We start from the raw sequence: 282,132 nt of genomic DNA on the forward strand, positions 1-282,132 counted from the left end.
GCTTCCACACCATGTCCGTTTTTATGGTTGTTGATGCTGTGATTATCTTGTCTACTTTTTCAGATGCCTATGTCCCCACTGAGCATCTCTCACAAATCCCCAGGGCCAGTTAAGCCCAACTGTCTGTGTTTTGCATTCCTACAGCCCGGCTGAGGAAAACGTGGGGGAAGCACCAGGCACATGTGTAGATTAATATTTCATGGCTCTAATGAAGTCCATTCCTCAGACCCTTCTTAGTCAGAATCCAGACAGAAAGGCAAACCACCGTGATTATCTTAGCAGAGGGAAAGCAGGAATTGGACAGTTTGAAAGGAATACAAAAACAGTGCCATTGAAATAGTAAGTTTGAATGTGGTCAGCTTTGAAGGAACAGGGTTGGATCTTCTAGGTTATCAGAACCAAGAAGTCTGGAGGAGGGACCACAGGGAGCTGAAACCAAGATCCATGAAGGAGAGCCACCTGCTAAGTCCTGTTAAAATCTCAGGGTGAGGGAACAAGGGAAGAGTTCTGATCATGTTAAAAAAAAATAAGAACCTGGATGGGAGTAAGCAAATTCTCACTTGGGATGGAGGTAGGAGTCAATCTCACACTTAACAGGAAGGAGTACTCTGCTATTCTCCATCCCATAGCTAGACTAATGGTTCTTAAAGCTAAAGCCCACGCTGCTCAAATCCCTCCTGCAGTGCTCTCCGCATAGTAGACTCTAAATATGAACTCTTGGTATGCTTCCCCTCCCCTGTGGACTTTCCCTGAAATGTCGCTGATTGGATACTTCATTCAAAACTCCCTACCACCACTCCTATGTGCAAATCACGTGGAACTCATTACAATTACCTAACACTGTTCATACCTGGGAAGCTTGGGTATAGGAAGTCTTTGTGGTTAACTTATCTGAACAGGGGACCTTACTTTCAATCTAGAATACTTCTATCAGCAGATGCTTCTGAGGTCCCGCCCACACTTCGAAGTCATTCCTTTCTACTTAGGAGGCTGCTTGCTTGAAACACCTACGGCTTTATGTCTGTGAATGTTAGGTGGGGACAAAGCTGTGTATACCAGGCAACTAATGGCCCTTGAGGCAGTCATCACAAATGGCTGACTAAATTTGAGTAACTGTTGTGGCTCCATGGTCACAGAGCTTCATGATCTGAGGCACATTTTACAGGGTTTTCCAGAGTTCCTTTGGAAGATGGAAACCAAGTAATAAATGGCTGAAAACAAACCTTGGATTCCCTTCCTATTGATCTTGACCTTAATCTCCTGGCCTTTCACCCACTGTGAAGGGACTCTAGGCAGCTTGAGTGTGGAGGACATGGCTCTGTCAGGCCTTGCCCTTCTCTCCTATTCCCTCTGCCTTGCTAAAAACCCTTAGACTACATTCCTAAAAAAAAGCTAAAAGTTCAGCTAAGTATTGAAGTCCACCAATCAAAAGTCCCCTTTGGCTCACCTAATTAACATGCCCAATTAAAATTAAACGCTTCATCCTAACCCAAGATTTCCTCTTTGCCTTTATAAAACTGCCATTTGTCTATCTCCTCTCTATCCAGAGGCAGTCCTTTGGGGGACAAATACCCCTACTCCTTCTTCCCTGCTCCCTTCCCTTTCTCCTACATCCTTATCTGATGTTTGTCTCTATTTTAATTAATGTATTTGTTTACAGCCCAAATATTGTTCCCACTCCTGGTCCCTCACTCACTGACTCCCTTCCCCCATCCCACTCCCTTTCTCTTCTGAGAGGGTGGGAACCCCCCACCCCTACCCTGGCACATGAAGCCTCTGACAGATTAAGCACATCCTCTCACTGAGTCCATGGAGACTGAGCTGCCTGTAAGCTACATATGAGCCAGGGGGCTTTGTTCCAGCCCATGTATGTTCTTTCGTTGCTGGATCAGATCCTGAGCTCCCAGGGGTCCAGGTTCATTGAGTCTGTTGGTCTTCCTGTGGAATTCCCATCTACTTCTGGACCTTCGATCCTTCCCCCAACCCTTCCATAGGTGTCCCCTACTTCCATCTAATGTGTGGCTGTGAGTCTCTGCTTCTGCTTCTGTCTGCTGTTGGGTATAGACACTCAGAGGACAGTTATGCTAGGCTCCTGTCTGCAAGAATAACAGAGTATCATTAATAATGTCAGACATTAGTGATGTATTTATAAAAAGATAAAGAGAGTGGGGCATATGTTCTATGGAGGTGTAGTCAGGTAAGGGGGAATGGGGTGCCTTCGAAGGCCCATGCTGAGGCATCCCTTCCGCCTGAGGCGTGGGACCTTGAAAAGCAGCCTGGTTCCTGGTTGAGCTAAGGCTAGAAGCCTTGGAGACCCTGAAGAAATGGTAGGCATTTCACCTGTTCCCAGGCACCAGACCCCTGTCACTAGCCACAGCCCTCCATAGATTTGTGGCTATCAGACACGTACAGACAACGCCTCAAGCCCCCCCCACCAACCACATTTAGAGGACAGTGAGCATAGGTCACATAGGTTCAAGACAGATCTCCATTTTAATGAGGTACCTAAAGGCCTGGAGGTTTAGCCAGTGAACTTTCCTTCCCAAACACTTCTCCCTACAAAAGGTATTTAATCTCAGGCCCACCCTGAGAAATGAGGTGTGATTTTACTCATCCACTTTCCGCCATTATAATAAATGTCTTAAAATCATGGACTGTCCCTTTAATCAGGATCCACTGTGGGGAACCACTTTATCTCCCATAAAAGCCTCTCTGCATTCCCAGCAACCTCCACCACCAAGCCTTCAATCTATACTCGTCAAGCCAAGGACTCCCCACCCCCACCCCACCCCACCGGACCCCCATGGGACCAGCTAGAGCTTTCCCCTTCCCCCCTTGGCCCTGGATTAGATCCTGTCCCATGGGCCCCCCCACTTCGTTCTCAGCTCTTCCATGGCTTCCAGCTGCACCTGGATGCCCAAGAGCCTGAGAACCCAACAGCACTGGTCTCTGGAGTCTCCTCCTGCCCCCCAGAGCTGGCTCCAGCTGTGTCGCTTGCCTCAGGCTGTGCTTCCCCACCCCATCCCTGGAGGAGATTAGTGTCCTGCTACCGCCCTACACTCCACACCCACCTGGCAGGGGCAAGCACAGTCAACTTCCCATGTCCCTCCTACAGCAGCTGTGCCCTGTGCAAAGCAGACATGGGAGCCTACCACAATCCTACACTGAGGGACCAGACACATGACTGTATAGTATAGAATAGAGTTTATTCAGGGCATGGGGAGGGAATTTGAGAGGGATGTAGAAACAAAGAAAGACAGAGGCAGAGGGGGCGGGGAGAAGGAGAGAAGTAGAGGCTGGCCATGAGCACATGGAGAGGGGGAAGGGAATAGGGAAAGAGCAGGAGCAGCAAAGGGAGCAAGAACAAAAGAGGAACAAGAGGAGAGGAGGGGGTCAAGCAGCCCTTTTATAGTGAGTCATGCTTACGTGACTGTTGCTGGATAATGATGGGGCGGAGCTTAGACAAAATGCTAAGAATTAGTGTTTGCCCATGGGATGCGGTTCAGTTTGGGCTGATTATTGGTTAGCCTTTTGTCTCTGCTCCACCCCCTGCATTTCTTTTAAATGGGATAAATTTTGAGTCAAAAGCTTAGTAGCGTGCCCTAAGTTGGTGTCCCTATTCTTTTCAGATTCCATGTCCTCACTGTTAGGTACCTCACCTAAGGCAACCCACATTGACTCCAGGAAGCCTCTCCTATCCCAGGTCTCTGGGACACCCTGGAGATTCTCATCTCCCCTGCCCTCAACCCCAGGCAGCTGAAGATTTCTATTCATTCTCGTAGCCCAATGGGCCTCTCTCCTGTTTCTCCTCACACCTGATCCTGCAGCCCCATTCTTCTCCCATCCCTTCTTTCCATAACCCTCCCCCAGTTTCCTTCCTCCCTCCCTCTCCTATGACTATTTTGTTTCCCCTTTTAAGTGTGATTCAAGTGTCCTTGCTTGGGCCGTCTTTGTTATTTAACTTCTTTGGGTCTGTGGGGTATATCATGCGTATCCTGTACTTTACAGCTGATAACAACTTATCCGTGAGTACATACCATGCCATGTCATTTTAGTTCTGGGTTACCTGATTCAGGATGATATTTTCCAGTTCCATTCATTTGCCTGCAAAATTCATGATGTCCTTCTTTTTAATGGCTGAATAGTATTCCATTGTGCAGACATACCACATTTTCTGTATCCATTCTTCAGTTGAGGAACAATTGGGTCCCTTCAGTTTCTAGCTAACACATAAGGCTGCTATGAACATAGTGGACCACATGTCATTGTAGTGTAGTAAGTGTCCTTGTGGTCTAGTATATCATCTTTTGGGTATATGCCCAGGGGTGATATAGCTGGGTCTTCAGGTAAAAGTATTCCCAATTTACTGAGAACCCACTAAATTGATTTCCAGAGTGGTTGTACGAGTTTTTGTTCTCACTAGCAATGGAGGAGTGTTCTTTCTTTACATCCTCGCCAGTATCTGCTGTCACGTGAGTTTTTGATCTTAGCCATTCTGACTGGTGTGAGGTGGAATCTCAGGGTTGTTTTAATTTGCATTTCCCTGATGAGTAAGGACATTGAATTCTTCTTTAGGTGCTTCTCAACATTAGAGATTCCTATTTTGAGAATTCACTGTTTCATTCTATAGACCATTTTTAATTGGGCCGTTGGGGTTGTTTGTGTCTAACTTCTTGAGTTCTTTATATATTTTGGATATTAGCCCTTTGTCAGATATAAGGGTAGTGAAGAAGATCTTTTCCCAGTCTGTGGGCTGCTGTTTTGTCCTCTTAATAGCGTCCTTTGCCTTACAGAAGCTTTTCAATTTCATGAGGTCCAATTTATCAATTATTGATCTTAGAGCATAAGCCATTGGTGTTTTGTTCAGGAAATTTTCTCCAGTGCCCATGTGTTCGAGATTCTTCCCCACTTTTTCTTCTATTAGTTTGAGCGTATCTGGTTTGATGTGGAGGTCCTTGATCCACTTGGACATAAGCTTTGTACAGGGTGCTAAGAACGGATCGATCTGCATTCTTCTACATGCTGACCTCCCGTTGAACCAGCACCATTTGCTGAAAATGCTATCTTTTTTCCATTGGATGGTTTTGGCTCCTTTGTCAAAAATCAAGTGACCGTAGGTGTGTGGGTTCATGTCTGGGTCTTCAGTTCTTTTCCACTGGTCTATCTGCCTGTCTCTGTACCATACAGTTTTTAATCACTATTGCTCTGTAATACTGCTTGAGGTCAGGGATGGTGATTCACTCAGAATTTCTTTTCTTGTTGAGGACAGTTTTAGCCATCCTGGGTTTTTTACTATTCCAAATGAATTTGCAAATTGCTCTTTCTAACTCTATGAAGAATTGAGTTGGAATTTTGATAGGGATTGCATTGAATCTGTATATTGCTTTAGGCAAGATGACCATTTTTACAATATTAAGCCTGCCAATCCATGAGCATGGGAGGTCTTTCCATCTTCTGAGATCTTCTTCAATTTCTTACTTCAGAGACTTGAAGTTCTTGTCATACAGATCAATCACTTGCTTAGTTAGAGTCACACCAAGGTATTTTACATTATTTGTGACTATTGTGAAGGGAGTCGTTTCCCTAATTTCTTTCTCAGCCTGTTTATCCTTTAAATAAATGAAGGCTACTGATTTGTTTAAGTCAATTTTTATGCCCCAACACTTTGCTGAAGTTGTTTATCAGCTGTAGTTCTCTGGTAGAATTTAGGAGATCACTTACATATACTATCATATCATCTGCAAATAGTGATATCTTGTTTCTTCCTTTCATATTTGTATAACCTTGATCTCCCTTTGTTGTATTGCTCTAGCTAGGACTTCCAGAACTATACTGAATAAATAGGGGGATAGTGACCAATCTTACCTTGTCCCTGATTTTAATGGAATTACTTCAAGTATATTCCATTTGGTTTGATGTCTATAAATTTGCTATACATTGCCTTTATTATGTTTAGATATGTCCCTAAAATCCCTGGTCTCTCCAAGACTTTTAACATCAAGTGGTGTGTTAGATTTTGTCAAAGGCTTTTTCAGCATCTAATGAGAAGACTGTGTGGGTTTTTTTTTTATTTCAGTTGTTTTTGCAGTGGATTATGTTGGTAAATTTTTTGAATATTGAACCATCCCTGCATCCCTGGGATAGAGCATACAAGATCTTGGTTAATTACCTGTTTTTTTGCTGTTGTTGGATTCGGTTGGCCAGACTTTATTGAGTATCTTTATTGAGTCAGTGTTCATGTGTGAAATTCTCTATGTTGAGTATTTGTGTGGTTCAGGTATTAAAGTGACTGTGACTTCATAGAATGAGTTTTGCAGTGTTCCTTCTGTCTCTACTTTCTGGAGTAGTTTGAGGCGTATGAGTATTAGCTAGTCTTTAAAAGTCTTGCAGAATTCTGCACTAAAATCATCTGTCCCTGGGCTATTTTTGGTTGGGAGAATTTTTGACTACTTCTATTTCTTTAGTAGTTTTATGGCTGTTTAAATAGTTTACATAATACTGCTTTAACTTTGGTATGTGCTATCTGTCTAGAAATTCCTTCATTTTGTTTATATTTCCCAATATTGTGACATAGAGACTTTTGTGGTAGGATCTGATGATATTTTGAATTTCCTCTGATTCTGTTGTTATGTCTCCCTTTTCATTTCTGATTTTGTTATTTTGGATACTGTCTCTGTGCCCTCTGGTTAGTCTAGTTAAGGGTTTATCTATCTTGTTGATTTTCTCAAAGAACCAACTTTTGGTTCTGTTGATTCTTTCTATGGTCCTTTTTGTCTCTACTTGGTTGATTTGAGCTCTGAGTTTGATTATTTCCTGCCTTCTACTCCTCCTGGGTGTATTTGCTTCTTTTTGTTCTAGAGCTTTTAGGTGTGCTGTCAAGCTGCTGACATATGCTCTTTCCTGTTTCTTTCTGCAGGCACTCAGCGCTATGAGTTTTCCTCTTAGCACAGCTTTCACTGTGTCCCATAAGTTGTACCTTCATTTTCATTAAATTCTAAGAAGTCTTTAATTTCTTTATTTCTTCCTTGACCAAGTTGTCATTGAGTAGAGCATTGTTTAACTTCCATGTGTATGTGGGGTTTCTGTCCTTATTGTTGTTATTGAAGACCAGTCTTATTCTGCAGTGACTTGATAGGATGCATGATATTATTTCTATCTTCTTGTATCTTTTGGGGCCTGTTTTGTGACCGATTATATGGTCAGTTTTGGAGTAGGTACTATGAGGTGGTGAGAAGAAGGTATATCCTTCTGTTTTAGGATGGAATATTCTATAGGTATCTGTTAAATCCATTTAGTTCATAACTTCTGTTAGTTTCTCTGTGTCTGTGTTTAGTTTTTGTTTCCATGATCTGTCCATTCGTGAGTATGCGGTATTGAAGTCTCCAACTACTACTGTGTGAGGTGCAATGTGTGCTTTGAGCTTTGGTAAAGTTTCTTTTATGAATATGTGCCCTTGCATTTGTGGCACAGATGCTCAAGTCTGGGATGTTGTCTTGGTGGACTTTTGATGTGTATAAAATGTCCCTCCTCATCTCTTTTCGATAACTTTTAAATGAAAGTCTATTTCCTTACATATTAGAATGGTTACTCTAGCTTGCTTCTTGGGTCGGTTTGTTTGAAAAGCCTTTTTGAGCCCTTTATTTCTGAGGTAACTTTGTTGCCTAGATGTGTTTCTTGTATCCTGCAAAATGATGGATACTGTTTATGTATCTAGTCTGTTAGCCTGTGTCTGTTTATTGGTGAATTGAGCCCAGTGATGTTGAGAGATATTGACTCATGTTCCTTAGTTCCTGTTATTTTGTTGTTGGAGGTGGTATTATTTGTGCGTGATTTTCTTCTTTTGGGTTTGTTGTCAGATGCTTAATTTCTTGGTTTTACTTGGATGTAGTTACTCTCCTTGTATTGGAGTTTTGCTTCTAGTATCCTCTATAGGAATTGATTTTAGAAAGATATTGTTTAAACTTGATTTTTCATAGAATATCTTGATTTTTTCCATTTATGGTGATTGAGAGTTTTGCTGGATATTTTAATCTGGGCTGACATCTTTGTTCTCTTGGGGTCTGTAAGACCTTTGTCCAGATCTTCTGGCTTTTAGCTTGTCTGTTGAGAAGTCTGGTGCAATTCTGATAGGTCTGCCTTTATATTACTTGGTCTTTTCCCCTGCATCTTTTAATGTTCTTTCTTTGTTTTGTGTATTTAGTGTTTTAATTATGTGTCCAGAGGATATTCTTTTCTTGTCCAATCTATTTGGGTGTTCTATCTTTCTTTATGTTAGGGAAGTTTTCTTCTATGGTTTTGTTGAAGATGTTTTCTGGCCCTTTGAATCTTCACGTTCTTCTATTCCTATTGTTCTTAAGTTTGGTCTTTTCCTTGTGTCCCAGTTTTCCTTGATGTTTTGGGTTAGGAACATTTTACACTTTGTATTTTCTTTGACCAATGTGTGGATATATTTTATGGAATCTTCTACATCTGAGATTCTGTCTTCCATCTCTTGTATACTGCTGGTGATGCTTGCATCTATACTTTCTGTTCTCTTCCCTAGGTTTTTCATCTGGAGTGTTGCCTCCATTTTTATGGTCTTTTTATTGTTTCTACGTTCATTTTTAAAGTCTTGAACTGTTTTATTCATTTCCTTTGCCTGTTTAATTGAATTTTCCTGTATTTTTTGGAGGGACTTATTTGTTCCCTTGTTAAGGGCTTCTACCTCTTTGATTGTGATTTTTGTATTTCTATAAAGGAATTTTTATATCCTCTTTAAAGGCCTGTATGATCTTTATGAGATGGGATTTATTTCTATAAAGGAATTTTTATATCCTCTTTAAAGGCCTGTATGATCTTTATGAGATGGGATTTAAGGTCACACACGGTCTTGCTCTTCAGCTGTGTTATGATATACAAGGCTTGCTGTAGTAGGAGAGCTGGGTTCTAATCCTGCCATACTGAATTGGCCTCTGTTAATTATGTTCTTGGCTTGCCTTTTACCATCTGTTTGTCTAGTGTTTGTTGACGTGAGTGTCTCACATTGGAGTAGGCCTCTTGGGAGGCAGGCAGAGGAGCTGTGGGGTGGGGGGAGGTGCACTGCTCAACAACCACCTGTGGTGAGGTATGGACTGAAAGGAAGATGGAGCTCCAACTGGGAGAAGCAGAACCCAAGACTGCTGGGCTTGCTTACAGCAGCAGCTGGTGCAGGCGTGGACTTGATGACAGATGGAGCTCCTGTGTTTGTCTTTTATTGTCTGTTCTCTCTCCCTCATGGGCAAATTAATCTCCTTTGTGTGATAACTTGATCTAGAGATATCTCTTGCCCAACTTTAAGGTTTCCTCGCACTGTTTCATGAGCTCACATTCCAGGCACGGAAAATCTCCCTACATGGAACCTAAACAATATGGTTCTTTCTTTGACCATTGTCTAATGTGTTTTTTATATTTGTTAGAAGGTTTCTCTTACTCTAAGCACTCTAACATTTCTGAGAGTCAGGAGTCTATTTCATGACGTAATGATAGGCATGCAAGACAAAATAGACCACGAACTATTCTAGTTGGAGATTTCAACACCTGTCAGAAATGGACCTTTCCAGTAGGCACTCACTTGCCCCCATCCAAAAAACAACAGCAGCAGCAGCAGCGCTTCCCTTTTAAGTATTCTTCCAGTGTCATCCTTAGTCCCCCACCACCACTACCAAAAATAAACAACAACAAAAAATGCCAACTGCAGATTGACTTCATACTTTGGGTGTATGTCGCCTTCTTGTGGTAACATAGTGATAACACACAAACCATGGACTTGACGCAAAACTGCAATTATAGCGCCATCTGGTGGTAAATTCGTGGTAGTAACTAAAAGATTCGCGCATATGATAAACTACTACCTCCATTGAATTTTTGACAACAGAAGCACAAGGTAACACACCCAGTCTGTCAGAGTGGAAAGAGAAAGGAGACATTTCCACAAACAAATATTTATTGAGTGCTTACCATTTGCCAGACACTGTTTCCTCCCCAGTGAGAAAACAAAATGAAACAAAAATAAGACAGAGGCAGCAGAAAGAAAGGGGAGACAAAGGGCAGTTGGAGAAAGCTGAGGAAACTAAGCAGCCTGAGGTGATTCAGGGCTCTCTGCCTTAGGCCTCTTCTTCTGCCTCCTCTCTGAAATCCTCTTCCTCTTCGGCGGCGGCGGCACCCTGGTACTGCTGATACTCAGATATGAGGTCATTCACGTTGCTCTCAGCCTTGATGAACTCCATCTCGTCCATGCCCACTCCTGCGTACCAGTGGAGGAAAAGCATTGTGGCAGAACTTTGCTCTACACTGCTTACACTGCTCAGAAATGTGACTGTTAAGAGATGTGCTCAAGAGCTCCTGGATAGTAGTGCTGTTTCCAGTGAAGGTGACCGCCATCTTGAGACCACATGGTGGGATGGTGCATGGGGATTAGGGGGAGCGGGACGGCAAGGCCTTGGTCTCTGAATGTCTACAAACACTCCAATTCCCACTTAACCTCCAAACTTGGGAAAGTATGCTTTCATCTGGAGTTTCAGACACTCTCCTGAGGGGAGGTAACATCTTTGTCCCGTTTCCCTCCAGCCCTTGGTTTGATCATTCCCTACTTTTCTATTTTGTGTTGAACTTAATTCTTCTTCTTCTTTTTTTACTTATTGAAAAGATGACATTACCCCACGATCCAGAAATAAATGGGAACGGAAAAAGAAAAAAGAAAACAGAAGCAGTAAGGCAGATAATGAAGACTGAAATCAATATCTAATTCTTCAATGAGAGATTGTAGGCATAAGGCAAAAATATTAAGAATTCGAAGATGCTGAAATAGGCAAGGATAATTGGGGTAGCCAGGGCAGATAAGGATCTCAAAAAATATTCAATAACAAAATAGACATAGTCCCATTTTAAAGTCTGACAGGTCGATATAGTGATGCACATCTGTAATACCAGCACTTGGGAAACTAAAGTAAGGGATTTGCATGAGTTCCAGGTCAATCTGATCTAAACACTGAGAGGCCAAGCTAGGGTACACTGTGAGTTCAAGTATACCCTGAGTTCAAGACTAGTCTGGGCTAGTCTGGGAGACCATGTATCTAACACAAAATACCAATAATAAATAAGTAGACAGACAAAGATAGTCTGACAGACAAATAGATAAGCAAATAGTCTAAATATTTCTCAGAGGAAGACATGGAAATTACCAGCCGATATATATATATATATATATATATTAAAGTTCTACATCAGTAATGATAAGGGAAATGCCAATAAAAACACAATAAGATATCATTTTGGTGTAGTAAGAATAACTATTATTGTTGCAAAGACTGATGGTGAACAGTGCTGGTGAGTAGGTGGAGAAAAGAAGCCTTTTGTACATTGCTGGGGGAAGGTAAATTAATTCAGCCATTATGAAAAAAAGGGTATTTGCATGTACCTTAAAAACAAAATGAGAAACAAAACTAAATATGACTGAGCCATCCCACTCCTGGTTCTATAACCGAAGGAAATGAAAGACGGATACTGAAAAGACACCAGCAGTCAGTATAAAATCAGAAGAAAGACACACACACACACACACACACACATACACACACACACACACACACACACACACACACACACACACACACGCACACAGTTGCTATTACTAGTAGAAGAATTACAAGTAGGCTTGAACTCTGACGGTCCATCTCTAGTGTGCTCGCATTCACCCAGCACACACCCCCCACCTCCCCGAGGCTTATCATTAGTGCTGTTACTTTGCAAATGGCCAGCATTCCCTGAACGCAGTCATTTATGAAGTTTGCAGATTCAGTGAGAGATTAAATAAACCGCAGGTTTCCTGGACTTCAGAATCCTAGTTCTTCTGCGTATCCATCACAACTCATCTGCGTTCTGCCATGTGTCTTTGCCCACACCATACGGGGAGATCGAAGTGTTTTATCTTGTGAAGGGGAAGATTCATCCCAAGTACACTATTGTAATATTCAACTCCTTCTTAGAGCAGTGGTTCTCAACCTTCCTAATGCTGTGACCTTTTAATACAGCTCCTCATGCCGTGGTGACCACAGCCATAAAAGTATGTTCATTGCTACTTCATAACTGCAATGTTGCTACTGCTATAAATACTAATGTGAATATCTGATATGCCATCCCTGTGGGGGGTGTCAACCCACAAGTTGAGAAATGCTGTTCTAGAAGCTAACCCGATTCTTCACGTTTAACTTGACTTGATCTTCCAAATGAAAGGATACCCACTAATTCCTGGAACTCCAGTTATGGTGTTGGTGCCAATTTGCATGGATTCAGGAGATACATAGGCCAGAAAGAAATCCATATAGAAATGTAGCCAGCCAATAGCCAGAATAAAAGGTAACCATTGAGGCATTAGAGAAAGCAGGAGGGGGTTGTTCTGAATTCTTTCAAATCTTGTCAGGTTGAAAGAGATCTACTTTGATATAATTCCATGGCCTACTTCTGTCCTGATAAGCAATAGACAGCCAGATGTGAGGGATAGTCTCTCCATAGAGATGTGAGGGATAGTCTCTCCATAGAGATGTGAGGGATAGTCTCTCCATAGAGATGTGAGGGATAGTCTCTCCATAGAGATGTGAGGGATAGTCTCTCCATAGAGAGAGCTTCTATTTGATTCGGCTCTGCTTTCATTTTATAGCAATTCATGTTTCCTCCCCTGCTTCATTTGGCTTCCCAACTCCTATTCCCTTCCACAAAACCCAAGGCTGTGAACCTTCACTTAATGCCACAGCACACCAGAAAATGTGATTATGTGTAGTTTAATTTCCTCTCGGTCGTGTTCGCATTCAGTTAGTTCATACATATTGAAAATAACTCAATATGTATAATCTTTCCTTTGAATTTTTAAGCCGTGATTTCAGTCTGCTCGAAGATAAATTGGACATTATTCCTAAGGCTTGGAGTGCTCTGCTGAGCTGCCCTGAGGTCCTGGGTTTTAAAGAAACATTTTCCTTTTTCTCCTTTCAGAAAAACTAAGCCAAGTCTTAAAGTCTGTCCCTTGCTATTGTGATTTCTTACTCTTTCCTTTCATCCCTGGAAGAAATCACACAGTTCAGTGTGATCCAATCCCTCAGTCACTGGGTGAGTGATGTTTGCTTAAACAACAGCCCTTCCCAGATGGCTGGTGCTAGCTTCAGGTCAAAACATAATCAACCCAAAGAGTGATCAGTGTTCAGAAGCCACGGGAGTGTTGCTGGGTGTGCTGGCCTAATGCAATTCCATCAGCTCCTTTGATTCATGGCAAACCTGAGAAGGAAAATGTGGAGGAGTGGGCTTTTTTTTTTTAATTTTCTTGTTTCGAGAATTATTGGGATGGCAGTTTCTGGTTGCTGAGGGTAAAAGCTTAGAAAAATGAAAAAGGAGCAGTGTATGGGTGTGCATTTTTGCATGTAAATAATTTGATGTTTGGTTCAAAAATCATGACAAATATCCTGCTTCCGGTAAGCATTATAGGGAAGAATGTCAAAGATAATAGAATGCACCACTTATCTTCCCATGTATGGTACATTCCATTGCCTAGGAGGACTCTTAAAGATCCTGGCGAAAATGTAAAGGTTAAAAAATGTATTTCCGGGGTTGGGGATTTAGCTCAGTGGTAGAGCGCTTGCCTAGCAAGTGCAAGGCCCTGGGTTCAGTCCCCAGCTCCAAAAAAAAAAGAAAAGAAAAAAATGTATTTCCTTTCCTTTTATCCTAGTGTACTCCCATTAAAGTATTCAAATTATGAAATGCCAAAGATCAATTAAAATTGCTACTTTGTTTTTATTACATTTATTTGTTTGGTGTGTGTGTGTGTGTGTGTGTGTGTGTGTGTGTGTGTGTGTGTGTGTGTTTACTCATGCCACAGAGCCTGGAAATTAAACTCAGATCTGGCTTGGATGAAAGTGAGTCATTTCACACACTTTAATATTTCTATTTTCTTCTTCTATGAAAAATTGTTTTGAATGACCACATGAAATATGCTTGGTCTAATAGGAAGGAATGGAACGAGCATCAAAGACAGACCAGCACCCAACAACAGCAAGGCAAGCACAAGCGACTCCTTTCGTGTACCCGTTGCTGTACAGTTTCAAGGCACAGTCCCACAAACACCCTGCTGTCACCTTCACAGAACCTCTGTGGGCAGGAAGTGCAGGTGGTATCTGTATTGGATCGTTGTGTTGCTTTAAGTGGAGAGAATTCAAATGATTTAGCCAGTGTTATACAGCTACTTTTTTGAAGAGTCAGGGCTAGAACTCTGGCAATTTAAAGCAAGTACATCAAACCTGTAGCCTACAGATCACATATTCCAGAATAGCTGTGACTGCAGCTCAGCATGTGTGCAGACGAAAACATCAGATCCCAAATTCAATAGATTGACCCCCTGCTGATGTCTAGTTTAAAATTCAGTTACTTAACAGCATCAACTCCATGTGAGATGCTGGTATGCATGAGATTCTAGTGCAGTAATTGATGTGTTTAAAATTATGACAAGGTCACACATAGACTCTACAACTCCCTATTCTTCCTTCACCTTTTGCTTGTGTTTCTGATCAAGTATCCCTTCAACACCGAACTACATTGAGAGATTTCAAGCTTTAATAGTCTAGGAGGACCCATATCTGAAAACTATCAACCCTGAGCTCTCTTCCTTCCTGATAGTACAACCAGGGGCTATTAAAGGGTCTGGAAAGGTGGCTCAGTGAATGAAGTATTTGCTGGGTAAGGATGAGGAGCCAAGTTTAGATACTCAGAACCCATGTAAAAAGCCAGGGCTGGAGAAGCAGAAAAAGAGGTGTCCTTGGGGCTTGTGGCTATATGTCTAGCCTAAATAATAACCTCCACATTCTGTGACAAATCCTGTATCAAAAGCTAAGGTGATCCTCACACACAGAGTTATTAAAAATATTTATTTTCTCCTGTTGACAGTCTCAAATGCACTTCCTCTGCAAAGAACCTACTAAATAAAGCACATACCCAGAAGACACAGCAGTTGATGTCGCATTGGGTTTGAGTTGCCCCAAGGCAAGTGGGTAAGTGCCAAGGTAGGCAGAAGGGTGCACACATAAGATGAGGTGTAGTGGTAAGAAGAAGCTTGAGACCAGATGGCTTTGGTGTTTCAGAACCCTGGAGAGCTCCTAGTGCCCCAATCTCGTCAGATTGTTTATTCTGAGACCCCAATTAAGTATGCCATGCCTGAAGTCTTTAGTAGATATGGAAGTCTTGAACACTCATGAGTCTTGGTCCCTTTGGAACAGGAGATACATTCCCGTCCTTTCTGAAGAGTTCAAAACCTGCTCCCAGTAAACAGGTTGAGGCTAACTGGCATGGGCCACATCCACCCGCCCGGCCTCCCTAGCACTAGGATTACAGGTGCATGAAGCACTCTTGGTCTTTTGAGTAGATGCTGGGAGTAAACATCAGGGCCTTGTACGTATACAGCAAGAACTTTACCAATTAAGTCATTTCTCTAGGCCTAAAGTTTACAAAATGAGACCCTGTCTCAAAAAAAAAAAAGTCAGATGACATCCAAACCCGAAGACCTAAGTTCAGTCTCCAAGACTATAGGGTGGAAAGAGAGAACCTACTCCTGAAAGTTGTCCTCTGACCTGTACAGGTGCACTGTATGGTATGTGTGTGCACACAAACCATGTGTCATACATGGACATACACTCCCCATAAATACAATAAAAATGTAAATATCAATGTCAATTTGGCCAAGATGTGCCATATTCCAGAACACTCCTGCTACAATGAGTAAACATACCTTTCGACTATTATATCTCAGAGGAGACTTGACAAAGTCATGAGTCACGGAACTTAATTTGAGAGAAAGGAGTACAAATCTGGCTTCAGCTATGATGAGCTAAGGCTTCATGGGGGCTTCGAGGGAGGACACTCAGCAGGTAATTGAAAAGATGGGCTACCCTGTACAATGACTCCAGGAACACAGGTGTGAGTGTCATCAGCAAAACGTATGTTTGAAGCTATTCGAATGGAATGTTATTAGTGTGGGAGGATTGGAGGAAAAACAGGACTCTAGATCAACAGTTAGAAAACACATGTAAAGAGGCCCACTCAGGTCAGAAGACACCAAGAGCCCAGCCCCTACCACCGCCTTCGTGGATCGTGAGAGAGGGGCTGTAGAGGTAGAGGGCAGATATGAACAGACTGGGAGATGGTTGGAGGTTAAGGTTCCTGACATAAAATTCAGAGAGAATCAACAAAAAAATAAGAAACTACATATAAGCTAGGAGAGATAAGGAGAATTCATGTATTGAGTTTCAAGCATTAGGTATAAAGGAAGGCTCTAGATGTGGTACCCGGGAGAGCATCAAACTATTTCCTCCCTTGCTATGGTTCTATTATAGCTACTGATAGTCGTTCCCCCTTTCATCTTTATAAAGTTCTTTCTTTGCTTTTGGATTCATCCAAATTAGCAGGACTACTACCACCCTGGCAACTGCTAAGAATATAGTCGAGCACCCCACGGAAAAATGCAGGACAGAGATCTTAATGAGCATTTCCTAATTAGAGACCCAGCAGTCAAAATCCTGGCCTCCTAAATAGTGAGCTTCCACAAGTTAGCTGAAGGCACATGTGTCACAGGACAAATCCCTCACAGAAAGGAGGAGAACAGAAGGAGGTTCACTTTAAAACATGAGAAAATATAGGTGAGTGCCTTCATGCCAGAATTCCAGGATTCTTTTTGAAAAGAGTCTTGGGTCAGGAAAATCACAAGAAATCACAGGAGGGATGGTCAGCTGAGTTCTTTAAAAAGAATAAGTAAAGTTTGAGAAGAATTTTCTGACTAGCCTGGAACTAAAGCGAGAAAGAAACTATGATGTCATCAGAGGGTTAGCAACAACCCTCGAACATGCAGTGAACGTCATTACACATGATAAATATTTATTGTGTGTTTATTGCAAGCAAAGGAACAAGCAAGCAAAAAATGTTAAACCCAAATAAATCCATAAATATATTTTTATTAAGTACTAGCTTTTTTGAGGGAAGGCATTGTTTTCTGTTTTCTTACTGCTGTTGTTGGGATGAATTTGGTTTTCTTCAGCCAGGGTCTGCTGTGTAGCTCAGGCTAGTCCCGAATTTACAGTCCTCCTGCCTCTCCCCTCTGGATGTTGGTAATACGTGTGCCTCTGTGCTGAGTTCTAATCACTGTTAACCTTTGATTGGTAAATAAATGTTTTGATTGAGTGGATGGAAAACAGCAGACAAATGTTTGGCTGTTTATTAAAAGGCACACATAAAATATAAAAATATATTTCAGCTAAAATGAAGAACATAGTAGACAAATAACCAGAAACTAAATCTTAAGGAAAACAGAATTCAAAAGAGAAAGGGGAACTGAAGCAGGACCTCAAATGTCAATAAAATAACTAATCCACCATAAAGCTACAATTTTAATTCCTATGTACTTAAAAAGTAGTTTCAAAATATACAAAAACAGATATTCATAATATAGATCTCTCATTAAAGAAGATCTTGCCTCTAAGTTTTCTCAAAATGTTATTATTAAGTCAAAATATATAAAGAAATTGTAAAGATTCAATATATAATAAAACACAGCTTGACAATATTTATATACAGGATATTGCATTCAGCAGACACAGAGTGCACATTCATTTTCATGGAGCGCATACTAAGGAAGTATAAAGAGAATCCCATCAAGTGCATAGGGTAGTTGCTGACTTACCATTCTCGCTGGAGGAAAATCTTTAGCTATGAGACTGCAAGGTCATGGGCCTAATGTGCCTAAGGTAAGAGTAGATGGCTGAGATCCAGATGTGAGATTATATAAAGTTCCAAGAAGATTTCAAATTGTCTTAGACACTGTCCCATTGCTGTGAAGAGACATTATAACCAAGGCAACTTATAAAAATACCATTTAATGGGGGCTTTTTCAGCATTAGAGGGCAAATCCCTGGGCATCAGGGCAGGAAACATTGCAGCAGGCACACAAACATGGTGCTAAGAGCAGTAGCTAAGGCTTTACATCTTGATCTGCAGGCAGGAGTCACAGGGGAAGGGGAGAGAGAGGGGAAGAGAGAGCGAGCGAGCGAGCAAGAGAGAGAGAGAGAGAGACAGAGACAGAGACAGAGAGACAGAGACAGAGAGACAGACAGAGACAGAGACAGAGACAGACAGAGAAATAGACAGACAGAGACAGACAGAGAGACAAAGAAAGGAGAAGCAGACAGAGACAGACAAAGAGACAGAAACAGATTGGACCTAGCATGGGCTGTTTTGAAACTCCAAAGCCCAATTCCAATGACATACCTCTTCCATGAAGGTTATGCCTCCTAATCTATCCTAAATATTCCCCTAATTAGGGACCAAGCATTCAAACAGATGAGTCTACTGGGGCATTTTAGTTTAAACCACCACACAAATGAATTAGAAAAGAAGATACAATATAACTTGGGTTTGTATTTCTTTCGTGGTTGTCAATGTTGGAAATGTTTCTATGTGTTTCTTAGCTACTCATATTTCCTCATTTGAAAAATGGTATGCTAAATTCACTCCCCTGTTGGTTTGTGGGATTATTTGCTTTTGTATTTTAATTTTAGGGTTCTTGATATACTCTGGGTATTAATCCCATATCAGATAAATAGCTAGTCAGCTTTCAAATATAGAATCTAAGGGACAAGAACATGATAGCAAAAGAGGAACTTACTAGGTAGCTCAAATCAGTCCCAAACTTTTGCCAATCCTCCTGCCTTAGCCTCACAAACGCTAGGACAAAAGACTACAAAATCAGTTTGTAAAATTCATTCCTTGAGTATTTCATATATGTATATAGCATGATTATTCTACCTCTCATGTCCCTCCTCCAACTCCCTCTGGGATCCCTAAAACCTCCCTCTCTTAGCTTTATGTCCTTTTCTTAAAAAGAAAAAAACCGAATTCTATTAGTGCTGCTCACATGTGCACGAATATGGGTATCTCCAGTGGAGCATGAACGACATACCAAGGGCCACCCCTCCAAAGAAAAATGACTCTGTCCTAGCATCTCCCAACTGCCAATAGGTGCTCCTCCAGCAGGGGTACCCCATGAGCTCTCCCTTAATCCATGTTGGAATTTTTGCTGGCTTCATCTTGTCAAGCTCCTATGCCTATAACTACAGTAGGTTTTTGGGTGCAGTCGTCATTTCACCCCAGAAGACAGCACTTCACAACATTCCACCCCACACTCTGGCCTTTACATTCTTAGCAGGGGGTTGATGTCCCATTTAGCAATTGTCACTGACAGTTACTTTTTCTCAGCACTTAACCAGTTATGACTCAGGCAAAATCATGTTTCTAACACTGAGATAAGAAAGGAGTGTGGTGGGTTTATTTTCTAGTTTATTGTCCTTTCTGCGTTCTCCTTGGTATCTAGTTGAAGTGATCAAATCATTTCAGTGGCCACCTTCTGCTGTACTTTTATAGATGATATTGATTGATTTTAGTCTTAAAATAAGACCATAAAATATGTTGCTTCGTTGGCTTTTTTATTCAATTTTGAGTAAGTAAGCCTGCTGGTTGCCCATTTTTGGAAAGAAAAGTTACTTAGTGGTATCAGTGTCACATTGTACTAACAAACTATGTGAATACTTTTCAATGTCTATGCATATCTTTAACCTACCACCAAAATCCATTTTGCTACCGGAGAAGTAGGCTCAAACCACTGAGGAATGAATGCCCTGTGTTACCTAAACTCCCATTACTTTGGCAAAGTGCCTGAGAAAATTAACCTAAGAGTGAAAAATGCTAATTTATGACACAGATTGTTTTACAATCTGTAGACTATAACCAATGGGTGCTAATGCTCTGGGGCCATGCCAGGCCTGGCATGGCCATGGAAGGAACAGCAAAGCATGGGTCTTCTAGGGTAGTAATGGTTGCTGTAGGTGTAAAGCTTGTTTGTATAATAATGTACATATCTTACATGGTGTTCTTCCTTCAGGGACTGTTCTACCTGTCAAGGGTATTGACTCCATGATAATCAGACCCAGCACGATTCCATGCCTCAGGAATGTGTCTAATGATCCTCAGCAAAATGGTGATGCTGTGAACTCAAGGCAGCCCTTAAGTCTGTGGGAAAGAGCTCAGAAAACATGAGATCAAGAATACATAAATCAGTATGAGGATTGTTCTTTACAGGATTTCTCAACTATCCAAAATATAAGGATGCAATATGAATGGTACGAGGGGCTGCGTGGATTGGAAAGAACAGAGGCAGTGGCACTAATGAGTCATCTTAGTCAGAAAGATATTAAAGAAGGCAGGATTTGGTCACTAGAAGAAAAAACCTGGATCATGAAAGAGAAATGAATAGTTAAAAGAACAAAGCTAGCTGGAAAGAACCCAGATGCCCTTCAACAGAGGAATGGATACAGAAAATGTGGTACATCTACACAATGGAATATTACTCAGCTATCAGAAACAACGGCTTTATGAAATTCGTAGGCAAATGGTTGGAACTGGAAAATATCATCCTGAGTGAGCTAACCCAATCACAGAAAGACATACATGGTATGCACTCACTGATAAGTGGCTATTAGCCCAAATGCTTGAATTACCCTAGATGCCTAGAACAAATGAAACTCAAGACGGATGATCAAAATGTGAATGCTTCACTCCTTCTCTAAAAGGGGAACAAGAATACCCTTGGCAGGGAAGAGAGAGGCAAAGATTAAAACAGAGACTGAAGGAACTCCCATTCAGAGCCTGCCCCACATGTGGCCCATACATATACAGCCACCCAATTAGACAAGATGGATGAAGCAAAGAAGTGCAGACCGACAGGAGCCGGATGTAGATCTCTCCTGAGAGACACAGCCAGAATACAGCAAATACAGAGGCGAATGCCAGCAGCAAACCACTGAACTGAGAATAGGACCCCCGTTGAAGGAATCAGAGAAAGAACTGGAAGAGCTTGAAGGGGCTCGAGACCCCATATGTACAACAATGCCAAGCAACCAGAGCTTCCAGGGACTAAGCCACTACCTAAAGACTATACATGGACTGACCCTGGGCTCTGACCTCATAGGTAGCAATGAATATCCTAGTAAGAGCACCAGTGGAAGGGGAAGCCCTGGGTCCTGCTAAGACTGAACCCCCAGTGAACTAGACTGTTGGGGGGAGGGCGGCAATGGGGGGACGGTTGGGAGGGGAACACCCATAAGGAAGGGGAGGGGGGAGGGGGATGTTTGCCTGGATACTGAGAAAGGGAATAACACTCGAAATGTATATAAGAAATACTCAAGTTAATAAAAAAAAAAAAAAGAACAAAGCTCAGATAGATGGTTATATAACATTAAGGGTAAAATGGTGGTCTCCTCCATGGAAGCTATTAACAACTAAGATTGATCCAGATATGTACTCTGTAAAGGGGGCAGTTATATGTGTGATCCAAATAGAGGCTGGGGACAGCAAACGTCTGGTATCAAGAAAAAGATGACAGCTTAATGATATTCCTACTCTCTGGGTTTGCTTAATACTTTCCAATAATAAGCCTTGGAGTTGCTAAAATAAAACAAGAAAACATCCAAAGATTAAAAGAATATATTGAAGTACCTAAGAATTATAAAAAAATGAGCTTTGGGGCTGGGGATTTAGCTCAGTGGTAGAGCGCTTACCTAGGAAGCGCAAGGCCCTGGGTTCGGTTCCCAGCTCCGAAAAAAAGAACCAAAAAAAAAAAAATGAGCTTCAATGCTGCTTGCATCAGCATAAACAAGAGCTCGCTAAATTGCAATATATATTTATATGTGTGTGTGTGTGCGTGCGTGCGTGTGTGTGTGTGTGTGTGTGTGTGTGTGTGTGTTGTACTATACTTAAAGCTAGCTTTCTCACATAAAAATAGCCTCTATGTCTAGTCCTGCAATGACTTGAGGTGCCAGGGTGGGTTGGTGCAGGGGTGGGGGTGGGGGTGGGGGACTCAACCATCTCAGAGGAGAAGGGGAGGGGGCTGGGGAGAAGAGTTATGTGAGGAAGTACCAGGGGGAGATGGGTGCTGCAATTGAGATGTAAATAAATAAATAGGGATTAAAAAAAACCTTCATTCAAAGGGACTTTCATTCAAAACAATGCACTCTCTAACAGTATCAGCCCATAATCTGACAGCCTTTGGTGTATAAATGCCTCTGCTTCCTTGGTCGTCAGTGGGTTTTCTACGCTGTCTCCTAGAGGTCTTCTCTGATTTATGTTTGAATATCACTTTTACAGACTTCTCTGTTGGCCTCTTTCACTGCTTCACTGCTCCCAACAAGTGTTTCCTTCGTTTCTGAACTAAACAACCTGAACTTGAACCCTTGATTTTTAATTGGTTTCTATGGGAGGCCAAACTGATACAAGCTCATTCAGGAACAAAAATTGCAGCAGGCTTTACCTGTTCTCTACTAACTGATGAATGCTGAACATTTGACATTTGTTTTGATTTTGTAAAATGCAGAAATGGTCAAATGCAAGCAAGAAATCAACTTCAGAGCATCTCAGCATAGCATGGTAGTGGTGGTCTCAATTTTCACACAAGAACATGAGTTTGATGCTGTGCGGTTGCTACAGAGGAAGAAAGTAGGGGAGGCTACCTAAGGTCAATAGACACATTGAAATGTAGTGGGGATGTAAGGGCAAGGTGGGATTAATGACTCTTACAACATGGATGTCACAAATACGGGTACTGTGAACTGTGACACAACTCTAAGGGTATCTTTCATGACTCTGAATTAAAATGAAAACAGAAACATTAAGTTCTGCTGTCTCTTTCATGGAGGACGTGTCTTCTTCCAGAGTTCTATTTAAAAAATACTGCCCTTACCTGTGTAACTCTGTCCCCTCTTTGTAAAACTCAGAGATGTGACCAGAGATGGCCCACACCATAGCCCCCGCCATTCTCAGGGGCAGTTAAAGAGTGGCTCTTTCACTCTTTATTCTTCTCGAGGTGATTCTGTCATTCATTGATCCTTTCCTACAAGGACCTGATGAGGAAGTTTGAGAGAGGTGGGAAATTGGCGGATGGGTTAATCAACTCCAATCATCCCTTGCTATGTTCTCGTGCTCTCCTTTGGAGAGAAGAAAGTCATGAAAGTTTGTACTTTGAAGTGACTAGTAAGACAATAGAATAGAGTTCAAAAGGATCTTCTCTTTTCTAAAAGATCTTGATTCACCACTCAGTAGTTTAAATAGCCTTTGGGGTTATATTTATGATACTTGTCCTACTTTATAGCCATATCTTAAAAGGCCAAAATCACTAAGTAAATAAGGTTCTATGTGTAATAAACTGAACCTGAGGTTCTTCCCAGTGTCTGAGGCTTCCTCCTGGTACTAAGGCATTTAGCTTCTTTTGGATAGTAGTCTTTCACCTAAATAAATGAAGCGTACATTAGAAAACACTAAGATGATGGAAAATTCATATAAATACTTACATATGAAATGTAGATATGCACATATATTGCAACATCTTTTGTTTCTTATTTTTTATTTTTTATTTTTATTTTTTTTCATTTTTTTTATTAACTTGAGTATTTCTTATATACATTTCGAGTGTTATTCCCTTTCCCGGTTTCCGGGCAGACATCCCCTCCCCCCTCCCCTTCCTTATGGGTGTTCCCCTCCCCACCCTCCCCCCATTACCGCCCTCCCCCCAACAGTCTAGTTCACTGGGGGTTCAGTCTTAGCAGGACCAAGGGCTTCCCCTTCCACTGGTGCTCTTACTAGGATATTCATTGCTACCTATGAGGTCAGAGTCCAGGGTCAGTCCATGTATAGTCTTTAGGTAGTGGCTTAGTCCCTGGAAGATCTGGTTGCTTGGCATTGTTGTACCTATGTTTTGTTTCATAAATATACAAAGTACAATTTATTTTTTTAAGGTGTAGCAAGAAGAGGGGCTGGCAAGACATCTCAGTCAGTAAGGTAAAGGCACTTGCTACCCAGTCTGATAACTTGAGGTTCATCCACTGAACCCACATGTTGAAAAGAGAGAGAACCTAGTAAATCCTGCAGGTTGTTTCTGCCCTCCACATGCACATATAACACACACACACACACACACACACACTCACACACTCACACACACTCACACACACACACACTCACACACACACACTCACACACAGACTCACACACACACACTCACACACTCACACACACTCACACACTCACACATACTCACACACTCACACACACTCACACACTCACACACACACTCACACACTCACACACACACACTCACACACACTCACACATTCACACACACACACTCACACACACACTCACACACTCACACAGACTCACACACACACTCACACACACTCACACACTCACACATACTCACACACTCACACACACTCACACACTCACACACACACACACTCACACACACACTCACACATTCACACACACACACTCACACACACACTCACACACTCACACACAGACTCACACACACACATTCACACACTCACACACACTCACACACACATGCATGTGCAAATAAATAAATACATGTAGAAATTTTTAATTCTTTAAATGAACATCAGTATAAATATCACAGTCAGCCTTTCCTTTGTGTTCACACTGATACCTAGAAGCACTTTCTGTTCTCCATTATGGTCTCTTCAGTCTCACTGGCAGCCCAGTAGCTCCATGCTTTCAGGTATTCCTCCTCCAAACTCCACCCCATTGACTAGGGACTCCAACTCTCAGTATAGACCCAGGACTCCTCTAATGCTCTCATCTCTCTCTCCAGACACATTCTTTGTCCTACTGCAGCCTACTTGCAGAAAGTCCTCCTCCCATCACAGGAACCCTGCCTCTTTGGGGTTAACAGGACTCCCCCTCTAATTCTCTCCAACACCCCATCTTGGCCTTTTTCCCTAGACTCATTGCTCTCTGTCCACCATCAACCTGCAAATCACAGCCACCACACATTCCCAAGATCCCAAGAGGACAATAGAATCCAAGGAATTGAACATCTCCTCAGCAAAGACAAGACCAAATAGCAAAACCCAGAATTACCTTAAACACTTTAGCTCTATCTAAGTGCTTAGACACCAGCAAAAAGAAAACCCACAAATATGTGCAGGCAAAACAATATGCCTCTACTAGAACACAGTAGCCCCACTACAGTAGGCCCTGAGAAATGCAATGTAGCTGGTGTGTAAGACAAAGTTATTAAATTAACAATTATGAATATTCTCAAGGACCTTAAAGAGAATATGAATAAATCCCTGTAGGGAAGTCTGTGAAAACACAAACAGTGGAATGAAATAATAAAACAGTTCAAGACATGAAAGTAGAAATAGAATCGCTAAAGGAAATCCAAACTGAGATAGAACTGGAAATGAAAAATTTTGAAAGTCAAATAAAAACCTCAGAAGTAAGCCAACATACTATGAAACATGCAAGAGAGAAACTAAGTCAAAGAAAGTGAAAAAAAATCCAGGCACAAAATATCCAGGAAATATGGGACATTATGAAATGATGAAATCTATGAATAATTGGGATACAATAAGAAGAGAAACCCAGGTCAAAGGTATTGAGAATATTTTCAGCAAAATCATAGAAGAAAACTTTCCCAACCTAAAGGAGTCACCTATCAAGTTATATACAAAGCGTCAGACGGAAAAACCCCTCCCATCAGGGCTCCGGAAGCTATACAAAGAGGAGGCAATGCTGTAAAAGCCAGGATTGATGGATAACTCTAAGAAACGTGTCTTCCAGACACAGGCTGACTAAAGCATATATGAACTCACAGAGACTGTGGCAGCACACACAGGTTCAAGCCAAAGTAGGGTTCCAGCACTATGAGGGGAGAAAGGGACACAGACTTTCACCCCAACCAAGAAGCTGTCCATAACTGACAGCCATCCACCTGCAAAGGAAAAAAGTTAGTTTTATACAGGAGAGACTCATTAGTATATTAACCATACTTAAGGGTAGGCCCCATGCCCAGCAGTAGATAGCCAACACGAAACAACAAAACAGTATTTTTTTTTGCAGACTTTTTTCTCCTATTGCTTTGTTTGGGCATTTTTGTCTTACTGGTCTTTTGCTTGTATGTTATAGTTTCTGCTATTCTGTTTTTATGAGATTCATGTGTCTGTGTGTATGTGTGTGTGTGTGTTGTGGTGTTTTAAAAATCTGTTTTGTTTCTTTGCCTGTTTGTTTTCTAAAGAAAGAAGGGGTCTGGAGTTGGGTGGGCGTAGAGGCATGGAGGATCTGGGACGAGTTGGAGGAGGGTAAATGTGATCAGAATATATTGTATGAAAATTTTTCAACCGAAAACATATAATAAGGAAAGAAAGGGGGGACGTACTTGAAATAACAAGTAGCATGGGCCCTCTCTTCTTTTTTTTTTTTTTTTTTTCCCGGAGCTGGGGACCGAACCCAGGGCCTTGCGCTTCCTAGGTAAGCGCTCTACCACTGAGCTAAATCCCCAGCCCCTCTCTCTTCTTCTAGTGCATATTTATTGTAGAAACCATCTTTTCTGGGCGGAAAGGGTCCAGTGTTAGTTACAGTAAGGAGGCAGGGACCAGGTCTGAAGCCAGGTCTGCTCATCATGACAAACTTTTCATTTTTATCTTTCACTTCTTCCAACTTTCACATTCCATATTTAGGAGTCATTTTGTCTAGAGGTAATACAAAGTTTTTCAAAGACCAAACATTTTCGAATGATTTATCTTTATATTCTGTATATGAATCTTTTCTCTCTGTAGATAGCACATGCCTGCAGTACCTTCAGAGGCCACAAGAGGGCGTTAATACCATGAAACTGGAGTTTCAGAGGATTTTTTTTTTTTTTTTGCTGCCTCATAACTGCTAAACCACAAAGCCAGGTAGGTCCTCTGCAAGAGCAACAAGTCTAACTGCTGTGCCATCTTTCTAGCCCCAAGAACAAATCCTTTTTATGTAAAATAAATGTTATTTGAATTTTTTCTACATGAAGCAGTTTTAAATGTATTGTTTAATTCGTTTAAATTTGTTTATGTATGTTTTAAGTTTGGTATGGTAAAAAGCAAAAAAAAGAAAAGAAAAGAAAAATAGAAAAAAGAAAAGAGACAAGGGAAATAATCCTTGAGAAGCTGGCAGAGTAAAGGTCTCTTCTAGTCACAGAAATCATTTGAACATAGATATATTAAAGTACTTCCTAAGCCAGAAGAAACCAGGTAAAGAGCTGGGTAAACATGAGGAGGACCTGCGTTTTGGTTTTCAGAACCTGCAAGGTGAAGGGTCCAACAGGCTTTCTAGTCAAGCTAGTCAGTTAGGTTCCGTAGACTTGTCTCAATGCAAAGGGTGAGGGATAAAGGCACACGCTCGACCCTGATCTCTGGGTCCCACTTATGTACACATGGACTTGCCTACCTCCCAACACATATGTTCTTCATACATGCATATACATACAAACAAATGAAGCAAAAATGTTTAAAGAAAATTAAGTAAGACATAGTACACAGTTTTAGGAAAACCATAAGAGAAGATATTCTGAAGGTTAGGAAAGACAAAACCCCATTGCCTGCATTGTCCTCCTGGAAGTCAAATCAGCCCAGCACCAAGAAACACACATCTTGATTGCAGAAGGGAGAGCGATAAAAAAAAAAATGTACTCACTGGCTTATAATACAATATTGGACCCATCCCAGAGCAAGCTAATTCTCCATCCCATACCACCACCGGATGTGTCACCAACCTGAAACAAATCCTGGGATTGATGTGATATGAGCTTCCAGTATGAGCCAGGTTAGCATTGGTGTTGGCAGTCTAAGGGCTGCCTCACTAACTTTCCCTCAACCCTGGGAAGCACTGGACAGAGAATGACTCTTCCTCGGTACTCAGCAGCAAGCCCACAACAGTAACATTAGACACCAGCCAAAACAAACTATGCCCAAACCCAAGGCCTGTGCCTATGGGTAAAGCCTCTAGACCTGTCCTTACACCAGAGAGACTCCAACCTTATCCAGCCAGAGTTATATCATGAATCCCTTCCTTGCTGGCAAACCACCGCAGGCTCATGCCTTAAGCAAACGTCTGTGGCAGGCAAAAGGAAGGTAAGAGTGTGGGCCTTAGACTGTCTCTTTCTGAGTTAGGTATGTAGTAGATTTAAGTTGTGATAGTGTCACTGTGATTATGGTAGCCACGAGGCTACCCAGTTCATCCTTTGCCCAAATCAAGGCAGCACATCCCAGAGTGTCTACTTGGGGGAAGGGAAAAGAAAAGACACAAGGTGTACCTTGGAATCCATCACCAGCCTCATCACAGCAAGGCCTAGCATCAGGCATAGGCAAAGAAAAGAAAACAAGAACAAATAAAGAACACTTATGGAACTGCATCATATGAGCAAACATTCATGTATGGAGGCTTCAGGAGGGGCTTCCAGAAGGACAAAGTTGTACAACGCTTATTTGAAGAGATAATACCACAAAGTGTCCTAGAAAAAGATGCTAATATCCAGGTACAAGAAGATCAAAGGGTATCAAAGAGATTTAACTTAAAGAATCAAGTCTAATGCATAATAGAGTCAAGTAACCATAAGCTGAGGTGTGGATAGAGTAACTGTTGTTCACAGGCGCAATACAAGGATATCCAGCCATAAAGGGGTGTAAGCCTGTCATTTGAGACAACATATACAAACCTGGTGCAGATTAGGATCACTAAAATAATCTAGGCAGAAAGACAAATGTTGCATGATTTTAGTCATAATGGAATCCAAAAAAATTAGAACTCATAAAAGCAGAAAATAATGCTTACCAGAAGCTAAGAGGCTGAAGGAGGGGAGAGGGGCCCAACACACTTGCAACTGGAAAAGGAGAATAAATTCCCACTGCACCGTAGGGTGACAAATTCTCAATGACGGAGTGCACATTTCCAAATTTCTAGGAGGTTTTAAATGTTTCATCACAAAAGTGACCTTTCTGAGATAATAAATATGTTGATTACCCATTCTGGACCTATATATCAAAACATCACGTTACACCACCATCAATTTGCTTGAAAAATGGTTCAACAGTTAAGGGCACCTACTGCTCTGGAAGAGGTTTGGAGCTCATTTCCCAGTACAGACATGAGCTATCTCAGAACATCCTGGAGCTCTACCTCCAGGAAGTCTGATCCTCTCTTCCCATCTGTGGGGTTCCTGTACTCAGGTACAAAAAGCCACATAGGAACACACACATGCAATTTAAAATATATTTAAAAAGAACAAGAAATAGATGATTTCTAAGAAATGATATGTCTGGCTTCCACACGCACACACACACACACACACACACACACACACACACACACATATAGCCAAACACATGAACACACTCCCCTTCTCTATGAACCCTGCATACATACACACACACACACACACACACACACAAAGGATAAAATGGAAAGAAAGCATACACACATACAAATGTCACATGGAATTGACACAGTTTTGCTATGTAACATACTGACATGGATTTTATTGTGAGTTTCTTTATTTGGAGATCATGACAAGAAAGTGTAGTATATATAAGTTAGAATAATGTTTTACATCAGTATAAATATACATGGGTACTTGAAATTTAAAGAAACGGCCAAACTGGCCCTGAAGGTACAGGCCTATAATCTTGGATACTCGGAAGACAGAAAGAAGAATCTCTGTCCATCTGAAATAAAGTTCAAGGCCATCCTGGCTAAGTTAATAAGACACTGTTTCAAAATTAAAAAGATAAAGTAAAACAAAGGCTGCAGATATAGCTTAACTCTGCGGAGAATGCTCAAGACTGCTTCAACTGCACAAAAGATGATGATGGAGTCTTTCAAATTAATGATCAATTCTAGGAGTGTGAGGGCAACAGACCAATTAGGATCTGAGCTAAGGCCTTTCTTGCAATGACACCCTAGTTAAGAATTTTCCAGTTATGAACCCTGCTCCTTTGCTATGAGGTCGTCATCCCACTGGAAGTCCTGCAGGACGAGCTGGTAAGTGTGCACATATGGACCCTTGGATTCTCAGGCCTGCAGCTTGGTGATTAGTAACAGATTTTTAATTTTTTATTATTCCTTGAGAATTACATACATGTATAGAATATATTACGATCATCTCTGCCTCCCATATATTTAGTTTTGTAAGCTTGGTTAGGAAATGTTTTTCTTGAAATCACAGTGTGGTAAATATTGAAGATCTGTTTATTGAACATCATAACAAAATTTATGAAGGCAAGAAGGTTCTGTTTATGTGTTCTTTCTGTCTTGATTCTTTAGAAGTTTTTCATTTTTAAATAAATTACATTTGTTCTAACATCTTCCACACTCAGGCACTGAAAAAAATAATATCATAAAAATGTCCACCCTACTAAGAACAATATACACATTCAATACAATCCCAATAAAATGCCAGGCCCATTCTTCACAGACATAGAAAAATTATATTAAAGTTTATAAAGAAGCAAAGAAGACCTAAGTTAACTCAAGCAATCCCCAATAGAAAGAATTCTGTACGATGTACCACTATGTCTGGTTTCAAATTATTCAACAAAGCAATAATAATAAAAATACCATGATACTAGCACACAAATAGAACATAGATCAATGGAATAGAAGGAAGAACCCAAATATAAGTCCACTAAAACAACCACCCGATTGTTTTTATATAGATGCCAAAATGCATTGGACAAATGATACCAGCTTCACCCAATGATGCTTGGAAACCTGGATATCAACACACAGAAGAATAAAGTTAGATTCGGGTCTCTCATAAGAAATTCAATACCAGTTGATCAAGAACCTCAATAGAAGACCAAATACCATGAAATCCATCAAAGAAAAAAATAGGAAGTACAGTTCCAGACATAGGACTAGGCAATGACTTTCTGAAAAGACTCCAGTAGCACTGAAAATAAGACTGATGCTTGACGAAATGAGTCACAAGGAACTAACACTCCTCCCATTCTAATAAAGAGGCAGCCTACAGAGTGAGAAAAAAAAAAAACTTTGCTGGCTCTACATATGACAGAGGATTACAATGCAGAATACACACACACACACACACACACACACACACACACACAATTAAACATCAGTTGTCTTACACCTCCATTGCCGAGATAAAACACCACCACTAAAAGGAAGTTGAGGAAGAAATGGTTTCTTTCTCCTTACAGTTTATAGTCTATTATGAAGGGACATCAGGGCAGGAAGCCAAGGCAGGACCGTGGAGACAGGAGCCAAAATGGAGGCCACAGAGGGCTGCTGCTTACCAGCTTTCTCGCCATGGTTTGATCAGCCTGCTTTCTTACACAACTCAGGACTGCATGCCTGGCCCACCCTGCAGAGGGCTAGGCCCTCCCTCCACTCTCAATATCTAATCATAGAAGTACCCCCAAAGACTTGCCTAAAAGCTAATCTAATGGAGGCATTTTCTTTTTGTCAACTGAGGATCCCTTTTCCCAGATGAAACTAGTTTCTGTCCACTTGAACAAAACAAAAACAAACAAACAAACAAAACCAGAAAAAAACTAATTAATACACTGACAAAACAACCCAAGTTTTAAAAACAAGCTACTGCTTTTTAGAAGGCTAAATAAAGATTTCACAAACAAAAACGAAAACAGAAAGAAAAAGGAAAAAAGAAAAGAAATACAAATGCCTAGTGAATGCTTTGAAGTGTTTACTAGTGTTTGAAATGTTTCCTTGGACACTAGAGAAAATGCAAATTAAAATAAATTTAAGATTCCATCTCGCCCCAGTCAGAGGGGCCGTCATCAAGAACATCAGTAACAACAAATGCTGTGGTGGGTGTGATGAAATCAGAACCTTTATATCCTGTTGGTGGCAACTAGTACAACCACACTGGAAATCTGTGTGGATGTTTCTCGAAAACACTCAAAACTATGAAATTGATTCAAATCAGAAGGAATGAGGTTTGCAAACAGCAATGGGTATCAAGGGGGGGAAAACAGGGGCTAAAAATGAAGAGAGAAAGAGAGCTGGGACTGGGAGCTTTTTCATAACTGGATGGATGGCTTACGCCAAGGGAATTTATTATGTCCAGCATCTTGTATACAGTTTGTGGCTGTAAAATGAAACCGAGTCGGAAGAAAGCTGTCACGCAATGGGACAAGGTCCGTATGACGATAATGAAGCAATGATGCACAAAGGGAACAAAGAATAGCTCAAGTGCTTCACAGACTGAGCACATAGCACCCTCCGGACTGATCCCTTTCCCTAGCCGGACTGCCTGCTTGGACCTCAATCGTAGAGTATGCACTTGGTCCTACTGAGGCTGGATGTCCCAGAGTGAGGCGGTACCAGTGGCTAGGCTTCCGCTGAGGAGAAGGGGAAGCGGCAATAGGCAGAGGGATTTGTAAGGGTGGGACTGGCAGAATAGGAGGGATGGGCCTTGATCTGGATGTAACGTGAATAAATAAATTAATGGAGAAAAAGAGTCTCTTCAGAGAGGAAAAGTCAGAGTCCGGGAAAGTAAACCTTAACTTCTTCAAGGCCCCAGCCCCAGCCCCAGACTGGACCCTGCCAAATCTGCCCCTGGGCAAGGACTCAGAACCCGCATTCCATTCCCTTATCCTTTCATCGGGGCACAGTCTCAAAGGACAATATGATATTACAGTAACACTCACACGTCCAAGTTCATTCTTTTCACAATGAAGCTAGGAAAAGGAAACCAATCTAGATGTCTATCAGCTGGTGGATGAATAATGAAAATAATGTGATTCGTATATGCAATGGAATTTTATTCTAGTATAAAAGAAACTGAAATGTGCAGAGAAATGGGTGAAAATGAAAAAATTATACTCAAAGAATTAACGCAGGCTTAGAAGGACAAACACCGCATATTCCCTCTCAGATGCAGATCCTAGCTTTGAGGCTTTACTTCTGTTTAACACAGGGGAGTACCGGGGGAACCCAGAAAATTAGGAAGGGGACATGGAGGTGGGTTACTTAAAGGAGAGAAGTAGTCAAATAGATAAAAAGGAAAGTAACCAGGAGAAAGGCTGGGCATGGAAAGGTTTAAGTAGGGAGGGGAACAGAAAAAAAAAAAAAAGACTGGGAAACAGACGATGCAAGAACGGAAGAGATTGGGCCCAGAGAAGACTAACCAGTTCATAAAGAAGCCATATGGAAGTCTGCTAACCTGGAACTCAAATAAAATATACAAAAGAAGGATTGAAGCACATTACCCTGAATTTGCTACTTTTATTAGCAGTAAGTCTACAGTGGCCCATATGAGACACTTTCACAAGAGTTGGTCAGGAGGTCTCAGAGGTGCCCCTAATCATACAAGCTTCTGTGACTCTCCTAGATTCCCCGCCTGAATTAGAGAGTAAGACCACATTTTCAGAAGACACTGTACACCTCGGATGCAAGGTAGAAGAAAAGCAAGCTGGAACCAAACTGGAAGCATCCTCTCTAATGGCTAGCATTCAGGGCTCCAGATCCTCCATGTTAGCTAGTGTTCAAAGCTCGAGAGGGTACTTTGGGGGCTTGAAAAACATCATTAGCTTTCCCAAGTTGAGAAGCATCTGAATCAGAAGGTCAGCCTTCCATGCAAGAAGTCCTCTCCTGTTACAAAACTGTTTGACTATCATAGACATAAGCAACTGCCTCTGATTGAATGTGGCAATCAACTTGGCCTGGGGAGACGCTAGGCCTAAGTGGAGAATCTATTACTGTTGTTTAACTAAATCACCCAGCTTTTCTTTGTAAGCCCCTTTTCAGTCAGATCAAAGGAAAGCTCAGAGGCTAGTAAATATCAGTCCTGCCCTGCAAAAATGTCTTCCTTCCACAGACATCATCTGTCTCATAAAATAAACCAACAATTAGGTTAAATACACAAGTGCAAATGAAGCAAGCTGATATCCTCTAAGATGTACAATTTATTTTCAGGTTATTTACTCTCAAGGAGGCTATACTGGGGTGGTGCGTAAGTAGCAACATTTCCAAAGTGCCAACATTCTTCAGAAACTGGGTATGGTGCGGATGTAAATTCTCAGTTGTTTCCTGGGGTTGGGTTTGAATGGTTCCGTTGAAAGGAGAGTAAGAGGCTGCAATTATGTGGAATGGATATCTCTCAGTTAAGCAAGGTCCTTAATAGGTTGCTTGGACATCAGTAAAATATATTGGAATATAAGTCTTTCTCTTTGTCTCTGTCTCTGTCTCTCTGTCTCTCTCTCTCTTTGTCTCTGTCTCTTTGTCTCTCTGTAGAGAGCTGTGCACATATGTGTATATTCACGTTTTCACACACATAGGGAAAAGGAAACCTGCCCTTGCCTTTATCTTGAAAGCTGGGATTTCCTTTAAGCAGACATCTGAGATAGCTTTGGTTTAAAAAATAAATCACAGGCTCTCAGTCATTTAAAAAGCAGGGACTCCAAAGGTCAGGGAAGTTCCTGCCCCAAAATAGAAACTTAGAGGTTCAGACCTCACTTTCCAAGCCTGGTCAGGATGTGCAAGTTCACTGTGAATGAATCACTGTGTCTGATGGAAGGAAGGCTCTTGTGTGTTCTTTTTAGCTAGAGGAAAAACACTTTCCGTTGCGGTGGTCAGCCCCTGTTCTCCCTGAATCACAAAACCTCTGTCAGACTGCACAGCATGAAAGTGCTTGAGTTACAAAGGCATCCTGTGGAGGCTGCAGAGATTATTCACTGAGTAAAGGTGTTTCTTGCAAGGTAAGAGGACCTGAGTTCAAAGCCCCAGAGGCCACATAAAAGCTTGGTACACCGTCAAATACCTGCAACACAACCATTTGGTGGCCAAGGCCAGATACTCTAGCCAAACGGTGATCTTTAGGTTCAGTAAGACATACTGCCTCAAAAGGATTTTTCTTTGTTTGAGAGAGAGAGAGAGAGAGAGAGAGAGAGAGAGAGAGAGAGAGAGAGAAAGAGAGAGAGAGAGAGAGAGAGAGAGAGAAAGAGAGAGAGAGAGAGAGGCTGGATTAGGACTGGTAGGGAGGTAGAAAGGATCTGAGTGGAATTAGGGAAGAGGAAACTGGGAAACCATGATCAGAATACCTTGTGTGTTAAACAGTATTTTTCAGTACAAAAAACAAGTAAAGATTTTTGAACTCAGCTTCTGGCCTTCATACCTGCATACACATGCACACATGCACACACCACGCACACAAAGAAAAGTACATTTAACATGGAATTCAGTATCTACCTACAGGATGGATATAAAATAGAAATTTCCCAAGCCAACTTTCCCACTGCTATTTTTTATTCTTAGTATTCTATATGGCTGTATTCTGGTGCTCCTCTTTTTCTTCTTGTCTTTATCAATGCTCGTCCCACTCCATCGAACTCCTTGAGATCAAATCTGTGTTTTTGTCCCAGATTGCTGATGCATCCCCCACTCAATTCATGCTTTCAAGGTGATGGGTATTGGGAGATGGGACTCTCGGGGAATGACTGGGTCATGAAGATAGAGCACTCCTGAATGGGATTAGTGTCCTAGTCAAAGAGACACCAGCACACGGGATGCAGATACCTGCAATTCCAGCACAGGAAAGGCTAAAGGTGAAGGAAGGAAAGGGCAGGGCCAGTCTGTGCTACGTAAGGAAAACTGGTAGAACTTGTCCCAAAAAGCTGAGAAAAGCAGGCGCAGCAGTGCATAGACCTTAATCCCAGCACTCAGGAGTGAAGCGGAAACTTACAGATTCTCTGGGAAGTCAATTGTGTCAGACGGTGTTTTGCTAAAGCAGACACAGGTGAAAGGTGATGTTTTGCTAAAGCAAAAGTGAAAGGGCACGTGATGTAAGAGGGACCCAACAGATGGTAGACGAAGCTGGATGGCATTGGTACACCTTGCCATTCTTTAATGATTATCATTTGTTGTGAAGTCATAGAAATAAATGGAAAAGCAAACAACAACAACAACAAAAACCGAAAAACAGCAACAACAAAAATTTCTGGTGGTGTTCTAGTAGATTCTCACAGCTTCCAAAGTCTAGGGACTATGGGCAGAGTGTTGTCAGCTAATACAGACTCGCATCGAGTTTGGGAAGACAGACGCACACAGTGTTTAGCTGAGGAAAGACCTGTGGGCAGATATGGAATGTTTGGAGGGAGTATAAACAGGATTCAAGGGACAGTGACAAGGGTGGGGGAGGGGTTGCATAGTTAGCTTTGCCACGTCTGTGTCTTCCTCCTCCTCCTCCTCCTCCTCTTTCTCCTCCTCCTCCTCCTCTTCTTCTCCTTTTCTGATGTGCAGTTTGTTGAGAGGCATTGCAGGGAACTTCTCCTGGTGTTCCTGCTGGTCCCTCCTACTGACTCATGTCCATTCAGCTGAGGCCTGGCTATTTCTGCTGGGTCATGTCACCATTGCTGACTCCTGTTTGCTATCCTGACTCTACTGAACTGAATTGCTAGTATATTTCCTGATAACAAAAATTAGATTTGCTTCAAAGAACTATTTCTAAACAGATCCAGTTCTCCTGTACCCTGATAACCCTTCCCCCCCCCACCACCTCTGCTTCTAGGTCGGTGGCCTAGAATGGAGGTCAAAGCATTTAAGAACCCCCTTATTAAAAGTAGGCATTGGTTTTTCAAAGCCTACACAGGAGGCAGAGTCAGGCAGATCTCTGCGAACCCGAGGCTGTGCTGTTCTACAGAGTGAGTTCTAGGATAGAGCTACATAGTGAGACCGTCAAATGGAAAATCATAAAAGAAGGGAAGGATGGAGGGAAGGAGGGAGGAAGGAAGGGCCTGGAGAGAAACCTCAATAGTTAAGAGAATTTGGAGCTCTTGCAGAGGCTCTGAGGCTCTGAGTTTCATTCCCACCACATGGTGGATCACAACCACCTGTCACTCCACAGGCACTAAGCATGCTCAGAGTGCACAAACATACATACAGGCAAAACAGTCATGTACATAAAAGAAACTAGGCAGGAAGATGGAGAAAAAGAGAAAGAATGCAGGAGAATAGAAACCACTGATCCATTCGATCTTGTGTGAAGAAGGTGGCTGTCTATGGACCAGAAAGCAGCCTTCAACATATATTGAATTTTCAGACCATGATCTTCAACTTCTCGCTCACAGAATTGTAAGCAGTGTGCATTTTTTGCTTATAGGTTATCCAGACTGTTATTTTGTAATAGTATCTTCTGCTCACCTGTTGTAACAGTCATCTTGGAGACTTACTGCCTCCATCTGCTAACCAAAGCCTAGTCCTGGAAGCTTCTAGCCTCCAGACAATTGTATCTTGGCAAGAATGTTTTCAGTCTCTGAAACTTGCTGCCAATTTTTTCTGCCTTCTACAATTTTGTTGATTTTTAAATTAATTATTGTTTTTATTTATATTCCAGACATTGCCCCCTCCCAGTTTCCCCTCCCACAGTTCTCCATCTTATTCTCCCTCCCCTTTGCCTCTGCCTCAAATCTCTAGAGGGTTGGGCGTATGTTCTCCTACTGAGGCCAGACAAGGCAGCCCTCTGTTACATGTGTGCCAGGGGCCTCAGACCAGTCCATGTATGCTCTTTGGTTGGTGGCTCAGTCTCTGGGAGCTCCCAGGGGTCCTGGTTAGTTGAGATGGCTGATCTTCCTATGGGGTTGCCGTCAAGTTCAGCTCCTTCAGTCCTTCCCCTAATTCTTCCACAGGAGTCCCCGTCTTCTGTCCATTGGTTGGGTGTAAGTATCTGCTTCTGAACCTTTCAGCTGCATGTTGGGCCTCTCAGAGGACAGTCATGCCAGGCTCCTGTCTGTAAGTACACCAGACCATCAGTAAGAGTGTCAGGCCTTGGTGCCCACCCACGTGATAGGATCCCAAGTTGGACAGCCTTCCCTGCTCCATTTTTGTCCCTGGAGTTCTTTTAGACAGGAATAATTCTGGATCAGAAATTTTGATGATAGTTTGGTAATCCTGTCCCTGCACTTGGGACCCTATCTATGTACCGGAAGTGGTCTCTTCAGGTTACCTCCTCCCACTGTTAGGCATTCTAACATTTGATTATTTGTATTTTGCTATTGAAGTTTTTTTTCTGGCTATCAATTTCTTGTCATATGTATAGTTTGCAAATATTTCCATCATTAATGTTGTTTCTTCACTTTGCCCATTATTTTCTGGGTAGATTTTTAAATTGTTGTAATAGCTTTTGTTTTTTACTTTATTTTCCATGTTTTTAACATCTGACCAATTTATCCTTGCATATTTCAACATCTCAAATTCCTAATATTTTTGGCTTATGCCTAAAATCTCTCATCGAAGGATTAGGTATTGATTTCAGTCTTTATTATCTGCCTTATTGCTTCTGTTTTCAAAAATTCAGAGTAGGCAATAGTTTATTACACCCTAGAATGTTCTAGTCACTACCACGAATGTACCACGAGATGGCGCGCTAACTGCAGTTTTGCATTAAGTCCATAGTCGGTGTGTTACTACGATGTTACCACTAGAGGACAACGTACATCCAAAGTTTGGTGTAAATCAGCAGTTGGCATGCTTTTCTTTTTGCTGTTTGTTTTTGATGGGGTCTAAGGATGGCATTGGAGAAACACCTAAAAGGACAGTCCACTGTCCCCCCAACATGTTCTACTAGTCTTGCCTAAAATACTCTGTAGATTTAAATTATACCTATTTGACTGGAGCTGCTGTTTGTTTCAACCTAGTCTTTTGACGGTGGGGTGGGGTGGATGGGGTAGGTGAGCGGGTGAGCGCCTACTGGAAAGGTCCATTTCTGACAGGTGTTGAAATCTCCAACTAGAATAGCTCGTGGTCTATTTTGTCTTGCATGCCTATCATTACGTCATGAAATAGACTCCTGACTCTCAGAAATGTTAGAGTGCTTAGAGTAAGAGAAACCTTCCAACAAATATAAAAAAAAACACATTAGACAATGGTCAAAGAAAGAACCATATTGTTTAGGTTCCATGTAGGGAGATTTTCCGTGCCTGGAATGTGAGCTCATGAAACAGTGCGAGGAAACCTTAAAGTTGGGCACAAGATATCAAGTTACAAGCACAAAGGAGATTGATTTGCCCTTGAGGGCTAGAGAGCCAGCAACAAGAGACAAACACAGGAGCTCCATCTGCCACCCAGTCCATACCTTCATCAGAGGTAGTTGTGGAGCAGTGCACCTCCCCCCACCCCAAAGCTCCTCTGCCTACCTCTCAAGAGACCTACTCCAACATGAGACGCGACCAAAGAGCATGCAGCGGTTGGACCTAGGCTCCCCTACACATTTGTAGCAAATGTGCACCTTGGCCTTCATGTAGGTCCCGGAAGAAGCAGAGTGGAGGCTGTCTGGGTCTGGGCTCCCTGTCCTTGGATCCCCTTACCCCTACCTGGATTGCCTAGTTGGGCCTCAGTGGGAGAGGGTGTGTGTAGTCCTATTAGGACTAAATGTCCCAAGGTAGGGTAGTACCAAAGGGGGGGGCTTCCCTTCTCTGAGAAAAAGAGGAGGGCTGGTGGGGGGAGTTGTTAGGTAACCCTTGGAAGAAAGGATGGAGGGGGGCTGTGATCAGCATGTTAAGCGAATAAAAATAAATTATTAAAAAACGTCAAAATTCAATAAGATATATGCATGCTTGCACATGCCTGCACATGTACACACACACATGCACACACACACACACACACACACACACACACACACACACACACACACACACACACACACAACAAGGCCCACAGATCTATATGGAACCTGTTTTGTGTTAGCCAGCTACTCTTGAGCACAGAACCTGTCCTGGACTGTGGTTGCTAGACCTAGGGACACTCCATTGAGGGGATGATTTTCCTTTTGCCAGCAGGTCTCTATTGAAAATAGCTTCTTTGCAAGGGTGGCACTTTGTGTCCATTTCCCATTCTCAGAGTGAGACTTTTGTCTGGCTGGACCCTGTGCAGGTCCTGTGCACACTCTCAGAGTCTCTAAGTTCCTATGTATGTTAGTCCTGCACTGTCTGGAAGATCCTGCTTCCCTGGTGTCTACCATCACCTCTGGCTCTCACTCCCTCTCTTTCTGCACAGGTCCTTGAGTTCTCATGGAAGTGGTTTGATAAGGACACTCCATTTAAGAATGGGTACATAAGCCTTGAATTCTCTGTATAATTGTCCCATTGTGGGTCTCTGTGTTAATATTATTTTTAAGTTTATTCATGTGATTGCTTATCTATGAATTCAGTACACCCAGAGGACAGAAGAGCGGGTTGGATCTACTGAGACTGGAGTTACAGATGGTTGTGAGCCATCATACCAGTGCTGGGATTGAATCCTGGTCATCCGAAATGGCAGACAACGCTTAAATGCTGAGCCATCTCTCCAACTCCTTGAACACATTATTTTTAATGGATACATGTGTTCCCATTATAGTGTTGTTTTATGTTATCAGTTCATGTTCTTACATTCCTAAGAGGAAATTGTTTCCATGTAAAATAGCATTGTTTTGACCACATACTTCTACATTTGGGGTTATCTGATTCAAGGCCTGGCATCATCTTACAACCATGTTTTGATTTTATGCATACTATATAACTGATAGCTATATCTAGAGACATGCAAATAAATTCTGCCCGATGGACAGTCAATTAATTCCCTTCCCCCACTGTGGAAGAAATCTGCATTGTCTCCATTTGCACATAGATTTTAACAGTCGTGACTGATGGTGGTGCTTTGGATGGTCCTTTGGAGGGGCTATAACATCTTAGCACTTCCCTCATCAGTAGTGAATTACACACAATTTTTCACTTGTGTCCACTTTACATTTGTATAAAAGTCATTCTTTTACCTTTTAAGAATTATGAACATATTGTTCTCTTTTCCTCACACTTCCATAGGATGCTCTAGCCATTATTACACACTCATGTTTGTGTGCATTTTTAAAGTATATGCAGGTGTCATGCTTTCAACATGTTCCAATGCAACTCAATTCTAAAGGATGGATTTAGTAATTTGATGAAGACAGAAGGAATAAGTACAATTCAGAAACTACACTTTTATCAGGGGAAAAACTCAAATCAGGCTCAACCAATGAATTAAATCTAATGGTACCACTTCAGGATGAAGAATGCCTTTGTGTATTTGACACTTCCTTTTCCTAGACCTCTGTGTTAGACATCAGTGACACAGTCTTTGCCATAAAGAAATTCAGCTTCGTGGCAAAGACAAATAATGAAAAATGTGAGTTTAAGGCTCCTGGGTGTGCATGTACCACCCACTAGAACAAAGGAAAGGATGTTTCTGGTCCTGAAGTTACAGATTCTGCTGTTCTTTCAAAGTATTTGGGTATGCTTTCATATGGAAATGGCCTTTAATACTTGAAAGATAAAAAGAGGAAAGAAATTAAGTTTTGATCTTCACTCTTTTTACACAAGAACAGGAATTCTGGTAACAAAGCTGTTCAGCGTTATTGCTAATGCCTGAAGTATTCATTAAACTGCTCCTTGGTGGATATGGGCAGAGCAGACTTGTGAATCCTTTTCTTTCTAACAGCCAACTGCAGAGTGAAGGGAAAATCAAAAGCATTAATAGGCTACCTGCATCAGGGACCAACTGGGAAAACAGAAGTCAAGCTAGGTGGATCAGGTATAAAGGGTTTCAGCATATTAATTTATGGTTTGCTGCAGCAATAAGAAGTAGGAAACACAAGGTCAAAGATGATACCACCAAAGGTGAAGGCCGAAGATGCTGGAGTTAGTTCTCAGTATGCAGCACAAAGGTAGACAGTTTTCAAGATTCCTGGGAACCTGTCACGAATCTATGAAACCCCATTCAGTCTATCCTAACCCCTGAATGCACCTATCAAGGTCATGATTCTTCTGAATTCCCTGCAAGCTTCTGATAAATCTTATATTTACCATGGAGTCTACATATAGAGAAAAATCACTTCTTTTTGTTTCTTTTACTGTTATTAGGCTTTCTTAATTATGCATTAAATGTTTTATTATGTTTTAATACATGTACATAATTCTTTAAGCCAGCTTCCCCTCCACTACCTCATCTTCTCTCCCTCCTCCTCCTTTCCTCTTCCCAATGAAATGCCGTCTAATTTGATTTTTTTCAAACTAATGAGTTTCTCCACAGTCGTTTACAGGACAAGGGTGGGGAATGTTGACTAAAATATGTGCCTCTTAATAGTGGCTACATTCCTAAAGAATGCATCTTTCTCTTCCCCATTATCTGTTCTAAATCCTCAGGGAGATGTAGAGCCCTGTGGAACCCTGCTTGCCTATTTCAAGTACAACTTTTGCTTTTCTGCCTTCCAAATTCCTTGCAAGTTCCAGGGATTGGCAAACTCTAATTTTTCTTTTGTTTTGAGACCAAAACTCTTTTATATGTGGTGTGTGTGTGTGTCTCTGTGTGTGTGTGTGTGTGTGTGTGTGTGTGTGTGTGTGTGTGTGTGTGTGTGTATTCTTGTGGAGGCCAGAGGTCAACTGTTTTCCTCAATTGCATTTTGTTAAATATAGAATCTCACATAGGATCTCACATGGAACCTGGAGCTCACTGACTGGGCAGGCTAGTTAATCAGAGGACTCCAGAAAGGCACTTGCCTATGTTTTTCCAGCACTGGGATCATAGGTGCACACCAGACCTATCTTTTTACATGAATTCTGAGTCTAAACTCAGGTCCCCATGTGTACACAAAGCATTGTTTTTCAACTGAACCATCTCTCCAGCCCAAACACTGATTCTGCTGCTCCACCTCCCAAATGCTAGTACTACAGGCATGCACGACCCTTGCTTTTATGTAGCTGGAGGTCAAACCCAGGGTTTCATGCATGGTTGGTCAAACACTCTAGCAACTCAACTGCTTTCCCACTCCTGCCTTGACAAACTCTAAATTAGAAACACTGTGAAAACAAGATCCAGAGACATTCAATCCCAGCTTACCTTTTGCCAAGGGAAGATTCAAGAGAGGGAAGGGGTGAAGCTGAATGAAGCTAGATATTCTCTAGCCAACATTGGAAGCACAATCCCCTGCACATAGCCAGGGCTAAGAGGCAAGCTTCATTTTCATCACTATTTGTGCCACTGAAAGTCCAAACTTAAAAGTGAAGAAAATAAAAGTCCGTGCTTCCTAAGTAATGCCAAGAGTGATTTCATCATTTTGTACTGGGCCAGCAAACCATGTAGCCAGTCACACACAGAAATATACAATATTTTAGGGAATCCAGACAAAACCATTTTTCTGTGACAAAAAGTAAAGTAACAAATGGAATTCTGTGAGTTTGAGGGGTTCCTACGAGCAGAGGAAGAGGGATTGTTTTCAGCAGGGAAATGGAGGAAGAATGGATCTGGGGAAGATCAGACTTGGGGGAGGGATTGGGAAAAGGGAGGGGAACTGTAATAATATATGAGAGGAGAATAAATAAAAATAATGGAAAAAAGATAGCATTTTCAGCAAATGGTGCTAGTTCAACTGGAGGGCAACATGTAGAAGAATGCAGATCGATCCATTCTTATCACCCTGTACAAAGCTTAAGTCCAAGTGGATCAAGGACCTCCACATCAAACCAGACACACTCAAACTAATAGAAGAAAAACTAGGGAAGCATCTGGAACACATGGGCACCGGAAAAAATTTCCTGAACAAAACACCAATGGCTTATGCTCTAAGATCAAGAATCGACAAATGGGATCTCATAAAACTGCAAAGCTTCTGTAAGGCAAAGGACACTGTGGTTAGGACAAAACGGCAACCAACAGATTGGGAAAAGATCTTTACCAATCTTACAACAGATAGAGGCCTTATATCCAAAATATACAAAGAACTCAAGAAGTTAGACCACAGGGAAACAAATAACCCTATTAAAAAATGGGGCTCAGAGCTAAACAAAGAATTCACAGCTGAGGAATGCCGAATGGCTGAGAAACACCTAAAGAAATGTTCAACCTCTTTAGTCATAAGGGAAATGCAAATCAAAACAACCCTGAGATTTCACCTCACACCAGTGAGAATGGCTAAGATCAAAAACTCAGGGGACAACAGATGCTGGCGAGGATGTGGAGAAAGAGGAACACTCCTCCATTGTTGGTAGGATTGCAGACTGGTACAACCATTCTGGAAATCAGTCTGGAGGTTCCTCAGAAAATTGGACATTGAACTGCCTGAGGATCCAGCTATACCTCTCTTGGGCATATACCCAAAAGATGCCTCAACATATAAAAGAGACATGTGCTCCACTATGTTCATCGCAGCCTTATTTATAATAGCCAGAAGCTGGAAAGAACCCAGATGCCCTTCAACAGAGGAATGGATACAGAAAATGTGGTACATCTACACAATGGAATATTACTCAGCTATCAAAAACAACGACTTTATGAAATTCGTAGGCAAATGGCTGGAACTGGAAAATATCATCCTGAGTGAGCTAACCCAAACACAGAAAGACATACATGGTATGCACTCACTGATAAGTGGCTATTAGCCCAAATGCTTGAATTACCCTAAATGCCTAGAACAAATGAAACTCAAGACAGATGATCAAAATGTGAATGGTTCACTCCTTCTTTAAAAGGGGAACAAGAATACCCTTGGCAGGGAAGAGAGAGGCAAAGATTAAAATAGAGACTGAAGGAACACCCATTCAGAGTCTGCCCCACATGTGGCCCATGCATATACAGCCATCCAATTAGACAAGATGGATGAAGCAAAGAAGTGCAGACCGACAGGAGCCGGATGTAGATCGCTCCTGAGAGACACAGCCAGAATACAGCAAATACAGAGGCGAATACCAGCAGCAAACCACTGAACTGAGAATAGGACCCCCGTTGAAGGAATCAGAGAAAGAACTGGAAGAGCTTGAAGGGGCTCGAGACCCCATATGTACAACAATGCCAAGCAACCAGAGCTTCCAGGGACTAAGCCACTACCTAAAGACTATACATGGACTGACCCTGGACTCTGACCTCATAGGTAGCAATGAATATCCTAGTAAGAGCACCAGTGGAAGGGGAAGCCCTGGGTCCTGCTAAGACTGAACCCCCAGTGAACTAGACTGTTGGGAGGAGGGCGGCAATGGGGGGAGGGTGGGGAGGGGAACACCGATAAGAAAGGGGAGGGGGGAGGGGGATGTTTGCCCGGAAACTGGGAAAGGGAATAACACTCGAAATGTATATAAGAAATACTCAAGTTAATAATAATAAAAAAAAAACACCAATGGCTTCTGCTCTAAGATCAAGAATCGACAAATGGGATCTCATAAAACTGCAAAGCTTCTGTAAGGCAAAGGACACTGTGGTTAGGACAAAACGGCAACCAACAGATTGGGAAAAGATCTTTACCAATCCTACAACAGATAGAGGCCTTATATCCAAAATATACAAAGAACTCAAGAAGTTAGACCGCAGGGAAACAAATAACCCTATTAAAAAATGGGGTTCAGAGCTAAACAAAGAATTCACAGCTGAGGAATGCCGAATGGCTGAGAAACACCTAAAGAAATGTTCAACATCTTTAGTCATAAGGGAAATGCAAATCAAAACAACCCTGAGATTTCACCTCACACCAGTGAGAATGGCTAAGATCAAAAACTCAGGTGACAGCAGATGCTGGCGAGGATGTGGAGAAAGAGGAACACTCCTCCATTGTTGGTGGGATTGCAGACTGGTAAAACCATTCTGGAAATCAGTCTGGAGGTTCCTCAGAAAATTGGACATTGAACTGCCTGAGGATCCAGCTATACCTCTCTTGGGCATATACCCAAAAGATGCCTAAACATATAAAAGAGACATGTGCTCCACTATGTTCATCGCAGCCTTATTTATAATAGCCAGAAGCTGGAAAGAACCCGGATGCCCTTCAACAGAGGAATGGATACAGAAAATGTGGTACATCTACACAATGGAATATTACTCAGCTATCAAAAACAATGACTTTATAAAATTCATAGGCAAATGGACAGAACTGGAAAATATCATCCTGAGTGAGGTAACCCAATCACAGAAACACACACATGGTATGCACTCATTTATAAGTGGCTATTAGCGCAAATGCTTGAATTACCCTAGATGCATAGAACAAATGAAACTCAAGACGGATGATCAAAATGTGAATGGTTCACTCCTTCTTTAAAAGGGGAACAAGAATACCCTTGGCAGGGAAGAGAGAGGCAAAGATTAAAACAGAGACTGAAGGAACACCCATTCAGAGCCTGCCCCACATGTGGCCCATACATATACAGCCACCCAATTAGACAAGATGGATGAAGCAAAGAAGTGCAGACCGACAGGAGCCGGATGTAGATCTCTCCTGAGAGACACAGCCAGAATACAGCAAATACAGAGGCGAATGCCAGCAGCAAACCACTGAACTGAGAATAGGACCCCCGTTGAAGGAATCAGAGAAAGAACTGGAAGAGCTTGAAGGGGCTCGAGACCCCATATGTACAACAATGCCAAGCAACCAGAGCTTCCAGGGACTAAGCCACTACCTAAAGACTATACATGGACTGACCCTGGACTCTGACCTCATAGGTAGCAATGAATATCCTAGTAAGAGCACCAGTGGAAGGGGAAGCCCTGGGTCCTGCTAAGACTGAACCCCCAGTGAACTAGACTGTTGGGGGGAGGGCAGCAATGGGGGGAGGGTTGGGAGGGGAACACCCATAAGGAAGGGGAGGGGGGAGGGGGATGTTTGCCCGGAAACCGGGAAAGGGAATAACACTCGAAATGTATATAAGAAATACTCAAGTTAATAAAGATGGGGGAAAATCGAAGACTGACATCTCAGCGCAATCTGCAGAATTCACAGTGGAAGAAGAGCGTGCACTTGTGCAAGTCACCTGTGGCCTGGAATGGAACATGTATGCTCAGCCCTTCCCTACATGCTCAATAAACGTAATTTTAAAATGAAAACACAGCTATTTGACCAGAATGTGGGTTTATTTTTAAGATTATAATTTAATTGTTTTTTTCCCTTTCCTTTCCTCTTTTTGAGCAGTACTCTCCTTCAAGTTCATGGCTTTTTTCATGAACTGTCTCTGCAGGCGTTAGTATATTTGTATAGGCGTGTATATTTCCTAAATATAACCGGTTGACTTTAATGTTACTTGTGTGTCTTTTCAAAGCTGATTTTTTGGCAAAGGAAAATAGGTTTTGAAGAGAGGAATACAAATAACTAAAGACCAGATAAGATTGAGATAACTCAGCAGATGGTGGTTAAGGAAAATGAGAAAAGCATGATTTTGATAATCTCTCCCTATCCTGGAAGAGCCCAATACTTAGAAAACAGTCATGAAGGCTCTCACTTGATGGTGTTCTCCTCAGCCTGCCTCTGCTTCTGCTCATGCCTTGGGCTATTAATGTGCCTTCCAAGGAAATTCAAAGGCCCCATGGAGCCTCAAAGTATAAATGAAGTTGTGAGAACATAGTTAAATTTCTTGCCTACTTACGTTTGTGGACTGGGATTTGTAAGCCATTGACCTTCCAAGCTTATTTTACTAATTAATTAAGATTCCTAATTAGTACATCTTAAAGGAGAACAAAGTGGTTTTTTAAGAATGGTGTCAAAGTTCACTGTAAACAGTGCATTGCCTATTTTTGCTTAAAAAAGAAGAAAGCACATGTTTTGTATGTGTCTCAATTATGAAATCACCAGAAAAACTCATCATTTCCATGAAACACTGTAAGATAGCATTAGTAAAAGTTCTATAAAAAGCGACCGAAAGCATTTGTTAAAAATATTTAAATGTTTACTCATTTTGTTTCTTTAGAGTTCAGACCCATTCCATGTGCAAGCACCAATCTGTAACACTATTAATGATACTCTGTTATGCTTACAAACAGGACTCTAGCATTAACTATCCTCTGAGAGGCTCTACCCAGCAGCTGACTGAGGCTGATACAGATACCCACTGCCAAACTGTGGGTGGAGCTTGGAGACTCTTATGGAAAAATAGGAGCAACTATTATGGGCCTTGACAGGAATAGGAACTCCACAGAAAGACCAAGAGAGTCTGGACCCGTGGGGCTTCCAGAGACTGGACTACCAACCAAAGAGCATACACAGGCTGGACCTAGAGCCCCTACCACATGCACATATGTAGCAGATGTGCAGATTGGTCTTCATGCAGGTCCTGACCAACTGGAGCAGAAGCTATTCCAGAAGACATGGCCTGTCTGTGGGATATGTCTAGTAGCTGGGCGCCTCGTCTGGCCTCGGTAGGTGAGGAAGCACCTAGCCTCACAGAGACTTGATGTGCCAGTGGAGAAGGAGAGAGGTGATGGGGGAAGGACTCTGGGGGGAAGGGGGTAGTGAGAAGGATGTAAAGTGAAAAAGTTAAAAAAAATTAAGTTTTTAAAAAGCAACCAAAGCATTTATGTTAAGAATATTTTAAATGTTTACTCATTTCGTTTATTTAGAGAACAAAGAAAAATGTACTTATCAAAAACAAGTCTTAAAATCAGACATTTACCAAGATAATACAACAGGTTGAAATCTGTAAAATTTTGAAGACAGCAAGTGTACAATAAAATATTCAGTATCATCATGCAAGTATTATCTTGCAACATAAGATTTTCACAGAAGATATACATGTTATATCTCAAACAATAGGAGCTATTCTGAATATTTTATACAAATGAAGGTTACTCTTTGATCTTTAAAGTTCTTGCCTAGTATGTATGGGCCTCGAAATTAAGTCCTTCCTATTATAAAATCAGAAATAAGATGGCAATATATCTCAAATGTGCCATCCAAACCCACCTTTCAATTTTAGCACCCAAAATTCGAATTTAACTCATGAAATTTTTCAAGTGTTGAATAGTTACATAGGCCTAGTGGCTAGCACACCGAACAAGTCATGAATGTTTCTATTCCAGTGGGACGTTCTATTGGAGCACTATTCCAAACGATTTATTTAATCAATGGCCATGTGTCTTAAAAACTGATCAAATACAGAGAATATTGATCTTGTGGTTTTGTTTTGAAATGGACAAGTTCAATTTGAAATCTGTATATGCAGTTTGAAGTAATTTCTTGCCTAGCATGTAATTTCACTTTCCTCTTTTTAAATTGCATTTTAAACTACCAAATAGATGCATGGATTCATGGAGGACAATGCTATGTTTTGATGTATATTTATAGCATGGGTTTTTATTTCTATGTTAGCTCAAACATCAATATTTATAAGACTGGTTAAACTGAATGATGAAGGCAGAGACTTGCTTAAATAAGTAAGTCTAAATAGTTCTTGTCAAAATTCTTTTGTCAATTATAAAATATTTTTTAACTATCTACTTTTTAAATCCTTTGTAAATACCCCTTAGAATTTTGTAAAGCTAAAGGAAAATATTCCTTTGTTTATATATTTATTTAGGGTACAGAGCCTTAAAATGTTAATTTCTTTTTTTTCTTTTGGTACCAAAATTTAACCCAGAGCCTTGTGCATATATTATGGTAATAAACATATTACCACAACTATCTACAACATCTAATATGTCACAGATAATCCTTATGAAGACATACCGTATTATATTAAGACTCTAAAAGTTGAATTTAGTTTTCAAATTGGTGGGTGTGTACATGTCTTCTAAAAATTGGTCACCTAAAAATATTAATATCTCTCACAAGTTGTGACAATAACAGGACTTCAAAATAGTTATACTACTTAATGGACGTACATTATCTCTTTCCATTGGATTTTTTCCCCTCTTTTTTATCAAAATACTGAAGTTAGTGGAGGTCAACCATGTAAGATATAATTTTGGGTTATACTGGTGTTTCATGTAAGAAACTTTGTAACTAATTTAAAATTTACTTCACGTATATAAAATTTCTATAGGTTTACAGCTAAAAGATGGCATTATAACTAATAAAATGTTTCCTAAACACAAATATTCAAATAATTGGGCTATTTCTGTGGCTAAATCATCCAATAACATTCTCTATAATAAGGGACTTACGTTAAGAACAAAACACTATTCATGAGGAAGATGGACCTTTTTCATTTCTCCAATATTCCTGATAATATTAATTATTTGAATATTTGTGTGAATATTAATTTATGACTGGCCCTAAACCTTCCTAATGCTGTAATCCTTTAATATAGTTTTTCATGTTTGGTGACCCCCAATTATAGCAAGATATCTGATATGTGACCCCTATGAAAGGGTCACTTGTCCCCAAAAGGACTGTGACCCACAGGTTGATAACCACTGTTTTAAGAGCACTTTTCTCTGAATTTCTGACCATTGTTTTCTTATGCACAAAGTAATGTCAGATTTAAATTTGTGTGCACTCAACTAGTAGAACGTATCTGAAAAAATGGTAGTATATTAAAACCTTTACCCAGACACTTCAAAAACCAAAAATATTTTGAGTGTCCGAATTTGGTCAGATCCTTATTACTCACAGACATTTTAAAAGTTTAATTGCTAAGAGGAATGTCAGCTCCCCTGGCATTTAACATGAGAAATTGTGTAATAAAAATGGTATCAAGAGGTAATTTTAAAAATACTACTCTATCTGGAGTATATCAAGGCAACTAAGTCTTATCTCTGGAAGGCTATGTCAAGTGAATGTGACAGCAATTTTGTTACTGTATACGATGTATAAGGAAGCCACCAAAGGCATTCTGGATGTAAGTAGATAACATGTCTTTTCTGAATCAACAGTTTTTGCCTAAGTTCTAAACTGTCAACTGACTTGACAAATACCAAGTTTCTACCATATGCAAGAAATGCTTAACACATCTTGTATTTTTCCAATTACAGTTCTCTACCTGCGTGTTGCAGGCACTCAGATTTCGTCTGCCATTAAGTGCTAAGTATACTGCTCTCACTCCTTATTCAAATAACCAGGTAAAATAATCATTTAAGAATTTCCTAGTATGGGTTGGGGATTTAGCTCAGTGGTAGAGCGCTTGCCTAGCAAGCGCAAGGCCCTGGGGTCGGGTCCCAGCTCCGAAAAAAGAAAAGGAAAAAAAAAAAGAATTCCATAGTATTCCTCTAACTGGAAGCTCAAGAAAGAAGTACACTGTTCCCCACTTTGTCCAGAGACAAACTAATTCTTGAAAACAGAAAAAGATCTTTGGTTAATTGGTAGTCAGTACAAAACGTCATCATTACGACATGCTAAATCTGGCATTACTACTTTGGAAACTTACAAAATGATCTACTATTTTAGAAAAAAATTGGGTAAGTGCAATCAGTTAGTTTCATGTCTGGTTGACTCCGTGGAAAGAGTTGTTGGGAGGAATTAGAATGATTAGACTGTGACATTCCTTGGGCCTTGTCTAAGGATTTGCAGACAGCTGTTGATGGCTGTCACACACAATTTCCAATGATATCCCGTTTCTTCTAGATCATGTTCAGGGTAGTTGTCCTGAAGAAATTCTGGTGATAAAGAGACAAAACAGCACAGTTATTTGGGCATCACCTGTCAGGGAAATGAACCCATGCACTCTTAGTTCTACAGCTTTCTCATTTGGCCTATTTTTCAGTGCTGGGGATCAAACACCATTGAACTGCACCCCAGCAAAGGATCTTTACCAGTTTAATTAATTGGAATGCATGGATTACAGGCATTATTAAATTAGCTGGATAAATCTGAAAAAATAATAACATGAAATAGCGCCATTCTCAAGTAACAATCTCCAATGAGCTTATTTCATATCAGGATAGAAATCCTCAGCTTTCGTAATTACCCAAGATCAAAATCTCCTTATCCTTAAGTGTCTCAAATATGCATTTGGCATATTCATTATCTCAAGAAAAAGCATCTTAAGTCCTTGTAATATACAAGAAACTGCAGTCTCTTCACACGTGTAGACTCAGGAAGCTATCACATCTGTTTTGCTACTGATGGTCATATCTCTAACAAATTATAAGGGGATTTAGACCTTTCATTCCTAGAAAGATGGTACATTAAAGAAGGTGACAAAGTAACATAATTCAAGAAGTGTTTTTAGAGGAAATGGAAAAACAAGATGGAAATAGAGAAGACAGATTTTTTTTTTTAGTATAGCAAGGCTGCTTTCAATGCTTTTGCTGGTTAGTGCTCCAATACCTTTGATCCCTTAACATCTGGTGGTCCCTTCACGTCAGCATTAATTTGTAAAATTGATCTGTTTGTGTTTCTGCAGATTTAATAAGCTAATAAATCAGGATAATGCTGATTAAAAAAAAGCACAGATTCAAAATGTTTAGCAATACATGTGTCAAACGCTTTCACACCCAAAAGGTTTACTGAGACTAGCAGTACCCTAGAATGAACAGTTTGTGATAAATCACTGGATCCAGAGGCAGACTTTTCTCTGATGAGCTTAGTTTTATTAGAGAGAGAGAGAGAGAGAGAGAGACAGAGAGACAGAGAGACAGAGAGAGACAGAGACAGAGACACAGAGAGAGACACAGAGAGAGAATGAACAGTGGGGAAAAGGACAGTCTTGGTTGTCGACCTCAGAAATGCCATGCAGTATATTTGAGACAAGGTCTCTTACTGATTTAGAACTCTCCAATTCAGCTAGACTGATTGGCTACCAAGCCTCAGAGAGCTTCCTGTCTCTGCCTCCCCAGCCCTGAGATTATGGACATGCACCACCATGCCCTATATTTGTTCATGCATTCTCAGAATCATAAGCAGATCCTCATGCTTGCAAAGCAAGCATATTGCTGAAGGAGTTATCTCCTTGGCCCCTGATGGACACTTTTATAAAATTAAAAACAAGTTAGGAAAAGGGTTGACACATGTGTCTGTGACTATAAAGCTGTGGCACATAATAAGCATATTAGAAGACAAACAACATTTGCAAATCTTACAAGAAGTAGACACAAGGGACTGAAGGGGATTTGTGCTTTCAAAAATGTGTTCTCCAATGTTTCAATTAGTCCTGAAAGAAATTTTAGGGGAAAGTCTGTGTATAGTTGAGAAATATGATAGATATTCTGAAGTTAGTCTCCATTTAGTATATAAGTTAATAGTAAATGCTGTGGTGGCTTGGCCAATAGGGAATGGCACTGTTGGGAGGTGTGTCCTGGTTGAGGGAAGTGTGGTACTGTCAGGGTAGACTTTGAGACCCTCTTCCTAGCCATGTGGGAGCCAGTCTTCTGTTTGCCTTTGGAACCAGATGTAGAACTCTCAGCTCCTCCAGCACCATATCTGCCTAGACACTGCCATGCTTCCTGCTCTGATGATAATGGACTAAACCTCTGAATGTGCAATCTAGCTCCAATTAGATGTTGTCCTTTATAAGACTCGCCTTGGTCATGGTGTCTGTTGACAGCAATGGAAACCCTATCTCTGAAAAATCCCACATCAAAGATGGTGGACATCCATTGGAAAACAAGAAAGAAAGAAAAGAAAAAGAAAAATGTTAAAGGTCCTGTGGACACATAAATGAGGTAGAGTTATTACAACATGTGTTTCTTTTACTTTAGGATCACACACAAGACTATACTGTGTTACAGCATACTATGTATTTTTTAGCATGAGTTGTAGGTGTTTGTTTTAAAGGTGAACAACAACTGGGTGAAATGACAGCAGAAGCTTACAAAGACAGTTGTCAGGCAAACATCAGTAGAGTAGGCTTGGGATTACAGGTATGCATATCTGTGTTGAGCACCAACAACACAAGACATACTCTGCTTCGTCCTTTGTCCAAATTTAAAAAAAAAATCACTGAATTTTGGAGGGAAGATTCTTACTTCATTTACATATGTTATAAGTAGAACCTAGTCTATATCAACATGCAGCAAGGAAATTTTGCAAATCAATAAAAAACCTCACTTTTAATCCTGAGCCTCAGTCAATGAAAATGTTGTTGAGTGACCATACCTATGGAATTCAACAGCAAAAATCTAGAGTCAGTAGAGCCTTTCCTTTCCACCCAGGACAGAGCAGTTAGTCTTCAGAAGCCAAGTGCAGAGAGAAGTACAAATCATGAATTTTACTAGTCCCTAGTGAAATACTGAGTACAATTTCCATCTCTCTGAGAAAATACATAAATGGATGAAGTCTTCTTTTGGCCCCTTTCTCTTAACACCACATGCTCGACATGTAACAAACCTCGGAGAGCATCAATCCTATTGGAATCAAGGGCGAACAGGCCACACTGCATATTGCCATAGACGTTACTTTCAATTAGGACTTCTTCTGGAAACAAGTGGAGTATGATGTATTTGGCTGCCAGGTCTGGACGCAAATGGGTTTTTGCTATTTTCAGTACGGAATATGGTATGTGTATATCTCTAGATGGATCTCCAATAAATACTAGAATCAAAACAGAAAAGTAGACATTAGGTTGTATTTTTAAAAGACTCTTTTAGAAAGAGTGATTTTTTTTCTGGATTTTTTGTGTTCAAGAATTTGAGATTTTAAAAGAATTAAATCTCAAATTTCTAGTGTTTTGTTTTATAGGTTTTTGGACTTTTTTTGAGAATAAGCAAAATAAGTAAGCTGGGTAGATAAGGAGGTGGGAGGATCTGGGAGGACTTGGAGGAGGGGAAAGAAATATGATAAGAATATGTTGTTTGAAATTTTTTGAAATTATTATAAGTTATATTTTAATTTTTTTTAATTTTAGTAGATTATGAGACATCATAAGAAATAAGACATAGAGAGGCAGACAAGCCTGGAAACCCAGAAGAAACTACACTCTGCCCACATTTCTGACACCAGAGGAAAACACCAAACGCCATCTGGGACCTCGGTCCACAGGGGCGCCCAGAAAGGACGGCACAGGCCCTCCTGGTTGCTGCCCTAGTGGAGAGCTCATAAGCAGCACCCCACAAGCAAACTTGAGCCTCGGGACCACAAGTAAGACCAAAATTTCTGCTCCAAACGACCTGACTGGTGGTCTCAGGACACACAAAGGCAAAATCCCTCTAGGACTGGACACTTCCGGTTTCTAGCTGGATTCCAAACTTCACTGAGCCCTGCCCGAAGCTCACTGTTCCCAAACCCCGTGGAAGAGAGAGCTCACTGCCCTGACAGGTGGGCACTCCTGAGACTGCAGAGCGGGAGAGACCACCAATACTGCCCACCCCTGCCCACATCCCTGGCCCAAGAGGAAACTGTATAAGGCCTCTGGGAACAGGAAGATAGGGGCACTGGAGCAGCAGACCCCCTGCACCCGAGACCTAAAGGGACTGGATTAACAGCTCTCTGCACCGAAATCCCGTGGGAGGGAGACCTAAACCTTCAGAGAGGCAGACAAACCTGGGAAACCAGAAGAGACTACACTCGGCCCACATTTCTGACTCACAGGAACACACAGGAACTCTTCAGGCCTACAGGAACAGCCAAAGACCTGTAGACAGGAAAAACTACACGCCTGAAAGCAGAACACTCTGTTCCCATAACTGGCTGAAAGAAAACAGGAAAAAAGGTCTACAATACTCCTGTTACACAGGCTTACAGGACACTCTATCCACTATCAGAAATAGCAGAACAAAGTAAAACCAGAGATAATCTGATGGGGAGGGGCAAGCGCAGGAACCCAAACAACAGAAAACAAGACTGCATGGCATCATCAGAGCCCAATTCTCCCACCAAAGCAAATAATGAATATCCAAACACACCAGAAAAGCAAGATCTAGATTTAAAATCATATTTGATCATGATGCTGGAGGACTTCAAGAAAGACATGAAGAATGTCTTAGAGAAATGCAGGAAAACATAAATAAACAAGTAGAAGCCTATAGAGAGGAATCACAAAAATCCCTGAAAGAATTCCAGGAAAACATAAATAAAGAAGTAGAAGCCTATAGAGAGGAATCACAAAAATCCCTGAAAGAATTCCAGGAAAACACAATCAAACAATTGAAGGATTTAAAAATAGAAATAGAAGCAATCAAGAAGGAACACAGGGAAACAACCCTGGATATAGAAAACCAAAGGAAGAGACAAGGAGCCGTAGATACAAGCATCACCAACAGAATACAAGAGATAGAAGAGAGAATCTCAGGAGCAAAAGATTTCATAGAAATCATCGACACAACTGCCAAAGATAATGTAAAACGGAAAAAGCTACTGGTCCAAAACATACAGGAAATCCAGGACTCAATGAGAAGATCAAACCTAAGGATAATAGGTATAGAAGAGAGTGAAGACTCCCAGCTCAAAGGACCAGTAAATATCTTCAACAAAATCATAGAAGAAAACTTCCCTAACCTAAAAAAAGAGATACCCATAGATATACAAGAAGCCTACAGAACTCCAAATAGATTGGACCAGAAAAGAAACACCTCCCGACACATAATAGTCAAAACACCAAATGCACAAAATAAAGAAAGAATATTAAAAGCAGTAAGAGAGAAAGGTCAAGTAACATATAAAGGCAGACCTATCAGGATCACACCAGACTTTTCGCCAGAGACTATGAAAGCCATAAGATCCTGGACATATGTCATACAGACCCTAAGAGAATACAAATGCCAGCCCAGGTTACTGTATCCTGCAAAACTCTCAATTAACATAGATGGAGAAACCAAGATATTCCATGACAAAACCAATTTTACACAATATCTTTCTACAAATCCAGCACTACAAAGGATAATAAATGGTAAAGCCCAACATAAGGAGGCAAGCTACACCCTAGAAAAAGCAAGAAACTAAACGTCTTGGCAACAAAACAAGGAGAAGAAAAGCACACAAACATAGCCTCACATCCAAATATGAATGTAACAGGAAGCAATAAACATTATTCCTTAATGTCTCTCAATATCAATGGTCTCAACTCCCCAATAAAAAGACATAGATTAACAAACTGGATACGCAATGAGGACCCTGCATTCTGCTGCCTACAGGAAACACACCTCAGAGACAAAGACAGACACTACTTCAGAGTAAAAGGCTGGAAAACAACTTTCCAAGGAAATGGTTGGAAGAAGCAAGCTGGAGTAGCCATTCTAATATCAAATAAAATCAATTTTCAACTAAAAGTCATCAAAAAAGATTAGGAAGGACACTTCATATTCATCAAAGGAAAAATCCACCAAGATGAACTCTCAATCCTAAATATCTATGCCCCAAATACAAGGGCACCTACATACGTAAAAGAAACCTTACTAAAGCTCAAAGCACACATTGCACCTCACACAATAATAGTAGGAGATTTCAATACCCCACTCTCATCAATGGTCAGATCATGGAAATAGAAATTAAACATAGATGTAGACAGACTAAGAGAAGTCATGAACCAAATGGACTTAACAGATATTTATAGAACATTCTAACCTAAAGCAAAAGGATATACATTCTTCTCAGCACCTCATTGTACATTCTCCAAAATTAACCATATAATTGGTCAAAAAACGGGCCTCAACAGGTACAGAAAGATAGAAATAATCCCATGCGTGCTATCAGACCACCACGGCCTAAAGCTGGTCTTCAATAACAATAAGGGAAGAACGCCCACATATACGTGGAAGCTGAACAATGCTCTACTCAATGATAACCTGGTCAAGGAAGAAATAAAGAAAGAAATTAAAGACTTCTTAGAATTTAATGAAAATGAAGGTACAACATACCCAAACTTATGGGACACAATGAAAGCTGTGCTAAGAGGAAAACTCATAGCTCTGAGTGCGTGCAGAATGAAACAGGAGAGAGCATATGTCAGCAGCCTGACAACACACCTAAAAGCTCTAGAACAGAAAGAAGCAAATACACCCAGGAGGAGTAGAAGGCAGGAAATAATCAAACTCAGAGCTTAAATCAACCTAGTAGAAACAAAAAGAACCATAGAAAGAATCAACAGAACCAAAAGTTGGTTCTTTGAGAAAATCAACAAGATAGATAAACACTTAGCCAGACTAAGGAGAGGACACAGAGAGTGTGTACAAATTAACAAAATCAGAAATGAAAAGGGAGACATAACTACAGATTCAGAGGAAATTCAAAAAATCATCAGATCTTACTATAAAAGCCTATATTCAACAAAACTTGAAAATCTGCAGGAAATGGACAATTTCCTAGACAGATACCAGGTACCGAAGTTAAATCAGGAACAGATAAACCAGTTAAACAACCCCATAACTCCTAAGGAAATAGAAGCAGTCATTAAAGGTCTCCCAACCAAAAAGAGCCCAGGTCCAGACGAGTTCAGTGCAGAATTCTATCAGACCTTCATAGAAGACCTCATACCAATATTATCCAAACTATTCCACAAAATTGAAACAGATGGATCACTACCGAATTCCTTCTATGAAGCCACAATTACTCTTATACCTAAACCACACAAAGACCCAACAAAGAAAGCGAACTTCAGACCAATTTCCCTTATGAATATCGACGCAAAAATACTCAACAAAATTCTGGCAAACCAAATCCAAGAGCACATCAAAACAATCATCCACCATGATCAAGTAGGCTTCAATCCAGGCATGCAGGGATGGTTTAATATATGGAAAACCATCAACGTGATCCATTATATAAACAAACTGAAAGAACAAAACCACATGACCATTTCATTGGATGCTGAGAAAGCATTTGACAAAATTCAACACCCCTTCATGATAAAAGTCCTGGAAAGAATAGGAATTCAAGGCCCATACCTAAACATAGTAAAAGCCATATATAGCAAACCAGTTGCTAACATTAAACTAAATGGAGAGAAACTTGAAGCAATCCCACTAAAATCAGGGACTAGACAAGGCTGCCCACTCTCCCCCTACTTATTCAATATAGTTCTTGAAGTTCTAGCCAGAGCAATCAGACAACAAAAGGAGATCAAGGGGATACAGATCGGAATAGAAGAAGTCAAAATATCACTATTTGCAGATGACATGATAGTATATTTAAGTGATCCCAAAAGTTCCACCAGAGAACTTCTAAAGCTGATAAACAACTTCAGCAAAGTGGCTGGGTATAAAATTAACTCAAAATAAATCAGTAGCCTTCCTCTACACAAAAGAGAAAGAAGCCAAGAAAGAAATTAGGGAAAAGACACCCTTCATAATAGACCCAAATAATATAAAGTACCTCGGAGTGACTTTAACCAAGCAAATAAAAGATCTCTACAATAAGAACTTCAAGCCTCTGAAGAAAGAAATTGAAGAAGACCTCAGAAGATGGAAAGATCTCCTATGCTCATGGATTGGCAGGATTAATATAGTGAAAATGGCCATTTTACCAAAAGCGATCTACAGATTCAATGCAATCCCCATCAAAATACCAATCCAATTCTTCAAAGAGTTAGACAGAACAGTTTACAAATTCATCTGGAATAACAAAAAACCCAGGATAGCTAAAACTATCCTCAACAATAAAAGGACTTCAGGGGGAATCACTATCCCTGAACTCAAGCAGTATTACAGAGCAATAGTGATAAAAACTGCATGGTATTGGTACAGAGACAGACAGATAGACCAATGGAATAGAATTGAAGACCCAGAAATGAACCCACACACCAATGGTCACTTGATTTTTGACAAAGGAGCCAACTCCATCCCATGAAAAAAGATAGCATTTTCAGCAAATGGTGCTGGTTCAACTGGAGGTCAGCATGTAGAAGAATGCAGATTGATCCATGCTTATCACCCTGTACAAAGCTTAAGTCCAAGTGGATCAAGGACCTCCACATCAAACCAGATACACTCAAATTAATAGAAGAAAAAGTGGGGAAGCAACTTGAACCATGGGCACTGGAGAAAATTTCCTGAACAAAACACCAATGGCATATGCTCTAAGATCAAGAATCGACAAATGGGATCTCATAAAACTGCAAAGTTTCTGTAAGGCAAAGGACACTGTGGTTAGGACAAAACGGCAACCAACAGGTTGGGAAAAGATCTTTACCAATCCTACAACAGATAGAGGGCTTATATGCAAAATATACAAAGAACTCAAGAAGTTAGACTGCAGGGAGTCAAATAATCCTATTAAAAAATGGGGTTCAGAGCTAAACAAAGAATTCACAGCTGAGGAATGTCGAATGGCTGAGAAACACCTAAAGAAATGTTCAACATCTTTAGTCATAAGGGAAATGCAAATCAAAACAACCCTGAGATTTCACCTCACACCAGTGAGAATGGCTAAGATCAAAAGCTCAGGTGACAGCAAATGCTGGCGAAGATGTGGAGAAACAGGAACACTCCTCCATTGTTGGTGGGATTGCAGACTGGTACAACCATTCTGGAAATCAGTCTGGAGGTTCCTCAGAAAATTGGACATTGAAGTGCCTGAGGACCCAGCTATACCTCTCCTGGGCATATACCCAAAAGATGCCCCAACATATAACAAAGACACATGCTCCACTATGTTCATCGCAGCCTTATTTATAATAGCCAGAAGCTGGAAAGAACCCAGATGCCCTTCAACAGAGGAATGGATACAGAAAACATGGTACATCTACACAATGGAATATTACTCAGCTATCAAAAACAACGAGTTTATGAAATTCGTAGGCAAATGTTTGGAACTGGAAAATATCATCCTGAGTGAGCTAACCCAATCACAGAAAGACATACATGGTATGCACTCATTTATAAGTGGCTATTAGCCCAAATGCTTGAATTACCCTAGATGCACAGAACACATGAAACTCAAGAAGGATGACCAAAATGTGAATGCTTCACTCCTTCTTTAGAAGCGGAACAAAAATACCCTTGGTAGGGAATAGTGAGGCAAAGTTTAGAACAGAGGCAGAAGGAACACCCATTCAGAGCCTGCCCCACATGTGGCCCATACATATACAGCCACCCAATTTGACAAGATGGATGAAGCAAAGAAGTGCAGACCAACAGGAGCCGGATGTAGATCTCTCCTGAGAGACACAGCAAGAATACAGCAAACACAGAGGCGAATGCCAGCAGCAAACCACTGAACTGAGAATAGGACCCCCGTTGAAGGAATCAGAGAAAGAACTGGAAGAGCTTGAAGGGGCTCGAGACCCCAAAAGTAAAACAATGTCAAGCAACCAGAGCTTCCAGGGACTAAGCCACTACCTAAAGACTATACATGGACTGACCCTGGACTCTGACCTCATAGGTAGCAATGAACAGCCTAATAAGAGCACCAGTGGAAGGGGAAGCCCTTGGTCCTGCCAAGACTGAACCCCGAGTGAACGTAATTGTTTGGGGGGGAGGGCGGTAATGGGGGGAGGATGGGGAGGGGAACACCCATATAGAGGGGGAGGGGGAGGGGTTAGGGGGACGTTTGCCCAGAAATCGGGAAAAGGAATAACATTCAAAATGTAAATAAGAAATACTCGTTAATAAAAAAAAGAAAGAAGACATAATTTACTGCTGGCATAATTATTTGTCCTACCATTTTTCACAAAGATAACTTTGTGTTCTCCTACCTTCTGGCATGCAATAAGTAGTAAAACTAAATTTAGTATATTCTAATTAACTTTTATGTATCATTTCCTCCCTCATAAAGAAGACTTAACTTACAAAAATAAGTAACATAATTCTTACTGATACATTTAAACTTTAAAAATTATGTTTTCTCTTTATTAATATGCCCACATCTTTGTAGTCAACAAATTTTGAATTGTCATAGATACTATATTTTAGATATCTTATTAGAACTGAAAAAATATTAAGCTTTTCCATTTCTCAATTCTATAAGTTATTAGATCTACATGAGATCCACAATACTTCAAACCAATCATATTAAAAAATTATTATATATTATATATGAAAACAGTTTTTTGTGGACAAAATGTGCCAGAGAAATAGGGTATGATTCTTACAAATTAAAAAATATTATCCTAGAGCAGTCATTACTTAATATGTGGAGTAAATATGTTGAATCACACACATTTAATATTCAAGAGCAAGTAAATTATTTAGAACCATCTCAACAGGCCTAAAGACTTCATTCTGGGAGATTAGCCTAATAAACTTAGCAAGGTTCAGAAAAAAGGTTGATACAATTTCATAATAATTCAATTTCACAGAACCCAAGAAAGTCACCCAAATGGTGGAATGTGCCATTTAAATGAAGGTAAAAAGCACCAAACAAAAAAATGCATTAAGTTAGGAAGAATGAAACTGGGGTTAGAAAACTGACCCATGTTCCCTCAAGAGAAACCGCATTTGACAGGATTGTGGCTGTTGTGCCTCCTGTTTATATGAAGCTCCAGGTGTTTGTTTGTTTGTTTGATTCTTTGGTGATTTTCATTGTGGTTTAATTCAGTCAGTTTCTCCAGGTTCAACTTTAACATATAAAACAGTTATATTACCTATATAACAGAAAGATTTACTCCCTCATAATTCCTTTTGAGCATGATCCCCAGGAACAGTGTACTAAATGTTGATATAAATACCAGGGTAAAGACAATCCCAAGAACCATTCATTTACATCTATGTAAAAGGCCAGCATCCTGGGGAGGATGTCATGTAAAGCCCAGTAGCCAGTGGCTCAATTACTAACACAACCACTTTTACTTGACACAGAACATACAATTGGCAGTGAAGGTACAATGCCCTAAGAAACAGCATTTGTTAATTTTTACTGAATCCCCTTACTGAGTACCACCAATGTGCTAGGCACAGAGACCAAAAACTGGAAGCCAATCCCAGCTGTAACTCCTACCACCTATACCACAAAACCAAATAGTGCCTCATCTAACAGCCCTCAGCAGTCAAATGTCATCTAAGGGTTACTGTCTACCAGAAGAGTAACAGATTCAACTTAACATTTAAAGTGGTCAGCGTCAAACCCAAGTTTCTTTATTTCATTAGTTCTTTACTATAAGGAGTTTAAGTTGTTTCATTTTCTTATGAAAGTTTTTCAACAAGCATAGAAGTAGAAAATAATACTATAAGACTTACTAATTTATTACCAGAACCCACTAGCCAGAGAGCTTGTTTTTCGAAAACTCACCCAATTGGTCAGGATGGATGGCTGCATTACCATTGCCCTCAGGAATATGTTCAAAATCCACTCTTTCTCTTCTTACGGACTCCCTGACATCCTGAAGCCACTGAGAAGGGCCCTCACCCGCATCATTATTGATTCCGGCACACCAGTTTGTGGACATGGGCACACTGACATTTCTATTCTGAAACACAAAATGCTATATATAATAAAGTTCCATATCGAGAAAGTATGTACATATGTCAGTGTCTACCTAAGCCCACCCCCATGATGGAAAAAAATAAACTCTTTAAAACAGAGGGAGAGCATTATAAATACAAGGCACCACAATACTACCTCAAACTGTCAAGATTTGATATTTCATGGGGGAACATAGCAACTCTGTCTAATGAACTGCTATAAATAGATGTTTGGTAAATATTCCAGAATAAATAAACACATGTGTGCCATGGGTGTTTACTATGAATGACAATTTTTTGCTTATTTTTAATATTTTATGCTATTGTTTTTTCTCTTCTTCTGATGACTGTCATACACACACACACACACACACACACACACACACACACACACACACACACACTACAAATGTCTTATGTGATCAGGTCTGATGGTATGCTCCTGTTGCCCAGTGACTTGGGAGGTCAGGGCAATAAGATCACTTGAGTCCCTGAGTTTGAACAGTTCTGGTGAGACCAGACCATAGTGAAGCAAGTCTCAGTGAACAAAAAATACCTTCTGTGATTTTGAGATGCACATGGGGTCACATCCACTGTTCTAAGTTAGGACCCCTCAAACTTTAGTGTACTCATAAATTATCTCGAGCTGGGGTCTTGAAAAGTGCATTCTACTTCTGTGAGTCTGAGGTGCAACCCAAGATTAGATTTCTCACAAGGTGTCTAGGTCACAGGGCCACTTTGAATGGCAAGGACCTGTATCTGGCTTCTTACAAAGCACACAACAAATATTTCTACTTTTCTGAAGGCTAAGCAAATATGCAAATTACCATTTTCCAGACAGCATATTGATTTTGCATGCAAATTGTGTAGGATGCAGTTTTTGAGGGCTCTAAAATGGAATGTTAAAAATAAGCTGATCTGGCATCCAACAGATGGTGCTTTAGCTATCACTGAAACCCAGTCACTCACCAGGAAAACAAACTCAGCTACAAATACTCCTGGCAAAGTTTCCACAAACTTACTCTACAGGGACAGATGTGACTCAACACTGTAGCTAACAATAAAGTGGGCTCTCTAGATATACTGGGAAAAATCAGGACTTGTTATTAACTTAAATATTTTACCAGGAAGAGAACATATATGGCATTCTCCTCTAATGGCCCATTAAAAGTTAAAACAAATCTCTAGTGGACGTTGGAAGATGGAACTCATTAGAAAGAAACCTGATTGCTGTTGTCATATACTAACTACAAGGGGTATAACATATGTGTGATGTGGGCTGGGGAGATAGCGCAAGAGGGAAGAGAACTTGGTGTATAACCAGGAGCATCTGAGTTCACATCTCCAGCACCCACACAAGGCAAGCATAGCTGTGAACACATATATGACACTAACTGTGTGGTTGAAGACAGGAAATTCATTGGAGTTTAGTGGCTACCAGCCTAGCTACAGATTCAGTAAGAGACTGTCTCGAAGGAGTAAGGTAGAGAGTGATGAAGCATGTTACTGATGTCCTCCTATAACCTCCAAGCACACACACATGCACACAGACAGACACACACAGACAGACACACACACACAGACACACACACACAGACACACACACACACACACACACACACGAACAAGGAAGCAAGGATAAATAAAGGGAAAGAAAAGGTAGATCTACAACAGTTTAATCTTAAAACATTCATTCTTTGTAACAGGTTCCACCATTACTAGATGTGAGCAAGTAGTGAAAGGCCTAGCCTGTGCTTTCTTCTGCATAGCCTCGGCCACAACTGCTGGCACAAATGGCTGGCTTTTTGTATGTACCTGTGACTCAGTAAGATATGGAAAAAGACTTACTAAATATTTTAATATGTTAACTATAATACAATACTTCATTTCTCTTTTTATAAAATATGAATATCAAGTAGCAAAACAAATAGACGATATAATTTGGAAATATCATCTCTACCTACCAAATCAATTAAAGAGCATATGGCCTGAAAATTCTGAGTGCCATGCTATGAATTCTGGAGTTGTATATAACACGGACACAGCATGTTCTCTATTAAGATAAAAGTAACTTACTGCGGGTATTTCTGCTTCTGTATACAAACTCTCTATCATAAAACTAACAGCAGAAATACAGTCTTTCCAGTCTTTTCCTCGTTCCCTTAAGTCATAGTTTGGGAAAACCGTCAAGAGATATTCTGCAACCAGAGAAAGTATTAACAAAAATTAGAAAAGAAACTAACAGATATAAATAAGAAATGTTTGATTTAAATAAACAACAAAAGACTTTTTCTCTTCTGGATTGACATTATTTTCTCCCTTGAGAGTTTAGAAGTTCTATCTGCTGAGGAAGCTTTGCTGAATTATTTCTTTGTTTCATATTTTCCTGAAAACACTCACCTCAGGGGGGGGCAATACTTAGAACTTGATATTTTAACTCTTTTAAGGTTCTAAGACCACTTATGGATATGTCAGAACTAAAAAGAAGCAGCACTTTGTAAAGGGAAAAGTGTCATGTTACACACTGTGACACTGTGCTGTACTTACTAATGCAGTTGTCAGGTCTCTTCCCCTAAATTATTCTGTCAACATAAGACAGTCCTTGTACGCCATTCACTCAGACAATGACAAAGACTCCTCCAGAACAGAGCTTAAATGGTCATCTATAGACATGCCTCAGTGTAGCTTTTCTATTCGGAGGCGCCCTCAACACCACTACACTGGGAAAGATTTCTAACTGTTGTAACCTATATGTCCTCTTCCAGACTCTGAGTAATATTCTATAAGCATAATACTTCTGCCTTATAGTGTTCTCAGTGTCTATAAATCCTGGGACCTTGATACACATTTCTAGAAGGCAGGAAGCTTAACATGATAATGGATTAACCATGAAACCCTATTTCAATATTGCCAGTTAATAGCACGAAAAGACTATTATTCTTTCTTTCTTTCATTTTTTATTTATTTATTCCATTTTGTCTTTATCTTTCTTCTCATATGCTTCAGTACTAAAAATGTGACTCATTACTCAATAGAAACAACCAGTCAATAAGGCTAGTCTCAGTCTACCAGCCTAGGAACAAGCTTTGTTTTTTAAATTAGATGTTAAAATCAAATGTGTCATTAGACAGTAAAAATCAGTATCACCTAGTACAAGGAATATTTCTAAAATTCATAGACATCATCATTCCTTTTTAACTGCCAACATTTATCATTATTATCAAATAATGATTAAAAATAAGATTCGTTAGTAACTTTACATACCTCTTATTGCTGACATCTTGTTTTGATCCATGAATATATAACGTGAAGTACGTTCAGTGACTGAGCTTAAAGTCAGAATTTCCTCAGAGAATATCACATTAGCCAAGTAGCAGGCTGCATAAGTGGGAGTTGGCTTATTTTTTGCAGTCAGCAAATGAAATTTTGGTAGCCTGATGTTTCTTCTTGGATTACCAAGATATTCTTCTAAAATACAGGAAAAAACAGAACTTGATAGTAACACTCTATTGGCAAAGTTGTTCCACATTTTCATCCCAGGCCATGGACAAACTACCTGACCAGGTTTCTTCCTCCCATGGCAGCTAACTTCCACAGTATATTAAGGTGCTATGAATGCCTCTTATGGAAAAAGCCATCAACAGTTTTACCCATCTGTGAGCCTTGTGACCTACACTAATGACCAGCCCAGAAAATATGCCCAGGACATGAAACAGTGGAACAAATGTTATGAGAGTAATCAATCACTTTCTTTTTGGATACAAGACACACTCCATAGGCAGAAATACATGTCTGATACTGCAAATATGGCCAAAAACTCATGCTTAGTAAGCTAATGAACCCCAGGAGAGAACATACTATGACTATTATAATAGCAAACTGTTCTTGAAATTTTATCAAAGTGTTCTTGAAATCTGTATCTGTATATCCATAGATTAGTGAAGATATTAGGCCTCATCAAAAGTTTCTTCGTGTAATAGATAGTGGCTAACATAGAAACTTTCAACTGATCAAAGTGCAGTGAGCAAGAGTCAGTGGAATGCTCAACCACAAATGCAACAGTTCAAAGACCATTGCAGAAGAGGAGGAAGACTGTAAAAGCCACAGGCTGGGGAAGACCAGAATAAGAAAAATGTATTTTGGATATGAGAAGACAGCTGTACTCAGGAATTCCCAAAAGCTGTGATTGCCTGCACAAGAACAAACAGTGAACATTCTGGCATAAAGGGGGATAGCCCCTCTCTGTAATAGAGGAGCTAATATCAATTGTTCACTTCTGTAGGAAAGAACATCAATTTTCTTTATCGTTGTGCTCACTAGTATGTGTTCTATACTCCAGAGGATAGCCTCACGTCCATGAGTAAAGAGGCACAAATTAGACTCAGTAGACTCTAAAGGAAATGGAAAGAGGACACAAGGTTGACAGGAGGGTGGACCTGGGAGGAGTTAAGAATAGAGATAAGGAATGACCAAAATGCACTGTATACACTCTCGATGAATTAATTAAAAGGCTACATTAAAATTCAGGGGGAAAAAAAGAAAATTTTAGGAAGCATGTCATAAAAACACACAAGATAATTAAATTGTCTGTTCACACAAATTTTACGAGGTTGAATTTTTCTATAATTATTCCCTTTTTTATTAAATGAGTCTCTCTGGCATTATCTGTCCATCTGGCAACATTGTTCATCTATTCCAGACTCGAATGTGCACATTTCAACTATCTGTTCATTGGCTTGAATAAATTTAGTTGTTAGGCTCTAGGTAAATATGTAAACATACTGATTTGTATTCTCATTGCTCCCTTTTACCCTCTTAAGTATTTTTCAGAGTTATACTAATTAGTGTTTATAAGTGTCTTAAAAATAATATATGGACTATGTATTCGATAGTTAAAAATTTCAAATAACTAGCATTTCTTGAACAATTTCTGTATACCATGTTAATATTTACCTCTAAGCTCAGTTTCATCACTCTAACAATTCTATTACCATTGTCACTAACCAGATAAGAAAACTGAGACTCAGAGGTAAACGATTTAAACAAGGTTAGATTCCCGCTTATAGAGCCAATGTTAAAACTTAAGTGTGAAGGCTGAGGAGGTAGCTCAGTTGGTAAAGCACTTGTCATGCAAGTTTCAGGACCTCGATTCATCCTGCAGCACCCATACAAAACCAAGACATTGCCTCTAATCCCAGTGTTGGGAGAGCGCAGACAGTATAACTGAATTGGAAGGCTCTGGGCTGAGAGACCTTGTCTCAAAATATAATCAGAAAAAAAAATTGAGGAAGACAAACAATTTCAACCTCTGGCCTACAAACACACACACACACACACACACACACACACACACACACACACACACACACACCAGTGTACAGGTGAACATTCTTCTGCTGATTCCTTCTTTTTATTGCATATTTTAATTAACACTTTAAATATTATTCCCTTTCCCAGTTTCCCCTCCCCCTCTCCTTCTTCTGTAAGGGTGTTCCCCTCCCAATTCCCCCGTTCTGCCCCCTCCCCTCACATTCCCCTAAACTGGGGGTCCAGCCTTGGCAGGACCAAGGACTTCCCCTCCCATTGGTGCCCTACAAGGCCATCCTCTGCTACATATGCAGTTGGAGCCCTGGGTCTGTCCATGTGTCGTCTTTGGGTAGTGCTGCTAAGTCCTGCTGTTATCTCCTCTACTTTAAAAATCACAATTGGAACGATACTTTATATGCAGTTGAATACTAATTTTGTCAGTTAATATATCCTGAACAGTTATGGAATTTTTAATATATTTTATTTTTGTGGTCTGCATCAACTTAATTGAAATAAAATACAAACTAGACAAATTTATCTTTACTGTCAGAACACCATGTAGCAGTTAGCACTGGAGAGCGTTTAATATTTGGTACTACTATTTTTGGCTCTTCATAGATAAAGGGACTATTATTTAGGTTTAGAAAGAAGTTGAAGGTCAGAAGATTAGTAAAACACACTGTTGTGTGTGGTATGCAAATATGGGCATTCAGATTTGAATCCCCACACATTTAACTGTCTCATAATTCCATCCAGAGATCAAAAGTTACCTAACATACTAGTATTGCTTATTTGGTTTCAATTTCTCATGATTCTATTAAAAGAAAATTATACTATGACCCTCCAATTTTTTGAGACAAGGTCTTGCTATATAGTTCACGCTAGGTTGGTGTGTGCCGTGTAGCCTCAGAGTGACTTAAACTCATAAACCTTCTTCCTTAGCGTCCAAAGTACTAAGTTATAATAGGCAAGCACTACCACATCTGGCTTGTGCAAAAATTTAAATGAAGTGTTTTATTGTAATTTCAGCTAGAAATGGGATTTAATGAGTCAAGTAGCATAAATACATGTACTTTTATGTAAACAAGCCTTGAAAAACTGCACTGACTTATAATTCTTACAAGGATGTACCAGAATGTTCATTTAACTAAAAAAAATTGTCATTTTTTTCTACTTCAAGAAAGAAAATAACCACTGTCCGTCAAGAATTAGAATTGCTGTCCATGAACCAATCCCAGGATCTAGCTGTGTGAAAGTACATTTGTTTACAGTCACACTCATCCACTGATACGTCATTTGTGGTTGATTTCTTGTTACCACAGTGGACATAAGTAGCTGGATCAAATGATCTTTTGACAAAAAAAGTGTGCTAGTCTGTGCCAAAAATATTAATAAGAAATAAACACTTAGAAGTCAAGACACAAAGAGACTATACAATATTTAGAAAGCGTGCCCTTAGAGGCCACACAACCTGGGTCTTTTCAATTCTGTTGAGGCATTAGAATAAAGAATATGAACTTTAAAATCAGAGAAAATAGAAATGGTTTCACCAGCATCGGTCATCTTGGAAAGGCAGTAATAAAAGTACTGTAGTGAGAATTTCTGTTTCTTTAAAAGCCCAGTTATGTTCTGTGAATGTTTTTGTTTTAATCCCAGGCATGGGCTAAGAGACTGCTTCATAACAGGTAAACTATGGTCTGTCTCGTGTACTAGGAGGGGTGTGATTGTTGCCCAGCTGCAGACAGTTTACATTTGGAATTCTGGAACCCTTTGAGAAGATATAAATGTGAGAGCCCTAAGAGGAGCCAGAGGCATGCTCCAAGGAGGTTGCTGCTGGTTCTTGTTGCTGCAATTTGTCACATGGTCGTGAGCAAAGAGATGAGACATTGGAGATATCTGGCAATGAAGATTGAACTTGCTTCAAGGAAACTGTTGGCCCTAAGTAATAAGAAGTAGTCTAAAGAGGTCTGTGCCCCCTTTCCCCTGTAACCTGCTTTCTCTTCTACCTACTGTTGGAGGGTTTTGAAGGGATTAGAAGGGTGGTAGATAATAGAATCCAATAAAGTAGAGCGAAAGCACACCAACAAAGTACAAATAATATGAGGTCACTGTAAAGGAGAAGTTGACCATCACAATAACTTTTATGAAATGCATTCCACGCATTTCCTTATTATCAATATCACCTAAAGCCAGCCCAGTAAATCAGAACAATGGAGGAAGATATTAAATCATTACCTTGTTCAATAGGGTGCACTAAGTCATTACCATGCTCATTACCACGTTCCACGGGAGCTGGGAAATTCACAACTTGGGGTGGGATTTGTGGTGTGGCTCCTGTTTGGAACATTTCAACAGGTAAACATTGTCAGATTCCGAACAACTAAAAATCTCATCCATTATTTTGAATTAATTGTACAATCCTTTAGGAATGAAGAAGAAAAAAGATCATTCTCAGAGAAAGAAAGAAAGAGAGAGAGAGAGAGAGAGAGAGAGAGAGAGAGAGAGAGAGAGAGAGAAAGAAAGAAAGAAAGAAAGCCTTTGAAATTTTGCACTAGATGAACCCTTAAAGAATGGCTACATTCAGTTCTTTCAACTGAAAGGATAGAATGAAGTACTCTTGAAGCATAAGGAGAGAAAAACAGCAGACAGAGCAGAAAGGTGCATGAGGACAAAGTAGATCCTAAGCCTGTATTACTGAAGGGATGAACAATGGTAGAGACACTGATTTCTCTATCTTTTAACTGGAATAAAATAAAAACAACACTATTTTATCTATGTTATAAGAACACGACAGCAGTTATCATTGAGACAACATAGCAAGATGGTTTGTTAGTATTTTATAAATTGAAACATACAATTATTATAGGAGCCAGCAATTGGATTCCTGTGTAGTATTTCAAATAAAAGACAACTTACATCTGCATAAAAACAGTATTAACATTCATAGCAACTTTATTTCCTTTTTGGAGTCTGAGTGCATATGTGTACGAGGGCAGTATATGTATCTGTACATGCATATGGAGGCCAGGGTTGGACACTGCCTGTTATCTTTGTTGCTCTCTACCTTAGAGAGAGAGGAGGGCAAAAATTTCTCACTTGAACCCATAGCTCAGTGATTTGGGTCCCACCATCTCCATCTCTTTAATGTTGGGAATATAGGCAGGCTACCATGCCCACCTGCTATTTATAGGAGTGGTAAGGATTTGACTTGAGCCCTAGCCCTCATGCTTTCTGCAGCAAGCCCGTTACTCATGGAATCATCTCACTCATGTTATTTATTTCTTTTTTTCCCTCTTTTTTCTTTCTTTTTTTTTCGGAGCTGGGGACTGAACCCAGGGCCTTGCGCTTGCTAGGCAAGTGCTCTACCACTGAGCTAAATCCCCAACCCCATGCTATTTCTTTCTAATATAATAGCCCCAAATAATCTTCAATAATGAGAGAGGGGAGGGTAGAGGTAGTGCAGAGAGAGACAGAGTCAGAGAACAGAGCCTGAACCATAATATGGAACGCTACTCAGTTTTTGTTTTTTTTTTAAATGGAGCAACTAATGAATGGAGTGACTTGGATGAATTCTCCAGAGAAGCACACTGGGTGAAATAAAAACCCACTTTCGAAAGAGACTTGAGTATATATTATTTGAGTATATTTACACTAAAATGTTAAAACAACAAAACTAGACAAAAAGAGCAGATTAGTGATTAAGACTGGGCAGAAGAGAAGTATGAGACAAAAGGTTTTAAAGAGCATCAGGTAGAATCCTTATATTTGTACCTTGATTGCAATAATTGGAAACTTACCCATGTCCTGAAATTACAAAAGTCAAACACACATATTCAAACAAAACTAAAGACATCTCAATAAAATCTATAAATTGTATCAACACCAATACATTGATTTTAGCATTGTACTATAGTGTGTAATGTTTTCTTCTAACTGGAGAAGCTAAAACATTCTCAAATAATATTTAATTTTCATTAGTTTTAATTAGGCAAAACTATCCCTAGTTCACATGAATTGAGTAACAAAGGTCTCTCTGTACTAAGCATAATTAATAACTTACCAACACCAGAATGAATACAGACACAGCATGGCATAGCTTGGCCACCATCATTTTCCAATAAAAGTAGGTTATTTATTCCCTGTGCATTGTTTGCTTCATTGTCCAATAATTCTGTAAGGAAAATATTTCTCAAATACCGTAAGAAAATATGTCTATACACTTATAGTTAGCAAAACTAGCCTTTAGGAAAGAAATAATAACAAAGGCATTCACAGACAAGATTTTCCCTTAAAAATATGAAAACCTTTGACCAGAAAAGAGATGCCAGAAGTAATGTACCACCAAGACAAAAGAACAAACAATGGAAAAGCAATAATATGGATGGCAGCAGAGAAAGTGCAGTGATTCATACACTGCTGATGGAAATGGAACAGCACATCTATGTGGGACTGTGAGTGGTAATCTGGTTCCCAGTTGAACTAAGGCTAGAAGCCAGGATACCATGAAGGAATGATAGGTGCTTCTTCATCTGTTCCTAGGTACCAGGCCCCTGTCACTAGTTGCATAGGGTTGTGGCTATCAGTCATGTAAGGGAAATGCCCCAAACCCCTCACATGTAGAGGACACAGGTCACACATGCTCAAGACAGATCATTTTAATGAGGTACCTAAAGGCCTGGAGGACTTGGCCAATAAGCATTCCTTCGGACATTCCTCCTTTCAAAAGATATTTAATCTCAGTCCCACCCCAAGAAAGAGAGGTATGGTTTTTTGCATCTACTTTCTGCCATGACAGTAAATGTCTTAGAACCATGGACTGCCTCTTTTCATTGGGATCCACCATGGGGAGCCATGGAGAAGGCCTTCATCTACAGAGCTGCTGTCTAATTTCCCACAGAAGGCCTCTCTGCTCCCAGCCACAGTCACCACCAAGCTCAAGCCGTATGCAGCCTTCAAGACAAAGACTCCCACTGCAGGACCAGCTACGGTACCCTTTTACCCTGGCCCAAGGCTAGATTCAGCCTGCTGGTCCCCACTCCATTCTCAGCTCTTCCACGGCTTCCAGGTGTGCCTGGGTGTCCAAGATCCTGAGTCCCAGACAGCCCTAGCCTGGGACCTGCCTTGACAGCATGAGGTAAGCTCAGTCACTCCCATAGTCTTGAGTCTCACCAACCCAGCAGCCATGCCCTGTGGGAGAGTGGACGTAGAACACCACAACCCTACACATCTGCAGTCGAAAAGTCTCTTAGTTTCATAAAGTTTAACATGCAATTACAGAAGAGAATAGTAATCACACTTAGATATTCATCCTAGAGAAATGAAACATATTGAAATGTAAAATGATGACTGAAATCTAAACAATTTAGAGTCACTATCCTGCCTGTCCAACTTGTATCCTACATTACACAAGTGACTGCATGCAACCAAGGATAGCTACTAAGACTATACTTTTAGGGATCATGTCTACAGTTTTTTACAGAGAAGTTTCTCTGACTGTGTAGAATACCCAAGGAAATGTGGTCTAATAGCATAACATAAATTACTTAAAATATTCTGGGACTTTTTGTAGGGTATTTTTGTAACCCACTTGTATAGTTATTGAGTGTAAACTCTGTACATGACATCATTTATCAACATCAAAAGACAGGACACATTCACATTTTTACATACGGATTACAAAACTGATCATTTACAGATTTGGAGAACCAATTTGTAGTTGCCAGCAGGTAAGAGACAAGAATAAGGGTAATGTTGATTGATAAGAGAACTGGCTGTAAAAGACCTATATCAGGGATGCTGGTAGCAATAGAAATTTTGGGGAAACATGTCCATTACAAAAGAAATGATCTTTCAAATATGATAAAACTGAAATAAAATACACATGTAGGAATACTCACAAATGAACACAAGTAACAAAGGTGGAGAGGGCATGGGGATATGAGGGTAACAGCATAGTATATCAATACATATGTGAAACTGTCATACTGAAGCCTATTACTTTATATGCTAAACAAAAATTAATAAGGCAATGTGAGAAAACTGAATACATATAAAACTGAAGACATTTCACTAGTGTCTATAGGTGACAAGTAAATATTCTGGGTATAATTTTTGGCAGTTTTGAAAGTTGTTTTTTCACTTAGGAGAAACTGCAGGAAGAAAACTGGTTCTTCCTTGAATTATAGTGATTAATTATAACTACACAAAAAACTAAATTTTCCTGAAAGGAAAGTTTAATCAGAAGGAGCTACCACTCTCTTACACCAATGATGTTAATTAATCTAGATTAAATACTGTGGGATCTAAGACATACTTTTTCAATTTCACAAAAATGACGGGATGAGACAATGAGGAAATATTTTGGCAACTGTCATCTTCCAAGAAAGGAAGATAATTTTTCAGAGAGCTTCTTCTAGACTAGTTTGTGCTTTTGCCAACATATCTATTTTAAGATTTTAATTCTTTTCTGGGGGAGGCAAAGGATGACATACATAGGTGTCACATATGTGGAGGTTCGAGGCATTGGTTCCCTTCTTCTACTCTGTGGGTGAAATTGAGTCCTAGTGATTGAATTCAGGTCTTCAGGGTTGACTGCAGTAACATTTAATTTGCCCACTGAGCCATGTCACTACTATTTCTAGAGACAAAATAGCTTCAAATACTGAAGGAAAGGAACCCAAACTATGCATTTTCTATCAGGAAAACTATCCTATAAGAATAAAGGAGAACTGATGAAGACATAATTCAGGAGTAGAACTCTCTTGTCTAGCCTCATGCTCAAAAAAGGGAGGAAAGAATGGAGGAAAAACTACCTTCATATGAGGGAAAAAGACCTATTTGTCATTGATTGAAGTAAAATTAAAGAATGCCTAATTGGCTGTGTGGTGGGGTGGTGCCCTCAGAAGGCAGAAGCAGGCAAATCTCTGTGAGTTCAAGGACAACTTCATCTATAGTGTGTTCGAGGAAAGCCAGGTCTGTTTCACAAAGAAACCCTGTCTTAAAAACCAAAAAAGAAAGAAAGAAGAAAAAAGAGAGGGAGGGAGGGAAGGAGAGAAGAAGGGAGGAAGGGATGTGGGGAGGGAGGAAGGGAGGGATGTGGGGAGGGAGGAAGGGAGGGAGGGAGGGAGGAAGGGAGAGAAGGAGGGAGGAAGGAAGGGAGGAAGGAAGGAGGGAGGAAGGGAGGGAGGGAGGGAGGGAGGGAGGGTGGCTAATGGTCATGGCAACCCAAGCTCATAACGGATTTTACTATCTGGAAGAATATGGTCATGTAAGCCTAAATGTTTGACAACTCTGGGCAAACATATTAAGACTCTACTGCAAACATGAATGTCTAAAAGAAAATAGTCAAATAAGGAAGTGATGAAATATTAAATTGTGTTCATTAAAAATGAGTAAGTCAGGAATTGTGACTCATAATTCCAACACTTGGGATGCTGAGGGAAGAGGATTGCCCTAAATTCAAGGCTAGCTTATGCTACATAGTGAGTTCCAGGACAGTCTAAGCTATACACTGTGACTCTATCTCTCTATCTGCCTCAAAAACATCTAATGAACAATAAATTTTGGAGAAAAATATAGATGTGAAAAAATTGAAAACTGGATTATATATAGCTAATGAGAATGAAAAATGATACAGCATTCATGGAAAACTGTTCAGCGGTGTCATATAAAAATCAAACATGGTTTTACTGGGAGTCCCAAACCCGCGGATCCCGGCCCCCAGCAGCTCTCTGCTCCCAAACCCTGTGGGAGAGAGACCTCACTGCCTGGACAGGTGGGCACTCCTGAGGCTGCAGAGTGGAAGAGACCACCAACACTACCCACCCCTGCCCACATCCCTGGCCCAAGAGGAAACTGTATAAGGCCTCTGGGCTCCCGTGGGGGAGGGCCCAGGAGGGGCAGGAACCCTGCCTGAGACACCGCCGGAACCTGAAGGAAACAGACCAGATAAACAGTTCTCTTCACCCAAATCCCGTGGAAGGGAGAGCTAAACCTACAGAGAGGCAGACACGCCTGGGAAACCAGAAGAGACTGCACTCTGCCCACATCTCTGACGCCAGAGGAAAACACCAAACGCCATCTGGAACCCTGCTGCACAGTAGCTCCCGGAAAGGGCGGCGCAGATCTTCCTGGTTGCTGCTGCCGTAGAGAGCTCATAAGCAACACCCCACAAGCAAACTTGAGCCTCGGAACCACAGGTAAGACCAACTTTTCTACTGCAAGAGACCTGCCTGGTGAACTCGGAACACATAGAGGCAGAATTCCTCTAGGACCGGGCACTTCCTGTGTTTACCAGGAGTCCCACACCCGCGGATCCTGGCCCGCATCAGCTCTCTGCTCCCAGACCCCTTGGGAGAGAGACCTCACCGCCTGGTCAGGTGGGCACTCCTGAGGCTGCAGAGCAGAAGAGACCACCAACACTGCCCACCCCTGCCCACATCTCTGGCCCAAGAGGAAACTGTATACGGCCTCTGGGTTCCCGTAGAGGAGGGCCCAGGAGCGGCAGGACCCCTGCGCCTGAGACACCGCCGGAACCTGAAGGGACCGACCGGATAAACAGTTCTCTGCACCCAAATCACATGGGAGGGAGAGCTAAACCTACAGAGAGGCAGACACGCCTGGGAAACCAGAAGAGACTGCACTCTGCACACATCTCTGACGCCAAAGGAAAACACCAAATGCCATCTGGAACCCTGGTGCACGGAGACTCCCAGAAACGGTGGCGGAGATCTTCCTGGTTGCTGCCGCCTCGGAGAGCTCGAAGGGAGCACCCCATGAGCAAATTTGAGCCTCGGAACCACAGGTAAGACCAACTTTTCTGCTGCAAGTGACCTGCCTGGTGAACTCCAGACACAGGCCCACAGGAACAGCCGAAGACCTGTAGACAGGAAAAACTACACGCCCGAAAGCAGAACACTCTGTCCCCATAACTGGCTGAAAGAAAACAGGAAAACAGGTCTACAGCACTCCTGACACACAGGCTTATAGGACAGTTGAGCCACTGTCAGAAATAGCAGAACAAAGTAACACTAGAGATAATCTGATGGCGAGAGGCAAGCACAGGAACCCAAGCAACAGAAACCAAGACTACATGGCATCATCAGAGCCCAATTCTCCCACCAAAGCAAACACGGAATATCCAAACACACCAGAAAAGCAAGATCTAGTTTCAAAATCATATTTGATCATGATGCTGGAGGACTTCAAGAAAGACGTGAAGAACTCCCTTAGAGAACAAGTAGAAGCCTACAGAGAGCAATCACAAAAATCCCTGAAAGAATTCCAGGAAAACACAATCAAACAGTTGAAGGAATTAAAAATGGAAATAGAAGCAATCAAGAAAGAACACATGGAAACAACCCTGGATATAGAAAACCAAAAGAAGAGATAAGGAGCTGTAGATACAAGCTTCACCAACAGAATACAAGAGATGGAAGAGAGAATCTCAGGAGCAGAAGATTCCATAAAATCATTGACGCAACTGTCAAAGATAATGTAAAGCGGAAAAAGCTACTGGTCCAAAACATACAGGAAATCCAGGACTCAATGAGAAGATCAAACCTAAGGATAATAGGTATAGAAGAGAGTGAAGACTCCCAGCTCAAAGGACCAGTAAATATCTTCAACAAAATCATAGAAGAAAACTTCCCTAACCTAAAAAAAAGAGATACCCATAGGCATACAAGAAGCCTACAGAACTCAAAATAGATTGGACCAGAAAAGAAACACCTCCCGTCACATAATAGTCAAAACACCAAATGCACAAAATAAAGAAAGAATATGAAAAGCAGTAAGGGAAAAAGGTCAAGTAACATATAAAGGCAGACCTATCAGAATTACACCAGACATTTGCCAGAAACTATGAAAGCCAGAAGATCCTGGACAGATGTCATACAGACCCTAAGAGAACACAAATGCCAGCCCACGTTACTGTATCCTGCAAAACTCTCAATTAACATTGATGGAGAAACCAAGATATTCCATGACAAAACCAAATTTACACAATATCTTTCTACAAGTCCAGCACTACAAAGGATAATAAATGGTAAAGCCCAATATAAGGAGGCAAGGTATACCCTAGAAGAAGCAAGAAACTAATAGTCTTCTCAACAAAACAAAGAGAAGAAAAGCACACAAACTTAACCTCATATCCAAATATGAATATAACAGGGAGCAATACTCACTATTCCTTAATATCTCTCAATATCAATGGCCTCAACTTCCCAATAAAAAGACATAGATTAACAAACTGGATACGCAATGAGGACCCTACATTCTGCTGCCTACAGGAAACACACCTCAGAGACAAAGACAGCACTACCTCAAAGTGAAGGGCTGGAAAACAACTTTCCAAGCAAATGGTCAGAAGAAGGAAGCTGGAGTAGACATTCTAATATCAAATAAAATAAATTTTCAACTAAAAGTCATCAAAAAAGATAAGGAAGGACACTTCATATTCATCAAAGGAAAAATCCACCAAGATGAACTCTCAATCCTAAATATCTATGCCCCAAATACGAGGGCACCTACATACGTAAAAGATACCTTACTAAAGCTCAAAACACACATTGCACCTCACACAATAATAGTAGGAGATTTCAACACCCCACTCTCATCAATAGACAGATCATGGAAACAGAAATTAAACAGAGACGTAGACAGACTAAGAGAAGTCATGAGCCAAATGGACTTAACAGATATTTATAGAATATTCTATCCTAAAGCAAAAGGATATACCTTCTCCTCAGCTCCTCATGATACTTTCTTCAAAATTGACCATATAATTGGTCAAAAAACAGGCCTCAACAGGTACAGAAAGATAGAAATAATCCCATGCGTGCTATCGGACCACCACGGCCTAAAGCTGGTCTTCAATAACAATAAGGGAAGAACGCCCACATATACGAGGAAGCTGAAAAATCCTCTACTCAATGATAACATGGTCAAGGAAGAAATAAAGAAATAAATTAAAGACTTTTTAGAATTTAATGAAAATGAAGGTACAACATACCCAAACTTATGGGACACAATGAAAGCTGTGCTAAGAGGAAAACTCATAGCTCTGAGTGCGTGCAGAATGAAACAGGAGAGAGCATATGTCAGCAGCCTGACAACACACCTAAAAGCTCTAGAACAGAAAGAAGCAAATACACCCAGGAGGAGTAGAAGGCAGGAAATAATCAAACTCAGAGCTTAAATCAACCTAGTAGAAACAAAAAGAACCATAGAAAGAATCAACAGAACCAAAAGTTGGTTCTTTGAGAAAATCAACAAGATAGATAAACACTTAGCCAGACTAAGGAGAGGACACAGAGAGTGTGTACAAATTAACAAAATCAGAAATGAAAAGGGAGACATAACTACAGATTCAGAGGAAATTCAAAAAATCATCAGATCTTACTATAAAAGCCTATATTCAACAAAACTTGAAAATCTGCAGGAAATGGACAATTTCCTAGACAGATACCAGGTACCGAAGTTAAATCAGGAACAGATAAACCAGTTAAACAACCCCATAACTCCTAAGGAAATAGAAGCAGTCATTAAAGGTCTCCCAACCAAAAAGAGCGCAGGTCCAGACGGGTTCAGTGCAGAATTCTATCAGACCTTCATAGAAGACCTCATACCAATATTATCCAAACTATTCCACAAAATTGAAACAGATGGATCACTACCGAATTCCTTCTATGAAGCCACAATTACTCTTATACCTAAACCACACAAAGACCCAACAAAGAAAGAGAACTTCAGACCAATTTCCCTTATGAATATCGACGCAAAAATACTCAACAAAATTCTGGCAAACCAAATCCAAGAGCACATCAAAACAATCATCCACCATGATCAAGTAGGCTTCAATCCAGGCATGCAGGGATGGTTTAATATATGGAAAACCATCAACGTGATCCATTATATAAACAAACTGAAAGAACAAAACCACATGACCATTTCATTGGATGCTGAGAAAGCATTTGACAAAATTCAACACCCCTTCATGATAAAAGTCCTGGAAAGAATAGGAATTCAAGGCCCATACCTAAACATAGTAAAAGCCATATATAGCAAACCAGTTGCTAACATTAAACTAAATGGAGAGAAACTTGAAGCAATCCCACTAAAATCAGGGACTAGACAAGGCTGCCCACTCTCCCCCTACTTATTCAATATAGTTCTTGAAGTTCTAGCCAGAGCAATCAGACAACAAAAGGAGATCAAGGGGATACAGATCGGAATAGAAGAAGTCAAAATATCACTATTTGCAGATGACATGATAGTATATTTAAGTGATCCCAAAAGTTCCACCAGAGAACTTCTAAAGCTGATAAACAACTTCAGCAAAGTGGCTGGGTATAAAATTAACTCAAAATAAATCAGTAGCCTTCCTCTACACAAAAGAGAAAGAAGCCAAGAAAGAAATTAGGGAAAAGACACCCTTCATAATAGACCCAAATAATATAAAGTACCTCGGAGTGACTTTAACCAAGCAAATAAAAGATCTCTACAATAAGAACTTCAAGCCTCTGAAGAAAGAAATTGAAGAAGACCTCAGAAGATGGAAAGATCTCCTATGCTCATGGATTGGCAGGATTAATATAGTGAAAATGGCCATTTTACCAAAAGCGATCTACAGATTCAATGCAATCCCCATCAAAATACCAATCCAATTCTTCAAAGAGTTAGACAGAACAGTTTACAAATTCATCTGGAATAACAAAAAACCCAGGATAGCTAAAACTATCCTCAACAATAAAAGGACTTCAGGGGGAATCACTATCCCTGAACTCAAGCAGTATTACAGAGCAATAGTGATAAAAACTGCATGGTATTGGTACAGAGACAGACAGATAGACCAATGGAATAGAATTGAAGACCCAGAAATGAACCCACACACCTATGGGCACTTGATCTTTGATAAAGAAACCAAAATGATCCAGTGAAAAAAAGAAAGTATCTTCAACAAATGGTGTTGGTCTAACTGGCAATCTGCACGTAGAAGAATGCAAATTGATCTATATTTATCACCTTGTACAAACTTCAAGTCCATGGATCAAGGACCTCAACATAAAACCAGATACACTGAATCTAACAGAAGGGAATGTGGGAAATAGCCTCAAACTCATTGGCATAGGCAGCGGGGTTGGGGTTGGGGTTTCCTAAACAGAATTCCAATGGCTCAAGCTCTATGATCAACAATTGATAAATGGAATCTCATAAAACTTAATAGCTTCTGTAAGCCAAGGGCACTGTCGAAAGAACAAAATGGCAACCTATAGGTTGGGAAAAGATCTTTACCAATCCTACATCTGATAGAGGGTTAATATCCAAAATATACAAAAAACTCAAGAACTTTGTCTCCAAAACCAAATAACCCAATTTAAAAGTGGGGTACAGAGCTAAATAGAGAATTCTCAACAGAAGAATTTCAAATGGCCAAGAAGCACTTAAAGAAATGTCCAACATCCTTAATCATCAAGGAAATGCAAATCAGAACCACCCTGAGATTTCACCTCACACCAGTGAGAATGGCTAAGATCAAAAACTCAGGTGACAGCAAATGCTGGCGAGGATGTGGAGAAAGAGGAACACTCCTCCATTGTTGGTGGGATTGCAGTCTGGTACAACCATTCTGGAAATCAGTCTGGAGGTTCCTCAGAAAATTGGACATTGAACTACCTGAGGACCCAGCTATACCATTCCTGGGCATATACCTTAAAGATGCTCCAACATACCACAAGGTATAGTGCTCCACTATGTTCATAGCAGCCTTATTTGTAATAGCCAGGAGCTGGAAAGAACTCAGTTTTCCAGCAACCAAATTATGGATACAGGAAACGTGGTTCATTTACACAATGGAATACTATTCAGCTATTAAAATAAAAAACATCATGGGGGGTTGGGGATTTAGCTCAGTGGTAGAGCGCTTGCCTAGGAAGCGCAAGGCCCTGGGTTCGGTCCCCAGCTCCGGGAAAAAACAAAACAAACAAACAAAAAAAACCATCATGGATTTTGCAGGCAAATGGATGGAACTAGAAAATAGCATCATGAGTGAGGTAACCCATACCCAAAAGAACATGAATGGTAAGTACTCAGTGATAAGCCAACATGTACAGAATATCCATGATACAACTCACATAACGTATGAAGCCTAAAAATAAGGAAGGCCCAAGTGTGGATATTTCAATCTCACTTAGAATGGAAAACAAAATAATCATGGAAGTCACAGGAGGAAGAGACCTGGGTGGGAGATGGGAAGGGGAGGGTCAAGGGGGACAAGACCACATATGGCGGGGAGACAGGAAAGAAGTCCACAGGGGCAGGAGAATGAATGGCAATATGCAGCAGCAGAGGTTGGGGGACATGGGGAACCACTGGAAAGCTGCAGGACTCAATGGGGCTGACCTTAGCAGAAATGTCTAATGGTGAGGAGTTGGAATCTGAAGAGACCACATCCAGTAGGTAGACATGGCCCCCAGTTGGGGCATGAGGCCACCCACCCATCTTCAAAATTTTTGACCTAGAATTATTCTTGCCTAAAGGAAATGCAGGGACAAAAATGGAACAGAGACTGAAGGAAAGACCATTCAGTGATGGGCCCAACTTGGAATCTATCCCATGCCTACGCACCAAACCCCAACCCTATTGCTGAAGCCATTTGTGCTTGCAGACAGGAGTCTAGCATGTCTGTCTTATGAGATAGTCTACCTATAGGTGACTGAGACAGATGCAGATACTCAAAGCTAACCATTGGACTGAAGTCAAAGAGCCCTATGGAAAGGTTAGGGGAATGATTGAAAGAGCTGAAGGGGATTGCAATCCCATAGGAAGAGCAACAGTATCAACTAACTCAGATACCTTAGAGAGCCCAGAGACTAAATCACCAACCAATGAACACACACAGGCTAGTCTGAGTGCTACCTCCCACTACCTAACCCCCACCCCAGGCACTTATGTAGCAGAGGGCTGCCTTGTCTGGCCTCAGTTGGAAAGGATGTGCTTAATCCTGTACAAACTTGATGCCCTAAAAGAGGGATGCTGGTGGGGGTGTGCTGGGAGTGGGTTGGTGGTTGGGTAAGGGAAGGCCGCTCTTAAAATCAAAGATGGAGAGGAGGTAAAGAACTCAGGGAGGAGGAACTGGGATGGGGGACAACATTTGGAATATAAATAAATTAATTAATTTAATAACAAATAAAATAAAACACAACATTTCACAGCATTTACACTCTTGAAATTTATCCAAGTTAAAAGTCATGCTTACACAAAAACTTCCTACACAAGAAGAAAGAATATCATCAAAATGTATTGTATTCAAAAACTAAAAATGCCTATGCACGAATGACTGTGGCAACTTACTTATAATTGAAAACTGGAAACAATCTGGATGTCCTTAATTGGTGAACAGATAAACATGCTGAAGCAAATACACCCATAGCCTCAAGTACAATATTGACAAGGGACTCCTGACACATTCACAAGCAAGAAAAAGTATGTCAGAGAAACCAGGGTAGAACATAAAAGGCATTTCTGTATTATTTATTGCAGCTATTATGTGTATCTGAAGTTATCACATAGATAGAAGCTTAGTCTAAGAACGGGCTAGCACTAGCTGCACTGAGGGTGTTGCTAAGCCTAGATGAAATAGCACGGGCAGGACTCTGTTATTTCAAACTCACCAACTGCCAAAGGCACAAGGGATGCTGCAGCAGGATCTTGGCCCTGAACATGCTGCACTACAATGGGGTTATTCAGTTTCTCAGGGCTGCCATCCACGATACATTCTGGATCAATTGGCATTTCCACCAGTACAAGTTTTTCAATGACTGAAACACAAAAAATTTCATTCATGCACCCTATACCTATACTGAGTGGAAATTACCCTTTACTGACAAGGAGAAAGGAAAACATACAAAACTAAAATAAAATTCAAAGAATTTGTCCCCAAAAGATTGACCCTTAAAAATGGCAAACAAAACTTTAAACAGAAAGGTTATTACAAAAGCAGGGATCCTGGTGCCTGGAGAAGGAAATAATAACAATGGTACAACCAGAAATGGTGACATGGAGAGACTGCATCACCAATGCTTTACTAATGAGAATGGAAATGGTTTAGCTCCCCTGAAAAACTGTTTGGCAGGTTCTTAAAACTAAACATGTTATTTCCAAAAGATTCAATATGTTACACTCATGGCATTCTTAACAGAAAAGGCAAATGCTTACATTTATATAAAAACTATAAATAAATGTTTGACAGCAATCTGGATGAATCACTAGAAAATTAAGATGAATGAAGAATGAAAGCCCAAATATAATTATATAACAGGCAAGACAAAATTCTCGGAAGTAGATGTCTGTGGTAGTCAGGTGTCTGGGATAAATAAGCCTCAGGTATAAGGAAGGGTGACTTAAAGGTTAAGAACAAATAGAAAGGCATTCAGGGTAGCTCGTGCCTGTGTTGCCAGCACTTGAGAAGCTGAGGCAGTAGCATTGCTGATATTTTCAACATTAGCTTGGGCTACAACTTGTCTCAAAATCTTTAAGAAGAGGGACTAGAGAAAAGGCTCAGGATCTAATAGTGCTTACTGCTCTTCTTAAGGGCTGGAATTTGATTTCCAGCACCCATGTATGAGTGGCAGATAACAGTCCACCATTCCAACTACAGAGAATTCAATACCCTCTTCTGACCTCCATGGGCACTTTCATGAGCTCTGTCTCTCTGTCTCTGCCTCTGTCTCTGTCTCTCTGTCTCTCTGTTTCTCTGTGTCTCTGTTTCTCTGTGTCTCTCTGTCTCTGTCTCTCTGTCTATCTCTGTCGCTCTGTCTGTCTGTCTATCTCTCTCTCTCATACACACACACACACACACATACACACACACTTACTTAAAAATAAGTCTTTAAGAAAAAAGGCCAATGAGGCACATTTACTAATGGAAATGATCTCTTCTTTGTCTATTGTGCTGGACATACACTCCTATACATGGAATGAATTTGCAGAGTGGTGGTCATATATTTGTGCATACAAACACATACAAACAAAACTGGGAAATTACAATAAACTTTGCAGACTTTAACAATGTAAAACTGGTTGTGAAAATTCACCGTATTTTTTGGATAGATGTTACCATTGGGGTGAAGATGAACAGTATACAAGAATTCCCTATATTACATCCTGCAACTAACTGCTTGTGATTCTGAAATACATTAACATGAAAAATTTAATTTGAAAAAACTTGTTGTTCCAGGAATATGGTTCAGTCACTGAAGTACTTGCCATGTAAAGTTGACAACCTGTGTTCAACCACCAGATCCAGCAGGGGAAGGAGAAAACTAATGCTCAAAAGTTGTCCTCTTACCTCCTCGTGTGTACCATGATGTAGATGCAACCCCACAAACTGTTCCTCTTACATACAGTAAAATAATGATCATACCAATAAAATATAATTTAACAAATATAATATGTACTGAGTCTGATAGGGAAAGACTTAAAAAGCTGTCTCTTGCCACAGCTATAGCAGCGCATGTCTATTCTAGAACTTGGAAAGCAGTCAAGAGGACCATAGGGCTAGTCTGGGCTACACAGCAAGCCTAGGTCAGCCTGGGCTAGATATGATCCTATTTAAAACAAAGTAAACAGAAACTATTACTGAAAATATTAAGAATTTTGGGACTAGAGAGATGGCTTAGCAGCTAAAAGAGTCTGTTCCTCTCACATAGGACCCAGGTTCAGATCAAGCACAGATGATAGTTTATAACCATCTGTAACTTTAATTCTAGAGGATTCAACATCTTCTTCTGACCTCCATGAGCATTGCCTACAGACATACACAGACATAGATCCATATTCGTACACAGGCAAAACATCCATACACAAAAAAACAAAATACTTTTTAAAAAAGTATTAAGAATGTTAATGCTGGGAGTTGGATTAATGACTCAGTTAAGAGCACTTACTGTTCTTTAAAGGTACCAGGTTTGATCCCCAGAAATCACATGGTAGCACATAACTATGCAAAACTCCAGGTACAGAGGATTCAATGTACTATTCTGACTGACTTAGGGCACCAGTCATGCACATGGTATACAGATATTTGTGTGTGTGTCTATGTGTGTGTGTGTGTGTGTGTGTGTGTGTGTGTGTGTGTGAAAACATCCATACACATTTAAACCAATAAACAAACATATAATGTTTTATAAAAAGAATGCTAATTTGTGGCTCACAACCAGTTCCTGGGGATTTTACCTTCTCTGGCCTCTACAAGCACCAGGCATAAAAGTGATAAAGAGATTTGCATGCAGGCAAACCACCAAATCACTAAAATAAATTTAAATTAGGAAGAATGTTCATGCATCTTCATTTAAAAAATATTATTTGGAACAAGAAAGGTACCTCAGTATATAAAGGGCTTGTTACAAAAGACTGAATACTGGAGGTCAGATTCAGTAATAAACACACAAACACACACATGTGCGTACACACACACACACACACACACACACACACACACACACCCCAAAGCCATAGAGGTGTAGAAGCCTACCTGTGATCCCAACACTGAGATGGGGGTTCCTACAGCAAGCTGACCAGCTAGAGGAAGAGCTCTACCCCAGTAAATAAAGTAGAGCACGATCATAGAAGATACCCAACAACTTCAGATATCCCCAGACACACATACAGATATGTGCCTTCACACACACACACATCCATGTATATCCACAAATACAAACTTAACATGCATATATACTACATATACACGTGTGCAAAAAAAAAGAACTACTTCTTGTATTGTGTATGTATTGTTCCAAACTCACCAGACTTAGAAGCAATAGAAGCAGCTATAGTTTCAGCATCTGGGGGAACAACATTTCCCAATAAAGCAGGGCAATATACTGTCTGCTTATTGCCGTCCACGACAACTTCAGTTTTTTCTGGCATTTCTACTAGTACAACTTCTTTGATCTCTGAAAGTAAAGGATTCCCAATCATGAATTCTATATAATGTATTACCGATTTTAGGGGGGAGGGGGTAAAAATTAAAATGTTCTCAAGACAAAGGAAAACTTAATGAATCTGCTAGCACGCTCACCCATATATAGAGTTAAGAGAAGGCTTGCAAAGCTAAAGGGTATGCTGTATGGAGATGTTAGAGAATCAGAAAGGGGTAGGAAGAGAACAATGTAAAAGTTAGAATCATAAATGTGGAGAAACTCTTTCACCCTTGATTGCAATTGGGGGATACAAAATGGTATTGCAGCTCTGGAAAACTGATTGGCACTTTCTTATGGTAATATCATTATCATGACACCCAGCAATTATACTCTTGACATTTATGAAAAAGAAATAAAAATTACATGTGCATGAAAGCCAGTGGACAAGTGTTCATAGTGGTTTACTCTTAATACTAAAATCTGGATGGAAAAGTATTTCTTTCAAGGGGTGAATGATTAAAAACAACAGAGGTGGAGATGATGGGAAAGAATATGAACTATATACAGATACTCACAAGTGGTTTGAGTCGATAGAAAATTATGTTAATGGGAACAAAATCTACATACTATAAGATTTTCTTCATATAATACTATTAAAGTGGCAAAATTATAGAAAGCACTATTAGTGAGATGGTAGGAACAGGCAGTTGGAAAGAAAAACATTGCTTGAGCAAGGTGGGTTGGGTAATAAAAACATATGAGGCACCCAATCCAATCAATGTAAGACCACGAACTACTATCAAAACCTTGGGATTCCTAAATAATATCTGGGTATCAGTTCGATGTGAATATCCTGGATGTATTATTTAAATCTTAGTTTTGTTTAGTATTATTGTTGGATAAAATGATAAAATATAAAGGGGATCATGTTACATTATTTCTTACAAATAATATGAATCTAGCATTATTTCAAAATAAAAGTTTAATTTAAAAATGAACTACAAGAAGTTTGCATTAAAAATGCTGAGATATTTATGGATTGCATTTAAGAATGCATTTTTGTAAAATGTATCATCTGCATCTTACCAGGAGCAGTAGTAGGTCCAGTCGATGAAAATAAATTTTGGTGGCCACTGGTATTTGCAGTTGAAGGTGGGTAATTCACTGTCTCAGGATTGTTTACCAAGACAGCTTCTGGTATTACTGGAATACCTACAAGACAAACATTTTCAATTCTTCCAATTATGAATTCTTACACAGGAAATGTATTCTTAAGTAATGTACAATAAATAAATATTCTCACATTGACTAAGATGAAAATTACTCATCCTAAAAGATATAGCCTTTAAAAATGGCTAAAGGTAAATCTAGAAAGTACATAATACAGGGAATAAAACTTTGAGAATAAAAAAAGGAAAAATAAAATGCAAAAAATGCATGCAGAGAAACTGTCATTCACTGAGGAGATAAAATGCTTCTTGCAGGAGAAACTGGAGATTTTGTATAAAATTAAGCATGTATCATCATGTGACTTAGAATTTCATGTAAACATACAGGAGCACTCATAGTGTTTACTTCTAATGGTGAAACCTGGAAATACTTTCAATTTTGTTCAGTGGGTGAATAGACAAAGAATGTTACACATCCATGTTGTGGAGTAGTTTACAACTCTAACAGAACTACTAAAATATGCAAGCTTTGATATTAACTGCAAGCAAATTATATTTGATGAAAAACTATACCCCAAAAGTTATATAGCATTAGAATAAATTTAAGTAAAATGAAAATGAGAGTTATACAGAAAGGAATTAAGGTCTCCGGTAGCAAGCTGGTACTCAGGGTGGAACAGAGTGGGAGATGAGAGAGAGAGATGGTTGTGGTTTGTAGATAAGACAACAGAAAATATTCTTATAATGATGCTAGAAATCTTCTATATCATAACTGTAGAGGTAAATAAGTAAGCAACTGACAAACTAAAACTATATATATATACATACATATATATATATATATATATATATGAACACTCATATAAATGTGGATTCAATCAATGTCAATTTCATAGTCATGGAAATTAAATGGGGTTTCTCTATAATTTCTTCCCACTAGCTTACAGATTTAAAATTATCTCTAAATATAAAGCTACAAGGATTTTGATGAAAAATAAACAGCAAACTGCAAATTCTATAAGAGTATGCTTAAATATTATAAGGGAAATACAGTTTTGATGAAGACAACTTTTTTCAGTGACTAAAAACACCCAAGGGTTTTTTTCTTTTTTTTTTCTTTTTTCTTTTTTTTCGGAGATGGGGACTGAACCCAGGGCCTTGCACTTGTTAGGCAAGCGCTCTACCACTGAGCTAAACCCCCAACCCCTCCCAAAGGGTTTTTTAATTGGATTTTTAATTTACATTTATGTTATTCCCTTTCCCAGACATAAGCCACCTATCCCATCCCATCGCATTCCATCCCCCTCCCCTTCTTCTATAAGGGTATTTCCTTCCCCATCCACTCCCCCTTCCTCCCCCTGACATTCCCCTACACCTTGGCAGGACCAAGGGCTTCTCCTCCCTTTGGTGCCCAACAAGGCCATCTGCTGCTACATATGCAATTGGAGCCATGGTTCTGTCCGTGTGAACTCTTTGGATGTGGTTTCGTCCCTGGGAGTTATGGTTGGTTGATATTGTTGTTCTTATGGGGTTGCAAGTCCCTTCAGCTCCTTCAATCCTTTCTCTAACTCCTTCAGTTGGACCCTGTTCTCAGTTCAGTGGTTTGCTGCCAGCATTCACCTATGTATTTGACATGATCTGGCCATGTCTCTCAGGAGACATCTATATCTGGTTCCTGTCAGCATGCCCTTCTTAGCTTCATCAATCTTATCTAGTCTTGGTGGCTGCATATATATGTGTGTGTGTGGGGTGTGTGTGTGTGTGTGTGTGTGTGTGTGTGTGTTTATAGGGCACATGTGGGGCAGATTCTGAATGGCCATTCTTGATGAAGACAACTTTTAAAAGCCATAAATAAAGGCAAAAAGAAATTATTCTAAAGACATAAGCAACTGTGGATCATTGAAAAAGATGAAACAACATAAAGATCAGACAGGCAAAGTTGGAGAAAATGGGGGCTGTAGAGATGGCTCAGTGGTTAAGAGCACTGACTGCTCTCCCAGAGGTCCTGAGTTCAATTCCCAGCAACCACATGGTGGCTCACAACCATCTGTAATGGGATCTGGGGTCATCTTCTGGTGTGTCTGAACACAGCTACAGTGTACTTATATAAAAATATCTTTATTAAAAAGTTGGAGAAAATGGTAATTCATATGTAAGTGTGAGGAATAAAAAGTATATAGAACAGAAGAAATGGAAAAGTGGCAGTTCCTTATAAAACTGGACACAAAGAGGGTTAGTATATAATATATAAAGAACTAAAAATACTGAGTATCAAGAAAATAAATAATCCAATTTTAAAAGAACTAAGCAGAAAGTTCTCAAAAGACAAAATACATACAGCTAAAAAATGCATTAAAAAGTGTTCAACATCATTAGCCACCAGGGAAATGCAAATTAAAACTACTTTGAGATTAACCTCACCTGTATTTTAATGGCTAAGATTAATAAAACAAATGACAGCACATATGGGTGAAGATGTGATAAAAGGGGGACACCTGTATACTGATGAACTAGAAACTTCTAGTTTTTTGTCAAATGGTGTTTTGCTGGGGCACACAGGTGAAAGGATGTCTTGCTAAATCAGACATGTGAAAGGACACGTGATGTTAAGAAGGAATATGAATATAACCCAACAGAGAGTGGACGATGCTGGACAGTACTAGTATATCTTGCCATTCATTTTTTGTCATGACTTTATAGAAAAGCAGCAAAAAGTGTTTAGTGGTACTCTGGAAGCTTCTCGCTTTGTCTGTGGACTCAGGCTGATTGGCAGAATAAAATGGAAGTTTCTAGATATGATAGCTGATACAGACTCAGGTAATGTTTTACTAAGACAGACTTATGTGGTGTTTTGCTGAGGCAAGACCTGTGGGAGGACATGTGACATTTGGAGGGAGTATAAATAGGACTCGAGGCATAGTGACAGGGGTGGGGCTTGCTATGCTTTGTTAGTCTTGCACCTTTGTCTTTGCTGACCTTCACTTTGTTGAGAGAGGCACAGCAGAGAAGTTCTCCGAGCATTCCTGTTGGACCTGGTTGATCCTCTTGACTTGTATCCATTTAGCTGGGACTTGGCTGTTTCTGCGCTGTCTTGCCACCACTGCTGATTTATATTTGGTATCCTGACACTACTGAACTACACTGCTGATAGCCTGCAAATTATAGATTGAAATTGCCCCAAAGTACTACTTCTAAACAGCATATAGCAGAGCCCCATGGAGAATGGACTTTGAAAGTGGATCCAGCTGCTGCTGCTGAGTTGTGTAATCTAAGCTGCTGATATCCCTGCACATGGGATTTGCTCCAAAGAACTATTTCTAATCAGGTCCACTTGTCTGTATCCCGATAACCTGTATTATCCACTATCTGTGGTGGGTGGTAGGATGGAAGGGAGGATAAAGTGTTTAAAAACACATATTAAAACTAGGCAGGCTGGGGATTTAGCTCAGTGGTAGAGCGCTTGTCTAGGAAGCGCAAGGCCCTGGGTTCGGTCCCCAGCTCCGGGGAAAAAAAAAAAGAACCCCCCCCCAAAAAAAAAAACTAGGCTTTGGCAGTTTCTGCCTCTGCCCAGAGCTGACTGGGACTCACATCTCTTTCTGCACAAATCCTGTGGGAAAGAGAGCTGAACTCTCAGAAGTGCAGACAATACTGAGAGCTTATGGAAGATCACCAATGCTTCGCTCATTCCTGGCCCAAGAGGAACCCACCTGGAGCTCTCTGGACACAAGAACTGAGGAGCATTCTGGGACATGACCCTCCTGGTTTCTGCCTGCACCTTGAGCTGACCCTGTGACACAGCTCTCTGTACCCAGATCCAGTGGAGGAGAGAGCTGAATTTTCAGAAGTGCGGACAATACAGAGAGTAGAGGGGAGACCACCAATTCTGTTCACATCCCTAGCCTCACATTCCAGGAACCCACCTGGAGCCCTCTGAATACAGGAACAAAGGAGCAGTCTGGGAGAGGATCCTTCTACTTTCCGCTTACACCAAGAGTTGACTCTATGCCACAGATCTCTGTACACAGATCATGCTGGGAGAAAGCCAGATTCCAGGAGTGGTAACAAACAGGCTTACAGGAGGGTAAAGCCACTATTAGAGACAGCAGGACTAGCTAACACCAGAGATAGGGAGATGGCGAGAGGCAAGCACAAGAACCTAAGTAACAGAAACCAAGGCCACTTGGCATCATCAGAACCTAATTCCCCCAAAACAGCAAGTCCTGAATAGCCCAACACAACAGAAAAGCAAGATTTGGATTTAAAATCACAACTCATGATAATGTTAGAGGACTTTAAGAAAGACATAAATAACTCCTTTAAAGAAATACAGGACAACAAGGTAAACAAGTAGAAGCCCTTAAAGAGGAAACAAAAAACCCATAAAAAATTACATGAGGGGTTGGGGATTTAGCTCAGTGGTAGAGCGCTTGCCTAGCAACCGCAAGGCCCTGGGTTCGGTCCCCAGCTCCGAAAAAAAAAATTACATGAAAACACAACCAAACAGGTGAAGGAATTGAACAAAACCATACAGGATCTAAAAATGCAAATAGAAACAATAAAGAAATCACACAGGGAGACAACCCTGGAAATAGAAAGCTTAGAACAGACGTGAGGAGTCGTAGACACAAGCATCACAAACACAATACAGGAGATAGAAGAATCTCAGGTGCAGAAGATACCATAGAAAACATTGACACAACAGTCAAAGAAAATGCAAAAAGAAAAAAATCTCCTAACAAAAAACATACAGGAAATCCAGGACTCAATGAGAAGATCAAACCTAAGGATAATAGGTATAGAAGAGAGTGAAGACTCCCACCTCAAAGGACCAGTAAATATCTTCAACAAAATCATAGAAGAAAACTTCCCTAACCTAAAAAAAGAGATACCCATAAACATACGAGAAGCCTACAGAACTCCAAATAGATTGGACCAGAAGAGAAACACCTCCTGTCACATAATAGTCAAACACCAATGTACAAAACAAAGAATATTAAAAGCAGTAAGGTCAAGTAACATATAAAGGCAGACCTATCAGAATTACACCAGACTTCTCACCAGAGACTATGAAAGCCAGAAGATCCTGGACAGATGTCATACAGACCCTAAGAGAACACAAATGCCAGCCCAGGTTACTGTATCCAGCAAAACTCTCAATTAACATAGATGGAGAAACCAAGATATTCCATGACAAAACCAAATTTACACAATATCTTTCCACAAATCCAGCCCTATAAAGGATAATAGATGGAAAACTCCAACACAAGGAGGGAAACTATACTCTAGAAAAGGCAAGAAAGTAATCTTGCAAAAAAAAAAAAAAACAAAAGAAGAAAGCCACACAAACATAATTCCACCTCTAACAACAAAAATCACAGGAAACAACAATCACTATTCCTTAATATCTCTTAATATCAATGGATTCACTTCCCCTCAAAAAAGTCAAAGACTAACAGACAGGATAAGTAAACAGGACTCAGCATTTTGCTGTATACAGGAAACATACCTCAGTGGTAAAGACAGACACTATCTCAGAGTAAAAGGCTGGAAAAAATCAAGTAAATGGTCAGAAGAAGCAAGCTGGAGTAGCCATTCTAATATCAAATAAAATCAATTTTCAACTAAAAGTCATCAAAAAAGATAAGGAAGGACACTTCATATTCATCAAAGGAAAAATCCACCAAGATGAACTCTCAATCCTAAATATCTATGCCCCAAATACAAGGGCACCTACATATGTAAAAGAAACCTTACTAAAGCTCAAAACACACACTGCACCTCACACAATAATAGTGGGAGACTTCAACACCCCACTCTCATCAATGGACAGATCATGGAAACAGAAATTAAACAGAGATGTAGACAGACTAAGAGAAGTCATGAGCCAAATGGACTTAACAGATATTTATAGAACATTCTATCCTAAAGCAAAAGGATATACCTTCTTCTCAGCTCCTCATGGTACTTTCTCCAAAATTGACCATATAATTGGTCAAAAAACGGGCCTCAACAGGTACAGAAAGATAGAAATAATCCCATGCGTGCTATCGGACCACCACAGCCTAAAGCTGGTCTTCAATAACAGTAAGGAAAGAATGCCCACATATACGTGGAAATTGAACAATGCTCTACTCAATGATAACCCGGTCAAGGAAGAAATAAAGAAAGAAATTAAAGACTTCTTAGAATTTAATGAAAATGAAGGCACAACATAGCCAAACGTATGGGACACAATGAAAGCTGTGCTAAGAGGAAAACTCATAGCTCTGAGTGCCTCCAAAAAGTAATTGGAGAGAGCATACACTAGCAGCTTGACAGCACACCTAAAAGCTCTAGAACAGAAAGAAACAAATACACTCAAGAGGAGTAGATGGAAGAAAATAATCAAACTCAGGGCTGAAATCTACCAAGTAGAGACAAAAAGAACTACAGAAAGAATCAACCAAACCAGGAGCTGATGAACAAAACCGGGAGCTGGTCCTTTAAGGAATTCAACAACATATGTAAACCTTTATCCAGACAAATCCGAGGACACAGAGAGTTTATCCAAATTAAAAAAAAAACAGAATTGAAAAGGGAGACATAACAACAGAATATGAGAAAATTAAAAAAACCCATCCAATCCTATTACAAAAGATTCAACAAACCTGGAAAATCTGGATGAAATGGACAATTTTCTAGATAGAAATCAGGTATCAAAGTTATATCATGATCTGATAAAACATCTAACAGTACCAAAACTCCTAAAGATATAGAAGCAGTTATTAAAAGTCTCCCAAATAAAAAGGCCCAGGAACAGATGGATTTCGTGCAGAATTCTATTGGACCTTCATAGAAGACCTCATACCAATACTATCCAAACTATTCCACGAAATAGGTACAGAAGGAACACTACCCAATTTCTTCTATGAAGCCACAATTACATTTATTCCTAAACCACACAAAAACCCAACAAAGAAAGAGAACTTCAAACCAATTTCCCTTATGAATATCAATGCAAAAATTCTCAATAAAATTCTCGCAAACAGAATATAAGAACACATCAAAACGACCATCCATCATGATCAAGTAGGCTTCATCCTAGGGATGCATGGATGATTCAATGTAAGGAAATCCATCAACATAATCTACTATATAAAAAAACTCAAAGAAAAAAAAACCAACAACATGATCACCTCATTAGATGCTGAGAAAGCATCTGAAAAAATTCAAGACCCCTTTATGTTAAAAGTCTTGGAAAGATCAGGAATTCAAGGCCAATACCTAAGCATAGCATAAGCAATATACAGCAAGCCAGTATCCAAACATCACCCTAAATGGAAAGAAATTTGAATCAATCCCACTAAAATCAAGAACTAGACAAGGCTGCCCGCTCTCTCCATACCTATTCAATATAGTACCTGAAGTGCTAGCCAGAGCAATCAGAAAACAAAAGGAGGTCAAAGGGATACAAATTGGAAAGGAAAAAGTCAAAATGTCACTATTTGCAGATGATATGATAGTATGCTTAAGTGACCCCAAAAGTTCCACCAGAGAACTACCTAGTTCTTGTTCCACCTGATAAACAATGTCAGCAAAGTGGCTGGGTATAAAATTAACTCAAACAAATCAGGCGCCTTCCTCTACTCAAAGGATAAACAGGCTGAGAAAGATATTAGAGAAATGACAGCCTTCACAATACTTCCCAATAATATAAAATATCTTGGAGTAACTCTAACCAAGCAAGTGAAAGATCTGTATGACAAGAACTTCATGTCTCTGAAGAAAGAAACTGAAGATCTCAGAAGATGGAAAGATCTCCCATGCTCATGGATTGGCAGGATTAATATAGTAAAAATGGCCATCTTGCCAAGAGCAATCTACATATTCAATGCAATCCCCATCAAAATTACAATTCAATTCTTCACAGAGTTAGACAGAACAATTTGCAAATTCATTTGGAATAACAAAAAATCCAGGATAGAAAAAACTTTCCTCAACATTAAAAGAATTTTGGGGGAATCACCATCCCTGACCTCAAGCAGTATTACAGGAGCTATAGTGATAAAAACTGTATGGTAGTGGTACAGAAACAGGCAGGTAGGATCAATGACTTCCACATAAAACCAGATATATTGAAACTAATAGAAGAAAAGGTGGGGAAGAGTCTCGATCACATGGGCTCCAGGGAAAATTTCCTGAACAGAATACCAATGGCTTATGCTCTACGATCAAAAATTGACAAATGGGACCTCATAAAACTGCAAAGCTTCTATAAGGCAAAGGACACTGTCATTAGGACAAAACAGCAACCAACAGGTTGGGAAAAGATATTTACCAATCCTACATCTGATAGAGGGCTCATTTCCAAAATATACAAAGAACTCAAGAAGTTAGACTGCAGGGAGACAAATAACCCTATTAAAAATGGGGTTCAGAGCTCAACAAAGAATTCACAGCTGAGGAATGCCGAATGACTGAGAAACACCAAAAGAAATGTTCAACATCCTTAGTCATCAGGGAAATGCAAATCAAATAAAAACAACCCTGAGATTTCACCTCACACCAGTGAGAATGGCTAAGATCAAAAACTCAGGTGACAGCAGACGCTGGCGAGGATGTGGAGAAAGAGGAACACTCCTCCATTGTTGGTGGGATTGCAGACTGGTACAACCACTCTGGAAATCAGTCTGGAGGTTCCTCAGAAAATTGGACATTGAACTGCCTGAGGATCCAGCTATACCTCTCTTGGGCATATACCCACAAGATCCCCCAACATATAAAAAAGACACGTGCTCCACTATGTTCATAGCAGCCTTATTTATAATAGCCAGAAGCTGGAAAGAACCCAGATGCCCTTCAACAGAGGAATGGATACAGAAAATGTAGTACATCTACACAATGGAATATTACTCAGCTATCAAAAACAATGACTTCATGAAATTCATAGGCAAATGGATAGAACTAGGAAATATCATCCTGAGTGAGGTAACCCAATCACAAAAAACCCCACACATGTTATTCACTCAATGATAAGTGGATATTAGCCCAAAAGTTTGAATTACCCAAGATACAATCCACAGAGCACATGAAGCTCAAGAAGAAGGACAACCAAAGAGCAGATGCTTCAGTCCTTCCTTAGAAGGGGGAACAAAAGTATTCATAGTAGGAGATATGGAGACAAAGTTTGGAGTGGAGACTGAAGGAATGGCCATTCAGAGCCTGCCCCACCACCGGGGTAGGGATCCAGCTCATATGTATACAGCCACCAGACCCAGACAATAGGGGGTTCATATATGGGAAACTGGGAAAGAGAATAACATTTGAAATGTGAATAAATATATCCAATAAAAATGTATCAACATGGTAGAACACTTGCCTAATAAGCACAAGGCCCTTGATCCATTCATTCCTAGCACTACAAAACAATCTTAGAATGTGATAAGCCTAAATAGAGTGGATAATGGCCATTAATATTAATAGTAGTAAACTTGAAGACATCTCAGATCTGTGGATTGAACTAATTTAAAAATCTTACTGTATAACGTTTGTTATAATTTTAAAGATGTTATAATTGGGGACAATAGCCGAACTATAACATTCTTTCTGAAATACTTCTTACAAAATGCATGTGAATATGAAATAATTTCAAATCCAAAGTTTCATTTTAAAAGAAAGATGGAAAAATAAAGCTCCTTGAGACATTTAGAAAAAAGAATTATACTATATTGGACAGGTATAGAGTGAGTAGATTGGGGGGGCAACAAGTTCTCCCCAAAGCATATTAAGTGCCATAGGATCAAGGGATTTGTTGTGAATCTTTCTCCTAGTGTTATCTGAAGCTACACACAGAAATTCTCACCAATGTGACTGCCTAAGTATGAGCTGAACAAGGAGGTCAGCAATGAACATACCAAGGTGGACAGAAAAAGCCCCATTACCCCTCAAGCCTACATCAAGAACTATTGGCTGGGAAAGCTGGAAATGGGACAGGTAGCCTTCCCCAGGAACAAGCACATGAAGTGGTTGTTCAATGCCAAATGATCAGCCCTGAAAGCACATATATAGATAACATTATACAAACTGAAAAGTGTGTGTGTATGTATGTTTATATATATATATGTATATATATATAATGTTTATACATCTATGCGTGCAGTAATCGGTTTTTTTTTTTAAGGACATGGATTTAAAACATACTGGGAAGTGGTTTGCTGGTAGGGTTTTTAGGAAGCAGAGGAAGTGTTATAGTTAAATTATAATCTCAAAAATAAAATAATAAGTCCCACACCTAGGTGAAATTGATGGCTACTTAGAAATGGAGAGTCAATTTTCTTTAGGAACAATACCGCTGATAGGCTGCCTTGGCTCCAGCAGATGGCCCTATGCCCACACACATACTGGCCACACAAAGTAGAGTCTGTTTTTTTTTTTTTGAAAAGGAGTACATGAAGTAGGAAATGAAAAGGGGGAGTAGTAGAGGAGGTGGGAGAAGAGGATGGAGAGATGTATTTATTCAAAACATTATACACACATACAAGATTCTCAAACAATAAAAAATAGTGATGCTAACTTAACCCTGGGCTGAGTTTGGATTCTAGAGTGGCATTTCGGGCTGGAGAGATGGCTCAGTGGTTAAGAGCACTGACTGCTCTTCCAGAGGTCCTGAGTTCAATTTCCAGCAACCACATGATGGCTCACAACCATCTGTAATGGGATCTGATGCCCTCTTCTGGTGTGTCTGAAGACAGCTGCAGTGTACTTATATATAATAAATGAATAAGTGTTAGAGTGCCATTTCTAATGAATATCATTTCAAACTCACCAAAGTTGTGATAGACAGGTGGATTGAAACTATCTTGTTGATTTTCCTCAGAAGTTGGGTTGCTCATCATCACAGTGTTGTTTCTAATAATGACTTCTGTAAAATCTGGTATTTCTATAAATAAAAAAATTAAGTGTTAGAAGATCTTTCATATGTGAATTATATTCTTCAGGAAAGAGGAGGAATAATTAAGACATTCACACCAAGAGGAAATTTAGAAGAATTTGTCCCCTACAGATTTACCCCTTTAAAAAAAATAAAAGGAAATCATCAATACAAAAGGATGTGATAAAGAAGGAGTCTTGAATCATTCAGAAGAAAGAAAACAATAGAAATGAAAAGTACAAAGTTCTAGCAAGAATGTAAAATAGTGTAAATACAATGGAAAGCAGTCATGCACTTTCTCATAATAGTGAACATGCATATGGCCAAATTTGTCAAATTGTATACTTTCAACATGTGTAGGATTTTACATATCAATTACTATGCTTTGAACAAGTGTGTTGTCTCATTTAGAATTCAGTACTGATATTGTGGTTGTATAAGCTGATGGAAAGCTACCATGCTGTGAGACCTACTCTTTCATGAATGGCATTAGGTTCCTTGTAAAAAGCTGCTTAGTGCAGCCCTTACCATAAAATGGCACCTTGTTCTTCAACTTCCCATCCTCCAGAACAGTAAAAAAAATGGATTCCTCTTTGTACAGTATGGTATCTTGTTTTACCAGCAGAAATAGACTAAGACATAAGTTATTTCTCAATGGAACTTTTTTTTTAACACAAACTAACCATGCAAGCTGGGTGTAGTGGTGCATGCTTTAATCCCAATACTCAGGAAGCAGAGGTACGCAGATCTCTGAGAAGCAGGCAACTCATATGAGTTGATGATATTGTTGAATCCAGATTCAACACCAACCTGGTCTACAAAGCATGTCCATGACAGCCAGGACTACACAGAGAAACCCTATCTCAAAAAAACTCACAAAAACCCAAACAAACAAAAAACTGTAAACGTGCAAATTCACACATTAGAAGGAACTAAACTCTTTTTGTGTCAAGGAAATAAAAACTTTAATTTATATAAAAAAGGTTTTGTCTATATAAATATTTATATAATGCTTATATAAATACTTACATAAATAAATATGAACATTTATACCTAAGTGTTCATATCAATCTTGACCCTAAATAGTAAACGTCACATATTTTCCTTTAAATGTGAATGGTTAAATCACAGCATACCTATAACATGGGCTAGATTGTTCAGCAATCAAAAGGATAAAACTGCTGATATACACAATTATTTGGATGCATCTCCAAGGTATTATATTGTAGGGGGAAACCTTCTATTAAAATGCTGCAAGTGGAAGGAAAGGCCAGCCAAAGAGGGGATGGATTTAGATGTATATTTGTGGCAATGCAGCAAGTATGATTAAAGAGGGTCTTGTACTAGAACCTTGACTGGTAAACTCATAAACTTTCTGAGATGGTAAATTAAACTAAACTAAATTCACAGGTGCAAATGGCAACCATAGCTTTCATGAGATGTTACCTTTGAGGGAGACTATATTTCTGCCATGTTTCTTACCACTATATATGAATCTGAAAAGGTCTCAACATAAATCTTTGAGATAAAAACATACCATACTACGAGTTTGTATGAAGGAGTTTTAAAATCAAAATAATGCTATTCATGTGTCTTTACATACTCACCCAAATTGGGAGGGATGTAGACAAATGGTGCGACCATATCTGGGATGATGTTCTTAATTCCCACAATATCTGGGTCAATCATGGCATTAGGGCCATTAGTTGGAATGGAGTCCAGTGGTTTCTGAAATACTAGAGGAGCTTCCACAGCAGGCTGGTTAGATGAGATGGTGACAGTGTTGATTTCTTGAGCACCTCCATCACGGGGATCTAAGTCAGTATCAGGAACTAGCTTTTCACGGTTGTCCTCTGCCACTGGCTGAAGAACTCTTCTGTCAGGATTGTCCTGGCCCTCAACTGCTTGCACTGCTGGGCTTAATGGCTCACCACATTTTCTCTGTCCAAGAAAAGAAAATAGAATGAGTTAAGCTTTCTTCAGTTCCTAGATTTCAGTTCCTCCATGTGATCAGCCAATCAAAATGTTTCTTTTTGTTGTTGTTTTGTTTCTTTTTTAATTATTATTTCTTTTTTTTTTTTTTTTGGAGCTGGGGACCGAACCCAGGGCCTTGCACTTGCTAGGCAAGCGCTCTACCACTGAGCTAAATCCCCAACCCCTTAATTATTATTTCTTATTGGATATTTTATTTATTTATTTCATTTTTATTTATTATTTTATTTATTTCAAATGTTATCCCCTTTCCCAGTTTCCCATCCACAAACCCCCTATCCCCCTCTCCTTCTTCTATGAGGGTGTTCCCCCACCCACCCATCCACCCACCTCTTCCCGCCTCTCTGCCCTGATATTCCCCTACACTGGGGAGTAGAGCAGGACCAAGGGCTTCTCCTTCCATTGGTGCCCAACAGGGCCATCCTCTGCTACATATGCAGCTGGAGCCATGGGTCTGTCCATGTGTACTCTTTGGATAGTGGTTTAGTCTCTGGGAGCTCTGGTTGGTTGGTATTGTTGTTCTTATGGGGTTGCAAACCCCTTCAGCTCCTTTCTCTAAGTCCTCCAATGGGGACCCCGGTCTCAGTTCAATGGTTGGCTGAGAGCATCCCCCTCTGTACTGGACATTCTCTGGCAGAGCCTCTCAATTGTTTTGTTTCTTGAGGTTTGTTGTTAGTCATATCATTTTAGGTTTCCTACAAATGATGATCCTCCTGCCCAGGCATCCTGGGTAGTAGGATAGGCATACTTCACCATATTTGGTTCTTTGTCATAAAGAATTTCTAAATTAAAAAAAAAAACACACACACCTAAATTAACCAGACCCAAAGTCAATATATTCTTGTGTGAACACATATCTCATCTAAAATGACACTCACCCAGTTTCAGTCAACTGTGAATACAAACAAAAATTAAAATGATAGTCAGAGATGGCTAAATATATTATTCTTCCAGAACACCCAACTTGGTTCTCATCACCCACACCAAGAAGTTACTTGTACCCCATGTGATCTAACACGCCCTTCTGGCCTCTGCAGCAACTAGGCATACACATAAACACATACACACAAATAATTTTAAAATATTTTTAAAAACTGGTCGAACATGTACATCTATTTGTATCATTACAGCACTTTCTACTGTTAAAAGTAAAGGCAGCTCATTCCCTGTGTCCCCAATACAAATTTTAGTCACCTATGTGAACTAAGTGTAGATGAACCTTGTTAATTTTATGGTTCCATATCTTTAGGTACTAGAAGTTTTGCAAGATTGAAGAATGCCTTTATAATACTTACACATCTCTCCATCTGTGACACCCCACAGAACTCGTGCATTCTTGAAACTGCTTCATAAATATTGGTAATCTGCCTGTTTGTCCTCTCAAGGAGTTCTTCTAATTGCTATTATAAATAAGAAAATTGTTAAGTTCTCATTTTAAAAGAAAAGTAATACATGTGAAAATGTAGGCCGGGAGACGTGGCTCAGCTGTTAAACAGCACTTGCTACTGATTTTGCTGAGGACCTGAGTTCAGTTCCCAGCACCCATCTGGTGGTTCACAACCATCCCATCACAATCAGTTCCTAGAGAGCTGTTCCCCCTTCTGACCTATGCAGGCAGCATGCATGCATGTTATGCACATACATACAAGTAGGTAAATCATGCCCATAAATACAATGAATACATTGAATAAAAATTAAAAACAAAATAATTTTCCAAAGAAAACATGTGAAGCTGACATTTGCGGTTTGGGCACTGGAAGTTCTGCAACAGTCATAAATGCACCATTTCCTTGGGGTAAGCCCTGGATGTGTCACCAACCACCTGGCAGTCTCAACCTGCTTCTATACTGTCTGACCTATGCACATTTGGAAGCGATATCAGTGATGGAAGGTGGGAACTCACAGCTGTTGACACCCTCCCATGCAACACAAACAGGCGGGTGCCATTTCTCATCAAGGAAGGTAGTAACTTAGAGAAATGCAGAAATCCAAGGCTCCATCCCATGCCTACAATGGAGAACCTGAGTGGAAGTAAGCAAGTCTGGTTTTAACAAGCCCTGGGATGGGTCTAGATACATGGTTAAGTATGAGAAGCCCAAGTCTGTGGCACTGAAGTGAACACCACAGCTTCAGGGGAAGACGATTGGTTCTGACAACAGAACATCGACACTTGTTAGGTATATGATGTTGGGCAAGTTACTCAATGTCTCTGCTTCAATTATCTCATGTTCAGAAGTGGGATGAAAATATCTCTTAAAGGTTCTTTTAAGGAGAAACATGGCTGTAGCTTTGTCCTGATAATGAAAAGAACAGTGCTATAAGATGTTTGGCTAAAGAGGGCTCAGCTCTCCATTAGCAGTATCATCTCTGCACACCATGGCACAGGTAAGGAGGTGAGGCAAAGCTTGCCCAGTAGAGCAGACAGAAGTTAGACTATCAGCTGCGGCTTTTCAGAAAACACGAACTCTGAGTAGAACATCTAAAAGTAAGGTAAGGAAAGTGTTAGATGGGTGATATGTGGAGATATGATACGTGGAGCATACAAGGCAGAACAATCAGCATGTGAAAAATACTCAGAGAGAAAAGGAAGCTCAGTGTTTCAATGGGCAGTATAAATGCTGTCCTAAGGAACTACGTTCTGAGGGGAGTACAAAGAGTGAGAGCCACTAAGAGGGTATAGTCAGGCAAGAAAAGTGGTGTTTTCAAGCTGCACAAGAGAAAAAGCAATAGAGAACCACATACATGATTGAGAGGTGGAGGGCTGTGACTGATGCATATAAGTCTATGAAGACAGAAAGGATGGAAGTTGCACAAACCAGCAAAGGCATCAGCCCCTGAGCAACAGAAGACTTAACTCTGTATGAATCAGAATGGCCAAAAAAAGCTAGGCTCTGCCAGGCTTACTGACTGTAGAACTGCACTGCTGCTGGGAAATACTCACCAGGCAAAATACAGTACTCTGCCTCCAGGCTATATCAGGCTCAGAGAAAAACAGGAGATGCCTAGTAAGGAAAAGGTGCTAGAGGGAAGGAAAGAGAGAGAACCAAGGATTGCAAGCAGCATAGCCTGGCGGAGGGAGGGGTAGGGGGAGATCAGTAGAATGCAGTGAAAGCCAGGAGAGAGAAATATCAGAAAGGGAAGTGGCTCAAGCGCCAGTTCCTCAGAACATGACTTGGGAACCTGAGCAATTTTTTGCCCTCACATCACATCGTCCCCCAGCTTCCTAGTTGCTAAGACCCTGGCTAAATACTATACCACAGGCAGCGAGCTATTAAGTAAGATCTAGGAATTTTAGGCCTTGCAGTTCCACTACATCTCTAAATTTTAAATTTATTTGATATTATTAATTTTATTTACACTTTCTTTTTAGAACAGTGTTTTTATAAGAGACAATTTAGGGATGGGGATGGCATTTAAGCTTAGCTCTATAAACAGAAGGTCCCTAGGGCATACCTCAGATTTACCAAATTGGAAACTCTCTGGCATTGGAGGTAATTCACTTAGAATTCAAATCTCAGGTTTAATTCTCACACCAAAATTTTAGTGAGAGGAAGACTATGGACTTAGGCATTTAGTAACCTCTCAAAAATCATACGGACTCTTGTGATTCACTTGATTACAATGATAGTTTTGGTTCTGTTAGCATTATTTATTATTTTTATCTTTATTAACTTGAGTATTTCTTTTTTTAATTTTTTTTATTAACTTGAGTATTTCTTATATACATTTCGAGTGTTATTCCCTTTCCCGGTTTCCGGCCAACCTCCCCCTAACCCCTCCCCCTTCCCCTTATTTATGGGTGTTCCCCTCCCCATCCTCCCCCCATTGCCGCCCTCCCCCCAATAATCACGTTCACTGGGGGTTCAGTCTTAGCAGGACCAAGGGCTTCCCCTTCCACTGGTGCTCTTACTAGGATATTCATTGCTACCTATGAGGTCAGAGTCCAGGGTCAGTCCATGTATAGTCTTTAGGTAGTGGCTTAGTCCCTGGAAGCTCTGGTTGCTTGGCATTGTTGTTCATATGGGGTCTCCAGCCCCTTCGATCTCATCCAGTTCTTTCTTTAATTCCTTCAACAGGGTTCCTGTTCTCAGTTCAGTGGTTTACTGCTGGCATTCGCCGCTGTATTTGCTGTATTCTGGCTGTGTCTCTCAGGAGAGATCTACATCCGGTTCCTGTTGGCCTACACTTCTTTGCTTCATCCATCTTGTCTAATAGGTTGGTTGTATATGTATGGGCCACATGTGGGGCAGGCTCTGAATGGGTGTTCCTTCAGTCTCTGTTTTAATCTTTGCCTCTCTATCCCCTGCCAAGGGTGCTCTTGTTCCCCTTTTAAAGAAGGAGTGAAGCATTCACATTTTGATCATCCATCTTGAGTTTCATGTGTTCTATGCATATAGGGTAATTCAAGCATTTGGGCTAATAGCCACTTATAAATGAGTACATACCATGTGTGTTTTTCTGTGATTGGGTTACCTCACTCAGGATGATATGAAACAGTTCCAACCATTTGCCTATGAATTTCATAAAGTCATTGTTTTTGATAGCTGAGTAATATTCCATTGTGTAGATGTACCACTTTTTTTGTATCCATTCCTCTGTTGAAGGGCATCTGGGTTCTTTCCAGCTTCTGGCTATTATAAATAAGGCTGCTATGAACATAGTGCAGCATCTGTCTTTTTTATATGTTGGGGCATCTTTTGGGTATATGCCCAAGAGAGGTATAGCTGGGTCCGCAGGTAGTTCATTGTCCAATTTTCTGAGGAACCTCCACACCGATTTCCAGAATGGTTGGACCAGTATGCAATCCCACCAACAATGGAGGGGCGTTCCTCTTTCTCCACATCCTCAGCAGATCGGTTCTCACCTGAGTTTTTGATCTTAGCCATTCTCACTGGTTTGAGGTGAAATCTCAGGGTTGTTTTGATTTGCATTTCCCTGATGACCAAAGATGTTGAACATTTCTTTAGGTATTTCTCAGCCATTCAGCATTCCTCAGCTGTGAATTCTTTGTTTAGCTCTGAACTCCATTTTTTAATGGGGTTATTTGTCTCCCTGCAGTCTAACTTCTTGAGTTCTTTGTATATTTTGGATATAAGCCCTCTATCTGTTGTAGGATTAGTAAAGGTCTTTTCCCAATCTGTTGGTTGCCGTTTTGTCCTAACCACAGTGTCCTTTGCCTTACAGAAGCTTTGCAGTTTTATGAGATCCCATTTGTCGATTCTTGATCTTAGAGCATAAGCCATTGGTGTTTTGTTCAGGAAATTTTTTCCACTCCCAATGTGTTCGAGATGCTTCCCCACTTTTTCTTCTATTAGTTTGAGTGTATCTGGTTTGATGTGGAGGTCCTGATCCACTTGGACTTAAGCTTTGTACAGGGTGATAAGCATGGATCGATCTGCATTCTTCTACATGTTGCCCTCCAGTTGAACCAGCACCATTTGCTGAAAATGCTATCTTTTTTCCATTGGATGGTTTTGGCTCCTTTGTCAAAAATCAAGTGACCATAGGTGTGTGGGTTCATTTCTGGGTCTTCAATTCTATTCCATTGGTCTATCTGTCTGTCTCTGTACCAATACCATGCAGTTTTTATCACTATTGCTCTGTAATACTGCTTGAGTTGAGGGATAGTGATTCCCCCTGAAGTCCTTTTATTGTTGAGGATAGTTTTAGCTATCCTGGGTTTTTTGTTATTCCAGATGAATTTGCAAATTGTTCTGTCTAACTCTTTGAAGAATTGGATTGGTATTTTGATGGGGATTGCATTGAATCTGTAGATTGCTTTTGGTAAAATGGCCATTTTCACTATATTAATCCTGCCAATCCATGTGCATGGGAGATCTTTCGATCTTCTGAGGTCTTCTTCAATTTCTTTCTTCAGAGTCTTGAAGTTCTTATTGTACAGATCTTTCACTTCCTTGGTTAAAGTAACACCAAGGTACTTTATATTATTTGGGACTATTATGAAGGGTGTCGTTTCCCTAATTTCATTCTCAGCTCATTTCTCTTTTGTGTAGAGGAAGGCTACTGATTTATTTTGAGTTAATTTTATACCCAACCACTTTGCTGAAGTTGTTTATCAGCTTTAGTACTTCTCTGGTGGAACTTTTGGGATCACTTAAATATACTATCATGTCATCTGCAAATAGTGATATTTTGACTTCTTCTTTTCCAATCTGTATCCTTTGATCTCCTTTTGGTGTCTGATTGCTCTGGCTAGAAGTTCAAGAACTATATTGAATAAGTAGGGGGAGAGTGGGCAGCCTTGTCTAGTCGCTGATTTTAGTGGGATTGCTTCAAGTTTCTCTCCATTTAGTTTAATGTTAGCAACTGGTTTGCTGTATATGGCTTTTACTATGTTTAGGTATGGGCCTTGAATTCCTATTCTTTCCAGGACTTTTATCATGAAGGGGTGTTGAATTTTGTCAAACGCTTTCTCAGCATCTAATGAAATGATCATGTGGTTCTGTTCTTTCAGTTTGTTTATATAATGGATCAGGTTGATGGTTTTCCGTATATTAAACCATCCCTGCATGCCTGGGATGAAGCCTACTTGATCATGGTGGATGATTGTTTTGATGTGCTCTTGAATTCGGTTTGCCAGAATTTTATTGAGTATTTTTGCGTCGATAATCATAAGGGAAATTGGTCTGAAGTTCTCTTTCTTTGTTGGGTCTTTGTGTGGTTTAGGTATAAGAGTAATTGTGGCTTCGTAGAAGGAATTCGGTAGTGCTCCATCTGTTTCAATTTTGTGGAATAGTTTGGATAATATTGGTATGAGGTCTTCTATGAAGGTCTGATAGAATTCTGCACTAAACCCGTATGGACCTGGGCTCTTTTCGGTTGGGAGAATTTTAATGACTGCTTCTATTTCCTTAGGAGTTATGGGGTTGTTTAAATGGTTTATAACTTCGGTACCTGGTATCTGTCTAGGAAATTGTCCATTTCCTGCAGATTTTCAAGTTTTGTTGAATATAGGCTTTTGTAGTAAGATATGATGATCTTTTTAATTTCCTCTCATTCTGCAGTTATGTCTTCATCTTCATTTCTGATTTTGTTAATTTGGACACACTCTCTGTGTCCTCTCCTTAGTTTGGCTAAGTGTTTATCTATCTTGTTGATTATCTCAAAGAACCAACTTTTGGTTCTGTTGATTCTTTCTATGGTCCTTTTTGTTTCTACTTGGTTGATTTCAGCTCTGAGTTTGATTATTTCCTGCCTTCTACTCCTCCTGGGTGTATTTGCTTCTTTTTGTTCTAGAGCTTTTAGGTGTGCTGTCAAGCTGGCGACATATGCTCTCTCCTGTTTCTTTCTGCAGGCACTCAGAGCTATGAGTTTTCCTCTTAGCACAGCTTTCATTGTGTCCCATAAGTTTGGGTATGTTGGACCTTCATTTTCATTAAATTCTAAGAAGTCTTTGATTTCTTTCTTTATTTCTTCCTTAACCAGGTTATCGTTGAGTAGAGGATTGTTCAGCTTCCTCGTATATGTGGGTGTTCTTCCCTTATTGTTATTGAAGACCAGCTTCAGGCCATGGTGGTCTGATAGCACACATGGGATTATTTCTATCTTTCTGTACCTGTTGAGGCCCGTTTTTTGACCAATTATATGGTCAATTTTGGAGAATGTACCATGAGGTGCTGAGAAGAATGTATATCCTTTTGCTTTAGGATAGAATGTTCTATAAATATCTGTTAAGTTCATTTGGTTCATAACTTCTCTTAGTCTGTCTACGTCTCTGTTTAATTTCTGTTTCCATGATCTGTCCATTGATGAGAGTGGGGTGTTGAAATCTCCTACTATTATTGTGTGAGGTGCAATGAGTGTTTTGAGCTTTAGTAAGGTTTCTTTTATGTATGTAGGTACCCTTGTATTTGGGGCATAGATATTTAGGATTGAGAGTTCATCTTGGTGGATTTTTCCTTTGATGAATATGAAGTGTCCTTATTTTTTTCATGACTTTTAGTTGAAATTTGATTTTATTTGATATTAGATTGGCTACTCCAGCTTGCTTCTTCCGACCATTTGCTTGGAAAGTTGTTTTCCAGCCTTTCACTCTGAGGTAGTGTCTGTCTTTGTCTCTGAGGTGTGTTTCCTGTAGGCAGCAGAATGCAGGATCCTCGTTGAGTATCCAGTTTGTTAATCTATGTTTTTTATTGGGGAGTTGAGACCATTGATGTTGAGAGATATTAAGGAATAGTGATTATTGCTTCCTGTTATATTCATATTTGGATGTGAGGTTATGTTTGTGTGCTTTTCTTCTCTTTGTTTTGTTGCCAAGATATTTAGTTTCTTGCTTTTTCTAGGGTGTAGCTTGCCTCCTTATGTTGGGCTTTACCATTTATTATCCTTTGTAGTGCTGGATTTGTAGAAAGATATTGTGTAAATTTGGTTTTGTCATGGAATATCTTGGTTTCTCCATCTATGTTAATTGAGAGTTTTGCAGGATACAGTAACCTGGGCTGGCATTTGTGTTCTCTTAGGGTCTGTATGACATCTGTCCAGGATCTTCTGGCTTTCACAGTCTCTGGCGAAAATCTGGTGTGATTCTGGTAGGTCTGCCTTTATATGTTACTTGAACTTTTCCCCTTACTGCTTTTAATATTCTTTCTTTATTTTGTGCATTTGGTGTTTTGACTATTATGTGACGGGAGGTGTTTCTTTTCTGGGCCAATCTATTTGGAGTTCTGTAGGCTTCTTGTATGCTTATGGGTATCTCTTTCTTTAGGTTAGAGAAGTTTTCTTCTATGATTTTGTTGAAGATATTTACTGGTCCTTTGAGCTGGGAGTCTTCACTCTCTTCTATACCTATTATCCTTAGGTTTGATCTTCTCATTGAGTCATGGACTTCCTATATGTTTTGGACCAGTAGCTTTTTCCATTTTATATTATCTTTGATAGTTGAGTCGATGATTTCTATGGAATCTTCTGCTCCTGAGATTCTCTCTTCTATCTCTTGTATTCTGTTGGTGATGCTTTTATCTACGGCTCCTTGTCTCTTCTTTTGGTTTTCTATATCCAGGGTTGTTTCCATGTGTTCTTTCTTGATTGCTTCTATTTCCATTTTTAATTCCTTCAACTGTTTGATTGTGTTTTCCTGGAATTCTTTCAGGGATTTTTGTGATTCCTCTCTGTAGGCTTCTACTTGTTTATTTATGTTTTCCTGCGTTTCTCTAAGGGAGTTATTCATGTCTTTCTTGAAGTCCTCCAGCATCATGACCAAATGTGATTTTGAATCTAGATCATGCTTTTCTGGTGTTTTTGGATATTCCGTGTTTGCTTTGGTGGGAGTATTGGGCTCCGATGGTGCCATGTAGTCTTGGTTCCTGTTGCTTGGGTTCCTGTGCTTGCCTCTCGCCATCAGATTATCTCTAGTGTTACTTTGTTCTGCTATTTCTGACAGTGGCTAGACTGTCCTATAAGCGTGTGTGTCAGGAGTGCTGTAGACCTGTTTTCCTGTTTTCTTTCAGCCAGTTATGGGAAGAGAGTTTTCTGCTTTCGGGTGTGCAGTTTTTCCTATCTACAGGTCTTCAGCTGTTCCTGTGGGCCTGTGCCCTGAGTTCAGAAGGCAGGTCGCTTGGAGCAGAAAAGTTGGTCTTATCTGTGGTCCTGAGGCTCAAGTTTGCCAGTGGGGTGTTGCTTATGAGCTCTCTGTGAGGGCAGCAACCAGGAGGATCTGTGCCGCCCTTTCCGGGAGCCCCCGTGCACCAGAGTCCCAGATAGCATTTGGTGTTTTCCTCTGGAGTCAGAGATGTGGGCAGAGTGTACTCTCTTCTGGTTTCCCAGTTGTGTCTGCCTCTCTGAATGTTTAGCTCTCCCTTCCACGGGATTTGGGTGCAGAGAACTGTTTATCTGGTCGGTCCCTTCAGATTCTGGTGGGGTCTCAGATGCAGGGGACCTGCTGCTCCTGTGCCCTTATCTAAGGGAACCCAGAGGCCGTATACAGTTTCCTCTTGGGCCAGGGATGTGGGCAGGGGTGGGCAGTGTTGGTGGTCTCTTCTGCTGTGCAGTCTCAGGAGTGCCTACCTGTCCGGGTGGTGAGCTCTCTCTCCCATGGGGTTTGGGAGCAGTGAGCTGGGGGCAGGGAGCTCGAGGTTGGGAATCCTGCTAAAAACCGGAAGTGTCCGGTCCTAGAGGAATTTTGCCTCTGTGTGTCCTGAGGCCACCAGTCAGGTTGTTTGCAGCAGAAAAGTTGGTCTTACCTGTGGTCCTGAGGCTCAAGTTTGCTCATGGGGTGTTGCTTATGAGCTCTCCACGCGGGCAGCCAACTTGAGTATTTCTTATTTACCTTTCGATTGTTATTCCCCTTCCTTGTTTCTTATTTACACTTTTTTTTTTGCTGAAGGCTGTATATAGTTTATTTTATTTATTTTTTTTATTAACTTGAGTATTTCTTTTTTTTTTTTTTTAACTTGAGTATTTCTTATATACATTTTGAGTGTTATTCCCTTTCCCGGTTTCCGGGCAAACATCCCCCTCCCCCCTCCCCTTCCTTATGGGTGTTCCCCTCCCCACCCTCCCCCCATTGCCACCCTCCCCCCAACAGTCTAGTTCACTGGGGGTTCAGTCTTAGCAGGACCCAGGGCTTCCCCTTCCACTGGTGCTCTTACTAGGATATTCATTGCTACCTATGAGGTCAGAGTCCAGGGTCAGTCCATGTATAGTCTTTAGGTAGTGGCTTAGTCCCTGGAAGCTCTGGTTGCTTGGCATTGTTGTACATATGGGGTCTCGAGCCCCTTCAAGCTCTTCCAGTTCTTTCTCTGATTCCTTCAACGGGGGTCCTATTCTCAGTTCAGTGGTTTGCTGCTGGCATTCGCCTCTGTATTTGCTGTATTCTGGCTGTGTCTCTCAGGAGCGATCTACATCTGGCTCCTGTCGGTCTGCACTTCTTTGCTTCATCCATCTTGTCCAATTGGGTGGCTGTATATGTATGGGCCACCTGTGGGGCAGGCTCTGAATGGGTGTTCCTTCAGTCTCTGTTTTAATCTTTGCCTTTCCCTTCCCAGCCAAGGGTATTCTTTTTCCTCATTTAAAGAAGGAGTGAAGCATTCACATTTTGATCATCCGTCTTGAGTTTCGTTTGTTCTAGGGATCTAGGGTAATTCAAGCATTTGGGCTAATAGCCACTTATCAATGAGTGCATACCATGTATGTCTTTCTGTGATTGGGTTAGCTCACTCAGGATGATATTTTCCAGTTCCAACCATTTGCCTATGAATTTCATAAAGTCATTGTTTTTGATAGCTGAGTAATATTCCATTGTGTAGATGTACCACATTTTCTGTATCCATTCCTCTGTTGAAGGGCATCTGGGTTCTTTCCAGCTTCTGGCTATTATAAATAAGGCTGCGATGAACATAGTGGAGCACGTGTCTTTTTTATATGTTGGGGCATCTTTTGGGTATATGCCCAAGAGAGGTATAGCTGGATCCTCAGGCAGTTCAATGTCCAATTTTCTGAGGAACCTCCAGACTGATTTCTATAACTGGCGATTGAATCTAGAAGTTCACACATGTCAGACAAGGGCTCTGATACTAAAGCATATGCCCAGCTCTTTTTAAATTTTATTCTGGAAAGAACAGGGTCTCACAAAATTTCCCAAGCTAGCCTTGGCCCTGCGACCCTCCTGCCTTAGCATCCCAAGTAGCTGAGATTACAAGCCTGCACCACCACACCCAAACAAACCTTTGTTTTTAAAACTTTGCTAGCACATTCTATTCATAAAATCTTATAACAACCAGCTCTGTTATATGTACCTCCATTGCCTTTAAGGAAGTGGGCTTCAACCTTCCGAATGCTGCAACACTTTAATACAGTTACTTCCTCATGCTGTGGTGACCTCCAACCATAAAATTATTTTCATTGCTACTTCATAAATGTAATTTTGCTATTGTTATGCATTGAAATCTAAATATCTGTGTTTTCCAACAGTCTCAGGCAGCCCCTCTAAAAAGGTTGTTTAATGCTCAAAGTAGTTGTGACCTCAGGTTTGAGATCTACAGGTACTGCCCTAGGCTACGTAGTTCACAAAACCCCTAATAATTACATACTACTCTTGGTATCTATTAAAAAGCTAATTTTTCGGGGTTGGGGATTTAGCTCAGCGGTAGAGCGCTTTCCTAGCGAGCGCAAGGCCCTGGGTTCGGTACCCAGCTCCAAAAAAAAAAAAAAAAAAAAAAAAAAAAAAAAAAGAAAAAAAAAGCTCATTTTTCTAATATCCCCTCAAAACGACACTAAGAAATTCCCACAGAAAATACAATTTTGTTACACTTGAGAATACATTATGTACAGTTAGGCTCACTGTCAAACTGCATCCAAATCAGCCAAATGTCATAGAATATTACATTAGAAAAATTAAACATCAAGGCATTTACATGAAACCCATCCTGTTGCTATGTGCACCCAGAGCTAGGGCTTTCCCACAGCCCTTCAGACCCAAAACCTGCCCATAGAGAGCTGGTCTCCCAGGAGTGCTCTCATTCCTAAGGTTACAGGCTCGCAGGCCCATAAGAGGGACGAGCTCCAGTCAGAGACAGCAAGACCAACTAACATCAGAGATGACCAAATGGCAAGAGGCAAGCACAAGAACCTAAGCAACAGAAACCAAGGCTACTTGGCATCATCAGAGCCCAGTTCTCACACCACAGCTAATACTGGATATCAAAACACACCCAAAAAGCAAGATTTGGATTTAAAAATCACAACTCATGATGATGTTAGAGGACTTTAAGAATAACATAAATAACTCACTTAAAGAAATACAGGACAACACACATAAACAGGTAGAAGCCTTTAAAAAGGAAACAAAAAAACCCTGTAAAAAGTTACAAGAAAATATAACCAAACAGGCAAAGGAATTGAACAAAATGAGAAAAGAAATTCCTCCCATCACATAATAGTCAAAACACCAAACGCACAAAATAAAGAAAGAATATTAAAAGCAGTAAGGGAAAAAGGTCAAGTAACATATAAAGGCAGACCTATCAGAATTACATCAGACTTCTCACCAGAAACTATGAAAGCCAGAAGATCCTGGACAGATGTCATACAGACCCTAAGAGAACACAAATGCCAGCCCAGGCTACTGTATCCTGCAAAACTCTCAATTATCATCGATGGAGAAACCAAGAAATTCCATGACAAAACAAATTTTCAGAATATCTTTCCACAAATCCATCCCTACAAAGGATAGTAGATGGAAAACTCCAATACAAGGAGAGAATCTACACCCTAGAAAAAGCAAGAAAATAATCTAATTTCAACTAACCCAAAAGAAGATAGCCACACAAACATGATTTTACCTCTAACAACAACAAAAAACAGGAAACAACAGTCACTATTCCTTAATATCTCTTAACATCAATGGACACAATTCCCCAATAAAAAGACGTAGACTAACAGACAGGATATGTAAACAGAACCCAGCATTTTGCTGCATACAGGAAACACACCTCAGTGACAAAGACACTAACTCAGAGTAAAAGACTGGAAAACAATTTTCCAAGCAAAAGGTCCCAAGAAGAAAAATGGAGTAGCCATTATAATATCAAATAAAATCAACTTTCAACCAAAAGTTATTTTAAAAGGTAAGGAAGGATCGCTTCTCAGCTTTTTGGCTAAGATCAAGTGTAAAAGGTAAGGAAGGACACTTTATACACATCAAAGGAAAAATCCAACAAGATGAACTCTCAATCTTAAAAATCTATGTTCTAAATGCAAGGGCACCCAAATTCATAAAAGAAACCTTACTAAAGCTCAAAGCACACACACACAATAACAGTGGGAGACTTCAACACCTCACTCTCAGATATGATAAGATCACTGAAACAGAAACTAAATAAACACAGTGAAACTAATAGAAGTTATGAACCCAATGAATTTAACAAATATCTATAGAAAATTTCCACCTAAAAAAAAGAATATACCTTCTCCTAAGCACCTCATGGTACCTTCTCCAAAATTGACCATATAATCGGTCAAAAAACAGGCCTAAATAGATTCAAGAAGGTTGAAATAATCCCATGCATCCTATCAGATTACCATGGACTAAGGCTGGTCTTCAACAATTAAAACAACATATACATGTAAGCTGAACAATGCCCTACTAAATGACATCTTTGTCAAGGAAAAAATAAAGAAATTGAAGTCTTTTTAGAATTTAATGAAAATGAAGGCACAAAATATCCAAACTTATGGGATACAATGAAAACTGTGCTAAGAGGGAAATTCATAGCTCTGAGTGCCTCCAAAAAGAAACAGGAGAGAGCATACACTAACAGTTTGACAGCACACCTGAAAGTTCTAGAACAAAAAGAAGCAAATACACCCAGGAGGAGTAGAAGGCAGGAAATAATCAAACTCAGAGCTGAAATCAACCAAGTAGAAACAAAAAGGACTATACAAAGAATCAACAGAACCAGGAGCTGGCTCTTTGAGAAAATCAACAAGATAGATGAACCCTTAGCCAGACTAACCAGAGGACACAGAGAGAGTGTCCAAATTAACAAAATCAGAAATGAAAATGGAGACATAACAACAGAATCTGAGGAAATCCAAAAGATCATCGGATCCTCCTACAAAAGCCTATATTCAACAAAACTGGAAAATCTGGAGGAAATGAACAATTTTTTCTAGACAGATATCACATACCAAAGTCAAATAAGGATCAGATAAACCATCTAAACAGTCCCATAACTCCTGAAGAAATAGAAGCAATTATTAGAGGTCTTTCAACAACAACAACAACAACAACAACAACAACAACAACAACAACAACAACAACAAGTCCAGTAACAGACGGGTTTACTGGAGAATTTTATCAGACCTTCATAGAAGACCTAATACCAGTACTGTCCAAACTATTCCACAAAATAGAAATGAAAGGAACACTATCTAATTTGTTCTTTGAAGCCAAAATTATGCTTATACCCAAACCACACAAAGACCCAACAAAGAAAGGAATTTCAGACAAAATTCCTTGATGAATATGATGCAACATTACTCAATAAAATTCTAACAAACCAAATTCAAAAACACCTCAAAACGATCATCCATCATGATAATGTAGGCTTCATTCCAGGGATGCAGGGATGGTTCACTATGTGGAAATCTAACAATATATTCCACTATATAAGCAAACTCATAGAAAAATATCACATGATCATTTCATTAGATGCTGAGAAAGCATTTGACAAAATTCAACACCCCTTCATGATAAAAGTCCTGGAAAGAATAGGAATTCAAGGCCCATACCTAAACATAGTAAAAGCCATATACAGCAAACTAATAGCTAACATTAAACTAAATGGAGAGAAACTTGAAGCAATCCCACTAAAATCAGGGACTAGACAAGGCTGCCCACTCTCTCTCTCTACCTATGCAATATAGTACCTGAACTGCTATCCAGACCAATCAAACAACAAAAAGAGGTCAAATGGATACAAATTGGAAAGAAAGAAGTCAAAATATCACTATTTAGAGATGTTATGATAGTATACTTATGACTCAAAAATTTCCACCAGAGAACTCCTACAGCTGATTAAAAAAACTTCAGCGCAGTGACTAGATATAAAATTCACTGAAACAAATTCAAATGATAAACAGGCTGAGAAAGAAATTAAGAAAGGATACCCTTCACAATAGTCACAAATAATAAAAATACCTTGGTATGACTCTAGCCAAGCAAGTGAAAGATCTGTATGACAAGAACTTCAGGTCTCTGAAGAAAGAAATCAAACATCTTAGAAAATGGAAAGATCTCCCATGCTCATGGATTGGCAGGATTAATATAGTAAAAATGGCCATTTTACCAAAAGCAATCAACAAATTCAATGCAATTCCCATCAAATTTCCAACTTAATTCTTCATAGACTTAGAAGAGCAATTTGCAGATTCATTTGGAATAACAAAAAACCCAGGATAGTGAAAACTATTCTCAACAATTAAGAGTACTTCTGGGGGAATCACCATCCCTGACCTCAAGCAGTATTACAGAGCAATAGTGATAAAAACTGTATGGTAGGGGCTGGGGATTTAGCTCAGTGGTAGAGCGCTTACCTAGGAAGCGCAAGGCCCTGGGTTCGGTCCCCAGCTCCAAAAAAAAAAAAGAACCAAAAACAAAAACAAAAACAAAAACAAAAAACTGTATGGTATTGGTACAAAGACAGGCAGATTGATCAATGGAATAGAATTGAAAACCCAGAAATGAACCTACATACCTATGGTCCCTTGATCTTTGACATCCAATGGAGAAGAGACAACATTTTCTACAAATGGTGCTGGTTCAACTGGAGGTCAGCATGTACAAGAATGCAAATCAACCCATTCTTATCTCCTGTACAAAGTTTAAGTCCAGGTGATCAAGGACCTCTACACAAAACCAGATACACTGAAACTAATAGAAAAAAAGTGGGAGAAAGCCTTAAATAAATAGGCAGAGGTGAAACATTTCCTGAACAGAACACCAATGGCTTATGCTCTAAGATCAAGAATGGACAAATGGGACCTCATAAAATTGCAAAACTTCTGTAGGCAAAGGACACTGTCAGTAGTACAAAATAGCAACCAACAGGTTGGGAAAAGATCTTTACCAATCCTGCATACCATAGAGGGCTAGTACCTAATATATACAAAGTACTCCAGAGAATCAAATAATCCTATTAAAATGGGGCACAGAGCTAAACAAAGAATTCTCAACTGAAAAATATGGAATGGCTGAGAAGCACTTAAAAATGTTCGACATCCGGGGTTGGGGATTTAGCTCAGTGGTAGAGTGCTTGCCTAGGAAGCGCAAGGCCCTTGGTTCGGTCCCCAGCTCCGAAAAAAAGAACCAAAAAAAAAAAATGTTCGACATCCTTAATCATCAGGTAAATGAAAATCAAAATAACCATAAGACTCCACCTCACAACAATCAGAAGGGTTAAGATCAAAAGTCAGTTGACAGCAGATGCTGGAGATGTGGAGAAAGAGGAACACTCCTCCATTGTTGGCACGATTGCAAGCTGCTACCACTATGGAAATCAGTCTGGAGATTACTCACAAAATTGAACATATTACTACCTGAGTCCCAGCTATACCATTCCTGGGTATACACCCAAAAGATGTTCCAACATATAATAAGGACATATGCTCTACTAAGTTCATAAGCAACCTTATTTATAATAGCCAGAAGCTGGAAAGAACCCAGTTGTCCCTCAACAGAGAAATGGATATAGAAAAATGTGGTATATCTACACAATGGAGTATTAATCAGCTATCAAAAATGACTTCATGAAATTCATAGGCAAATGGATAGAACTAGAAAATATCATCCTGAGTGAGGTAACCCAACCATAAAAGAACACACTGATACGTACTCACTGATAAGTGGATATTATCCCAAAAACTTGGAATACGTCAGAAAAAATTCACAGATCATATTAAGCTCAAGAAGAAGGAAGACTTTAGTAGATGCTTCAGTCCTTCTTAGAAGGGAGAACAAAATACTCATGGGAGGAAATACAGGGACAAAGAGTGGAGCAGAGACTGAAGGAAAGGTCAACCAAAGACTGCCCCACCTGGGGATCCATCCCATATGCAGTCACCAAACCCAGTCACTATTGCTGATGCCAAGAAGTGCATGCTGACAGGATCCTGATATGGATGTCTCCTGAGAGGCTCTACCAGAGCCTTACCAATACAGATGCAGATGCTTGCAGTGAACCATTGGACTGAACAAGGGGATCCCAATGGATGAGTTAGAGAAAAGACTGAAGGAGCTAAAGGGGTTTGCAATCCCATAGGAAGAACAATAATATCAACCAACAGGCTTCCCCCAAAGCTCCCAGGGACTAAACCACCAACCAATGGGTACATATGGAGGGACCCATGACTCCAGCCTCATATGTAGCAGAGGATGACATTGTCTGACATCAATAGAAGGAGAAGCCCTTGGTCTGATGAAGTCTCATTTACCCTGTGTAGGAGAATGCCAGGGTGTTGAGGTGGGAGTGGGTGGGTGGGAATGGTAGCATCTTCATAAAACCAAGGGGAGCAGGGAGGAGGAATGGGAGAGAGGGGAAAACGGATTGACATTTGAAATATTAATCCATAAAATACCCAATAAATTAAAAAAGACATTTACACGAATTTTAATTCTGAGCTATATCTCTAGTCTTTTCTTCATTTTTTTATTTGTAGACAAAGCCACACCAAATTGCAAAGGCTGGCTTTGAGTTTAAGATTCTCCTGTCTCAGCGTCTTCAGTAGCTGACATTATAGGCTTGCACTACTAGTTCTAGTTAATTACACACACGCACACCTATAATTTCAACTCAAGGGTGAGATGTACCTTGTTGGTAGAACACTTGCCTAGCATGCCCAAGACATTTTTTTCATGTGTATTACATGATTTATGTTCTACCTCTGTCCACTGAGAGGTCCTAGGGCTCAAAAGTTATCAATGCACCTAGCATCCAGATCAAGATTTTCATTCACTAAAACAAAAGGGTTCCTTCAGAAGTTGAATTTCTTTGAAGGAGCAGGGAAAATGCTAATGAACACAGTACATCATGTGATAGCAAAAAAGCAGAGCATGCTCAAAAAAAAAAAAAGGAGTAAGAAAAAGGCAGAGCAAAAATAGTTTAGGAGTCAAGGATGAGTTCAAAATGACCCAAAATAAAAAATCAGATCAATGAAATGATCTCATAACTGGTGCTCATAACTGGGTTGCAAGATATAATAAAGCAAGTATGTTGTATAGCAAAGCAAGTATATAACATACATTATGTCTCTTACAATATATATTGTAAGAAAAATAATACAGTAACTGTTGGTTTGTGTGTGTGTGTGTACGTGTATATGTATATAATGTTAATGTTGCCTTAAAACTCAGTAAATTTTCATGAGTCTGTTTTGATTTAACTATAATTAAATGAGTGAGAAATTAATGATTTTTTCTAATAAATTCTAATCACTTTATTCTAATAAGCATAGAAGGAATGAATTATTAGAGAGTCATTGTTGGTCAAATATAACGGTAATGATGGCCAGTCAAAAATCTATGATCAATGCTAACTCAATTCAGTGTGTTTGGGAAAGACAGGATGTTAAAAGAACCATAGAGAATGCTGTGTATTATTACAAAGGGTAAAAAAAAAACGTGGAAGACATTTTGTGAGTCAAGTGATAAGTGTTAATATCACCATTAAAAAGATATACAGACAAGACCTACCCTGTGATGTGTCTCAACAAGATAGTTATCATTTGTGCAGTATTCTTGTCAAAAATGCATAATCGGAATCTATTCAAAAGGGAATATCAGACACACAAAAATTGAGAGGCATTTTATAAAATAACTGACTAGCTATGCCAAGGTCACTAACATGGGAAGAATGAGGAGCCGTGACAAATTTAAAGAGACAGTGGAGACCAATTCAGTGTGTATGTGTGTGTGTGTGGGGGGGGGTGCGCACCCTCACAGAGATCCATGTGCACATGCACATGTATTTAATGATAATAATTACAGAAAAAAGTCGTGAATTCTAAAGGGGTGTTTTACAATAAGAAATGGTGGCGCTGCAAAAGAAGAACTAGTGAATCACAAGCAGAGTCAGAGGGGGAAGCAAGGGAGTGGAAATGATACAAATGGGGGGTGGGGATTTAGCTCAGTGGTAGAGCGCTTGCCTAGCAATCGCAAGGCCCTGGGTTCGGTCCCCAGCTCCAAAAAAAAATGATACAAATGTAGCACACTCATATATGAAATTCTCAAATTGGGAAATATTAAATGTGAGGTATTGGATTGAACTTGGTCACAGGAAAAAACATTAGATTTGGAAATAATTACATAATTCAAATAAGAAGTATAGTTTAAATAATATTGTTGTATCAATGCTGACTTCCTAATTTTGATTAGAGTACTATTAGTTTAAATTTAGGGAAGCTTAAGACATATATGTGTGTGTATATATACATATACATATACATATACATATACATATACATATACACATACACATACACATACACATACACATACACATACACATACACATACACATACACATACACATACATATACATATACATATACATATATATATATGGAGAACTCTGAAGTATCTTATGAATCTTTCCAAAGTTGAAAACCTTTTCAAAATTTGGAACCCCAATAAAAGAAGGATGAAAACTCCTGTGACTTGGGCAATGGGGCCATATTTCAGCAGTCGGCCACTTGTCTGCCACGTAGGCATGATTTCCAGCACCGTTAAATTTTAGACAAGAGGAAAAGAAAATGGTTCGTTGTTTATTGTCTCCAAAGAACTACCCAAATTCATGACGGAGAAGTAGTTCCTTGAATAAGAATGTAAAGTAAGTTCACAGTAAAGGAAAATCGAAAAGGAATCTAACTTGAGGATGTGACTCAATGGAGAACATAACAAAACCCAGGAATCCATCTCCAACACTAGGGAAAAAACCCAACCCTGAATTGGTTCCTTAGGAAGTGTGAAAGTACTTAACAATTAGAAACTGGTTTTACATATTCAAAATCTGAATTATATCAATTAATAATCCCTTTTCCCTAACAGGTGCTCCATTTGTATTCTTATCTGTTGAAACAAGTGTTCAAGAATGGAGTCATGCAAGCAGAATTCTGAGTGCTTATGAGAGAATTCCAAGAACACAAGGCTAAAAGTCTTATGACCTCAGTTTCTTCCAAAACATGGAATTACTCTTAGAACGTGCTTTCATGCCCCTCCCTGGTGTAGCAGACTGGAGTGAACTTTAATTTACTCATTTCAACTGGCTATTGTTATTTGTTCATATGCCTTGATGAAAAATATGCTTTTGGCCATATATCACTTGTCCCTGTGATTGTACACTTCACTTAAGTGACTCATCTTAACCCTCAGAGCATAAATTATCTGATGCGCTGATGCTCTGAATAAAGGAGGCTATTACATGAAACTGTAATCCAACTCATTTAGGCTCTACTATCCCAAGTTCAAGCCACCAATTAGAGCAGTAAAAATTATTTAGGAGAATTTATTTATGAGCCAAATATAGATATAAAGGGAGGAATTAAAAGGAAAGTTTAGGACATCTATTTTGTCCTAATAGACTGCTCACTACAACATGAAAGGCTGTACTGGGAAAACTGTATTTATATTAACCAAACTGCCCTTAAGTCACAATTCTTACTGAGCATAACCCTTTCTATACTCCAGGGCACAAAGACTAGGTCTTCCAGTAATCTATAATCAGTTCTGCTTTGAAAAGAAATATTTTTAACACAAAGAGTCCAATATTACAGGGCTCTAGATTTTCAAATAATCCCACAGTGACACTCTGTGGACAAGACAGGGAACATTCCTTCCTTGGAAAAAAACAGGTTGTAAATGACTAAATTAAACAAGAAAAACAAGAAACCCTCACACTGAATCATAATAGCTATTCAAAGGCTAAAGTATGGACTTCAAAGATAATCTTAACACAAATATATTAAATAGTTGGCAAAATATTTGTTCTAAAATACACGATTAAAATGACTTTCATTAGCCTTCCATTATACACTGAATCAATTAGCCAGTATACTTGTAATTATAGTAAGACATGTACTAGTAGAACTTTATTCTTACCAATCCAATTTCCCTTAAGTCACAATTCACATTAAATGTAACCCTTTCAATACTGTATGGCATAAAGACTAGTCTTCCAGTAACCCGGAATCATTTATGCTATGAAAGGAAATATACCTAGTGAAGTACTCTAGCAGGGCTGAATATGGCAAAAAAAAAAAGGGGGGTGGTGCCAGAAGGTCTTGCCCTTCCCCCATCTCTCTCCCTAAAGTAAGTTCTATTCCCTTATTTGGCCACTTTCTTATACTTGACTCATCATTCCTGATGCTGATGGCCAAGGTGGGACTATCAGAATATCAAGGTCCAACAATCAAAAATCCCCATTTGGCTACCCTAATTATCATGCTCAAACTAACCAAGACATCCTAGCTCATTCTAACACAGACCTCTCCTCTTACATTCTGAAAATTAATAGTTGCAAAGCTATTTCCTGCTGTTTCTGCCCAATTCAGAATCAGCCACCTTGTCTCTTTGCTTTACATAATAAAGGATCTCTTTGCACATGGAAAATGTTGCGTGGACGCAGACTGTGCCTAATCTGGGGTCCAGAGTGGAGCATCCCACAATATATGATCCCTTCAAATACAATAAATATTGCCATATAAAGAGATTTATTAGAGTGGCTTACAGGCTGTAGTATAACTAGCCCAGCAATGGCTATCTACCAATGTAAAGTTCAAGAATACAATTGTTCAGTCCAAGAGTCTGGATATCTTAGCTGGTCTTCTGTATATGCTACAATCCTGAAGAATGCTTTAGTGCCAGTGAAGGAATGGACTTGCTAGAGAGGATGGGAAGAAGCAGGCAAAGAAAGAGCAAGCTTTTTTCTTCCGTGTCCTTTATATAGGCTACTAGCAGGTATGGACCAGACAGATTAAAAATGGATCTTTCCATTTAAAATAAACTAATAAAAATACCAGTCACTTGGGTTTTATTTAATTCTACATATAGTCTGGTGTGGGACAGTGGGCTGTGATAGGTATTCTGGTTCCCAGTCGAGACAAAGTTGAAACCCTGGTGACCCTAAGGAATGGCAGGCATTTCCCTAAACTCCCAGGAGGCCAGGCCCCTCTCATGTAGCTTCATTCAGCACCCTGTAATAGAGGCTTGTGACCATCAGTTACATAGAAGCAGGACCATGTCCTCCCACATGTAGATAAGGTGTTCCCAAGCTCTCAGACAAAGCCAATAGGAAGTACCTACTATCAGACCCTGACCCCCCCCCCCGGAACTGTATATAAGAATCCTATCCAGAAGGATTAAAGGTATGGAAGAACTACTCTGTCCTCTGAGAGCTTCTGTTGTAAGAGCTGTAACACTGCTGCCTGGGGAAGAGATCTGCGCTCCTGAAATCGCCACCAGAAGCTCCCCTGCACTCTACAGTGGCTTAGCCAGTCTCCTGCTGGCTCTGCCCAGCCAACATCTTGGAGCAACTGAAGCAGCAGCAGAGAAGACAGTGGTGGAGCAGCTGCAGCAGTGGGGGCAGCGGAGATGACTCCCCTTCCCTGCTTGTTCTTTCCCCTTCGCCTGAACCCTTGCACCTGGCCGAGGCCAGAGATCTCCGTGGAAAGCCTCCAGTACAGAAGGCCACCAGTCAGGTTGAAAACCAATAGCCATCACCTTTTTTTTCTCCAGAACTGAGGACAGAACCCAGGGCCTTGCACTTGCTAGGCAAGCACTCTACCACTGAGCTAATTCCCCAAACCCACAAGTCTACCTCTTGTCGACTTGACACACAATTATATCTCCTTAAGTCATGCTTAATTTCCAAATGAAAAACAATAACCATGTTATAAGTATGCCTAACATGATATAACTATCACTTGTACAACCATAAACACATCATGATTTTTTTTATCTTTATTAACTTGAGTATTTCTTATTTACATTTCGATTGTTATTCCCTTTCCCGGTTTCTGGGCCAACATTCCCCTAACCCCTCCCCCTCCCCTTCTGTATGGGTGTTCCCCTCCCCATCCTCCCCCCATTACCACCCTCCCCCCAACAGTCTAGTTCACTGGGGGTTCAGTCTTAGCAGGACCAAGGGCTTCCCCTTCCACTGGTGCTCTTACTAGGCCATTCATTGCTACCTATGAGGTCAGAGTCCAGGGTCAGTCCCACATCATAAATCTTAGAATAGATGGTAGTCATGAGGTTTTTTTTTAGTATTGAAGGACATTTGTTTAGTATCCAAACTTAAATATGATAACCACTAATATTCTCTTAATTTATGTTATATTACATGCTAAAGAAGTCAAGGAAAGAAAACCCAAATATCTATATATATTCCTAACAAATTACAACAGAAACTTTCATGTCAATTTCTGCACCTGGTCATGTGGCCTTAGCTGGTATTTGTAACTGTGAGGATCAGGGATAAGAGAAGAACACCATATCCCTGACTCAAGCCCAAGGTCATGGAAAATACACTCTGCTCCTGACTTGACCCCAATATGAGACCAAGGTCACATCCTGCCCATGGCTTGACCTGGAGCCCCTGAGGCTCGGAAATCCTCTCCACCTTGAAATACTAAAAATCAGTCTCATTGTAATTTTCTACTATCTCACTGTACATGCTCCTATAAAAGCCTTCTCCTTTCAACTAGCCCTCTCCTTTCTTTCTTCCAATTCAGAGGTACTGCTAGTCACTTTTTTTTCTACCTAGTAAATCACTTGTGTGAAGTTTGTTGCCTGGTGTGACTTTAAACAGCTGACTGACAAAATGTCCTTGTGCTAGAAAACCACTTTTATAGATACCTTGATTTAGATGGGCCCTCCTAGTGCCTATCCTGCCTCCTTGGTGTCTGAGCCAAACTGGGACCCAATCCCTTACCTCTGGTCCATCCCCGCTCCTGCCCAAGACTTACCTTGACACTTACTGATAGCTTGGTATCCCATCCACCAGAGAGAATTCTGTAACTTTCCCCTTCAGGCAGAGGTAGGCATGGTCTTTAAGGCTATGGTTGTCCCTCTTCACTGACACCATCATCCTCCAACCCTTAAAGCCACAATTCTGTGGCTTCCTTAAGTCCAGTTTGGCTATTACCACCATTTCTTCCCCACCTTTTCCACCTTCCCCTTGAAGCTGTCTGTAATCCCACAGCTTCTCTATGTCGCCATGGCTTTTTTGATACTGTGAATTCTCGTTCCTGTCCCTTTCCTATGGATAAGACCTTGCTGTGCTCTGATTTTCATTGCTTTTAGGCAAACCTTTGGACCCCATCCACAAAAACCCTGGTATTAGACACCTAGTCTCTCCTTGGGTCGTTAACACTGACTGACCCATGTTGCATACAGTGGAAAACCCACTGAAAGTCTTCGTCCTGTTTTGTCTACCCTGTTAGGGTTGCCCTCAACTACATTCATGGGAATGGTGACATCCACATTCTACCTTGTTATGCCTCTGAGAAAAACCCCAGCATCTCCACCTGGTACTTGACCTAAAGGGCCCCAAATTTATTCACTTTTCAAATGTATTTGTCCTCAATATCTCTTAGATAATCAATCCAAATGGCTGCCTAATGGTATCCTAGATTCACAATGTTCCAAATATTACTTGGGACTTTTACAACTACTAAGAGTAATCAGAGAAATGGAAAGAGATTTCCCATTCCCTATATTCCAGCTTTCTCTTATCTTTGCTCCAAGCCCTGTTTGTTTTTTCTCTGCCCCTACCCCTGTCACACACACTGTGTGAATGTTCTGGCTTTTAAAGTTGCTTTGATGGATCTGTAAGTCTGTTGTAGGTGTGGGAACTGGGAGTCAGACGGAGCAGGCAAGGGAGGGAGAAAAGAACAAATGTGTACACATTCCTCTTTGGCTGGTGGCTCTCTCAGCTCCCTCCTTTAGCTTCTTCTACACCTAGAGGGCAAAAGCTACTTCTATCTCTAAGCTTTTTTTTTTTTTTTTTAGAAGAGAATTACTTTATTTTTTTCCATCTTTATTAAATTGGGTATTTCTTATTTACATTTCAGTTGTTATTCCCTTTCCCAGTTTCCAGGCCAACATCCCCCTAATCCCTCCCCCTCCCCTTCCTTATGGGTGTTCCCCTCCCCATCCTCCCCCCATTACCGCCCTCCCCCCAACAATCCGGTTCACTGGGGGTTCAGTCTTAGCAGGACCAAGGGCTTCCCCTTCCACTGGTGCTCTTACTAGGATATTCATTGCTACCTATGAGGTCAGAGTCCAGGGTCAGTCCATGTATAGTTTTTAGGTAGTGGCTTAGTCCCTGGAAGCTCTGGTTGCTTGGCATTGTTGTTCATATGGGGTCTCAAGCTCCTTTAAGCTCTTTCAGTTCTTTCTCTGATTCCTTCAACGGGGGTCCTATTCTCAGTTCAGTGGTTTGCTGCTGGCATTTGCCTCTGTATTTGCTGTATTCTGGCTGTGTCTCTCAGGAGAGATCTACATCCGGCTCCTGTCGGCCTGCACTTCTTTGCTTCATCCATCTTGTCTAATTGGGTGGCTGTATATGCATGGGCCACATGTGAGGCAGGCTCTGAATGGGTGTTCCTTCTGTATCTGTTTTAATCTTTGCCTCCCTATCCCCTCCCAAGGGTATTCTTGTTCCCCTTTTAAAGAAGGAGTGAAGCATTCACATTTTGATCATCCGTCTTGAGTTTCATGTGTTCTATGCATCTAGGGTAATTTAAGCATTTGGGCTAATAGCCACTTATCAGTGAGTGCATACCATGTGTGTTTTTCTGTGATTGGGTTACCTCACTCAGGATGATATTTTCCAGTTCCATCCATTTGCCTATGAATTTCATAAAGTCATTGTTTTTGATAGCTACCTAAAAGATGCTCCAACGAATAACAAAGACACATGCTCCACTATGTTCATAGCAGCCTTATTTATAATAGCCAGAAGCTGGAAAGAACCCAGATGCCTTTCAACAGAGGAATGGATACAGAAAATGTGGTACATCTCTAAGCCTTCTATGTTCTCTTCTTTTTTATGGGGATGTCTGAATCTTTTAGGTTTGGGTACTATGAAATTGTTGTTATCTGATGCTCTACTTCAATGAAAAGCTGGCTCTGGAGTTGGGTTATGGCTCCGCCTTTAGACCCAAGCATGCATGTCAGGTGGGCCACCTGACTATGTGGCAGAGAAAGGAGAGGAAAAGATTAGCCTATTCCCAGTGGGAATTATCATTACCCATTTCAGACTCCTTTTGGTGTTGATTAACTGAAAACTTTTGTTAAGGTATAAATCATAGCTCAAAATTTGTAAAACTAGTAAGTAAACTTTTTATACTTCAAGACTTTTAAGTATATTGAGTATGGTTAAAATCTGTAACAAAACAGTTAACTTAAAACTTGTAACACAGAGGGTTGATAATTAAAATCTACACCTACATAATCTTAAAAGAACCATGTGGCATGATGCAATTTGCAGTTACAAGTAACATGTGACTTGCCACCATCTTAGCTATTGTCCCCCATCTGAAGGGAGGCAGTCATATGGTTGTCCACCGTCCTTACTAGGACCCTTGGAGATGGTGGATGCCATATGACTTCACTACACTCTTCAGTAAAAGTGGCTCAATGATATAAAATAACCAAGGAGGCCACAATTGATCTCCAAAATATTTTGGATTGAGATGGATTTTTGTTTAGGCAATTCTTGTCCTGGGAATAAGAATAACAGATGAGGAGAAAAATCATAAAAAAAACTAGGCTTACCAAAAACATAGTATTTAAAAACAACATCTTATAGTGCTAATTCCTCTACCTTCATGAAAGAGTTTCAATATATTTCCTGATCTTACAAACTGACCATCCATGACATTTATGATTGTCACTGTTAAGCTGGAGGTTTGGGAACAAAGGCCAAGATGGTGTGAGCCAAGAGGTCCCCACCCTTCTGACCCAGAACCCAAGTTTGCAAAACCTCACACAAAACACTGGACAAAGCCAGCTCCTAGTTCTAGATTCCTAAGTGAGCACCAGAACTAAGAACTCACTACAGGGCCCTAATCTCACCAAATAAGGCTATAACCCTAGTACCTCACCATCATGTCACAACTCCCTGTACTTCCTCTTTAAAAAGCACCTACCTCAATCCATGAGCAAGACTTCTCTGACTTCCTCCTGTGAGATCAATGACACATATACACCCAGAGCTACTCCAAATAAACCTGCTTTTATATTTAGAATTTGAGTCAATTTGGTATATTGCCTTGGTGGAGAAGCCATACACTCACTAACAACCTTCTCTCTGAGGAGCACAGGTGAGTCTGCACAAGCTAGAGCACATGCAGATAATATCCACCAATCTAAAACTGCCCACCCAGTTGTGCTAAAGTTGTTCCCAAATGGGATCCTAACTGGAACTACAATACCCGAGGGCATTTCACCTAGAGATCAATTTGTAATTTTCCTCCTGACCAGTCTCCTTAAGGATACCCTTAAATACAACAATACAACATGCACACACAAGCACATGCACACATACATACACACACACACACACACACACACACACACACACACACACACACACAGAGCCACCTTACAAAGGCCCTCCTACAATATACTAGTGTGAATCCTGATGGAAACAAGCCCTTATGATCTACTTCTCCCAGAGATATTAGGACCAAACTTAAATGCCCAAAGATCAATCACTGCAATCACTGACTTCAGAGACAGAAGTCTTAATTGTGGCCTTTAAGGTATACTATGGTAGAGATGAGAAAGCCTCAAACCAAAAAAAAAATCTGATGTTGTAAATATACCTTTCAGCAGGTCATAGCAGCTTCCCAGGCTCCCTTGCTTCCAAAAGCCCGAGAAGTCCTTACTTAAAATGCTACCAGAAGAGTCACTAGGTGTGGGCATGCCAGAACTCCCACAAACCCTATTGACTATGCCCAAGGTACCCTTAAGTGGGAGACTGGGCTGTTGACTATCACCCCATGGCCCTTGTGGCAAGGGGACATCAAGCCCAAATCACCCTTCAGTCGACCTCCCAGGTACAGCCATGGGTGACTAAGGGATCCTGAACTCCCTTGGCTCAGCCACCACCATCTCTAACAGAGAACCATGGGTAGTAAACAGTATCAGGGTAAACCATCACTTTACTTCTAGACACTGGAACCACTTACTCTGTCTCAACAGTTTTGGTGAGTCACCTCTCCTTTATTCCCCTATTTTCATGAGAAATGCCACCACTTAGTTATATTTTTAGGGGTATTCTCCTTACTCATTCTGTCCTAGTAATACCAAACTTGCCCAGTCTCTTTGCTAGTGAAAGTGAGAGCCCCTATTTCTTTTGCTCCTCCAATCCACTTGACTCCAGGCTCACTAGCCATTCCCCTCCTCTTTTCTCTCCAAACTACAATGCAACCCACCCTTTCTTTTACTGACATTCCAGGTGGATTCCCGGGTAAGGGATTCCCAAAAATCCTCCATAGCCAAATATCAGTCCCCTCTTGTCATCCAATTGCAAAGCCCTACCAATTACATCACCCATCCTCACCCTCTTTTCAAAGTCCCAGGGGACTTAAGCCTCTTATCTCTGACCTCTTAAGAAAAGGACTTTTGTGGCCCATGTCTTCTTTTAACACTTCCTTACACACACTTTAAAAACCCAGTGGAAGTTACCACTTGGTTCAGGATCTCTGACTTATTAACTCTGCATTGGTTCCTCTCCAACTTGCAGTACCCAACCTCCTATACTCTCCTTTCAATCACTGCATCAGAGGCCTCTCATTTTTCTATCCTAGGCCACAAAGGTACTTTCTTTTCTGTCACAAAATATTTTTTATTTGAACTGACTTATATACCCAGCTTTATACCCAACTCAAGTGGACTGTCCTACCCTAGGGGTTCCAGGAGCCCACATCTATTTGGCCAGGATTCAGCCTCTGACTTACTTTGTCTCTTTCTACATGTAAGTTTATACAATAAGAAGCTGATCTTCTCCTCTACAGGATGGTCTTCTCATCCCTACAAACTGTCCAGGCTGACATTTCTACTTTACTAAACTTTCTTTCTGACCAGAGATGTAAGACTTCACCCTCTAAGATCCAGCTATTGACCCCTCAGGTTACTTATCTGGGACTAGCTATTATTCTAACTTTCAAACCCATTACTCTAGATACAAAGTACTTAGTCTATGAATTTCATAAAGTCATTGTTTTTGATAACTGAGTAATATTCCATTTTGTAGATGTACCACATTTTCTGTATCCATTCCTCTATTGAAGGGCATCTGGGTTCTTTCCAGCTTCTGGCTATTATAAATAAGGCTGCTATGAGCATAGTGGAGCATGTGTCTTTTTTATATGTTGGGGCATCTTTTGGGTATATGCCCAAGAGAGGTATAGCTGGGTCCTCAAGTAGTTCAATGTCCAATTTTCTGAGGAACCTCCAGACTGATTTCCAGAATGGTTGTACCAGTCTGCAATCCCACCAACAATGGAGGAGTGTTCCTCTTTCTCCACATCCTCACCAGCATTTGTTGTCACCTGAGTTTTTGGATCTGGAAAATATCATCCTGAGTGAGCTAACCCAATCACAGAAAAACACACATGGTATGCACTCATTGATAAGTGGCTATTAGCCCAAATGCTTGAATTATCCTAGATGCATAGAACACATGAAACTCAAGATGGATGATCAAAATGTGAATGCTTCACTCCTTCTCTAAAAGGGGAACAAGAATACCCTTGGCAGGAAATAGAGAGGCAAAGATTAAAACAGAGACAGAAGGAACACCCATTCAGAGCCTGCCCCACATGTGGCCCATACATATACAGCCACCCAATTAGACAAGATGGATGAAGCAAAGAAGTGCAGGCCGACAGGAACAGATGTAGATCTCTCCTGAGAGACACAGCCAGAATACAGCAAATACAGAGGCAAATGCCAGCAGCAAACCACTGAACTGAGAATAGGACCTCCGTAGAAGGAATCAGAGAAAGAACTGGAAGAGCTTGAAGGGGCTCGAGACCCCTTATGAACAACAATGCCAAGCAACCAGAGCTTCCAGGGACTAAGCCACTACCTAAAGACTATACATGGACTGACCCTGGACTCTGACCTCATAGGTATCAATGAATAGCCTAGTAAGAGCACCAGTGGAAGGGGAAGCCCTTGGTCCTGCTAAGACTGAACCCCCAGTGAACGTGATTGATGGGGGGAGGGTGGCAATGGGGGGAGGGTGGGGAGGGGAATACCCATAAAGAAGGGGAGGGGGAGGGATTAGGGGGATGTTTGCCCGGAAACCGGGAAAGGGAATAACAATCGAAATGTAAATAAGAAATACTCAAGTTAATAAAAAAAAATAAAATAAAATAAAAAGAAAGTACTTAGTCCAACCACTCACAATCCCTACCACCTAGGATGGAATTCTGTCCTTTCTAGGGATGGCTGGATTCTTATGGTCTTGGATCCCCTTTCTCCCTTCTTGCTGGCCCCTATATGAGGCAGCTCATGGAGCATCCCCTTGAACCCTTTCATAAGCCCTTTCATAAGCTTCAATGGGCCCTTCCAGCCACAGTCGCTAATCAACAAGATGAACTAATAGCTCTAACCCGTGCCTTTTAACTAGCAAAGGGGCTTGCCCACTCCAAACCAAGCTTTTGATCTGTCGCAAGCTGCTGATTTGACTCTCCTAAGGCCCATAAGGGGATCATCTGTTTCTGCTGGCTTCTGTCATCCACCATATTTGATTTTAAATTCTAGGATCTGCCTCTTCATCTGTTTCTTCCCTCCACTTGCTCTAACCATTTGTCTCTCGTTACCTACATGGTGAGTGTCCTCTCTCTGTCTCCTAGAGCCAAAATGCCATCTGGAACTTGACCATGTTAGCAACAGTCTAATTACTAAATCTCTAGTGGGATTTGTTCCATAGTGTGACTTTGCCGTAGTTCTTGGCTCCCAACTGCAAGGACATCCTTCTGTCAAAAAAACCCTTACAATAGTTTCAAGAGCCTTCATTCCTTAAGGGTCTGTACCTTTTGTCATCCTGTCTGAATTATAGTGTTATCATTTCATATTGACTTTAATCATAGGATATAGTAGCATCAAGAGAGGCCCCAAGTAGTCAGAGGTAAGTCTGAGCTTTCCAGTCCAATGGAATTGTTTTTATAAAAAGGAATACAGTATAATGAGAACAAAGATTTTCATTTTAGTATACCAACCATAAAAGTATCTGAAATAGATGATCGTCTTCTTTTGGTTAATGGGGAAGCCACTGAGCTAGGGCTGTGTCTTCTTAAATCTTCTGGAAGAATTTCTTCATAAACTTCATCATCATCTTCATCGTCTTCATCATCCTCATCATCTCCATCAGCTCCATCGTCATCATCATCATCATCATCATCATCTTCAATCTCTGAAAAGTAGCAAAGTAAAACTCATGTTATATTTGCACAGGGACCCAAGAGAAGGAGGGGCAGGCCCTTTCTGGTTCCCACCGACAGGGAGAGCTGAAAGTCAGTGGAAAGGAACGACTACATGCCTGAAAGCAGAACACTCTGTTCCCATAACAGGCTGAAAGAAAACAGGAAAACAGGTCTACAGCACTCCTGACACACAGGCTTATAGGGACAGTCTAGCCACTGTCAGAAATAGCAGAACAAAGTAACACTAGAGATAATCTGATGGCGAGAGGCAAGCGCAGGAACCCAAGCAACAGAAACCAAGACTACATGGCATCATCGGAGCCCAATTCTCCCACCAAAGCAAACACTGAATATCCAAACACACCAGAAAAGCAAGATCTAGATTTAAAATCACATTTGGTCATGATGCTGGAGGACTTCAAGAAAGACATGAATAACTCCCTTAGAGAAATGCAGGTAAACACAAGTAAATAAGTAGAAGTCCTTAGAGAGGAAACACAAAAATCCCTGAAAGAATTACAGGAAAACACAATCAAACAGATGAAGGAACTAAAAATGGAAATAGAAACAATAAAGAAAGCACAAAGGGAGACAACGCTGGATATAGAAAACCAAAGGAAGAGACAAGGAGCCCTAGATACAAGCATCACCAACAGAATACAAGAGATAGAAGAGAAAATCTCAGGAGCAAAAGATTCCATAGAAATCATCAACAAAACTGTCAAAGATAATGGAAAACAGAAAAAGCTACTGGCCCAAAACATACAGGAAATCCAGGACACATTGAGAACATCAAACCTAAGGATAAAAGGTATAGAAGAGAGTGAAGACTCTCAGCTCAAAGGACCAGTAAATATCTTCAACAAAATCATAGAAGAAAACTTCCCTAACCTAAAAAAAGAGATGCCCATAAACATACAAGAAGCCTACAGAACTCGAAATAGATTGGACCAGAAAAGAAACTCCTCCCGTCACATAATAGTCAAAACACCAAATGCACAAAATAAAGAAAGAATATTAAAAGCAGTAAGGGAAAAAGGTCAAGTAACATATAAAGGCAGATCTATCAGAATCACACCAGACTTCTAACCAGAGAAGGAGATCAAAGGGATACAGATTGGAAAAGAAGAAGTCAAAATATCACTCTTTGCAGATGATATGATAATATATTTAAGTGATCCCAGAAGTTCCACCAGAGAACAACTAAACCTGATAAACACTTTCAGCAAAGTGGCTGGGTATAAAATTAACTCAAATAAATCAGTAGCCTTCCTCTACACAAAAGAGAAACAAGCCGAGAAAGAAATTAGGGAAAAGACACCCTTCATAATAGTCCCAAATAATATAAAGTACCTCGGTGTGATTTTAACCAAGCAAGTAAAAGATCTCTACAATAAGAACTTCAAACCTCTGAAGAAAGAAATTGAAGAACACCTCAGAAGATGTAAAGATCTCCCATGCTCATGGATTGACAGGATTAACATAGTAAAAATGACCATTTTGCCAAAAGCACTCTGCAGATTCAATGCAACCCCCATCAAAATTCCCATCCAATTCTTCATAGAGTTAGACAGAACAATTTTCAAATGCATCTGAAATAACAAAAAACCCAGGATAGCTAAAACTATCCTCAACAATAAAAGGACTTCAGGGGGAATCACTATCCCTGAACTCAAGCAGTATTACAGAGAAATAGTGGTAAAAACTGTAGGGCATTGGTACAGAGACAGGCAGATAGACCAGTGGAATAGAATTGAAGACCCAGAAATGAACCCACACACCTATGGTCACCTGATTTTTTACAAAGGAGCCAAAACCATCCAATGGCAAAAGATAGCATTTTCAGCAAATTGTGCTGGATTAACTGGAGGTCAGCATGCAGAAGAATGCAGATCGACCCATGCTTATCACCCTGTACAAAGCTTAAGTTCAAGTGGATCAAGGACCTCCACATCAAACCAGACATACTCAAACTAATAGAAGAAAAAGTGGGGAAGCATCTCGAACACATGGGCACTGGAGAAAACTTCCTGAAAAAAACACCAATGGCTCATGCTCTAAGATCAAGAATCGACAAATGGGATCTCATAAAACTACAAAACTTGTATAAGGCAAAGGACACTGTTGTTAGGACAAAACAGCAACCAACAGATTGGGAAAAAATCTTTACCAATCCTACAACTGATAGAGGGCTCATATCCAAAATATACAAAGAATTCAAGAGATTAGACTGCAGGGAGACAAATAATCCTATTAAAAAATGGAGTTCAGAGCCAAACAAAGAATTCACACCTGAGAAATGTCAAATGGCTGAGAAACGCCTAAAGAAATGTTCAACATCTTTAGTCATAAGGGAAATGCAAATCAAAACAACCCTGAGATTTCACCTCACACCAGTGAGAATGGCTAAGATCAAAAATTCAGGTGACAGCAAATGCTGGCAAGAATGTGGAGAAAGAGGAACACTCCTCCACTGTTGGTGGGATTGCAGACAGGTACAACCATTCAGCCTGGAGGTTCCTCAGAAAATTGGACATTGAACTACCTGAGAACCCAGCTATACCTCTCTTGGGCATATACCCAGAAAATGTACCAACATATAACATAGACACGTGCTCCACTATGTTCATAGCAGCCTTATTTATAAGAGCCAGAAGCTGGAAAGAACCCAGATGCCCTTCAACAGAGGAATGGATACAGAAAATGTGGTACATCTACACAGTGGAATATTACTCAGCTATCAAAAACAATGACTTTATGAAGTTCATAGGCAAATGGATGGAACTGGAAAATATCATCCTGAGTGAGGTAACCCAAACACAGAAAAACACATATAGTATGCACTCATTGATAAGTGGATATTAGCCCAAATGCTCAAATTACCTTAAATGCACAGAACATATGAAACTGAAGAAGGATGACCAAAATGCAGATGTTTCACTCCTTCTTTAAAAGGGGAACAAGAATATCCTTGGCAGGGAATAGAGAGGCAAAGATTAAAACAGACACAGAAGGAACACCCATTCAGAGCCTGCCCCACATGTGGCCCATACATATACAGCCAACCAGTTAGACAAGATGGATGAAGCAAAGAAGTGTAGGCTGACAGGAACCGGATGTAGATCTCTCCTGAGAGACACAGCCAGAATACAGCAAATACAGAGGCGAATGCCAGCAGCAAGCCACTGAACTGAGAATAGGACCCCCGTTGAAGGAATCAGAGAAAGGACTGGAAGAGGTTGAAGGGGCTCGAGACCCCATATGAACAACAATGCCAACCAACCAGAGCTTCCAGGGACTAAGCCACTACCTAAAGACTATACATGGACTGACCCTGGACTCTGACCTCATAGGTAGCAATGAATATCCTAGTAAGAGCACCAGTGGAAGGTGAAGCCCTGGGTCCTGCCAAGACTGAACCCCCCCAGTGAACATGATTGATGGGGGGAGGGCGGTAATGGGGGGAGGATGGGGAGGGGAACACCCATAAGGAAGGGGAGGGGGGAGGGGTTAGGGGGATGTTGGCTTGGAGACCAGGAAATGGAATAACATTTGAAATGTAAATAAGAAATACCCAATTTAATAAAAAGAATTGTCAATTGCATCAAATTTAACTCCTTATTTCAGAATTAGTTCCACAGTATTTGAATAATTGTACCTTTACTGTGTTTATACTGCTCAACATGCCAAAATAAACACCTGTCTCACAAACACTTCATTGCAAGATTTATATTTTTTAAAAAATGTTTTACTAATAATGTTTTTTAAACAAGTATAGTGGCATATGCCATTAATCCCCGCACTCAGGAGGCAAAGGCAGGTAGATCTTTATGAATTCAAGCCAGCCTTATCTATATAATGAGTTCTAGATTAGCCAAGGCTATAAGCACTACATGTCTGTTTTTGTGCCAATACAAACATATTATGCCATAACTCTGTAATATATCTGCCATTCTTTTGTTTTGGTCAGAATTGCTTTGACTATTCTAAGTCTTTCGTGCCTCCATATGATTTTAGAATTGTTTCTACTTATGTGAAGAATGTTGTAGTGATTTTTATGGGATTGCACTTCTCTTAGTAGAATGTAATTTTCACAATATTAATCCTGTCAATCCTCATGCACGGGAAGGCTTTTCATCTTTCAGTGTCATCTGAGTCTCTTTCTTCAGAAATGTAAAGTTTTCATTGTCGAGGTCTTTTACCTCTAGGTTTCACTAGGTTTATTCCAAGTTTTGGTTTGTTTTGTTAAGATTAGCGTGGATAGGAATATTTCCATGATTTTTTTCTGAGTACATTTGTTATTAGTACATGAAAAGGCTAAATAGTTTTTTTTTTTTTTGGTTCTTTTTTTTTTTTCGGAGCTGGGGACCGAACCCAGGGCCTTGCGCTCTAAATAGTTTTTATAAGATTATTTCATATCCTGACACTTTGCTTAAAATGTTGATCACATGTACAAGTTTTCTGGTGGAAATTTTAGGGTCCCTTATGCAAACGGGAATAACTTTACCTCCATCTTTTTATGTGTCCCTTTAGTTTTCCTCCCTTTTCTTAAATCTTATGTACAGCAAAGGAAACAATAAAGAGGAGCTCCCAAAGTAGAAGAGAATCTTCTAGCTATACATCTGATTGAGGCTAAATATCCAGAATACATGAAGAACTCAAAAAAGTAAGTATAAACATCAGAAAAAGAACAACACAATGCAAAAATGGGCTATAGGTCTGAACAGAGAGTTCTTAAAAGAAGAAATGAAAACAGTTGTGAAATACCTTTGGAATATTCAGCAACCTTAGAGATTCGGAAAAGGAAAAGTAAAGGCTTTCAAATCTCACCTCAGATAAAATGGCTATGATCAAGAAAAAATATGATCAGAAAACTGACATCAAATGCTAATGAGGATGTGGGAAAAGGGAAGCCATAATTCACTGTTGGTGGGGCTGCAAACCTGTACAGCAACTATGATAATCAATGTGGAAAGTTCTCAAAAATTTTTATGGTCCACCTACACCACTACTTGGTGTATATCTGAAGGAATTGATATCCTATTCCATAGGTACTTTCTCCGTTATGTGCTTTTACCTTGTGTGTATTTATTAACTATTTAATTGAACTTAAGCCCCCTTTAATAGGAGGGAAATCCTACCTGGTACTTACAAATAGAACTGTGACTGGCAAGATCACAGATTCTGGAGGAGAACCTACTACTGTTAGTTCCCTAAATCAGTATAAATTCCTTAACTGCATTATAAAATATACCTATCCTTATATCCATACATAATATAGCTATCACCCTCTCATCAAGAGAGAGGGAGGGGGAGAGAGGGAGGGAGGGAGGGAGGGAGGGAGGGAGGGAGGGAGAGAGAGAGAGAGAGAGAGAGAGAGAGAGAGAGAGAGAGAGAGAGAGAACTAGCTAGCTAGCTAGCTTTCTTTTGGTAGCATATCTGCCTCCTTAGAGATCTAAACTTTTAGGTCAAGTTTCAGTCCAGACCTGCACAAATGTGTGTTGACCTTTTCAGAAATGTTTTCCCCTCTCTGGAACCAAAAAAATGGGGTTGATTCATCTTGTACTTGCCTAGTCTCTGTCGTCAACTTTCCCATTTGAAAACACCAAGATGAATGCGTGCGACTTAGAACATTATTTTAAAATACATGAGTATCTAAGTTCCATGCATCTTTCAGCCTCCATGACAAAAACACTGGACCAATAGAGAAGCAAAAGTAGAGTGACCCCCCCCCCACTTCTCAGGAAATTTCTGTCTATTCAAAGGAAAGGCAGGAATATTCTTCCTCTTAATCAACAAGTATCCCCTCCGATTCTGTTTAACCTATAAAAGCAGAGTAGTTAGTTGTGAGCTGGATGCCCCTTTCCCCCAATAAACTTGCACTATTAATGTCAATGTTTAGTGCTTGGTTTCATTTTTGGTTTTTGTCACCGTGAAAGGAAAATCATCCCCTACAGGAGGTCTCCTCTGCAAAAGAGACAAACAAATTATAGAGAACCAAACTATTATTCATGATAAACAGGAGAATCTATTTCCTAAATGCACCAAGGTTCTCAGAATTAAGAATCAATGTGGTACACCAGTAAAACGGAGAACACTCACATTATCATCTTGATACAGAGATGGAAGTTGACAAAATTCCATATCATTTCACAAGAAAGGCTTTCAAGACATTGGAAATAGAAGGAACATTTTACAACCGAATAAAGGATATTAATGGACAATGTGCAACTAGCATTGCACTCAGTGAAACAACTGAAAACTCTTTCTGTGACTTGGTGTGATATGTTTTTATTCCTAGGCAGAATCAGGCAGATCTCAGTGGGTTGGAGGCCTGCCAAGGCTACATATTGAGACCTGTCTCAAAAAAAGGAAAGGGGTGTCTTTCTGTGGACTTTTAAATGCAAATATACACACACTGTGCTTTAATTCAAAATTTCAATTTTTTATTACTAGTATGCAGCCAAATGTTTGACTTCTGTATATTGAGTTTGTATTTTACAAACGATAATCACTTTTTAGTTCAGGACTTTTCTTTAAAAGTATTTTTCCTGAGACAGTGAATATTGTTTCTGTAATATTTTCTGAGACTGTCCCCCTTAGCATAAAAAGGCAAAGGGGAACACAGCATATAAAGCTGAAAGAAAATACAAACATACAGAAACACTGTATTATTGTCACTCTCTGGCTTCAGTGAAAAAATACTATTTTATGCATATGAATATTTTGCCCAAATGTATGTGTATATAAATATGGTTGCTTGGTGCCTATAGAAGGCAAAAGAAAGTGTTGGATCCCCTAGGACTGGAGTTACAGATGTTTGTGAGCTGCCATGCGGGTGTCAGGAATTGAACCCAGGTCTTCTGCAAGAGCCTTAAGAGCTCTTAAATGCTGAATCATTCCTCTAGTTCCAAACTCAGCCTTCATATACCAACTAATTAATACGAAGGTTGTAGGAATATTTAAGAGGTTTACTAGAAATGAGAATCAGACCACAAAATTTTACCAAAGAGAAAATTTAGCAAAATTACCAGGTAGGGATTCTTCTTCAAAGCTGTCGTCAGAGTCTTCAAGTTCAGAGTCAATGGTCAAGCCTTCAAAACTCGATGTATCCTCAACAATCTCGGAACTAAAATCTTCACTAAATAGTACATCTCCATCATCGCTGATGCTTTCATCAGTGTCGCTATCCCTATTTATATAAATGATCTCTAAGAATAAAAGAAAAACTAGATTAAGTACCATGTTAAATGAACAGTTTAGCGGACTAAGATATAAAGTTATGGACTGTTTAAAATCTCTATTCTTGGGGTTGAGGATTTAGCTCAGTGATAGAGCACTTGCCTAGTAAGCACAAGGCCCTGGGTTCGGTCCTCAGCTCCGAAAAACAAACAAACAAACAAACAAACAAACAAACAAAATCTCTAATCTTTGAGACAAATTCTTACTGTGTCGCCTTAACCGGCCTATAATTTGCTATGAAGAAGAGATTGGCCTTGAACACACAGATATCTACTTGCATCTGCTTCTCTCACATGCTGGAGCTAAAGTCATGGGCTACCACATAGCCTAAAATACTATATTAGCTCACAAAACTGTATGTAGCTTTTTTATACGTGTGAGCAATACAAGTTAGCTAATGAATGAATTTAATATGAATATTGAGATATATTAATATATACATAGAAGCTATCATTTCTACTAATTCTAATTTTGTAGAGCAATATAAATTTCTTCACTGGAGCAATAAATGTCTTCTAATAATGTACTCAATGCTTTTCTTTTAGATCTAAAATTATAAAACTGTTATCTCATAGCCACATTTGTAGTGACCAATAATTTACAAGTCTATTCTCAAAAAATCCATTTATGGTAACCAATGATAAAGTACAAAAATAAATATTGTTAAAAACCAAACTAAATTCAAACTAAATCTCAAAACATAAAACAGGTAACTACACATGAACTACATATGAAATATCAACTCAGTAAATATTCTATTATCTGTACTTTCAAATATTTAAACGATCTTTCTAATTTCTTAAAGTTGTCCTTTAAAAGAACATTTTGCTCAGCATAGTGGCATACACCTTTAACTCCAGCACTTGCAATGCAAGGACAGCCAGATATTAGTGGGTTCCAGGCCAGCCAAGGCTATCCAAGCTAAATAAATACACACATTCCAGCTCTGATTTTTAAAATTACATTTTAAAAACAATATACAGTATTAATCACTCTCTACACATTACCGAGACAGCTCCTCCTGTCCATCTGGGAGGCTCAAGCCCGGAGGGTTTGCTCTTTCCAGATGGCATGAGCTCCTCAGTGAGAAGCAGTCTTAACACATAAACAAAAGCAGCCTTTCCCATTGTCTGGACCCTTCAAAGTCAGCCACACGGGTGAGTAAAAATAAATAAATAAATAAATAAATAAATAAATAAATAAATAAATAAATAACAAATTACTTCTAGCACTTATGTACTTCAATTAAAGTTTAAAACTAAGGCACATTTAATTCCAGGGCTAGAGAGGTAGAGGCTAGCCTGGTCTAAATATCCAGCTCCAGGTCAGCCAATTCTACATAAAGAGACCCTGTCTCAAAACACACAAATACACACATACACAGGCATGCGCACATGTACATGCACATGCATAGGCGCATGCACACACACACACACACACACACACACACACACACAAGCACACAAGCACACACATAGAGAGAGATCAAAGAAACAGTAAAATCTGCATCTAGCCCAGTCCCATTTTATAGAATACCAAGTAGAAAGGTTGCTTGGAAAACCACACTTTGTAACCATTAAAACCAGTTTGCCAGTTCATGTCATTAATAATCTAAGGCAGAACGTAGAGAGAGCAGGTAGCTTTTCCTTTTTGCTTTTGCTTTTTTGTTTGCCTTTGTATATTTTTATTGAATAGTTTATATATTTACATTTCAAATGTTATCCCCTTTCCCAGTTCTCCCCACTCCTAACCCTCCTCCCCCTGCTTCTGTGAGGATGCTCTCCCACCCACCCACTCCTACCTCAACACCCTGGCATTCCCCAACACTGGGGAAACGAGCCTTCACAGGACCAAGGGTTTCTCTTCCTATTGATGCTGGACAATTCCATCCTCTGCTACATATGCAGCTGGAGCCGTAGGTCCCCCCATGTATACTCTTTGGTTGGTGGTTTGATCCCAGGGAGCTCTGGGAGATCGGGTTAGTTGATATAGTTTTTGTTCTTATAACGTTGCAAACCCTTTCATCTACTTCAGTCCTTTCTCTAACTCCTCCATTGGGGTCTCCCTGCTCAGTCCCATGGTTGGCTGCAAACATCTTAAGCTTTTTCTATCAAAGGACCGCAAAGCACGAGGCCTAATCCAGTAACATGCCAAAAGGCACCCCACCCTAATTTCAAAAAAGCCCTCATTTTACAGTTGTTCCCAGACAGTACATGTGTCCCCTAAAAAACAAACAGCAAGCTCAATACATGGGAAAGCTTCTCTACAATACCTCTGTATCTTATTATCTTCCTCTTCCTCTTAACACGTCTGAAATAAAATAGGAATTTTTTTTTCTCGGAGCTGGGGACCGAACCCAGGGCCTTGCAAGTGCTCTACCACTGAGCTAAATCCCCAACGCAGGAAATTTCAAACTGGTTAACCCCCAAGGTCCCAAAGCTCTGTTTAGGTCTCTGAAAAGTATTCTTTCAACCAGCTTTTTAAATTCAGAACATAGTTAAAAGGAATACTAGTCCTTCCTTATCTTAGCCTGTCTCCACTAAGACAGGGAGATGATAAGAAAGGATCAACTCATTTCAGAGATTCATACCAAGTATTTAGCAAGTGGCCAAACTACAAAAGCTCATAGGAACTGGCGGACTAAAAGAAGTCCTATCCTAAAGACGAGTTGCTTTAATTCGAGGCCGCAAATTGTAGTCATTCTTTCCAAGGGAAAATTCTCTCCCATCACAAGTGTCTACCAATAGCATTAGCCACACACCATGCAAACACACAAAAATACTTTTGAGAGCTTGCACCCAAATGGACGCGTAGTAGTACATGAACCCTCCCTCCATGCATCCATCCCAAGGGTTTGGTAATCCACTGGAGATTCATCTATCTCCTGGATCGGCAATTACTAGAAACTTTTACAGTGTCTTGAAATTGTGGAAGGAACTAGCTCAGGTTTGGTTCTCCAGGAGCCACGGACACCTATCACTTCAAGACCCAGAAAACCCACAAACCCCCAAATCCCGCCTAAACCACCGGAAGCCATGTCACGGGAAATGCCCAGAAGCTCCAGAAATATATTTGAATCCCTACGATATGAAGAACCTTAGGATCTCTTCAAGTCCCTAGACTTGAGTCCACTCTAGCTAGCCCCAGGACGCCAAGAACTGTAGCATCTGTTTAGAAAGCCCAAGAGTCAGCAAAAGCGGAGTTTCAGGCTTCCTGCGTAGACCCGGAACTACGCAAGCAAGGCTGAAGCCCGGGCGGGAAGGGATGCTACCCCACCTCCTGCCCACCCCCACCCTCTCCCGCCGAGTTTCTGGGACGCCATAACAATCTAGAAATATCCAACCTCTAGCCTGTAGTTTCACCTAAGCTTACCACCCCTCACCCTTTCCTCTCCTTCCCTCTGCCTCCTCTGACCGGACACCACCAATCCTGGCTTTACCTCTAGCCCTCAAAAAAGCCCTGAGTTCCTCGGATGCACGCACCTAGGAGCCTTTGGTTACCTCAAGCTCCCAGAATACGGGGAGCCCCCTTGCCCACTCCCAGTCCCACACATATATTGACTACTTCTGGCTAGCTAGATGATAAAACAAACTAGCCACCAGAACAGCAACCGGACAGCCTGAGAACCATCTAATTTTTGCTGTCGCCAGGGCTGCAGTCTAAGGCATGGGGACACCCTATCTGGCTTAAGCATGTGCTAATGAAGCAAAGGGAAGGGGTTCTTACCGTCCTCTCCAGACATCTTGAGGCACAGGCGCCTTGCAACGACTATCTCCAAAAACGCTTGGGAAATGTCTGCACGAGCAAACAAGCGCCAAGCGCTCGCTCCTGGAGGGCGTAAACTTAAAAAAAAAAAAAAAAAAAAAACAACCCCGCTGCGGCTGCGCAGAAGCTTCTAGTACATATGTAACTCTTTGGGGGGCAGGAACAACCATTTTTGGCCGCTGGCCAACCTCGGTCCAGCATTTATTTAAAAATGTACATCTCGGGGTTGGGGATTTAGCTCAGTGGTAGAGCGCTTGCCTTGCAAGCGCAAGGCCCTGGGTTCGGGCCCCAGCTCCGAAAAAAAAAAAAAAAACGTACATCTCTTTTACATAATATAGCCAGTAGCCAGCTATTTACCTCCACCCTCCACGAAGTGAGTTTTAGAAGTAAATAAAGAGCATTCAATTCAAACTTTTAAAATATGCCGACAGGTTCCTCCAAGTCATCGTGCTGCTTAAACTACACTTCACTGTTTGCTATTTTCTAGATAGTTCCGTGCTTCATTCCTCCATGAAATAACTGCTATGATTTACGTAGTACTATCCATAGTTCTAAAAAGCTGGGAGGAATCAGTGTCGCATTTTAAAGACAAGAAAATAGAAGTTAACTGGTCTTGGTGGTGCATGCCTTTAATCTCAGCACTCAGGAGGCAGAGGCAGGTGGATCTCTATGAATTCTAGGCCACCCTGGCCTATGTACACAGTGAAATCCAGGTCAGCCAGGGCTACATAGAAGGAAAACAGAACAAAACAAAGGAGGAAGAGGAGGAGGAGGAGGAGGAGGAGGAGGAGGAGGAGGAGGAGGAGGAGGACAAGGAGGAGGAGGACAGCAGGGAAGATGAGGAGGAGGAGGACGAGGAGGAGGAGGACGACGACGACGACAAAGGCGGCGGCGGCGGCGACGACAACGACAAAGGCGGCGACGACGACAACAAGGATGACGAGGACGAGGACGAGGACTGAGGAGTGAGGAGCAGGAGTGAGGAGCAAGGAATGAGGAAGACGAGAAAGACAAGGATGAGGAGGAAGAGGAGGAAGAAGAAGAAAACAAGCTGAGAGAGGAGAGCATTTGATCGGCCTGAAGTCATAAAGCTCATGGCAGTTTTGATTAAATCAAACTTAATTTTTCCATAGCTCAGGTCTCATTATGCAGTCCAGGCTGACCATGAACTCTTAGGTTAAAATGAGCTTTCAGCCTCAGTTCACTAATAGTTGTATCTGCATGTACCCCACTATATCAAACTCAGCGTTTTTTGGCCACTGGGGTCCTGGTACATGCTCCCATTCTGTAGTTATTTCACTTCCATCTGACCTGTATCCAGAAATTCCTCACATTATTCAAAACCCTTATCATTCCTATATCTGTTTATTTCTATGCTTGCTTATGGGTTTTGAGGGCTTTTATTTGTTTGTTTAAAGAAAAAAAAACCCTCATATCTCCTAGTCCTTGGACTCTTGATGCTCACGCTTCTGCTTCCAGACTGGTTGGTTGTCAGGTATATGCCTCTACACAGAACTCTGTTGTGACAACTGGCACCAAAACACTTATGAAACATTATGGCAAGAGGGGTCACTCCTCTAGAGTCTTGTAGAAAGTTACTGTCACTTCTCCCAAAGCTCTTGGATTACTTTGCCTGATGTTAAAATATTCTGTCAACAGGCCTGAGTGGGAACTTCCTTATATGTTTTTAGATATAAAACAGAATTTTGCCTCTGTTCCTTTGGGCAGTCAATTATATGATGACAATTGTAATGGGGTCTCCCTATCTGGGAAAATAGTTAAGAATTTCTTTCCTGGTAAGAAAGAAGCGGGTATCATATTGGGTAGAAACACAGAGTCGTGGACTATCATAAAGATAGATCTGTAATTCCAAAATATGCAAGACAAAGCCAGAAGCATTGTGAGTTCTGGTCCAGGCTTGGCCACATAGCAGGACTATTTGAAGGACTAAGGATTGCTTGGTAGTAGGAACCTGATATCCACAAAGCTGAGGATCCATCCAGTGTTGTGAAATCACTACAAATAAATATATAAATAAAATGAATTGTTGTTTGCCATTGTATGGGAAAGTAAATGTATGTAGGTGGATTACAGAGAACCTGAGTACTGGAAATGCTCTCTGAGGTTACACTTTGCCTGCTAAATAACTTTCTTTTTGCTAATAATATAATTCCAGCTTTTATTAGGAGAAAGCCCTGGAGATAAATTTTACCATGGAAGTGGGTTTTCTCATAGTGGCATCTGTTCTCTGGGGAGGCTATGGCACAATGTGGCTTTCCCCATACTGTAAAGGGCAAATACCTGGCAAGTTCTAGAAAGCATGTTTCTAGTACCTTGCAGAGAGTATATTTCTAGAAACTTCACGAAGGTAGGTTTCTAGCAAATTCCAGAGAATGGATATGCAGCGGATTCTAGTGACATGTCTGCTACTCTGTAAGTCATAGCTGTACACCCTTGGAAAAGCTGCTTTAGTCCAAAAAGGTAGTACCTGCACCGTTTTATTTGTTTGACTGTTGAGAGAGGTCTTTAACTTACAATCCTTCTATCTCAGCTCTTTAAAAAATGGAGGAAAAAAAGAAAAATATTTTATATGTACATGTGTGCAGGTATACCACTAACATCTAGAAGTCAGAAGAGGCATCAGATCAGATCCCCTGGAAGTGGAGTTACAGACAATTGTGATCAGCCATGTGAGTGCTAAGAACCAAACTGAGGCTTTCTTCAAGAGCTACATGTGATTCTTTTTTTTTCTTTTTTTCGGAGCTGGGGACCGAACCCAGGGCCTTGCACTTGCTAGGCAATGCATGTGCTCTTAAATGCTGCCCTATCTCTCCCTTTCTCAAAATATGAAATGTTGGTATTAACTGTGTATGTCACCATACCTAGATTGACTTTGTTTCTTGCAACTATAATTCATGTATTATTTAGAGTTTTATTTAATTGTTACCAACCAATTACTTATTACTTCAGTCTTCCATTTTGCTCTTGTGGTTTATGATACTTATCTCTATACTTGTAATTTTCTGTTACAGCCTCCTGAGTGGTAGAAGTATAGGCTTGCTTCCTTATAGCCAGCTTTAGTACTTGTTTCTTACAGTTGTAGTTTATAAATTCTTTAGTATTTTGTTCTTCCTTCCATCCTTTATCTTTTCTCTCTCTTTCTTTCTTTTTTTTTTTGAAACAAGGTCTTGATATGCCTCTCAGGCTGGCCTTGAGGCCTTGAACTCACCCTAACTTCCTAAGCCTTGAGATTATAAATCTATATCACCACATCTGGTTTTTTAAAAATTAAAGTGTGCAGCATATGTGTTTATACTTGTTCACCAGTGAGTGCATGTGTGTGTGCTGATGTACCCATAGGTTGTGGTGGTTTCAATATGCTTGGCCCACAATTATGAGGTGTGGCCATAATAGAGTAGATGTGACTTTGTTGGAGGAAGTACGTCACTGTCGGAGTGGGCAATGAGACTCTCCTCCTAATCATGGGGGAGCTAGTCTTCTAGAGCCCTTCAGATATAAATATAGAACTCTCAGCTTCTCCTGTACCATGCCTTCCTGGACATTGCCATGCTCCCATCTTGATGATAATCTGAACCTTTGAATCTGTAAGCCAGCCCCAATTATATGTTGTCCTCATAAGAGTTGCCTTGGTCATGGTGTCTGTTCACAACAGTAAAACCTTAACTAAGGCACAAGTGAATACCAGAGGTCAACATTGAATGTATTCTCCAATTTCTTGCCACCTCTTTTGAGACAGGATCTCTCATAGTACCCAGAGCTTACTGACTCAGCAACACTGTCTGGCCAGCAAGCACCAGAGATCGTCTAGTCTCTACCTCGCCAGCTTTGGGATCACAGCTGATGCTCCTGAGTTTTGCCATGGCTACTGTGGGAAACAAGTACATTTCCCATGGGGATCTGAACTCAGGTCCTTATGTTGACACAGCTAGCATGTTACTAACTGAGGCATTTCTTAGCTCCTTAAATTAATTTTAAATAATGGCTTTCCATGCATAAAATATTTGAGTCTGTATGCTAAAGAAATCTCCAGGTACTTATTACTAATCAACAGCAATTTCAATGTATACTCCAATCTTCTATTCTACTTAGTATTTCTTCCTATTAAGCTCTCCTCTCCAAATTACTGTATGTTTGTTCTTCATATTAGCACAAGCTGGTCCACTCACTGATTTGGATTTCCTTCTGACATATAGTACTCAGTAGGAACTTCCTTTTTTTTCATGAAATATGATTGAAAATCCAAGTTACCCAACAATCCTTTGCACTTTTATTTCTGTTCAGTCCTTTCTATGGATTTGCTTGGCTCTTCTTCTCCAATGAAGGAGATGGAATGGAAGAAAGAAACCAGTTTCCTTATTGTCATTCTTAAGGCTCTCTTTTCATTTCCAGGGCTGTCTAAAACACATTAACCTGAGTATGTCAGAAGAATGGTGACCAATAAATAAGGGGAAAGTTCCAACACTGGGAGAAGTGGGAAGAAGCGTGTGCATGTAATGCTCTCAGTTATGAGCTGGGCCACTTAGATAACAGACAGAGCAGCAGTTTGGTCAATAGCCAGGGTATTCACAGAACCTAGAAGTTCTGCTATTTTGCTGGACCATCTCATAAAGAATAGCCAACCCCATAAATGTAACTAATCCATATTCTAAAATATTATGACATTAAAAAAGGATATAAAATAAACAAAAACACAAACCTAGGGCCGATTTCCTGAGTTGAGAACTGGGAAAGATCAGAAATCTGAAGAGATGCATAAAGCTAAGACAGCTTTTGCCCTTGTGCCAAGCTGAAAAAGAATAAGGATGGGTTTCATTGTCAGTCAGTCTTTGAGATCAAAGTCAAAATCCGGGAGTCACCAGTGAAAAGAAGCTGGCAAGCCATCCCCTGCCTCAGAGTGTTACCAGAGATTTGAATTCAAAAATTTATTAATCTTTGGTCACTTGAAATCACTGGCAGAAAAAAGGTTCATCAATCCTGTCTCAACTGAAGCCATTTTTTATTTAACCTGAAACGGAATCATCCATTTTTTCCTAATCCTCTGTGAAAAGAGCTGTAGGAAGGTATGCAACCATATTCTAAAACCTCTTGGTCCCTTACTTTACTTGCCCTGCAGTTGCCAATCAGGATGTAGTTTTTCTTTGTTCTTTGCCTTTCAAACCTCTCTGTAAAATGCATCCAAACCTACTCTTTGAGAATTGCTTCTCTCCACTGCAGTCACCAGCAGCTTAGTAAAAAGTCTCAGGTTAAACTTTGGTCCTACATGAGGGTCTTAGGGTCTCAGCCCCAATACAGAAAGCAAGCAAAAACTCACCTATGATGAGAATGTCAATTTATGTCTATTAATACATTTTAGGTAAAATGGTCAGCGTAAAGTGAAATAAAACCGGAGAGAGAAGACACCAGGAGAGCAGAGAGTGCATATCATCAAAGCTCTAAGGAAACTGAGGCAGAGAGGCAGAGGCAGAGGCAGAGACAGATGGAGAGACAGAGGCAGAGAGGCAGAGGCAGAGGCAGAGGGGCAGAGGCAGAGGCGGAGACAGAGGCAGAGACAGAGGCACAGAGGCAGAGGCAGAGGCAGACAGGCAGAGGCAGAGGCAGAGAGGCAGTGGCAGAGGCAGAGGCAGAGGCAGAGAGGCAGTGGCAGAGGCAGAGGCAGAGAGGCAGAGAGACAGAGACAGAGGCAGAGGCAGAGAGGCAGAGAGGCAGAGACAGAGAGGCAGAGGCAGAGGCAGAGAGGAAGAGAGGCAGAGAAGCAGAGAGACAGAGAGACAGAGAGGCAGAGGCAGAGAGGCAGAGAGGCAGAGGCAGAGAGGCAGAGGGAGAGAGGCAGAGAGGCAGAGTGGCAGAGGCAGAGACAGAGGCAGTGGAAGAGGCAGAGGCAGAGAGGCAGAGGCAGAGGAGGAGGCAGAGGCAGAGAGGCAGTGGCAGAGGCAGAGGCAGCCAGGCATAGGCAGAGAGGCAGAGAGACAGAGGCAGAGGCAGAGGCAGAGGCAGAGTGGCAGAGGCAGAGACAGAGGCAGTGGAAGAGGCAGAGGCAGAGAGGCAGAGGCAGAGGCAGAGAGGCAGACTCAGAGGCAGAGAGGCAGAGAGAGAGGCAGAGAAGCAGTGGCATAGGCAGAGGCAGAGGCAGACAGGCATAGGCAGAGAGGCAGAGAGACAGAAGCAGAGACAGAGAGGCAGAGAGGCAGAGGCAGAGGCAGAGAGGTAGAGTGGCAGAGGCAGAGACAGAGGCAGTGGAAGAGGCAGAGGCAGAGGCAGAGACAGAGGCAGACAGGCAGTGGCAGAGGCACAGGCAGAGAGACAGAGACAGAGGCAGAGAGGCAGAGAGGCAGAGGCAGAGAGACAGAGACAGAGGCAGAGGCAGAGAGGCAGAGTGGCAGAAGCAGTGAGGCAGACAGGCAGACAGGCAGAGGCAGAGGCAGAGGCAGAGACAGAGGCAGAGGCAGAGGCAGAGGCAGAAACAGAGGCAGAGAGGCAGAGGCAGTGAGGCAGACAGGCAGAGGCAGAGGCAGAGGCAGAGGCAGAGACAGAGGCAGAAACAGAGGCAGAAAGGCAGAGTGGCAGAGGCAGAGAAGCAGAGTGGCAGAGGCAGAGAGGCAGAGAGGCAGAGAGGCACAGGTAGAGAGGACAAGAGGCAGAGGCAGAGAGAGGCAGAGAGGGAGAGAGGCAGAGAGGGAGAGAGGCAGAGAGGCAGAGGCAGAGAGGCAGAGAGGCAGAGAGGCAGGGAGGCAGAGGCAGAGAGGCAGAGAGGCAGAGGCAGAGGCAGAGGCAGAGGCAGAGGCAGAGACAGAGGCAGAGACAGAGGCAGAGGCAGAGAGGCTGAGAGGCAGAGAGGCAGAGAGGCAGAGAGGCAGAGAGGCAGAGAGGCAGAGAGGCACAGGTAGAGAGGACAAGAGGCAGAGGCAGAGAGGCAGAGAGGGAGAGAGGCAGAGGGGCAGAGAGGCAGAGAGTCAGAGAGGCAGAGAGGCAGAGAGGCAGAGAGGCAGAGAGGCAGAGAGGCAGAGAGGCAGAGAGGCAGAGAGGCAGAGAGGCAGAGAGGCAGAGAGGCAGAGAGGCAGAGAGGAAAGGAGGCAGAGAGACAGAAAGGCAAAGGCAGAGGCAAAGAGGCAGAGACAGAGGCAGAGGCAGAGGCAGAGAGAAAGAGGGACAGAGAGGCACAGGCAGAGGCAGAAGCAGAGAGGGAGAGGCAGAGAGGAAGAGGCAGAGTGGCAGAGACAGAGGCAGAGACAGAGGCATTGGAAGCTGCTAGGCAGAGAGGCAGAGGGAGAGGGAGAGAGGCAGTGGCAGAGAGGCAGAGGCAGAGGCAGAGATGCAGAGGCAGAGAGGCAGATCAGCAGAGGCAGAGAGGCAGAGGCAGAGAGGCAGAGAGACAGAGACAGAGTCAGGGGCAGAGGCAGAGGCATGGGCAGAGGCAGACGTAGAAGCAGACGCAGAGGCAGACTGGCAGATAGACGGAGGCAGAGGCAGAGGTAGAGAGGCAAAGAGACCGAGGCAGAGGCAGAGACAGATGCAAAGTCAGAGAGGAAGAGAGGCAGAGGCAGAGAAGCTGAGAGGCAGAGGCAGAGAGGGAGAGAGCAGAGAGGCAGAGGCACAGGCAGAGGCAGAGGCAGAGGCAGAGTGGCAGACACAGAGAGGCAGAGGGGCAGAGGGGGAGAGGCAGAGGCAGAGAGGCAGAGAGGCAGAGAGACAGAGAGGCAGAGGCAGAGGCAGAGGCAGAGGCAGAGGCAGAGGCAGAAAGCCAGAGAGGCAGGGAGGCAGAGGCAGAGAGGCAGAGAGGCAGGGAGGCAGAGGCAGAGAGGCAGAGGCAGAGGCATAGGCAGAAAGGCAGAGAGAGAGAGAGGCAGATGCAGAGAGACAGAGAGGCAGAGGTAGAGGCAGTGTGGCAGAGACAGAGGCAGAGGCAGAGACGCAGGGAGGCAGAGGCAGAGGCAGAGAGGCAGAAAGGCAGAGAGGCAGAGGGATAGGCAGAGAGGCAGAGAGGCAGAGAGTTATAGAGGTAGAGAGGAAGAGGCAGAGAGTTAGAGACACAGAGGCAGGGGCAGAGGCAGAGGCGGTGGCAGAGGCAGAGGCAGAGGCAGAGAGGCATAGGCAGGGAGGCAGAGATCAGAGGCAGTAGAGGCAGGGAGGCAGGGAGGCAGAGAGGCAGAGAGGCAGAGAGAGGCAGAGAGGCAGAGGCAGAGAGGCAGAGAAGCAGAGAGGCAGAGAGGCAGAGGCAGAGGCAGAGAGGAAGAGAGAGTGGCAGAGAGGAAGAGAGAGAGGCAGAGGCAGAGAGGCAGCGAGGCAGAGAGGCAGAGAGGCAGCTAGGCAGAGAGGAAGAGAGGCAGAGAGGCAGAGAGGCAGAGAGGCAGAGAGGCAGAGCAGCAGAGGCAGAGAGGAAGAAAGGCAGAGACAGAGGCAGGGGCAGAGGCAGAGGCAGAGGCAGAGGCAGAGGCAGAGGCAGAGGAAGAGGCAGAGAGGCAGAGAGGCAGAGAGACCGAGGCAGACGCAGAGGTAGAGAGGCAGAGAGACCGAGGTAGAGTCAGAGGCAGAGGCAGATTGGCAGAGGCAGAGAGACAGATACAGAGGCAGAGAAGCAGAGAGGCAGAGGCAGGGGTAGAGAGGCAGAGACAGAGGCAGAGGAGGAGAGGAAGAGTGGCAGAGGCAGAGAAGCACAGAGGCAGAGGCAGAGAGGGAGAGAGCAGAGAGGCATTGGCATAGAGGCAGAGAGGCAGAGAAGCAGAGAGGCTGAGTGGCAAGTCAGAGCAGAGGCAGAGGCAGGAAGGCAGAGGCAGAGGCAGAGAGGAAGAGAGAGAGGCAGAGGCAGAGAGGCAGAGAGGCAGAGACAGAGGCAGAAGCAGAGAGGCACAGAGGCAGAGGCAGAGGCAGAGAGGCAGAGAGGCAGAGAGGCATGGAGGCCGAGACAGAGGCAGAGGCAGAGAGACAGAGGCAGAGGCAGAGGCAGAGGCAGACGCATAGGCAGAGAGGCAGAGGGACCAATTCAGAGGCAGAGGTAGATAGGCAGAGAGACCGAGGCAGAGGCAGAGGCAGAGGCAGAGAGGCAGAGGCATAGAGGCAGAGAGCCAGAGGCAGAGGCAGAGAGCCAGAGGTAGAGAGGCAGAGGCAGAGGCAGAGAGGCAGAGAGACAGAGAGGCAGAGGCAGAGGCAGAACCAAAAACATAGGCAGAGGCAGAGGCAGAGAGACAGAGAGGCAGAGGCAGAGAGACAGAGACAGAGGCAGAGAGGAGGTAGGCAGAGGCAGAGGTAGAAAGGCAGAGACAGTGGCAGAGGCGTAGAAGAAGAGAGGCAGAGGCAGAGGAGCAGAGAGGCAGAGACAGAGAGGGAGAGGCAGAGAGGCAGAGTGGCTGAGTGGCAAGGAAGAGGCAGAAGCAAAGGGAGACGAAGAGACAGAGGCAGAGAGGCAGAGACAGAGGCAGAGAGGCAGAGAGGCAGAGAGTCATAGAGTCATAGAGACAGAGAGGCAGAGGAAAAGAGGCAGAGAGACAGAGACAGGGGCAGAGGCAGAGAGGCATAGGCAGGGAGGCAGAGACAGGCAGAGAGCCATCGAGCGAGAAGCAGAGAGGCAGAGAGGCAGAGAGGCAGAGAAGCAGAGAGGCAGAGAGGCAGAGAGGCAGAGAGGCAGAGAGGCAGAGAGGCAGAGGCAGAGAGGCAGAGAGACAGAGGCAGGGGCAGAGGCAGAGGCAGATGCAAGGGAGAGGCAGAGGCAGAGGCAGAGAGGCAGAGGCAGGGAGTCAGAGACAGGCAGAGAGCCATCGAGCTAGAAGCAGAGAGGCAGAGAAGCAGAGAGGCAGAGAGTCATAGAGGTAGAGAGGCAGAGGCAGAGAGGCAGAGAGACAGAGAGACAGAGGCTGGGGCAGAGGCAGAGTGGCATAGGCAGGGAGGCAGAGAGTCAGAGGCAGTGGCAGAGGCAGGGAGGAAGAGACAGATGCAGAGAGCCTTCGAGCTAGAAGCAGAGAGGCAAAGAGGCAGAGAGGCAGAGAGGCAGAGAGGCAGAGAGGCAGAGAGGCAGAGAGGCAGAGAGGCAGAGAGGCAGAGAGGCAGAGAGGCAGAGAGGCAGGGAGGCAGTGAGGCAAGGAGGCAGAGAGGCAGAGTGGCAGAGAGGCAGAGAGGCAGAGGCAGAGAGGCTGAGGCAGAGAGGAAGAGGCACAGAGGCAGAGTCAGAGAGGCAGAGAGGCAGAGCGACAGAGACAGTGGCCGGGGCAGAGGCAGAGGCAGACGAAGAGGCAGAGAGGCAGAGAGACCGAGGCAGACCCAGAGGTAGAGAGGCAGAGAGACCGAGGCAGAGTCAGAGGCACCGGCAGAGTAGCAGAGGCAGAGAGACAGAAACAGAAGCAGAGAAGCAGAGAGGCAGAGGCAGGGGTAGAGAGGCAGAGGCAGAGGCAGAGGCGGAGAGTCAGAGAGGCAGTTGCAGAGAACCAGAGTGGCAAGTCAGAGGCAGAGGCAGAGGCAGAGAGGCTGAGTGGCAAGTCAGAGGCAGAGGTAGAGGCAGAGGCAGAGGCAGAGATGCAGAGGCAGAGAGGTAGAGCGGCAGAGGCAGAGAGGCAGAGGCAGAGAGGCAGAGAGACAGAGACAGAGTCAGGGGCCGAGGCAGAGGAAGAGGCAGACGTAGAGGCAGACGCAGAGGCAGAGTGGCAGATAGACCGAGGCAGAGGCAGAGGTAGAGAGGCAGAGAGACCGAGGCAGAGGCAGAGGCAGAGGCAGAGGCAGAGAGCCTTCGAGCTAGAAGCAGAGAAGCAGAGAGGCAGAGAGGCAGAGAGGCAGAGAGGCAGAGAGGCAGAGAGGCAGAGAGGCAGAGAGGCAGAGAGGAAGAGAGGCAGAGAGGCAGAGGCAAAGGCTAGGCAGAGAGGCAGAGAGGCAGAGAGGCAGAGAGGCAGAGAGGCAGAGAGGCAGAGAGGCAGAGAGACAGAGACAGAGGCCGGGACAGTGGCAGAGGCAGAGGCAGAGGCAGAGACAGAGGCAGAGGCAGAGGCAGAGGCAGAGGCAGAGGCAGAGGCAGAGAAGCAGAGAGTCAGAGACAGAGGCAGAGAGGCAGAGGCAGAGGTAGAGAGTCAGAGACAGATGCAAAGTCAGAGAGGAAGAGAGGCAGAGGCAGAGAAGCTGAGAGGCAGAGGCAGAGAGGGAGAAAGCAGAGAGGCAGAGGCACAGTGTCAGACACAGAGAGGCAGATGGTCAGAGGAGAGGAAGAGGCAGAGAAAAAGAGGCAGAGGCAGAGGCAGTGAGGCAGAGCCAGAGGCAGAGGCAGGGGCAGAGACAAAGGCAGAGGGGCAGAGGGGGAGAGGCAGAAAGGCAGAGAGGCAGAGAGACAGAGAGGCAGAGGGAGAAGCAGAGGCAGAGGCAGAGACGCAGGGAGGCAGAGGCAGAGCAGAGAGGCAGAGGGATAGGCAGAGAGGCAGAGAGGCAGGGAGTTATAGAGGTAGAGAGGAAGAGGCAGAGAGTTAGAGAGACAGAGGCAGGGGCAGAGGCAGAGGCGGTGGCAGAGGCAGAGGCAGAGGCAGAGGCAGAGGCAGAGGCAGAGGCAGAGGCAGAGGCAGAGAGGCATAGGCAGGGAGGCAGAGATCAGAGGTAGTGGTAGAGGCAGGGAAGCAGGGAGGCAGAGAGGCAGAGAGGGAGAGAGGCAGAGAGGCAGAGAGGCAGGGAGGCAGAGGCAGAGCAGAGAGGCAGAAAGGCAGAGAGGCAGAGAGGCAGGGAGTTATAGAGGTAGAGAGGAAGAGGCAGAGAGTTAGAGAGACAGAGGCAGGGGAAGAGGCAGAGGCGGTGGCAGAGGCAGAGGCAGAGGCAGAGGCAGAGGCAGAGAGGCATAGGCAGGGAGGCCGAGATCAGAGGTAGTGGTAGAGGCAGGGAAGCAGAGAGGCAGAGAGGCAGAGAGGCAGAGAGGGAGAGAGGCAGAGAGGCAGAGAGGCAGAGAGGCAGAGAGGCAGAGAGGCAGAGAGGCAGAGAAGCAGAGAGGCAGAGAGGCAGAGAGAGAGGCAGAGAGGCAGAGAGGCAGAGAGGCAGAGAAGCAGAGAGGCAGAGAGGCAGAGAGGCAGAGCAGCAGAGGCAGAGAGGCAGAGCGGCAGAGGCAGAGAGACAAGGGAAGAGAGGCAGAGAGACAGAGACAGAGGCAGGGGCAGAGGCAGACGAGGAGGCAGAGAGGCAGAGAGACTGAGGCAGACGCAGAGTTAGAGAGGCAGAGAGGCATCGAGCTAGAAGTAGAGAGGCAGAGAGGCAGAGAGGCAGAGGGGCAGAGGCAGAGGCAGAGAGGCAGAAAGGCAGAGAGGCAGAGGCAGAGAGGCAGAGAGACAGAGGCAGGGTCAGAGGCAGAGGCAGAGGCAGAGAGACAGAGGCAGAGGCAAATGCTGAAGCACAGAGGCAGAGCGGCCGAGGCATAGAGGCAGAGAGGCAGAGAGACCGAACAGAGGCCGGGGCAGAGGCAGAGGCAGAGGCAGTGTCAGAGAGGCAGAGGCAGAGGCAGAGGCAGAGAGGCAGAGGCAGAGGCAGGGGCAGAGAGGCAGAGAGGCACGGGCAGAGGCAGAAACAAAAGCATAGGAAGAGGCAGAGAGACAGAGAACCAGAGGCAGAGAGACAGATACAGAGGCAGAGAGGAGGAATACAGAGGCAGAAGTAGAAAGTCAGAGACAGAGGCAGAGGCGGAGAGGGAGAGACGCAGAGGCAGAGAAACAGAGAGTCAGAGGCAGAGAGGGAGAGAGCAGAGAGGGAGAGGAAGACAGGCAGAGTGGCTGAGTGAAAGTCAGAGGCAGAGGCAGAGGCAGAGAGGCAGAGACAGAGGCAGAGAGGCAGAGAAAGAGGCAAAGAGTCAGAGGCAGAGGCAGAGGCAGAGGCAGAGGCAGAGGCAGAGGAAGAGGAAGAGGAAGAGAGGCAGAGACAGAGGCAGAAGCAGAGAGGCAGAAAGGCAGAGAGGCAGAGGAAGAGGCAGAGAGGCAGAGAGGCAGAGAGACAGAGGCAGGGGCAGGGGCAGAGGCAGAGGCAGAGGCAGAGGCAGGGAGGCAGAGAGTCAGAGGCAGTGGCAGAGGAAGGGAGGCAGAGACAGATGCACAGAGCCATCGAGCTAGATGCAGAGACGCAGAGAGGCAGAGAGGCACAGAGGCACAGAGGCACAGAGGCTGAGAGGCAGAGAGACAGAGGCAGAGGCAGAGGCAGAGGCAGAGAGGCAGAGCGGCAGAGCGGCAGAGGCAGAGGCAGAGGCAGAGAGGCGCAGAGGCAGAGAGGCAGAGAGGCAGAGAGACAGAGACAGAGGCAGGGGCAGAGGCACAGAGAGGCAGAGAGACAGAGACAGAGGCAGGGGCAGAGGCAGAGGCATTGGCAGAGGCAGACGCATAGGCAGAGAGGCAGAGGGACCAATTCAGAGGCAGAGGTAGATAGGCAGAGAGACCGAGGCAGAGGCAGAGGCAGAGGCAGAGAGGCAGAGGCATAGAGGCAGAGGCAGAGAATCAGAGATGCAGAGTCAGAGGCAGAGGCAGAGAGACAGAGGCAGATGCAGAGAAGCAGAGGCAGAGGCAGAGGCAGAGTGGCAGAGCAGCAGAGACAGAGGCAGAGAGGCAGAGAGACAGAGACAGAGGCAGGGGTAGGGGCACAGAGAGGCAGAGAGACAGAGACAGAGGCAGGGGCAGAGGCAGAGGCAGAGCCATAGGCAGATGCAGAGGCAGAGAGACAGAGAGACCGAGGCAGATGCAGAGGTAGATAGGCAGAGAGACCGAGGTAGAGTCAGAGGCAGAGGCAGAGAGGCAGAGGCATATAGGCAGAGGCAGAGAATCAGAGATGCAGAGTCAGAGGCAGAGGCAGAGAGACAGAGGCAGATGCAGAGAAGCAGAGGCAGAGGCAGAGGGAGAGTGGCAGAGCGGCAGAGGCAGAGAGGCAGAGGCAGAGAGGCAGAGAGACAGAGACAGAGGCAGGGCCAGAGGCACAGAGAGGCAGAGAGACAGAGACACAGGCAGAGGCAGAGGCAGAGCCAGAGCCAGAGGCAGATGCAGAGGCAGAGAGACAGAGAGACCGAGGCAGACGCAGAGGTAGATAGGCACAGAGACCGAGGTAAAGTCAGAGGCAGAGGCAGAGAGGCAGAGGCATAGAGGCAGAGGCAGAGAATCAGAGAGGCAGAGTCAGAGGCAGAGGCAGACAGGCAGAGAGACAGAGAAAGAGAGGCAGAGGCCGAGGCAGATGCAAGGTAGAGGCGGAGGCAGAAGGAGATACGCAGAGGCAGAGTGGCAGATGCAGAGAGGCAGAGGCAGAGGTAGAGGGAGAGAGGCAGATTGTCAGAGGAGAGGCAGAGGCAGAGAGGAAAAGAGGCAGAGAGGCAGAGAGGCAGAGAGGCAGAGAGGAAGAGAGGCAGAGAGGCAGAGAGGCAGAGGCAAAGACTAGGCAGAGAGGCACAGAGGCAGAGAGACAGAGACAGAGGCCCGGACAGAGGCAGAGGCAGAGGCAGAGGCAGAGGCAGAGGCAGAGGCAGAGGCAGAGGCAGAGGCAGAGGCAGAGAGGCAGAGGCAGAGAGGCAGAGGCAGAGGCAGAGAGGCAGAGAGACAGAGAGGCAGAGGCAGAGGCAGAAACAAAAGCATAGGCAGAGGCAGAGAGACAGAGAAGCGGAGGCAGAGAGACAGAGACAGAGGCAGAGAGGAGGAAGGCAGAGGCAGAGGTTGAAAGGCAGAGACAGAGGCAGAGGCGGGGAGGAAGAGAGGCAGAGGCAGAGAAGCAGAGAGGCAGAGGCAGAGAGGGAGAGAGCAGAGAGGGAGAGGCAGAGAGGCAGAGTGGCAAGGAGGCAGAGAGGCAGAGAGACAGAGAGGCAGAAGCAGAGAGGCAGAGAGACAGAGGCAAGGCAGAGGCAGAGAGGCAGAAAGGCAGAGAGAGAGAGGCAGATGCAGAGAGACAGAGAGGCCGAGGTAGAGGCAGTGAGGCAGAGACAGAGGCAGAGGCAGAGACGCAGGGAGGCAGAGACAGAGGCAGAGAGGCAGAAAGTCAGAGAGGCAGAGGGATAGGCAGAGAGGCTGAGAGGCAGAGAGTCATAGAGGTAGAGAGGAAGAGTCAGAGAGTTAGAGAGCCAGAGGCAGGGGCAGAGGCAGAGGCGGTAGCAGAGGCAGAGGCAGAGAGGCAAAGGCAGGGAGGAAGGGATCAGAGGCAGTGGCAGAGGCAGGGAGGCAAAGACAGAAGCAGAGAGCCATCAAGCTAGAAGCAGAGAAGCAGAGAGGCAGAGAGGCAGAGAGGCAGAAAGGCAGAGAGGCAGAGAGGCAGAGAGGCAGAGAGGCAGAGAGGCAGAGAGGCAGAGAGGCAGAGAGGCAGAAAAGCAGAGAGGCAGAGAGGCAGAGAGGCAGAGAGACAGAGAGACAGAGGTAGAGGCAGAGGCAGAGAGGCAGAACAGCAGAGGCAGAGAGGCAGAGCAGCAGAGGCAGGGAGACAAGGGCAGAGAGGCAGAGAGACAAAGACAGAGGCAGGGGCAGAGGCAGATGAAGAGGCAGAGAGGCAGAGAGACCGAGGCAGACGCAGAGGTAGAGAGGCAGAGAGCCATCGAGCTAGAAGTAGAGAGGCAGAGAGGCAGAGAGGCAGAGGCAGAGGCATTGAGGCAGAAAGGCAGAGAGGCAGAGGCAGAGGCATTGAGGCATAGAGGCAGAGAGGCAGAGAGGCAGAGAGGCAGAGAGGCAGAGAGACAGAGAGGCAGAGAGGCAGAGAGACCGAACAGAGGCCGGGGCATAGGCAGAGGCAGAGGCAGAGGCAGAGAGGCAGAGGCAGAGGCAGGGGCAGAGAGGCAGAGAGGCAGAGGCAGAGGCAGAAACAAAAGCATAGGAAGAGGCAGAGAGACAGAGAACCAGAGGCAGAGAGACAGATACAGAGGCAGAGAGGAGGAATAGAGAGGCAGAAGTAGAAAGTCAGAGACAGAGCCGGAGGCGGAGAGGAAGAGAGGCAGAGGCAGAGAAACAGAGAGGCAGAGGCAGAGAGGGAGAGAGCAGAGAGGGAGAGGAAGACAGGCAGAGTGGCTGAGTGAAAGGCAGAGGCAGAGGCAGATGCAGAGAGGCAGAGACAGAGGCAGAGAGGCAGAGAAAGAGGCAGAGAGTCAGAGTCAGAGGCAGAGGCAGAGGCAGAGGCAGAGGCAGAGGCAGAGGCAGAGGCAGAGGCAGAGGCAGAGGCAGAGGAAGAGGAAGAGAGGCAGAGACAGAAGCAGAACCAGAGAGGCAGAAAGGCAGAGAGGCAGAGGGAGAGGCAGAGAGGCAGAGAGGCAGAGAGACAGAGGCAGGGGCAGGGGCAGAGGCAGAGGCAGAGGCAGAGAGGCATAGGCAGGGAGGCAGAGAGTCAGAGGCAGTGGCAGAGACAGGGAGGCAGAGACAGATGCACAGAGCCATCGAGCTAGATGCAGAGAGGCAGAGAGGCAGAGAGGCAGAGAGGCAGAGAGGCAGAGAGGCAGAGAGGCAGAGAGGCAGAGAGGCAGAGAGGCAGAGAGGCAGAGAGGCAGAGAGGAAGAGGCAGAGAGGCAGAGAGGCACAGAGGCACAGAGGCACAGAGGCACAGAGGCACAGAGGCTGAGAGGCAGAGAGACAGAGGCAGAGCCAGAGAGACAGAGGCAGAGAGGCAGAGTGGCAGAGCGGCAGAGGCAGAGGCAGAGGCAGAGAGGCAGAGCAGCAGAGGCAGAGAGGCAGAGGCAGAGAGGCAGAGAGACAGAGACAGAGGCAGGGGCAGAGGCACAGAGAGGCAGAGAGACAGAGACAGAGGCAGGGGCAGAGGCAGAGGCATTGGCAGAGGCAGACGCATAGGCAGAGAGGCAGAGGGACCAATGCAGAGGCAGAGGTAGATAGGCAGAGAGACCGAATGAGAGGCGGAGGCAGAGGCAGAGAGGCAGAGGCAGAGAATCAGAGAGGCAGAGTCAGAGGCAGAGGCAGAGAGGCAGAGGCAGAGGTAGAGAGGCAGATACAGAGGCAGAGAGAAGGAGAGTCTTAGAGACAGAGAGGCAGAGGAAGAGAGGAAGAGAGACAGAGACAGGGGCAGAGGCAGAGAGGCAAAGGCAGGGACGCAGAGAGTCGGAGGCAGTGGCAGAGGCAGGGAGGTAGAAACAGAGGCTGAGAGCCATTGAGCTAGAAGCAGAGAGGCAGAGAGGCAGAGAGGCAGAGAGGCAGAGAGGCAGAGAGACAGAGAGGCAGAGAGGCAGAGAGGCAGAGAGGCAGAGAGGCAGAGAGGCAGAGAGGCTGAGAGGCAGAGAGGCAGAGAGGCAGAGAGGCAGAGAGAGAGGCAGAGAGGCAGAGAGGCAGAGAGGCAGAGAGGCATGGAGGCCGAGACAGAGGCAGAGGCAGAGAGACAGAGGCAGAGGCAGAGGCAGAGGCCGAGGCAGCGAGGCAGAGAGGCAGAGGCAAGGAGGCAGAGAGGCAGAGAGGCAGGGAGGCAGGGAGGCAGAGACAGTGGCAGAGGCAGAGGTAGAGGCAGAGGCAGAGGCAGAGGCAGAGGCAGGTGCAGAGGTAGAGTCAGAGGCAGAAGCAGAGAGGCAGAGGCAGAGGCAGAGTGGCAGACAGAGAGAAGCAGAGGGTCAGAGGAGAGTCAGAGGCAGCGAGTAAAAGAGGCAGAGGCAGAGGCAGTGAGGCAGAGGCAGAGGCCGAGGCAGGGGCAGAGGCAGAGGCAGAGGGGCAGAGGGGGAGAGGCAGAGGCTTGGAGGCAGAGAGACAGAGGCAGAGGCAGAGAGCCAGAGGTAGAGAGGCAGAGGCAGAGGCAGAGAGGCAGAGAGACAGAGAGGCAGAGGCAGAGGCAGAACCAAAAACATAGGCAGAGGCAGAGGCAGAGAGACAGAGAGTCAGAGGCAGAGAGACAGAGACAGAGGCAGAGAGGAGGTAGGCAGAGGCAGAGGTAGAAAGGCAGACACAGTGGCAGAGGCTTAGAAGAATAGAGGCAGAGGCAGAGAAGCAGAGAGGCAGAGGCAGAGAGGGAGAGAGCAGAGAGGGAGAGGCAGAGAGGCAGAGTGGCTGAGTGGCAAGGCAGAGGCAGAGGCAGAGAGGCAGAGACAGAGGCAGAGAGGCAGAGACAGAGGCAGAGAGGCAGAAAGGCAGAGAGTCATAGAGTCATAGAGACAGAGAGGCAGAGGAAAAGAGGCAGAGAGACAGAGACAGGGGCAGAGGCAGAGGCATAGGCAGGGAGGCAGAGACAGGCAGAGAGCCATCGAGCGAGAAGCAGAGAGGCAGAGAGGCAGAGAGGCAGAGAGGCAGAGAGGCAGAGTGGCAGAGAGGCAGAGAGGCAGAGGCAGAGAGGCAGAGAGACAGAGGCAGGGGCAGAGGAAGAGGCAGATGCAAGGGAGAGGCAGAGGCAGAGAGGCATAGGCAGGGAGGCAGAGAGTCAGAGGCAGGGGCAGAGGCAGGGAGTCAGAGACAGAGGCAGAGAGCCATCGAGCTAGAAGCAGAGAGGCAGAGAGGCAAAGAGGCAGAGAGAGGGGAGAGAGGCAGAGAGGCAGAGACGCAGAGAGGCAGAGCAGCAGAGACGCAGAGAGGCAGAGAGGCAGAGAGTCATAGAGGTAGAGAGGCAGAGGCAGAGAGGCAGAGAGACAGAGGCTGGGGCAGAGGCAGAGGCAGAGGCAGGGGCAGAGGCAGAGGCAGAGGCAGAGGCAGAATGGCATAGGCAGGGAGGCAGAGAGTCAGAGGCAGTGGCAGAGGCAGGGAGGAAGAGACAGATGCAGAGAGCAATCGAGCTAGAAGCAGAGAGGCAGAGAGGCAGAGGGGCAGAGAGGCAGAGAGGCAGAGACGCAGAGAGGCAGAGAGTCAGAGAGGCAGAGAGGCAGATAGGCAGAGAGGCAGAGAGGCAGAGAGGCAGAGAGGCAGAGAGGCAGAGAGGCAGAGAGGCAGAGAGGCAGAGAGGAAAGGAGGCAGAGAGACAGAAAGGCAAAGGCACAGGCAAAGAGGCAGAGACAGAGGCAGAGGCAGAGGCAGAGAGAAAGAGGGACAGAGAGGCACAGGCAGAGGCAGAAGCAGAGAGGGAGAGGCAGAGAGGAAGAGGCAGAGTGGCAGAGACAGAGGCAGAGACAGAGGCATTGGAAGCTGCTAGGTAGAGAGGCAGAGGGAGAGGGAGAGAGGCAGTGGCAGAGAGGCAGAGGCAGAGGCAGAGATGCAGAAGCAGATAGGCAGATCAGCAGAGGCAGAGAGGCAGAGGCAGAGAGGCAGAGAGACAGAGACAGAGTCAGGGGCAGAGGCAGAGGCAGAGGCATGGGCAGAGGCAGACGTAGAGGCAGACGCAGAGGCAGACTGGCAGATAGACCGAGGCAGAGGCAGAGGTAGAAAGGCAAAGAGACCGAGGCAGAGGCAGAGGCAGAGGCAGAGGCAGAGAGGCAGAGGAAGAGGCAGAGAGTCAGAGACAGATGCAAAGTCAGAGAGGAAGAGAGGCAGAGCCAGAGAAGCTGAGAGGCAGAGGCAGAGAGGGAGAGAGCAGAGAGGCAGAGGCAGAGGCAGAGGCAGAGGCAGAGGCAGAGTGGCAGACACAGAGAGGCAGAGGGTCAGAGGAGAGGAAGAGGCAGAGAGGGAAAGAGGCAGAGGCAGAGGCAGTGAGGCAGAGCCAGAGGCAGAGGCAGGGGCAGAGGCAAAGGCAGAGGGGCAGAGGGGGAGTGGCAGACGCAGAGAAGCAGAGAGTCAGAGAGACAGAGAGGCAGAGGCAGAGGCAGAGGCAGAGGCAGAGGCAGAAAGCCAGAGAGGCAGGGAGGCAGAGGGAGAGAGGCAGAGAGGCAGGGAGGCAGACGCAGAGAGGCAGAGGCAGAGGCATAGGCAGAAAGGCAGAGAGAGAGAGAGGCAGATGCAGAGAGACAGAGAGACAGAGGTAGAGGCAGTGTGGCAGAGACAGAGGCAGAGGCAGAGACGCAGGGAGGCAGAGGCAGAGGCAGAGAGGCAGAAAGGCAGAGAGGCAGAGGGATAGGCAGAGAGGCAGAGAGGCAGAGAGTTATAGAGGTAGAGAGGAAGAGGCAGAGAGTTAGAGAGACAGAGGCAGGGGCAGAGGCAGAGGCGGTGGCAGAGGCAGAGGCAGAGGCAGAGGCAGAGAGGCATAGGCAGGGAGGCAGAGATCAGAGGCAGTAGAGGCAGGGAGGCAGGGAGGCAGAGAGGCAGAGAGGCAGAGAGAGGCAGAGAGGCAGAGAGGCAGAGAGGCAGAGAGGCAGAGAGGCAGAGAGGCAGAGAGGCAGAGAGGCAGAGGCAGAAAGGCAGAGGCAGAGGCAGAGAGGAAGAGAGAGAGGCAGAGGCAGAGAGGCAGCGAGGCAGAGAGGCAGAGAGGCAGCTAGGCAGAGAGGCAGAGAGGCAGAGAGGCAGAGCAGCAGAGGCAGAGAGGCAGAAAGGCAGAGACAGAGGCAGGGGCAGAGGCAGAGGCAGAGGCAGAGGCAGAGGCAGAGGCAGAGGCAGAGGCAGAGGCAGAGGCAGACGAAGAGGCAGAGAGGCAGAGAGGCAGAGAGACCGAGACAGACGCAGAGGTAGAGAGGCAGAGAGACCGAGGCAGAGGCAGAGGCAGAGGCAGAGAGGCAGAGGCAGAGAGACAGATACAGAGGCAGAGAAGCAGAGAGGCAGAGGCAGGGGTAGAGAGGCAGAGACAGAGGCAGAGGAGGAGAGGAAGAGTGGCAGAGGCAGAGAAGCACAGAGGCAGAGGCAGAGAGGGAGAGAGCAGAGAGGCATTGGCATAGAGGCAGAGAGGCAGAGAAGCAGAGAGGCTGAGTGGCAAGTCAGAGCAGAGGCAGAGGCAGGAAGGCAGAGGCAGAGGCAGAGAGGAAGAGAGAGAGGCAGAGGCAGAGAGGCAGAGAGTCAGAGACAGAGGCAGAGGCAGAGAGGCACAGAGGCAGAGGCAGAGGCTGAGAGGCAGAGAGGCAGAGAGGCATGGAGGCCGAGACAGAGGCAGAGGCAGAGAGACAGAGGCAGAGGCAGAGGCAGAGGCCGAGGCAGCGAGGCAGAGCGGCAGAGGCAAGGAGGCAGAGAGGCAGAGAGGCAGGGAGGCAGGGAGGCAGAGACAGTGGCAGAGTCGGAGGCTGAGGAAGAGAGGCAGAGCGGCAGAGGCAGAGAGGCAGAGAGGCAGAGAGACAGTGACAGAGGCAGGGGCAGCGGCAGAAGCAGAGCCATAGGCAGATGCAGAGGCAGAGAGGCAGAGAGGCAGAGAGACAGAGACAGAGAGGCAGAGGCAGAGGCAGAGGCAGAGGCAGAGGCAGAGGCAGAGGCAGAGGCAGAGGCAGAGGCAGAGGCTGAGGCAGAGGCAGGTGCAGAGGTAGAGTCAGAGGCAGAAGCAGAGAGGCAGAGGCAGAGGCAGAGTGGCAGACAAAGAGAGGCAGAGGGTCAGAGGAGTGTCAGAGGCAGAGAGGAAAAGAGGCAGAGGCAGAGGCAGTGAGGCAGAGGCAGAGGCCGAGGCAGGGGCAGAGGCAGAGGCAGAGGGGCAGAGGGGGAGAGGCAGAGGCATAGAGGCAGAGAGCCAGAGGCAGAGGCAGAGAGACAGAGGTAGAGAGGCAGAGGCAGAGGCAGAGAGACAGAGGTAGAGAGGCAGAGGCAGAGGCAGAGAGGCAGAGAGACAGAGAGGCAGAGGCAGAGGCATAGGCAGAACCAAAAACATAGGCAGAGGCAGAGGCAGAGAGACAGAGAGTCAGAGGCAGAGAGACAGAGACAGAGGCAGAGAGGAGGTAGCCAGAGGCAGAGGTAGAAAGGCAGAGACAGTGGCAGAGGCGTAGAAGAAGAGAGGCAGAGGCAGAGGAGCAGAGAGGCAGAGACAGAGAGGGAGAGAGCAGAGAGGGAGAGGCAGAGAGGCAGAGTGGCTGAGTGGCAAGGCAGAGGCAGAAGCAGAGGGAGACGCAGAGACAGAGGCAGAGAGGCAGAGACAGAGGCAGAGAGGCAGAGAGACAGAGAGGCAGAGGCAGAGGCAGAAACAAAAGCATAGGCAGAGGCAGAGAGACAGAGAAGCAGAGGCAGAGAGACAGAGACAGAGGCAGAGAGGAGGAAGGCAGAGGCAGAGGTTGAAAGGCAGACACAGAGGCAGAGGCGGGGAGGAAGAGAGGCAGAGGCAGAGCAGCAGAGACGCAGAGAGGCAGAGAGGCAGAGAGGCAGAGAGTCATAGAGGTAGAGAGGCAGAGGCAGAGAGGCAGAGAGACAGAGGCTGGGGCAGAGGCAGAGGCAGATGCAGAGGCAGAGGCAGAGGCAGAATGGCATAGGCAGGGAGGCAGAGAGTCAGAGGCAGTGGCAGAGGCAGGGAGGAAGAGACAGATGCAGAGAGCAATCGAGCTAGAAGCAGAGAGGCAGAGAGGCAGAGAGGCAGAGGGGCAGAGAGGCAGAGAGGCAGAGAGGCAGAAAGGCAGAGAGGCAGAGAGGCAGAGAGGCAGAGAGGCAGAGAGGCAGAGAGGCAAGGAGGCAGAGAGACAGAAAGGCAAAGGCAGAGGCAAAGAGGCAGAGACAGAGGCAGAGGCAGAGGCAGAGAGAAAGAGGGACAGAGAGGCACAGGCAGAGGCAGAAGCAGAGAGGGAGAGGCAGAGAGGAAGAGGCAGAGTGGCAGAGACAGAGGCAGAGACAGAGGCATTGGAAGCTGCTAGGTAGAGAGGCAGAGGGAGAGGGAGAGAGGCAGTGGCAGAGAGGCAGAAGCAGAGGCAGAGATGCAGAGGCAGAGAGGCAGATCAGCAGAGGCAGAGAGGCAGAGGCAGAGAGGCAGAGAGACAGAGACAGAGTCAGGGGCAGAGGCAGAGGCATGGGCAGAGGCAGACGTAGAGGCAGACGCAGAGGCAGACTGGCAGATAGACCGAGGCAGAGGCAGAGGTAGAGAGGCAAAGAGACCGAGGCAGAGGCAGAGGCAGAGGCAGAGGCAGAGGCAGAGAGGCAGAGGCAGAGGCAGAGAGTCAGAGACAGATGCAAAGTCAGAGAGGAAGAGAGGCAGAGCAGGAGAAGCTGAGAGGCAGAGGCAGAGAGGGAGAGAGCAGAGAGGCAGAGGCAGAGGCAGAGGCAGAGGCAGAGAGGCAGAGCAGCAGAGGCAGAGAGGCAGAGGCAGAGAGGCAGAGAGACAGAGACAGAGGCAGGGCCAGAGACACAGAGAGGCAGAGAAACAGAGACAGAGGCAGGGGCAGAGGCAGAGGCATTGGCAGAGGCAGACGCATAGGCAGAGAGGCAGAGGGACCAATGCAGAGGCAGAGGTAGATAGGCAGAGAGACCGAGGCAGAGGCGGAGGCAGAGGCAGAGAGGCAGAGGCAGAGAATCAGAGAGGCAGAGTCAGAGGCAGAGGCAGAGAGGCAGAGGCAGAGGTAGAGAGGCACATACAGAGGCAGAGAGAAGGAGAGTCTTAGAGACAGAGAGGCAGAGGAAGAGAGGAAGAGAGACAGAGACAGGGGCAGAGGCAGAGAGGCAAAGGCAGGGACGCAGAGAGTCGGAGGCAGTGGCAGAGGCAGGGAGGTAGAAACAGAGGCTGAGAGCCATTGAGCTAGAAGCAGAGAGGCAGAGAGGCAGAGAGGCAGAGAGGCAGAGAGGCAGAGAGGCAGAGAGGCAGAGAGGCAGAGAGGCAGAGAGGCAGAGAGGCAGAGAGGCAGAGAGGCAGAGAGAGAGGCAGAGAGGCAGAGAGAGAGGCAGAGAGGCATGGAGGCCGAGACAGAGGCAGAGGCAGAGAGACAGAGGCAGAGGCAGAGGCCGAGGCAGCGAGGCAGAGAGGCAGAGGCAAGGAGGCAGAGAGGCAGAGAGGCAGGGAGCAGGGAGGCAGAGACAGTGGCAGAAGCAGAGGTAGAGGCAGAGGCAGAGGCAGAATCAGAGGCAGAGGCAGAGGCAGAGGCAGAGGCAGGTGCAAAGGTAGAGTCAGAGGCAGAAGCAGAGAGGCAGAGGCAGAGGCAGAGTGGCAGACAGAGAGAAGCAGAGGGTCAGAGGAGAGTCAGAGGCAGCGAGTAAAAGAGGCAGAGGCAGAGGCAGTGAGGCAGAGGCAGAGGCCGAGGCAGGGGCAGAGGCAGAGGCAGAGGGGCAGAGGGGGAGAGGCAGAGGCATGGAGGCAGAGAGACAGAGGCAGAGGCAGAGAGCCAGAGGTAGAGAGGCAGAGGCAGAGGCAGAGAGGCAGAGAGACAGAGAGGCAGAGGCAGAGGCAGAACCAAAAACATAGGCAGAGGCAGAGGCAGAGAGACAGAGAGGCAGAGGCAGAGAGACAGAGACAGAGGCAGAGAGGAGGTAGGCAGAGGCAGAGGTAGAAAGGCAGACACAGTGGCAGAGGCTTAGAAGAATAGAGGCAGAGGCAGAGAAGCAGAGAGGCAGAGGCAGAGAGGGAGAGAGCAGAGAGGGAGAGGCAGAGAGGCAGAGTGGCTGAGTGGCAAGGCAGAGGCAGAGGCAGAGAGGCAGAGACAGAGGCAGAGAGGCAGAGACAGAGGCAGAGAGGCAGAAAGGCAGAGAGTCATAGAGTCATAGAGACAGAGAGGTAGAGGAAAAGAGGCAGAGAGACAGAGACAGGGGCAGAGGCAGAGGCATAGGCAGGGAGGCAGAGACAGGCAGAGAGCCATCGAGCGAGAAGCAGAGAGGCAGAGAGGCAGAGAGGCAGAGAGGCAAAGTGGCAGAGAGGCAGAGAGGCAGAGAGGCAGAGGCAGAGAGGCATAGAGACAGAGGCAGAGGCAGAGGCAGAGGCAGATGCAAGGGAGAGTCAGAGGCAGAGGCAGAGAGGCATAGGCAGGGAGGCAGAGAGTCAGAGGCAGGGGCAGAGGCAGGGAGTCAGAGACAGAGGCAGAGAGCCATCGAGCTAGAAGCAGAGAGGCAGAGAGGCAGAGGGGCAGAGGGGCAGAGAGGCAGAGAGGCAGAGAGGCAGAGAGGCAGAGAGGCAGAGAGGCAGAGAGGCAAGGAGGCAGAGAGACAGAAAGGCAAAGGCAGAGGCAAATGGCAGAGACAGAGGCAGAGGCAGAGGCAGAGAGAAAGAGGGACAGAGAGGCACAGGCAGAGGCAGAAGCAGAGAGGGAGAGGCAGAGAGGAAGAGGCAGAGTGGCAGAGACAGAGGCAGAGACAGAGGCATTGGAAGCTGCTAGGTAGAGAGGCAGAGGGAGAGGGAGAGAGGCAGTGGCAGAGAGGCAGAGGCAGAGGCAGAGATGCAGAGGCAGAGAGGCAGATCAGCAGAGGCAGAGAGGCAGAGGCAGAGAGGCAGAGAGACAGAGACAGAGTCAGGGGCAGAGGCAGAGGCATGGGCAGAGGCAGACGTAGAGGCAGACGCAGAGGCAGACTGGCAGATAGACCGAGGCAGAGGCAGAGGTAGAGAGGCAAAGAGACCGAGGCAGAGGCAGAGGCAGAGGCAGAGGCAGAGAGGCAGAGGCAGAGGCAGAGAGTCAGAGACAGATGCAAAGTCAGAGAGGAAGAGAGGCAGAGCAGGAGAAGCTGAGAGGCAGAGGCAGAGAGGGAGAGAGCAGAGAGGCAGAGGCAGAGGCAGAGGCAGAGGCAGAGTGGCAGACACAGAGAGGCAGAGGGTCAGAGGAGAGGAAGAGGGAGAGAGGGAAAGAGGCAGAGGCAGAGGCAGTGAGGCAGAGCCAGAGGCAGAGGCAGGGGCAGAGGCAAAGGCAGAGGGGCAGAGGGGGAGTGGCAGAGGCAGAGAAGCAGAGAGGCAGAGAGACAGAGAGGCAGAGGCAGAGGCAGAGGCAGAGGCAGAGGCAGAGGCAGATATCCAGAGAGGCAGGGAGGCAGAGGCAGAGAGGCAGAGAGGCAGAGAGGCAGGGAGGCAGAGGCAGAGAGGCAGAGGCAGAGGCATAGGCAGAAAGGCAGAGAGAGAGAGGCAGATGCAGAGAGACAGAGAGGCAGAGGTAGAGGCAGTGTGGCAGAGACAGAGGCAGAGGCAGAGACGCAGGGAGGCAGAGGCAGAGGCAGAGAGGCAGAAAGGCAGAGAGGCAGAGGGATAGGCAGAGAGGCAGAGAGGCAGAGAGTTATAGACTTAGAGAGGAAGAGGCAGAGAGTTAGAGAGACCGAGGCAGGGGCAGAGGCAGAGGCGGTGGCAGAGGCAGAGGCAGAGGCAGAGGCAGAGAGGCATAGGCAGGGAGGCAGAGATCAGAGGCAGTAGAGGCAGGGAGGCAGGGAGGCAGAGAGGCAGAGAGGCAGAGAGAGGCAGAGAGGCAGAGAGGCAGAGAGGCAGAGAGGCAGAGAGACAGAGAGGCAGAGAGGCAGAGAGGCAGAGAGGCAGAGGCAGAAAGGCAGAGGCAGAGGCAGAGAGGAAGAGAGAGAGGCAGAGGCAGAGAGGCAGCGAGGCAGAGAGGGAGAGAGGCAGCTAGGCAGAGAGGCAGAGAGGCAGAGAGGCAGAGAGGCAGAGCAGCAGAGGCAGAGAGGCAGAGAGGCAGAAAGGCAGAGACAGAGGCAGGGGCAGAGGCAGAGGCAGAGGCAGAGGCAGAGGCAGAGGCAGAGGCAGAGGCAGAGGCAGAGGCAGAGGCAGAGGCAGAGAGGCAGAGAGACCGAGGCAGAGGCAGAGACGCAGAGAGACCGAGGCAGACGCAGAGGTAGAGAGGCAGAGAGACCGAGGCAGAGTCAGAGGCAGAGGCAGAGAGGCAGAGGCAGAGAGACAGATACAGAGGCAGAGAAGCAGAGAGGCAGAGGCAGGGGTAGAGAGGCAGAGACAGAGGCAGAGGAGGAGAGGAAGAGTGGCAGAGGCAGAGAGGGAGAGAGCAGAGAGGCATTGGCATAGAGGCAGAGAGGCAGAGAAGCAGAGAGGCTGAGTGGCAAGTCAGAGCAGAGGCAGAGGCAGGAAGGCAGAGGCAGAGGCAGAGAGGAAGAGAGAGAGGCAGAGGCAGAGAGGCAGAGAGGCAGAGACAGAGGCAGAAGCAGAGAGATACAGAGGCAGAGGCAGAGGCAGAGAGGCAGAGAGGCAGAGAGGCATGGAGGCCGAGACAGAGGCAGAGGCAGAGAGACAGAGGCAGAGGCAGAGGCAGAGGCCGAGGCAGCGAGGCAGAGCGGCAGAGGCAAGGAGGCAGAGAGGCAGGGAGGCAGGGAGGCAGGGAGGCAGAGACAGTGGCAGAGGCAGAGGCTGAGGAAGAGAGGCAGAGCGGCAGAGGCAGAGAGGCAGAGAGGCAGAGAGACAGTGACAGAGGCAGGGGCAGCGGCAGAAGCAGAGCCAGAGGCAGATGCAGAGGCAGAGAGGCAGAGAGGCAGAGAGACAGAGACAGAGAGGCAGAGGCAGAGGCAGAGGCAGAGGCAGAGGCAGAGGCAGAGGCAGAGGCAGAGGCAGAGGCTGAGGCAGAGGCAGAGGCAGGTGCAGAGGTAGAGTCAGAGGCAGAAGCAGAGAGGCAGAGGCAAAGGCAGAGTGGCAGACAAAGAGAGGCAGAGGGGCAGAGGAGTATCAGAGGCAGAGAGGAAAAGAGGCAGAGGCAGAGGCAGTGAGGCAGAGGCAGAGGCCGAGGCAGGGGCAGAGGCAGAGGCAGAGGGGCAGAGGGGGAGAGGCAGAGGCATAGAGGCAGAGAGCCAGAGGCAGAGGCAGAGAGCCAGAGGTAGAGAAGCAGAGGCAGAGGCAGAGAGGCAGAGAGACAGAGAGGCAGAGGCAGAGGCAGAACCAAAAACATAGGCAGAGGCAGAGGCAGAGAGACAGAGAGTCAGAGGCAGAGAGACAGAGACAGGAGGCAGAGAGGAGGTAGGCAGAGGCAGAGGTAGAAAGGCAGAGACAGTGGCAGAGGCGTAGAAGAAGAGAGGCAGAGGCAGAGGAGCAGAGAGGCAGAGGCAGAGAGGGAGAGAGCAGAGAGGGAGAGGCAGAGAGGCAGAGTGGCTGAGTGGCAAGGCAGAGGCAGAAGCAGAGGGAGACGCAGAGACAGAGGCAGAGAGGCAGAGACAGAGGCAGAGAGGCAGAGAGACAGAGAGGCAGAGGCAGAGGCAGAAACAAAAGCATAGGCAGAGGCAGAGAGAAAGAGGGACAGAGAGGCACAGGCAGAGGCAGAAGCAGAGAGGGAGAGGCAGAGAGGAAGAGGCAGAGTGGCAGAGACAGAGTTAGAGACAGAGGCATTGGAAGCTGCTAGGTAGAGAGGCAGAGGGAGAGGGAGAGAGGCAGTGGCAGAGAGGCAGAGGCAGAGGCAGAGATGCAGAGGCAGAGAGGCAGATCAGCAGAGGCAGAGGCAGAGAGGCAGAGAGACAGAGACAGAGTCAGGGGCAGAGGCAGAGGCATGGGCAGAGGCAGACGTAGAGGCAGACGCAGAGGCAGACTGGCAGATAGACCGAGGCAGAGGCAGAGGTAGAGAGGCAAAGAGACCGAGGCAGAGGCAGAGGCAGAGGCAGAGAGGCAGAGGCAGAGGCAGAGAGTCAGAGACAGATGCAAAGTCAGAGAGGAAGAGAGGCAGAGCCAGAGAAGCTGAGAGGCAGAGGCAGAGAGGGAGAGAGCAGAGAGGCAGAGGCAGAGGCAGAGTGGCAGACACAGAGAGGCATAGGGTCAGAGGAGAGGAAGAGGCAGAGAGGAAAAGAGGCAGAGGCAGAGGCAGTGAGGCAGAGCCAGAGGCAGAGGCAGGGGCAGAGGCAAAGGCAGAGGGGCAGAGGGGGAGTGGCAGAGGCAGAGAAGCTGAGAGGCAGAGAGACAGAGAGGCAGAGGCAGAGGCAGAGGCAGATATCCAGAGAGGCAGGGAGGCAGAGGCAGAGAGGCAGAGAGGCAGGGAGGCAGAGGCAGAGAGGCAGAGGCAGAGGCATAGGCAGAAAGGCAGAGAGAGAGAGAGGCAGAAAGGCAGAGAGAGAGAGAGGCAGATGCAGAGAGACAGAGAGGCAGAGGTAGAGGCAGTGTGGCAGAGACAGAGGCAGAGGCAGAGACGCAGGGAGGCAGAGGCAGAGGCAGAGAGGCAGAAAGGCAGAGAGGCAGAGGGATAGGCAGAGAGGCAGAGAGGCAGAGAGTTATAGAGGTAGAGAGGAAGAGGCAGAGAGTTAGAGAGACAGAGGCAGGGGCAGAGGCAGAGGCAGAGGCGGTGGCAGAGGCAGAGGCAGAGGCAGAGGCAGAGAGGCATAGGCAGGGAGGCAGAGATCAGAGGCAGTAGAGGCAGGGAGGCAGGGAGGCAGAGAGGCAGAGAGGCAGAGAGAGGCAGAGAGGCAGAGAGGCAGAGAGGCAGAGAGGCAGAGAGGCGGAGAGGCAGAGAGGCGGAGAGGAGGAGAGGCAGAGAGGCAGAGAGGCAGAGAGGCAGAGAGGCAGAGAGGCAGAGAGGCAGAGAGGCAGAGAGGCAGAGGCAGAAAGGCAGAGGCAGAGGCAGAGAGGAAGAGAGAGAGACAGAGGCAGAGAGGCAGCGAGGCAGAGAGGCAGAGAGGCAGCTAGGCAGAGAGGCAGCTAGGCAGAGAGGCAGAGAGGCAGAGCAGCAGAGGCAGAGAGGCAGAAAGGCAGAGACAGAGGCAGGGGCAGAGGCAGAGGCAGAGGCAGAGGCAGAGGCAGAGGCAGAGGCAGAGGCAGAGGCAGACGAAGAGGCAGAGAGGCAGAGAGACCGAGGCAGACGCAGAGGTAGAGAGGCAGAGAGACCGAGGCAGAGTCAGAGGCAGAGGCAGAGAGGCAGAGGCAGAGAGACAGATACAGAGGCAGAGAAGCAGAGAGGCAGAGGCAGGGGTAGAGAGGCAGAGACAGAGGCAGAGGAGGAGAGGAAGAGTGGCAGAGGCAGAGAAGCACTGAGGCAGAGGCAGAGAGGGAGAGAGCAGAGAGGCATTGGCATAGAGGCAGAGAAGCAGAGAAGCAGAGAGGCTGAGTGGCAAGTCAGAGCAGAGGCAGAGGCAGGAAGGCAGAGGCAGAGGCAGAGAGGAAGAGAGAGAGGCAGAGGCAGAGAGGCAGAGAGGCAGAGACAGAGGCAGAGGCAGAGAGGCACAGAGGCAGAGGCAGAGGCAGAGAGGCAGAGAGGCAGAGAGGCATGGAGGCCGAGACAGAGGCAGAGGCAGAGAGACAGAGGCAGAGGCAGAGGCAGAGGCCGAGGCAGCGAGGCAGAGCGGCAGAGGCAAGGAGGCAGAGAGGCAGAGAGGCAGGGAGGCAGGGAGGCAGAGACAGTGGCAGAGGCAGAGGCTGAGGAAGAGAGGCAGAGCGGCAGAGGCAGAGAGGCAGAGAGGCAGAGAGACAGTGACAGAGGCAGGGGCAGCGGCAGAAGCAGAGCCAGAGGCAGATGCAGAGGCAGAGAGGCAGAGAGACAGAGACAGAGAGGCAGAGGCAGAGGCAGAGGTAGAGGCAGAGGCAGAGGCAGAGGCAGAGGAAGAGGCAGAGGCTGAGGCAGAGGCAGAGGCTGAGGCAGAGGCAGAGGCAAGTGCAGAGGTAGAGTCAGAGGCAGAAGCAGAGAGGCAGAGGCAGAGGCAGAGTGCAGACAAAGAGAGGCAGAGGGTCAGAGGAGTGTCAGAGGCAGAGAGGAAAAGAGGCAGAGGCAGAGGCAGTGAGGCAGAGGCAGAGGCCGAGGCAGGGGCAGAGGCAGAGGCAGAGGGGCAGAGGGGGAGAGGCAGAGGCATAGAGGCAGAGAGCCAGAGGCAGAGGCAGAGAGCCAGAGGTAGAGAGGCAGAGGCAGAGGCAGAGAGGCAGAGAGACAGAGAGGCAGAGGCAGAGGCAGAACCAAAAACATAGGCAGAGGCAGAGGCAGAGAGACAGAGAACCAGAGGCAGAGAGACAGATACAGAGGCAGAGAGGAGGAATACAGAGGCAGAAGTAGAAAGTCAGAGACAGAGGCAGAGGCGGAGAGGGAGAGACGCAGAGGCAGAGAAACAGAGAGTCAGAGGCAGAGAGGGAGAGAGCAGAGAGGGAGAGGAAGACAGGCAGAGTGGCTGAGTGAATGTCAGAGGCAGAGGCAGAGGCAGAGAGGCAGAGACAGAGGCAGAGAGGCAGAGAAAGAGGCAAAGAGTCAGAGGCAGAGGCAGAGGCAGAGGCAGAGGCAGAGGCAGAGGCAGAGGCAGAGGAAGAGGAAGAGGAAGAGGAAGAGAGGCAGAGACAGAGGAAGAAGCAGAGAGGCAGAAAGGCAGAGAGGCAGAGGAAGAGGCAGAGAGGCAGAGAGGCAGAGAGACAGAGGCAGGGGCAGGGGCAGAGGCATAGGCAGAGGCAGAGGCAGAGGCAGAGAGGCAGAGGCAGGGAGGCAGAGAGTCAGAGGCAGTGGCAGAGGAAGGGAGGCAGAGACAGATGCACAGAGCCATCGAGCTAGATGCAGAGACGCAGAGAGGCAGAGAGGCACAGAGGCACAGAGGCACAGAGGCTGAGAGGCAGAGAGACAGATGCAGAGGCAGAGAGACAGAGGCAGAGGCAGAGGCAGAGAGGCAGAGCGGCAGAGCGGCAGAGGCAGAGGCAGAGGCAGAGAGGCAGAGCAGCAGAGGCAGAGAGGCAGAGGCAGAGAGGCAGAGAGGCAGAGAGACAGAGACAGAGGCAGGGGCAGAGGCAGAGGCAGTGGCAGAGGCAGACGCATAGGCAGAGAGGCAGAGGGACCAATTCAGAGGCAGAGGTAGATAGGCAGAGAGACCGAGGCAGAGGCAGAGGCAGAGGCAGAGAGGCAGAGGCATAGAGGCAGAGAGCCAGAGGCAGAGGCAGAGAGCCAGAGGTAGAGAGGCAGAGGCAGAGGCAGAGAGGCAGAGAGACAGAGAGGCAGAGGCAGAGGCAGAACCAAAAACATAGGCAGAGGCAGAGGCAGAGAGACAGAGAGGCAGAGGCAGAGAGACAGAGACAGAGGCAGAGAGGAGGTAGGCAGAGGCAGAGGTAGAAAGGCAGAGACAGTGGCAGAGGCGTAGAAGAAGAGAGGCAGAGGCAGAGGAGCAGAGAGGCAGAGACAGAGAGGGAGAGGCAGAGAGGCAGAGTGGCTGAGTGGCAAGGAAGAGGCAGAAGCAAAGGGAGACGAAGAGACAGAGGCAGAGAGGCAGAGACAGAGGCAGAGAGGCAGAGAGTCATAGAGTCATAGAGACAGAGAGGCAGAGGAAAAGAGGCAGAGAGACAGAGACAGGGGCAGAGGCAGAGAGGCATAGGCAGGGAGGCAGAGACAGGCAGAGAGCCATCGAGCGAGAAGCAGAGAGGCAGAGAGGCAGAGAGGCAGAGAAGCAGAGAGGCAGAGAGGCAGAGAGGCAGAGAGGCAGAGAGGCAGAGAGGCAGAGGCAGAGAGGCAGAGAGACAGAGGCAGGGGCAGAGGCAGAGGCAGATGCAAGGGAGAGGCAGAGGCAGAGGCAGAGAGGCAGAGGCAGGGAGTCAGAGACAGGCAGAGAGCCATCGAGCTAGAAGCAGAGAGGCAGAGAAGCAGAGAGGCAGAGAGTCATAGAGGTAGAGAGGCAGAGGCAGAGAGGCAGAGAGACAGAGAGACAGAGGCTGGGGCAGAGGCAGAGTGGCATAGGCAGGGAGGCAGAGAGTCAGAGGCAGTGGCAGAGGCAGGGAGGAAGAGACAGATGCAGAGAGCCTTCGAGCTAGAAGCAGAGAGGCAAAGAGGCAGAGAGGCAGAGAGGCAGAGAGGCAGAGAGGCAGAGAGGCAGAGAGGCAGAGAGGCAGAGAGGCAGAGAGGCAGAGAGGCAGAGAGGCAGGGAGGCAGAGAGGCAAGGAGGCAGAGAGGCAGAGTGGCAGAGAGGCAGAGAGGCAGAGGCAGAGAGGCTGAGGCAGAGAGGAAGAGGCACAGAGGCAGAGTCAGAGAGGCAGAGAGGCAGAGCGACAGAGACAGTGGCCGGGGCAGAGGCAGAGGCAGACGAAGAGGCAGAGAGGCAGAGAGACCGAGGCAGACCCAGAGGTAGAGAGGCAGAGAGACCGAGGCAGAGTCAGAGGCACCGGCAGAGTAGCAGAGGCAGAGAGACAGAAACAGAAGCAGAGAAGCAGAGAGGCAGAGGCAGGGGTAGAGAGGCAGAGGCAGAGGCAGAGGCGGAGAGTCAGAGAGGCAGTTGCAGAGAACCAGAGTGGCAAGTCAGAGGCAGAGGCAGAGGCAGAGAGGCTGAGTGGCAAGTCAGAGGCAGAGGTAGAGGCAGAGGCAGAGGCAGAGATGCAGAGGCAGAGAGGTAGAGCGGCAGAGGCAGAGAGGCAGAGGCAGAGAGGCAGAGAGACAGAGACAGAGTCAGGGGCCGAGGCAGAGGAAGAGGCAGACGTAGAGGCAGACGCAGAGGCAGAGTGGCAGATAGACCGAGGCAGAGGCAGAGGTAGAGAGGCAGAGAGACCGAGGCAGAGGCAGAGGCAGAGGCAGAGGCAGAGAGCCTTCGAGCTAGAAGCAGAGAAGCAGAGAGGCAGAGAGGCAGAGAGGCAGAGAGGCAGAGAGGCAGAGAGGCAGAGAGGCAGAGAGGCAGAGAGGCAGAGAGGAAGAGAGGCAGAGAGGCAGAGGCAAAGGCTAGGCAGAGAGGCAGAGAGGCAGAGAGGCAGAGAGGCAGAGAGGCAGAGAGGCAGAGAGGCAGAGAGACAGAGACAGAGGCCGGGACAGTGGCAGAGGCAGAGGCAGAGGCAGAGACAGAGGCAGAGGCAGAGGCAGAGGCAGAGGCAGAGGCAGAGAAGCAGAGAAGCAGAGAGTCAGAGACAGAGGCAGAGAGGCAGAGGCAGAGGTAGAGAGTCAGAGACAGATGCAAAGTCAGAGAGGAAGAGAGGCAGAGGCAGAGAAGCTGAGAGGCAGAGGCAGAGAGGGAGAAAGCAGAGAGGCAGAGGCACAGTGTCAGACACAGAGAGGCAGATGGTCAGAGGAGAGGAAGAGGCAGAGAAAAAGAGGCAGAGGCAGAGGCAGTGAGGCAGAGCCAGAGGCAGAGGCAGGGGCAGAGACAAAGGCAGAGGGGCAGAGGGGGAGAGGCAGAAAGGCAGAGAGGCAGAGAGACAGAGAGGCAGAGGGAGAAGCAGAGGCAGAGGCAGAGACGCAGGGAGGCAGAGGCAGAGCAGAGAGGCAGAGGGATAGGCAGAGAGGCAGAGAGGCAGGGAGTTATAGAGGTAGAGAGGAAGAGGCAGAGAGTTAGAGAGACAGAGGCAGGGGCAGAGGCAGAGGCGGTGGCAGAGGCAGAGGCAGAGGCAGAGGCAGAGGCAGAGGCAGAGGCAGAGAGGCATAGGCAGGGAGGCAGAGATCAGAGGTAGTGGTAGAGGCAGGGAAGCAGGGAGGCAGAGAGGCAGAGAGGGAGAGAGGCAGAGAGGCAGAGAGGCAGGGAGGCAGAGGCAGAGCAGAGAGGCAGAAAGGCAGAGAGGCAGAGAGGCAGGGAGTTATAGAGGTAGAGAGGAAGAGGCAGAGAGTTAGAGAGACAGAGGCAGGGGAAGAGGCAGAGGCGGTGGCAGAGGCAGAGGCAGAGGCAGAGGCAGAGGCAGAGAGGCATAGGCAGGGAGGCCGAGATCAGAGGTAGTGGTAGAGGCAGGGAAGCAGAGAGGCAGAGAGGCAGAGAGGCAGAGAGGGAGAGAGGCAGAGAGGCAGAGAGGCAGAGAGGCAGAGAGGCAGAGAGGCAGAGAAGCAGAGAGGCAGAGAGGCAGAGAGAGAGGCAGAGAGGCAGAGAGGCAGAGAGGCAGAGAGAGAGGCAGAGAGGCAGAGAGGCAGAGCAGCAGAGGCAGAGAGGCAGAGCGGCAGAGGCAGAGAGACAAGGGAAGAGAGGCAGAGAGACAGAGACAGAGGCAGGGGCAGAGGCAGACGAGGAGGCAGAGAGGCAGAGAGACTGAGGCAGACGCAGAGTTAGAGAGGCAGAGAGGCATCGAGCTAGAAGTAGAGAGGCAGAGAGGCAGAGAGGCAGAGGGGCAGAGGCAGAGGCAGAGAGGCAGAAAGGCAGAGAGGCAGAGGCAGAGAGGCAGAGAGACAGAGGCAGAGTCAGAGGCAGAGGCAGAGGCAGAGACAGAGGCAGAGGCAAATGCTGAAGCACAGAGGCAGAGCGGCCGAGGCATAGAGGCAGAGAGGCAGAGAGACCGAACAGAGGCCGGGGCAGAGGCAGAGGCAGAGGCAGTGTCAGAGAGGCAGAGGCAGAGGCAGAGGCAGAGAGGCAGAGGCAGAGGCAGGGGCAGAGAGGCAGAGAGGCACGGGCAGAGGCAGAAACAAAAGCATAGGAAGAGGCAGAGAGACAGAGAACCAGAGGCAGAGAGACAGATACAGAGGCAGAGAGGAGGAATACAGAGGCAGAAGTAGAAAGTCAGAGACAGAGGCAGAGGCGGAGAGGGAGAGACGCAGAGGCAGAGAAACAGAGAGTCAGAGGCAGAGAGGGAGAGAGCAGAGAGGGAGAGGAAGACAGGCAGAGTGGCTGAGTGAAAGTCAGAGGCAGAGGCAGAGGCAGAGAGGCAGAGACAGAGGCAGAGAGGCAGAGAAAGAGGCAAAGAGTCAGAGGCAGAGGCAGAGGCAGAGGCAGAGGCAGAGGCAGAGGAAGAGGAAGAGGAAGAGAGGCAGAGACAGAGGCAGAAGCAGAGAGGCAGAAAGGCAGAGAGGCAGAGGAAGAGGCAGAGAGGCAGAGAGGCAGAGAGACAGAGGCAGGGGCAGGGGCAGAGGCAGAGGCAGAGGCAGAGGCAGGGAGGCAGAGAGTCAGAGGCAGTGGCAGAGGAAGGGAGGCAGAGACAGATGCACAGAGCCATCGAGCTAGATGCAGAGACGCAGAGAGGCAGAGAGGCACAGAGGCACAGAGGCACAGAGGCTGAGAGGCAGAGAGACAGAGGCAGAGGCAGAGGCAGAGGCAGAGAGGCAGAGCGGCAGAGCGGCAGAGGCAGAGGCAGAGGCAGAGAGGCAGAGAGGCAGAGAGGCAGAGAGGCAGAGAGGCAGAGCGGCAGAGCGGCAGAGGCAGAGGCAGAGGCAGAGAGGCAGAGCAGCAGAGGCAGAGAGGCAGAGGCAGAGAGGCAGAGAGGCAGAGAGACAGAGACAGAGGCAGGGGCAGAGGCACAGAGAGGCAGAGAGACAGAGACAGAGGCAGGGGCAGAGGCAGAGGCATTGGCAGAGGCAGACGCATAGGCAGAGAGGCAGAGGGACCAATTCAGAGGCAGAGGTAGATAGGCAGAGAGACCGAGGCAGAGGCAGAGGCAGAGGCAGAGAGGCAGAGGCATAGAGGCAGAGGCAGAGAATCAGAGATGCAGAGTCAGAGGCAGAGGCAGAGAGACAGAGGCAGATGCAGAGAAGCAGAGGCAGAGGCAGAGGCAGAGTGGCAGAGCAGCAGAGACAGAGGCAGAGAGGCAGAGAGACAGAGACAGAGGCAGGGGCAGGGGCACAGAGAGGCAGAGAGACAGAGACAGAGGCAGGGGCAGAGGCAGAGGCAGAGCCATAGGCAGATGCAGAGGCAGAGAGACAGAGAGACCGAGGCAGATGCAGAGGTAGATAGGCAGAGAGACCGAGGTAGAGTCAGAGGCAGAGGCAGAGAGGCAGAGGCATATAGGCAGAGGCAGAGAATCAGAGATGCAGAGTCAGAGGCAGAGGCAGAGAGACAGAGGCAGATGCAGAGAAGCAGAGGCAGAGGCAGAGGGAGAGTGGCAGAGCGGCAGAGGCAGAGAGGCAGAGGCAGAGAGGCAGAGAGACAGAGACAGAGGCAGGGGCAGAGGCACAGAGAGGCAGAGAGACAGAGACACAGGCAGAGGCAGAGGCAGAGCCAGAGCCAGAGGCAGATGCAGAGGCAGAGAGACAGAGAGACCGAGGCAGACGCAGAGGTAGATAGGCACAGAGACCGAGGTAAAGTCAGAGGCAGAGGCAGAGAGGCAGAGGCATAGAGGCAGAGGCAGAGAATCAGAGAGGCAGAGTCAGAGGCAGAGGCAGACAGGCAGAGAGACAGAGAAAGAGAGGCAGAGGCCGAGGCAGATGCAAGGTAGAGGCGGAGGCAGAAGGAGATACGCAGAGGCAGAGTGGCAGATGCAGAGAGGCAGAGGCAGAGGTAGAGGGAGAGAGGCAGATTGTCAGAGGAGAGGCAGAGGCAGAGAGGAAAAGAGGCAGAGAGGCAGAGAGGCAGAGAGGCAGAGAGGAAGAGAGGCAGAGAGGCAGAGAGGCAGAGGCAAAGACTAGGCAGAGAGGCACAGAGGCAGAGAGACAGAGACAGAGGCCCGGACAGAGGCAGAGGCAGAGGCAGAGGCAGAGGCAGAGGCAGAGGCAGAGGCAGAGGCAGAGGCAGAGGCAGAGGCAGAGGCAGAGGCAGAGGCAGAGGCAGAGGCAGAGAGGCAGAGGCAGAGAGGCAGAGGCAGAGGCAGAGAGGCAGAGAGACAGAGAGGCAGAGGCAGAGGCAGAAACAAAAGCATAGGCAGAGGCAGAGAGACAGAGAAGCGGAGGCAGAGAGACAGAGACAGAGGCAGAGAGGAGGAAGGCAGAGGCAGAGGTTGAAAGGCAGAGACAGAGGCAGAGGCGGGGAGGAAGAGAGGCAGAGGCAGAGAAGCAGAGAGGCAGAGGCAGAGAGGGAGAGAGCAGAGAGGGAGAGGCAGAGAGGCAGAGTGGCAAGGAGGCAGAGAGGCAGAGAGACAGAGAGGCAGAAGCAGAGAGGCAGAGAGACAGAGGCAAGGCAGAGGCAGAGAGGCAGAAAGGCAGAGAGAGAGAGGCAGATGCAGAGAGACAGAGAGGCCGAGGTAGAGGCAGTGAGGCAGAGACAGAGGCAGAGGCAGAGACGCAGGGAGGCAGAGACAGAGGCAGAGAGGCAGAAAGTCAGAGAGGCAGAGGGATAGGCAGAGAGGCTGAGAGGCAGAGAGTCATAGAGGTAGAGAGGAAGAGTCAGAGAGTTAGAGAGCCAGAGGCAGGGGCAGAGGCAGAGGCGGTAGCAGAGGCAGAGGCAGAGAGGCAAAGGCAGGGAGGAAGGGATCAGAGGCAGTGGCAGAGGCAGGGAGGCAAAGACAGAAGCAGAGAGCCATCAAGCTAGAAGCAGAGAAGCAGAGAGGCAGAGAGGCAGAGAGGCAGAAAGGCAGAGAGGCAGAGAGGCAGAGAGGCAGAGAGGCAGAGAGGCAGAGAGGCAGAGAGGCAGAAAAGCAGAGAGGCAGAGAGGCAGAGAGACAGAGAGACAGAGGTAGAGGCAGAGGCAGAGAGGCAGAACAGCAGAGGCAGAGAGGCAGAGCAGCAGAGGCAGGGAGACAAGGGCAGAGAGGCAGAGAGACAAAGACAGAGGCAGGGGCAGAGGCAGATGAAGAGGCAGAGAGGCAGAGAGACCGAGGCAGACGCAGAGGTAGAGAGGCAGAGAGCCATCGAGCTAGAAGTAGAGAGGCAGAGAGGCAGAGAGGCAGAGGCAGAGGCATTGAGGCAGAAAGGCAGAGAGGCAGAGGCAGAGGCATTGAGGCATAGAGGCAGAGAGGCAGAGAGGCAGAGAGGCAGAGAGGCAGAGAGACAGAGAGGCAGAGAGGCAGAGAGACCGAACAGAGGCCGGGGCATAGGCAGAGGCAGAGAGGCAGAGGCAGAGGCAGGGGCAGAGAGGCAGAGAGGCAGAGGCAGAGGCAGAAACAAAAGCATAGGAAGAGGCAGAGAGACAGAGAACCAGAGGCAGAGAGACAGATACAGAGGCAGAGAGGAGGAATAGAGAGGCAGAAGTAGAAAGTCAGAGACAGAGCCGGAGGCGGAGAGGAAGAGAGGCAGAGGCAGAGAAACAGAGAGGCAGAGGCAGAGAGGGAGAGAGCAGAGAGGGAGAGGAAGACAGGCAGAGTGGCTGAGTGAAAGGCAGAGGCAGAGGCAGATGCAGAGAGGCAGAGACAGAGGCAGAGAGGCAGAGAAAGAGGCAGAGAGTCAGAGTCAGAGGCAGAGGCAGAGGCAGAGGCAGAGGCAGAGGCAGAGGCAGAGGCAGAGGCAGAGGCAGAGGAAGAGGAAGAGAGGCAGAGACAGAAGCAGAACCAGAGAGGCAGAAAGGCAGAGAGGCAGAGGGAGAGGCAGAGAGGCAGAGAGGCAGAGAGACAGAGGCAGGGGCAGGGGCAGAGGCAGAGGCAGAGGCAGAGAGGCATAGGCAGGGAGGCAGAGAGTCAGAGGCAGTGGCAGAGACAGGGAGGCAGAGACAGATGCACAGAGCCATCGAGCTAGATGCAGAGAGGCAGAGAGGCAGAGAGGCAGAGAGGCAGAGAGGCAGAGAGGCAGAGAGGCAGAGAGGCAGAGAGGCAGAGAGGCAGAGAGGCAGAGAGGCAGAGAGGCAGAGAGGCAGAGAGGAAGAGGCAGAGAGGCAGAGAGGCACAGAGGCACAGAGGCACAGAGGCACAGAGGCACAGAGGCTGAGAGGCAGAGAGACAGAGGCAGAGCCAGAGAGACAGAGGCAGAGAGGCAGAGTGGCAGAGCGGCAGAGGCAGAGGCAGAGGCAGAGAGGCAGAGCAGCAGAGGCAGAGAGGCAGAGGCAGAGAGGCAGAGAGACAGAGACAGAGGCAGGGGCAGAGGCACAGAGAGGCAGAGAGACAGAGACAGAGGCAGGGGCAGAGGCAGAGGCATTGGCAGAGGCAGACGCATAGGCAGAGAGGCAGAGGGACCAATGCAGAGGCAGAGGTAGATAGGCAGAGAGACCGAATGAGAGGCGGAGGCAGAGGCAGAGAGGCAGAGGCAGAGAATCAGAGAGGCAGAGTCAGAGGCAGAGGCAGAGAGGCAGAGGCAGAGGTAGAGAGGCAGATACAGAGGCAGAGAGAAGGAGAGTCTTAGAGACAGAGAGGCAGAGGAAGAGAGGAAGAGAGACAGAGACAGGGGCAGAGGCAGAGAGGCAAAGGCAGGGACGCAGAGAGTCGGAGGCAGTGGCAGAGGCAGGGAGGTAGAAACAGAGGCTGAGAGCCATTGAGCTAGAAGCAGAGAGGCAGAGAGGCAGAGAGGCAGAGAGGCAGAGAGACAGAGAGGCAGAGAGGCAGAGAGGCAGAGAGGCAGAGAGGCAGAGAGGCAGAGAGGCAGAGAGGCAGAGAGGCAGAGAGGCAGAGAGGCAGAGAGAGAGGCAGAGAGGCAGAGAGGCAGAGAGGCAGAGAGGCATGGAGGCCGAGACAGAGGCAGAGGCAGAGAGACAGAGGCAGAGGCAGAGGCAGAGGCCGAGGCAGCGAGGCAGAGAGGCAGAGGCAAGGAGTCAGAGAGGCAGAGAGGCAGGGAGGCAGGGAGGCAGAGACAGTGGCAGAGGCAGAGGTAGAGGCAGAGGCAGAGGCAGAGGCAGAGGCAGGTGCAGAGGTAGAGTCAGAGGCAGAAGCAGAGAGGCAGAGGCAGAGGCAGAGTGGCAGACAGAGAGAAGCAGAGGGTCAGAGGAGAGTCAGAGGCAGCGAGTAAAAGAGGCAGAGGCAGAGGCAGTGAGGCAGAGGCAGAGGCCGAGGCAGGGGCAGAGGCAGAGGCAGAGGGGCAGAGGGGGAGAGGCAGAGGCTTGGAGGCAGAGAGACAGAGGCAGAGGCAGAGAGCCAGAGGTAGAGAGGCAGAGGCAGAGGCAGAGAGGCAGAGAGACAGAGAGGCAGAGGCAGAGGCAGAACCAAAAACATAGGCAGAGGCAGAGGCAGAGAGACAGAGAGTCAGAGGCAGAGAGACAGAGACAGAGGCAGAGAGGAGGTAGGCAGAGGCAGAGGTAGAAAGGCAGACACAGTGGCAGAGGCTTAGAAGAATAGAGGCAGAGGCAGAGAAGCAGAGAGGCAGAGGCAGAGAGGGAGAGAGCAGAGAGGGAGAGGCAGAGAGGCAGAGTGGCTGAGTGGCAAGGCAGAGGCAGAGGCAGAGAGGCAGAGACAGAGGCAGAGAGGCAGAGACAGAGGCAGAGAGGCAGAAAGGCAGAGAGTCATAGAGTCATAGAGACAGAGAGGCAGAGGAAAAGAGGCAGAGAGACAGAGACAGGGGCAGAGGCAGAGGCATAGGCAGGGAGGCAGAGACAGGCAGAGAGCCATCGAGCGAGAAGCAGAGAGGCAGAGAGGCAGAGAGGCAGAGAGGCAGAGAGGCAGAGTGGCAGAGAGGCAGAGAGGCAGAGGCAGAGAGGCAGAGAGACAGAGGCAGGGGCAGAGGAAGAGGCAGATGCAAGGGAGAGGCAGAGGCAGAGGCAGAGAGGCATAGGCAGGGAGGCAGAGAGTCAGAGGCAGGGGCAGAGGCAGGGAGTCAGAGACAGAGGCAGAGAGCCATCGAGCTAGAAGCAGAGAGGCAGAGAGGCAAAGAGGCAGAGAGAGGGGAGAGAGGCAGAGACGCAGAGAGGCAGAGCAGCAGAGACGCAGAGAGGCAGAGAGGCAGAGAGTCATAGAGGTAGAGAGGCAGAGGCAGAGAGGCAGAGAGACAGAGGCTGGGGCAGAGGCAGAGGCAGAGGCAGGGGCAGAGGCAGAGGCAGAGGCAGAGGCAGAATGGCATAGGCAGGGAGGCAGAGAGTCAGAGGCAGTGGCAGAGGCAGGGAGGAAGAGACAGATGCAGAGAGCAATCGAGCTAGAAGCAGAGAGGCAGAGAGGCAGAGGGGCAGAGAGGCAGAGAGGCAGAGACGCAGAGAGGCAGAGAGTCAGAGAGGCAGAGAGGCAGATAGGCAGAGAGGCAGAGAGGCAGAGAGGCAGAGAGGCAGAGAGGCAGAGAGGCAGAGAGGCAGAGAGGAAAGGAGGCAGAGAGACAGAAAGGCAAAGGCACAGGCAAAGAGGCAGAGACAGAGGCAGAGGCAGAGGCAGAGAGAAAGAGGGACAGAGAGGCACAGGCAGAGGCAGAAGCAGAGAGGGAGAGGCAGAGAGGAAGAGGCAGAGTGGCAGAGACAGAGGCAGAGACAGAGGCATTGGAAGCTGCTAGGTAGAGAGGCAGAGGGAGAGGGAGAGAGGCAGTGGCAGAGAGGCAGAGGCAGAGGCAGAGATGCAGAAGCAGATAGGCAGATCAGCAGAGGCAGAGAGGCAGAGGCAGAGAGGCAGAGAGACAGAGACAGAGTCAGGGGCAGAGGCAGAGGCAGAGGCATGGGCAGAGGCAGACGTAGAGGCAGACGCAGAGGCAGACTGGCAGATAGACCGAGGCAGAGGCAGAGGTAGAGAGGCAAAGATACCGAGGCAGAGGCAGAGGCAGAGGCAGAGGCAGAGAGGCAGAGGAAGAGGCAGAGAGTCAGAGACAGATGCAAAGTCAGAGAGGAAGAGAGGCAGAGCCAGAGAAGCTGAGAGGCAGAGGCAGAGAGGGAGAGAGCAGAGAGGCAGAGGCAGAGGCAGAGGCAGAGGCAGAGTGGCAGACACAGAGAGGCAGAGGGTCAGAGGAGAGGAAGAGGCAGAGAGGGAAAGAGGCAGAGGCAGAGGCAGTGAGGCAGAGCCAGAGGCAGAGGCAGGGGCAGAGGCAAAGGCAGAGGGGCAGAGGGGGAGTGGCAGACGCAGAGAAGCAGAGAGTCAGAGAGACAGAGAGGCAGAGGCAGAGGCAGAGGCAGAGGCAGAGGCAGAAAGCCAGAGAGGCAGGGAGGCAGAGGGAGAGAGGCAGAGAGGCAGGGTGGCAGACGCAGAGAGGCAGAGGCAGAGGCATAGGCAGAAAGGCAGAGAGAGAGAGAGGCAGATGCAGAGAGACAGAGAGACAGAGGTAGAGGCAGTGTGGCAGAGACAGAGGCAGAGGCAGAGACGCAGGGAGGCAGAGGCAGAGGCAGAGAGGCAGAAAGGCAGAGAGGCAGAGGGATAGGCAGAGAGGCAGAGAGGCAGAGAGTTATAGAGGTAGAGAGGAAGAGGCAGAGAGTTAGAGAGACAGAGGCAGGGGCAGAGGCAGAGGCGGTGGCAGAGGCAGAGGCAGAGGCAGAGGCAGAGAGGCATAGGCAGGGAGGCAGAGATCAGAGGCAGTAGAGGCAGGGAGGCAGGGAGGCAGAGAGGCAGAGAGGCAGAGAGAGGCAGAGAGGCAGAGAGGCAGAGAGGCAGAGAGGCAGAGAGGCAGAGAGGCAGAGAGGCAGAGAGGCAGAGGCAGAAAGGCAGAGGCAGAGGCAGAGAGGAAGAGAGAGAGGCAGAGGCAGAGAGGCAGCGAGGCAGAGAGGCAGAGAGGCAGCTAGGCAGAGAGGCAGAGAGGCAGAGAGGCAGAGCAGCAGAGACAGAGAGGCAGAAAGGCAGAGACAGAGGCAGGGGCAGAGGCAGAGGCAGAGGCAGAGGCAGAGGCAGAGGCAGACGAAGAGGCAGAGAGGCAGAGAGGCAGAGAGACCGAGACAGACGCAGAGGTAGAGAGGCAGAGAGACCGAGGCAGAGGCAGAGGCAGAGGCAGAGAGGCAGAGGCAGAGAGACAGATACAGAGGCAGAGAAGCAGAGAGGCAGAGGCAGGGGTAGAGAGGCAGAGACAGAGGCAGAGGAGGAGAGGAAGAGTGGCAGAGGCAGAGAAGCACAGAGGCAGAGGCAGAGAGGGAGAGAGCAGAGAGGCATTGGCATAGAGGCAGAGAGGCAGAGAAGCAGAGAGGCTGAGTGGCAAGTCAGAGCAGAGGCAGAGGCAGGAAGGCAGAGGCAGAGGCAGAGAGGAAGAGAGAGAGGCAGAGGCAGAGAGGCAGAGAGTCAGAGACAGAGGCAGAGGCAGAGAGGCACAGAGGCAGAGGCAGAGGCTGAGAGGCAGAGAGGCAGAGAGGCATGGAGGCCGAGACAGAGGCAGAGGCAGAGAGACAGAGGCAGAGGCAGAGGCAGAGGCCGAGGCAGCGAGGCAGAGCGGCAGAGGCAAGGAGGCAGAGAGGCAGAGAGGCAGGGAGGCAGGGAGGCAGAGACAGTGGCAGAGGCGGAGGCTGAGGAAGAGAGGCAGAGCGGCAGAGGCAGAGAGGCAGAGAGGCAGAGAGACAGTGACAGAGGCAGGGGCAGCGGCAGAAGCAGAGCCATAGGCAGATGCAGAGGCAGAGAGGCAGAGAGGCAGAGAGACAGAGACAGAGAGGCAGAGGCAGAGGCAGAGGCAGAGGCAGAAGCAGAGGCAGAGGCAGAGGCAGAGGCAGAGGCAGAGGCAGAGGCAGAGGCTGAGGCAGAGGCAGGTGCAGAGGTAGAGTCAGAGGCAGAAGCAGAGAGGCAGAGGCAGAGGCAGAGTGGCAGACAAAGAGAGGCAGAGGGTCAGAGGAGTGTCAGAGGCAGAGAGGAAAAGAGGCAGAGGCAGAGGCAGTGAGGCAGAGGCAGAGGCCGAGGCAGGGGCAGAGGCAGAGGCAGAGGGGCAGAGGGGGAGAGGCAGAGGCATAGAGGCAGAGAGCCAGAGGCAGAGGCAGAGAGACAGAGGTAGAGAGGCAGAGGCAGAGGCAGAGAGACAGAGGTAGAGAGGCAGAGGCAGAGGCAGAGAGGCAGAGAGACAGAGAGGCAGAGGCAGAGGCAGAGGCAGAACCAAAAACATAGGCAGAGGCAGAGGCAGAGAGACAGAGAGTCAGAGGCAGAGAGACAGAGACAGAGGCAGAGAGGAGGTAGCCAGAGGCAGAGGTAGAAAGGCAGAGACAGTGGCAGAGGCGTAGAAGAAGAGAGGCAGAGGCAGAGGAGCAGAGAGGCAGAGACAGAGAGGGAGAGAGCAGAGAGGGAGAGGCAGAGAGGCAGAGTGGCTGAGTGGCAAGGCAGAGGCAGAAGCAGAGGGAGACGCAGAGACAGAGGCAGAGAGGCAGAGACAGAGGCAGAGAGGCAGAGAGACAGAGAGGCAGAGGCAGAGGCAGAAACAAAAGCATAGGCAGAGGCAGAGAGACAGAGAAGCAGAGGCAGAGAGACAGAGACAGAGGCAGAGAGGAGGAAGGCAGAGGCAGAGGTTGAAAGGCAGACACAGAGGCAGAGGCGGGGAGGAAGAGAGGCAGAGGCAGAGCAGCAGAGACGCAGAGAGGCAGAGAGGCAGAGAGTCATAGAGGTAGAGAGGCAGAGGCAGAGAGGCAGAGAGACAGAGGCTGGGGCAGAGGCAGAGGCAGATGCAGAGGCAGAGGCAGAGGCAGAATGGCATAGGCAGGGAGGCAGAGAGTCAGAGGCAGTGGCAGAGGCAGGGAGGAAGAGACAGATGCAGAGAGCAATCGAGCTAGAAGCAGAGAGGCAGAGAGGCAGAGAGGCAGAGGGGCAGAGAGGCAGAGAGGCAGAGAGGCAGAAAGGCAGAGAGGCAGAGAGGCAGAGAGGCAGAGAGGCAGAGAGGCAAGGAGGCAGAGAGACAGAAAGGCAAAGGCAGAGGCAAAGAGGCAGAGACAGAGGCAGAGGCAGAGGCAGAGAGAAAGAGGGACAGAGAGGCACAGGCAGAGGCAGAAGCAGAGAGGGAGAGGCAGAGAGGAAGAGGCAGAGTGGCAGAGACAGAGGCAGAGACAGAGGCATTGGAAGCTGCTAGGTAGAGAGGCAGAGGGAGAGGGAGAGAGGCAGTGGCAGAGAGGCAGAGGCAGAGGCAGAGATGCAGAGGCAGAGAGGCAGATCAGCAGAGGCAGAGAGGCAGAGGCAGAGAGGCAGAGAGACAGAGACAGAGTCAGGGGCAGAGGCAGAGGCATGGGCAGAGGCAGACGTAGAGGCAGACGCAGAGGCAGACTGGCAGATAGACCGAGGCAGAGGCAGAGGTAGAGAGGCAAAGAGACCGAGGCAGAGGCAGAGGCAGAGGCAGAGGCAGAGAGGCAGAGGCAGAGGCAGAGAGTCAGAGACAGATGCAAAGTCAGAGAGGAAGAGAGGCAGAGCAGGAGAAGCTGAGAGGCAGAGGCAGAGAGGGAGAGAGCAGAGAGGCAGAGGCAGAGGCAGAGGCAGAGGCAGAGAGGCAGAGCAGCAGAGGCAGAGAGGCAGAGGCAGAGAGGCAGAGAGACAGAGACAGAGGCAGGGCCAGAGACACAGAGAGGCAGAGAAACAGAGACAGAGGCAGGGGCAGAGGCAGAGGCATTGGCAGAGGCAGACGCATAGGCAGAGAGGCAGAGGGACCAATGCAGAGGCAGAGGTAGATAGGCAGAGAGACCGAGGCAGAGGCGGAGGCAGAGGCAGAGAGGCAGAGGCAGAGAATCAGAGAGGCAGAGTCAGAGGCAGAGGCAGAGAGGCAGAGGCAGAGGTAGAGAGGCACATACAGAGGCAGAGAGAAGGAGAGTCTTAGAGACAGAGAGGCAGAGGAAGAGAGGAAGAGAGACAGAGACAGGGGCAGAGGCAGAGAGGCAAAGGCAGGGACGCAGAGAGTCGGAGGCAGTGGCAGAGGCAGGGAGGTAGAAACAGAGGCTGAGAGCCATTGAGCTAGAAGCAGAGAGGCAGAGAGGCAGAGAGGCAGAGAGGCAGAGAGGCAGAGAGGCAGAGAGGCAGAGAGGCAGAGAGGCAGAGAGGCAGAGAGGCAGAGAGGCAGAGAGAGAGGCAGAGAGGCAGAGAGAGAGGCAGAGAGGCATGGAGGCCGAGACAGAGGCAGAGGCAGAGAGACAGAGGCAGAGGCAGAGGCCGAGGCAGCGAGGCAGAGAGGCAGAGGCAAGGAGGCAGAGAGGCAGAGAGGCAGGGAGGCAGGGAGGCAGAGACAGTGGCAGAAGCAGAGGTAGAGGCAGAGGCAGAGGCAGAATCAGAGGCAGAGGCAGAGGCAGAGGCAGAGGCAGGTGCAAAGGTAGAGTCAGAGGCAGAAGCAGAGAGGCAGAGGCAGAGGCAGAGTGGCAGACAGAGAGAAGCAGAGGGTCAGAGGAGAGTCAGAGGCAGCGAGTAAAAGAGGCAGAGGCAGAGGCAGTGAGGCAGAGGCAGAGGCCGAGGCAGGGGCAGAGGCAGAGGCAGAGGGGCAGAGGGGGAGAGGCAGTGAGGCAGAGGCAGAGGCCGAGGCAGGGGCAGAGGCAGAGGCAGAGGGGCAGAGGGGGAGAGGCAGAGGCATGGAGGCAGAGAGACAGAGGCAGAGGCAGAGAGCCAGAGGTAGAGAGGCAGAGGCAGAGGCAGAGAGGCAGAGAGACAGAGAGGCAGAGGCAGAGGCAGAACCAAAAACATAGGCAGAGGCAGAGGCAGAGAGACAGAGAGGCAGAGGCAGAGAGACAGAGACAGAGGCAGAGAGGAGGTAGGCAGAGGCAGAGGTAGAAAGGCAGACACAGTGGCAGAGGCTTAGAAGAATAGAGGCAGAGGCAGAGAAGCAGAGAGGCAGAGGCAGAGAGGGAGAGAGCAGAGAGGGAGAGGCAGAGAGGCAGAGTGGCTGAGTGGCAAGGCAGAGGCAGAGGCAGAGAGGCAGAGACAGAGGCAGAGAGGCAGAGACAGAGGCAGAGAGGCAGAAAGGCAGAGAGTCATAGAGTCATAGAGACAGAGAGGAAGAGGAAAAGAGGCAGAGAGACAGAGACAGGGGCAGAGGCAGAGGCATAGGCAGGGAGGCAGAGACAGGCAGAGAGCCATCGAGCGAGAAGCAGAGAGGCAGAGAGGCAGAGAGGCAGAGAGGCAAAGTGGCAGAGAGGCAGAGAGGCAGAGAGGCAGAGGCAGAGAGGCATAGAGACAGAGGCAGAGGCAGAGGCAGAGGCAGATGCAAGGGAGAGTCAGAGGCAGAGGCAGAGAGGCATAGGCAGGGAGGCAGAGAGTCAGAGGCAGGGGCAGAGGCAGGGAGTCAGAGACAGAGGCAGAGAGCCATCGAGCTAGAAGCAGAGAGGCAGAGAGGCAGAGGGGCAGAGGGGCAGAGAGGCAGAGAGGCAGAGAGGCAGAGAGGCAGAGAGGCAGAGAGGCAGAGAGGCAGAGAGGCAAGGAGGCAGAGAGACAGAAAGGCAAAGGCAGAGGCAAATGGCAGAGACAGAGGCAGAGGCAGAGGCAGAGAGAAAGAGGGACAGAGAGGCACAGGCAGAGGCAGAAGCAGAGAGGGAGAGGCAGAGAGGAAGAGGCAGAGTGGCAGAGACAGAGGCAGAGACAGAGGCATTGGAAGCTGCTAGGTAGAGAGGCAGAGGGAGAGGGAGAGAGGCAGTGGCAGAGAGGCAGAGGCAGAGGCAGAGATGCAGAGGCAGAGAGGCAGATCAGCAGAGGCAGAGAGGCAGAGGCAGAGAGGCAGAGAGACAGAGACAGAGTCAGGGGCAGAGGCAGAGGCATGGGCAGAGGCAGACGTAGAGGCAGACGCAGAGGCAGACTGGCAGATAGACCGAGGCAGAGGCAGAGGTAGAGAGGCAAAGAGACCGAGGCAGAGGCAGAGGCAGAGGCAGAGGCAGAGAGGCAGAGGCAGAGGCAGAGAGTCAGAGACAGATGCAAAGTCAGAGAGGAAGAGAGGCAGAGCAGGAGAAGCTGAGAGGCAGAGGCAGAGAGGGAGAGAGCAGAGAGGCAGAGGCAGAGTCAGAGGCAGAGGCAGAGTGGCAGACACAGAGAGGCAGAGGGTCAGAGGAGAGGAAGAGGCAGAGAGGGAAAGAGGCAGAGGCAGAGGCAGTGAGGCAGAGCCAGAGGCAGAGGCAGGGGCAGAGGCAAAGGCAGAGGGGCAGAGGGGGAGTGGCAGAGGCAGAGAAGCAGAGAGGCAGAGAGACAGAGAGGCAGAGGCAGAGGCAGAGGCAGAGGCAGAGGCAGAGGCAGAGGCAGATATCCAGAGAGGCAGGGAGGCAGAGGCAGAGAGGCAGAGAGGCAGAGAGGCAGGGAGGCAGAGGCAGAGAGGCAGAGGCAGAGGCAGAGGCAGAAAGGCAGAGAGAGAGAGGCAGATGCAGAGAGACAGAGAGGCAGAGGTAGAGGCAGTGTGGCAGAGACAGAGGCAGAGGCAGAGACGCAGGGAGGCAGAGGCAGAGGCAGAGAGGCAGAAAGGCAGAGAGGCAGAGGGATAGGCAGAGAGGCAGAGAGGCAGAGAGTTATAGAGGTAGAGAGGAAGAGGCAGAGAGTTAGAGAGACAGAGGCAGGGGCAGAGGCAGAGGCGGTGGCAGAGGCAGAGGCAGAGGCAGAGGCAGAGAGGCATAGGCAGGGAGGCAGAGATCAGAGGCAGTAGAGGCAGGGAGGCAGGGAGGCAGAGAGGCAGAGAGGCAGAGAGAGGCAGAGAGGCAGAGAGGCAGAGAGGCAGAGAGGCAGAGAGACAGAGAGGCAGAGAGGCAGAGAGGCAGAGAGGCAGAGAGGCAGAGGCAGAAAGGCAGAGGCAGAGGCAGAGAGGAAGAGAGAGAGGCAGAGGCAGAGAGGCAGCGAGGCAGAGAGGGAGAGAGGCAGCTAGGCAGAGAGGCAGAGAGGCAGAGAGGCAGAGAGGCAGAGCAGCAGAGGCAGAGAGGCAGAGAGGCAGAAAGGCAGAGACAGAGGCAGGGGCAGAGGCAGAGGCAGAGGCAGAGGCAGAGGCAGAGGCAGAGGCAGAGGCAGAGGCAGAGGCAGAGGAAGAGGCAGAGGCAGAGAGGCAGAGAGACCGAGGCAGACGCAGAGGTAGAGAGGCAGAGAGACCGAGGCATAGTCAGAGGCAGAGGCAGAGAGGCAGAGGCAGAGAGACAGATACAGAGGCAGAGAAGCAGAGAGGCAGAGGCAGGGGTAGAGAGGCAGAGACAGAGGCAGAGGAGGAGAGGAAGAGTGGCAGAGGCAGAGAGGGAGAGAGCAGAGAGGCATTGGCATAGAGGCAGAGAGGCAGAGAAGCAGAGAGGCTGAGTGGCAAGTCAGAGCAGAGGCAGAGGCAGGAAGGCAGAGGCAGAGGCAGAGAGGAAGAGAGAGAGGCAGAGGCAGAGAGGCAGAGAGGCAGAGACAGAGGCAGAAGCAGAGAGATACAGAGGCAGAGGCAGAGGCAGAGAGGCAGAGAGGCAGAGAGGCATGGAGGCCGAGACAGAGGCAGAGGCAGAGAGACAGAGGCAGAGGCAGAGGCAGAGGCCGAGGCAGCGAGGCAGAGCGGCAGAGGCAAGGAGGCAGAGAGGCAGGGAGGCAGGGAGGCAGGGAGGCAGAGACAGTGGCAGAGGCAGAGGCTGAGGAAGAGAGGCAGAGCGGCAGAGGCAGAGAGGCAGAGAGGCAGAGAGACAGTGACAGAGGCAGGGGCAGCGGCAGAAGCAGAGCCAGAGGCAGATGCAGAGGCAGAGAGGCAGAGAGGCAGAGAGACAGAGACAGAGAGGCAGAGGCAGAGGCAGAGGCAGAGGCAGAGGCAGAGGCTGAGGCAGAGGCAGAGGCAGGTGCAGAGGTAGAGTCAGAGGCAGAAGCAGAGAGGCAGAGGCAGAGGCAGAGTGGCAGACAAAGAGAGGCAGAGGGGCAGAGGAGTATCAGAGGCAGAGAGGAAAAGAGGCAGAGGCAGAGGCAGTGAGGCAGAGGCAGAGGCCGAGGCAGGGGCAGAGGCAGAGGCAGAGGGGCAGAGGGGGAGAGGCAGAGGCATAGAGGCAGAGAGCCAGAGGCAGAGGCAGAGAGCCAGAGGTAGAGAAGCAGAGGCAGAGGCAGAGAGGCAGAGAGACAGAGAGGCAGAGGCAGAGGCAGAACCAAAAACATAGGCAGAGGCAGAGGCAGAGAGACAGAGAGTCAGAGGCAGAGAGACAGAGACAGGAGGCAGAGAGGAGGTAGGCAGAGGCAGAGGTAGAAAGGCAGAGACAGTGGCAGAGGCGTAGAAGAAGAGAGGCAGAGGCAGAGGAGCAGAGAGGCAGAGGCAGAGAGGGAGAGAGCAGAGAGGGAGAGGCAGAGAGGCAGAGTGGCTGAGTGGCAAGGCAGAGGCAGAAGCAGAGGGAGACGCAGAGACAGAGGCAGAGAGGCAGAGACAGAGGCAGAGAGGCAGAGAGACAGAGAGGCAGAGGCAGAGGCAGAAACAAAAGCATAGGCAGAGGCAGAGAGAAAGAGGGACAGAGAGGCACAGGCAGAGGCAGAAGCAGAGAGGGAGAGGCAGAGAGGAAGAGGCAGAGTGGCAGAGACAGAGTTAGAGACAGAGGCATTGGAAGCTGCTAGGTAGAGAGGCAGAGGGAGAGGGAGAGAGGCAGTGGCAGAGAGGCAGAGGCAGAGGCAGAGGCAGAGATGCAGAGGCAGAGAGGCAGATCAGCAGAGGCAGAGAGGCAGAGGCAGAGAGGCAGAGAGACAGAGACAGAGTCAGGGGCAGAGGCAGAGGCATGGGCAGAGGCAGACGTAGAGGCAGACGCAGAGGCAGACTGGCAGATAGACCGAGGCAGAGGCAGAGGTAGAGAGGCAAAGAGACCGAGGCAGAGGCAGAGGCAGAGAGGCAGAGGCAGAGGCAGAGAGTCAGAGACAGATGCAAAGTCAGAGAGGAAGAGAGGCAGAGCCAGAGAAGCTGAGAGGCAGAGGCAGAGAGGGAGAGAGCAGAGAGGCAGAGGCAGAGGCAGAGTGGCAGACACAGAGAGGCATAGGGTCAGAGGAGAGGAAGAGGCAGAGAGGAAAAGAGGCAGAGGCAGAGGCAGTGAGGCAGAGCCAGAGGCAGAGGCAGGGGCAGAGGCAAAGGCAGAGGGGCAGAGGGGGAGTGGCAGAGGCAGAGAAGCTGAGAGGCAGAGAGACAGAGAGGCAGAGGCAGAGGCAGAGGCAGATATCCAGAGAGGCAGGGAGGCAGAGGCAGAGAGGCAGAGAGGCAGGGAGGCAGAGGCAGAGAGGCAGAGGCAGAGGCATAGGCAGAAAGGCAGAGAGAGAGAGAGGCAGATGCAGAGAGACAGAGAGGCAGAGGTAGAGGCAGTGTGGCAGAGACAGAGGCAGAGGCAGAGACACAGGGAGGCAGAGGCAGAGGCAGAGAGGCAGAAAGGCAGAGAGGCAGAGGGATAGGCAGAGAGGCAGAGAGGCAGAGAGTTATAGAGGTAGAGAGGAAGAGGCAGAGAGTTAGAGAGACAGAGGCAGGGGCAGAGGCAGAGGCAGAGGCGGTGGCAGAGGCAGAGGCAGAGGCAGAGGCAGAGAGGCATAGGCACGGAGGCAGAGATCAGAGGCAGTAGAGGCAGGGAGGCAGGGAGGCAGAGAGGCAGAGAGGCAGAGAGAGGCAGAGAGGCAGAGAGGCAGAGAGGCAGAGAGGCAGAGAGGCAGAGAGGCAGAGAGGCAGAGAGGCGGAGAGGAGGAGAGGCAGAGAGGCAGAGAGGCAGAGAGGCAGAGAGGCAGAGAGGCAGAGAGGCAGAGGCAGAAAGGCAGAGGCAGAGGCAGAGAGGAAGAGAGAGAGACAGAGGCAGAGAGGCAGCGAGGCAGAGAGGCAGAGAGGCAGCTAGGCAGAGAGGCAGCTAGGCAGAGAGGCAGAGAGGCAGAGCAGCAGAGGCAGAGAGGCAGAAAGGCAGAGACAGAGGCAGGGGCAGAGGCAGAGGCAGAGGCAGAGGCAGAGGCAGAGGCAGAGGCAGAGGCAGAGGCAGACGAAGAGGCAGAGAGGCAGAGAGACCGAGGCAGACGCAGAGGTAGAGAGGCAGAGAGACCGAGGCAGAGTCAGAGGCAGAGGCAGAGAGGCAGAGGCAGAGAGACAGATACAGAGGCAGAGAAGCAGAGAGGCAGAGGCAGGGGTAGAGAGGCAGAGACAGAGGCAGAGGAGGAGAGGAAGAGTGGCAGAGGCAGAGAAGCACTGAGGCAGAGGCAGAGAGGGAGAGAGCAGAGAGGCATTGGCATAGAGGCAGAGAAGCAGAGAAGCAGAGAGGCTGAGTGGCAAGTCAGAGCAGAGGCAGAGGCAGGAAGGCAGAGGCAGAGGCAGAGAGGAAGAGAGAGAGGCAGAGGCAGAGAGGCAGAGAGGCAGAGACAGAGGCAGAAGCAGAGAGGCACAGAGGCAGAGGCAGAGGCAGAGAGGCAGAGAGGCAGAGAGGCATGGAGGCCGAGACAGAGGCAGAGGCAGAGAGACAGAGGCAGAGGCAGAGGCAGAGGCCGAGGCAGCGAGGCAGAGCGGCAGAGGCAAGGAGGCAGAGAGGCAGAGAGGCAGGGAGGCAGGGAGGCAGAGACAGTGGCAGAGGCAGAGGCTGAGGAAGAGAGGCAGAGCGGCAGAGGCAGAGAGGCAGAGAGGCAGAGAGACAGTGACAGAGGCAGGGGCAGCGGCAGAAGCAGAGCCAGAGGCAGATGCAGAGGCAGAGAGGCAGAGAGACAGAGACAGAGAGGCAGAGGCAGAGGCAGAGGTAGAGGCAGAGGCAGAGGCAGAGGAAGAGGCAGAGGCTGAGGCAGAGGCAGAGGCTGAGGCAGAGGCAGAGGCAAGTGCAGAGGTAGAGTCAGAGGCAGAAGCAGAGAGGCAGAGGCAGAGGCAGAGTGGCAGACAAAGAGAGGCAGAGGGTCAGAGGAGTGTCAGAGGCAGAGAGGAAAAGAGGCAGAGGCAGAGGCAGTGAGGCAGAGGCAGAGGCCGAGGCAGGGGCAGAGGCAGAGGCAGAGGGGCAGAGGGGGAGAGGCAGAGGCATAGAGGCAGAGAGCCAGAGGCAGAGGCAGAGAGCCAGAGGTAGAGAGGCAGAGGCAGAGGCAGAGAGGCAGAGAGACAGAGAGGCAGAGGCAGAGGCAGAACCAAAAACATAGGCAGAGGCAGAGGCAGAGAGACAGAGAGTCAGAGGCAGAGAGACAGAGACAGAGGCAGAGAGGAGGTAGGCAGAGGCAGAGGTAGAAAGGCAGAGACAGTGGCAGAGGCGTAGAAGAAGAGAGGCAGAGGCAGAGGAGCAGAGAGGCAGAGGCAGAGAGGGAGAGAGCAGAGAGGGAGAGGCAGAGAGGCAGAGTGGCTGAGTGGCAAGGCAGAGGCAGAAGCAGAGGGAGACGCAGAGACAGAGGCAGAGAGGCAGAGACAGAGGCAGAGAGGCAGAGAGACAGAGAGGCAGAGAGGCAGAGGCAGAAACAAAAGCATAGGCAGAGGCAGAGAGACAGAGAAGCAGAGGCAGAGAGACAGAGACAGAGGCAGAGAGGAGGAAGGCAGAGGCAGAGGTTGAAAGGCAGAGACAGAGGCAGAGGCGGGGAGGAAGAGAGGCAGAGGCAGAGAAGCAGAGAGGCAGAGGCAGAGAGGGAGAGAGCAGAGAGGGGGAGGCAGAGAGGCAGAGTGGCAAGGAGGCAGAGAGGCAGAGAGACAGAGAGGCAGAGGCAGAGAGGCAGAGAGACAGAGGCAGAGGCAGAGGCATAGGCAGAAAGGCAGAGCGAGAGGGGCAGATGCAGAGAGACAGAGAGGCAGAGGTAGAGGCAGTGAGGCAGAGACAGAGACAGAGGCAGAGACGCAGGGAGGCAGAGGCAGAGACAGAGAGGCAGAAAGTCAGAGAGGCAGAGGGATAGGCAGAGAGGCTGAGAGGCAGAGAGTTATAGAGGTAGAGAGGAAGAGTCAGAGAGTTAGAGAGACAGAGGCAGGAGCAGAGGCAGAGGTGGTGGCAGAGGCAGAGGCAGAGGCAGAGAGGCAAAGGCAGGGAGGAAGGGATCAGAGGCAGTGGCAGAGGCAGGGAGGCAAAGACAGAAACAGAGAGCCATCGAGCTAGAAGCAGAGAGGCAGAGAGGCAGAGAGGCAGAGAGGCAGAGAGGCAGAGAGGCAGAGAGGCAGAGAGGCAGAGAGGCAGAGAGGCAGAGAGGCAGAGAGACAGAGAGACAGAGAGACAGAGGTAGAGGCAGAGGCAGAGGCAGAGAGGCAGAACAGCAGAGGCAGAGAGGCAGAGCAGCAGAGGCAGGGAGACAAGGGCAGAGAGGCAGAGAGACAGAGACAGAGGCAGGGGCAGAGGCAGATGAGGAGGCAGAGAGGCAGAGAGACCGAGGCAGACGCAGAGGTAGAGAGGCAGAGAGCCATCGAGCTAGAAGTAGAGAGGCAGAGAGGCAGAAAGGCAGAGAGGCAGAGGCAGAGCCAGAGAGGAAGAGAGGCATAGAGGCATAGAGGCAGAGAGGCAGAGAGGCAGAGAGGCAGAGAGTCATAGAGGCAGAGAGGCAGAGGCAGAGAGTTAGAGAGACAGAGGCAGGGCCAGAGGCAGTGGCGGTGGCAGAGGCAGAGGCAGAGGCAGAGGCAGAGAGGCATAGGCAGGGAGGCAGAGATCAGAGGTAGTGGTAGAGGCAGGGAAGCAGAGAGGCAGAGAGGCAGAGAGAGAGGCAGAGAGGCAGAGAGTCAGAGATGCAGAGAGGCAGAGAGAGAGGCAGAGAGGCAGAGAGGCAGAGAGGCAGAGCAGCAGAGGCAGAGAGGCAGAGCTGCAGAGGCAGAGAGACAAGGGAAGAGAGGCAGAGAGACAGAGACAGAGGCAGGGGCAGAGGCAGACGAGGAGGCAGAGAGGCAGAGAGACTGAGGCAGACGCAGAGTTAGAGAGGCAGAGAGGCATCGAGCTAGAAGTAGAGAGGCAGAGAGGCAGAGGCAGAGGCAGAGAGGCAGAAAGGCAGAGAGGCAGAGGCAGAGAGGCAGAGAGACAGAGGCAGGGTCAGAGACAGAGGCAGAGGCAGAGAGACAGAGGCAGAGGCAAATGCTGAAGCACATAGGCAGACGGGCGAGGCAGAGAGGCAGAGAGACCGAACAGAGGCCGGGGCAGAGGCAGAGGCAGAGGCAGTGTCAGAGAGGCAGAGGCAGAGGCAGAGGCAGAGGCAGAGGCAGAGGCAGAGGCGGAGGCAGAGGCAGAGGCAGAGAGGCAGAGGCAGAGGCAGGGGCAGAGAGGCAGAGAGGCACAGGCAGAGGCAGAAACAAAAGCATAGGAAGAGGCAGAGAGACAGAGAACCAGAGGCAGAGAGACAGATACAGAGGCAGAGAAGAGGAATACAGAGGCAGAAGTAGAAAGTCAGAGACAGAGGCAGAGGCGGAGAGGGAGAGACGCAGAGGCAGAGAAACAGAGAGTCAGAGGCAGAGAGGGAGAGAGCAGAGAGGGAGAGGAAGACAGGCAGAGTGGCTGAGTGAAAGGCAGAGGCAGAGAGGCAGAGACAGTGGCAGAGAGGCAGAGAAAGAGGCAAAGAGTCAGAGTCAGAGTCAGAGTCAGAGGCAGAGGCAGAGGCAGAGGCAGAGGCAGAGGCAGAGGCAGAGGCAGAGGCAGAGGAAGAGGAAGAGGAAGAGAGGCAGAGACAGAGGCAGAAGCAGAGAGGCAGAAAGGCAGAGAGGCAGAGGGAAAGGCAGAGAGGCAGAGAGGCAGAGAGACAGAGGCAGGGGCAGGGGCAGAGGCATAGGCAGAGGCAGAGGCAGAGGCAGAGAGGCATAGGCAGGGAGGCAGAGACAGATGCACAGAGACATCGAGCTAGATGCAGAGAGGCAGAGAGGCACAGAGGCAGAGAGGCACAGAGGCACAGAGGCACCGAGGCTGAGAGGCAGAGAGACAGATGAAGAGGCAGAGACAGAGGCAGAGGCAGAGGCAGAGAGGCAGAGCTGCAGAGCGGCAGAGGCAGAGGCAGAGGCAGAGAGGCAGAGCAGCAGAGGCAGAGAGGCAGAGGCAGAGAGGCAGAGAGGCAGAGAGACAGAGACAGAGGCAGGGGCAGAGGCACAGAGAGGCAGAGAGACAGAGACAGAGGCAGGGGCAGAGGCAGAGGCATTGGCAGAGGCAGACGCATAGGCAGAGAGGCAGAGGGACCAATGCAGAGGCAGAGGTAGATAGGCAGAGAGACCGAGGCAGAGGCAGAGGCAGAGGCAGAGAGGCAGAGGCAGAGAATCAGAGCTGCAGAGTCAGAGGCAGAGGCAGAGAGGCAGAGGCAGACGTAGAGAGGCAGAGAGTCTTAGAGACAGAGAGGCAGAGGAAGAGAGGAAGAGAGACAGAGACAGGGGCAGAGGCAGACGCATAGGCAGAGAGGCAGAGGGACCAATGCAGAGGCAGAGGTAGATAGGCAGAGAGACCGAGGCAGAGGCAGAGGCAGAGGCAGAGAGGCAGAGGCAGAGAATCAGAGCTGCAGAGTCAGAGGCAGAGGCAGAGAGGCAGAGGCAGACGTAGAGAGGCAGAGAGTCTTAGAGACAGAGAGGCAGAGGAAGAGAGGAAGAGAGACAGAGACAGGGGCAGAGGCAGAGAGGCAAAGGGAGGGACACAAAGAGGCAGAGAGGCAGAGAGGCAGAGAGGTAGAGAGGCAGAGAGGCAGAGAGGCAGAGAGGCAGAGAGGCAGAGCGGCAGAGGCAGGGGCAGAGGCAGAGAGGCAGAGAGACAGAGACAGAGGCAGGGGCAGAGGCACAGAGAGGCAGAGAGACTGAGACAGAGGCAGGGGCAGAGGCAGAGGCAGAGCCAGAGGCAGATGCAGAGGCAGAGAGACAGAGAGACCGAGGCAGACGCAGAGGTAGATAGGCAGAGAGACCGAGGTAGAGTCAGAGGCAGAGGCACAGAGGCAGAGGCATAGAGGCAGAGGCAGAGAATCAGAGATGCAGAGTCAGAGGCAGAGGCAGAGAGACAGAGGCAGATGCAGAGAAGCAGAGGCAGAGGCAGAGGCAGAGTGGCAGAGCGGCAGAGGCAGAGGCAGAGAGGCAGAGCGGCAGAGGCAGATAGGCAGAGGCAGAGAGACAGAGACAGAGGCAGGGGCAGGGGCACAGAGAGGCAGAGAGACAGAGACAGAGGCAGGGGCAGAGGCAGAGGCAGAGCCATAGGCAGATGCAGAGGCAGAGAGACAGAGAGACCGAGGCAGTCGCAGAGGTAGATAGGCAGAGAGACCTAGGTAGAGTCAGAGGCAGAGGCAGAGAGGCAGAGGCATAGAGGCAGAGGCAGAGAATCAGAGATGCAGAGTCAGAGGCAGAGGCAGAGAGACAGAGGCAGATGCAGAGAAGCAGAGGCAGAGGCAGAGGGAGAGTGGCAGAGCGGCAGAGGCAGAGGCAGAGAGGCAGAGGCAGAGAATCAGAGAGTCAGAGTCAGAGGCAGAGGCAGACAGGCAGAGAGGCAGAGAGACAGAGACAGAGAGGCAGAGGCAGAAGGAGAGACGCAGAGGCAGAGTGGCAGATGCAGAGAGGCAGAGGCAGAGGTAGAGGGAGAGAGGCAGATTGTCAGAGGAGAGGCAGAGGCAGAGAGGAAAAGAGGCAGAGAGGCAGAGAGGCAGAGAGGCAGAGAGGCAGAGAGGCAGAGAGGCAGAGAGGCAGAGAGGCAGAGAGGCAGAGATGCAGAGAGGCAGAGAGGCAGAGAGGCAGAGGCAAAGGCTAGGCAGAGAGGCACAGAGGCAGAGAGACAGAGACAGAGGCCGGGACAGAGACAGAGGCAGAGGCAGAGTCAGAGGCAGAGGCAGATGCAGAGGGAGAGGCAGAGGGAGAAGCAGAGAGGCAGAGGCAGAGGCAGCGTGGCAGAAGCAGAGATTCAGAGGGTCAGAGGAGAGGCAGAAGCAGAGATGAAAAGGGGCAGAGGCAGAGGCAGTGAGGCAGAGGCAGGGGCAGAGGCAGAGGCAGAGGGGCAGAGGGCGAGAGGCAGAGAGGCAGAGAGACAGAGGCAGAGGCAGAGGCAGAGTCAGAGGCAGAGGCAGAGAGGCAGAGGCAGAGAGGCAGAGGCAGAGGCAGCGAGGCATAGAGACAGAGAGGCAGAGGCAGTAGCAGAAACAAAAGCATAGGCAGCGGCAGAGGCAGAGAGACAGAGAAACAGAGGCAGAGAGACATAGAGGCAGAGGCAGAGAGGCAGAGAGACAGAGGCAGGGTCAGAGGCAGAGGAAGAGGCAGAGGCAGAGACAAAGGCAGAGAGGCATAGGCAGGGAGGCCGAGAGTCAGAGGCAGTGGCAGAGGCAGGGAGGAAGAGACAGAGGCAGAGAGCCATCGACCTAGAAGCAGAGAGGCAAGGAGGCAGAGAGGCAGAGAGGCAGAGAGGCAGAGAGGCAGAGAGGCAGAGAGGCAGAGAGGCAGAGAGGCAGAGAGGCAGAGAGGCAGAGAGGCAGAGAGGCAGAGAGGCAGAGAGGCAGAGAGGCAGAGAGGCAGAGCGGCAGAGGCAGAGAGGCAGAGGCAGAGAGGCAGAGAGGGAGAGAGGCAGAGAGGCAGAGGCAGAGAGGCAGAGAGGCAGAGAAGCAGAGAAGCTGAGAGGCAGAGAGACAGAGAGGCTGAGAGGCAGAGAGGCAGAGAGGCAGAGAGGCAGAGCGGCAGAGGCAGAGAGGCAGAGACAGAGACAGAGGCAGAGAGACAGAGAGGAGGAGAGGCAGGGGCAGAGAGGCAGAGAAGCAGAGGCAGAGAGCCATGGAGCTAGAAGCAGGGAGGCATGGAGCTAGAAGCAGAGAGGCAGAGAGGAAAAGAGGAAGAGAGGCAGAGGCAGAGAGGAAGAGAGGAAGAGGCAGAGAGGCAGAGACAGAGACAGAGGCAGAGAGAGAGAGGCAGAGCGGCAGAGGCAGAGAGGCAGAGGCAGAGATGACGAGAGGCAGAGGCAGAGAGGCAGAGAGGGAGAGAGGCAGAGAGGGAGAGAGGCAGAGAGGCAGAGAAGCAGAGGCAGAGAGGCAGAGGCAGAGAAGCAGAGAGACAGAGAGGCAGAGGCAGTGGCAGAGGCAAAGAGGCAGAGAAAGAGGCAGTGAGGCAGAGGCAGAGGCATAAGCAGAGGGGCAGAGGCAGAGGCAGAGAGTCAGAGGCAGAGAGGCAGAGGCAGAGTGGCAGAACAGAGATGCAGAGGCAGAGAGGCAGAGAGGCAGAGAGGCAGAGAGGCAGAGGAAGAGGCAGAGGCAGAGGCAGAGGCAGAGGCAGAGGCAGAGGTAGAGGCAGAGGGAGAAGCAGAGAGGCAGAGGCAGAGGCAGCGTGGCAGAAGCAGAGATTCAGAGGGTCAGAGGAGAGGCAGAGGCAGAGATGAAAAGAGGCAGAGGCAGAGGCAGTGAGGCAGGGGCAGAGGCAGAGTCAGAGGCAGAGGGGTAGTGGGGGAGAGGCAGAGGCAGAGAGGCAGAGAGGCAGAGAGACAGAGGCAGAGGCAGAGTCAGAGTCAGAGCCAGAGGCAGAGAGGCAGAGGCAGAGAGGCAGAGGCAGAGGCAGCAAGGCATAGAGACAGAGAGGCAGAGGCAGAAGCAGAATCAAAAGCATAGGCAGAGCCATAGGCAGAGGCAGAGAGACAGAGAAACAAAGGGAGAGACATAGAGGCAGAGGCAGAGAGGCAGAGAGACAGAGGCAGGGTCAGAGTCAGAGGAAGAGGCAGAGGCATAGACAAAGGCAGAGAGGCATAGGCAGGGAGGCCGAGAGTCAGAGGCAGTGGCAGAGGCAGGGAGGAAGAGACAGAGGCAGAGAGCCATCGACCTAGAAGCAGAGAGGCAAGGAGGCAGAGAGGCAGAGAGGCAGAGAGGCAGAGAGGCAGAGAGGCAGAGAGGCAGAGAGGCAGAGAGGCAGAGAGGCAGAGAGGCAGAGAGGCAGAGAGGCAGAGAGGCAGAGAGGCAGAGAGGCAGAGGCAAAGGCTGAGGCAGAGAGGCAGAGAGGCAGAGAGGAAGAGGCAGAGAGGCAGAGACAGAGACAGAGGCAGAGAGACAGAGGCAGAGCGTAAGAGGCAGAGAGGCAGAGGCAGAGAGGCAGGGAGGCAGAGAGGCAGAGAGGCAGAGAGGCAGAGAGACAGAGAGGCAGAGAAGCAGAGAGGCAGAGAGACAGAGAGGCAGAGAGGCAGAGGAAGAGGCAGAGGCAGAGGCAGAGGCAGATGCAGAGGTAGAGGCAGAGGGAGAAGCAGAGAGGCAGAGGCAGAGGCAGAGGCACCGTGGCAGAAGCAGAGATTCAGAGGGTCAGAGGAGAGGCAGAGGCAGAGATGAAAAGAGGCAGAGGCAGAGACAGTGAGGCAGAGGAGGGGCAGAGGCAGAGGCAGAGGGGCAGTGGGGAGAGGCAGAGGCAGAGAGGCAGAGAGACAGAGGCAGAGGCAGAGGCAGAGTCAGAGGCAGAGGCAGAGAGGCAGAGGCAGAGAGGCAGAGGCAGAGGCAGGGAGGCATAGAGACAGAGAGGCAGAGGCAGAAGCAGAAACAAAAGCATAGGCAGAGGCAGAGGCAGAGGCAGAGAGACAGAGAAACAGAGGCAGAGAGACATAGAGGCAGAGGCAGAGAGGCAGAGAGACAGAGGCAGGGTCAGAGGCAGAGGAAGAGGCAGAGGCAGAGACAAAGGCAGAGAGGCATAGGCAGGGAGGCCGAGAGTCAGAGGCAGTGGCAGAGGCAGGGAGGAAGAGACAGAGGCAGAGAGCCATCGACCTAGAAGCAGAGAGGCAAGGAGGCAGAGAGGCAGAGAGGCAGAGAGGCAGAGAGGCAGAGAGGCAGAGAGGCAGAGAGGCAGAGAGGCAGAGAGGCAGAGAGGCAGAGAGGCAGAGAGGCAGAGAGGCAGAGAGGCAGAGAGGCAGAGAGGCAGAGGCAAAGGCTGAGGCAGAGAGGCAGAGAGGCAGAGAGGAAGAGGCAGAGAGGCAGAGGCAGAGGCAGAGGCAGAGGCAGAGGCAGAGGCAGAGAGGCAGAGGCAGAGAGGCAGAGAGACAGAGAGGCAGAGGCAGGGGCAGAAACAAAAGCATAGAAAGAGGCAGAGAGACAGAGACAGAGGCAGAGAGGAGGAGGCAGAGGCAGAGGTTGAAAGGCAGAGACAGAGGCAGAGGCGGAGAGGAAGAGAGGCAGAGGCAGAGAAGCAGAGAGGCAGAGGCAGAGAGGGAGAGAGCAGAGAGGGAGAGGCAGAGAGGCAGAATGGCAAGGAGGCAGAGAAGCAGAGAGACAGAGAGGCAGAGGCAGAGAGGCAGAGAGACAGAGGCAGAGGCAGAGGCATAGGCAGAAAGGCAGAGAGAGTGAGGCAGATGCAGAGAGACAGAGAGGCAGAGGTAGAGGCAGTGAGGCAGAGACAGAGGCAGAGGCAGAGACGCAGGGAGGCAGAGGCAGAGGCAGAGAGGCAGAAAGTCAGAGAGGCAGAGGGATAGGCAGAGAGGCAGAGAGTTATATAGGTAGAGAGGAAGAGTCAGAGAGTTAGAGAGACAGAGGCAGGGGCAGAGGCAGAGGCGGTGGCAGAGGCAGAAGCAGAGGCAGAGGCCGAGAGGCAAAGGCAGGGAGGAAGGGATCAGAGGCAGTGGCAGAGGCAGGGAGGCAAAGACAGAAGCAGAGAGCCATCGAGCTAGAAGCAGAGAAGCAGAGAGGCAGAGAGGCAGAGAGGCAGAGAGGCAGAGAGGCAGAGAGGCAGAGAGGCAGAGAGGCAGAGAGGCAGAGAGGCAGAGAGGCAGAGAGGCAGAGAGGCAGAGAGGCAGAGAGGCAGAGAGGCAGAGAGGCAGAGAGGCAGAGAGACAGAGGTAGAGGCAGAGGCAGAGAGGCAGAACAGCAGAGGCAGAGAGGCAGAGCAGCAGAGGCAGGGAGACAAGGGCAGAGAGGCAGAGAGACAGAGACAAGGCAGGGGCAGAGGCAGATGAAGAGGCAGAGAGGCAGAGAGACCGAGGCAGATGCAGAGGTAGAGAGGCAGAGAGCCATCGAGCTAGAAGTAGAGAGGCAGAGCGGCAGAGAGGCAGAGGCAGAGGCAGAGAGGCAGAAAGGCAGAGAGGCAGAGGCAGAGAGGCAGAGAGGCAGAGAGGCAGAGAGGCAGAGAGGCAGAGAGGCAGAGAGGCAGAGAGGCAGAGAGGCAGAGAGGCAGAGAGGCAGAGAGGCAGAGGCAGAGAGGCAGAGAGACAGAGGCAGAGTCAGAGGCAGAGGCAGAGGCAGAGACAGAGGCAGAGGCAAATGCTGAAGCACAGAGGCAGAGCGGCCGAGGCATAGAGGCAGAGAGGCAGAGAGACCGAACAGAGGCCGTGGCAGAGGCAGTGGCAGAGGCAGAGTCAGAGAGGCAGAGGCAGAGGCAGAGGCAGAGAGGCAGAGGCAGAGGCAGGGGCAGAGAGGCAGAGAGGCAGAGGCATTGGCAGAAACAAAAGCATAGGAAGAGGCAGAGAGACAGAGAACCAGAGGCAGAGAGACAGATACAGAGGCAGAGAGGAGGAATACAGAGGCAGAAGTAGAAAGTCAGAGACAGAGGCAGAGGCGGAGAGGAAGAGAGGCAGAGGCAGAGAAACAGAGAGGCAGAGGCAGAGAGGGAGGGAGCAGAGAGGGAGAGGAAGACAGGCAGAGTGGCTGAGTGAAAGGCAGAAGCAGAGGCAGAGGCAGAGAGGCAGAGACAGAGGCAGAGAGGCAGAGAAAGAGGCAGAGAGTCAGAGTCAGAGGCAGAGGCAGAGGCAGAGGCAGAGGCAGAGGCAGAGGAAGAGGAAGAGAGGCAGAGACAGAAGCAGAACCAGAGAGGCAGAAAGGCAGAGAGGGAGAGGGAGAGGCAGAGAGGCAGAGAGGCAGAGAGACAGAGGCAGGGGCAGGGGCAGAGGCAGAGGCAGAGGCAGAGAGGCATAGGCAGGGAGGCAGAGAGTCAGAGGCAGTGGCAGAGGCAGGGAGGCAGAGACAGATGCACAGAGCCATGGAGCTAGATGCAGAGAGGCAGAGAGGCAGAGAGGCAGAGAGGCACAGAGGCACAGAAGCTGAGAGGCAGAGAGACAGATGCAGAGGCAGAGAGACAGAGGCAGAGCCAGAGGTAGAGAGGCAGAGCAGCAGAGCGGCAGAGGCAGAGGCAGAGGCAGAGAGGCAGAGCAGCAGAGGCAGAGAGGCAGAGGCAGAGAGGCAGAGAGACAGAGACAGAGGCAGGGGCAGAGGCACAGAGAGGCAGAGAGACAGAGACAGAGGCAGGGGCAGAGGCAGAGGCATTGGCAGAGGCAGACGCATAGGCAGAGAGGCAGAGGGACCAATGCAGAGGCAGAGGTAGATAGGCAGAGAGACCGAGGCAGAGGCAGAGGCAGAGGCAGATAGGCAGAGGCAGAGAATCAGAGAGGCAGAGTCAGAGGCAGAGGCAGAGAGGCAGAGGCAGAGGTAGAGAGGCAGATACAGAGGCAGAAAGAAGGAGAGTCTTAGAGACAGAGAGGCAGAGGAAGAGAGGAAGAGAGACAGAGACAGGGGCAGAGGCAGAGACGCAAAGACAGGGACGCAGAGAGTCGGAGGCAGTGGCAGAGGCAGGGAGGTAGAAACAGAGGCTGAGAGCCATTGAGCTAGAAGCAGAGAGGCAGAGAGGCAGAGAGGCAGAGAGGCAGAGAGGCAGAGAGGCAGAGAGGCAGAGAGGCAGAGAGGCAGAGAGTCAGAGAGGCAGAGAGGCAGAGAGGCAGAGAGGAAGAGAGGCAGAGAGGCAGAGGCAAAGGCTAGGCAGAGAGGCAGAGAGGCAGAGAGGCAGAGAGGCAGAGAGGCAGAGAGACAGAGACAGAGGCCGGGACAGAGGCAGAGGCAGAGGCAGAGACAGAGGCAGAGGCAGAGGCAGAGGCAGAGGCAGAGGCAGAGGCAGAGGCAGAGGCAGAGGCAGAGGCAGAGGCAGAGGCAGAGAGGCAGAGGCAGAGAGGCAGAGGCAGAGGCAGAGAGGCAGAGAGGCACAGAGAAAGAGAGGCAGAGGCAGAGGCAGAAACAAAAGCATAGGCAGAGGCAGAGAGACAGAGAAGCAGAGGTCGAGAGCCCGAGACAGAGGCAGAGAGGAGGAAGGCATAGGCAGAGGTAGAAAGGCAGAGACAGAGGCAGAGGCGGAGAGGAAGAGAGGCATAGGCAAAGAAGCAGAGAGGCAGAGGCAGAGGCAGCGTGGCAGAAGCAGAGATTCAGAGGGTCAGAGGAGAGGCAGAGGCATAGAGGAAAAGAGGCAGAGGCAGAGGCTGAGGCAGTGAGGCAGAGGCAGGGGCAGAGGCAGAGGCAGAGGGGCAATCGGGGAGAGGCAGAGGCAGAGAGGCAGAGAGACAGAGGCAGAGGCAGAGGCAGAGTCAGAGCCATAGGCAGAGAGACAGAGGCAGAGAGGCAGAGGCAGAGGCAGCGAGGCATAGAGACAGAGAGGCAGAGGCAGAAACAGAAACAAAAGCATAGGCAGAGGCAGAGCCAGAGGCAGAGAGACAGAGAAACAGAGAAACAGAGGCAGAGAGACATAGAGGCAGAGGCAGAGAGGCAGAGAGACAGAGGCAGGGTCAGAGGCAGAGGAACAGGCAGAGGCAGAGACAAAGGCAGAGAGGCATAGGCAGGGAGGCCAAGAGTCAGAGGCAGTGGCAGAGGCAGGGAGGAAGAGACAGAGGCAGAGAGCCATCTAGCTAGAAGCAGAGAGGCAAAGAGGCAGAGAGGCAGAGAGGCAGAGAGGCAGAGAGGCAGAGAGGCAGAGAGGCAGAGAGGCAGAGAGGCAGAGAGGCAGAGAGGCAGAGAGGCAGAGAGGCAGAGACAGAGACAGAGGCAGAGAGACAGAGGCAGAGCGGCAGAGGCAGAGAGGCAGAGACAGAGACAGAGGCAGAGAGACAGAGAGGCAGAGAGGCAGAGGCAGAGAGGCAGAGAAGCAGAGGCAGAGGGGCATGGAGCTAGAAGCAGAGAGGCATGGAGCTAGAAGCAGAGAGGAAGAGAGGAAGAGAGGAAGAGAGGCAGAGGCAGAGAGGAAGGGAGGAAGAGGCAGAGAGGCAGAGACAGAGACAGAGGCAGAGAGACAGAGGCAGAGCGGCAGAGGCAGAGAGGCAGAGGCAGAGAGGCAGAGAGGGAGAGAGGCAGAGAGGCAGAGAGGCAGAGAGGCAGAGAGGAAGAGGCAGAGAGGCAGAGAGGCAGAGAGGCACAGAGGCACAGAGGCACAGAGGCACAGAGGCTGAGAGGCAGAGAGACAGAGGCAGAGCCAGAGAGACAGAGGCAGAGAGGCAGAGTGGCAGAGCGGCAGAGGCAGAGGCAGAGGCAGAAAGGCAGAGCAGCAGAGGCAGAGAGGCAGAGGCAGAGAGGCAGAGAGACAGAGACAGAGGCAGGGGCAGAGGCACAGAGAGGCAGAGAGACAGAGACAGAGGCAGGGGCAGAGGCAGAGGCATTGGCAGAGGCAGACGCATAGGCAGAGAGGCAGAGGGACCAATGCAGAGGCAGAGGTAGATAGGCAGAGAGACCGAATGAGAGGCGGAGGCAGAGGCAGAGAGGCAGAGGCAGAGAATCAGAGAGGCAGAGTCAGAGGCAGAGGCAGAGAGGCAGAGGCAGAGGTAGAGAGGCAGATACAGAGGCAGAAAGAAGGAGAGTCTTAGAGACAGAGAGGCAGAGGAAGAGAGGAAGAGAGACAGAGACAGGGGCAGAGGCAGAGACGCAAAGACAGGGACGCAGAGAGTCGGAGGCAGTGGCAGAGGCAGGGAGGTAGAAACAGAGGCTGAGAGCCATTGAGCTAGAAGCAGAGAGGCAGAGAGGCAGAGAGGCAGAGAGGCAGAGAGGCAGAGAGGCAGAGAGGCAGAGAGGCAGAGAGGCAGAGAGGCAGAGAGGCAGAGAGGCAGAGAGGCAGAGAGGCAGAGAGGAAGAGAGGCAGAGAGGCAGAGGCAAAGGCTAGGCAGAGAGGCAGAGAGGCAGAGAGGCAGAGAGGCAGTGAGGCAGAGAGGCAGAGAGACAGAGACAGAGGCCGGGACAGAGGCAGAGGCAGAGGCAGAGACAGAGGCAGAGGCAGAGGCAGAGGCAGAGGCAGAGGCAGAGGCAGAGGCAGAGGCAGAGGCAGAGGCAGAGGCAGAGGCAGAGGCAGAGAGGCAGAGGCAGAGAGGCAGAGGCAGAGGCAGAGAGGCAGAGAGGCACAGAGAAAGAGAGGCAGAGGCAGAGGCAGAAACAAAAGCATAGGCAGAGGCAGAGAGACAGAGAAGCAGAGGTCGAGAGCCCGAGACAGAGGCAGAGAGGAGGAAGGCATAGGCAGAGGTAGAAAGGCAGAGACAGAGGCAGAGGCGGAGAGGAAGAGAGGCATAGGCAAAGAAGCAGAGAGGCAGAGGCAGAGGCAGCGTGGCAGAAGCAGAGATTCAGAGGGTCAGAGGAGAGGCAGAGGCATAGAGGAAAAGAGGCAGAGGCAGAGGCAGAGGCAGTGAGGCAGAGGCAGGGGCAGAGGCAGAGGCAGAGGGGCAATCGGGGAGAGGCAGAGGCAGAGAGGCAGAGAGACAGAGGCAGAGGCAGAGGCAGAGTCAGAGCCATAGGCAGAGAGACAGAGGCAGAGAGGCAGAGGCAGAGGCAGCGAGGCATAGAGACAGAGAGGCAGAGGCAGAAACAGAAACAAAAGCATAGGCAGAGGCAGAGCCAGAGGCAGAGAGACAGAGAAACAGAGAAACAGAGGCAGAGAGACATAGAGGCAGAGGCAGAGAGGCAGAGAGACAGAGGCAGGGTCAGAGGCAGAGGAACAGGCAGAGGCAGAGACAAAGGCAGAGAGGCATAGGCAGGGAGGCCAAGAGTCAGAGGCAGTGGCAGAGGCAGGGAGGAAGAGACAGAGGCAGAGAGCCATCTAGCTAGAAGCAGAGAGGCAAAGAGGCAGAGAGGCAGAGAGGCAGAGAGGCAGAGAGGCAGAGAGGCAGAGAGGCAGAGAGGCAGAGAGGCAGAGAGGCAGAGAGGCAGAGAGGCAGAGAGGAAGGGGCAGAGAGGCAGAGACAGAGACAGAGGCAGAGAGACAGAGGCAGAGCGGCAGAGGCAGAGAGGCAGAGACAGAGACAGAGGCAGAGAGACAGAGAGGCAGAGAGGCAGAGGCAGAGAGGCAGAGAAGCAGAGGCAGAGGGGCATGGAGCTAGAAGCAGAGAGGCATGGAGCTAGAAGCAGAGAGGAAGAGAGGAAGAGAGGAAGAGAGGCAGAGGCAGAGAGGAAGGGAGGAAGAGGCAGAGAGGCAGAGACAGAGACAGAGGCAGAGAGACAGAGGCAGAGCGGCAGAGGCAGAGAGGCACAGAGGCACAGAGGCACAGAAGCTGAGAGGCAGAGAGACAGATGCAGAGGCAGAGAGACAGAGGCAGAGCCAGAGGAAGACAGGCAGAGCAGCAGAGCGGCAGAGGCAGAGGCAGAGGCAGAGAGGCAGAGCAGCAGAGGCAGAGAGGCAGAGGCAGAGAGGCAGAGAGACAGAGACAGAGGCAGGGGCAGAGGCACAGAGAGGCAGAGAGACAGAGACAGAGGCAGGGGCAGAGGCAGAGGCATTGGCAGAGGCAGACGCATAGGCAGAGAGGCAGAGGGACCAATGCAGAGGCAGAGGTAGATAGGCAGAGAGACCGAGGCAGAGGCAGAGGCAGAGGCAGATAGGCAGAGGCAGAGAATCAGAGAGGCAGAGTCAGAGGCAGAGGCAGAGAGGCAGAGGCAGAGGTAGAGAGAGTGATACAGAGGCAGAAAGAAGGAGAGTCTTAGAGACAGAGAGGCAGAGGAAGAGAGGAAGAGAGACAGAGACAGGGGCAGAGGCAGAGACGCAAAGACAGGGACGCAGAGAGTCGGAGGCAGTGGCAGAGGCAGGGAGGTAGAAACAGAGGCTGAGAGCCATTGAGCTAGAAGCAGAGAGGCAGAGAGGCAGAGAGGCAGAGAGGCAGAGAGGCAGAGAGGCAGAGAGGCAGAGAGGCAGAGAGGCAGAGAGGCAGAGAGGCAGAGAGGCAGAGAGGCAGAGAGGAAGAGAGGCAGAGAGGCAGAGGCAAAGGCTAGGCAGAGAGGCAGAGAGGCAGAGAGGCAGAGAGGCAGAGAGGCAGAGAGACAGAGACAGAGGCCGGGACAGAGGCAGAGGCAGAGGCAGAGGCAGAGGCAGAGGCAGAGGCAGAGGCAGAGGCAGAGGCAGAGGCAGAGGCAGAGGCAGAGGCAGAGGCAGAGGCAGAGGCAGAGGCAGAGGCAGAGAGGCAGAGGCAGAGAGGCAGAGGCAGAGGCAGAGAGGCAGAGAGGCACAGAGAAAGAGAGGCAGAGGCAGAGGCAGAAACAAAAGCATAGGCAGAGGCAGAGAGACAGAGAAGCAGAGGTCGAGAGCCCGAGACAGAGGCAGAGAGGAGGAAGGCATAGGCAGAGGTAGAAAGGCAGAGACAGAGGCAGAGGCGGAGAGGAAGAGAGGCATAGGCAAAGAAGCAGAGAGGCAGAGGCAGAGGCAGCGTGGCAGAAGCAGAGATTCAGAGGGTCAGAGGAGAGGCAGAGGCATAGAGGAAAAGAGGCAGAGGCAGAGGCAGAGGCAGTGAGGCAGAGGCAGGGGCAGAGGCAGAGGCAGAGGGGCAATCGGGGAGAGGCAGAGGCAGAGAGGCAGAGAGACAGAGGCAGAGGCAGAGGCAGAGTCAGAGCCATAGGCAGAGAGACAGAGGCAGAGAGGCAGAGGCAGAGGCAGCGAGGCATAGAGACAGAGAGGCAGAGGCAGAAACAGAAACAAAAGCATAGGCAGAGGCAGAGCCAGAGGCAGAGAGACAGAGAAACAGAGAAACAGAGGCAGAGAGACATAGAGGCAGAGGCAGAGAGGCAGAGAGACAGAGGCAGGGTCAGAGGCAGAGGAACAGGCAGAGGCAGAGACAAAGGCAGAGAGGCATAGGCAGGGAGGCCAAGAGTCAGAGGCAGTGGCAGAGGCAGGGAGGAAGAGACAGAGGCAGAGAGCCATCTAGCTAGAAGCAGAGAGGCAAAGAGGCAGAGAGGCAGAGAGGCAGAGAGGCAGAGAGGCAGAGAGGCAGAGAGGCAGAGAGGCAGAGAGGCAGAGAGGCAGAGAGGCAGAGAGGAAGAGGCAGAGAGGCAGAGACAGAGACAGAGGCAGAGAGACAGAGGCAGAGCGGCAGAGGCAGAGAGGCAGAGACAGAGACAGAGGCAGAGAGACAGAGAGGCAGAGAGGCAGAGGCAGAGAGGCAGAGAAGCAGAGGCAGAGGGGCATGGAGCTAGAAGCAGAGAGGAAGAGAGGAAGAGAGGCAGAGGCAGAGAGGAAGGGAGGAAGAGGCAGAGAGGCAGAGACAGAGACAGAGGCAGAGAGACAGAGGCAGAGCGGCAGAGGCAGAGAGGCAGAGGCAGAGAGGCAGAGAGGGAGAGAGGCAGAGAGGGAGAGAGGCAGAGAGGCAGAGAAGCAGAGGCAGAGAGGCAGAGGCAGAGAAGCAGAGAGACAGAGAGGCAGAGTCAGAGGCAAGGAGGCAGAGACAGAGGCAGTGAGGCAGAGGCAGAGGCATAAGCAGAGGGGCAGAGGCAGAGGCAGAGAGGCAGAGGCAGAGAGGCAGAGGCAGAGTGGCAGACACAGAGATGCAGAGGCAGAGAGGCAGAGGGGCAGAGGGAGAGGCAGAGAGGTAGAGAGGCAGAGAGACAGAGGCAGAGGCAGAGGCAGAAAGGCAGAGGCAGAGAGGCAGAGGCAGAGGTAGATAGGCAGAGAGACCGAGGCAGAGGCAGAGGCAGAGGCAGATAGGCAGAGGCAGAGAATCAGAGAGGCAGAGTCAGAGGCAGAGGCAGAGAGGCAGAGGCAGAGGTAGAGAGGCAGATACAGAGGCAGAAAGAAGGAGAGTCTTAGAGACAGAGAGGCAGAGGAAGAGAGGAAGAGAGACAGAGACAGGGGCAGAGGCAGAGACGCAAAGACAGGGACGCAGAGAGTCGGAGGCAGTGGCAGAGGCAGGGAGGTAGAAACAGAGGCTGAGAGCCATTGAGCTAGAAGCAGAGAGGCAGAGAGGCAGAGAGGCAGAGAGGCAGAGAGGCAGAGAGGCAGAGAGGCAGAGAGGAAGAGAGGCAGAGAGGCAGAGGCAAAGGCTAGGCAGAGAGGCAGAGAGGCAGAGAGGCAGAGAGGCAGAGAGGCAGAGAGGCAGAGAGACAGAGACAGAGGCCGGGACAGAGGCAGAGGCAGAGGCAGAGACAGAGGCAGAGTCAGAGGCAGAGGCAGAGGCAGAGGCAGAGGCAGAGGCAGAGGCAGAGGCAGAGGCAGAGAGGCAGAGGCAGAGAGGCAGAGGCAGAGGCAGAGAGGCAGAGAGGCACAGAGAAAGAGAGGCAGAGGCAGAGGCAGAAACAAAAGCATAGGCAGAGGCAGAGAGACAGAGAAGCAGAGGTCGAGAGCCCGAGACAGAGGCAGAGAGGAGGAAGGCATAGGCAGAGGTAGAAAGGCAGAGACAGAGGCAGAGGCGGAGAGGAAGAGAGGCATAGGCAAAGAAGCAGAGAGGCAGAGGCAGAGGCAGCGTGGCAGAAGCAGAGATTCAGAGGGTCAGAGGAGAGGCAGAGGCATAGAGGAAAAGAGGCAGAGGCAGAGGCAGAGGCAGTGAGGCAGAGGCAGGGGCAGAGGCAGAGGCAGAGGGGCAATCGGGGAGAGGCAGAGGCAGAGAGGCAGAGAGACAGAGGCAGAGGCAGAGGCAGAGTCAGAGCCATAGGCAGAGAGACAGAGGCAGAGAGGCAGAGGCAGAGGCAGCGAGGCATAGAGACAGAGAGGCAGAGGCAGAAACAGAAACAAAAGCATAGGCAGAGGCAGAGCCAGAGGCAGAGAGACAGAGAAACAGAGAAACAGAGGCAGAGAGACATAGAGGCAGAGGCAGAGAGGCAGAGAGACAGAGGCAGGGTCAGAGGCAGAGGAACAGGCAGAGGCAGAGACAAAGGCAGAGAGGCATAGGCAGGGAGGCCAAGAGTCAGAGGCAGTGGCAGAGGCAGGGAGGAAGAGACAGAGGCAGAGAGCCATCTAGCTAGAAGCAGAGAGGCAAAGAGGCAGAGAGGCAGAGAGGCAGAGAGGCAGAGAGGCAGAGAGGCAGAGAGGCAGAGAGGCAGAGAGGCAGAGAGGCAGAGAGGCAGAGAGGCAGAGAGGAAGAGGCAGAGAGGCAGAGACAGAGACAGAGGCAGAGAGACAGAGGCAGAGCGGCAGAGGCAGAGAGGCAGAGACAGAGACAGAGGCAGAGAGACAGAGAGGCAGAGAGGCAGAGGCAGAGAGGCAGAGAAGCAGAGGCAGAGGGGCATGGAGCTAGAAGCAGAGAGGCATGGAGCTAGAAGCAGAGAGGAAGAGAGGAAGAGAGGAAGAGAGGCAGAGGCAGAGAGGAAGGGAGGAAGAGGCAGAGAGGCAGAGACAGAGACAGAGGCAGAGAGACAGAGGCAGAGCGGCAGAGGCAGAGAGGCAGAGGCAGAGAGGCAGAGAGGGAGAGAGGCAGAGAGGCAGAGAGGCAGAGAGGCAGAGAGGAAGAGGCAGAGAGGCAGAGAGGCACAGAGGCACAGAGGCACAGAGGCACAGAGGCACAGAGGCTGAGAGGCAGAGAGACAGAGGCAGAGCCAGAGAGACAGAGGCAGAGAGGCAGAGTGGCAGAGCGGCAGAGGCAGAGGCAGAGGCAGAGAGGCAGAGCAGCAGAGGCAGAGAGGCAGAGGCAGAGAGGCAGAGAGACAGAGACAGAGGCAGGGGCAGAGGCACAGAGAGGCAGAGAGACAGAGACAGAGGCAGGGGCAGAGGCAGAGGCATTGGCAGAGGCAGACGCATAGGCAGAGAGGCAGAGGGACCAATGCAGAGGCAGAGGTAGATAGGCAGAGAGACCGAATGAGAGGCGGAGGCAGAGGCAGAGAGGCAGAGGCAGAGAATCAGAGAGGCAGAGTCAGAGGCAGAGGCAGAGAGGCAGAGGCAGAGGTAGAGAGGCAGATACAGAGGCAGAAAGAAGGAGAGTCTTAGAGACAGAGAGGCAGAGGAAGAGAGGAAGAGAGACAGAGACAGGGGCAGAGGCAGAGACGCAAAGACAGGGACGCAGAGAGTCGGAGGCAGTGGCAGAGGCAGGGAGGTAGAAACAGAGGCTGAGAGCCATTGAGCTAGAAGCAGAGAGGCAGAGAGGCAGAGAGGCAGAGAGGCAGAGAGGCAGAGAGGCAGAGAGGCAGAGAGGCAGAGAGGCAGAGAGGCAGAGAGGCAGAGAGGCAGAGAGGCAGAGGCAAAGGCTAGGCAGAGAGGCAGAGAGGCAGAGAGGCAGAGAGGCAGAGAGGCAGAGAGGCAGAGAGGCAGAGACAGAGGCCGGGACAGAGGCAGAGGCAGAGGCAGAGACAGAGGCAGAGGCAGAGGCAGAGGCAGAGGCAGAGGCAGAGGCAGAGGCAGAGGCAGAGGCAGAGGCAGAGAGGCAGAGGCAGAGAGGCAGAGGCAGAGGCAGAGAGGCAGAGAGGCACAGAGAAAGAGAGGCAGAGGCAGAGGCAGAAACAAAAGCATAGGCAGAGGCAGAGAGACAGAGAAGCAGAGGTCGAGAGCCCGAGACAGAGGCAGAGAGGAGGAAGGCATAGGCAGAGGTAGAAAGGCAGAGACAGAGGCAGAGGCGGAGAGGAAGAGAGGCATAGGCAAAGAAGCAGAGAGGCAGAGGCAGAGGCAGCGTGGCAGAAGCAGAGATTCAGAGGGTCAGAGGAGAGGCAGAGGCATAGAGGAAAAGAGGCAGAGGCAGAGGCAGAGGCAGTGAGGCAGAGGCAGGGGCAGAGGCAGAGGCAGAGGGGCAATCGGGGAGAGGCAGAGGCAGAGAGGCAGAGAGACAGAGGCAGAGGCAGAGGCAGAGTCAGAGCCATAGGCAGAGAGACAGAGGCAGAGAGGCAGAGGCAGAGGCAGCGAGGCATAGAGACAGAGAGGCAGAGGCAGAAACAGAAACAAAAGCATAGGCAGAGGCAGAGCCAGAGGCAGAGAGACAGAGAAACAGAGAAACAGAGGCAGAGAGACATAGAGGCAGAGGCAGAGAGGCAGAGAGACAGAGGCAGGGTCAGAGGCAGAGGAACAGGCAGAGGCAGAGACAAAGGCAGAGAGGCATAGGCAGGGAGGCCAAGAGTCAGAGGCAGTGGCAGAGGCAGGGAGGAAGAGACAGAGGCAGAGAGCCATCTAGCTAGAAGCAGAGAGGCAAAGAGGCAGAGAGGCAGAGAGGCAGAGAGGCAGAGAGGCAGAGAGGCAGAGAGGCAGAGAGGCAGAGAGGCAGAGAGGCAGAGAGGCAGAGAGGCAGAGAGGCAGAGAGGCAGAGAGGCAGAGAGGCAGAGAGGAAGAGGCAGAGAGGCAGAGACAGAGACAGAGGCAGAGAGACAGAGGCAGAGCGGCAGAGGCAGAGAGGCAGAGACAGAGACAGAGGCAGAGAGACAGAGAGGCAGAGAGGCAGAGGCAGAGAGGCAGAGAGGGAGAGAGGCAGAGAGGGAGAGAGGCAGAGAGGCAGAGAAGCAGAGGCAGAGAGGCAGAGGCAGAGAAGCAGAGAGACAGAGAGGCAGAGTCAGAGGCAAGGAGGCAGAGACAGAGGCAGTGAGGCAGAGGCAGAGGCATAAGCAGAGGGGCAGAGGCAGAGGCAGAGAGGCAGAGGCAGAGAGGCAGAGGCAGAGTGGCAGACACAGAGATGCAGAGGCAGAGAGGCAGAGGGGCAGAGGGAGAGGCAGAGAGGTAGAGAGGCAGAGAGACAGAGGCAGAGGCAGAGGCAGAAAGGCAGAGGCAGAGAGGCAGAGGCAGAGGTAGATAGGCAGAGAGACCGAGGCAGAGGCAGAGGCAGAGGCAGATAGGCAGAGGCAGAGAATCAGAGAGGCAGAGTCAGAGGCAGAGGCAGAGAGGCAGAGGCAGAGGTAGAGAGGCAGATACAGAGGCAGAAAGAAGGAGAGTCTTAGAGACAGAGAGGCAGAGGAAGAGAGGAAGAGAGACAGAGACAGGGGCAGAGGCAGAGACGCAAAGACAGGGACGCAGAGAGTCGGAGGCAGTGGCAGAGGCAGGGAGGTAGAAACAGAGGCTGAGAGCCATTGAGCTAGAAGCAGAGAGGCAGAGAGGCAGAGAGGCAGAGAGGCAGAGAGGCAGAGAGGCAGAGAGGCAGAGAGGCAGAGAGTCAGAGAGGCAGAGAGGCAGAGAGGCAGAGAGGAAGAGAGGCAGAGAGGCAGAGGCAAAGGCTAGGCAGAGAGGCAGAGAGGCAGAGAGGCAGAGAGGCAGAGAGGCAGAGAGGCAGAGAGACAGAGACAGAGGCCGGGACAGAGGCAGAGGCAGAGGCAGAGACAGAGGCAGAGGCAGAGGCAGAGGCAGAGGCAGAGGCAGAGGCAGAGGCAGAGGCAGAGGCAGAGGCAGAGGCAGAGGCAGAGAGGCAGAGGCAGAGAGGCAGAGGCAGAGGCAGAGAGGCAGAGAGGCACAGAGAAAGAGAGGCAGAGGCAGAGGCAGAAACAAAAGCATAGGCAGAGGCAGAGAGACAGAGAAGCAGAGGTCGAGAGCCCGAGACAGAGGCAGAGAGGAGGAAGGCATAGGCAGAGGTAGAAAGGCAGAGACAGAGGCAGAGGCGGAGAGGAAGAGAGGCATAGGCAAAGAAGCAGAGAGGCAGAGGCAGAGGCAGCGTGGCAGAAGCAGAGATTCAGAGGGTCAGAGGAGAGGCAGAGGCATAGAGGAAAAGAGGCAGAGGCAGAGGCAGAGGCAGTGAGGCAGAGGCAGGGGCAGAGGCAGAGGCAGAGGGGCAATCGGGGAGAGGCAGAGGCAGAGAGGCAGAGAGACAGAGGCAGAGGCAGAGGCAGAGTCAGAGCCATAGGCAGAGAGACAGAGGCAGAGAGGCAGAGGCAGAGGCAGCGAGGCATAGAGACAGAGAGGCAGAGGCAGAAACAGAAACAAAAGCATAGGCAGAGGCAGAGCCAGAGGCAGAGAGACAGAGAAACAGAGAAACAGAGGCAGAGAGACATAGAGGCAGAGGCAGAGAGGCAGAGAGACAGAGGCAGGGTCAGAGGCAGAGGAACAGGCAGAGGCAGAGACAAAGGCAGAGAGGCATAGGCAGGGAGGCCAAGAGTCAGAGGCAGTGGCAGAGGCAGGGAGGAAGAGACAGAGGCAGAGAGCCATCTAGCTAGAAGCAGAGAGGCAAAGAGGCAGAGAGGCAGAGAGGCAGAGAGGCAGAGAGGCAGAGAGGCAGAGAGGCAGAGAGGCAGAGAGGCAGAGAGGCAGAGAGGCAGAGAGGCAGAGAGGCAGAGAGGAAGAGGCAGAGAGGCAGAGACAGAGACAGAGGCAGAGAGACAGAGGCAGAGCGGCAGAGGCAGAGAGGCAGAGACAGAGACAGAGGCAGAGAGACAGAGAGGCAGAGAGGCAGAGGCAGAGAGGCAGAGAAGCAGAGGCAGAGGGGCATGGAGCTAGAAGCAGAGAGGCATGGAGCTAGAAGCAGAGAGGAAGAGAGGAAGAGAGGAAGAGAGGCAGAGGCAGAGAGGAAGGGAGGAAGAGGCAGAGAGGCAGAGACAGAGACAGAGGCAGAGAGACAGAGGCAGAGCGGCAGAGGCAGAGAGGCAGAGGCAGAGAGGCAGAGAGGGAGAGAGGCAGAGAGGCAGAGAGGCAGAGAGGCAGAGAGGAAGAGGCAGAGAGGCAGAGAGGCAGAGAGGCACAGAGGCACAGAGGCACAGAGGCACAGAGGCTGAGAGGCAGAGAGACAGAGGCAGAGCCAGAGAGACAGAGGCAGAGAGGCAGAGTGGCAGAGCGGCAGAGGCAGAGGCAGAGGCAGAGAGGCAGAGCAGCAGAGGCAGAGAGGCAGAGGCAGAGAGGCAGAGAGACAGAGACAGAGGCAGGGGCAGAGGCACAGAGAGGCAGAGAGACAGAGACAGAGGCAGGGGCAGAGGCAGAGGCATTGGCAGAGGCAGACGCATAGGCAGAGAGGCAGAGGGACCAATGCAGAGGCAGAGGTAGATAGGCAGAGAGACCGAATGAGAGGCGGAGGCAGAGGCAGAGAGGCAGAGGCAGAGAATCAGAGAGGCAGAGTCAGAGGCAGAGGCAGAGAGGCAGAGGCAGAGGTAGAGAGGCAGATACAGAGGCAGAAAGAAGGAGAGTCTTAGAGACAGAGAGGCAGAGGAAGAGAGGAAGAGAGACAGAGACAGGGGCAGAGGCAGAGACGCAAAGACAGGGACGCAGAGAGTCGGAGGCAGTGGCAGAGGCAGGGAGGTAGAAACAGAGGCTGAGAGCCATTGAGCTAGAAGCAGAGAGGCAGAGAGGCAGAGAGGCAGAGAGGCAGAGAGGCAGAGAGGCAGAGAGGCAGAGAGTCAGAGAGGCAGAGAGGCAGAGAGGCAGAGAGGAAGAGAGGCAGAGAGGCAGAGGCAAAGGCTAGGCAGAGAGGCAGAGAGGCAGAGAGGCAGAGAGGCAGAGAGGCAGAGAGGCAGAGACAGAGGCCGGGACAGAGGCAGAGGCAGAGGCAGAGACAGAGGCAGAGGCAGAGGCAGAGGCAGAGGCAGAGGCAGAGGCAGAGGCAGAGGCAGAGGCAGAGGCAGAGGCAGAGGCAGAGAGGCAGAGGCAGAGAGGCAGAGGCAGAGGCAGAGAGGCAGAGAGGCACAGAGAAAGAGAGGCAGAGGCAGAGGCAGAAACAAAAGCATAGGCAGAGGCAGAGAGACAGAGAAGCAGAGGTCGAGAGCCCGAGATAGAGGCAGAGAGGAGGAAGGCATAGGCAGAGGTAGAAAGGCAGAGACAGAGGCAGAGGCGGAGAGGAAGAGAGGCATAGGCAAAGAAGCAGAGAGGCAGAGGCAGAGGCAGCGTGGCAGAAGCAGAGATTCAGAGGGTCAGAGGAGAGGCAGAGGCATAGAGGAAAAGAGGCAGAGGCAGAGGCAGAGGCAGTGAGGCAGAGGCAGGGGCAGAGGCAGAGGCAGAGGGGCAATCGGGGAGAGGCAGAGGCAGAGAGGCAGAGAGACAGAGGCAGAGGCAGAGGCAGAGTCAGAGCCATAGGCAGAGAGACAGAGGCAGAGAGGCAGAGGCAGAGGCAGCGAGGCATAGAGACAGAGAGGCAGAGGCAGAAACAGAAACAAAAGCATAGGCAGAGGCAGAGCCAGAGGCAGAGAGACAGAGAAACAGAGAAACAGAGGCAGAGAGACATAGAGGCAGAGGCAGAGAGGCAGAGAGACAGAGGCAGGGTCAGAGGCAGAGGAACAGGCAGAGGCAGAGACAAAGGCAGAGAGGCATAGGCAGGGAGGCCAAGAGTCAGAGGCAGTGGCAGAGGCAGGGAGGAAGAGACAGAGGCAGAGAGCCATCTAGCTAGAAGCAGAGAGGCAAAGAGGCAGAGAGGCAGAGAGGCAGAGAGGCAGAGAGGCAGAGAGGCAGAGAGGCAGAGAGGCAGAGAGGCAGAGAGGCAGAGAGGCAGAGAGCCAGAGAGGAAGAGGCAGAGAGGCAGAGACAGAGACAGAGGCAGAGAGACAGAGGCAGAGCGGCAGAGGCAGAGAGGCAGAGACAGAGACAGAGGCAGAGAGACAGAGAGGCAGAGAGGCAGAGGCAGAGAGGCAGAGAAGCAGAGGCAGAGGGGCATGGAGCTAGAAGCAGAGAGGCATGGAGCTAGAAGCAGAGAGGAAGAGAGGAAAAGAGGAAGAGAGGCAGAGGCAGAGAGGAAGGGAGGAAGAGGCAGAGAGGCAGAGACAGAGACAGAGGCAGAGAGACAGAGGCAGAGCGGCAGAGGCAGAGAGGCAGAGGCAGAGAGGCAGAGAGGGAGAGAGGCAGAGAGGGAGAGAGGCAGAGAGGCAGAGAAGCAGAGGCAGAGAGGCAGAGGCAGAGAAGCAGAGAGACAGAGAGGCAGAGTCAGAGGCAAGGAGGCAGAGACAGAGGCAGTGAGGCAGAGGCAGAGGCATAAGCAGAGGGGCAGAGGCAGAGGCAGAGAGGCAGAGGCAGAGAGGCAGAGGCAGAGTGGCAGACACAGAGATGCAGAGGCAGAGAGGCAGAGGGGCAGAGGGAGAGGCAGAGAGGTAGAGAGGCAGAGAGACAGAGGCAGAGGCAGAGGCAGAAAGGCAGAGGCAGAGAGGGAGAGGCAGAGGCAAAGAGGCAGAGAGACAGAGAGGCAGAGGCAGAAACAAAAGCATAGGCAGAGGCAGAGGCAGAGGCAGAGAGACAGAGAGGCAGAGAGGCAGAGGGATAGGCAGAGAGGCAGAGAGTTATATAGGTAGAGAGGAAGAGTCAGAGAGTTAGAGAGACAGAGGCAGGGGCAGAGGCAGAGGCGGTGGCAGAGGCAGAAGCAGAGGCAGAGGCCGAGAGGCAAAGGCAGGGAGGAAGGGATCAGAGGCAGTGGCAGAGGCAGGGAGGCAAAGACAGAAGCAGAGAGCCATCGAGCTAGAAGCAGAGAAGCAGAGAGGCAGAGAGGCAGAGAGGCAGAGAGGCAGAGAGGCAGAGAGGCAGAGAGGCAGAGAGGCAGAGAGGCAGAGAGGCAGAGAGGCAGAGAGGCAGAGAGGCAGAGAGACAGAGGTAGAGGCAGAGGCAGAGAGGCAGAACAGCAGAGGCAGAGAGGCAGAGCAGCAGAGGCAGGGAGACAAGGGCAGAGAGGCAGAGAGACAGAGACAGAGGCAGGGGCAGAGGCAGATGAAGAAGCAGAGAGGCAGAGAGACCGAGGCAGATGCAGAGGTAGAGAGGCAGAGAGCCATCGAGCTAGAAGTAGAGAGGCAGAGCGGCAGAGAGGCAGAGGCAGAGGCAGAGAGGCAGAAAGGCAGAGAGGCAGAGGCAGAGGCAGAGAGGCAGAGAGGCAGAGAGGCAGAGAGGCAGAGAGGCAGAGAGGCAGAGAGGCAGAGAGGCAGAGAGGCAGAGAGGCAGAGAGGCAGAGGCAGAGAGGCAGAGAGACAGAGGCAGAGTCAGAGGCAGAGGCAGAGGCAGAGACAGAGGCAGAGGCAAATGCTGAAGCACAGAGGCAGAGCGGCCGAGGCATAGAGGCAGAGAGGCAGAGAGACCGAACAGAGGCCGTGGCAGAGGCAGTGGCAGAGGCAGAGTCAGAGAGGCAGAGGCAGAGGCAGAGGCAGAGAGGCAGAGGCAGAGGCAGGGGCAGAGAGGCAGAGAGGCAGAGGCATTGGCAGAAACAAAAGCATAGGAAGAGGCAGAGAGACAGAGAACCAGAGGCAGAGAGACAGATACAGAGGCAGAGAGGAGGAATACAGAGGCAGAAGTAGAAAGTCAGAGACAGAGGCAGAGGCGGAGAGGAAGAGAGGCAGAGGCAGAGAAACAGAGAGGCAGAGGCAGAGAGGGAGAGAGCAGAGAGGGAGAGGAAGACAGGCAGAGTGGCTGAGTGAAAGGCAGAAGCAGAGGCAGAGGCAGAGAGGCAGAGACAGAGGCAGAGAGGCAGAGAAAGAGGCAGAGAGTCAGAGTCAGAGGCAGAGGCAGAGGCAGAGGCAGAGGCAGAGGAAGAGGAAGAGGAAGAGAGGCAGAGACAGAAGCAGAACCAGAGAGGCAGAAAGGCAGAGAGGGAGAGGGAGAGGCAGAGAGGCAGAGAGGCAGAGAGACAGAGGCAGGGGCAGGGGCAGAGGCAGAGGCAGAGGCAGAGAGGCATAGGCAGGGAGGCAGAGAGTCAGAGGCAGTGGCAGAGGCAGGGAGGCAGAGACAGATGCACAGAGCCATGGAGCTAGATGCAGAGAGGCAGAGAGGCAGAGAGGCACAGAGGCACAGAGGCACAGAAGCTGAGAGGCAGAGAGACAGATGCAGAGGCAGAGAGACAGAGGCAGAGCCAGAGGAAGAGAGGCAGAGCAGCAGAGCGGCAGAGGCAGAGGCAGAGGCAGAGAGGCAGAGCAGCAGAGGCAGAGAGGCAGAGGCAGAGAGGCAGAGAGACAGAGACAGAGGCAGGGGCAGAGGCACAGAGAGGCAGAGAGACAGAGACAGAGGCAGGGGCAGAGGCAGAGGCATTGGCAGAGGCAGACGCATAGGCAGAGAGGCAGAGGGACCAATGCAGAGGCAGAGGTAGATAGGCAGAGAGACCGAGGCAGAGGCAGAGGCAGAGGCAGATAGGCAGAGGCAGAGAATCAGAGAGGCAGAGTCAGAGGCAGAGGCAGAGAGGCAGAGGCAGAGGTAGAGAGAGTGATACAGAGGCAGAAAGAAGGAGAGTCTTAGAGACAGAGAGGCAGAGGAAGAGAGGAAGAGAGACAGAGACAGGGGCAGAGGCAGAGACGCAAAGACAGGGACGCAGAGAGTCGGAGGCAGTGGCAGAGGCAGGGAGGTAGAAACAGAGGCTGAGAGCCATTGAGCTAGAAGCAGAGAGGCAGAGAGGCAGAGAGGCAGAGAGGCAGAGAGGCAGAGAGGCAGAGAGGCAGAGAGGCAGAGAGGCAGAGAGGCAGAGAGGCAGAGAGGCAGAGAGGAAGAGAGGCAGAGAGGCAGAGGCAAAGGCTAGGCAGAGAGGCAGAGAGGCAGAGAGGCAGAGAGGCAGAGAGGCAGAGAGACAGAGACAGAGGCCGGGACAGAGGCAGAGGCAGAGGCAGAGGCAGAGGCAGAGACAGAGGCAGAGGCAGAGGCAGAGGCAGAGGCAGAGGCAGAGGCAGAGGCAGAGGCAGAGGCAGAGGCAGAGGCAGAGGCAGAGGCAGAGAGGCAGAGGCAGAGAGGCAGAGGCAGAGGCAGAGAGGCAGAGAGGCACAGAGAAAGAGAGGCAGAGGCAGAGGCAGAAACAAAAGCATAGGCAGAGGCAGAGAGACAGAGAAGCAGAGGTCGAGAGCCCGAGACAGAGGCAGAGAGGAGGAAGGCATAGGCAGAGGTAGAAAGGCAGAGACAGAGGCAGAGGCGGAGAGGAAGAGAGGCATAGGCAAAGAAGCAGAGAGGCAGAGGCAGAGGCAGCGTGGCAGAAGCAGAGATTCAGAGGGTCAGAGGAGAGGCAGAGGCATAGAGGAAAAGAGGCAGAGGCAGAGGCAGAGGCAGTGAGGCAGAGGCAGGGGCAGAGGCAGAGGCAGAGGGGCAATCGGGGAGAGGCAGAGGCAGAGAGGCAGAGAGACAGAGGCAGAGGCAGAGGCAGAGTCAGAGCCATAGGCAGAGAGACAGAGGCAGAGAGGCAGAGGCAGAGGCAGCGAGGCATAGAGACAGAGAGGCAGAGGCAGAAACAGAAACAAAAGCATAGGCAGAGGCAGAGCCAGAGGCAGAGAGACAGAGAAACAGAGAAACAGAGGCAGAGAGACATAGAGGCAGAGGCAGAGAGGCAGAGAGACAGAGGCAGGGTCAGAGGCAGAGGAACAGGCAGAGGCAGAGACAAAGGCAGAGAGGCATAGGCAGGGAGGCCAAGAGTCAGAGGCAGTGGCAGAGGCAGGGAGGAAGAGACAGAGGCAGAGAGCCATCTAGCTAGAAGCAGAGAGGCAAAGAGGCAGAGAGGCAGAGAGGCAGAGAGGCAGAGAGGCAGAGAGGCAGAGAGGCAGAGAGGCAGAGAGGCAGAGAGGCAGAGAGGCAGAGAGGCAGAGAGGAAGAGGCAGAGAGGCAGAGACAGAGACAGAGGCAGAGAGACAGAGGCAGAGCGGCAGAGGCAGAGAGGCAGAGACAGAGACAGAGGCAGAGAGACAGAGAGGCAGAGAGGCAGAGGCAGAGAGGCAGAGAAGCAGAGGCAGAGGGGCATGGAGCTAGAAGCAGAGAGGAAGAGAGGAAGAGAGGCAGAGAGGAAGGGAGGAAGAGGCAGAGAGGCAGAGACAGTGACAGAGGCAGAGAGACAGAGGCAGAGCGGCAGAGGCAGAGAGGCAGAGGCAGAGAGGCAGAGAGGGAGAGAGGCAGAGAGGGAGAGAGGCAGAGAGGCAGAGAAGCAGAGGCAGAGAGGCAGAGGCAGAGAAGCAGAGAGACAGAGAGGCAGAGTCAGAGGCAAGGAGGCAGAGACAGAGGCAGTGAGGCAGAGGCAGAGGCATAAGCAGAGGGGCAGAGGCAGAGGCAGAGAGGCAGAGGCAGAGAGGCAGAGGCAGAGTGGCAGACACAGAGATGCAGAGGCAGAGAGGCAGAGGGGCAGAGGGAGAGGCAGAGAGGTAGAGAGGCAGAGAGACAGAGGCAGAGGCAGAGGCAGAAAGGCAGAGGCAGAGAGGCAGAGGCAGAGGCAAAGAGGCAGAGAGACAGAGAGGCAGAGGCAGAAACAAAAGCATAGGCAGAGGCAGAGGCAGAGGCAGAGAGACAGAGAGGCAGAGAGACAGAGAGACAGAGAGGCAGAGGCAGAGGCAGAAGCACAGAGGCAGTGGCAGAGGCAGAGTGGCAGACGCAGAGTGGCAGAGGCAGAGGCATAGGCAGAGAGGCAGAGGGTCAGAGGAGAGGCAGAGGCAGAGAGGAAAAGAGGCAGAGGCAGAGGCAGTGAGGCAGATGCAGAGGCAGAGGCAGGGGCAGAGGCAGAGGCAGAGGCAGAGGCAGAGGCAGAGGCAGAGGGGCAGAGGGGGAGAGGCAGAGGCAGAGAGACAGAGACACAGAGGCAAAGGCAGAGGCAGAGGCAGAGGCAGAGAGGCAGAGAGACCGAGGCAGAGGCAGAGGCGGAGAGGCATGGAGACCGAGGCAGAGGCGGAGGCAGAGGCAGAGGCAGAGGCAGAGGCAGAGCCAGAGCCAGAGCCAGAGCCAGAGCCAGAGCCAGAGCCAGAGGCAGAAGCAGAGAGGCAGAGGCAGAGGCAGAGTGGTAGACACAGAGAGGCAGAGGCAGAGGCAGAAGCAGAGGCAGAGGCAGAGGCAGAGGCAGAGGCAGAGGCAGAGGCAGAGGCAGAGGCAGAGGGGAAAAGTGGCAGAAGCCGATGCAGTGAAGCAGAGGCAGAGGCAGAGGCAGAGGCAGAGATGAAAAGAGGCAGAGGCCGATGCAGTGAAGCAGAGGCAGAGGCAGAGGCACGGTGTCAACACAGAGATGCAGAGGCAGAGAGGCAGAGGGAGAGGCAGAGAGTTAGAGAGGCAGAGAGACAGAGGAGGAGGCAGAGGCAGAAAGGCAGAGGCAGAGAGGCAGTGGCAGAGGCAAAGGCAAATAGGCAGAGACAGAGGCAGTGAGGCAGAGGCAGAGGCATAAGCAGAGGGGCAGAGGCAGAGGCAGAGAGGCAGAGGCAGAGAGGCAGAGGCATATTGGCAGGCACAGAGATGCAGAGGCAGAGAGGCAGAGGGGCAGAGGGAGGGGCAGAGAGGAAGACAGGCAGAGAGACAGAGGCAGAGGCAGAGGCAGAGGCAGAGAGGCAGAGGCAGAGAGGCAGAGGCAGAGAATCAGAGAGGCAGAGTCAGAGGCAGAGACAGAGAGGCACAGAGGCAGAGAGACAGAGACAGAGGCATGGGCAGATGTAGACGAGGAGGCAGAGAGGCAGAGTGACCGAGGGAGACGCAGAGGTAGAGAGGCAGAGAGACCGAGGCAGATTCAGAGGCAGAGGCAGAGAGGCAGAGGCAGAGAGGCAGAGGCAGAGAATCAGAGAGGCAGAGTCAGAGGCAGAGACAGAGAGGCACAGAGGCAGAGAGACAGAGAAAGAGAGGCAGAGGAAGAGGCAGAGGCAGAGTCAGAGGCAGAGGCAGATGCAGAGGTAGAGGCAGAGGGAGAAGCAGAGAGGCAGAGGCAGAGGCAGCGTGGCAGAAGCAGAGATTCAGAGGGTCAGAGGAGAGGCAGAGGCAGAGAGGAAAAGAGGCAGAGGCAGAGGCAGTGAGGCAGAGGCAGGGGCAGAGGCAGAGGCAGAGGGGCAATGGGGAAGAGGCAGAGGCAGAGAGGCAGAGAGACAGAGGCAGAGGCAGAGACAGAGAGGCAGAGGCAGAGAGGCAGAGGCAGAGGCAGAGAGACATCTAGACAGAGAGGCAGAGGCAGAGGCAGAAACAAAAGCATAGGCAGAGGCAGAGGCAGAGGCAGAGAGACAGAGAAGCAGAGGCAGAGAGACAGAGAGGCAGAGGCAGAGAGGCAGAGGCAGAGAATCAGAGAGGCAGAGTCAGAGGCAGAGACAGAGAGGCACAGAGGCAGAGAGACAGAGAAAGAGAGGCAGAGGAAGAGGCAGAGGCAGAGTCAGAGGCAGAGGCAGATGCAGAGGGAGAGGCAGAGGGAGAAGCAGAGAAGCAGAGGCAGAGGCAGCGTGGCAGAAGCAGAGATTCAGAGGGTCAGAGGAGAGGCAGAAGCAGAGATGAAAAGGGGCAGAGGCAGAGGCAGTGAGGCAGAGGGCGAGAGGCAGAGAGGCAGAGAGACAGAGGCAGAGGCAGAGGCAGAGTCAGAGGCAGAGGCAGAGAGGCAGAGGCAGAGAGGCAGAGGCAGAGGCAGCGAGGCATAGAGACAGAGAGGCAGAGGCAGAAGCAGAAACAAAAGCATAGGCAGCGGCAGAGGCAGAGAGACAGAGAAACAGAGGCAGAGAGACATAGAGGCAGAGGCAGAGAGGCAGAGAGACAGAGGCAGGGTCAGAGGCAGAGGAAGAGGCAGAGGCAGAGACAAAGGCAGAGAGGCATAGGCAGGGAGGCCGAGAGTCAGAGGCAGTGGCAGAGGCAGGGAGGAAGAGACAGAGGCAGAGAGCCATCGAGCTAGAAGCAGAGAGGCAAAGAGTCAGAGAGGCAGAGAGGCAGAGAGGCAGAGAGGCAGAGAGGGAGAGAGGCAGAGAGGCAGAGAGGCAGAGAGACAGAGAGGCAGAGAGGCAGAGAGGCAGAGAGGCAGAGAGGCAGAGAGGCAGAGGCAGAGGCAGAGGCAGAAAGGCAGAGGCAGAGAGGCAGAGGCAGAGGCAAAGAGGCAGAGAGACAGAGAGGCAGAGGCAGAAACAAAAGCATAGGCAGAGGCAGAGGCAGAGAGACAGAGAGGCAGAGAGACAGAGAGACAGAGAGGCAGAGGCAGAGGCAAAGGCTGAGGCAAAAAGGCAGAGAGGCAGAGAGGAAGAGGCAGAGAGGCAGAGACAGAGACATAGGCAGAGCGGCAGAGGCAGAGAGGCAGAGGCAGAGAGGCAGAGAGGGAGAGAGGCAGAGAGGCAGAGAGGCAGAGAGGCAGAGAGGCAGAGAGGCAGAGAGGAAGAGGCAGAGAGGCAGAGACAGAGACAGAGGCAGAGAGACAGAGGCAGAGCGGCAGAGGCAGAGAGGCAGAGACAGAGACAGAGGCAGAGAGACAGAGAGGCAGAGAGGCAGAGGCAGAGAGCCATCTAGCTAGAAGCAGAGAGGCAAAGAGGCAGAGAGGCAGAGAGGCAGAGAGGCAGAGAGGCAGAGAGGCAGAGAGGCAGAGAGGCAGAGAGGCAGAGAGGCAGAGAGGCAGAGAGGCAGAGAGGCAGAGAGGCAGAGAGGCAGAGAGGAAGAGGCAGAGAGGCAGAGACAGAGACAGAGGCAGAGAGACAGAGGCAGAGCGGCAGAGGCAGAGAGGCAGAGACAGAGACAGAGGCAGAGAGACAGAGAGGCAGAGAGGCAGAGGCAGAGAGGCAGAGAAGCAGAGGCAGAGGGGCATGGAGCTAGAAGCAGTGAGGAAGAGAGGAAGAGAGGCAGAGGCAGAGAGGAAGGGAGGAAGAGGCAGAGAGGCAGAGACAGAGACAGAGGCAGAGAGACAGAGGCAGAGCGGCAGAGGCAGAGAGGCAGAGGCAGAGAGGCAGAGAGGGAGAGAGGCAGAGAGGGAGAGAGGCAGAGAGGCAGAGAAGCAGAGGCAGAGAGGCAGAGGCAGAGAAGCAGAGAGACAGAGAGGCAGAGTCAGAGGCAAGGAGGCAGAGACAGAGGCAGTGAGGCAGAGGCAGAGGCATAAGCAGAGGGGCAGAGGCAGAGGCAGAGAGGCAGAGGCAGAGAGGCAGAGGCAGAGTGGCAGACACAGAGATGCAGAGGCAGAGATGCAGAGGGGCAGAGGGAGAGGCAGAGAGGTAGAGAGGCAGAGAGACAGAGGCAGAGGCAGAGGCAGAAAGGCAGAGGCAGAGAGGCAGAGGCAGAGGCAAAGAGGCAGAGAGACAGAGAGGCAGAGGCAGAAACAAAAGCATAGGCAGAGGCAGAGGCAGAGGCAGAGAGACAGAGAGGCAGAGAGACAGAGAGACAGAGAGGCAGAGGCAGAGGCAGAAGCACAGAGGCAGTGGCAGAGGCAGAGTGGCAGACGCAGAGTGGCAGAGGCAGAGGCATAGGCAGAGAGGCAGAGGGTCAGAGGAGAGGCAGAGGCAGAGAGGAAAAGAGGCAGAGGCAGAGGCAGTGAGGCAGATGCAGAGGCAGAGGCAGGGGCAGAGGCAGAGGCAGAGGCAGAGGCAGAGGCAGAGGGGCAGAGGGGGAGAGGCAGAGGCAGAGAGACAGAGACACAGAGGCAAAGGCAGAGGCAGAGGCAGAGGCAGAGAGGCAGAGAGACCGAGGCAGAGGCAGAGGCGGAGAGGCATGGAGACCGAGGCAGAGGCGGAGGCAGAGGCAGAGGCAGAGGCAGAGGCAGAGCCAGAGCCAGAGCCAGAGCCAGAGCCAGAGCCAGAGCCAGAGGCAGAAGCAGAGAGGCAGAGGCAGAGGCAGAGTGGTAGACACAGAGAGGCAGAGGCAGAGGCAGAAGCAGAGGCAGAGGCAGAGGCAGAGGCAGAGGCAGAGGCAGAGGCAGAGGCAGAGGCAGAGGCAGAGGGGAAAAGTGGCAGAAGCCGATGCAGTGAAGCAGAGGCAGAGGCAGAGGCAGAGGCAGAGATGAAAAGAGGCAGAGGCCGATGCAGTGAAGCAGAGGCAGAGGCAGAGGCACGGTGTCAACACAGAGATGCAGAGGCAGAGAGGCAGAGGGAGAGGCAGAGAGTTAGAGAGGCAGAGAGACAGAGGAGGAGGCAGAGGCAGAAAGGCAGAGGCAGAGAGGCAGTGGCAGAGGCAAAGGCAAATAGGCAGAGACAGAGGCAGTGAGGCAGAGGCAGAGGCATAAGCAGAGGGGCAGAGGCAGAGGCAGAGAGGCAGAGGCAGAGAGGCAGAGGCATATTGGCAGGCACAGAGATGCAGAGGCAGAGAGGCAGAGGGGCAGAGGGAGGGGCAGAGAGGAAGACAGGCAGAGAGACAGAGGCAGAGGCAGAGGCAGAGGCAGAGAGGCAGAGGCAGAGAGGCAGAGGCAGAGAATCAGAGAGGCAGAGTCAGAGGCAGAGACAGAGAGGCACAGAGGCAGAGAGACAGAGACAGAGGCATGGGCAGATGTAGACGAGGAGGCAGAGAGGCAGAGTGACCGAGGGAGACGCAGAGGTAGAGAGGCAGAGAGACCGAGGCAGAGTCAGAGGCAGAGGCAGAGAGGCAGAGGCAGAGAGGCAGAGGCAGAGAATCAGAGAGGCAGAGTCAGAGGCAGAGACAGAGAGGCACAGAGGCAGAGAGACAGAGAAAGAGAGGCAGAGGAAGAGGCAGAGGCAGAGTCAGAGGCAGAGGCAGATGCAGAGGTAGAGGCAGAGGGAGAAGCAGAGAGGCAGAGGCAGAGGCAGCGTGGCAGAAGCAGAGATTCAGAGGGTCAGAGGAGAGGCAGAGGCAGAGAGGAAAAGAGGCAGAGGCAGAGGCAGTGAGGCAGAGGCAGGGGCAGAGGCAGAGGCAGAGGGGCAATGGGGAAGAGGCAGAGGCAGAGAGGCAGAGAGACAGAGGCAGAGGCAGAGACAGAGAGGCAGAGGCAGAGAGGCAGAGGCAGAGGCAGAGAGACATCTAGACAGAGAGGCAGAGGCAGAGGCAGAAACAAAAGCATAGGCAGAGGCAGAGGCAGAGGCAGAGAGACAGAGAAGCAGAGGCAGAGAGACAGAGAGGCAGAGGCAGAGAGGCAGAGAGACCGAGGCAGAGTCAGAGGCAGAGGCAGAGAGGCAGAAGCAGAGAATCAGAGAAGTAGAGTTAGAGGCAGAGGCAGAGAGGCACGGAAGCAGAGAGACAGAGAAAGAGAGGCAGAGGAAGAGGCAGAGGCAGAGTCAGAGGCAGAGGCAGATGCAGAGGGAGAGGCAGAGGGAGAAGCAGAGAAGCAGAGGCAGAGGCAGCGTGGCAGAAGCAGAGATTCAGAGGGTCAGAGGAGAGGCAGAAGCAGAGATGAAAAGGGGCAGAGGCAGAGGCAGTGAGGCAGAGGCAGGGGCAGAGGCAGAGGCAGAGGGACAGAGGGCGAGAGGCAGAGAGGCAGAGAGACAGAGGCAGAGGCAGAGGCAGAGTCAGAGGCAGAGGCAGAGAGGCAGAGGCAGAGAGGCAGAGGCAGAGGCAGCGAGGCATAGAGACAGAGAGGCAGAGGCAGAAGCAGAAACAAAAGCATAGGCAGCGGCAGAGGCAGAGAGACAGAGAAACAGAGGCAGAGAGACATAGAGGCAGAGGCAGAGAGGCAGAGAGACAGAGGCAGGGTCAGAGGCAGAGGAAGAGGCAGAGGCAGAGACAAAGGCAGAGAGGCATAGGCAGGGAGGCCGAGAGTCAGAGGCAGTGGCAGAGGCAGGGAGGAAGAGACAGAGGCAGAGAGCCATCGAGCTAGAAGCAGAGAGGCAAAGAGGCAGAGAGGCAGAGAGGCAGAGAGGCAGAGAGGCAGAGAGGGAGAGAGGCAGAGAGGCAGAGAGGCAGAGAGACAGAGAGGCAGAGAGGCAGAGAGGCAGAGAGGCAGAGAGGCAGAGAGGCAGAGGCAGAGGCAGAGGCAGAAAGGCAGAGGCAGAGAGGCAGAGGCAGAGGCAAAGAGGCAGAGAGACAGAGAGGCAGAGGCAGAAACAAAAGCATAGGCAGAGGCAGAGGCAGAGAGACAGAGAGGCAGAGAGACAGAGAGACAGAGAGGCAGAGGCAGAGGCAAAGGCTGAGGCAAAAAGGCAGAGAGGCAGAGAGGAAGAGGCAGAGAGGCAGAGACAGAGACATAGGCAGAGCGGCAGAGGCAGAGAGGCAGAGGCAGAGAGGCAGAGAGGGAGAGAGGCAGAGAGGCAGAGGCAGAGAGGCAGAGAGGCAGAGAAGCAGAGAAGCTGAGAGGCAGAGAGGCAGAGAGGCTGAGAGGCAGAGAGGCAGAGAGGCAGAGAGGCAGAGCGGCAGAGGCAGAGAGGCAGAGACAGAGACAGAGGCAGAGAGACAGAGAGGCAGAGAGGCAGAGGCAGAGAGGCAGAGAAGCAGAGGCAGAGAGCCATGGAGCTAGAAGCAGGGAGGCATGGAGCTAGAAGCAGAGAGGCAGAGAGGAAAAGAGGAAGAGAGGCAGAGGCAGAGAGGAAGAGAGGAAGAGGCAGAGAGGCAGAGACAGAGACAGAGGCAGAGAGAGAGAGGCAGAGCGGCAGAGGCAGAGAGGCAGAGGCAGAGATGACGAGAGGCAGAGGCAGAGAGGCAGAGAGGGAGTGAGGCAGAGAGGGAGAGAGGCAGAGAGGCAGAGAAGCAGAGGCAGAGAGGCAGAGGCAGAGAAGCAGAGAGACAGAGAGGCAGAGGCAGAGGCAGAGGCAAAGAGGCAGAGAAAGAGGCAGTGAGGCAGAGGCAGAGGCATAAGCAGAGGGGCAGAGGCAGAGGCAGAGAGTCAGAGGCAGAGAGGCAGAGGCAGAGTGGCAGAACAGAGATGCAGAGGCAGAGAGGCAGAGAGGCAGAGAGGCAGAGGAAGAGGCAGAGGCAGAGGCAGAGGCAGAGGCAGAGGCAGAGGCAGAGGTAGAGGCAGAGGGAGAAGCAGAGAGGCAGAGGCAGAGGCAGCGTGGCAGAAGCAGAGATTCAGAGGGTCAGAGGAGAGGCAGAGGCAGAGATGAAAAGAGGCAGAGGCAGAGGCAGTGAGGCAGGGGCAGAGGCAGAGTCAGAGGCAGAGGGGTAGTGGGGGAGAGGCAGAGGCAGAGAGGCAGAGAGGCAGAGAGACAGAGGCAGAGGCAGAGTCAGAGTCAGAGCCAGAGGCAGAGAGGCAGAGGCAGAGAGGCAGAGGCAGAGGCAGCAAGGCATAGAGACAGAGAGGCAGAGGCAGAAGCAGAATCAAAAGCATAGGCAGAGCCAGAGGCAGAGGCAGAGAGACAGAGAAACAAAGGGAGAGACATAGAGGCAGAGGCAGAGAGGCAGAGAGACAGAGGCAGGGTCAGAGTCAGAGGAAGAGGCAGAGGCATAGACAAAGGCAGAGAGGCATAGGCAGGGAGGCCGAGAGTCAGAGGCAGTGGCAGAGGCAGGGAGGAAGAGACAGAGGCAGAGAGCCATCGACCTAGAAGCAGAGAGGCAAGGAGGCAGAGAGGCAGAGAGGCAGAGAGGCAGAGAGGCAGAGAGGCAGAGAGGCAGAGAGGCAGAGAGGCAGAGAGGCAGAGAGGCAGAGAGGCAGAGAGGCAGAGAGGCAGAGAGGCAGAGAGGCAGAGAGGCAGAGAGGCAGAGAGGCAGAGAGGCAGAGAGGCAGAGGCAAAGGCTGAGGCAGAGAGGCAGAGAGGCAGAGAGGAAGAGGCAGAGAGGCAGAGACAGAGACAGAGGCAGAGAGACAGAGGCAGAGCGGAAGAGGCAGAGAGGCAGAGGCAGAGAGGCAGGGAGGCAGAGAGGCAGAGAGGCAGAGAGGCAGAGAGACAGAGAGGCAGAGAAGCAGAGAGGCAGAGAGACAGAGAGGCAGAGAGGCAGAGGAAGAGGCAGAGGCAGAGTCAGAGGCAGAGGCAGATGCAGAGGTAGAGGCAGAGGGAGAAGCAGAGAGGCAGAGGCAGAGGCAGAGGCACCGTGGCAGAAGCAGAGATTCAGAGGGTCAGAGGAGAGGCAGAGGCAGAGATGAAAAGAGGCAGAGGCAGAGACAGTGAGGCAGAGGAGGGGCAGAGGCAGAGGCAGAGGGGCAGTGGGGAGAGGCAGAGGCAGAGAGGCAGAGAGACAGAGGCAGAGGCAGAGGCAGAGTCAGAGGCAGAGGCAGAGAGGCAGAGGCAGAGAGGCAGAGGCAGAGGCAGGGAGGCATAGAGACAGAGAGGCAGAGGCAGAAGCAGAAACAAAAGCATAGGCAGAGGCAGAGGCAGAGGCAGAGAGACAGAGAAACAGAGGCAGAGAGACATAGAGGCAGAGGCAGAGAGGCAGAGAGACAGAGGCAGGGTCAGAGGCAGAGGAAGAGGCAGAGGCAGAGACAAAGGCAGAGAGGCATAGGCAGGGAGGCCGAGAGTCAGAGGCAGTGGCAGAGGCAGGGAGGAAGAGACAGAGGCAGAGAGCCATCGACCTAGAAGCAGAGAGGCAAGGAGGCAGAGAGGCAGAGAGGCAGAGAGGCAGAGAGGCAGAGAGGCAGAGAGGCAGAGAAGCAGAGAGGCAGAGAGGCAGAGAGGCAGAGAGGCAGAGAGGCAGAGAGGCAGAGAGGCAGAGAGGCAGAGGCAAAGGCTGAGGCAGAGAGGCAGAGAGGCAGAGAGGAAGAGGCAGAGAGGCAGAGGCAGAGGCAGAGGCAGAGGCAGAGGCAGAGGCAGAGGCAGAGAGGCAGAGGCAGAGAGGCAGAGAGACAGAGAGGCAGAGGCAGGGGCAGAAACAAAAGCATAGAAAGAGGCAGAGAGACAGAGACAGAGGCAGAGAGGAGGAGGCAGAGGCAGAGGTTGAAAGGCAGAGACAGAGGCAGAGGCGGAGAGGAAGAGAGGCAGAGGCAGAGAAGCAGAGAGGCAGAGGCAGAGAGGGAGAGAGCAGAGAGGGAGAGGCAGAGAGGCAGAATGGCAAGGAGGCAGAGAAGCAGAGAGACAGAGAGGCAGAGGCAGAGAGGCAGAGAGACAGAGGCAGAGGCAGAGGCATAGGCAGAAAGGCAGAGAGAGTGAGGCAGATGCAGAGAGACAGAGAGGCAGAGGTAGAGGCAGTGAGGCAGAGACAGAGGCAGAGGCAGAGACGCAGGGAGGCAGAGGCAGAGGCAGAGAGGCAGAAAGTCAGAGAGGCAGAGGGATAGGCAGAGAGGCAGAGAGTTATATAGGTAGAGAGGAAGAGTCAGAGAGTTAGAGAGACAGAGGCAGGGGCAGAGGCAGAGGAGGTGGCAGAGGCAGAAGCAGAGGCAGAGGCCGAGAGGCAAAGGCAGGGAGGAAGGGATCAGAGGCAGTGGCAGAGGCAGGGAGGCAAAGACAGAAGCAGAGAGCCATCGAGCTAGAAGCAGAGAAGCAGAGAGGCAGAGAGGCAGAGAGGCAGAGAGGCAGAGAGGCAGAGAGGCAGAGAGGCAGAGAGGCAGAGAGGCAGAGAGGCAGAGAGGCAGAGAGACAGAGGTAGAGGCAGAGGCAGAGAGGCAGAACAGCAGAGGCAGAGAGGCAGAGCAGCAGAGGCAGGGAGACAAGGGCAGAGAGGCAGAGAGACAGAGACAGAGGCAGGGGCAGAGGCAGATGAAGAGGCAGAGAGGCAGAGAGACCGAGGCAGATGCAGAGGTAGAGAGGCAGAGAGCCATCGAGCTAGAAGTAGAGAGGCAGAGCGGCAGAGAGGCAGAGGCAGAGGCAGAGAGGCAGAAAGGCAGAGAGGCAGAGGCAGAGGCAGAGAGGCAGAGAGGCAGAGAGGCAGAGAGGCAGAGAGGCAGAGAGGCAGAGAGGCAGAGAGGCAGAGAGGCAGAGAGGCAGAGGCAGAGAGGCAGAGAGACAGAGGCAGAGTCAGAGGCAGAGGCAGAGGCAGAGACAGAGGCAGAGGCAAATGCTGAAGCACAGAGGCAGAGCGGCCGAGGCATAGAGGCAGAGAGGCAGAGAGACCGAACAGAGGCCGTGGCAGAGGCAGTGGCAGAGGCAGAGTCAGAGAGGCAGAGGCAGAGGCAGAGGCAGAGAGGCAGAGGCAGAGGCAGGGGCAGAGAGGCAGAGAGGCAGAGGCATTGGCAGAAACAAAAGCATAGGAAGAGGCAGAGAGACAGAGAACCAGAGGCAGAGAGACAGATACAGAGGCAGAGAGGAGGAATACAGAGGCAGAAGTAGAAAGTCAGAGACAGAGGCAGAGGCGGATAGGAAGAGAGGCAGAGGCAGAGAAACAGAGAGGCAGAGGCAGAGAGGGAGGGAGCAGAGAGGGAGAGGAAGACAGGCAGAGTGGCTGAGTGAAAGGCAGAAGCAGAGGCAGAGGCAGAGAGGCAGAGACAGAGGCAGAGAGGCAGAGAAAGAGGCAGAGAGTCAGAGTCAGAGGCAGAGGCAGAGGCAGAGGCAGAGGCAGAGGAAGAGGAAGAGAGGCAGAGACAGAAGCAGAACCAGAGAGGCAGAAAGGCAGAGAGGGAGAGGGAGAGGCAGAGAGGCAGAGAGGCAGAGAGACAGAGGCAGGGGCAGGGGCAGAGGCAGAGGCAGAGGCAGAGAGGCATAGGCAGGGAGGCAGAGAGTCAGAGGCAGTGGCAGAGGCAGGGAGGCAGAGACAGATGCACAGAGCCATGGAGCTAGATGCAGAGAGGCAGAGAGGCAGAGAGGCACAGAGGCACAGAGGCACAGAAGCTGAGAGGCAGAGAGACAGATGCAGAGGCAGAGAGACAGAGGCAGAGCCAGAGGAAGAGAGGCAGAGCAGCAGAGCGGCAGAGGCAGAGGCAGAGGCAGAGAGGCAGAGCAGCAGAGGCAGAGAGGCAGAGGCAGAGAGGCAGAGAGACAGAGACAGAGGCAGGGGCAGAGGCACAGAGAGGCAGAGAGACAGAGACAGAGGCAGGGGCAGAGGCAGAGGCATTGGCAGAGGCAGACGCATAGGCAGAGAGGCAGAGGGACCAATGCAGAGGCAGAGGTAGATAGGCAGAGAGACCGAGGCAGAGGCAGAGGCAGAGGCAGATAGGCAGAGGCAGAGAATCAGAGAGGCAGAGTCAGAGGCAGAGGCAGAGAGGCAGAGGCAGAGGTAGAGAGGCAGATACAGAGGCAGAAAGAAGGAGAGTCTTAGAGACAGAGAGGCAGAGGAAGAGAGGAAGAGAGACAGAGACAGGGGCAGAGGCAGAGACGCAAAGACAGGGACGCAGAGAGTCGGAGGCAGTGGCAGAGGCAGGGAGGTAGAAACAGAGGCTGAGAGCCATTGAGCTAGAAGCAGAGAGGCAGAGAGGCAGAGAGGCAGAGAGGCAGAGAGGCAGAGAGGCAGAGAGGCAGAGAGGCAGAGAGGCAGAGAGGCAGAGAGGCAGAGAGGAAGAGAGGCAGAGAGGCAGAGGCAAAGGCTAGGCAGAGAGGCAGAGAGGCAGAGAGGCAGAGAGGCAGAGAGGCAGAGAGACAGAGACAGAGGCCGGGACAGAGGCAGAGGCAGAGGCAGAGACAGAGGCAGAGGCAGAGGCAGAGGCAGAGGCAGAGGCAGAGGCAGAGGCAGAGGCAGAGGCAGAGGCAGAGGCAGAGGCAGAGGCAGAGGCAGAGGCAGAGGCAGAGGCAGAGGCAGAGAGGCAGAGGCAGAGAGGCAGAGGCAGAGGCAGAGAGGCAGAGAGGCACAGAGAAAGAGAGGCAGAGGCAGAGGCAGAAACAAAAGCATAGGCAGAGGCAGAGAGACAGAGAAGCAGAGGTCGAGAGCCCGAGACAGAGGCAGAGAGGAGGAAGGCATAGGCAGAGGTAGAAAGGCAGAGACAGAGGCAGAGGCGGAGAGGAAGAGAGGCATAGGCAAAGAAGCAGAGAGGCAGAGGCAGAGGCAGCGTGGCAGAAGCAGAGATTCAGAGGGTCAGAGGAGAGGCAGAGGCATAGAGGAAAAGAGGCAGAGGCAGAGGCAGAGGCAGTGAGGCAGAGGCAGGGGCAGAGGCAGAGGCAGAGGGGCAATCGGGGAGAGGCAGAGGCAGAGAGGCAGAGAGACAGAGGCAGAGGCAGAGGCAGAGTCAGAGCCATAGGCAGAGAGGCAGAGGCAGAGGCAGCGAGGCATAGAGACAGAGAGGCAGAGGCAGAAACAGAAACAAAAGCATAGGCAGAGGCAGAGCCAGAGGCAGAGAGACAGAGAAACAGAGAAACAGAGGCAGAGAGACATAGAGGCAGAGGCAGAGAGGCAGAGAGACAGAGGCAGGGTCAGAGGCAGAGGAACAGGCAGAGGCAGAGACAAAGGCAGAGAGGCATAGGCAGGGAGGCCAAGAGTCAGAGGCAGTGGCAGAGGCAGGGAGGAAGAGACAGAGGCAGAGAGCCATCTAGCTAGAAGCAGAGAGGCAAAGAGGCAGAGAGGCAGAGAGGCAGAGAGGCAGAGAGGCAGAGAGGCAGAGAGGCAGAGAGGCAGAGAGGCAGAGAGGCAGAGAGGCAGAGAGGCAGAGAGGCAGAGAGGCAGAGAGGAAGAGGCAGAGAGGCAGAGACAGAGACAGAGGCAGAGAGACAGAGGCAGAGCGGCAGAGGCAGAGAGGCAGAGACAGAGACAGAGGCAGAGAGACAGAGAGGCAGAGAGGCAGAGGCAGAGAGGCAGAGAAGCAGAGGCAGAGGGGCATGGAGCTAGAAGCAGAGAGGCATGGAGCTAGAAGCAGAGAGGAAGAGAGGAAGAGAGGCAGAGGCAGAGAGGAAGGGAGGAAGAGGCAGAGAGGCAGAGACAGAGACAGAGGCAGAGAGACAGAGGCAGAGCGGCAGAGGCAGAGAGGCAGAGTCAGAGAGGCAGAGAGGGAGAGAGGCAGAGAGGGAGAGAGGCAGAGAGGCAGAGAAGCAGAGGCAGAGAGGCAGAGGCAGAGAAGCAGAGAGACAGAGAGGCAGAGTCAGAGGCAAGGAGGCAGAGACAGAGGCAGTGAGGCAGAGGCAGAGGCATAAGCAGAGGGGCAGAGGCAGAGGCAGAGAGGCAGAGGCAGAGAGGCAGAGGCAGAGTGGCAGACACAGAGATGCAGAGGCAGAGAGGCAGAGGGGCAGAGGGAGAGGCAGAGAGGTAGAGAGGCAGAGAGACAGAGGCAGAGGCAGAGGCAGAAAGGCAGAGGCAGAGAGGCAGAGGCAGAGGCAAAGAGGCAGAGAGACAGAGAGGCAGAGGCAGAAACAAAAGCATAGGCAGAGGCAGAGGCAGAGGCAGAGAGACAGAGAGGCAGAGAGACAGAGAGACAGAGAGGCAGAGGCAGAGGCAGAAGCACAGAGGCAGTGGCAGAGGCAGAGTGGCAGAGGCAGAGTGACAGAGGCAGAGGCATAGGCAGAGAGGCGGAGGGTCAGAGGAGAGGCAGAGGCAGAGAGGAAAAGAGGCAGAGGCAGAGGCAGTGAGGCAGATGCAGAGGCAGAGGCAGGGGCAGAGGCAGAGGCAGAGGCAGAGGCAGAGGCAGAGGGGCAGAGGGGGAGAGGCAGAGGCAGAGAGACAGAGACACAGAGGCAAAGGCAGAGGCAGAGGCAGAGGCAGAGAGGCAGAGAGACCGAGGCAGAGGCAGAGGCGGAGAGGCATGGAGACCGAGGCAGAGGCGGAGGCAGAGGCAGAGGCAGAGGCAGAGGCAGAGCCAGAGCCAGAGCCAGAGCCAGAGCCAGAGCCAGAGCCAGAGGCAGAAGCAGAGAGGCAGAGGCAGAGGCAGAGTGGTAGACACAGAGAGGCAGAGGCAGAGGCAGAAGCAGAGGCAGAGGCAGAGGCAGAGGCAGAGGCAGAGGCAGAGGCAGAGGCAGAGGCAGAGGGGAAAAGTGGCAGAAGCCGATGCAGTGAAGCAGAGGCAGAGGCAGAGGCAGAGGCAGAGATGAAAAGAGGCAGAGGCCGATGCAGTGAAGCAGAGGCAGAGGCAGAGGCACGGTGTCAACACAGAGATGCAGAGGCAGAGAGGCAGAGGGAGAGGCAGAGAGTTAGAGAGGCAGAGAGACAGAGGAGGAGGCAGAGGCAGAAAGGCAGAGGCAGAGAGGCAGTGGCAGAGGCAAAGGCAAATAGGCAGAGACAGAGGCAGTGAGGCAGAGGCAGAGGCATAAGCAGAGGGGCAGAGGCAGAGGCAGAGAGGCAGAGGCAGAGAGGCAGAGGCATATTGGCAGGCACAGAGATGCAGAGGCAGAGAGGCAGAGGGGCAGAGGGAGGGGCAGAGAGGAAGACAGGCAGAGAGACAGAGGCAGAGGCAGAGGCAGAGGCAGAGAGGCAGAGGCAGAGAGGCAGAGGCAGAGAATCAGAGAGGCAGAGTCAGAGGCAGAGACAGAGAGGCACAGAGGCAGAGAGACAGAGACAGAGGCATGGGCAGATGTAGACGAGGAGGCAGAGAGGCAGAGTGACCGAGGGAGACGCAGAGGTAGAGAGGCAGAGAGACCGAGGCAGATTCAGAGGCAGAGGCAGAGAGGCAGAGGCAGAGAGGCAGAGGCAGAGAATCAGAGAGGCAGAGTCAGAGGCAGAGACAGAGAGGCACAGAGGCAGAGAGACAGAGAAAGAGAGGCAGAGGAAGAGGCAGAGGCAGAGTCAGAGGCAGAGGCAGATGCAGAGGTAGAGGCAGAGGGAGAAGCAGAGAGGCAGAGGCAGAGGCAGCGTGGCAGAAGCAGAGATTCAGAGGGTCAGAGGAGAGGCAGAGGCAGAGAGGAAAAGAGGCAGAGGCAGAGGCAGTGAGGCAGAGGCAGGGGCAGAGGCAGAGGCAGAGGGGCAATGGGGAAGAGGCAGAGGCAGAGAGGCAGAGAGACAGAGGCAGAGGCAGAGACAGAGAGGCAGAGGCAGAGAGGCAGAGGCAGAGGCAGAGAGACATCTAGACAGAGAGGCAGAGGCAGAGGCAGAAACAAAAGCAGAGGCAGAGGCAGAGGCAGAGGCAGAGAGACAGAGAAGCAGAGGCAGAGAGACAGAGAGGCAGAGGCAGAGAGGCAGAGAGACCGAGGCAGAGTCAGAGGCAGAGGCAGAGAGGCAGAAGCAGAGAATCAGAGAAGTAGAGTTAGAGGCAGAGGCAGAGAGGCACGGAAGCAGAGAGACAGAGAAAGAGAGGCAGAGGAAGAGGCAGAGGCAGAGTCAGAGGCAGAGGCAGATGCAGAGGGAGAGGCAGAGGGAGAAGCAGAGAAGCAGAGGCAGAGGCAGCGTGGCAGAAGCAGAGATTCAGAGGGTCAGAGGAGAGGCAGAAGCAGAGATGAAAAGGGGCAGAGGCAGAGGCAGTGAGGCAGAGGCAGGGGCAGAGGCAGAGGCAGAGGGACAGAGGGCGAGAGGCAGAGAGGCAGAGAGACAGAGGCAGAGGCAGAGGCAGAGGCAGAGGCAGAGGCAGAGAGGCAGAGGCAGAGAGGCAGAGGCAGAGGCAGCGAGGCATAGAGACAGAGAGGCAGAGGCAGAAGCAGAAACAAAAGCATAGGCAGCGGCAGAGGCAGAGAGACAGAGAAACAGAGGCAGAGAGACATAGAGGCAGAGGCAGAGAGGCAGAGAGACAGAGGCAGGGTCAGAGGCAGAGGAAGAGGCAGAGGCAGAGACAAAGGCAGAGAGGCATAGGCAGGGAGGCCGAGAGTCAGAGGCAGTGGCAGAGGCAGGGAGGAAGAGACAGAGGCAGAGAGCCATCGAGCTAGAAGCAGAGAGGCAAAGAGGCAGAGAGGCAGAGAGGCAGAGAGGCAGAGAGGCAGAGAGGCAGAGAGGCAGAGGCAGAGGCAGAGGCAGAAAGGCAGAGGCAGAGAGGCAGAGGCAGAGGCAAAGAGGCAGAGAGACAGAGAGGCAGAGGCAGAAACAAAAGCATAGGCAGAGGCAGAGGCAGAGAGACAGAGAGGCAGAGAGACAGAGAGACAGAGAGGCAGAGGCAGAGGCAGAAGCACAGAGGCAGTGGCAGAGGCAGAGTGGCAGACGCAGAGTGGCAGAGGCAGAGGCATAGGCAGAGAGGCAGAGGGTCAGAGGAGAGGCAGAGGCAGAGAGGAAAAGAGGCAGAGGCAGAGGCAGTGAGGCAGATGCAGAGGCAGAGGCAGGGGCAGAGGCAGAGGCAGAGGCAGAGGCAGAGGGGCAGAGGGGGAGAGGCAGAGGCAGAGAGGCAGAGACACAGAGGCAAAGGCAGAGGCAGAGGCAGAGGCAGAGAGGCAGAGAGACCGAGGCAGAGGCAGAGGCGGAGAGGCATGGAGACCGAGGCAGAGGCGGAGGCAGAGGCAGAGGCAGAGGCAGAGGCAGAGCCAGAGCCAGAGCCAGAGCCAGAGCCAGAGCCAGAGCCAGAGGCAGAAGCAGAGAGGCAGAGGCAGAGGCAGAGTGGTAGACACAGAGAGGCAGAGGCAGAGGCAGAAGCAGAGGCAGAGGCAGAGGCAGAGGCAGAGGCAGAGGCAGAGGCAGAGGGGAAAAGTGGCAGAAGCCGATGCAGTGAAGCAGAGGCAGAGGCAGAGGCAGAGATGAAAAGAGGCAGAGGCCGATGCAGTGAAGCAGAGGCAGAGGCAGAGGCACGGTGTCAACACAGAGATGCAGAGGCAGAGAGGCAGAGGGAGAGGCAGAGAGTTAGAGAGGCAGAGAGACAGAGGAGGAGGCAGAGGCAGAAAGGCAGAGGCAGAGAGGCAGTGGCAGAGGCAAAGGCAAATAGGCAGAGACAGAGGCAGTGAGGCAGAGGCAGAGGCATAAGCAGAGGGGCAGAGGCAGAGGCAGAGAGGCAGAGGCAGAGAGGCAGAGGCATATTGGCAGGCACAGAGATGCAGAGGCAGAGAGGCAGAGGGGCAGAGGGAGGGGCAGAGAGGAAGAGAGGCAGAGAGACAGAGGCAGAGGCAGAGGCAGAGGCAGAGAGGCAGAAGCAGAGAGGCAGAGGCAGAGAATCAGAGAGGCAGAGTCAGAGGCAGAGACAGAGAGGCACAGAGGCAGAGAGACAGAGACAGAGGCATGGGCAGATGTAGACGAGGAGGCAGAGAGGCAGAGTGACCGAGGGAGACGCAGAGGTAGAGAGGCAGAGAGACCGAGGCAGAGTCAGAGGCAGAGGCAGAGAGGCAGAGGCAGAGAGGCAGAGGCAGAGAATCAGAGAGGCAGAGTCAGAGGCAGAGACAGAGAGGCACAGAGGCAGAGAGACAGAGAAAGAGAGGCAGAGGAAGAGGCAGAGGCAGAGTCAGAGGCAGAGGCAGATGCAGAGGTAGAGGCAGAGGGAGAAGCAGAGAGGCAGAGGCAGAGGCAGCGTGGCAGAAGCAGAGATTCAGAGGGTCAGAGGAGAGGCAGAGGCAGAGAGGAAAAGAGGCAGAGGCAGAGGCAGTGAGGCAGAGGCAGGGGCAGAGGCAGAGGCAGAGGGGCAATGGGGAAGAGGCAGAGGCAGAGAGGCAGAGAGACAGAGGCAGAGGCAGAGACAGAGAGGCAGAGGCAGAGAGGCAGAGGCAGAGGCAGAGAGACATCTAGACAGAGAGGCAGAGGCAGAGGCAGAAACAAAAGCATAGGCAGAGGCAGAGGCAGAGGCAGAGAGACAGAGAAGCAGAGGCAGAGAGACAGAGAGGCAGAGGCAGAGAGGCAGAGAGACCGAGGCAGAGTCAGAGGCAGAGGCAGAGAGGCAGAAGCAGAGAATCAGAGAAGTAGAGTTAGAGGCAGAGGCAGAGAGGCACGGAAGCAGAGAGACAGAGAAAGAGAGGCAGAGGAAGAGGCAGAGGCAGAGTCAGAGGCAGAGGCAGATGCAGAGGGAGAGGCAGAGGGAGAAGCAGAGAAGCAGAGGCAGAGGCAGCATGGCAGAAGCAGAGATTCAGAGGGTCAGAGGAGAGGCAGAAGCAGAGATGAAAAGGGGCAGAGGCAGAGGCAGTGAGGCAGAGGCAGGGGCAGAGGCAGAGGCAGAGGGACAGAGGGCGAGAGGCAGAGAGGCAGAGAGACAGAGGCAGAGGCAGAGGCAGAGTCAGAGGCAGAGGCAGAGAGGCAGAGGCAGAGAGGCAGAGGCAGAGGCAGCGAGGCATAGAGACAGAGAGGCAGAGGCAGAAGCAGAAACAAAAGCATAGGCAGCGGCAGAGGCAGAGAGACAGAGAAACAGAGGCAGAGAGACATAGAGGCAGAGGCAGAGAGGCAGAGAGACAGAGGCAGGGTCAGAGGCAGAGGAAGAGGCAGAGGCAGAGACAAAGGCAGAGAGGCATAGGCAGGGAGGCCGAGAGTCAGAGGCAGTGGCAGAGGCAGGGAGGAAGAGACAGAGGCAGAGAGCCATCGAGCTAGAAGCAGAGAGGCAAAGAGGCAGAGAGGCAGAGAGGCAGAGAGGCAGAGAGGCAGAGAGGCAGAGAGGCAGAGAGGCAGAGAGGCAGAGAGGCAGAGAGGCAGAGAGGGAGAGAGGCAGAGAGGCAGAGAGGCAGAGAGACAGAGAGGCAGAGAGGCAGAGAGGCAGAGAGGCAGAGAGGCAGAGAGGCAGAGGCAAAGGCTGAGGCAAAAAGGCAGAGAGGCAGAGAGGAAGAGGCAGAGAGGCAGAGACAGAGACATAGGCAGAGCGGCAGAGGCAGAGAGGCAGAGGCAGAGAGGCAGAGAGGGAGAGAGGCAGAGAGGCAGAGGTAGAGAGGCAGAGAGGCAGAGAGGCAGAGAAGCTGAGAGGCAGAGAGGCAGAGAGGCTGAGAGGCAGAGAGGCAGAGAGGCAGAGAGGCAGAGCGGCAGAGGCAGAGAGGCAGAGATAGAGACAGAGGCAGAGAGACAGAGAGGCAGAGAGGCAGAGGCAGAGAGGCAGAGAAGCAGAGGCAGAGAGGCATGGACCTAGAAGCAGAGAGGCATGGAGCTAGAAGCAGAGAGGCAGAGAGGAAAAGAGGAAGAGAGGCAGAGGCAGAGAGGAAGAGAGGAAGAGGCGGAGAGGCAGAGACAGAGACAGAGGCAGAGAGACAGAGGCAGAGCGGCAGAGGCAGAGAGGCAGAGGCAGAGATGACGAGAGGCAGAGGCAGAGAGGCAGAGAGGGAGAGAGGCAGAGAGGGAGAGAGGCAGAGAGGCAGAGAAGCAGAGGCAGAGAGGCAGAGGCAGAGAAGCAGAGAGACAGAGAGGCAGAGGCAGAGGCAGAGGCAAAGAGGCAGAGAAAGAGGCAGTGAGGCAGAGGCAGAGGCATAAGCAGAGGGGCATAGGCAGAGGCAGAGAGTCAGAGGCAGAGAGGCAGAGGCAGAGTGGCAGACACAGAGATGCAGAGGCAGAGAGGCAGAGAGGCAGAGAGGCAGAGAGGCAGAGGAAGAGGCAGAGGCAGAGGCAGAGGCAGAGGCAGAGGCAGAGGTAGAGGCAGAGGGAGAAGCAGAGAGGCAGAGGCAGAGGCAGCGTGGCAGAAGCAGAGATTCAGAGGGTCAGAGGAGAGGCAGAGGCAGAGATGAAAAGAGGCAGAGGCAGAGGCAGTGAGGCAGGGGCAGAGGCAGAGGCAGAGGCAGAGGGGCAGTGGGGGAGAGGCAGAGGCAGAGAGGCAGAGAGGCAGAGAGGCAGAGAGACAGAGGCAGAGGCAGAGTCAGAGTCAGAGCCAGAGGCAGAGAGGCAGAGGCAGAGAGGCAGAGGCAGAGGCAGCAAGGCATAGAGACAGAGAGGCAGAGGCAGAAGCAGAATCAAAAGCATAGGCAGAGCCAGAGGCAGAGGCAGAGAGACAGAGAGACAGAGGCAGGGTCAGAGTCAGAGGAAGAGGCAGAGGCATAGACAAAGGCAGAGAGGCATAGGCAGTAGGCCAAGAGTCAGAGGCAGTGGCAGAGGCAGGGAGGAAGAGACAAAGGCAGAGAGCCATCGACCTAGAAGCAGAGAGGCAAGGAGGCAGAGAGGCAGAGAGGCAGAGAGGCAGAGAGGCAGAGAGGCAGAGAGGCAGAGAGGCAGAGAGGCAGAGAGGCAGAGAGGCAGAGAGGCAGAGAGGCAGAGAGGCAGAGAGGCAGAGAGGCAGAGAGGCAGAGAGCAGAGAGGCAGAGGCAAAGGCTGAGGCAAAAAGGCAGAGAGGCAGAGAGGAAGAGGCAGAGAGGCAGAGACAGAGACATAGGCAGAGCGGCAGAGGCAGAGAGGCAGAGGCAGAGAGGCAGAGAGGGAGAGAGGCAGAGAAGCTGAGAGGCAGAGAGGCAGAGAGGCAGAGAGGCAGAGAGGCAGAGAGGCAGAGAGGCTGAGAGGCAGAGAGGCAGAGAGGCAGAGAGGCAGAGCGGCAGAGGCAGAGAGGCAGAGACAGAGACAGAGGCAGAGAGACAGAGAGGCAGAGAGGCAGAGGCAGAGAGGCATGGAGCTAGAAGCAGAGAGGCATGGAGCTAGAAGCAGAGAGGCAGAGAGGAAAAGATGAAGAGAGGCAGAGGCAGAGAGGAAGAGAGGAAGAGGCAGAGAGGCAGAGACAGAGACAGAGGCAGAGAGACAGAGGCAGAGCGGCAGAGGCAGAGAGGCAGAGGCAGAGATGACGAGAGGCAGAGGCAGAGAGGCAGAGAGGGAGAGAGGCAGAGAGGGAGAGAGGCAGAGAGGCAGAGAAGCAGAGGCAGAGAGGCAGAGGCAGAGAAGCAGAGAGACAGAGAGGCAGAGGCAGAGGCAGAGGCAAATAGGCAGACAAAGAGGCAGTGAGGCAGAGGCAGAGGCATAAGCAGAGGGGCAGAGGCAGAGGCAGAGGCAGAGAGTCAGAGGCAGAGAGGCAGAGGCAGAGTGGCAGACACAGAGATGCAGAGGCAGAGAGGCAGAGAGGCAGAGAGGCAGAGGAAGAGGTAGAGGCAGAGGCAGAGGCAGAGGTAGAGGCAGAGGGAGAAGCAGAGAGGCAGAGGCAGAGGCAGCGTGGCAGAAGCAGAGATTCAGAGGGTCAGAGGAGAGGCAGAGGCAGAGATGAAAAGAGGCAGAGGCAGAGGCAGTGAGGCAGGGGCAGAGGCAGAGGCAGAGGCAGAGGCAGAGGGGCAGTGGGGAGAGGCAGAGGCAGAGATGCAGAGAGACAGAGGCAGAGGCAGAGGCAGAGAGGCAGAGAGACAGAGGCAGAGGCAGAGTCAGATTCAGAGCCAGAGGCAGAGAGGCAGAGGCAGAGAGGCAGAGGCAGAGGCAGGGAGGCATAGAGACAGAGAGGCAGAGGCAGAAGCAGAAACAAAAGCATAGGCAGAGGCAGAGGCAGAGGCAGAGAGACAGAGAAACAGAGGCAGAGAGACATAGAGGCAGAGGCAGAGAGGCAGAGAGACAGAGGCAGGGTCAGAGGCAGAGGAAGAGGCAGAGGCAGAGACAAAGGCAGAGAGGCATAGGCAAGGAGGCCGAGAATCAGAGGCAGTGGCAGAGGCAGGGAGGAAGAGACAGTGGCAGAGAGCCATCTACCTAGAAGCAGAGAGGCAAGGAGGCAGAGAGGCAGAGAGGCAGAGAGGCAGAGAGGCAGAGAGGCAGAGAGGCAGAGAGGCAGAGAGGCAGAGAGGCAGAGAGGCAGAGGCAAAGGCTGAGGCAGAGAGGCAGAGAGGCAGAGAGGAAGAGGCAGAGAGGCAGAGACAGAGACAGAGGCAGAGAGACAGAGGCAGAGCGGCAGAGGCAGAGAGGCAGAGGCAGAGAGGCAGAGAGGGAGAGAGGCAGAGAGGCAGAGGCAGAGAGGGAGAGAGGGTGAGAGGCAGAGAGGCTAAGAGACAGAGAGGCAGAGAGGCAGAGGGAGAGAGGCATGGAGGCCAAGACAGAGGCAGAGGCAGAGAGACAGAGGCAGAGGCAGAGGCAGAGGCCGAGGCAGCGAGGCAGAGCGGCAGAGGCAAGGAGGCAGAGAGGCAGAGAGGCAGGGAGGCAGGGAGGCAGAGACAGTGGCAGAGGCAGAGGTAGAGGCAGAGGCAGAGGCAGAGGCAGAGGCAGAGGCAGAGGCAGGTGCAGAGTTAGAGGCAGAGGCAGAAGCAGAGAGGCAGAGGCAGAGGCAGAGGCAGAGTGGCAGACAGAGAGAAGCAGAGGGTCAGAGGAGAGTCAGAGGCAGCGAGGAAAAGAGGCAGAGGCAGAGGCAGTGAGGCAGAGGCAGAGGCCGAGGCAGGGGCAGAGGCAGAGGCAGAGGGGCAGAGGGGGAGAGGCAGAGGCATGGAGGCAGAGAGACAGAGGCAGAGGCAGAGAGCCAGAGGTAGAGAGGCAGAGGCAGAGGCAGAGAGGCAGAGAGACAGAGAGGCAGAGGCAGAGGCAGAACCAAAAACATAGGCAGAGGCAGAGGCAGAAAGACAGAGAGGCAGAGGCAGAAAGACAGAGACAGAGGCAGAGAGGAGGTAGGCAGAGGCAGAGGTAGAAAGGCAGAGACAGTGGCAGAGGCTTAGAAGAAGAGAGGCAGAGGCAGAAAAGCAGAGAGGCAGAGGCAGAGAGGGAGAGAGCAGAGAGGGAGAGGCAGAGAGGCAGAGTGGCTGAGTGGCAAGGCAGAGGCAGAGGCAGAGAGGCAGAGACAGAGGCAGAGAGGCAGAGACAGAGGCAGAGAGGCAGAGACAGAGGCAGAGAGGCAGAGAGGCAGAGAGTCATAGAGTCATAGAGACAGAGAGGCAGAGGAAAAGAGGCAAAGAGACAGAGACAGGGGCAGAGGCAGAGAGGCATTGACAGGGAGGCAGAGACAGGCAGAGAGCCATCGAGCGAGAAGCAGAGAGGCAGAGAGGCAGAGAGGCAGAGAGGCAGAGTGGCAGAGAGGCAGAGAGGCAGAGAGGCAGAGGCAGAGAGGCAGAGAGACAGAGGCAGGGGCAGAGGCAGAGGCAGATGCAAGGGAGAGGCAGAGGCAGAGGCAGAGAGGCATAGGCAGGGAGGCAGAGAGTCAGAGGCAGGGGCAGAGGCAGGGAGTCAGAGACAGAGGCAGAGAGCCATCGAGCTAGAAGCAGAGAGGCAGAGAGGCAAAGAGGCAGAGAGAGGGGAGTGAGGCAGAGAGGCAGAGACGCAGAGAGGCAGAGCAGCAGAGACGCAGAGAGGCAGAGAGGCAGAGAGTCATAGAGGTAGAGAGGCAGAGGCAGAGAGGCAGAGAGACAGAGGCTGGGGCAGAGGCAGAGGCAGAGGCAGAGTGGCATAGGCAGGGAGGCAGAGAGTCAGAGGCAGTGGCAGAGGCAGGGAGGAAGAGACAGATGCAGAGAGCAATCGAGCTAGAAGCAGAGAGGCAGAGAGGCAGAGGGGCAGAGAGGCAGAGAGGCAGAGAGGCAGAGAGTCAGGGAGGCAGAGAGGCAGAGAGGCAGAGAGGCAGAGAGGCAAGGAGGCAGAGAGACAGAGAGACAGAAAGGCAAAGGCAGAGGCAAAGAGGCAGAGACAGAGGCAGAGGCAGAGGCAGAGAGAAAGAGGGACAGAGAGGCACAGGCAGAGGCAGAAGCAGAGAGGGAGAGGCAGAGAGGAAGAGGCAGAGTGGCAGAGACAGAGGCAGAGACAGAGGCATTGGAAGCTGCTAGGCAGAGAGGCAGAGGGAGAGGGAGAGAGGCAGTGGCAGAGAGGCAGAGGCAGAGGCAGAGAGGCAGAGGCAGAGAGGCAGATCAGCAGAGGCAGAGAGGCAGAGGCAGAGAGGCAGAGAGACAGAGACAGAGTCAGGGGCAGAGGCAGAGGCATGGGCAAAGGCAGACGTAGAGGCAGACGCAGAGGCAGACTGGCAGATAGACCGAGGCAGAGGCAGAGGTAGAGAGGCAAAGAGACCGAGGCAGAGGCAGAGGCAGAGGCAGAGGCAGAGAGGCAGAGGCAGAGGCAGAGAGTCTGAGACAGATGCAAAGTCAGAGAGGAAGAGAGGCAGAGCCAGAGAAGCTGAGAGGCAGAGGCAGAGAGGGAGAGAGCAGAGAGGCAGAGGCAGAGGCAGAGGCAGAGTGGCAGACACAGAGAGGCAGAGGGTCAGAGGAGAGGAAGAGGCAGAGAGGGAAAGAGGCAGAGGCAGAGGCAGTGAGGCAGATGCAGAGGCAGAGGCAGGGGCAGAGGCAGAGGCAGAGGCAGAGGGGCAGAGGGGGAGAGGCAGAGGCAGAGAGGCAGAGAGACAGAGGCAAAGGCAGAGACAGAGGCACAAGCAGAGGCAGAGAGGCAGGGAGACCGAGGCAGAGGCAGAGGCAGAGCCAGAGAGGCAGAGAGACCGAGGCAGCGTCAGAGGCAGAGGCAGCGTCAGAGGCAGAGGCAGAGGCAGAGGCAGAGGCAGAGGCAGAGGCAGAGGCAGAGGCAGAGGCAGAGGCAGAGGCAGAGGCAGAGGCAGAGGCAGAGGCAGAAGCAGAGAGGCAGAGGCAGAAGCAGAGGCAGAGTGGTAGACACAGAGAGGCAGAGGCAGAGACAGAATGGTAGACACAGAGAGAAGAGGCAGAGGAAGAGGCAGAGGCAGAGGCAGAGGCAGAGAGCCAGAGGGTCAGAGGAGAGGCAGAGGCAGAGGGGGAAAGAGGCAGAGGCCGATGCAGTGAAGCAGAGGCAGAGGCAGAGGCAGGGGCAGAGGCAGAGGCAGAGGGGCAGTGGGGGAGAGAGAGAGGTTGGAGGCAGAGAGACAGAGAGACAGAGACAGAGGCAGATAGGCAGGGGCAGGGGTAGAGATGCACAGAGAGAGGCAGAGGCGGGGAAGAAGACAGGCAGAGGCAGAGAAGCTGAGAGGCAGAGGCAGAGAGGGAGAGAGCAGAGAGGCAGAGGCAGAGAGGCAGAGAGGCAGAGTGGCTGAGTGGCAAGGCAGAGGCAGAGGCAGTTGCAGAGAGTCAGAGACAGAGGCAGGGAGGCAGAAACAGAGAGACAAAAGCAGAGGCAGAGGCAGAGAGGCAGAGACAGAGGCAGAAGCAGAGAGACAGGGAGGCAGAGACAGAGGCAGAGAGACAGAGAGGCAGAGAGGCAGAGAGGCATAGGCAGGGAGGCAAAGAGACAGAGGCAGTGGCAGAGGTAGAGAGGCAGACAGAGACAGAGGCACGGGCAGAGGCACGGGCAGAGGCAGAGGCAGAGGCAGAGGCAGAGGCAGAGGCAGAGGCAGAGGCAGAGGCAGAGGCAGAGGCAGAGGCAGAGGCAGAGGTAGCGAGGCAAAGGTAGAGAATCAGAGGGGCAGAGTCAGAGGCAGAAGCAGAGAGGCAGAGGCAGAGGTAGGGAGGCAGAGACAGAGAGGCAGAGGCAGAGGTAGGGAGGCAGAGACAGACAGGCAGAGGCAGACAGGCAGACAGGCAGAGGCAGAGGCAGAGGCAGAGGCAGAGGCAGAGTCAGAGAGACAGAGGCAGAGGCAGAGAGGCAGAGAGGCAGAGACAGAGGCAGATGCAGAGAGGCAGGGATGCAGAGGCAGAGAGGCAGAGAGGCAGAGAGGCAGAGAGGCAGAGAGGCAGAGGCAGAGGCAGAGGCAGAGGCAGAAAGGCAGAGAGAGAGAGAGGCAGATGCGGAGAGACAGAGAGGCAGAGGTAGAGGCAGTGAGGCAGAGACAGAGGCAGAGGCAGAGACGCAGGGAGGCAGAGGCAGAGGCAGAGAGGCAGAAAGGCAGAGAGGGAGAGGGATAGGCAGAGAGGCTGAGAGGCAGAGAGATATAGAGGTAGACAGGAAGAGACAGAGAGTTAGAGAGACAGAGGCAGGGGCAGAGGCAGAGGCGGTGGCAGAGGCAGAGGCAGAGGCAGAGAGGCATAGGCAGGGAGGAAGGGATCAGAGGCAGTGGCAGAGGCAGGGAGGCAAAGACAGAAGCAGAGAGCCATCGGGCTAGAAGCAGAGAAGCAGAGAGGCAGAGAGGCAGAGAGGCAGAGAGGCAGAGAGGCAGGGAGGCAGAGAGGCAGAGAGGCAGAGAGGCAGAGAGGCAGAGAGGCAGAGAGGCAGAGAGGCAGAGAGGCAGAGAGACAGAGGTAGAGGCAGAGGCAGAGAGGCAGAGCAGCAGAGGCAGAGAGGCAGAGTGGCAGAGGCAGAGAGACAAGGGCAGAGAGGCAGAGAGACAGAGACAGAGGCAGGGGCAGAGGCAGATGAGGAGGCAGAGAGGCAGAGAGACCGAGGCAGACGCAGAGGTAGAGAGGCAGAGAGCCATCGAGCTAGAAGTAGAGAGGCAGAGAGGCAGAGAGGCAGAGAGGCAGAGAGGCAGAGAGGCAGAGAGGCAGATAGGCAGAGAGGCAGAGAGGCAGATCGGCAGAGAGGCAGAGAGGCAGAGAGGCAGAGAGACAGAGGTAGAGGCAGAGGCAGAGAGGCAGAGCAGCAGAGGCAGAGAGGCAGAGTGGCAGAGGCAGAGAGACAAGGGCAGAGAGGCAGAGAGACAGAGACAGAGGCAGGGGCAGAGGCAGATGAGGAGGCAGAGAGGCAGAGAGCCATCGAGCTAGAAGTAGAGAGGCAGAGAGGCAGAGAGGCAGAGGCAGAGGCAGAGAGGCAGAAAGGCAGAGAGGCAGACGGAGAGGCAGAGAGGCAGAGAGGCAGAGAGGCAGAGAGGCAGAGAGGCAGAGAGGCAGAGAGTCATAGAGGCAGAGAGGCAGAGGCAGATAGGCAGAGAGACAGAGGCAGGGTCAGAGGCACAGGCAGAGGCAGAGAAACAGAGGCAGCGTCAGAGGCACAGGCAGAGGCAGAGAGACAGAGGCTGAGGCAAAGGCTGAAGCACAGAAGCAGAGCAGCCGAGGCATAGAGACAGAAAGGCAGAGAGACCGAACAGAGGCCGGGACGGAGGCAGAGGCAGAGGCAGAGGCAGAGGCAGAGGCAGAGGCAGAGGCAGAGGCAGAGAGGCAGAGGGTCAGAGGAGAGGCAGAGGCAGAGAAAGAAAAGAGGCAGAGGCAGAGGCAGTGAGGCAGATGCAGAGGCAGAGGCAGGGGCAGAGGCAGAGGCAGAGGGGCAGAGGGGGAGAGGCAGAGGCAGAGAGGCAGAGAGACAGAGGCAAAGGCAGAGACAGAGGCACAAGCAGAGGCCGAGAGACCAAGGCAGCGTCAGAGGCAGAGGCAGGGCCATAGAGGCAGAGAGACCGAGGCAGCGTCAGAGGCAGGGGCAGAGGCAGCGTCAGAGGCAGAGGCAGCGTCAGAGGCAGAGGCAGAGGCAGAGGCAGAGGCAGAGGCAGAGGCAGAGGCAGAGGCAGAGGCAGAGGCAGAGGCAGAAGCAGAGAGGCAGAGGCAGAGGCAGAGTGGTAGACACAGAGAGGCAGAGGCAGAGGCATAGGCAGAGGCAGAGGCAGAGAGCCAGAGGGTCAGAGGAGAGGCAGAGGCAGAGGGGGAATGAGGCAGAGGCCGATGCAGTGAAGCAGAGGCAGAGGCAGAGGCAGAGAACCAGAGGGTCAAAGGAGAGGCAGAGGCAGAGGTGGAAAGAGGCAGAGGCCGATGCAGTGAAGCAGAGGCAGAGGCAGAGGGGCAGAGGGGGAGAGACAGAGGTTGGAGGCAGAGAGACAGAGAGACAGAGGCAGAGGCAGAGAGACAGAGACAGAGGCAGAGAGGCAGAGGCAGGGGTAGAGATGCACAGACAGAGGCAGAGGCGGGGAGGAAGACAGGCAGAGGCAGAGAAGCTGAGAGGCAGAGGCAGAGAGGGAGAGAGCAGAGAGGCAGAGGCAGAGTGGCAGAGTGGCTGAGTGGCAAGGCAGAGGCAGAGGCAGTTGCAGAGAGGCAGAGACAGAGGCAGGGAGGCAGAAGCAGAGAGACAGAGGCAGGGGCAGAGGCAGAGACGCAGAGACAGAGGCAGAAGCAGAGAGGCAGGGAGGCAGAGACAGAGGCAGAGAGACAGAGAGGCAGAGAGGCAGAGAGGCAGAGAGGCAGAGAAGCAGAGGCAGAGAGGCAGAGGCAGAGAAGCAGAGAGACAGAGAGGCAGAGGCAGAGGCAAAGAGGCAGAGACAGAGGCAGTGAGGCAGAAGCAGAGGCAGAAGCAGAGGGGCAGAGGCAAAGGCAGAGAGGCAGAGGCAGAGTGGCAGACACAGAGATGCAGAGGCAGAGAGGCAGAGGCAGAGGCAGAGGCAGAAGCAGAGAGGCAGAGAGACAGAGAGGCAGAGGCAGAAACAAAAGCATAGGCAGAGGCAAAGAAAGAGGCAGAGGCAGAGGCAGAGGCAGAGGCAGAGAGACAGAGAGGCAGAGGCAGAGGCATAGGCAGAGAAGCAGAGGGTCAGAGGAGAGGCAGAGGCAGAGAAAGAAAAGAGGCAGAGGCAGAGGCAGAGGCAGTGAGGCAGATGCAGAGGCAGAGGCCGGGGCAGAGGCAGAGGCAGAGGCAGAGGCAGAGGGGCAGAGGGGGAGAGGCAGAGGCAGAGAGGCAGAGAGACAGAGGCAAAGGCAGAGACAGAGACAGAGGCACAAGCAGAGGCAGAGAGGCAGAGAGACCGAGGCAGAGGCAGAGCCAGAGAGGCAGTGAGACCGAGGCAGCGTCAGAGGCAGAGGCAGAGGCAGAGGCAGAGGCGGAGGCAGAGGCAGAGTGGTAGACACAGAGAGGCAGAGGCAGAGGCAGAGGCAGAGGCAGAGGCAGAGGCAGAGGCAGAGGCAGAGGCAGAGGCAGCGGCAGAGGCAGAGAGCCAGAGGGTCAGAGGAGAGGCAGAGGCAGAGGGGGAAATAGGCAGAGGCCGATGCAGTGAAGCAGAGGCAGAGGCAGAGGCAGGGGCAGAGGCAGAGGCAGAGGGGCAGAGGGGGAGAGACAGAGGTTGGAGACAGAGAGACAGAGAGACAGAGGCAGAGGCAGAGAGACAGAGACAGAGGCAGAGAGGCAGAGGCAGGGGTAGAGATGCACAGACAGAGGCAGAGGCGGGGAGGAAGACAGGCAGAGGCAGAGAAGCTGAGAGGCAGAGGCAGAGAGGCAGAGAGGCAAAGTGGCTGAGTGGCAAGGCAGAGGCAGAGGCAGTTGCAGAGAAGCAGAGACAGAGGCAGGGAGGCAGAAGCAGAGAGACAGAAGCAGAGGCAGAGGCGGAGAGGCAGAGACAGGGCAGAAGCAGAGAGGCAGGGAGGCAGAGACAGAGGCAGAGAGACAGAGAGGCAGAGAGGCAGAGGGGCATAGGCAGGGAGGCAGACAGACAGAGGCAGTGGCAGAGGTAGAGAGGCAGACAGAGACAGAGGCACGGGCAGAGGCACGGGCAGAGGCAGAGGCAGAGGCAGAGGCAGAGGCAGAGGCAGAGGCAGAGGCAGAGGTAGAGAGGCAAAGGTAGAGAATCAGAGTGGCAGAGTCAGAGGCAGAAGCAGAGAGGCAGAGGCAGAGGTAAGGAGGCAGAGACAGAGAGGCAGAGGCAGACAGGCAGACAGGCAGACAGGCAGACAGGCAGACAGGCAGACAGGCAGACAGGCAGACAGGCAGACAGGCAGACAGGCAGAGGCAGAGGCAGAGGCAGAGAGACAGAGGCAGAAGCAGAGAGGCAGAGAGGCAGAGACAGAGGCAGATGCAGAGAGGCAGGGATGCAGAGGCAGAGAGGCAGAGAGGCCGAGGCAAAGGCTAGGCAGAGAGGCAGAGGCAGAGGCAGAGGCAGAGGCAGAGGCAGAGGCAGAGAGGCAGAGGCAGAGAGGCAGAGGCAGAGGCAGAGAGGCAGAGAGACAGAGAGGCAGAGGCAGAGGCAGAAACAAAAGCATAGGCAGAGGCAGAGAGACAGAGAAGCAGAGGCAGAGAGGCAGAGACAGAGGCAGAGAGGAGGAAGGCAGAGGCAGAGGTAGAAAGGCAGAGACAGAGGCAGAGGCTGAGAGGAAGAGAGGCAGAGGCAGAGAAGCAGAGAGGTAGAGGCAGAGAGGGAGAGAGCAGAGAGGGAGAGGCAGAGAGGCAGAGTGGCAGAGAGGCAGAGAGGCAGAGAGACAGAGATGCAGAGGCAGAGAGGCAGAGAGACAGAGGCAGAGGCAGAGGCAGAGGCATAGGCAGAAAGGCAGAGAGAGAGAGAGGCAGATGCGGAGAGACAGAGAGGCAGAGGTAGAGGCAGTGAGGCAGAGACAGAGGCAGAGGCAGAGACGCAGGGAGGCAGAGGCAGAGGCAGAGAGGCAGAAAGGCAGAGAGGCAGAGGGATAGGCAGAGAGGCTGAGAGGCAGAGAGTTATAGAGGTAGAGAGGAAGAGGCAGAGAGTTAGAGAGACAGAGGCAGGGGCAGAGACAGAGGCAGTGGCAGAGGCAGGGAGGCAAAGACAGAAGCAGAGAGCCATCGAGCTAGAAGCAGAGAAGCAGAGAGGCAGAGAGGCAGAGAGGCAGAGAGGCAGAGAGGCAGAGGCAGAGGCATAGGCAGAGAGGCAGAGGGTCAGAAGAGAGGCAGAGGCAGAGAAAGAAAAGAGGCAGAGGCAGAGGCAGTGAGGCAGATGCAGAGGCAGAGGCAGGGGCAGAGGCAGAGGCAGAGGCAGAGGGGCAGAGGGGGAGAGGCAGAGGCAGAGAGGCAGAGAGACAGAGGCAAAGGCAGAGACAGAGGCACAAGCAGAGGCAGAGAGACCGAGGCAGCGTCAGAGGCAGAGGCAGAGCCAGAGAGGCAGAGAGACCGAGGCAGCGTCAGAGGCAGCGTCAGAGGCAGCGTCAGAGGCAGAGGCAGAGGCAGAGGCAGAGGCAGAGGCAGAAGCAGAGAGGCAGAGGCAGAGGCAGAGTGGTAGACACAGAGAGGCAGAGGCAGAGGCAGAGGCAGAGGCAGAGGCAGAGCCAGAGCCAGAGGCAGAGCCAGAGGCAGAGCCAGAGGCAGAGCCAGAGGCAGAGCCAGAGAGCCAGAGGGTCAGAGGAGAGGCAGAGGCAGAGGGGGAAAGAGGCAGAGGCCGATGCAGTGAAGCAGAGGCAGAGGCAGAGGGGCAGAGGGAGAGAGACAGAGGTTGGAGGCAGAGAGACAGAGAGACAGAGGCAGAGGCAGAGAGACAGAGACAGAGGAGAGAGGCAGAGGCAGGGGTAGAGATGCACAGACAGAGGCAGAGGCGGGGAGGAAGACAGGCAGAGGCAGAGAAGCTGAGAGGCAGAGGCAGAGAGGGAGAGAGCAGAGAGTCAGAGGCAGAGAGGCAGAGAGGCAGAGTGGCTGAGTGGCAAGGCAGAGGCAGAGGCAGTTGCAGAGAGGCAGAGAGAGAGGCAGGGAGGCAGAAGCAGAGAGACAGAAGCAGAGGCAGAGGCAGACAGGCAGAGACAGAGGCAGAAGCAGAGAGGCAGGGAGGCAGAGACAGAGGCAGAGAGACAGAGAGTCAGAGAGGCAGAGAGGCATAGGCAGGGAGGCAGAGAGACAGAAGCAGTGGCAGAGGTAGAGAGGCAGACAGAGACAGAGGCACGGGCAGAGGCAGAGGCAGAGGCAGAGGCAGATGCAGTGAAGCAGAAGCAGAGGAAGAGAGGCTGAGAGACAGAGGCAGAGTCTGAGGCAGAGGTAGAGAGGCAAAGGTAGAGAATCAGAGGGGCAGAGTCAGAGGCAGAAGCAGAGAGGCAGAGGCAGAGGTAGGGAGGCAGAGACAGAGAGGCAGAGGCAGACAGGCAGAGATGCAAACAGGCAGACAGGCAGACAGGCAGAGGCAGAGGCAGAGGCAGAGGCAGAGGCAGAGAGACAGAGGCAGAGGCAGAGAGGCAGAGAGGCAGAGACAGAGGCAGATGCAGAGAGGCTGGGATGCAGAGGCAGAGAGGCAGAGAGGCCGAGGCAAAGGCTAGGCAGAGAGGCAGAGGTAGATGCAGAGGCAGAGGCAGAGGCAGAGGCAGAGGCAGAGGCAGAGGCAGAGGCAGAGGCACAGGCAGAGGCAGAGGCAGAGAGGCAGAGGCAGAGAGTCAGAGGCAGAGGCAGAGAGGCAGAGAGACAGAGAGGCAGAGGCAGAAACAAAAGCATAGGCAGAGGCAGAGAGACAGAGAAGCAGAGGCAGAGAGGCAGAGACAGAGGCAGAGAGGAGGAAGGCAGAGAGAGAGGTAGAAAGGCAGAGACAGAGGCAGAGGCTGAGAGGTAGAGAGGCAGAGGCAGAGATGCAGAGAGGCAGAGGCAGAGAGGGAGAGAGCAGAGAGGGAGAGGCAGAGAGGCAGAGTGGCAGAGAGGCAGAGTGGCAGAGAGACAGAGAGGCAGAGGCAGAGAGGCAGAGAGACAGAGGCAGAGGCAGAGAGGCAGAAAGGCAGAGAGAGAGAGAGAGAGAGGCAGATGCGGAGAGACAGAGAGGCAGAGGTAGAGGCAGTGAGGCAGAGACAGAGGCAGAGGCAGAGACGCAGCGAGGCAGAGGCAGAGGCAGAGAGGCAGAAAGGCAGAGAGGCAGAGGGATAGGCAGAGAGGCTGAGAGGAAGAGAGTTATAGAGGTAGACAGGAAGAGGCAGAGAGTTAGAGAGACAGAGGCAGGGGCAGAGGCAGAGGCGGTGGTAGAGGCAGAGGCAGAGGCAGAGGCAGAGAGGCATAGGCAGGGAGGAAGGGATCAGAGGCAGTGGCAGAGGCAGGGAGGCAAAGACAGAAGCAGAGAGCCATCGAGCTAGAAGCAGAGAAGCAGAGAGGCAGAGAGGCAGAGAGGCAGAGAGGCAGAGAGGCAGAGAGGCAGAGAGGCAGAGAGGCAGAGAGGCAGAGAGGCAGAGAGGCAGAGAGGCAGAGAGGCAGAGAGACAGAGGTAGAGGCAGAGGCAGAGAGGCAGAGGCAGAGAGGCAGAGAGACAGAGTGGCAGAGGCAGAGAGACAAGGGCAGAGAGGCAGAGAGACAGAGACAGAGACAGGGGCAGAGGCAGATGAGGAGGCAGAGAGACCGAGGCAGACGCAGAGGTAGAGAGGCAGAGAGCCCTTGAGCTAGAAGTAGAGAGGCAGAGAAGCAGTGAGGCAGAGGCAGAGGTAGAGAGGCAGAAAGGCAGAGAGGCAGACGGAGAGGCAGAGAGGCAGAGAGGCAGAGAGGCAGAGAGGCAGAGAGGCAGAGAGGCAGAGAGGCAGAGAGGCAGAGAGGCAGAGAGGCAGAGAGGCAGAGAGGCAGAGAGGCAGAGAGGCAGAGAGGCAGAGAGGCAGAGAGGCAGAGAGTCATAGAGGCAGAGAGGCAGAGGCAGAGAGGCAGAGAGACAGAGGCAGGGTCAGAGGCACAGGCAGAGGCAGAGAGACAGAGGCAGAGGCAAAGGCTGAAGCACAGAGGCAGAGCAGCCGAGGCATAGAGGCAGAGAGGCAGAGAGACTGAACAGAGGCCGGGACAGAGGCAGAGGCAGAGGCAGAGGCAGAGGCAGAGGCAGAGGCAGAGGCAGAGGCAGAGGCAGAGGGGCAGTGGGGAGAGGCAGAGGCAGAGATGCAGAGAGACAGAGGCAGAGGCAGAGGCAGAGAGGCAGAGAGACAGAGGCAGAGGCAGAGTCAGATTCAGAGCCAGAGGCAGAGAGGCAGAGGCAGAGAGGCAGAGGCAGAGGCAGGGAGGCATAGAGACAGAGAGGCAGAGGCAGAAGCAGAAACAAAAGCATAGGCAGAGGCAGAGGCAGAGGCAGAGAGACAGAGAAACAGAGGCAGAGAGACATAGAGGCAGAGGCAGAGAGGCAGAGAGACAGAGGCAGGGTCAGAGGCAGAGGAAGAGGCAGAGGCAGAGACAAAGGCAGAGAGGCATAGGCAAGGAGGCCGAGAATCAGAGGCAGTGGCAGAGGCAGGGAGGAAGAGACAGTGGCAGAGAGCCATCTACCTAGAAGCAGAGAGGCAAGGAGGCAGAGAGGCAGAGAGGCAGAGAGGCAGAGAGGCAGAGAGGCAGAGAGGCAGAGAGGCAGAGAGGCAGAGAGTCAGAGAGGCAGAGGCAAAGGCTGAGGCAGAGAGGCAGAGAGGCAGAGAGGAAGAGGCAGAGAGGCAGAGACAGAGACAGAGGCAGAGAGACAGAGGCAGAGCGGCAGAGGCAGAGAGGCAGAGGCAGAGAGGCAGAGAGGGAGAGAGGCAGAGAGGCAGAGGCAGAGAGGGAGAGAGGGTGAGAGGCAGAGAGGCTAAGAGACAGAGAGGCAGAGAGGCAGAGGGAGAGAGGCATGGAGGCCAAGACAGAGGCAGAGGCAGAGAGACAGAGGCAGAGGCAGAGGCAGAGGCCGAGGCAGCGAGGCAGAGCGGCAGAGGCAAGGAGGCAGAGAGGCAGAGAGGCAGGGAGGCAGGGAGGCAGAGACAGTGGCAGAGGCAGAGGTAGAGGCAGAGGCAGAGGCAGAGGCAGAGGCAGAGGCAGAGGCAGGTGCAGAGTTAGAGGCAGAGGCAGAAGCAGAGAGGCAGAGGCAGAGGCAGAGGCAGAGTGGCAGACAGAGAGAAGCAGAGGGTCAGAGGAGAGTCAGAGGCAGCGAGGAAAAGAGGCAGAGGCAGAGGCAGTGAGGCAGAGGCAGAGGCCGAGGCAGGGGCAGAGGCAGAGGCAGAGGGGCAGAGGGGGAGAGGCAGAGGCATGGAGGCAGAGAGACAGAGGCAGAGGCAGAGAGCCAGAGGTAGAGAGGCAGAGGCAGAGGCAGAGAGGCAGAGAGACAGAGAGGCAGAGGCAGAGGCAGAACCAAAAACATAGGCAGAGGCAGAGGCAGAAAGACAGAGAGGCAGAGGCAGAAAGACAGAGACAGAGGCAGAGAGGAGGTAGGCAGAGGCAGAGGTAGAAAGGCAGAGACAGTGGCAGAGGCTTAGAAGAAGAGAGGCAGAGGCAGAAAAGCAGAGAGGCAGAGGCAGAGAGGGAGAGAGCAGAGAGGGAGAGGCAGAGAGGCAGAGTGGCTGAGTGGCAAGGCAGAGGCAGAGGCAGAGAGGCAGAGACAGAGGCAGAGAGGCAGAGACAGAGGCAGAGAGGCAGAGACAGAGGCAGAGAGGCAGAGAGGCAGAGAGTCATAGAGTCATAGAGACAGAGAGGCAGAGGAAAAGAGGCAAAGAGACAGAGACAGGGGCAGAGGCAGAGAGGCATTGACAGGGAGGCAGAGACAGGCAGAGAGCCATCGAGCGAGAAGCAGAGAGGCAGAGAGGCAGAGAGGCAGAGAGGCAGAGTGGCAGAGAGGCAGAGAGGCAGAGAGGCAGAGGCAGAGAGGCAGAGAGACAGAGGCAGGGGCAGAGGCAGAGGCAGATGCAAGGGAGAGGCAGAGGCAGAGGCAGAGAGGCATAGGCAGGGAGGCAGAGAGTCAGAGGCAGGGGCAGAGGCAGGGAGTCAGAGACAGAGGCAGAGAGCCATCGAGCTAGAAGCAGAGAGGCAGAGAGGCAAAGAGGCAGAGAGAGGGGAGAGAGGCAGAGAGGCAGAGACGCAGAGAGGCAGAGCAGCAGAGACGCAGAGAGGCAGAGAGGCAGAGAGGCAGAGAGTCATAGAGGTAGAGAGGCAGAGGCAGAGAGGCAGAGAGACAGAGGCTGGGGCAGAGGCAGAGGCAGAGGCAGAGTGGCATAGGCAGGGAGGCAGAGAGTCAGAGGCAGTGGCAGAGGCAGGGAGGAAGAGACAGATGCAGAGAGCAATCGAGCTAGAAGCAGAGAGGCAGAGAGGCAGAGGGGCAGAGAGGCAGAGAGGCAGAGAGGCAGAGAGGCAGGGAGGCAGAGAGTCAGAGAGGCAGAGAGGCAGAGAGGCAAGGAGGCAGAGAGACAGAGAGACAGAAAGGCAAAGGCAGAGGCAAAGAGGCAGAGACAGAGGCAGAGGCAGAGGCAGAGAGAAAGAGGGACAGAGAGGCACAGGCAGAGGCAGAAGCAGAGAGGGAGAGGCAGAGAGGAAGAGGCAGAGTGGCAGAGACAGAGGCAGAGACAGAGGCATTGGAAGCTGCTAGGCAGAGAGGCAGAGGGAGAGGGAGAGAGGCAGTGGCAGAGAGGCAGAGGCAGAGGCAGAGAGGCAGAGGCAGAGAGGCAGATCAGCAGAGGCAGAGAGGCAGAGGCAGAGAGGCAGAGAGACAGAGACAGAGTCAGGGGCAGAGGCAGAGGCATGGGCAAAGGCAGACGTAGAGGCAGACGCAGAGGCAGACTGGCAGATAGACCGAGGCAGAGGCAGAGGTAGAGAGGCAAAGAGACCGAGGCAGAGGCAGAGGCAGAGGCAGAGGCAGAGAGGCAGAGGCAGAGGCAGAGAGTCTGAGACAGATGCAAAGTCAGAGAGGAAGAGAGGCAGAGCCAGAGAAGCTGAGAGGCAGAGGCAGAGAGGGAGAGAGCAGAGAGGCAGAGGCAGAGGCAGAGGCAGAGTGGCAGACACAGAGAGGCAGAGGGTCAGAGGAGAGGAAGAGGCAGAGAGGGAAAGAGGCAGAGGCAGAGGCAGTGAGGCAGATGCAGAGGCAGAGGCAGGGGCAGAGGCAGAGGCAGAGGCAGAGGGGCAGAGGGTGAGAGGCAGAGGCAGAGAGGCAGAGAGACAGAGGCAAAGGCAGAGACAGAGGCACAAGCAGAGGCAGAGAGGCAGGGAGACCGAGGCAGAGGCAGAGGCAGAGCCAGAGAGGCAGAGAGACCGAGGCAGCGTCAGAGGCAGAGGCAGCGTCAGAGGCAGAGGCAGAGGCAGAGGCAGAGGCAGAGGCAGAGGCAGAGGCAGAGGCAGAGGCAGAGGCAGAGGCAGAGGCAGAGGCAGAGGCAGAGGCAGAGGCAGAAGCAGAGAGGCAGAGGCAGAAGCAGAGGCAGAGTGGTAGACACAGAGAGGCAGAGGCAGAGACAGAATGGTAGACACAGAGAGAAGAGGCAGAGGAAGAGGCAGAGGCAGAGGCAGAGGCAGAGAGCCAGAGGGTCAGAGGAGAGGCAGAGGCAGAGGGGGAAAGAGGCAGAGGCCGATGCAGTGAAGCAGAGGCAGAGGCAGAGGCAGGGGCAGAGGCAGAGGCAGAGGGGCAGTGGGGGAGAGAGAGAGGTTGGAGGCAGAGAGACAGAGAGACAGAGACAGAGGCAGATAGGCAGGGGCAGGGGTAGAGATGCACAGAGAGAGGCAGAGGCGGGGAAGAAGACAGGCAGAGGCAGAGAAGCTGAGAGGCAGAGGCAGAGAGGGAGAGAGCAGAGAGGCAGAGGCAGAGAGGCAGAGAGGCAGAGTGGCTGAGTGGCAAGGCAGAGGCAGAGGCAGTTGCAGAGAGTCAGAGACAGAGGCAGGGAGGCAGAAACAGAGAGACAAAAGCAGAGGCAGAGGCAGAGAGGCAGAGACAGAGGCAGAAGCAGAGAGACAGGGAGGCAGAGACAGAGGCAGAGAGACAGAGAGGCAGAGAGGCAGAGAGGCATAGGCAGGGAGGCAAAGAGACAGAGGCAGTGGCAGAGGTAGAGAGGCAGACAGAGACAGAGGCACGGGCAGAGGCACGGGCAGAGGCAGAGGCAGAGGCAGAGGCAGAGGCAGAGGCAGAGGCAGAGGCAGAGGCAGAGGCAGAGGCAGAGGTAGCGAGGCAAAGGTAGAGAATCAGAGGGGCAGAGTCAGAGGCAGAAGCAGAGAGGCAGAGGCAGAGGTAGGGAGGCAGAGACAGAGAGGCAGAGGCAGAGGTAGGGAGGCAGAGACAGACAGGCAGAGGCAGACAGGCAGACAGGCAGAGGCAGAGGCAGAGGCAGAGGCAGAGGCAGAGTCAGAGAGACAGAGGCAGAGGCAGAGAGGCAGAGAGGCAGAGACAGAGGCAGATGCAGAGAGGCAGGGATGCAGAGGCAGAGAGGCAGAGAGGCAGAGAGGCAGAGAGGCAGAGAGGCAGAGGCAGAGGCAGAGGCAGAGGCAGAAAGGCAGAGAGAGAGAGAGGCAGATGCGGAGAGACAGAGAGGCAGAGGTAGAGGCAGTGAGGCAGAGACAGAGGCAGAGGCAGAGACGCAGGGAGGCAGAGGCAGAGGCAGAGAGGCAGAAAGGCAGAGAGGGAGAGGGATAGGCAGAGAGGCTGAGAGGCAGAGAGTTATAGAGGTAGACAGGAAGAGACAGAGAGTTAGAGAGACAGAGGCAGGGGCAGAGGCAGAGGCGGTGGCAGAGGCAGAGGCAGAGGCAGAGAGGCATAGGCAGGGAGGAAGGGATCAGAGGCAGTGGCAGAGGCAGGGAGGCAAAGACAGAAGCAGAGAGCCATCGGGCTAGAAGCAGAGAAGCAGAGAGGCAGAGAGGCAGAGAGGCAGAGAGGCAGAGAGGCAGGGAGGCAGAGAGGCAGAGAGGCAGAGAGGCAGAGAGGCAGAGAGGCAGAGAGGCAGAGAGGCAGAGAGGCAGAGAGACAGAGGTAGAGGCAGAGGCAGAGAGGCAGAGCAGCAGAGGCAGAGAGGCAGAGTGGCAGAGGCAGAGAGACAAGGGCAGAGAGGCAGAGAGACAGAGACAGAGGCAGGGGCAGAGGCAGATGAGGAGGCAGAGAGGCAGAGAGACCGAGGCAGACGCAGAGGTAGAGAGGCAGAGAGCCATCGAGCTAGAAGTAGAGAGGCAGAGAGGCAGAGAGGCAGAGAGGCAGAGAGGCAGAGAGGCAGAGAGGCAGAGAGGCAGATAGGCAGAGAGGCAGAGAGGCAGATCGGCAGAGAGGCAGAGAGGCAGAGAGGCAGAGAGACAGAGGTAGAGGCAGAGGCAGAGAGGCAGAGCAGCAGAGGCAGAGAGGCAGAGTGGCAGAGGCAGAGAGACAAGGGCAGAGAGGCAGAGAGACAGAGACAGAGGCAGGGGCAGAGGCAGATGAGGAGGCAGAGAGGCAGAGAGCCATCGAGCTAGAAGTAGAGAGGCAGAGAGGCAGAGAGGCAGAGGCAGAGGCAGAGAGGCAGAAAGGCAGAGAGGCAGACGGAGAGGCAGAGAGGCAGAGAGGCAGAGAGGCAGAGAGGCAGAGAGTCATAGAGGCAGAGAGGCAGAGGCAGATAGGCAGAGAGACAGAGGCAGGGTCAGAGGCACAGGCAGAGGCAGAGAAACAGAGGCAGGGTCAGAGGCACAGGCAGAGGCAGAGAGACAGAGGCTGAGGCAAAGGCTGAAGCACAGAAGCAGAGCAGCCGAGGCATAGAGACAGAAAGGCAGAGAGACCGAACAGAGGCCGGGACGGAGGCAGAGGCAGAGGCAGAGGCAGAGGCAGAGGCAGAGGCAGAGGCAGAGGCAGAGAGGCAGAGGGTCAGAGGAGAGGCAGAGGCAGAGAAAGAAAAGAGGCAGAGGCAGAGGCAGTGAGGCAGATGCAGAGGCAGAGGCAGGGGCAGAGGCAGAGGCAGAGGGGCAGAGGGGGAGAGGGGGAGAGGCAGAGGCAGAGAGGCAGAGAGACAGAGGCAAAGGCAGAGACAGAGGCACAAGCAGAGGCCGAGAGACCAAGGCAGCGTCAGAGGCAGAGGCAGGGCCATAGAGGCAGAGAGACCGAGGCAGCGTCAGAGGCAGGGGCAGAGGCAGCGTCAGAGGCAGAGGCAGCGTCAGAGGCAGAGGCAGAGGCAGAGGCAGAGGCAGAGGCAGAGGCAGAGGCAGAGGCAGAGGCAGAGGCAGAGGCAGAAGCAGAGAGGCAGAGGCAGAGGCAGAGTGGTAGACACAGAGAGGCAGAGGCAGAGGCATAGGCAGAGGCAGAGGCAGAGAGCCAGAGGGTCAGAGGAGAGGCAGAGGCAGAGGGGGAATGAGGCAGAGGCCGATGCAGTGAAGCAGAGGCAGAGGCAGAGGCAGAGAGCCAGAGGGTCAAAGGAGAGGCAGAGGCAGAGGTGGAAAGAGGCAGAGGCCGATGCAGTGAAGCAGAGGCAGAGGCAGAGGGGCAGAGGGGGAGAGACAGAGGTTGGAGGCAGAGAGACAGAGAGACAGAGGCAGAGGCAGAGAGACAGAGACAGAGGCAGAGGTGGAAAGAGGCAGAGGCCGATGCAGTGAAGCAGAGGCAGAGGCAGAGGGGCAGAGGGGGAGAGACAGAGGTTGGAGGCAGAGAGACAGAGAGACAGAGGCAGAGGCAGAGAGACAGAGACAGAGGCAGAGAGGCAGAGGCAGGGGTAGAGATGCACAGACAGAGGCAGAGGCGGGGAGGAAGACAGGCAGAGGCAGAGAAGCTGAGAGGCAGAGGCAGAGAGGGAGAGAGCAGAGAGGCAGAGGCAGAGTGGCAGAGTGGCTGAGTGGCAAGGCAGAGGCAGAGGCAGTTGCAGAGAGGCAGAGACAGAGGCAGGGAGGCAGAAGCAGAGAGACAGAGGCAGGGGCAGAGGCAGAGACGCAGAGACAGAGGCAGAAGCAGAGAGGCAGGGAGGCAGAGACAGAGGCAGAGAGACAGAGAGGCAGAGAGGCAGAGAGGCAGAGAGGCAGAGAAGCAGAGGCAGAGAGGCAGAGGCAGAGAAGCAGAGAGACAGAGAGGCAGAGGCAGAGGCAAAGAGGCAGAGACAGAGGCAGTGAGGCAGAAGCAGAGGCAGAAGCAGAGGGGCAGAGGCAAAGGCAGAGAGGCAGAGGCAGAGTGGCAGACACAGAGATGCAGAGGCAGAGAGGCAGAGGCAGAGGCAGAGGCAGAAGCAGAGAGGCAGAGAGACAGAGAGGCAGAGGCAGAAACAAAAGCATAGGCAGAGGCAAAGAAAGAGGCAGAGGCAGAGGCAGAGGCAGAGGCAGAGAGACAGAGAGGCAGAGGCAGAGGCATAGGCAGAGAAGCAGAGGGTCAGAGGAGAGGCAGAGGCAGAGAAAGAAAAGAGGCAGAGGCAGAGGCAGAGGCAGTGAGGCAGATGCAGAGGCAGAGGCCGGGGCAGAGGCAGAGGCAGAGGCAGAGGCAGAGGGGCAGAGGGGGAGAGGCAGAGGCAGAGAGGCAGAGAGACAGAGGCAAAGGCAGAGACAGAGACAGAGGCACAAGCAGAGGCAGAGAGGCAGAGAGACCGAGGCAGAGGCAGAGCCAGAGAGGCAGTGAGACCGAGGCAGCGTCAGAGGCAGAGGCAGAGGCAGAGGCAGAGGCGGAGGCAGAGGCAGAGTGGTAGACACAGAGAGGCAGAGGCAGAGGCAGAGGCAGAGGCAGAGGCAGAGGCAGAGGCAGAGGCAGAGGCAGAGGCAGAGGCAGCGGCAGAGGCAGAGAGCCAGAGGGTCAGAGGAGAGGCAGAGGCAGAGGGGGAAATAGGCAGAGGCCGATGCAGTGAAGCAGAGGCAGAGGCAGAGGCAGGGGCAGAGGCAGAGGCAGAGGGGCAGAGGGGGAGAGACAGAGGTTGGAGACAGAGAGACAGAGAGACAGAGGCAGAGGCAGAGAGACAGAGACAGAGGCAGAGAGGCAGAGGCAGGGGTAGAGATGCACAGACAGAGGCAGAGGCGGGGAGGAAGACAGGCAGAGGCAGAGAAGCTGAGAGGCAGAGGCAGAGAGGCAGAGAGGCAAAGTGGCTGAGTGGCAAGGCAGAGGCAGAGGCAGTTGCAGAGAAGCAGAGACAGAGGCAGGGAGGCAGAAGCAGAGAGACAGAAGCAGAGGCAGAGGCGGAGAGGCAGAGACAGGGCAGAAGCAGAGAGGCAGGGAGGCAGAGACAGAGGCAGAGAGACAGAGAGGCAGAGAGGCAGAGGGGCATAGGCAGGGAGGCAGACAGACAGAGGCAGTGGCAGAGGTAGAGAGGCAGACAGAGACAGAGGCACGGGCAGAGGCACGGGCAGAGGCAGAGGCAGAGGCAGAGGCAGAGGCAGAGGCAGAGGCAGAGGTAGAGAGGCAAAGGTAGAGAATCAGAGTGGCAGAGTCAGAGGCAGAAGCAGAGAGGCAGAGGCAGAGGTAAGGAGGCAGAGACAGAGAGGCAGAGGCAGACAGGCAGACAGGCAGACAGGCAGACAGGCAGACAGGCAGACAGGCAGACAGGCAGACAGGCAGACAGGCAGACAGGCAGACAGGCAGACAGGCAGAGGCAGAGGCAGAGGCAGAGAGACAGAGGCAGAAGCAGAGAGGCAGAGAGGCAGAGACAGAGGCAGATGCAGAGAGGCAGGGATGCAGAGGCAGAGAGGCAGAGAGGCCGAGGCAAAGGCTAGGCAGAGAGGCAGAGGCAGAGGCAGAGGCAGAGGCAGAGGCAGAGGCAGAGAGGCAGAGGCAGAGAGGCAGAGGCAGAGGCAGAGAGGCAGAGAGACAGAGAGGCAGAGGCAGAGGCAGAAACAAAAGCATAGGCAGAGGCAGAGAGACAGAGAAGCAGAGGCAGAGAGGCAGAGACAGAGGCAGAGAGGAGGAAGGCAGAGGCAGAGGTAGAAAGGCAGAGACAGAGGCAGAGGCTGAGAGGAAGAGAGGCAGAGGCAGAGAAGCAGAGAGGTAGAGGCAGAGAGGGAGAGAGCAGAGAGGGAGAGGCAGAGAGGCAGAGTGGCAGAGAGGCAGAGAGGCAGAGAGACAGAGATGCAGAGGCAGAGAGGCAGAGAGACAGAGGCAGAGGCAGAGGCAGAGGCATAGGCAGAAAGGCAGAGAGAGAGAGAGGCAGATGCGGAGAGACAGAGAGGCAGAGGTAGAGGCAGTGAGGCAGAGACAGAGGCAGAGGCAGAGACGCAGGGAGGCAGAGGCAGAGGCAGAGAGGCAGAAAGGCAGAGAGGCAGAGGGATAGGCAGAGAGGCTGAGAGGCAGAGAGTTATAGAGGTAGAGAGGAAGAGGAGAGAGTTAGAGAGACAGAGGCAGGGGCAGAGACAGAGGCAGTGGCAGAGGCAGGGAGGCAAAGACAGAAGCAGAGAGCCATCGAGCTAGAAGCAGAGAAGCAGAGAGGCAGAGAGGCAGAGAGGCAGAGAGGCAGAGAGGCAGAGGCAGAGGCATAGGCAGAGAGGCAGAGGGTCAGAAGAGAGGCAGAGGCAGAGAAAGAAAAGAGGCAGAGGCAGAGGCAGTGAGGCAGATGCAGAGGCAGAGGCAGGGGCAGAGGCAGAGGCAGAGGCAGAGGGGCAGAGGGGGAGAGGCAGAGGCAGAGAGGCAGAGAGACAGAGGCAAAGGCAGAGACAGAGGCACAAGCAGAGGCAGAGAGACCGAGGCAGCGTCAGAGGCAGAGGCAGAGCCAGAGAGGCAGAGAGACCGAGGCAGCGTCAGAGGCAGCGTCAGAGGCAGCGTCAGAGGCAGAGGCAGAGGCAGAGGCAGAGGCAGAGGCAGAAGCAGAGAGGCAGAGGCAGAGGCAGAGTGGTAGACACAGAGAGGCAGAGGCAGAGGCAGAGGCAGAGGCAGAGGCAGAGCCAGAGCCAGAGGCAGAGCCAGAGGCAGAGCCAGAGGCAGAGCCAGAGGCAGAGCCAGAGAGCCAGAGGGTCAGAGGAGAGGCAGAGGCAGAGGGGGAATGAGGCAGAGGCCGATGCAGTGAAGCAGAGGCAGAGGCAGAGGCAGAGAGCCAGAGGGTCAAAGGAGAGGCAGAGGCAGAGGTGGAAAGAGGCAGAGGCCGATGCAGTGAAGCAGAGGCAGAGGCAGAGGGGCAGAGGGGGAGAGACAGAGGTTGGAGGCAGAGAGACAGAGAGACAGAGGCAGAGGCAGAGAGACAGAGACAGAGGCAGAGGTGGAAAGAGGCAGAGGCCGATGCAGTGAAGCAGAGGCAGAGGCAGAGGGGCAGAGGGGGAGAGACAGAGGTTGGAGGCAGAGAGACAGAGAGACAGAGGCAGAGGCAGAGAGACAGAGACAGAGGCAGAGAGGCAGAGGCAGGGGTAGAGATGCACAGACAGAGGCAGAGGCGGGGAGGAAGACAGGCAGAGGCAGAGAAGCTGAGAGGCAGAGGCAGAGAGGGAGAGAGCAGAGAGTCAGAGGCAGAGAGGCAGAGAGGCAGAGTGGCTGAGTGGCAAGGCAGAGGCAGAGGCAGTTGCAGAGAGGCAGAGAGAGAGGCAGGGAGGCAGAAGCAGAGAGACAGAAGCAGAGGCAGAGGCAGACAGGCAGAGACAGAGGCAGAAGCAGAGAGGCAGGGAGGCAGAGACAGAGGCAGAGAGACAGAGAGTCAGAGAGGCAGAGAGGCATAGGCAGGGAGGCAGAGAGACAGAAGCAGTGGCAGAGGTAGAGAGGCAGACAGAGACAGAGGCACGGGCAGAGGCAGAGGCAGAGGCAGAGGCAGATGCAGTGAAGCAGAGGAAGAGAGGCTGAGAGACAGAGGCAGAGTCTGAGGCAGAGGTAGAGAGGCAAAGGTAGAGAATCAGAGGGGCAGAGTCAGAGGCAGAAGCAGAGAGGCAGAGGCAGAGGTAGGGAGGCAGAGACAGAGAGGCAGAGGCAGACAGGCAGAGATGCAAACAGGCAGACAGGCAGACAGGCAGAGGCAGAGGCAGAGGCAGAGGCAGAGGCAGAGGCAGAGAGACAGAGGCAGAGGCAGAGAGGCAGAGAGGCAGAGAGGCAGAGACAGAGGCAGATGCAGAGAGGCTGGGATGCAGAGGCAGAGAGGCAGAGAGGCCGAGGCAAAGGCTAGGCAGAGAGGCAGAGGTAGATGCAGAGGCAGAGGCAGAGGCAGAGGCAGAGGCAGAGGCAGAGGCAGAGGCAGAGGCACAGGCAGAGGCAGAGGCAGAGAGGCAGAGGCAGAGAGTCAGAGGCAGAGGCAGAGAGGCAGAGAGACAGAGAGGCAGAGGCAGAAACAAAAGCATAGGCAGAGGCAGAGAGACAGAGAAGCAGAGGCAGAGAGGCAGAGACAGAGGCAGAGAGGAGGAAGGCAGAGAGAGAGGTAGAAAGGCAGAGACAGAGGCAGAGGCTGAGAGGAAGAGAGGCAGAGGCAGAGAAGCAGAGAGGCAGAGGCAGAGAGGGAGAGAGCAGAGAGGGAGAGGCAGAGAGGCAGAGTGGCAGAGAGGCAGAGTGGCAGAGAGACAGAGAGGCAGAGGCAGAGAGGCAGAGAGACAGAGGCAGAGGCAGAGAGGCAGAAAGGCAGAGAGAGAGAGAGAGAGAGGCAGATGCGGAGAGACAGAGAGGCAGAGGTAGAGGCAGTGAGGCAGAGACAGAGGCAGAGGCAGAGACGCAGCGAGGCAGAGGCAGAGGCAGAGAGGCAGAAAGGCAGAGAGGCAGAGGGATAGGCAGAGAGGCTGAGAGGAAGAGAGTTATAGAGGTAGACAGGAAGAGGCAGAGAGTTAGAGAGACAGAGGCAGGGGCAGAGGCAGAGGCGGTGGTAGAGGCAGAGGCAGAGGCAGAGGCAGAGAGGCATAGGCAGGGAGGAAGGGATCAGAGGCAGTGGCAGAGGCAGGGAGGCAAAGACAGAAGCAGAGAGCCATCGAGCTAGAAGCAGAGAAGCAGAGAGGCAGAGAGGCAGAGAGGCAGAGAGGCAGAGAGGCAGAGAGGCAGAGAGGCAGAGAGGCAGAGAGGCAGAGAGGCAGAGAGGCAGAGAGGCAGAGAGACAGAGGTAGAGGCAGAGGCAGAGAGGCAGAGGCAGAGAGGCAGAGAGACAGAGTGGCAGAGGCAGAGAGACAAGGGCAGAGAGGCAGAGAGACAGAGACAGAGACAGGGGCAGAGGCAGATGAGGAGGCAGAGAGACCGAGGCAGACGCAGAGGTAGAGAGGCAGAGAGCCCTTGAGCTAGAAGTAGAGAGGCAGAGAAGCAGTGAGGCAGAGGCAGAGGTAGAGAGGCAGAAAGGCAGAGAGGCAGACGGAGAGGCAGAGAGGCAGAGAGGCAGAGAGGCAGAGAGGCAGAGAGGCAGAGAGGCAGAGAGGCAGAGAGGCAGAGAGGCAGAGAGGCAGAGAGGCAGAGAGGCAGAGAGGCAGAGAGGCAGAGATGCAGAGCGGCAGAGAGGCAGAGAGGCAGAGAGGCATAGGCACGGAGGCAGAGAGACAGAGGCAGTTGCAGAGGAAGAGAGGCAGAGACAGAGGCAGAGAGGCATGGAGCTAGAAGCAGAGAGGCATGGAGCTAGAAGCGGAGAGGCAGAGAGGCAGAGAGGAAGAGAGGCAAAGACAGAGAGGAAGAGAGGAAGAGGCAGAGAGGCAGAGACAGGGGCAGAGACACAGAGACAGAGGCAGAGTGGCAGAGGCAGGGAGGCAGAGGCAGAGAGGCAGACAGAGACAGAGGCACGGGCAGAGGCAGAGGCAGAGGCAGAGGCAGAGGCAGAGGCAGAGTGGCAGACACAGAGAGGCAGAGGGTCAGAGGAAGGCAGAGGCAGAGAGGAAAAGAGGCAGAGGCAGAGGCAGTGAGGCATAGGCAGAAGCAGAGGCAGGGGTAGAGGCAGAGGCAGAGGCAGAGGCAGAGGGGCAGAGGGGGAGAGGCAGAGGCAGAGAGGCAGAATGACAGAGGCAAAGGCAGAGGCAGAGGGAGAGGCAGAGGCATAGGCAGAGGCAGAGGCAGAGGCAGGGGCAGAGGCAAAGGCAGCGGCAGAGAGACAGAGAGACCGAGGCAGAGGCAGAGGAAGAGAGTCAGAGAGACTGATGCAGAGTCTTAGGCAGAGGCAGAGAGGCAGAAGTAGAGAATCAGAGAGGCAGGGGCAGAGGCAGAGGCAGAGGGAGAGGCAGAGGCAGAGGCAGAGGCAGAGGCAGAGGCAGAGGCAGAGGCAGAGGCAGAGGCACAGGCAGAGGCAGAGGCAGAGGCAGAAGTAGAGAGTCAGAGGCAGAGGCAAAGTGGCAGACACAGAGAGGCAGAGGCAGAGGCATACAGGCAGAGGGTCAGAGGAGAGGCAGAGGTAGAGGGGAAACGAGGCAGAGGCAGAGGCAGTGAAGCAGGGGCAGAGGCAGAGGCCGGGGCAGAGGCAGAGGCAGAGGGGCAGAGGGGGAGAGGCAGAGGCAGAGAGGCAGAGAGACAGAGAGACAGAGGCAGAGGCGGAGAGGAAGAGAGGCAGAGGCAGAGAAGCTGAGAGGCAGAGGCAGTGAGGGAGAGAGCAGAGAGGCAGAGGCAGAGAGGCAGAGATGCTGAGTGGCAAGGCAGAGGTAGAGGCAGAGGCAGAGAAGCAGAGACAGAGGCAGGGAGGCAGAGGCAGAGAGACAGAGGCAGGGGCAGAGAGGGAGAGACAGAGGCAGAAGCAGAGAGGCAGGGAGGCAGAGGCAGAGGCAGAGAGGCAGAGAGGCAGAGAGGCAGAGAGGCAGAGAGGCAGAGAGGCAGAGAGGCAGAGAGGCAGAGAGGCAGAGAGGCAGAGAGGCAGAGAGGCAGAGAGGCAGAGAGGAATAGGCACGGAGGCAGAGAGACAGAGGCATTTGCAGAGGAAGAGAGGCAGAGACAGAGGCAGAGAGGCATGGAGGTAGAAGCAGAGAGGCATGGAGCTAGAAGCTGAGAGGCAGAGAGGCAGAGAGGAAGAGAGGCAGAGACAGAGAGGAAGAGAGGAAGAGGCAGAGAGGCAGAGACAGGGGCAGAGACACAGAGACAGAGGCAGAGTGGCAGAGGCAGAGAGGCAGAGGCAGAGAGGCAGACAGAGTCAGAGGCACGGGCAGAGGCAGAGGCAGAGGCAGAGGCAGAGGCAGAGTGGCAGACACAGAGAGGCAGAGGGTTAGAGGAAGGCAGAGGCAGAGAGGAAAAGAGGCAGAGGCAGAGGCAGTGAGGCATAGGCAGAAGCAGAGGCAGGGGTAGAGGCAGAGGCAGAGGCAGAGGCAGAGGGGCAGAGGGGGAGAGGCAGAGGCAGAGAGGCAGAATGACAGAGGCAAAGGCAGAGGCAGAGGCAGAGGCAGAGGCAGAGAGGCAGAGAGACCGAATCAGAGGCAGAGGCAGAGAGGCAGAGAGACCGAGGTGGCGTCTGAGGCAGAGGCAGAGGCAGAGGCAGAGGCAGAGGCAGAGGCAGAGGCAGAGGCAGAGGCAGAGGCAGAGGCAGAAGTAGAGAGGCAGAGGCAGAGGCAAACTGACAGACACAGAGTGGCAGAGGCAGAGGCAGACACGCAGAGGGTCAGAGGAGAGGCAGAGGCAGAGGAGAAACGAGGCAGAGGCACAGGCAGTGAAGCAGGGGCAGAGGCAGAGGCAGGGGCAGAGGCAGAGGCAGAGGCAGAGGCAGAGGCAGAGGCAGAGGCAGAGGCAGAGGCAGAGGCAGAGGCAGAGGCAGAGGCAGAGGCAGAGAGGCAGAGAGACCGAATCAGAGGCAGAGGCAGAGAGGCAGAGAGACCGAGGAGGCGTCAGAGGCAGAGGCAGAGGCAGAGGCAGAGGCAGAGGCAGAGGCAGAGGCAGAGGCAGAGGCAGAGGCAGAGGCAGAGGCTGAGGCAGAGGCAGAGGCAGAGGCAGAGGCAGAAGTAGAGAGGCAGAGGCAGAGGCTAAGTGACAGACACAGAGTGGCAGAGGCAGAGGCAGACACGCAGAGGGTCAGAGGAGAGGCAGAGGCAGAGGAGAAACGAGGCAGAGGTAGAGAATCAGAGGGGCAGAATCAGAGGCAGAAGCAGAGAGGCAGAGGCAGAGGTAAGGAGGCAGAGACAGAGAGGCAGAGGCAGAGAGGCTGAGAGGCAGAGAGGCAGAGAGGCAGATAGGCAGGGAGGCAGAGGCAGAGAGGCAGGGATGCAGAGGCAGAGAGGCAGAGAGACCGAATCAGAGGCAGAGGCAGAGAGGCAGAGAGACCGAGGAGGCGTCAGAGGCAGAGGCAGAGGCAGAGGCAGAGGCAGAAGTAGAGAGGCAGAGGCAGAGGCTAAGTGACAGACACAGAGTGGCAGAGGCAGAGGCAGACACGCAGAGGGTCAGAGGAGAGGCAGAGGCAGAGGAGAAATGAGGCAGAGGTAGAGAATCAGAGGGGCAGAGTCAGAGGCAGAAGCAGAGAGGCAGAGGCAGAGGTAAGGAGGCAGAGACAGAGAGGCAGAGGCAGAGAGGCTGAGAGGCAGAGAGGCAGAGGCAGATAGGCAGAGAGACAGAGGCAGAGGCAGAGGCAGAGGCAGAGGCAGAGGCAGAAGCAGAGGCAGAGGCAGAGGCAGAGGCACAGACAGAGTCAGAGGCAGAGAGGCAGGGAGGCAGAGGCAGAGGCAGAGGCAGAGGCAGAGGCAGAGGCAGAGGCAGAGGAAGAGGCAGAGGCAGAGGCAGAGGCAGAGGCAGAGAGGCAGAGACAGAGAAGCAGAGAGACAGAGAGACAGAAGCAGAGGCAGAGGCAGAGAGGCAGAGACAGAGGCAGAGAGGCAGACAGAGACAGAGGCACGGGCAGAGGCAGAGGCAGCGGCAGAGAGGCAGAAAGGCTGAGAGGGAGAGGGAGAGGAATAGAGGCAGAGACGCAGAGAGGCAGAGAGGCAGAGAGTCATAGAAGCAGAGAGGCACAGAGCCAGAGAGACAGAGGAAGGGGCAGAGGCAGGGGCAGAGGCAGAGGCAGAGGCAGAGGCAGAGGCAGAGGCAGAGGCAGAGGCAGAGGCAGAGGCAGAGAGGCAGAGACAGAGAAGCAGAGAGACAGAGAGACAGAAGCAGAGGCAGAGGCAGAGAGGAGGAGACAGAGGCGGAGGCAGAGAGATAGAGGCAGAGCGGCAGAGGCAGAGAGGCAGAGGCAGAGGCAGAGAGGCAGACAGAGACAGAGGCACGGGCAGAGGCAGAGGCAGCGGCAGAGTCAGAGGCAGCGGCAGAGAGACAGAGAGACCGAGGCAGAAGCCGTGGAAGAGAGGCAGAGAGACCGAGGCAGAGTTTTAGGCAGAGGCAGAGAGGCAGAGGTAGAGAATCAGAGAGACAGGGGCAGGGGCAGAGGCAGAGGCAGAGGCAGAGTCATAGGCAGGAAGGCAAAGAGACTGAGGCAGTGGCAGAGGAAGAGAGGCAGAGACAGGGGCAGAGAGGCATGGAGCTAGAAGCAGAGAGGCATGGAGCTAGAAGCAGAGAGGCAGAGAGGCAGAGAGGAAGAGATGCAGAGACAGAGAGGAAGAGAGGAAGAGGCAGAGAGGCAGAGACAGAGGCAGAGGCAGAGACAGAGGCAGAGCGGCGGAGGCAGAGAGGCAGAGGCAGAGGCAGAGAGGCAGACAGAGACAGAGGCACGGGCAGAGGCAGAGGCAGAGGCAGAGGCAGAGGCAGAGGCAGAGGCAAAGGCAGAGGCAGAGGCAGGGGCAGAGGCAAAGGCAGCGGCAGAGAGACAGAGAGACCGAGGCAGAGGCAGAGGAAGAGAGGCAGAGAGACTGATGCAGAGTCTTAGGCAGAGGCAGAGAGGCAGAAGTAGAGAATCAGAGAGGCAGGGGCAGAGGCAGAGGCAGAGGCAGAGGCAGAGGCAGAGGCAGAGGCAGAGGCAGAGGCAGAGGCAGAGGCAGAGGCAGAGGCAGAAGTAGAGAGGCAGAGGCAGAGGCAAAGTGGCAGACACAGAGTGGCAGAGGCAGAGGCAGACACTCAGAGGGTCAGAGGAGAGGCAGAGGCAGAGGAGAAACGAGGCAGAGCCACAGGCAGTGAAGCAGGGGCAGAGGCAGGGGCAGAGGCAGAGGCAGAGGCAGAGGCAGAGGCAGAGGCAGAGGCAGAGGCAGAGGCAGAGGCAGAGGCAGAGGCAAAGGCAGAGGCAGAGGCAGAGGCAGAGGCAGAGGCAGAAGTAGAGAGTCAGAGGCAGAGGCAAAGTGGCAGACACAGAGAGTCAGAGGCAGAGGCATACAGGCAGAGGGTCAGAGGAAAGGCAGAGGTAGAGGGGAAACGAGGCAGAGGCAGAGGCAGTGAAGCAGGGGCAGAGGCAGAGGCAGGGGCAGAGGCAGAGGCAGAGGGGCAGACACAGAGAGGCAGAGGCAGAGAGGCAGAGAGACAGAGAGACAGAGGCAGAGGTGGAGAGGAAGAAAGGCAGAGGCAGAGAAGCTGAGAGGCAGAGGCAGGGATGGAGAGAGCAGAGAGGCAGAGGCAGAGAGGCAGAGATGCTGAGTGGCAAGGCAGAGGCAGAGGCAGAGAAGCAGAGACAGAGGCAGGGAGGCAGAGGCAGAGAGACAGATGCAGGGGCAGAGAGGCAGAGACAGAGGCAGAAGCAGAGAGGCAGGGAGGCAGAGGCAGAGGCAGAGAGGCAGAGAGGCAGAGAGGCAGAGAGGCAGAGAGGCAGAGAGGCAGAGAGGCAGAGAGGCAGAGAGGCAGAGAGGCAGAGAGGCAGAGAGGCAGAGAGGCAGAGAGGCAGAGAAGCAGAGAGGCATAGGCACGGAGACAGAGAGACAGAGGCAGTTGCAGAGGAAGAGAGGCAGAGACAGAGGCAGAGAGGCATGGAGGTAGAAGCAGAGAGGCATGGACCTAGAAGCTGAGAGGCAGAGAGGCAGAGAGGAAGAGAGGCAGAGACAGAGAGGAAGAGAGGAAGAGGCAGAGGGGCAGAGACAGGGGCAGAGGCACAGAGACAGAGGCAGAGCGGCAGAGGCAGAGAGGCAGAGGCAGAGAGGCAGACAGAGACAGAGGCACGGGCAGAGGCAGAGTGTCAGACACAGAGAGGCAGAGGGTCAGAGGAAGGCAGAGGCAGAGAGGAAAGGAGGCAGAGGCAGAGGCAGTGAGGCATAGGCAGAGGCAGAGGCAGAGGCAGAGGCAGAGGCAGAGGCAGAGGGGCAGAGGGGGAGAGGCAGAGGCAGAGAGGCAGAATGATGAGGCAAAGGCAGAGGCAGAGGCAGAGGCAGAGGCAGAGAGGCAGAGAGACCGAATCAGAGGGAGAGGCAGGGAGGCAGAGAGACTGAGGTGGCGTCAGAGGCAGAGGCAGAGGCAGCGTCAGAGGCAGAGGCAGAGGCAGAGGCAGAGGCAGAGGCAGAGGCAGAGGCAGAGGCAGAGGCAGAGGCAGAGGCAGAGGCAGAAGTAGAGAGGCAGAGGCAGAGGCAAACTGACAGACACAGAGTGGCAGAGGTAGAGGCAGACACGCAGAGGGTCAGAGGAGAGGCAGAGGCAGAGGAGAAACGAGGCAGAGGCACAGGCAGTGAAGCAGGGGCAGAGGCAGAGGCAGGGGCAGAGGCAGAGGCAGAGGCAGATGCAGAGGCAGAGGCAGAGGCAGAGGCAGAGGCAGAGGCAGAGGCAGAGGCAGAGGCAGAGAGGCAGAGGTAGAGAATCAGAGGGGAAGAGTCAGAGGCAGAAGCAGAGAGGCAGAGGCAGAGGTAGGGAGGCAGAGACAGAGAGGCAGAGGCAGAGAGGCTGAGAGGCAGAGAGGCAGAGAGGCAGACCGGCAGAGGCAGAGGCAGAGGCAGAGAGACAGAGGCAGAGGCAGAGAGGCAGAGAGGCAGAGAGGCAAAGGCAGAGAGGCAGAGAGGCAGAGAGGCAGGGAGGCAGAGGCAGAGAGGCAGGGAGGCAGAGGCAGAGGGGCACAGAGGCAGAGGCAGAAACAAAAGCATAGGCAGAGGCAGAGAGACAGAGAGGCACAGGCAGAGAGACAGAGCCAGAGGCAGAGAGGCAGAGAGGCAGAGGCAGAGGTAGAGAGGCAGAGACAGAGGCAGAGGCGAAGAGGAAGAGAGGCAGATGCAGAGAAGCTGAGAGGCAGAGACAGAGGGGGAGAGAGCAGAGAGGCAGAGGCAGAGAGGCAGAGTGGCTGAGTGGCAAGGCAGAGGCAGAGGCAGAGTGGCAGAGACAGAGGCAGAGAGGGAGAGACAGACGCAGGCGTAGAGAGGCAGGGACGCAGAGGCAGAGGCAGAGAGGCACAGACAGAGGCAGCGCAAGAGAGACAAAGGCAGAGGCAGAGCCAGAAAGGCAGAGACAGAGGCAGAAGCAGAGAGGCAGGGAGGCAAAGGCAGAGGCAGAGAGGCAGAAAGGCAGAGAAGCCAAGGGAGAGGCAGAGAGGCAGAAAGGCAGAGAGACAGAGGCAGAGGCAGAGAGGCAGAGAGAGAGAGAGGCAGATGAAGAGAGACAGAGAAGAAGAGGCAGAGGCAGTGGGGCACAGACAGAGGCAGAGGCAGAGAGGCAGGGAGGCAGAAGCAGAGGCAGAGGCAGTGAGGCAGAAAGGCAGAGAGGCAGAGGGAGAGGAATAGAGGCAGAGACGCAGAGAGGCAGAGAGGCAGAGAGTCATAGAAGCAGAGAGGCACAGAGCCAGAGAGACAGAAGAAGGGGCAGAGGCAGGGGCAGGGGCAGAGGCAGAGGCAGAGGCAGAGGCAGAGGCAGAGGCAGAGGCAGAGGCAGAGGCAGAGGCAGAGGCAGAGAGGCAGAGACAGAGAAGCAGAGAGACAGAGAGACAGAAGCAGAGGCAGAGGCAGAGAGGCAGAGACAGAGGCAGAAAGGCAGAGACAGAGGAAGAGGCAGAGACGCAGAGAGGCAGAGGCATAGAGGCACACAGAGACAGAGGCACGGGCAGAGGCAGTGGCAGAGTCAGAGGCATAGGCATAGGCAGAGGCAGAGGCAGCAGCAGCGGCAGAGGCAGAGGCAGCGGCAGAGAGACAGAGAGACCGAGGCAGAGGCAGAGGAAGAGAGGCAGAGAGACCGAGGCAAAGTCTTAGGCAGAGGCAGAGAGGCAGAGAGGCAGAGGTAGAGAATCAGAGAGGCAGGGGTAGAGGCATAGGCAGAGGCAGAGAGGCATAGGCAGGGAGGCAAAGAGAGGGAGGCAGTGGCAGAGGAAGAGAGGCAGAGACAGAGGCAGAGAGGCATGGAGCTAGAAGCAGAGAGACATGGAGCTAGATGCAGAGAGGCAGTGAGGAAGAGCGGCAGAGGCAGAGAGGAAGAGAGGCAGTGAGGCAGAGAGGCAGAGAGGCATAGGAAGGGAGGCAGACAGAAAGAGGCAGTGGCAGAGGAAGAGAGGCTGAGACAGAGGCAGAGAGGCATGGAGCTAGAAGCAGAGAGGCATGGAGCTAGAAGCTGAGAGGCAGAGAGGCAGAGGTGAAGAGAGGCAGAGACAGAGAGGAAGAGAGGAAGAGGCAGAGAGGCAGAGACAGAGGCAGAGGCAGAGAGATAGAGGCAGAGCGGCAGAGGCAGAGAGGCAGAGGCAGAGGCAGAGAGGCAGACAGAGACAGAGGCACGGACAGAGGCAGAGGCAGCGGCAGAGAGACAGAGAGACCGAGGCAGAAGCCGTGGAAGAGAGGCAGAGAGACCGAGGCAGAGTTTTAGGCAGAGGCAGAGAGGCAGAGGTCGAGAATCAGAGAGACAGGGGCAGGGGCAGAGGCAGAGGCAGAGGCAGAGTCATAGGCAGGAAGGCAAAAAGACTGAGGCAGTGGCAGAGGAAGAGAGGCAGAGACAGGGGCAGAGAGGCATGGAGGTAGAAGCAGAGAGGCATGGAGCTAGAAGCAGAGAGGCAGAGAGGCAGAGAGGAAGAGATGCAGAGACAGAGAGGAAGAGAGGAAGAGGCAGAGAGGCAGAGACAGAGGCAGAGGCAGAGACAGAGGCAGAGCGGGGGAGGCAGAGAGGCAGAGGCAGAGGCAGAGAGGCAGACAGAGACAGAGGCACGGGCAGAGGCAGAGGCAGAGGCAGAGGCAGAGGCAGAGGCAGAGGCAGAGGCAGAGGCAGGGGCAGAGGCAAAGGCAGCGGCAGAGAGACAGAGAGACCGAGGCAGAGGAAGAGGAAGAGAGGCAGAGAGACTGATGCAGAGTCTTAGGCAGAGGCAGAGAGGCAGAAGTAGAGAATCAGAGAGGCAGGGGCAGAGGCAGAGGCAGAGGCAGAGGCAGAGGCAGAGGCAGAGGCAGAGGCAGAAGTAGAGAGGCAGAGGCAGAGGCAAAGTGGCAGACACAGAGTGGCAGAGGCAGAGGCAGACACTCAGAGGGTCAGAGGAGAGGCAGAGGCAGAGGAGAAACGAGGCAGAGCCACAGGCAGTGAAGCTGGGGCAGAGGCAGAGGCAGGGGCAGAGGCAGAGGCAGAGGCAGAGGCAGAGGCAGAGGCAGAGGCAGAGGCAGAGGCAGAGGCAGAGGCAGAGGCAGAGGAAGAGGCAGAGGCAGAGGCAGAGGCAGAGGCAGAAGTAGAGAGTCAGAGGCAGAGGCAAAGTGGCAGACACAGAGAGGCAGAGGCAGAGGCATACAGGCAGAGGGTCAGAGGAAAGGCAGAGGTAGAGGGGAAACGAGGCAGAGGCAGAGGCAGTGAAGCAGGAGCAGAGGCAGAGGCAGGGGCAGAGGCAGAGTCATAGGCAGGAAGGCAAAGAGACTGAGGCAGTGGCAGAGGAAGTGAGGCAGAGACAGGGGCAGAGAGGCATGGAGCTAGAAGCAGAGAGGAATGGAGCTAGAAGCAGAGAGGCAGAGAGGCAGAGAGGAAGAGATGCAGAGACAGAGAGGAAGAGAGGAAGAGGCAGAGAGGCAGAGACAGAGGCAGAGGCAGAGACAGAGGCAGAGCGGCGGAGGCAGAGAGGCAGAGGCAGAGGCAGAGAGGCAGACAGAGACAGAGGCACGGGCAGAGGCAGAGGCAGAGGCAGAGGCAGAGGCATAGGCAGAGGCAGAGGCAGAGGCAGGGGCAGAGGCAAAGGCAGCGGCAGAGAGACAGAGAGACCGAGGCAGAGGAAGAGGAAGAGAGGCAGAGAGACTGATGCAGAGTCTTAGGCAGAGGCAGAGAGGCAGAAGTAGAGAATCAGAGAGGCAGGGGCAGAGGCAGAGGCAGAGGCAGAGGCAGAGGCAGAGGCAGAGGCAGAGGCAGAGGCAGAAGTAGAGAGGCAGAGGCAGAGGCAAAGTGGCAGACACAGAGTGGCAGAGGCAGAGGCAGACCCTCAGAGGGTCAGAGGAGAGGCAGAGGCAGAGGAGAAACGAGGCAGAGCCACAGGCAGTGAAGCTGGGGCAGAGGCAGAGGCAGGGGCAGAGGCAGAGGCAGAGGCAGAGGCAGATGCAGAGGCAGAGGCAGAGGCAGAGGCAGAGGCAGAGGCAGAGGCAGAGGCAGAGGCAGAGGCAGAGGCAGAGGCAGAGGCAGAAGTAGAGAGTCAGAGGCAGAGGCAAAGTGGCAGACACAGAGAGGCAGAGGCAGAGGCATACAGGCAGAGGGTCAGAGGAAAGGCAGAGGTAGAGGGGAAACGAGGCAGAGGCAGAGGCAGTGAAGCAGGAGCAGAGGCAGAGGCAGGGGCAGAGGCAGGGGCAGAGGGGCAGACACAGAGAGGCAGAGGCAGAGAGGCAGAGAGACAGAGAGACAGAGGCAGAGGAGGAGAGGAATAGAGGCAGAGGCAGAGAAGCTGAGAGGCAGAGGCAGAGAGGGAGAGAGCAGAGAGGCAGAGGCAGAGATGCTGAGTGGCAAGGCAGAGGCAGAGGCAGAGGCAGAGGCAGAGGCAGAGAAGCAGAGACAGAGGCAGGGAGGCAGAGGCAGAGAGACAGAGGCAGGTGCAGAGAGGCAGAGACAGAGGCAGAAGCAGAGAGGCAGGGAGGCAGAGGCAGAGGCAGAGAGGCAGAGAGGCAGAGAGGCAGAGAGGCAGAGAGGCAGAGAGGCAGAGAGGCAGAGAGGCAGAGAGGCAGAGAGGCAGAGAGGCAGAGAGGCAGAGAGGCAGAGAGGCAGAGAAGCAGAGAGGCATAGGCACGGAGACAGAGAGACAGAGGCAGTTGCAGAGGAAGAGAGGCAGAGACAGAGGCAGAGAGGCATGGAGGTAGAAGCAGAGAGGCATGGACCTAGAAGCTGAGAGGCAGAGAGGAAGAGAGGCAGAGACAGAGAGGAAGAGAGGAAGAGGCAGAGGGGCAGAGACAGGGGCAGAGGCACAGAGACAGAGGCAGAGCGGCAGAGGCAGAGAGGCAGAGGCAGAGAGGCAGACAGAGACAGAGGCACGGGCAGAGGCAGAGGCAGAAGCAGAGGCAGAGGCAGAGTGGCAGACACAGAGAGGCAGAGGGTCAGAGGAAGGCAGAGGCAGAGAGGAAAAGAGGCAGAGGCAGAGGAAGTGAGGCATAGGCAGAGGCAGAGGCAGGGGTAGAGGCAGAGGCAGAGGCAGAGGCAGAGGCAGAATGGCAGAGGGGGAGAGGCAGAGGCAGAGAGGCAGAATGACAGAGGCAAAGGCAGAGGCAGAGGCAGAGGCAGAGGCAGAGAGGCAGAGAGACCGAATCAGAGGCAGAGGCAGAGAGGCAGAGAGACCGAGGTGGCGTCAGAGGCAGAGGCAGAGGCAGAGGCAGAGGCAGAGGCAGAGGCAGAGGCAGAGGCAGAGGCAGAGGCAGAGGCAGAGGCAGAAGTAGAGAGGCAGAGGCAGAGGCAGAGGCAGAGGCAGAGGCAGAGGCAGAGGCAGAGGCAGAGGCAGAGGCAGAGGCAGAGGCAGAAGTAGAGAGGCAGAGGCAGAGGCAAACTGACAGACACAGAGTGGCAGAGGTAGAGGCAGACACGCAGAGGGTCAGAGGAGAGGCAGAGGCAGAGGAGAAACGAGGCAGTGGCACAGGCAGTGAAGCAGGGGCAGAGGCAGAGGCAGGGGCAGAGGCAGAGGCAGAGGCAGAGGCAGAGGCAGAGGCAGAGGCAGAGGCAGAGAGGC

The 282,132-nt window shown here is 49.7% G+C and overlaps 1 protein-coding gene across 1 annotated transcript; it reads right to left on the bottom strand.

Annotated features, from left to right (window-relative positions):
* Positions 1-48,385: 48,385 nt before the first annotated feature.
* Positions 48,386-144,231, bottom strand: LOC120099333 (ribosome biogenesis protein erb1-like). The gene is made up of 16 exons (XM_063280569.1): positions 144,097-144,231; positions 140,160-140,339; positions 132,925-133,118; positions 102,467-102,571; positions 100,787-101,120; positions 99,075-99,188; positions 88,188-88,313; positions 86,985-87,134; positions 83,853-83,999; positions 72,242-72,352; positions 70,417-70,515; positions 66,139-66,342; positions 64,951-65,072; positions 62,702-62,879; positions 53,933-54,136; positions 48,386-51,261 (listed from the first exon to the last, which is right to left on the bottom strand). The coding sequence occupies exons 1-16, from the start codon at positions 144,110-144,112 to the stop codon at positions 51,134-51,136; spliced, it is 2,412 nt and encodes an 803-aa protein (XP_063136639.1). The 5' UTR covers positions 144,113-144,231; the 3' UTR covers positions 48,386-51,133.
* Between the last annotated feature and the right edge of the window lie 137,901 nt (positions 144,232-282,132).

This window comes from Rattus norvegicus, chromosome X, assembly GCF_036323735.1.
Source record: "Rattus norvegicus strain BN/NHsdMcwi chromosome X, GRCr8, whole genome shotgun sequence".
In the NCBI taxonomy this organism is placed as follows: domain Eukaryota; kingdom Metazoa; phylum Chordata; class Mammalia; order Rodentia; family Muridae; genus Rattus; species Rattus norvegicus.

Excerpts from the sequence above, each read along its gene's own strand:
- LOC120099333 (XM_063280569.1), bottom strand. Across the intron at positions 133,119-140,159 it reads TGAAGAAGAATCCCTACCTG|AGATTGAAGATGATGATGAT; the intron begins GTAATTTTGCTA and ends GCTACTTTTCAG. Across the intron at positions 54,137-62,701 it reads CATCCATCCTGACCAATTGG|TATTTATTGGAGATCCATCT; the intron begins GTGAGTTTTCGA and ends TTTTGATTCTAG.